Genomic DNA, 288,358 nt, shown 5'->3' on the forward strand with positions numbered 1-288,358 from the left:
ACCTTTAATAAACAACATCAACAAAATAACTTTACTATATCAACTTTTCAAAAAATAGTATATAGCAGCTAGCACAGGTCTTGCAATCCAGAGGTGGCTGGTGCAAATCCCGCTGCTGCTCCTTGTGATCTTGGGCAAGTCACTTAACCCTCCATTGCCTCAGGTACAAACTTAGGCCCTCATGATCAAAAGCAAACTCCAGCGCTAGAGGCTGTTAACGCCATACTAGCGCCAGAGTTTGCTGCCGACCCATGATCAGAGCCCTCGAGCGCATGAAACAATGCACTCGAGGGCTCGTAGCGCAAGTAGCATGCAAATGCATGCTAATCAGCGCTTAACGCATTCATCCCCAATGATCAGTGTCCAGCGCGCCAAAGATTGGGTCGCTGGCCGTGGCAAAATCTACGCCAGCTCTGAGCTGGCGTTAGGGTTTTGCACCGATCATTGGGGAGGAATGCTGAGCCCTGTCCAGCATGCAGTTGCATGCTGGCAGGCCCCCGTTCCCCCCCAAAGCAAACACGAACAGGGGGCTGGAGGTCCGGTGGACCTCCGGTCCCCCTGACGATCCCACCCACCCCCATGTTCAGGGAGGGCTGGAGATCTGGTGGGTCTCCAACCCCCCAAACCCCCAGAAAATGTCAAGTGGCCGCCGCTGCGGCCAAACCCCTCTCCCACCTCCCACCCAGCGAACGAAGCCACCCCAACTCCCCCCCCTAGCGTATACCAATCCCTGGTGGTCTAGCATGATTAGAAGTAGTGACAACCCCCCTCCCGGCCCCCCCTACCTTTAGTTGGAGGAGGGACGCAGCCTGCCTCCCTCCTCTTCCAGTGGACGACATCGCAAAATGGCAGCGCCCAGCCCCGCCCATTGCATCCTGGGATACGCTGGGCGGGGCTACAAACCATGTAAGGGAATCGTTCCCTTACATGGTCTGTAAGTCCGCCCAGTGGATCTCCAGCCCTCCCTGAACTTGGGGGGGTGAGATCGTTGGGGGGACCAGAGGTCCGCCGGACCTCCAGCCCCCGTTTTGCCTTGCTTGGGGCAGGGGTAGTCAGGGCCTGGTGGTCCCATGGACCTCCAGCCCCTGTGTTTGACAGGTTTGGGCTTTTGACAGCCCAGACCTGTCAAGCAAGTGCGGGAGAATTGTGCAGAGCGCATGCTCAGGCACAATTCTCCCACACCTCTACCCCTTGATCAGAGATAATAGCGCTGCTTAAATTTGCATGCATTATCTCTGATCATCAATGCAGAAAAGCCCTGCGCTGTTCCAGTGCTATTTTTAGAACGCTGTTTGGAACAGCGCGGGGCTTTTGATCATGAGGGCCTTAGATTGTGAGCCCTCCTGGGACAGAGAAATATCCAGAGTACCTGAACGTAACTCACCTTGAGCTACTACTGAAAAAGGTGTGAGCAAAATCTAAATAAATAAAATACTTAGTTGTAAAGTTTCTTCTTTCTATAGCAAGCAGACCATGACCAACGGTGGCCAGCGTTTCGTGAAGCTGCATCAGGGTCAAACGGTCAAAAGAATTTCAACTCCGTTCATAATCCGACGGAACTAAAGAGACACTTTCCTAAAAAAGGAAAAGGTACTCTAGGTACGAGATCAATCAGGGGATGGCAGAAATAAAATACAGCTACGTATCATTTCTATAGCGCTACTAGATGTACGCAGCGCATTATTGTTGTAATGGTAGCATTTTTATTTAATCTCACTTATATTTTTAATCATTCTAGTTTGTGTAGCATACGGATGTACATAGAGGAAGTATAAGAATGGAATAACTTTTAGTAGGTAGCGTAGTAATTTGTTATAAGTCATAATTTTTTTTGTTGTTACATTTGTACCCTGTGCTTTCCCACTCATGGCAGGCTCAATGTGGCTTACATATACAGGTACTTATTTGTACCTGGGGCAATGGAGGGTTAAGTGACTTGCCCAGAGTCACAAGGAGCTGCCTGTGCCTGAAGTGGGAATCGAACTCAGTTCCTCAGGACCAAAGTCCACCACCCTAACCACTAGGCCACTCCTCCACTGTTGCTACTCTTTGAGATTCCATGTGGAAGTCGGCCCTTGCAGATCACCAATGTGGCCACGCAGGCTTCTGCTTCTGTGAGTCTGACATCCTGCACATACGTGCAGGACGTCAGACTCACAGAAACAGAAGCCTGCGCAGCCTTCTACATGGAATGTTGCTAGTAGAATAGCAACATTCCATGTAGAATCTCCAATAGTATCTATTTTATTTTTGTTACATTTGTACCCTGCGCTTTCCCACACATGGGAGGCTCAATGCGGCTTACATGGGGCAATGGAGGGTTAAGTGACTTGCCCAGAGTCACAAGGAGCTGCCTGTGCCTGAAGTGGGAATCAAACTCAGTTCCTCAGTTCCCCAGGACCAAAGTCCACCACCCTAACCACTAGGCCACTCCTCCACTCAGTGTGTCATTTGAAGGGGCTAGTTATAGGGACACCTTAGCATGTATTATATTCGTGAAGAAAATTTTTTTTTCTCCTGTTAAAGGGGCACTAAAACAGACATCATGTTATGAGAATCAGGTGCTTAACTTTCAGAGTTTCTACCTATTTATTTACTTATTTACAACATTTATATCCCACATTAAACAGGATTTAGGTTGAAACCTGGGAGCATGTAAAATCCTTTTTTTCTCTGTGCCTAGATCAAAAGAGAGAGATGGTTTGTGGTGGGAACTTGCTTGTGGGTGGGTGAGTAGGAGGATGGATTATGAATTTGTGCTAATTATGATTATGATGATTCCAATGATTGCCTAATATATATTTATATTAATATATACCTGATTCATATTTATATTAATATTGTGCTATGTTTTGGCTACTTATGGGCTACGTTTGGGCTGGAGAAAGTTTCGCCACCTGGCAACACTGGCTTAAACTTTTGGACAGCTGTCAGTTGCAAAGCTGACTCAGTTTGGGGCCCTGTGCAGCCGCTCCTGGTGCCTCTGCCTAAGACTGGACCTAGAAATTCTTTTGCTTTACTCATAGCATGAAAATGAATAAAACAGGAAATGATGTTCACATTACCTATTTTGCTAGAAATCACCCCACACTGCAATTGTACTAGGGTTACCATATTTTGTCCCCCCAAAAGGAGGACACATGTCCCGCCCGTTTCACGCCCACCCCACCCCCTTTCACACCCCGTTCCGCCCCCTTTCACACTCTCGCTCCTCCCCCTGTCACATTTCCCACTCCCCCTCCCCGTCACCCCCTCCCCTTACCTTACTACTGCCCTGGTGGTCTAGTGACCTCTTCGGGGCAGGAAACAGCCCCCTCTTTCCTGCCCGGAGCGCTGCCCTGCATGCATCCTTCCCGTTCCTGATCTCGGCGCCACGGCCATTTTGAATCGGCGCTGAGATCACGAACAGGAAGGATGCATGCAGGGCAGCGCTCCGGGCGGGAAAGAGGGGGCTCTTTCCTGCCCCAAAGGCAGAAGAGGTCACTAGACCACCAGGGTAGTTGTAAGTAAGGGGAGGGGAGGCTAGCAATCTGCCCGTTTGTCCAGAAATCCGGACAAACGGGCAGATTGGCAAAACCCGCCCGGTTGCCCGGACATGTCCTCAAAAAGAGGACATGTCTGGGTAAATCCGAACCTATGGTAACCCTAAATTGTACCAATGTCCTAAGCGGTTTCCCAGTGGTTCTCAGACTTTTCCACGTCAATGCAATGGTCTACCTACAAAATGCTTCTCTTCTACGACTTTAGAATAAAGGTGATGGTCTCAGAACATCTGGGCTGCTTGGCACGTTACACTGAGGGTCCTACACGGCTCGACCTTACCGCATCGGATAACTCCATAATGAATTGGGCAAAACAGTTCACTGCACTGAACTCTTAGATACAGATCAGAGGAGAAATTGCAGACAATGGAGGGAGAAGAAAAAGACAGAAAAAGTGTCTCTGGCTTCCATTTCTGCTGTTTGGCATTGGATTAGAAATGTCCACTGCTATTTATTTATATGCCTCAGCATCTCATCATTAGGAAGTGAGTCTGAGAGGTTTATTGGATCAAATAAAAAAAGCTCAGATGTGCTGTAATCACAGGCTTCTTTCATGTTTTTGCTGTTATTATATTTAATACATCTAGCATCTGCCAAGCTCAGAACAGAAGTAGCACAAACGGTTTCCTATGGATTTCACTTCAGCAGGCTTTTCAGAGAGTTCAGTTCCTGCCTGCTTTCTGGTGTTTAATGAAGTCATTCCTGCCATAGTGCAAGAGATACAGAATGAAGTTAAAGCCTTTAAAAATGTCCTAATGCTAGAAATTAGGTCACCCTGCCTTTTTATCTGTTCGACGCACCATTATGCTCCTCAGGTCCAAGCTTCAAAAGGCAAAGTGTCAGAGCCCTGTGTCAGTCCGCCAAAAATAAAATTAGGAAAAAAGAAAAACACCAGAGTAGTTGGCACTAGATGTGAACACCCAGCGGCAATACATGACTCTGATGATCATAATCTAACTTAAAATCTGCTTGAGTAGAAAATGTATCATTTATTTGAGGGAGGAGGGGGGGGGGGGGGGTTTGCTTTCATCTGGCTGAACAATCAGCTGCCTACGAGTCTGAGCTCAACATTCAACTTTAAAACGGGGAAGCGCCTGCACCTGATGGAACTCTTTGCAAAATGTGGCAACTGCGCATTGAATTGTTCACTTTCCACGTATCAGTTGGGGGGGGGGGGGAGTGAACATTTTTATATGGTCTCTCTTCTCGGTGCTGGTGTCATGGCCTACGCCACGTTCTAAACATCTGGTTTTATATGAACTGTTCAATATATTCAAAATAAAATGCTAATCCATTATCCTGCTTATTTTCGAAGGAGATGGCCGGCCACCTACCGACACAAATCGGGAGATTGCCGGCCCTCTCCTAAACCTGGCCATATCGGTATAATCGAAAGCCAATTTTGGCCGGCTCCAACTGCTTTCCAGCCAAAGTTAAAGGGGGCTTTTCGGAAGGGCACAGAAGGCGGGATAGGGGTGTGGTTACGAGAAGGCCGGCTTCGGCCGATAATGGAAAAAAGAAGGCCGACTCTATCGAGCAGTTCGCCGGCTTCACTTGGTCCATTTATTTTTAGGACCAAGCCTCAAAAAAGTGCCCCAATTGACCAGATGACCACCGGAGGGAATCGGGGATCACCTCCCCTTACTCCCCCAGTGGTCACCAACCCCCTCCCACCCAAAAAAAAAAATTAAAAATATTTTTTTTGCTAGCCTCTATGCCAGCCTCAGATGTCATACCCAGCTCCCTGACAGCAGTATGCAGGTCCCTGGAGCAGTTTTTTGTGGGTACAGTGCACTTCAGGCAGGTGGACCCAGGCCCCCCCCCCCCACCTGTTACACGTGGTGGTAAATGGGAGCCCTCCAAACCCCCCTCCAAACCCACTGTACCCACATGTAACATAGTAACATAGTAGATGACGGCAGAAAATGACCTGCACGGTCCATCCAGTCTGCCCAACAAGATAAACTCATATGTGTATAACTTACCTTGATTTGTACCTGTCTTTTTCAGGGCACAGACCGTATAAGTCTGCCCAGCACTATCCCCTCCTCCCAACCACCAGCCCCGCCTCCCACCACCAGCTCTGGCACAGACCGTATAAGTCTGCCCAGCACTATTCCCCACCTCCCAACCAAGAGTCCCGCCTCCCACCACTGGCTCTGGCACAGACCGTATAAGTCTGCCCACCACTATCCTCGCCTCCCAACCACCAACCCCTCTTCCCCCCACCGGCTCCGCCACCCAATTTCGGCTAAGCTCCTTAGGATCCATTCCTTCTGAATAGGATTCCTTTATGTTTATCCCACGCGTGTTTGAATTCTGTTACCGTTTTCATTTCCACCACCTCCCGCGGGAGGGCATTCCAAGCATCCACTACTCTCTCCGTGAAAAAATACTTCCTGACATTTTTCTTGAGTCTGCCCCCCTTCAATCTCATTTCATGTCCTCTCGTTCTACTGCCTTCGCACCTCCGGAAAAGGTTCGTTTGCGGATTAATACTTTTCAAATATTTGAACGTCTGTACCATATCACCCCTGTTTCTCCTTTCTTCCAGTTGACGGTCTGTGATGTTGTCTGTATGGGTGGTATATTGGTGTATTAGGGTCTGCCTAGTGTTATGGTACAGTAAGGTTCTGAGTGTGTTTTTGCACAAAGTTGTGCATAGTGTTTTGCAGTTGAGCGATTGTGGTAAGAATATGCTTTGAGCAACCACTTTATTCTTTGACATATGATACATATCTAATATCTAAATTTAATAAAAGGTATTAATTGTGACTTTTATTTTTATTTATTTTTTCTGTGTGTTATCAGACAATTATGGATTTAAGCTCCACCCCTGGCCCCACCCCTAACCCCGCCCCCTTTAGCCTCCCCCAAACAGTTGAGCCACCGACCGCCTATGGTCCTACACGTACAACGTGCAGGACATTAGACTCAGAAACGGAACAAAGGAAGAAGAGGACCTCGGCTGGCGGGGGTTGGTTGGCGGTGGGAGGGGGGTTGAGAGGGTTGTCAGCAGGGGGGGGGTGAAAGTTGGTGGTGGTGGTGTGGGGGTCGGCGGTGCCGGGGGGGGGGGGCTAAAATGTGCCCCCTCAGCTCGGGCTCTGGACCCCCCCTCCCGCTGAAGTCTGGCTATGCCCCTGGTGTACAGTAATGTGCCCAGGCTACAGCCACTTCTACTCTGCGCACCCAGACACACCTCCCAGACGGGAAAATAAAAAAATATTTTCCAGCATGAGATTAGCATGTGCTAAGCTGAACACTACTCCGGGACGCTTCAGCGTGTCCCACGGTCGTGCTCTTTTAGCGCACAGTAGGCCCGAGGTAGGCCTACCGCAGCTTAGTCAAAGGACCCCTTGGATTTTTAGATTGAGGAGCCCTTTTACAAAGCTGCGGTAAGCACTAAAACGTGGTGTACCGCAGGGTGTGCTAAGGCGTCCCATGGTACTTTCAGAATGTGCACACACTACCTATGTGTTAAATAATAAAATATATTTTTTCGAAGCGGGGGTGTGTCGGGGGGGGACTGCACTAATCAGTCAGCGCAGCTACATTGCTGCATGCTAATCCCGAAATTCTATATATCGCGCCTTCATTTCCATGTGGAAATCAAAGCGTAGTCTATAACAATGCGCATAACTTAACCGGTTGATTCACTACTCAGCACTGTTGATTGGATGTTAAGCAATGATCAGCAGTAATTGGCTGCTCTTATTTGTACCTTTTCTAATTCCGCTATATCTATTTTGAGATACGGTGACCAGAACTGAACGCAATGCTCAAGGTGCAGACGCACCGTGGAGCGACATGAAAGCATCATAGTATTTTCGGTCTTTTTCACCATCCCTTTCCTAATAATTCCAAGTATCTTTGATCGTTTTAAAATGATTCTGCCTTATCTGAAGGCATAGTCTAGGTCCTTGGAAACTCCAAAAGCCGTTGAATAATAATAACAACAATAATAATAATAATAATAGAAATAAGCCAATAATTATTATTTTTCATCCACCATTCATTAACACGAGCTCTAAAGTACTGAATCGGAGACACATAAGTGTATCAGGCATTACTACTGGCACGCAGACTCAAACGTCCCCTTCATTCGCTGCATCTGACCAAGCAGACTGACCAAAAAAGTACATTTAAGGAAGTGTTTATCACAGTGGCTGCTGCATCCCTCTCGTTGGTCATTTCTCATAACAGAATGTCTAGTTATTTAAAGAGCTATTTGGATATAACCCTCTTCTGATACAACGTTTGAGCTTCTCAACTAAACATACCTAGGAATGCTGGGAATGGGAAGCTCACCAAAGGTCAATTGTTTCCATCCACAGACACTGATATTAAACATGATGAAAAGGCAACTTTTAATACAGTCATTCAAATATTACATTTTCTTCTTGTCGAGAGACATAATTAAGAATGATAAGCAGCTGTTAAATTACCGGTCTTTCTTATTTTGCTTCACATATATTATACATCTTACAAACATACGCTGGTTAACACATCTATGGTGTGACTAGATGTGTACAGAGGCACGTGAGAGACAGTCCCTGCTATGTAGAGCTTACAGTCTAGTCAAGACACACAGATAAGAAAAAAAGGGAGGGCTCCTGGCCGGTTAAATTGCTGTTTGGGGCTAGCCAATCATTTTCAGTTGCACTTATCTCAGTGGCGTAGCTGCGTGGGGCCTGGGGGGGCCTGGGCCCCCATAGATTTGGCCCTGGTCCCCCCTGCTGACGACCCTCTCGACCCCCCCCCCTCCCGTCGTCGCCTGCCTTTGCTGGTGGGGGACCCCTACCCCCGCCAGCCGAGATCCTCTTCTTTCCGCAAAAAGCTTCCTTCTGTTTCTGACGTCCTGCAAGTAGTACGTGCAGGACGTCAGACTCACAGAACGAAGCCTTGCAGATCAGCTGAGCTGGTAGTGGGAGGCGGGGATAGTGCTGGGCAGACTTATACGGTCTGTGCCAGAGCCGGTGGTGGGAGGCGGGGCTGGTGGTTGGGAGGCGGGGATAGTGCTGGGCAGACTTATACGGTCTGTGCCAGAGCCAGTGGTGGGAGGCGGGGCTGGTGGTTGGGGGGCGGGGATAGTGCTGGGCAGACTTATACGGTCTGTGCCAGAGCCGGTGGTGGGAGGCGGGGCTGGTGGTTGGGAGGCGGGGGATAGTGCTGGGCAGACTTATACAGTCTGTGCCAGAGCCGGAGGTGGGAGGCGGTGCTGGTGGTTGGGGGGCGGGGATAGTGCTGGGCAGACTTATACGGTCTGTGCCCTGAAAAAGACAGGTACAAATCAAGGTAAGGTATACACAAAAAGTGGCACCTCGGGCTCTGGACCCCCCTCCCGCTGAAGTCTGGCTATGCCCCTGACTTATTTGGTTAGAGCCACTGAAAATAACTGGTTATCCCCGAACTGCAAGCCGGCTATTTTGGGGACCGATACTCAGCACTTAATTGGCCAGGTTAACTGTATAAATGGGGCTGCATAAAGAGATGCCCTGTCTTTGGGGTCCTTTCACTAAGCAGCAGTGGTAGGGCGCCAATTCGACACGATCCCCGGGGTAGTGCGTTGGCATGCACTGTTTCCCAAGGTAGAACATCATTTTCTATTTTCTATTGCTGGGGAGGTTCCTGGCAGTGTGGCCACATCGCCACATGCTGCCTGATTATCGCATCAGTAGCACAAGAGCCCTTACAGCCAAGTAAATAGGTGATGGTAAGGGCTCAGGTAGTTAAGAGCTGCGTGCTAATTTTAATATTAGCGTGTGGGCATTTATTGCCCATTTAATAAAGGCCTTTTTAATGGCACAGCGTGCACTAATTTCACAGGTCCACACAAGTGCAGGTCACTTTTTACCATCCATTTTCTGGTCCCTTAAAAAAAGGCACTTTTTCCAGGACGTGTTAAAAAGTGACCCTAGGCGCGCACAAAAGACACACTCGCACTGCTGCAGGTCACTTTTTGATGTGGCTTAGTAAAAGGCCCCATACATGCAAAACTGTCTAAGTGTATTCTGTAAGGTAATGCGTGTAAATTCTAAGGCGCATAGTTGAAAATGAGGCATGGCCATGTGCGTAGAATGGGCAGGTCGTGAGCATTTCTAAAATCTATGCGCGTGGTTATAGAATACACCCGGTCCGCACTTAATTCAGGTGTTGGCATTTACACCAAGTTTTACTTGGCATAACTGCCCTCAACTACATTTAATCACATGGACGGGTACTAGGCATATTCTAGAAACTGCACCTAAATTTAGGTGTATTCTATAAATGTAGGCATACTTTATAGAATACGCCTAGGCATATTCTTTTTCGACACCAATATTTATTTGTTACATTTATATCCCACATTTTCCCACCTGTTTGCAGGCTCAATGTGGCTTACAAAGTACCGTAATGGCGTTTGCCGTTTTGGTTGATAATAAATACAAGATTGTGTTGTGATCAAAAGAGGTAGAAGTGAATCAGAGGTTAGGGGTCGAGGGGAAGGAGAATAGTAAATTACTACTACTACTACTTATCATTTCTTTAGCGCTACTAGACGTACGCAGCGCTGTACACTTGAACATGAACAGACAGTCCCTGCTCGACAGAGCTTACAATCTAATTAGGACAGACAAACAGGACAAACAAGAGATAAGGGAATATTAAGGTGAGGATGATAAAATAAGGGTTCTGAACAAGTGAATAAGGGATAGGAGTTAAAAGCAGGATCAAAAAGGTGGGCTTTTAGCTTAGATTTGAAGACGGCCAGAGATGGGACTTGACGTACCGGCTCAGGAAATTGTCCAGTACGATCATTGATTATGTTGTGTTGCTGGGTGTGGGGGTTTATGTTGGATCGGTGGGATATGCTTTTTTTGAGGAGGTGGGTTTTTAATAATTTCCTGAAGTTTAGGTGGTCATGTATTGTTTTCACTGCATATGGGAGTCCATTCCATAGTTGTGCGCTTATGTAAGAGAAGCTAGACGCATAAGTTGTTTTGTATTTTAGCCCTTTGCAGTTTGGGTAATGTAGGTTTAGGTATGATCGTGCTGATCCGAGTTTGTTTCTAGTTGGTTGATCTATGAGGTTTGTCATGTATCCTGGGAGTACGCCATAGATGATTTTGAGGACCAATGTGCAGATTTTGAAGATGATCCGTTCTTTGACTGGGAGCCAGTGCAGCTTTTCTCGAAGGGGTTTAGCGCTTTCGAATCGTGTTTTACCATATATCAGTCTGGCTGCTGTGTTTTGGGCGGTCTGGAGTTTTTTTGTGATTTGTTCTTTATATCCCGCATAGATTCCGTTGCAGTAGTCTGCATGGCTTAGGACCATTGATTGTATTAGTTTACGAAAGGTATCCCTCGGGAAGAAAGGTTTATTTGTTTCAGTTTCCACATTGCGTAGGATATTTTCTTTAGTACGTTTTTTACTTGGCTCTCGAGAGTGAGGTTGCGGTCGACTGTGACTCCTAGTATTTTTAGGCTGTCTGAGATAGGGAGTGCGTGTTCTGGGGTGTTTATTGTTGTGGGTTTGTAGTTGTTATGTTGGGATGAGAGGATAAGGCAGTGCGTTTTTTCAGTGTTCAATTTCAGTTGGAATGAGTTTGCCCATGAGTCCATGATGTTCAGGCCATCATTGATTTCATTAGTTATTTCAGTCAAGGCATGTCGAGAGAGAATGTAGATTGTAACGTCATCTGCATAGATGAATGGGTTAAGGCCTCGGTTGGATAAGGACTTTGCCAGTGGGATCACCATCATATTGAAGAGTATTGGTGATAATTTAGGTGTGAAATATAGAATCTAGCTCTAAGTGTGCTCATAAGTACTTCCATTCCTGGGTCCCTGTTATAAATTATTCCTCATAGTATCCTCCTTAATCTCTAGGAATTGTGCTAGGTAAATACAGTAATTTTGCTTTAGTTCAGTCCCAGAGGGCACCTAACTATTAAGATTACATGTGATCAATATTCGTGACTAAAACTGTACTCAGATTCCTCCGAACAGCACTGAAGAGAAATTTCTGACAAAATGAAAACAGTACCATTAAAAAAAGAAAAATCACATCCAAAAAGAGGAAGACTCCTCTTGCAATAAAATCCTGAGGACAAGCTGCCATGTTCTTTTGAGCAGACTGCTCTTACTGCGATATTACCTCTCTCACATGCTACAGCATGCTATGTGTGGGAAAGCGCAGGGTACAAACGTAACACTTAATTAATTAATGTGGCCTAGTGGTTAGAGCACCAGTCTTGCAATCCAGAGGTGGCTGGTTCAAATCCCGCTGCTGCTCCTTGTGATCTTGGGCAAGTCACTTAACCCTCCATTGCCTCAGGTACAAACTTAGATTGTGAGCCCTCCTGGGACAGAGAAATATCCAGTGTACCTGAATGTAACTCACCTTGAGCTACTACTGAAAAAGATGTGAGCAAAATCTAAATAAATATTTGAGATTGTACATGGAATGTTAATGTTGCTATTCCACTAGCAACATTCCACGTAGAAGCCTGCCCCTTGCAGATCAGCAATGCAGCTGTGCAGGCTTCTGTTTCTGTGAGTCTGACGTCCTGCACGTACGTGCAGGACATCAGACTCGCAGAAGCCTGCGCGGCTGATCTACAAGGGCAGGATTCTACACGGAATGTTGCTAGTGGAGGAGTGGCCTAGTGGTTAGAGCAGTGGAACATGGAATGTTGCTACTATTTGAGATTCTGGAATGTTGCTACTATTGGAGATTCTACATGGAATGTTGCTAGTGGAGGAGTGGCCTAGTGGTTAGAGCACCAGTCTTGCAATCCAGAGATGGCTGGTTCAAATCTCACTCCTGCACCTTGTGATCTTGGGCAAGTCACTTAACCCTCCATTGGTAATAATCTTACCGCATGGCCATGTGTTTTTTAGGGGCCTTTTACCCACTGCAGTAAAAAGGGCCCTGGCGTGCAGCAAAACAGCCCCCGCTGCTACCGCTGGGCCCTTTATACTGCAGCTTGGTAAAAGGACCCCTTAACTGCCTGATCCCCCTGTTTACAAAGCCGTGCGGCAATGCTGACACAGCCAATTGAAAGTGAATGGGCTGTTGGCCTTACCGCACCGGCAGTCACCAGCACAGCTTTATAAACAGGGGCCCAAGTTAAGTGAACATATCAGATCCCAGAAAAGTCAGTCCTGTTTTTATGCAGTGTCACTTAGGCAGTTAAGTGCTGAATATTGCACTTGACCACATAAGAGACAGTCGAACGCATAAACCCAGATATTGGTCTGATATTGAATATCTGGGTACAATGCCGGCAGAGGTTAAAAAAAACTGTTCACTGGCACTGGCTGAATACTGACCCCGTAACTTGGGATCTTGCCAGGTATTTGTGACCTGGATTGGCCACTGTTAGAAACAGGATGCTGGGCTTGATGGACCTTTGGTCTGTTCCAGTTTGGCAATACTTATGTACTTGACTTTACTGTAAGTCCCTTTTCTGGCATATGCTTCCGTGAAAGCGCAGTTTGGTAATTTCATGCAGAATGTTAACAAACAATTGCTTCATAGATTGTTAATAAAAGAGAATGTGAGAACAGTTCAAAGTCTAATTCAAACCAGCCTCCACCCTCCCATTTGCTTGCGAATCTGAAGCAAATCAAGAGCAGATCTGAAAAATCCAAACCAGATCTCTTAAACGCCAAAACCACACAATCCCCAAAGTGAATCTTTTGATTGGAAAAAAAAAAAGCAATTTTGCATTCAGGAAATGCACATTTTCTTTAACAATAAATAAATAAATAAATAACCCCAAACTTAAAAATTGTACAGATATAAGCCCTCACATATAAAACTGCGTTAAGGGGCCCTTTTGCTAAGATGTGCTAAGCCCTAATGCAGACAGGCACGGGGAAGCCACAGCTTGCCCTGGTATTGGTAGCATGGAATGTTGCTACTATTTGAGATTCTGGATGGAATCTTTGCTACTCTTTGGGGTTCTACATGGAATGTTGCTACTATTTGGGATTCTGAATGGAATCTTTGCTACTCTTTGGGGTTCTACATGGAATGATGCTACTATTTGAGATTCTGAATGGAATCTTGCTACTCTTTGGGGTTCTACATGGAATGTTGCTACTATTTGGCATTCTGAATGGAATTTTGCTACTCTTTGGGGTTCTACATGGAATGTTGCTATTATTTGGGATTCTGAATGGAATCTTTGCTACTCTTTGGGGTTCTACATGGAATGTTGCTACTATTTGGCATTCTGAATGGTATCTTGCTACTCTTTGGGGTTCTATGTGGAATGTTGCTACTTGTCTGCCAGGTTCTTGTGATCTGGATTGACCACTGTTGGAAGCAGGATACTGAGCTAGATGGACAATTGGTCTGAACCAGTATGGCTATTCTTATGTTCTTTTGTTAGGTGAGGCTAAAGTTCCCAGATTGCCAGAAGACAAGCCTAGAGCTGTAGGCAGAGAGCCTTTGAACAGGAAAAGGTTCCGGGATGCCCATCGTTGCCATGCAGGCAAGAATTGTAAGAGGCTGAGCTCAGTGGGGCTGTTTCTTTCAGAGAAGTCATTCAAGAAGTTTATGCGTTAAAGTTCCACCATCCTCTTCTAGGTCTGTTTCTAGAGTATCCCTGTCATTCCCTCTGTAAAGTGGAGGCGATCAGGGGCACTTTGCAGGGTCAGCTATCTCTACAAGCTGTGATTTCCGTTCCTCAGGAAGAGCAAGGCTTGGAAGTTACTCCGTTTATTTAGTAGTTTCCAAGAAAGAGGAAACTTTCCAACCTATTTTAGATCCCAAAAGAGTCAACAGGGCCTTAAAGCAACTTGCAGTAATTTTCCCTTTTGCATGTGATAACCAGAGTCGTAGCCAGACAACAGATTTTGGGTGGGCCTGGGCAAGAAGTGGGTGGGCACCAAGTGTTCTCCCTCCCCCACCACCATGAAAAAAATATCTCAGTCGGTGGCAAAACACTTCTTTCCACCTTGGCCGTCTGCAGCAGGCATACGCTGAAAACTGAGCATGCGCAGGTGCCAGTATCATGGAGAGTAGCGTTTTCATTACCATCAGGGGGAAGTCTTCAGCTGGCGGAGCTTGGGATCCCCACCAGCTACTGCTAAACATGTGCTACTGATGGGTGGACCTGAGCCCTAAATGGGTGGGCCCCGGCCCACCCAGGCCCACCTGTGGCTACGCCACTGGTGCTAACCATGCTGTATTTATTTTATTTTATTATGTATTTTTTTCAGGGGGCGTGTCAGGTGTGAAGAATGGGCACTATTCAGCTAGCATGCTTACATTAGCACCTGCTAGCAGGATAATGCAGGGTTAACATGGGAGCACTTAACGCCTCCTAAATACGAGGTGGTACATGCACCTGCATTAATTATTAGCAATTGCTGTGCGCTAATGACAACATTAGTGCACGACCTACAAAAAAAATGCTCTATTTATATCATAGGTTCCCCTTCCTTCCCACCTGCCTCACCAGTTTATAGGCCAGGGTTCCATATAGAGTCAAATGCTTTTTTTTTATAAATCAATAAAACATGAAAATATTCTCATTTGGTCTAAAGAAGGAACTCATGAATTTTGAAAAACTCATACTTTGTACCATCTTTGGCAAATTCTTCTTTTGCATCAATAAAAAGTATTTCAACCGCCAAAGAATGACTCCATGTGGAGCAAAAAAAAAATCTCCAGGTCTCCTCTAGATGGCGCAAACTGACTAGGAATGTGTTACGCATGCTGGTTGGATGTGATAATACAGGAAAGACAGCCAGAGGTTTATTGTCTGCAGAAGAGGTGCAGAGAATCCAAGACAGGTTCACAGGGATGAAGGGTGGCGCAACAATTTTACATGCGCTATGAAAGTAATACGTTTACTGATATATAACGAGAAAGAAAGAAAACAGGACAAAAGAAGATAATTTACAAAGTAATAGGAAAATCAGTAATATAAAGTTATGGAGAATGAGGTCAAAAACAAGAACAATTCTCAGGTTCTGGTGGATTTTATTGACGTAACATTATCTATTTATTTATTTATTTATAACCCTTTATATACCCTCTTCTTGGCAAAGCCATTCAAGCTGGTTTACGATCAATAAAACATAAGCAATGCCAAATGCACATTGAACAAACTTTAAACACACATAAAAATAGATCCAAATAAAATCTCTTCTTTCATGTTCTCTAGGGAACAGAAGGGATTTCAAAGCCTTTCTAAGGACGGAAATGGCTGGCATATTTTTCACCTCTCCTGGCAATTGATTCCATTCTTCCACAACCATTTACCTTTTTCCTCCATCTTTTGTTGCAAAAAAAATCAGATTTGTCTGGAAGTGACAATAACTTTTTTGTGCAGAATATACACCTGAATAAGCAGACAAAGTAATAGAGGAACCTGATGCTTTAGGATCTTAAAGGTTAATAAGATCTTGAAGATACTGCATTCACATCTTGGTAGCTAATGTAATTGAAAAAACATGCCTAGTGGTTAGGGTGGTGGACTTTGGTCCTGAGGAACTGAGTTCGATTCCCACTTCAGGCACAGGCAGCTCCTTGTGACTTTGGGCAAGTCACTTAACCCTCCATTGGCCCATGTAAGCCGCATTGAGCCTGCCATGAGTGGGAAAGCGCAGGGTACAAATGCAACAAAAATAAAATAGATACTATTAGAGATTCTACATGGAATGTTGCTATTCCACTAACAACATTCTATGTAGAAGGCTGCGCAGGCTTCTGTTTCTGTGAGTCTGACGTCCTGCAGGTACGTGCAGGACGTCAGACTCGCAGAAGCCTGCGCGGCCACATTGGTGATCTGCAAGGGCCGACTTCTACATTCCATGTAGAATCTCAAATAGTAGCAACAGTGGAGGCGTGGCCTAGTGGTTAGGGTGGTGGACTTGGGTCCTGGGGAACTGAGGAACTAAGTTCGATTCCCACTTCAGGCACAGGCAGCTCCTTGTGACTCTAGGCAAGTCACTTAACCCTCCATTGCCCCATGTAAGCCACATTGAGCCTGCCATGAGTGGGAAAGCACGGGGTACAAATGTAACAAAAAAAAAACTGGGAGGTCCTGGCTCGCCTCTTACTTTTTGTCAAAAATCTCACCTCAGTATTCTGTGCTACCTGAAGTTTCCTCAATAATTTTCCCAATAAACCCACATATAAAGTATTGCAATAATCAAATGTGCAGATAATAAATGACTAACATTTTTTTTTGGGGGGGGGGGGGGTTGGCTACTGTACACTGAGCAGAAGACTTCAGTACACTGTATACGACTGAGGGGAGACATGATAGAGGTATATAAAATAATGAGTGGAGTGGAACAGGTGGATGTGAAGCGTCTGTTCACGCTTTCCAAAAATACTAGGACTAGGGGGCATGTGATGAAACTACAGTGCAGTAAATTTAAAACAAATAGGAGAAAGGTTTTCTTCACCCAACACATAATTAAACTCTGGAATTCATTGCCGGAGAACGTAGTGAAGGCGGTTAGCTTGGCAGAGTTTAAAAAGGGGTTGGACGGTTTCCTAAAGGACAAGTCCATAGACCGCTACTAAATGGACTTAAGGAAAATCTACAATTTCGGGAATAACTTGTATAAAATGTTTGTACGTCTGGGAAGCTCATCAGGTGCCCTTGGCCTGGATTGGCCGCTGTCGTGGACAGGATGCTGGGCTCGATGGACCTTTGGTCTTTTCCCAGTGTGGCATTACTTATGATGACACCTAGATTTTTTCCCTGGGTGGTGATTCCTAGTATGAAACCTACCATCGTGTAGCTATAATTTGGATTATTCTTCCCAACATGCATCATTTTGCACTTGTCCACATTAAGGGCTAGGTTTACTGAGCGGCGCTATGGGTGTGTTAACATTTTTAACATGCGTAAATGGTTTACGCATGTTAAACACTAACACGCCCATAGAAATGTATAGGCATGTTAGCGTTTAATGCGCCTTAAATTTACAGGTGCGTTAAAAATGCTAATGCACCTTAGTAAACATACCCCTTAATTTCATCTGATATTTGGATGCCCTGTCTTCCTGTCTCATAAGGACCTCCTGCAATTTCTTACAGTCTGCTGCCTGCAATTTAGCAACTTTCAATAACTGTATCGTCACATTACAATCATCCAATTGTCCCAAACAAATCTGCAGTTAAGACCTTATTGTCCTGATACGTTGCATCTTACAATAAACCTGTCTTATAACATTAGAAACTTGACGATTCCCAATTCCATCATCTTCCAGAATAACACCGGCATCTTCAAAAAACGTATACTGTTTTGGCCTTTCCCTACATCTAGGCCATAATGTGTCAAACATACAAAAATTTATTTTAAACCACAGATATTAATAGATAAAAAGTGTGTCTAGATTTTCAGAAAGCTTTGAAGATGTGCCTTATGACAGACTCCTGAATAAATTAAAAAGCTGTGAAATAGGAGGCAATGATCTGTTGTAACCTGGGAGCTGGTTAAAAGATAGAAAACAGAATAGGGTTAAATGGACAATTCTCTTGATTGAGAAGGTGAGTAGTGGAGTGCCTCAGGGATTGGTACTGGGACCGGTGCTATTTTCCATATTCATAAATGACCTGGAAATGGGGAATGATGAGTGAAGTGATCAAATTTGCAGATGACAAGAACATAAAAACATAAGGGCAGCCATACTGGGTCAGACCAATGGTCCATCTAGCCCGTTATTCTGTTTTCCAAACAGAGGCCAAGCCAGGTCACAAGTACCTGGCAGAAATACAAATTGTGGCAACGCTCCATACTACAAATCCCAGGGCAAGCAGTTGCTTCCCATGTCTGTCTCAATAGCAGATTATGGACTTTTCCTCCAGGGATTTGTCCAAACCTTTTTTAAACCCAGTCACACTAACCGCTGTTACCACATCCTCCGGCAAAGAGTTCCAGAGCTTAGCTATTCTTTGAGTGGAAAAAATATTTCCTCCTATTTGTTTTAAAAGTATTTCCATGTAACTTCCTCAAGTGTCCCCTAATCGTTGCACTTTTGGAATGAATAAAAAAATCGATTTACTTCTACTCGTTCTACACCACTCAGGATTTTGTAGACCTCAATCTTATCTCCCCTCATCCGCCTCTTTTCCAAGCTGGAGAGCCCTAACCTCTTTAGCCTTTCCTCATACAAGAGGAGTTCCGTGGGTTTTATCATTTTGTTCGCTCTTCTTTGAACCTTTTCTCAGTGGCATTCCTGAGGGGGGGGGGGCGGTGGGTGTGGTCCGCCCCGGGTGCACGCCGCTGGGGGGGTGCCGCGCGCACCTGTCCTCCGTTCGTTCCATGCTTCTTCTCTGCCCCGGAACAGGTTACTTCCTGTTCCGGGGCAGAGAAGAAGCATGGAACGAACGAATGACACGCGTGCGCGACACTCCCCCAGCGGCGTGCACCCGGAGGGGTTCTTTCACGGGGGTGTCCTTTCAATATGGGGGGGTCGCGCTGCGTCCGGGGGGGGTGCTGCACCCGGGGGGCAGGACGCATCGGCGATCCGCCCCAGGTGTCAGCCCCCCTAGGAACGCCACTGTCTTTTCTAATTCCGTTATATCTGTTTTGAATTTATTTATAAATTGCTTTCCTCTAATCTCCCCTCCTTTACCTTCCTACCTTTCCCTCCTCTGTTACATGTATATTGATACTCTTTGATTTGACTATTTGATTACTAGCTGTTCAGCCCGTAAAAACGGGCTAGTATAGGAAAGGGGGGTTGAAAGGCCCCCCACCCCGCCGCCGAGTTCGTCGCTGCCACTCCCCCTCCGAGTTTGCCCTTCCCCACCGGAGCCATCGCCACCCACCTTCCACCCGGTCGGGCCCTCGCTCCGCTATTGAAACAGCGAGGGCACGCAGCACACAGCTCTACTGCTGAGCTGCCGTGGCCTTCCTTCTTCTTCTCTGCCTGTGTCCCGCCCTCGTGTGACGTAACGTCGTTGAGGACGGGACACAGGCAGAGAAGAAGAAGGAAGGCCGACAGCAGCTCAGCAGTAGAGCTGTGTGCTGCGTGCCCTCGCTGTTTCAATAGCAGAGCGAGGGCCCGACCGGGTGGAAGGTGGATGGCGGCGGCGGCTCCGGGTGGGGGGAGCGTTAGCGACGGTGGTGTCCCTCGCAAATGCGCAGTAGAGACCCTCTCTGTTCCGCCCCCGTCATCACGTATTGGCGCGGGGGCGGGGCAGAGAGGGTCTCTACTGCGCATTTGCGAGTGAGTACGACACTCACCATTTATATATATTGATTCCTTGTACTTTGCATCTTTTAGCTCTGTATCATTATAAATTAATAGAAAATTTCAAGGGAAAAAAAAAGACTGATGTGGGATTGTAAATGAAATAAATTTAGCTCACTCACAGCAGAGAGCCTGTACTGGAATCAGTGGCGTAGCCAAGGGTGGGCCTGGGTGGGCCCAGGTCCACCCAGTAGCAGCACACCTATGATGTGGCTGTCAGGGCTCCCCAAGCCCCACCAGCCAAAAACTCACAACTGTCCCTCCTGCATACTTTGCAAATAGCAGATCTTCGCCTGCAGCGAGCAGTGACTGATACATACTATTCACACCAGCCCCCCACAGCCTTCCCTCTGATGTATTCCCACCCATGCAGAAACAGGAAGTTGCATCAGAGGGAAGGCTGTGAGGCCAACATGAGCAGAGTGTATTAGTTGCTGCTCGCTGCCGGTGAAATCTGCTATTTAAAAGGTATGCAGGGGAGGGGGGATGTTTGAAAGACCATATGGCATGCAGGCGAGAGAGGGAGAGACCAAATCACTTGTGGGACAGGGCGGAGTTCTGCCCACCCATCTTGGGCCCAGGCCCACCCAAAATTGGGTGTCTGGCTACGCCCCTGACTGGAATGCTGTGAAAGTTAAGCTTGTGAGCAAGAGCTGAGGCAGGGTGTGTGTGTGTAATGACTGAGGCCTGGTTCCTTTAGAACAGGGATACAGTTAAAGAAGAGGGGACTGCCAGGGAATAATTAATTATTTTTTATTTGTCTATAGTTAATTGGCCACAGTGAAATCCCTGACCCAGAGTAAGGAATATTTGGTAAAATAGTCAAGGGAGATAGGGTATTTTTCCTATTCAGTTTTATTAAGGACAGGAAACAAGCCGGAAAGACAAACTTTGAACCGAGTCCAGAGGATTGAGTGCAGAAGACTTATTTATTTGTAGCATTTGTATCCCACATTTTCCAACCTATTTGCAGGCTCAATGTGGCTTACATTATGCTGTGATGGCGATCGCCATTTCCGGGTACAGAATTACAAAATTACAAATGGTATTGCATTAAGGTGCATACATACATGGTACAGAGGAATACATTATGGTATTTCATAGAGGTATCTGAGTGATAAAGTGAGTTGTAACATAAGTTAGGTCATCGCCTATAAAGATATCGTTTTCAACTTAGGTAATAAAATGGTAGTGCGAGTTGTGTAGCTTTCGTTAATAGCAATGAGGTCAAACAGTCAAGCGACAAGAGTTCGGTTTTGTCTAGTTCGTGTAAAATCTAATTATTTTGTATCTAGGATGGATCGACAAACTTCGAGCCCCCACGCACGCAAGCAAGCTTTGAAGAAATGGACGCAGATAAGTGACTATAACGTCATCTGCACACCTAAAAAAAACTATACCTATGATCAGAACTCTGATAGTATTGAAAGAATAAGTATGTACTTACCTGACCTGGTTAAAGATCTTGGAAGTTAATTACCTGAAAGATTTAAGAGTAACCACAAAGAATGAATTCTTTTGAAAAAGGAGAAAAAGAATAATTAAAACTTGACAACTTAAAAAAGGTCAAACGTTTAGAAAATAGACACTTATCTGATTTACATCCGTGTTTCTGAGTAAGTGGTGTTGAAGAGTCAGATTGTCTTGAAGAGAGAATTGTTTGGTTCTGTTAGTTTAAAAAAAGAAAACTTGGCTTGTTATGAGAAAGCATTCTATTGCACTTCAGCTATAGCACTTTACACTGCATTTTATATAGTTATCTAACTAACTAACTAACTAACTAACTAACTAATAAACATTTCTAAAGCGCTACTAGGGTTACGCAGCGCTGTACAATTCAAACATAGAAGGACAGTCCCTGCTCAAAGAGCTTACAATCTAAAAGACAAGAGAACTGATTGGTGCAATAAAGCTATTTACTGAAACTTTGTGCTTTGCATATTAATTGAAGCTGTAAAGGGTCCAGGGAAAATTGTTCACCACATTAAACATTTTTTTTTTCTGTGTCACCCCTCAGTGGTTGGATAAACAGGGAACCAACCTTGACTTGAAAAATTATTTTCATAGTAATTACATCTTACCGCCACTGGGGGCGCTACAATAATTCAAGTCATGCTGCAGCTCACTTTAAAACATCCTGCAGATGGCAGTGAATACCTTTCTTACTAAAGAAATGTAAGCTTATAACATTCAATTGTCCCACTACTGATGTGAAAACAAGACCTGGACGTTATCCATGAATCACATACTACTATTATTATTATTATTAGACACCCAGAAAATATTTGCAGTGGCTTCAGCACCTGAGAACAATCGGCGAAACAACTATCTTTCGCAAATCTCTTAAGACATATCTCTTCAGCAAGGCATACAATGAGAACTAATAGCCACAATAATCCACCCGACAATCCAGTCAATTAAGATAACTCATCTACTATAACCACCTAAATCACTCCCCTCCTTCTTCTACCCTAATTTAACCTCTACACAACATTAAATGTATATGTCACCTTGCAATGACAATGTTAACAAAACTACGTAAGCCACATTGAGCCTGCAAATGGGTGGGCTAATGTGGGATACAAATGCAATAAAATAAAAATAAACCGTTTTGAATGTAGTTGGAAAAACCACAGAAAGGCGGTATATAAGTCCCATTCCCCCCTTCCCTTCCGCCTCAATTGTCCCCATTTCCCCCCTCTTTATTCTCACCTCTGGAAAGTCTGAAACCTACCTGGAGCGACAGCAGACTCTGAAATGTAACCATGAAAGACAAAGGAGAAACTGCCTCCTAGTTCCAGCTACCTTCTCCTTTGATCACATTTCCTGCGCTAGTGTGTCACATGCAGGGAGATCCTCAGGTGAATGGTAAGGAGCCTTCATTCTGTTTTTTGCAGCTGTCCTTTAAATAACAGGCACCAATGATATAGCGAGGATTGAATAGCTACCTGCCAAGAAATTGGGATGGCCCCCCCATACACATGATATGTACCCCATTCCTCCCTAGACATATGCTGCCAGATTCTATATAGCGCACCTAGGGCCCCCTTTTACCAAGCTGCGGGAAAAGGGGGCCGGCGCTAGCATCGGCGCATGTTGTACACACATGCTGAGGACCCTTTTACCACAGCTGGTAAAAGGGAAGTCTCACTTTCCTACAGGAAATGGCCATGTGGCAAGTAAAACACTTGCCGTGTGGCCATTTCATGGGGGGACCCTTATCGCCACCTACTGAGGTGGCGGTAAGGGCTCCTGTGTTAACCCGGCGGTAACCGAGCAGCTCGCGCCACTGCCTGATTACCACCAGGTACACGTTTAAATGTGAGCAAGTGCAAAGTGATGCTTGTGAGGAAGAGGAACCCGAATTATAGCTACATCATGCAAGGTTCCACGTTAGAAGTCACGGACCAAGAAAGGGATCTAGGTGTCGTCGTTGATGATACGTTGAAACCTTCTGCTCAGTGTGCTGCTGCGGCTAAGAAAGCAAATAGAATGTTACGTATTATTAGGAAAGGAATGGAAAACAAAAATGAGGATGTTATAATGCCTTTGTATTGCGACCGCACCTCGAATATTGTGTTCAATTCTGGTTGCCGCATCTCAAAAAAGATATAGTGAAATTAGAAAAGGTGCAGAGAAGGGCAACGAAAATGATAAAGAGGATGGGACGACTTCCCTATGAGGAAAAGCTAAAGCGGCTAGGGCTCTTCAGCTTGGAGAAAAGGCGGCTGAGGGGAGATATGATAGAGGTCTATAAAATAATGAGTGGAGTTGAACAGGTAGATGAGAAGCGTCTGTTCACGCTTTCCAAAAATACTAGGACTAGAGGGCATGCGATGAAGCTACAATGTAGTAAATTTAAAACGAATCAGAGAAAATGTTTCTTTATTCAACGTGTAATTAAACTCTGGAATTCGTTGCCAGAGAATGTGGTAAAGGCGGTTAGCTTAGCGGAGTTTTAAAAAGGTTTGGACGGCTTCCTAAAGTAAAAGTCCATAGACCGTTATTAAATGGACTTGGGGAAAATTCACTATTTCTGGGATAAGCAGTATAAAATGTTTTGTACTTTTTTGGGATCTTGCCAGGTATTTGTGACCTGGATTGGCCACTGTTGGAAACAGGATACTGAGCTTGATGGACCTTTGGTCTTTCCCAGTATGGCAATACTTATGTACTTATGTACTCCGGCGCTACAAAAATAAATACATTTTTATAGCACCGGAAATGACGGCGCACTAGGGGTGGGAAGTACCACCAGGCTGCTGCGGTAGCCCGTCGGTACTTCCTGTACAGCAAGCATTAAGCTCTCGTTGGGCTTACTGCCACTTAGTAAAAGGAGCACCTGGCTTTCTGTGCCTTATACAGAATTATTATTATTATTAATATTTGTATAGTGCTACCAGACGCACGCAGCGCTGAACACCTGACACAGAGAGACAGTCCCTGCTCGATAGAGCTTACAATCTAAAAATACAGACAGATAAGACAATTAAGGGCGAGGAAAGTACTGGGTGAGAAGGAACAAGGATAGGGGAATTGAGTAGTGGTTAGAAGCCAAAAGCAGTGGTGAAAAAGTGGGTTTTCAGCATAGATTTGAAAACAGGTAGAGATGGAGCTAGGCGTACAGGCTCAGGAAGTCCATTCCAGGCAGAAGGTGATGTGAGGGAAAAGGAACAAAGCCTGGAATTAGCAGTGGAGGAGAAGGGGGACAACAAGAGAGATTTGTCCAGCGAGTGGCATTTACGGGAAGGAATGTAGGGAGAGAGGAGAGGTAATGGGGGGCTGCAGAATGGATGCATTTAAAGGTCAGTAAGAGAAGTTTGAACTGTACGCGGAAGCGGACAGGGAGCCAGTGAAGTGACTTGAGGAGTGGGCTAGTGTGGGTAAAACGATCTGGCCCATCATTCCCCCAAATGCAGCACTTTCCCAGTTCACACATTGTGAATAGAGACTCACTGCTCATACACTTCCCCACCCAAGATTTTGATTACCAAATTATCAATCATGACCCTCCTCCCCAACCGAAGACACGTAACTGAACATCATACTCTTAAATATAAATCTTAAATGAATATTGGTTTTGGTGTTAACTCAGTAACAGCAACGCAGTTTCCCTCCTCTGCCATGCTCATAATAAACAAATGCAAAACCCTACATGAAGTGCATTCGGGCTATAGCAACCCTGCTCTACTTTAACAGCGTTAAGATCTGGACTCCAATAGCACCAGCCTAACTTATGAAAGGCAGTACAGCAAAAAAGGATATAAGAACATAAGCCTCGCCATACTAGGAGAGACCAAAGGTCCATCAAACACAGCATCCTGTTTCCAACAGTGGCCAATTCAAGTCACAAGTACCTGGCAATATACCAAAAGAGTAAAACAGATTTTATGCTACTTATTCTAGAAAAAAAAGTAGTGGATTTTCCCATCTTAATAATGGATGTTGGGCCTTAGGACAGCAATACACCTTCCACTGGGAAAACAAAACAAGCAAGATTTCCGGATCCCTACACCTTCCTCCTTCTTGGAGGACTCAGCCCCACTCAGCAGCTCTGGAATCCTCCAGTGGCGTAGGAAGAGGGGGCGGTGGAGCGGTCCGCCCCGGGTGCACGTCGCTTGGTGGGTGTCGGCTCCGCTGGTTCCCTGCTCTCTCTGCCCCGGAACAGGTTACTTCCTGTTCCGGGGCAAAGAGAGCAGGAAACCAGCGGAGCCGACACAGCTCCCAGCGACGTGCACTCGGGGCGGAGCGGCCCTCCCACCCGTCCCCTTTCCTCCCACCCATCCCCTTTCCTAAGCCAGTGGTAAGAATGCACTCCGGGGGGGGGGGGGGGCGCGCCGAGGGGGGTGCGCCGTGCTGCACCCGTGGGGGGGGGTGCACAGTGGCGACCCGCCCCGGGTGTCAGCCGCCCTCGCTACAGCACTGGAAACCTTCCCAGCCCCTTTCCTTCTCTTAGAAGGACTTAAAGTCAATTACAGCTGTCTGTCTGTCTTGATTTAGATTGTAAGCTCTTTTGAGCAGGGACTGTCTTTTCTTCATGTTAAATTGTGAAGCGCTGCGTACGACTGGTAGCGCTGTAGAAATGATTTATAGTAGTAGTAGTAGTACAGTTGGCACAATATTTAAACTCTGCTTTTGGCATTTCTTTTAAATGCCAGTTGCAGCATTTAAACTTATACTCGGATATGATTTTCAGAGTATGGTGCTGACAGTTGCACCGTTATGGGGTTAATATTCAAAAGGGTTTAACTGGGCAGGACAAGCACCTGCACGGATGCCAGCATCTGCTATTCAGTGGCACTGAACCAGTTCCCTGATTCTGAAAAGAATTTCCAAAAATTACGTGTGCAAATTTAGGTGCCTTCCCAATTTGCATGCAATTATTGGCACTAAATAAATTTAATTGGGTGTTACTTAGGGTTACCATTTTTTGTCCCCCCCAAAAGGAGGACACATGCCCTGCCCCACCACACACCCCACCACCCCCTTTCACACCCTTGCTCTGTCCCCCTGTCACACCCTCACTCCGCCCCATCAAGTTTTCCCCTCCCCCCTATCACATACCCCGTCGCCCCCCCCTCCCCGTCACCCCCTCCCCTTACCTTACTACTGCCCTGGTGCTCCAGTGACCTCTTCGGGGCAGGAAAGAGCCCCCTCTTTCCTGCCCGGAGCACTGCCCTGCATCCTTCCTGTTGTTGATCCTCGGCACCGATTCAAAATGGCCGCTGAGAGTTGAAGTCTCGCGGGGTCACTTCAACTCTTGGCGGCCATTTTGAATTGGCGCCGAGATCAGCAACAGGAAGGATACATACAGGGCAGCACTCCGGATAGGAAAGAGGGGGCTCTTTCCTGCCCCGAAGGCGGAAGAGGTCACTAGACCACCAGGGCAGTAGTAAGTAAAGGGAGGGGAGGCTAGCAATCTGCCCGTTTGTCCGGATTTCTGGACAAACAGGCAGGCTGGTGGGTGGGCCATCCAGGACGGCCCACCCACCAGCCTGCCCTTTTATCCAGAAATCCGGACAAATGGGCAGATTGGCAAAACCCGCCTGGTTGCCTGGACATGCCCTCAAAAAGAGGACATGTCCGGGTAAATCTGGACATATGGTAACCCTAGTGTTACCCACGTAAAGTTAGGCATGAACTTTACGCACAGCTTGAAAAAGGGGGCACGGAAAGAAGACGGTCATGGGTGTTTCAGGGCAGAACAGGGGCGAGGCTTTGAGTTATGCATATAATTACAGAATAACGGCGCTCCACGCATAAATGTAGCCACAGTTTTTGTTGGTGCAAATGGTTGCGCCGACATTTACACATGACCATAATGCTTAAGCATTATTCTAAAAATCGTGTCGAACGTTAGGGGTGGCTTAGAGAATAACACTTAAGTGGGTTTTTCGGCACCAATTTTTTTTACTGAATCTACCACTAACTGTCCTTCCCCTAACCAGTTAGATTACAGGAGGAGGGCCAGGGTGGAGTTAGGGTGAAGCAGCAACTTAGCTGGTTAGTGATAATTTTCAGTCCAATCGGGGGGGGGGGGGGGGGGGGGGGGGGGGGGAGGGGTAATGGAGTAGAGCATCCTGCAGCATGGTGGGACTGTTTCAACCATCCAATTTTTCTGGGAACAGCATGATAAACAACTTATAATCTAGTCAATGTTTGGTTGAAAACTATAACAATAAAGTAGAGGTAAAGAACAGGCTCATGGTGGGAGGCAGGGATAGTGCTGGGCAGACTTATACGGTCTGTGCCAGAGCCGGTGGTGGGAGGCGGGGCTGGTGGTTGGGAGGTGAGGATAGTGCTGGGTAGACTTATACGGTCTGTGCCAGAGCCGGTGGTGGGAGGCGGGGCTGGTGGTTGGGAGGCGGGGATAGTGCTGGGCAGACTTATACGGTCTGTGCCAGAGCCGGTGGTGGGAGGCGGGGCTGGTGGTTGGGAGGTGAGGATAGTGCTGGGTAGACTTATACGGTCTGTGCCAGAGCCGGTGGTGGGAGGCGGGGCTGGTGGTTGGGAGGTGAGGATAGTGCTGGGTAGACTTATACGGTCTGTGCCAGAGCCGGTGGTGGGAGGCGAGGCTGGTGGTTGGGAGGCGGGGATAGTGCTGGGCAGACTTATACGGTCTGTGCCCTGAAGAGCACAGGTACAAATCAAAGTAGGGTATACACAAAAAGTAGCACATAGGAGTTATCTTGTTGGGCAGACTGGATGGACCGTGCAGGTCTTTTTCTGCCGTCATCTACTATGTTACTATCTGCTATCCAGGAAGAAAAGGAGCAGATAGAAAGGGAAACAGCTTGGACCTCTGATTACAATTTAAAAAACTAACAGTGCTAGATGGTGATCGGTGTCCATCTTTATCTTCAGCCTCAGATGATATAGATTTCATCCCTGTTTTTATTTCTCGGTGATGTAATACACCGAAAGGAATCTTACTATCCTTTACAATGGAACAGAGCCCCTTCTGAAGGCGTGCTACGGTAGGTTAGTAAAATATTCATTGTGAATTAAAGATTTGCCTTAAACTACAGCGGTTGTGTGTTCACCCTTTCAAAAATTCATATCTTCTTTAGAGATGTGTACCCTAGTCAATTATAAATGAATGAGCGAGGAGACAGAAAGCCCTGCTTATGCATTTTTAAAGCATAGTCTTCCATTTCTGGCAAAGCTTCTTAGCCCCGCTGGACGCTTTCCCTAGGTGATTCAAGTGTAGTACAGTGCACATCAAAGATGACACTCAGTCTAGTGACAGCAGAGCTTTCTTCCTGCTTCTAAAATGGGGCTGCTGTTACCAGCTCTGAAACAAAGGTCATGGAAAAGGCAACATTGAATCCGATTGAAGATCATCTCGACGTCAAAGCTATTCAAAGCACGAAAGAATAACTTTTGCTCAGAATATAATGAGGGCTCTACAGTTTTATTACCGGTAAAAGTCATTTTAATCTTTACCTAAGAAGTGGATGGCCCATAATATGTCCACAGCCTATTGTCACCCTCGTGAGTTCTTGGACCAAGTAGAGCACTGCCGAGTCCAATGAAGCGAACCCGGGTTTTGCTTGGTGGCCGGGCAACCCCAAGGTTCACTTGCAGTGACCACTGTTCCCTGGAGGTTGAGCCCCCAGGTGCAGGCGGCCGGCAGGACTTACGCGGAGAGACGAGAGAAAAGGGTGCCAAGGGAATCGGCCGGGAGGTCAGCAGAAAGAGAGAGTAGTCCAGGTACGGGCGATGTCGAACAGGTAGGTAGCAGGCAAGAGAGTAATCCAGGAACAGGCGATGTCAAACAGGCAGGCAGCAGGCAAGAGAGAGATCCATGTACAAGCGATGTCGAACAGGCAGGTAGCAGGCAAGAGAGTAATCCAGGTACAGGTAATGTCAAACAGGCAGGCAGCAGGCAAGAGAGTAGTCCAGGTACAGGCGAAGTCACACCAGCAGGCAGCAGGCAAGAGAGTAATCCAGGAACAGGCAATGTCAAACAGGCAGGCAGCAGGCAAGAGAGAGAGATCCAGGTACAGGCGAAGTCACACAGGCAGGCAGCAGGCAAGAGAGTAATCTAGGTACAGGCAATGTCAAACAGGCAAGCAGCAGGCAAGAGAGTAATCCAAGTACAAGCAAGAGTCTAGAAACCAGAAGACAAAGGGAAAAATAGCAACACACCGAATAGAACACTTATCTAGGGAGAAGCCGAAGCACCGAAGCAGAGGGAGCGCCCCAAGGAAATAGTGCTGATGTCTGATGTCAGCAAGGATACAGTGGAGAGGAGAGCTGCCATAGGGCAGAGGAAAAAGCAGAGACTCAGCCAAATACCAATAGGAGAGGAGCATCCCAAAGAAGAGACTGCAATTGGTCAGGGCAGCACTAAAGGAGGAGTCCGCCCGCAGAGACCAATCCCCGCGGAGCATAGAGGTGGAGGCAGGCTGACGAACCCAAGCAGCCCCAACGTTCCCCATGAGGCGCGCACAAGGCAGAGGGGCAGAGCAGGAGCAAACTCAGGTGAGGTGAGAGCTTGAGTATGATAGAAAAACATGCTTGTACGTCCAATGGGCCAGGTCGCAGTTCTCATTTCAATCATACCAATCAAGAGGAGGTGAAGAGGAGAGATTAAATAAAAATCCCAAAGAGCTAGAGCAAGACAAAGGGAAACATTGGGCCTGATATTCATAGGATTTATGCTCCTAACTTTGAGAGTTATGCTTCTAAATTGGCCTGTTTGAATATTTGCTAGGGTTGCGTGTATAACTTTATACACAAAGGGGTCAATATTCAAAGAGACTTAGCCGGCAGAAGAAGCTCCTGTGGTTAAATGGCTTGTGCTTGGCTACCCACTGATATTTAGTGGCACTGAACCAGTTTGCCACGGAATATCAGCACTAACTGTTTAAGCCGAAACCGACTATTCAGTGGGCGGTTTGGGGGAGGAGTTGCCACTTAGAGGGGAATTCTATATATGGCAACTAAAGTTGTGTGTGCAGATTTGGCAGTGCAGAAAAATTGCATGCCCAATTTAATTGATTAGCAAGCCAATCGGTGCTGATAATTGGCCAATAACAGCAATTATCGGCACTAATTAGAATTTACATGCTCAACTTTCTAAGCATATTCTGTAAAGTGGTGAACGTAAATTCTAAAGCACGGATCTCAGAAGGGGTGTGGCCATGGGTGGATCGTGGGCGTTCCTAAAAATTATATACACTGTTATGGAATATTTCCAATCCATGCCTACATTAAGCGTGGCATTTACACCAGGTTTTAATTGGCCTAAATTTTACTCATTGGGTAAGGCACTATGTGTATTCTATTAACTGCTCCTAACTTTAGGCAGGGTTTATAGAACAGTGCGAAGTGTGGCTTTTCCCGCATCGTATATAGAATTCCCCCCTTCACTAGTTAAGTTAGACGGTGAAATAGGGCCGCATAAATAACACTCTATCTTAAACCTTGGAGCCGGGACCCGTTCGAACCAGCATGCCCCTCCCCCCTTCTCCCCTTTTACCCCCTCACCTTTTCCATCACCAATAACTCTCTTTACACCAAGGTGGGCTAACTATAGGCCGCAGCTTGATTTATTATTAACAATTCAACTTTAATATTATAACAGTATAGCCCCCCTCCGACCCCGAGCTACAAATGTCCAGGCATAACCTCAGCAGTCGACCCCCCCCCCCCCCCCCCCCCGCCGCTTGCCATGTTAGCAAAGCGGCATTTCCGCTTCTGGCCGCCATCCTTCGGGCTCCGCCTTCACAGCAAGTGCCCCGATCCGTGTGGACCTCCACACAATTTCCGGGTCACCCGACCCGCCTTTCAAGCCCTGGCTCAGACCCCCAGAGCCCACTCTCCGTAGCTCGGGGTTTGTTTATTTGCCGCTGCAACAACTCCGCTGCCATCCATCTGAAAGAAACAAAAAACAAGACTCCACCGCAATACGCCGCCTCACCTCCTACACCCGATGTGAGAGTGGGAGGGTGGGAAAACCACCTCCGCGGATCAGGGAACGCCCAGAGCCTCAGAGGAGCTCCTGCATTTAATTTCCCCCTTTGCCCCGCCCCCTAGCCGCCTCTCCTCCAATGGGCAGCTCCGTTGGGGTAACACGGCACCAGCGTCCTACGAATTAGCCAACCACGCTCCCCACGTTCACACTCAGGTTGCAACTCCCCCCCCCCCCCCCGCCCGCTTCCTCTTCCCGAGCCTTCTCGAATGGGCCCAGCCCTCGTTTAAAGCTCTCGGGCTGATTTTTAGCTGATTTAACTTAACTGGTTAAGGCTGGGTATCAGTACTTCATTGCAGAAGCATAACTAGGTTGAGCCATCGGGGTAGCGGCTAGACTGCCGACGGTGCCAGCGCCTATTTTTCACGTGACAGATTGCTTGAAAAATAGGCGCCGGCAGAAGTCCGTTTGGGGGAGCGGTGACTCCTCTGGTGATCCACCTTGGTACGCCTCTGCCTCATTGGTTAAGCTCCTATAATCCGCATATACCCAGATATTCAATATCGGTGGCCGGACCTGACCGGCCCATTCTGAAGCCAAATACAAATCAACTTACTCATCCAGTTTTTTCCTACATTAGCACTCAACTATGGAACGCACTACCAACAAACTTGAAAACCATATACGACCATCTACACTTCAGAAAGTCACTTAAGACCCACCTGTTTAAGAAGGCATACCCCGCAGATCCAACGTAACTACCAGAGCTCAGCGACAGAACAACGCCAAAGTTCGTAATGGCCATCACCGAACCCCACCGCCGAACGTTTCCTTTATGTGGTCCTACCAGATGAACATTACCCTATCACAACTTCACCTTTGTATTTGTACACACCGGAGCCTGCAACTGCTCTCCAGCATTATGTAAGCCACATTGAACCTGCAAAGAGGTGGGAAAATGTGGGGTACAAATGTAACAAATAAATAAATACATTTGGTGCATTATGGGACTTGTAGCGGTGATTTCAATATGCAGGATTAGGCACTACAAATCCCATGCTGCTTTGGGATGCAAGTTCAAAACCAGGACTGGTCAAGTCTCCAACCCGGAACTGAGTAATTTGGCATCTCTGAATTTGACTAAACTCCTAAATTTCCTCTCTGAGCACACCACCCGTACTCTCATCCACTCTCTCATTACCTCTCGCCTTGACTACTGCAACCTACTCCTCACTGGCCTCCCACTTAACCATCTATCCCCCCTTCAATCCGTTCAGAACTCTGCTGCGCGTCTTATCTTCCGCCTTGACCGATATGCTCATATCACCCCTCTCCTCAAGTCACTTCACTGGCTTCCGATCAGGTACCGCATACAATTCAAGCTTCTCTTATTAACCTACAAATGCACTAAATCTGCAGCCCCTCCTTACCTCTCTACCCTCATCTCCCCTTACGCTCCTACCCGTAACCTCTGCTCACAGGACAAATCCCTCCTCTCAGTACCCTTCTCCACCACCGCCAACTCCAGGCTCCATCCTTTCTGCCTCGCCTCACCCTATGCTTGGAATAAACTCCCTGAGCCCATACGCCAGGCCCCCCACTTTTTTGTCCTTTAGATTGCAAGCTCCTTCGAGCAGGGACTGTCCTCTGTGTTAAATTGTACAGCGCTGCGTAACCCTGGTAGCGCTTTATAAATGTTAAGTAGTAGTAGTAAATTTAGGAGCATAAAAAGTCGGTGGCAACAGCAGAGCTGCCAAGCTATCCAGTTCCAGGAGGAAGACTTTTTGTGCAGCACTGGTTTTAAACTTACATCCCAAAGCAGTGTGGAATTTGTAGTCCCTGATTCTACATACTTGGTTTACAGTCCACTGCACTAACCACTAGGCTGACCCTCTGCTCTGCATGATGTCTGTGTGGCCATTTTCTAAGAATGCCGCTATACTGACGTCCATGTCCCTTATGTTCCCCTGTTCAAAATTTGGATGTTTCAGTTTGTAAAACGGATGTTCGGGCTGGACATTTCCAGCACGTGGATGTCCATCTCATGCATTTTCAAACAGGCTGCATCCTGTTCAAAAATACAAGTGAGATGGACATCCATTTGGGCTGTTCTGACTTGGTCATCCTTTTGAAAATGCATATTTGTGGGTCCCAGGCAAACAAACATTTGTGGGCCCCCTTATCATGAGCCCCCATTTACTTCTTTTTTTACCCCCTCCCTAAAGTCACATTCACTTTCATTTCCCCCAACCCCTACCCCTGATTTTCATTCATATTCTTCCTGCCACATTACATCTTTGAAAAAAGTAGCAGGGAAAAGTTCAAAACCAAGATGTGGGTGTGGCAGCTGGAATAGTTTGTAAGTTGATCATGGAGACTAGGCGAGCTCATGCTTTTAATTAAGTGGCTTCATAGCTACAGTCGGAAAGCTGCCAAGTTACCTAATTCCAGGAAACACTTGTAAAACAAATAGGAGGAAATATTTTTTTCCCCCTCAAAGAATAGGTAAGTTCTGGAAATCTTTGCCAGAGCGGTAACAGTAGTTAGTTTATCTGGATTTTAAAAAAGGTTTGGACAAGTTTCTGTTGGAAAGGTTCATAGTTTGCTATTGAGACGGACATGGGGAAAGCCACTGCTTGCCCTGGGATTGGTAGCATGGAATGTTGCTGCTATTTTGAGATTCTGAATGGAATCTTGGTACTCTTTGGAGTTCTACATGGAATGTTGCTACTATTTGGGTTTCTGCCAGGTACTTGTGACCTGGTTTGGCCACTGTTGGAAGCAGGATACTGGGCTAGATGGACCATTGATCTGACCCAGTATGGCTAGTCTTATGTTCTTAGGAGGAAGGGTTGCCAACTAACTCCAGTAGAGGAGTGGCCTAGTGGTTAGGGTGGTGGACTTTGGTCCTGGGGAACTGAGTTTGATTCCCACTTCAGGCACAGGCAGCTCCTTGTGACTCTGGGCAAGTCACTTAACCCTCCATTGCCTCATGTAAGCCGCATTGAGCCTGCCATGAGTGGGAAAGCGCAGGGTACAAATGTAACAAAAATAAAATAGATACTATTGGAGATTCTACATGGAATGTTGCTATTCCACTAGCAACATTCCATGTAGAAGGCTGCGCAGGCTTCTGTTTCTGTGAGTCTGACGTCCTGCATGTATGTGCAGGACGTCAGACTCACAGAAGCAGAAGCCTGCGCGGCCACATTGGTGATCTGCAAGGGCCGACTTCTACATGGAATGTTGCTAATGGAATAGCAACATTCCATGTAGAATCTCAAATAGTAGCAACAGTGGAGAAGTGGCCTAGTGGTTAGGGTGCTGGACTTTGGTCCTGAGGAACTGAGTTTGATCCCCACTTCAGGCACAGGTAGCTCCTTGTGACTCTGGGCAAGTCACTTAACCCTCTATTGCCCCAGGTACAAATAAGTACCTGTATATATAAGCTGCATTGAGCCTGCCATGAGTGGGAAAGTGTGGGGTACAAATGTAACTAAAATAAATAAAAATTCTCCTCACAAGGTTAATCCAGTCCCATATCATGCAGAGGCTTGCAGTATTTATTTCCAAACCGGATACCTTAAGAAAGGCAAATCTGAGCAAATCAGAAGCCAATTGGCAACTGTACCAGAAGGGAGGTTTTGGGCCAGTCCTGGATTTCTGACATCCCTAGCATAGGAGCCGACTCTGTGGGTGCTTGAGCACCCCCAATATTGAGAAAATTCCTTGTATGTGTCCAGGGAGGGGTTATTTCCACTGGGCTTAGCACCCCCAATAATTTTGAAAAGTTGGCTCCTATGAGCCACGGTACAGTATGGGATCTGTAGCACTGATTTCAGTGGGTAGAATCCGAGACTACATTTACAGCTTCTTCAGGATGGCTCCCAAATGTTCAGAGAGAGACTGCAAGAGTACAAATTCGAACAGAAGTCATCCTTTGCAGGGAAGTGCATGCAATATCTTAATCGTATATAAGAGCTGAGAACTTCTTCAACAGAATGGGCTACAAATAACACTAAGGTATCAATTACTCATGCTATAACTCAGCTTGAACTTGGAAAATGAGAAAAATTAAATCTAAAATCCAGATCTAAACAAGATTTATCTTGTACATGGCATATACTATCCCTCTAAGGCAGAGGTTCGCAACCCAGTCTTTGGGACACAGCCAGCCAGTCTGCTATTTAAAATATCCACACTGAATATGCATGAGATAAATTTGCATGTACTGCCTCTATTGTATGCAAATCTATCTTATGCATATTCATTGTGGGTATCCTGAAAACTTGACTGGCTGGGTGTGTCTCGAGGACCGGATTGAGAACCACAGCTCTAAGGTGAGAAAATTATGAGGGTGATATTAAAAAAAAAAAGCTTAACTCTTAAATTTGAACACTTAGGAGCCCTTTTACTAAGGTGCATGGCAGGGGCGTAGCCAGACCTCACGGTGGGAGGGGGCCGGATCCCGAGGTTGGGGGCACATTTTGAGTGCTGCCCCGCTGCCCCCCCCCCCACTGTCTCGCTTCGCCTCCTCGCCCCCCGCACCGCCTTACCTCCTTTCCGCTTCCCCTCACAAACAAATACCTTTTGCCGTCGGGGGTCCCCAACCCCCACCAGCCAAAGCCTTCTTCAGCGCCAAAAACGTGAGCGCACCTTAGTAAAAGATGCCCTAAGTGTCTTGCATGGAAAATGAGCAAGCAGATCAGTATATTATCCAAAATATTTTATTGAAGATACCGTATATAAGACAGTTGCCCGACACAGGCCGTGTTTCACCCACAAAAGGGCTGCGTCAGGGGCTAGTCTGTATCTCTATGAATAAGAACAATTGCAAATTGCATATTAGGACAAGGAAAAAGGAAATGCAAAAAAAAAAAAACCAGCACAAACAGCGTGTCCTGAAGTGTTTCCAAGTCACCAGCAAGTAGTCTGCTATCAACTGTCTTATATATGGTATCTTCAATAAAATATTCTGGATAATATACTGATCTGCTTGCTCATTTTCCACGTTAGATTTCGCAGATCGTTTGCCTTGCTGTTTTCTGGGACCCTAAAAAGTGTCTTGCAGCAATAATCAAATTAATAAAACTTAATTAAATCAACATACATATGTATGGCACATTAAAAGATTAATTTAGTTGTTTATGTTTACCCCTGAAGCAGCCTATTTGGCGAAACGTGGCCACGTTGGGACTTGTTTGAATAAAGACTCTTTTGGACTTCACAGTGTCTGCTTTTGTGTTATTCTGAAGCAGACACTGTGAAGTCCAAAAGAGTCTTTATTCAAACAAGTCTCAACGTGGCCATGTTTCGCCAAATAGGCTGCTTCAGGGGTAAACATAAACAACTAAATTAATCTTTTAATGTGCCATACATATGTATGTTGATTTAATTAAGTTTTATTAATTTAATTATTAAAAGAATTTTTATATTTTTATGTGCATGTTTTTTTTACATTTTATGAAAATGTGTATGATGAATTCAGTTTTATTTATATGTTTTAGTTGTTGTATTTGTTTTGCTAATTATTTATGTTTACCCCTGATGCAGCCTATTTGGTGAAACGTGGCCATGTCAGGACTTGTTTGAATAAAGACACTTTTGGACTTCACAGTGTCTGCTTTGGTGTTACTCCGATTTTTTAAAATGTCATATGTAGAATCTAGCCCTTCGTGTGCTTCTCTCCCATATAAACGAATTCAAAGCAAAACTCAACCAAAGTATCAGCAATAATCCTGCCTTGAGCCTAATTGTTTAAACACACAAGCAAAATAGTCGCCTATCATATGACTTTGGAATTGTAAAGTTTTATTACATTTTTCTTTCCTGCAGACCCAAATGAAGATGACATTTTTAGTCCTTAGTTTAACTGAGGGACCCTTTTACTAAGCCGCTTAGGCACGTAAGCGCATCCTACGTGCATCAATTTTGAACTACAGCCCAGCTTGCCACTTGGCCCGGGTGGTAATTTCTTTTTGTACGCCAGCCCACTATGCACCCCGGAAAATTTCTGACATGCGGCGCTAACCGGGCGGTAATCAGCATTGTACACGTGCTGACAATTACCGCCCGGTTAACACGTGAGACTTTACCGCTAGGTCAACGGGTGGCGGTAAGGTCTCAGGCCCAAAATGGACGCGGGCCAATTTTTATTTTGCCACAAACCCATTTTTGGCTAAAAAAAAGAGGCCTTTTTTGCAGGTGCGCTGAAAAATGGACCTTCGTGCGTCCAATACACACGTCTACACTGGCGCTGGCCACTTTTCTGCAAACCTTAGTAAAAGGACCCCTAAAGGATGTTTTCCACTTCGCCTTAAAAACTCTGCGTTTAGTAGGAAAAAAGCTTTCAGCTCTTCCTATTAATAATTAAGTCAAATAAATGTTAATCTGGTGCAGCTGTTAAAGACATGTCTAGTTGAAGGATCGCATGCGCTCTCTTACAGTAGCACAGAACTGAGCCTGAGTTCGCTGTCTGAGTGACGATCTTACTGATGTGAGGAAATGCAGCTGTATGGATATATCATGCTTTATTATAGTATACAGCCAGTGGATATCAGCTCAACTGATTTTAGGGTCACAGATGCAAACTGTATATTTGTTTGTTTATTAAAATTAGATATACTGCGTTTTGACAATTCAGCAAAGTGTTTCACATACTATAATATAACAGACATGACACATTTCCCTGACAATCAAGCAGTTCCACCTTATAGACTTACCAATTCCGGGCCCCTAAGCTGCGTAGGGGCCTATGCGTGGCCAACATGCGCCAAATTGGAGTTACTGCCTGGTTACCACGTGGCCCTTGCGGTAATTTCAATTTTGGCACGCGTCCGCAACGCGTGTCTGAAAACTATTTTTTCGGTGCACGTAGGTCATTACCGCCCAAATTCTTTACCGTTAGGTCTATGGCTGGCGGTAAGGTCTCAGACCCAAAATGAACGCATGACAACTTTGATTTTGTCACACGTCCATTTTCGGGGGGGGGGGGGGGGGAGGCCTTTTTTACAGGTGCAATGAAAAATGATTCTGCTCAAGCTCAAAACCTGCGCCTACACTACCACAGGCCATTTTTCAGCGCGCCTTTGTAAAAGGACCCCTCAATGAGGCACGAATCCAACCCTATAAATAACCTCTCCCTCTTCCCCGCCTCCACACAATATCTCCCCAATCTGTATATTTTAAAAAATATTATAATAATAGGACATTAAGGGGCCCTTTTTCAAGGTGGCGGTAGCACTTCCGCAGGGATTTGCGTGTGCAGAATCAGCACTAATGGGGGGGGGGGGGCATCCTGAGGTGTCCCATAGTATTTCTGAGATCAGGACATGCCATTTTCCATGCTAGAAAATAACAATTCCAGGAATAACATGTATAGAATGTTTGTACGTTTGGGAAGCTCGCCAGGTGCCCTTGGCCTGGATTGGCCGCTGTCGGGGACAGGATGCTGGGCTCGATGGACCCTTAGTCTTTTCCCAGTGTGGCATTACTTATGTACTAGCTCGGGGGGCAGGGAGTAGGTGTTTCTGGAAGTAATTGAGCACCATGGGCACATTACCATGTGCTGCCCGATTACCATGCGAATAGTGCATGAGCCCTTACTGGCTACTAAATAGGAGGTGGAAAAGGCTCAGGCGGTAAGGGTCATGCGCTAATTTGGAAATTAGTACGTGGCCATTAATGGCAGAAATAAAAATTTGGCCATTTTTGAGCCACACTAAAAGTGTCCAGATCGTGCAGGAAACCCAAGCGCTAAAACAATCACCAGCCACTTTATATATTTTATTTATTTAACATTTTTATCCCGCCTTTTCCCAAAGTGGGCAACAAAAAGAGAACATACATAATCATAAAAACATACAAAAAAAACCGCCTCAACTAGTAACAGAAAAAACAGTGATTGATACGTTCACCCACTAAAGTGAAAACAATCATTATTTTACATTTCAATTTTCCAAAAAGGCCTTTACAAAATAATGAGTCTTCAAAAAACATTTAAACTGTTGAACATTATCACAGAATCTTAAACGTCCAGGCAAAACGTTCCAAAGAGATGGGCCATCAATTGAAAAAGTTCTCCATGTTGGAGAAGGCAGACAAAGTTGTTGAGATGTCCTGGTTTGTACATTTTCAAAACGTTACAAAAATATACAGGAACAATCCCAAATATACGCTGATGAATCAGTACAAGAACCTTAAACCAAACTCTATACATTCCAGGGAGCCAATGTCATTTTTTAAATACTGGAGTACAGTGGCGTACCAAGGGGGGGGGGGCGGTGGGGGTGGTCAGCCCCAGGTGCACGCCGCTGGGGGGGTGCCGCGGCGCGCGCCTGTCAGCTGAGTTCGCTGACTTCACTAACTTCGCTGCAGCTCCCTCTTCCCCGGAACAGGTTACTTCCTGTTCCGGCCAGGGCACAGGGAGCTGCAGCGAAGTTAGCGAACTCAGCTGACAGGCGCGCGCCGCGGCTCCCCCCCAGCGGTGTGCACCCGGGGGGGTGTCATTTCGCCAGGGGGAGGGGGTGTCATTTTGCCAGGGGGGCCGCCCTACACCCGGGGGGGGGGGGCGCATCGGCGATCCGCCCCGGGTGTCATGCCGGCTAGGATCGCCACTGCTGGAGTAATACATTCTGATTTTGAAAAACCAGTGATCAACTGTGCAGCCACATTCTGGATGACCTGCAGAGCATGACTTAGTAAAAGGATCCCTTAATTTGGTAAATGGACAGATGCTATCTGTATAATTGTGGATTAGGGGCGCCTTTTCCTAAGTGGTAGTAAGCCCAATGCGGGCTTACCGCTCGCTATACAGGAAGTACCACTGGGTTACCGCAGCAGCCCGACGGTACTTCCCACCCCTAGCGCTCTGTCATTTCCGGCGCTACAAACATTTATTTATTTATTTTTGTAGTACTGGAGTATACATGACGGTAATCAGGTAGTGCCGTGTGCTGCCCAGTTACTGCTGGTTAATGCGGGAGCCCTTTCCACCACCTCAATGGGTGGCGGTAAGGGCTCCCCCCCCCCCCGAAAAGTTAGCGAGGCGAGTGCTTTACTTGCTGACCCGTCTATTTCCTTTCGGAAGCCAGAATTCCCCTTTACCAGCTGCGGTAAAAGGAGGCCTCGGCGTACGTGTAAAACATGCGCCGATGTCAGCGCCGGCCCCCTTTTGCCACAGCTCGGTAAAAGGGCCCCTAGTTTAGCAGCAGGGCAAGCAGCCCTAAAAAATATCCAATTGTGACGTGGGGGTGGGAGGGAGGAAGGGGGCTGTAAGGGTGCATGCTATGTGTGGGTGCTGGGAGGGGCTTGGAAATATAGGTGATATCTGTGCAGAATTTGCAAATTTTTTGCACACAAGTTTAACATTTTTTGCGCAGAATTTTGATTTTTTTTTGGTGCAGAATTCTGGCAGGAGTAAGTTTACAGTTTATACCTACCTTAGCAATTGAAGCAATTTACAATAATAAATCATAACAACATATAAAAAGAACTTCATAAAAAATAGTAAAGCACAATCACCCAAGATCACATAGAAGTGTATAAAATAATGAGTGGAATGGATCGGGTGGATGTGAAGCGACTGTTCACGCTATCCAAAAATAATAGGACTAGAGGGCATGAGTTGAAGCTACAGTGTGGTAAATTTAAAACGAATCGGAGAAAATTTTTCTTCACCCAACGTGTAATTAGACTCTGGAATTCGTTGCCGGAGAACGTGGTACGGGCGGTTAGCTTGACGGAGTTTAAAAAGGGGTTAGATAGATTCCTAAAGGACAAGTCCATAGACCGCTATTAAATGGACTTGGAAAAATTCCGCATTTTTAGGTATAACTTGTCTGGAATGTTTTTACGTTTGGGGAGCGTGCCAGGTGCCCTTGACCTGGATTGGCCACTGTCGGTGACAGGATGCTGGGCTAGATGGACCTTTGGTCTTTCCCAGTATGGCACTACTTATGTACTTATGTACTTATGTACACAACCATCCAAACCAAACATAGCACGTTAAAAACAAAAACAATATTCATCTGCATCTATATCTATATCTGAGCTCACTGATCTTCCAAACAGGCGTTTAACCCTCAGGAAGAGAAACAAACAAAAAAAAAAACCTGCTGAAAAAAGTGTGCCTTCAGCAGGCTCTTAAACCGAACTAGGGACTGCACCTCCTTAAGTTCCTGTGGCAAAGCATTTTACAGTCTAGGAGCAAGATTTAAAAAATGCACCATTATGCATAGCTTCTAACTGTGCATGTTACCACCGGCATCTGCACTGTGCTAACCAATAGACCTGCTCCTCTATTCCAACCCTGTGGTCTTGCAAGAAGCACCTCTTACCAGCTTTCCCTGCCAGCTGGAGAACCTTGTGCAACAGGAAACAGAAGAGCATCCCTTCAGGAGACAAAGACTTTGCTGCAGGTGGTGGCAGCAGCAGCTCTGGTCCAGGCCAAGTCCCCAACTCACACCAATTGAGAACTTTTGGGCTAAGGCTCTGAGCTGCGTTTCCATGTGGAGGAGTAGCCTAATTGCTAGAGAAACAGGCAGCAAGCCAGGGAAGCCCAGTTCAAATCCCACAGCTGCTCCTTGTGATCTTGGCTAAGTCAATTAACTTTCTATTGCCTCAGGAACAAACAGAGCCAGGGAAATATCCAGTGTAACTCACCCTGAGCTACTCCTGAAAAAAAAGTAAGCCAACTCCCTTCCCTTCTGTTCCTACATATTTCCCTGGATTCTATATATGGCACTTTGAGTTGAGCTCGCAACTTAATTGCATAACGAGCTGATCAGTGCAGATAATTGGGCAATAATAAGCACTAATTAGAATTTACTTGCGCATCTTTTTAGGCATATTCTATAAAGAGGCGTGTACAAATTCTAGTGCGTGGATCAGAAAAGGGGCATGGCCATGTGAAGAGCATGGATGATGTTGGGGGCATTCCTAGCATTTATGCACGTTGATATAGAATTAGGGGGATCCACGCCTAATTTATACCTGGGGACTTACACCAGGCTTTCATTGGTGTAAATGGACATGCCTTAATATAGTAGCAGTTCTCGGCGCTAAGCGCAATTCTATAAACCATACCTAATTTTATGTGATGTTTATGGAATAGCACTAGGCGCTATTTATTTTTTGTGCCGAATTTTTATGTGCTATTTATAGAATCTATTCCACTGTGGGCCCCCTTTACCAAGTTGCAGCCAAAGGGGGCTGGTACTGGTGTTGGCGCATGTTTTACACACCTACTGAGGCCCACTTTTACCGCAGCTGCAGGAAATGGCCGTGCGGCAAGTAAAGCACTTGCTGCATGGCCAATTCAGGGGGGAGCCCTTACCACCACCCATTGGGTGTGGCAGTAAGGGCTCCTAAGTTAACCCGGCGGTAACCGGGCAGCATGCGGCACTGCCCGATTACCACTGAGTACATTCCGGTGCTAGAAAAATACATTTTTGTAGTGCCAGAAATGACAGTGCACTAGGAGTGTGAAGTACCGCCAGGCTGCTGAGGTAGCCCAGTGGTATTTCCTGTATAGCGAACGGTAAGCCCGCATTGGCTTACCGCTGCTTAGTAAAAGGAGCCCTGTGTGTTTGTTTCTTGAAAGAAGGCATAGGTGGCCATGTTTCTCACTGATTCGGTAGCTGATTCCTAAGACTTAGCGGTCCTTTTACTACGCCGTGGTACAGCTACCACGGCATTGGCATGCGCCAATCCAACACTACTGCAAGCCTACTGTAGAAACTGGACTTGACGTGAGGAGAAGAGAGAGCAGGGCAGGAAATGTGGCAGCAATGGAGACCAGCGCTGGAAAAGAACGCTTCAGCTGGCAGGAGTTGGGGACCCCAGCCAGCCAAGGCATGTGTGGCGTCGGCGGTGCTTCAGCTGGTGGGGGTTGGGGATCCCCGCCAGTCAAGGTATATGCAGCAGCAGCAGCAGCGGTGGTGGGTGGATGACGGGCGGCGGTGGTGGTGGTGGTGAGGAGGGGGACCAAAATGTGCCCCCTCACTTTGGGCTCTGGCCCCCTCCCACCTCAAGGTCTGGCTACGCCCCTGTTCATTTGAATAATAATAGGTGAGACAGAGATGGAGGATAGTGATAAAGTCATGGGAGCTTAACTAGAGACAGAGGAGTGAAAACCAGGGCAACCTGCTGAGCCAAATGACCCTTATCTCCTGACAATCTACATCAGGGCAGGGCAACCACAGTCCTCAAGGGCCAAAATCCAGCTGGGTTTTCCAGATTTCCATAATGAACATGCATGAGATTGATTTTTCATGTACTGCTTCCATTGTATGTATATTCATTGTAGAAATCTTGAAAATCTGACTGGGTTGTGGCCCTCTAGGACTAAGGTTGCTCCTATCAGTAAGATAGGAGCAGAGCCAGTGGTGTACCATTCCTGAAATTCCTAAGCCTGCCAGGTGAGATAGGAGTATGGCATGAACCACCATATCAAAGGCGGCTGTCGGATCTAATGACTATAGCAGAACTGAGCGCTTCTTCAGCAATTCTGATTGGATGGACGTAGTCACCCCCATCAAAGCAGTTTCTGTGTTACGATGGGGGCAGAAGCCCGTCTGGTTAGCATGTAGGATCTGATGGGATTCCACGTATTCTGTTAAACAGTCTAGTATAATATATTCTGGAACTTTAGAGAGGAACGGGAGCTGAGCCATTGGCCTATAGTGGCTTGCCAAGTCTCTATTTTGATGGACGTCTTTCAACTTAGGCCAGATAGTGGCTACTTTCCAAAGAGATGGAACGAAGCCTGCAGTGAGCCTTGTCTGTATCATATTTATTTGTGACATTTATATCCCACATTATCCCAAACAAGTTTGAGTTCAATGTGGCTTACAATAAACAGTATAGGATACATAGCAAAGAATAATGCATAAGTAATTAATTTGTTGTAAGAATCCAGTTTTTACAATACAGTATCATAAACAGACTGGGCTAGCTATGAATGTTTAACATTTAGAAAATCTATTATGAATGAGAAATTGTACATGAAGCAAAGAGAAGGTTAATGGTAAATAGAGTAATAATCAATTCAAGTAATAATTAGTTGTTTGAGATATGGCTGTTCTTTGCGAGGGTTTGTTCGAATAGGAACGATTTGAGGATTTTGCCGAATCTAGGATATTCCTGTATATTTCTTATTTTGAGTTATGTAAGGGAGAAGAAGACCCATAAAACGCTTTACGAAGGATGTGGGCATAGGTTTGGACAGCCCTGTGATTGTTTTAACCACATGTATTGAGATGTAGGTATCTCAAATCTGTCTCCATCTCCTTGAATCAAACTAGGCAGGCTCTGCTTGTGATATGCGCAATATCTGGGCTGTGGATAATTGAGCATCGACATGCCCCAGTGTCAGGGAAGTAGCAGGAGTTGGCTGGCAAACGTAATGAGGATAGTGTCAATATCGAGGTGCTATCCGTGTTATTTTACCGTTTAAGTGGACCCCATAAAAGGCAGTCCTAACTTTAAAGTTAAGGCGAAATATTTGACCGTCTGACTTTGAAAGAAATCCGCTTAAAGATATTGGGATAACTTATGTAGGTATCTCTAAGCTGCGGCTGCCCCTCTGAATATTGACCTCTGTGTTTTCAGATATGAAAATATATGCATACATGGTACTACTAAAAAAGGAACTGGAAAGATTCATGGCAATCAACAGAAAGGCATGAAAGAAAGGGCCTTTTATACCAAGGATGAAGTAAACCAAGGGCAGACTCTAAAGATAGCATCGTTGAACTGCAGTCCTGTTCAAAATATAAGCAGAGCACTGTGGTAAGCCAAGTGCAGACAAAAATAACAGTGTCCTCGGCAGCTGCGGCGGCTGTGAAACCACCACATTTGTGTAATATTTAAAAATCCTGGTGGGCACCTGGCTTGTTTTAACAACTTCTAGGGCTTTTTCAGCGATCTGAAAAAGCAGATTTTTGTGGTTATAAAGAAAGTGTCATCGAAGAACGTTACAACATTTTATGGAGTTTGTGCATTGATTCATTTCTGTTTTTCAAGCTTCTCTCATGTAAACACCCAGCTGACCTGTAATTTCTATGCAAAACGCACAGTGATCTCAAGGTTTATTTGTCTGCAGTTAAGTATGGAGTGCAAAGGGTCAGCCTGCCTGTTTCCTTTCTCACTAGTATTTGCACTTTTGGAGAGCAACAGGCAGCAAGAGTTCATCTGCACTGTCTGTTCCCTTAACTCCAACGCCATTAGTTATGCACTGACTGCTTGAGTTAAGGATTAACTTAGCAGTAGCCAGAAGGGGGTTTAGCTTTACATTTTGACACGTTCCATGCCAGGATGCATTCCATTGATTTACCTCCAACGTCCAACCTCTTATCAAGGGGCTCTTTTAATATTTGATCCAGTTGGTAAGATTCTCTGTTTTCATAGAATGCAACATAGTAGATGACGGCAGAAAAAGACCTGCACGGTCCATCCAGTCTGCCCAACAAGATAACTCATATGTGCTACTTTTTGTGTATACCTTACCTTGATTTGTATCTGTCTTTTTCAGGGCACAGACCGTAGAAGTCTACCCAGCACTAGCCCCGCCTCCCAACCACCAGCCCCGCCTCCCACCACTAGAAGATAAGGTTCTTCTAGTGCCTTCCAGCACATCACTGGATTTACTCCTTTACATGTACAGCGAGAGTTACTAATATGATTGCTTAAGGGACCTTTTGCTAAGCTGTGTTAGGCTCTAACGCATGCCTACTGCAGCTCAAAATGGTGAATTGTAGGATGTGCTCAGATATCCTGGGGCAACTTACCATATTTGCATGTGCTAAAACTTGAGGGGGATGCCAGGGACACTGACAGCCTGAGCCAGGCCCGGGGACAAAGACGGGCCAGGGGCAAGGCTGACCCCAGCCCCAACCCAAGGATCACCGCCGCCCCTCCCTGCCTCCCCCCAATCGCTACTGCTGTCGCCGCCCTCTCCTGCTCCCAGGCTGCTGGCGCCACAGTCCCCAGTCTCCACCTACCTACCCTCATCTCCCTTCTGTCTGCCGATATGCTTGTTTACCGCACCCATGAACTGCTGAATATGACTAGAATGCCAAATAAGTCATCGTTTCACTTCATCTGAATTACAAAATTAAATGGAAACAAGATTTTTTTTAAAAAAAAAGCATTTTAACAGAATAAGATATTCAGAAAACAAAATTTCTTTTAAATGCAATTTAAAGCAATTAAATGTTTAGGCTGTTTATGTTATGGATAAAGCAAGGAGTTGAGCCATGGTGACATGAACTGAAAAACCCAGTAAATATTGTCACATCATCCAGATTCATTTTGAGTACTGCAGCCATAGATGGTTGACATCATAAAATAAAGTTTATTTGCCTTGTGTGAAATCATCCACTTCTTCACGACATATAGATGCCATTCAAAATATTTCCAGAAATGGCAGACCCTGTTTTTGAATGGCTCTTTCTGGTTTTGTGTCAATGGTGATTTGTTGAGAAGTAGACTTGAAACGCATTCTCACACCGCAGTGCAATATCAATTGGACACACGTTCAGTTAGATACAGTCACTTTTTCCTTATGATACACATGTAAGTCTGCAGAACTGCAGAAAAGCTGGCATGGTTGAATGAAAACTGAGCAGAGTTGCATTTGAAAGAGACTGGGCTGGGAGATCCATCTCAAGCAACAAAGGGAATTTAAGTCCTTCTGGACCACTTCCTTGCCCCTCTACTGTGACTGCTACTACTACTACTAATCATTTCTATAGCGCTACCGGACGGACGGACGCAGCGCTTCACACTTGAACATGGAGAGACAGTCCCTGCTCAATAGAGCTTACAATCTAATTATGACAGACAGACAGGACAAGTAAGGGATAAGGGTTAGGACAGACAGGACATATCAGGGATAGGGGACAGTAGAAGGTTTAGGTTTAGGAGTTAAAAGCAACATCGAAGAGGTGGGGTTTTAGCCTAGATTTGAAGATGGCCAGAGATGAGGCTTGGCGTACCGGCTCAGGAAGTTTATTCCAGGCATACGGTGCAGCAAGATAGAAGGAACGGAGTCTGGAGTTAGCGGTGGAGGAGAAGGGTGCAGATAAGAGAGATTTGCCCAGTGAATGTTATCATCTCCTTTTCTTTCCTAACCCTCTGAACTACCACTTTTACTGGTATAAGTTGTAATGCCAGGCCCTCAAGCAACATTTTGTTGGTGGGGCTGCCTCACTTTCCCCACAAAGCACACGCTGTACTTCTCTTTAATGATATTGGCATGTTTCCTCCCAGCATCTCTCTTCAATTAAAATTACCCAATTCTGCAACTCCCTGGCAGCAGGAGAAGTGATTAAGTTCATCATCTCCTGCTGCCTAGGAGTGTGTGTGTGTGTGTGTGGGGGGGGGGGGGGGGGGGAGAGGGAGTTGTTGGACTAGGCACCTAGCAGTATGAGGACTGCTTAGGCAGTATTAATGCCACCGCTTGTCACCCGCTCCAACTAATTTCCAGTGCATGTCTCCTTGGGTCCTCCTGCAGAGGTTGCCTCTCTTCACTTCCTTCTCTCACCTCTCAGCTTCAGTAGTGAATGTCTGCCTCGTGAGTTGGACCTAGTTACAAACAACAACATGGCCTGCTCAGAGCTTAGTGTTTGCATCCGTTTGAGTTCCAAATTAAGTCTCACAAGAGACTTATACAGAGGCAATATCGTCACCTTCCTGCTGGCCCTTTTCCCTGTCCACTCAAGCATCCTTCAGTTACCTCTTTAGCCATCTTAAGATCAGATACAACAATCCCCAAAACCCAATCTTGTTCCATGCATGGAACTTCACCCCCTATAGTGTATTATTCTCTCAGCTTTGTGCAACCCAAATGCATGACCCTGAATTTTTTTATTTGAACATTTTGAACTATACAATTTCAAACAATAATAAGATAATAATGGATCAAAGCGATCAAGTTAGGAGAACACAAGAATGTAAGGACATAAGCCTTGCCATACTGGGACAGACCAAAGGTCTAAAGCCCAGTATCCTGTTTCCCTCTAACAGTGGCCAGTCCAGGTCACAAGTATCTGGCAATATTCCAAAAGTGTAAAACAGATTTTATATTGCTTATCCTAGAAAAAAAGTAGTGGATTTTCCCAAGTCCATCCTAATAATGGCTATGAACTTTTCTTTTAGGAAATTATCTGAACCTCCTTAAAACCCTGAAAAGCTAACTGCTTTTACCACATTCTGTAGCAACAAATTCCAGAGTTTAATTACATGTTTAGTGAAGAAATATTTTCTCCAATTTGTTATAAATTTATTACTACTTAGCTTCATTGTGTGCCCCCTAGTTCTTGTATTTTTGGAAAGAATAAAAAGCGAATGCTACATACCTGTAGAAGGTATTCTCTGAGGACAGCAGGCTGATTGTTCTCACTGATGGGTGACGTCCACGGCAGCCCCTCCAATCGGAATCTTCACTAGCAAAGTCCTTTGCTAGCCCTCGCGCGCCCGCGCGCACCGCGCATGCGCGGCCGTCTTCCCGCCCGAAACCGGCTCGAGCCGGCCAGTCTCGTATGTAGCAAAAGAGAAACAAGGGAAGACTCAACTCCAAAGGGGAGGCGGGCGGGTTTGTGAGAACAATCAGCCTGCTGTCCTCGGAGAATACCTTCTACAGGTATGTAGCATTCGCTTTCTCCGAGGACAAGCAGGCTGCTTGTTCTCACTGATGGGGTATCCCTAGCCCCCAGGCTCACTCAAAACAACAACCATGGTCAATTGGGCCTCGCAACGGCGAGGACATAACTGAGATTGACCTAAAAAATTTACCAACTAACTGAGAGTGCAGCCTGGAACAGAACAAACAGGGCCCTCGGGGGGTGAAGTTGGATCCTAAAGCCCAAACAGGTTCTGAAGAACTGACTGCCCGAACCGACTGTCGCGTCGGGTGTCCTGCTGCAGGCAGTAATGAGATGTGAATGTGTGGACAGATGACCACGTCGCAGCTTTGCAAATTTCTTCAATGGAGGCTGACTTCAAGTGGGCTACCGACGCAGCCATGGCTCTAACATTATGAGCCGTGACATGACCCTCAAGAGCCAGCCCCGCCTGGGCGTAAGTGAAGGAAATGCAATCTGCTAGCCAATTGGATATGGTGCGTTTCCCCACAGCCACTCCCCTCCTATTGGGATCAAAAGAAACAAACAATTGGGCGGACTGTCTGTTGGGCTGTGTCCGCTCCAGGTAGAAGGCCAATGCTCTCTTGCAGTCCAATGTGTGCAGCTGACGTTCAGCAGGGCAGGAATGAGGACGGGGAAAGAATGTTGGCAAGACAATTGACTGGTTCAGATGGAACTCCGACACGACCTTTGGCAAGAACTTAGGGTGAGTGCGGAGGACTACTCTGTTATGATGAAATTTGGTGTAAGGGGCCTGGGCTACCAGGGCCTGAAGCTCACTGACTCTACGAGCTGAAGTAACTGCCACCAAGAAAATGACCTTCCAGGTCAAGTACTTCAGATGGCAGGAGTTCAGTGGCTCAAAAGGAGGTTTCATCAGCTGGGTGAGAACGACATTGAGATCCCATGACACTGTAGGAGGCTTGACAGGGGGCTTTGACAAAAGCAAACCTCTCATGAAGCGAACAACTAAAGGCTGTCCTGAGATCGGCTTACCTTCCACATGGTAATGGTATGCACTGATTGCACTAAGGTGAACTCTTACAGAGTTGGTCTTGAGACCAGACTCAGACAAGTGCAGAAGGTATTCAAGCAGGGTCTGAGTAGGACAAGAGCGAGGATCTAGGGCCTTGCTGTCACACCAGACGGCAAACTTCCTCCATAGAAAGAAGTAACTCCTCTTAGTGGAATCTTTCCTGGAAGCAAGCAAGATGCGGGAGACACCCTCTGACAGACCCAAAGAGGCAAAGTCTACGCTCTCAACATCCAGGCCGTGAGAGCCAGGGACCGGAGGCTGGGATGCAGAAGAGCCCCTTCGTCCTGCGTGATGAGGGTCGGAAAACACTCCAATCTCCACGGTTCTTCGGAGGATAACTCCAGAAGAAGAGGGAACCAGATCTGACGCGGCCAAAAAGGAGCAATCAGAATCATGGTGCCTCGGTCTTGCTTGAGTTTCAACAAAGTCTTCCCCACCAGAGGAATGGGAGGATAAGCAAACAGCAGGCCCTCCCCCCAATTCAGGAGGAAGGCATCCGATGCCAGTCTGCCGGGGGCCTGAAGCCTGGAACAGAACTGAGGGAGTTTGTGGTTTGCTCGAGACGCGAAGAGATCCACCAAGGGGGTGCCCCACGCTTGGAAGATCTGGCGCACCACTCGGGAGTTGAGCGACCACTCGTGAGGTTGCATAATCCTGCTCAGTCTGTCGTTACTTCTTCCGAAGCATGTCACCGGAGCTCCCCGGCATCGACGAGGAGGACGTAGAATCCAGCCGTTGCTTCCTCGGGGCCGCGGTCGAAGGAGGTCGATCTCGGGGGGGCTGTACCGCAGGAGCCCTCAGGGTAGGGGGAGACCCACCCGAAGGCTCACCGCCACCAGCAGGGGAATGGACAGCCCTCACCTGCACTCCTGACGATGCACCACCGTCCGACGACATCAGGAGACGAGGTCCCGGTACCACCGACGTCGATGCAGCTATCCGATGTCTCGGCGCCGATGCAGAAGGCCGATGCCTCGATGCACTCGATGCACTGGCGGCCGAGGATGAAGGTCTGGACGCTGACGACGTCGATGCACTCGATGACCCCGGTGTCGATGCCGACGAAGAGCCCGAGAACAAAACGTTCCACTGGGCCAATCTCGCTACCTGAGTCCGCCGTTGTAATAGGGAACACAGACTACAGTTCTGAGGACGGTGCTCGGCCCCCAGACACTGAAGACACGACGAGTGCCTATCAGTGAGCGAGATTACCCGGGCGCACTGGGTGCACTTCTTGCAGCCGCTGGAAGGCTTCGATGTCATGGGCGGAAAAATCACGCCGGCGAAATCAAAATCCGAAATGACGAAAGTGAGCACCAAAACTTTAAGGGAGAAAAATCTCGACCGAGGCCGAAAAGAGGCCTACCCCGACGACGAAAGAAAACTTACCGGGGCAAAATCTGAAAAATACGGGAAGGGGCAAACGAAACCCGAGAGGGCTTCCGGAGCACTTCCCAAACAGTTTGAGGATTTTCCGAAGAAAAAACACGTCGAAAAAAGGACGCGCGAGGTCGACTTTCCGGGGCTCGACACGGCGAAAACACGACCGTACCGAGTGCGGACGAAAGAAGACTGGCCGGCTCGAGCCGGTTTCGGGCGGGAAGACGGCCGCGCATGCGCGGTGCGCGCGGGCGCGCGAGGGCTAGCAAAGGACTTTGCTAGTGAAGATTCCGATTGGAGGGGCTGCCGTGGACGTCACCCATCAGTGAGAACAAGCAGCCTGCTTGTCCTCGGAGAAAAGCAATTCACTTCTACCATTTCCACTCCACTCATTATTTTATAGACCTCTATCATATCTCCCCTCAGCCGTCTTTTCTCCAAGCTGAAGAGCCCTAGACTCTTTAACCTTTCTTCATTGGGAAGTCATCCCATCCCCTTTATCATTTCCGTTGTCCTTCTCTGTACCTTTTCTAATTCTGCTATACCTTTTTTGAGATGCGGTGACCAAAATTGCACACAACATTTGAGGTGCAGTCATAGCATGGAGTATTATAGTATTCTCAAGTTTGTTTTCCATTCCTTTCCTTATAATTCCTATTTGCTTTCTTAGCCACTGCTGAACACTGAGCAGAGGATTTCCAGGTATCATCAATGATGACACCTAGATTCTTTTCCTGTTGTGACTCCTATTGTGGAACCTTGAATCACTTAGCTATAGTTTGGGTTCCTCTTTCCCATACACACCACTTTGCATTTGTCCACATTAAGGGCCCTGTTTACTAAGGTGCGCTAGCGTTTTTAGCGTGCACTAACAATAGAGACACTCGTATATTCCTATGGGTGTCTCTAGCTTTAGCGCACACTAATTTTTAGCATGTTAGCGTGCCTATTGCATGGCTTAGTAAACAGGGCCCAAAATGTCATCTGCCAGTCTCCCAGTCTTGTAAGATCGTCTTGCAATTTTTCACAATCCTCTTGCAATTTAACAACTTCTTCTCTATAAAGCTAGCAACAACCATAACCCAGCAAACTGATATGTAAAAAATATTTATTTATTTTCATTTGTATCATGTGTGTTTGTTTATGGCTTCAATAAAAATGACTAAAAATATATATATCTTTTTCAAAATTTCAGAATAAGCACTTGATTCAAAATGAGAAAACCACCTCAGCTTGCATTGAGTCCCTCCATTGTTCAAGTTCATGTGACATTTTGGGAAAACGATTTTTCATACTTTAATTCAGGAACTCAATCATATCTCCTTAGCAATGACAAACATTCTAAAATGTCACCTAGATATGGCCTTGATTTTCATATTAGTGTGTATTTGTTATTGGGCTGGCTCTGAGGCCCAGTCTTGACACAGGGCTGGTGCTGCTCACAAAAACGAGGTAGTGATTTCAATCTGTGGTTCTTTGGCACCTTCTCTTCTGATAGTTGCTGAGATTGCTCTTGTGGCTGATACAATAGGTAGCAATCTTGTTTTGCAATTGTGGTGACCCCTGAGGCAGACGGTTATATTTGTCGAAACATGGCCCGTATCGGGTCAAATGTGTCTGGTGCCTTTAATAAAGTATTTCAAGCAGCATTCCCTGCACTGGTTGATTTTTCTGTGTCAGCCTCTACTTCACCTTGGTTGGACTGACTTTCCCGTAGAGGTTTTTTTCCATGTTTGCTGCTTTGTCCTCATGTAGGTAAACAGCCCCATTTTAGACAGGTGATAGAAGGAGGAATTGAAATGTGCAGGTCAGTGTGTCTCACGTTTCACCAGTATTTTAGAACAGAACCTCCCAACGTAGAGCCTGTTCTAAAATACATTTGTGCATCAGGTACATGCAGAATAAACACCCATTCTAGAAAAATAAGCTTATATAATATCAGTGGGTTCAAAGCCTGCACATACCTGGTTATATTGTACAACGGCAGCATAACCAATTCTCTCTGTGACTTTAGAAACATAAATGGTACACAAGTACATAAGCACCGCCATAATGGGAAAAGACCAAGGGTCCATCAAGCCCAGCATCCTGTCTCTGACAGCGGCCAATGCAGGCTTCAAGAACCCGGCAACCCCCCCCCCCCCAAAAAAAAAAATAATGTTCAATGGACTTTTCCCTCAGGAATCTGTCCAAACCCCCTTTAAATTCCGTAAGGCCAGCTGCTGTCACTATATTCTCCGGCAACGATATGGTTATTATCCCAATGCTGTTACTGTGGCTGGTTTCCCTTGCTGGTTTTGCAGTTCAGAGGGACAAAAACCACTGGAGGATTAGGAGGGCAACCCCCCTCCTAATCCTTCCTGTGGAGTGCAAGAGAAGCTGTTTTCCAATTCCTAAATGTGCTTGGTAGCAGGCGTAACTCCTGACATCGATCTTTTAGGACACAGACAAGTAGTTCCCTTCTGAAATAGGGATTAAATGTCTATGAACTTTCCACACCCTTGACTCACCCAAAATACACCTCCTTGCCATTTGCACACACTTAGGTTTGATATGTGCATATCCCAACTTTGTATCAGTGGCGTAGCCACAGGTGGGCCTGTGCCCACCCACTTAGGGTTCAGGCCCACCCAACAGTAGCACACATTTAGTGGTAGCTGGTGGAGATCCCAAGCTATATCAGCTGAAGACTTCCCCCTGATGGTAAGCCGTTGTATCGCTCCATGGTGCGACCGCACCTGGAGTATTGTGTTCAGTACTGGTCTCCGTATCTCAAAAAAGATATAGTAGAATTGGAAAAGGTACAGCGAAGGGCGACGAAAATGATAGTGGGGATGGGACGACTTTCCTATGAAGAGAGGCTGAGAAGGCTAGGGCTTTTCAGCTTGGAGAAGAGACGGCTGAGGGGAGATATGATAGAAGTGTATAAAATAATGAGTGGAATGGATCGGGTGGATGTGAAGCGACTGTTCACGCTATCCAAAAATACTAGGACTAGAGGGCATGAGTTGAAGCTACAGTGTGGTAAATTTAAAACGAATCGGAGAAACTTTTTCTTCACCCAACGTGTAATTAGACTCTGGAATTCGTTGCCGGAGAACGTGGTACGGGCGGTTAGCTTGACGGAGTTTAAAAAGGGGTTAGATAGATTCCTAAAGGACAAGTCCATAGACTGCTATTAAATGGACTTGGAAAAATTCCGCATTTTTAGGTATAACTTGTCTGGAATGTTTTTACGTTTGGGGAGCGTGCCAGGTGCCCTTGACCTGGATTGGCCACTGTCGGTGACAGGATGCTGGGCTAGATGGACCTTTGGTCTTTCCCAGTATGGCACTACTTATGTACTTATAAGATGGAAAGAAGCGTTTTCTCACCAGCTGAGATATGTTTTTGGTGCTGGTGGGGGAGAACACTTGGTGCCCACCCAAAATCTGTTGTCTGGCTACACCCCTGCTTTGTATAATGGGGATGTAGATGTTTTATGCAAGATAAGCATTTAACTATCAGTTTATGCACATATCAAATGTGAAAGGGGCTTGTAAAACGAAGACCAAAGAGCAGAACATCCAGGCTCCCCAAATAACATCCACGGCATGATACAGCTAGTATTGATGCAAGTCTGCTGGCATGAGAGTGACTATGAATGTCAATGTATTAGGAAACTGTCTTTTCACCCTCAGCCAACAAAAGGATCTTGGGCTACTTAGGCATACCATCTAGAGAAAGGGACTTTGAAGCACTTGAACCATACCAAGCTGTCAAAGGTCTGACCATCAGAAGAACCTGACAAGGTACTCACTAGCTCTTCTCCCAAGTTTCAAGTTAAATTTAGAGACAAATCACTGAAGTTATGACACTGCTCTTGCAATGTTTGAACCTCTCAAAATGGGTTTCTGGTACACTGTTATCTTTTACTCCGGAATGGCGAATGACATGACGGAACATTGTAAGCCACATTGAGCCTGCAATTAGGTGGGAAAATGTGGGATACAAATGCAACAAACAAATAAATAAATAATAATAATAAATAAATAAGGCAGTGGTAGCATTTTAAGTGATAATTTGTGAGGGCAGCCAGAACATGTCTTGAAGCCACTGGCCTTTCCAGGTAGAAACTAGCAGAAGCAAATCTGAAGAATGAAATTTTCCTTCAAGAACACAACTTTCTAAAGAGCAATAAAAAAAAAAATGGATTGTTAGTTTAATTGAACTCTATCTAGTGATTGAGGGACTTGCTAATAGTGGTTGATAAAGGTCTGAATGGTCCATCCAATTTGCCCAACAATCACACTTGTTATCAGTTCGTGATCAAATCAACAATAATTGTGATGTAAAATACTTGATCATGGTCTTTCTTTGGTGTTTCTGGGATATAGACCATAGAAGTTCGCCCGACTCTTCTGTCCTTACGTTCCATCTACTGGAGTTGCTATTGAAGCCCACTCCAGCCTTTCTGTCTTATATCATTTGCGGGACACAGACCGTAAAAGTCTGTCCAGCACTATGTTCCAGCCACTGAAGTTACTCTCTAAGCCCTTTCCAGCCCATTCTAAATCGGATTGCCACATATGGGTCACAGACAGTACAAGTATGCCTGACACCGACCCTAGTTCATCACAGCCAGAATTGCCATCTAAATGCAACTCGACACATCCACACACATGCAGCCATTAAATTTGTTTTATTTTTATTTTTTTTAATAACATCCATGTTCTAATTAGAGATCTTCTGTCCCACACCATTTTGAATTCTGTCATAGTTTTTCTCTGTACCACCACCTCGGGAGGGCATTCCACCCTCTCTGTGAAAAGAATTTCCTGACATTACTCCTAAGTCTACAGCCCCTTCTATAATAACCAAGGTAAAATGGGTTGATGCATCAACAACAGCAAAAACCTTCATGTGAACAAAACACATAAGTAAGGATGTCAGACGAGGACAAAACAAAATAGGATTTGAGGATTAAATCAATGCAAAACAGATTCATGCAATGATTTTCTAGAGAAAGCCAAATTGAATGGCAAATAGTCTACTGCATCATTAGTCCTCAACCATATAAATTTAGAAAGATTTTTCTAGAAAAAAAGGCTACATATGATTCAAATATAGGAGAAATATTTTTGGAAAGGGGACCATAATATGCTTTTTGTTTGTGCTTAATTTTCCTCTTTGCTATGTTTGATGTTTCTTTCATTTCCCTGCTTGCACTGACAACATTCTATAAATAATAGCTTCAGATTCCCCTAAGTGGATTTTTCATTTGTGATGTGATTATTTGTTTAGGCATAATGGATGTTGATGACACCTCTGTGTGCTAGACTGCTTTATATAGTGAACCCTGGGGGATCATTATAAGACGTTTTACAATGCTTGACTCGGGACACTGCTCCTTAAAACCTGAATCCCTTAAGTACAACAGATGTCACAAATTTAAAAATTAGGGAGGTAGTTATTAATGTGTATTATGACTTTATTGTGTTAGTTGCCCCTTAATGTGTTAAAGGGCAATTATGTGCAGTATATTACCATAATGTACATTAATATTAGGACCATAGGATATACAGTAAGGGCAAGAGAAAGGGGATGGGATTTGATATACAGGCATTTATTTTGTACTTGGTACAATGGAGGATAAAGTGACTTGCTCAGAGTCACAAGGAGCTGCAGTAGGAATGAAGCCTGGTTCTCAGACTGCTGCACTAACCATTAGGCTACCCCTCCACTCTGATGCAATGCAAAGCATGCAAAACAGCTCATTATTATGTAAATTTACAATGGTGTCTTGTGGTGAGCATCACAAGCCCTGTTTTTCCTGGACAAATACTTCCTGCAAAAAGCTGGCAATATTTTTCTGTCCTGGGAGTGCTGGTCTGCAGACCTGAAGTCTGATGCACCTGGTCGCTTCTTAAAGGGGTCAACCAAACCGACAATGCCCCCATCACAACCCCCTCTCCTGATGCCCCTCTAATCCATTTCCTCTGTGCCAAAGACCTCACCCTACCAATACCCCCCCCCCCCTGAAGAACCATACCCTAGGCCTCCCAATCACCAAAAGCACCTCCTCCACTCTTGTGGCACCCAGAGCCTACCGTTAGTAATTCCTGATGTCTAGTGAGGTCAGAGGTAGTGCTGTGAGAATAATACTAGAGGTCACTGGTGCCATTTTGAATTTGGTGCTGGCAAGGGGCAGAAATGGAGATCTCTCCTATCCCACTAGACACTAGGGATTACCCATGGATGGATGGGGTGCTATTGGGGGCACTGGGAGGGGGACATATTCAGGGAGGGGTTTGGGGGGCATTGGAATGGTGTGTGAGGGGGAGGGGGGCATCAGCAGTTTGGTCGGCCCCTTTAAGAAGCAGTCCAGGAGACAGAGCCATAGCTTAGCAGCCCATTGTTCCTGGTTAGCCTGAATAATGGTGCTTGGGAGGTTGATTGCAAGCATTGTTTTTCATATACAGTGAAAGTGATTAACTTGTGATACTGAACTACTGCAGGTTGGTCACTCCTGTAGGAAATAACGGTGCAATAAAAGCCTGACTTTTACTGCACTTTAATGAATACCCACCTTAATGTATATAGGAAGCATGCTAGTTCTGAAGAGTGTTTGAGAGCTGTGGTAAAAAAAACATTCTTTTTAATATTTTGTACCCTGAAGCAAAGAATAAATTAAATAAATACATAAGGACAGATAAAGTACCTTTCCCCCACAGACACAACATGTGAAAAATCCTGTAGCAGAACTGGCTGTTTTCTGCAAACGTTTAAAACCTACAAATCTCAGAACTTCTTGAGAACACACTTTGCACTAGATTTCATATGACGCCTAAAAAATTGGTGCTGAAACGAAATATGCCTAGGTGTATTCTATAAAGTATGCCTAAATTTAGGCATACTTTATATGCACCAAGCACCCATCCACATGACTAAATTTAGTCCCGGCCAGTTATGTCAAGTAAACCTTGGTGTAAAGGCCAACAACTAAATTAAGTATGGACCAGTTGTATTCTATAGCCACGCACATAGATTTTCAAAATGCACACGACCCACCCATTCCAAGCCCATGGCCATGTCCCCTTTTCAACTTTCTGACTTAGAATTTACACAACTCACGTTATAGAATACTAGTAAAAAAGGCCCGTTTCTGGCTGAAATGAAACGGGCGCTAGCAAGGTTTTGCGCGGATTGTGTATGTTTGAGAGAGTGTCTGTGAGAGTGACTGTGTGAGAGTGAGAATGTGCAAGTGTGTGTGTGTGACAGAGAGTGGGTGTGAGTGTGTCTGTGAGAGAGCGTGTGTGTATGTGAGAATGAGTATGTGCGAGTGCGTATGTGAGAGAGCGTGTGTGTATGTGAGAATGAGTATGTGCGAGTGCGTATGTGAGACAGTGAGTGTCCTTCCCTGTCCCCCCATCAGGTGTCAGGACTGGGGGGACTGTGGACAGTCATGAAGGCAGCTCCTACCAAAATAATGAAAGCAAGACCATTTGTATAATTATCACTGCATTCCAGAGAACAAAATGGAGCAAGTTCCCACATGCTATCTTTTGCTTTCTGTATTCAGTAGCTGACAGGCTTGCTAGACTTACCTAAGTGGCTGCAGCTGCAATACACTGAAAAGAAAGCAAGGAAACCTATGAGACATAGATATGGCCGTCCCCTTGGCCTCTGATGCTCCTCCCTTCTTCTATTTAACTTCCCTCTGATAGGTCCGTCATTTGGTGTGACGCTCCTCCCTTTTCCTGTTTCAGTTCCCTTTGATAGGTCAGAGCGGTGCAGCTGTGACACTCCTCCCTTCTCTGATAGGTCAGGGCGGGGCAGAGATGTAGTGTGCTTAAAAATGGTTACAGAGCTTCGAACATATGAACTGTTGAAGCCTCAGAGTGTGCTTTAGAATGTTGAGGGTGCTTTTTATGTGCAGATGGGGCGTGGCCTACGGCCCAGATGGGTGTGGCTGAGACGGAGGGTGAGTAGTCCGAATAGCCTAGCCTACCAGGAGGACAGGAGTTCAGGACAGATGGAGTGAGCTTCAGAACGTCTGAGGGCGGATTTTATTTATATAGATGTGAGTGGAGGAGTGGCCTAGTGGTTAGAGCACCAGTCTTGCAATCCAGAGGTGGATGGTTCAAATCCTACTGCTGCTCCTTGTGATCTTGGGCAAGTCACTTAACCCTCCATTGCCTCAGGTACAAACTTAGATTGTCAGCCCTCCTGGGACAGAGAAATATCCAGAGTACCTGAATGTAACTCACCTTGAGCTACTAGTGAAAAAGGTGTGAGCAAAGTCTAAATAAATAAAATAGACAGTTCTGTGCATAAATTCTAATTAGTGGCAATTGCCAGCACTGATTAGCTTGTTAACTAAGTTGTACGCACAAATCCAGAATACAATTGGATTTGTGCGTGCAATTTAAGTCATGCTATATAGAATCCCAGGGTATGTAACCTTTGGCAAACCACTTAACCCTCCATTATCTCAGGTACAGAACTTAGGGGTCAGTAGTCAAATTGATGTAACTGGGCAGAAGAGGCTCCAGCCTGGTTAAATCACCTGTGCCAGGTTATTTGGGGATATTTAGTGACACTTATCTGATAGTGCCACTGAATAGCCCCTCTAACCATCTCAGCCATAAGCGGTTAAGTTGTGGGCAGTCTAGGGGCGGAGTCAGCACTTATCCTGTTAGGGGCCGATATTTAGCACTTCGTCAGATAAGGTAACTAGTCAAACCATACCGCATAAAACAATTAAGGGCTGAATATTGGCTCTTAAATGGATGAATGCTGGCTGTCCACACATAGCCGGTTATTCAGTACTGGTGCCCAGACATGGCCTGGCACTGAATATCCAGGGCATAAAGCTGGTGGTGATGAAAAAAATCACTGACCGCTGTTGGCTGAATATCTACCCCTTGGATTGACAACTTCCTTGGGCAGGGAAATACTTGAAGTCCAATTTTGCAAGAGCTCTAAGAGAGGAATTGAGATGTCTGGATCAGGATGTGATCAATTTCCTCTGTATTTAATAAAAGATTCTGCCACATACAGAGTCTCTTATTAGGACATTCAGGTATGCACGTATATTTGCCAGCATGTGTAACAGGAGCAACGGTTTTTAAAATAAAACATAATACAAGAGCATCCTGAGCCCTTACAATAGTGTTTCTGCAGCCATTAACATTGTGAAATTCTTGGCTGCAGGAACGAGATAAACAGACCCCAAGCCAGGTCTATTCTGTCCATACAATGCCTGCACATTACAATATTGAGGGTCCTTTTATTAAGGTGCGCCGAAAAGTGGCCTGCGCTGGTGTAGACGCGTGTATTGGATGCGCGCAGGTTCATTTTTCAACGCACCTCAAAAAATGGCTTTTTTAAAAATGCTGAAAATGAACGTGCGGCAAAATAAAAATTGTCACGTGTCCATTTTGGGCCTGAGACCTTACCGCCACCCATTGACCTAGCGGTAAATTCTCACGCGTTAACCGGGCGGTAATTGTCAGTGTGTGTACAATGCCAAATACCACCTGGTTAGTATGCCCCATCAGATCGACTCTACACTTGTCTTTTAGATTGTACACTTGTCTCTAGATTTACACCTGTCTTTTAGATTGTAAGCTCCTTGAGCAGGGACTGTTCTTCCATGTTAAATTGTACAGCGCTGCGTAACCCTAGTAGCGCTTTAGAAATGTTAAGTAGTAGTAGTAGTTAGTGCCATGCACCAGAAATGTTCGGGGCCGCGTAGTGGGTGCATGTAGAAAATGAAATTACCACCTAGGCCACGCAGTAGCCGGGCAGTAGTTCAAAACTGACGCATGTAGGACACATGTACACGGCTTAGTAAAAGGGCCCCTGGATTTGTAGTTCAAATGTGTAAACTGTAGTTACAATTCTGAATGCTATTGGTTAATCCCCTGCACGTGATCCCTGCTCCTTGAGAGAGACCTTTCCTGGTCTGCCTCACTCCACTGACACACACCCCTTTTTTCATTGGTCCCGTCCTCTGCTTTCTTTGCCTGCTGAGTAGGCTGGCTTCCTTTCCTATGGGGTGTGTGTGGGGGTGGGGGGGAGAGAAATCACCATATTGCTCTAGTCCTGCGTTATGCTCCACTCCTTTTGCTTCCATTGCCTTTTGAACTGGAGCAGTATGTGTCTGTTTATTATATTAATTAAATAACTCTTCTTGTGGATGTTAGGGATGGTTTAACTGACTGGAGAATATTGTAAAGTAAAACACAGTAGGTGACCAGTGACAAGGTCCACTATCTGTGAAAGAGGTTGGTGCAGAGTGAAAGTTACCCCTGGATTCTCCCTCGTCATCCATCACAACCCCCTCCCACAGACCTCCTCCCTGACGTAATTAACAACTCTTTCCTTATCCTACCTCTTATTTGGCAGTTTGGCCTTAATGACACCATTTTGAACTGATGAGGCATGAGTGTCTGGAAATAGCTTCTGCCTCCCTCTAGACACCACAGAGACACCCATACCCACCATCCGACTGGACCCTTTGGCCTTCTTAATTGTCACTCTCTTTGCTCAAAGTCCTTTTTGATTCAGGATCTCCTAACTCATAATAAAATTTCTCTCCTCTGCCTCACGGAAACCTGGCTGCGATCAGAGGAAGAATCCCTTCTTTTTGAATGTTTTACCCCAAATTATGATGCTTTTTAAAGGTCTCAGAAATTGCTTCCCCTTTTTCTTATCCTGAAATTCTTGTTGTAAAAGTAGATTCTCATTATCCATTCTCCTGTTCTATTGCTCCCCCTCTCTGTCTGCCGAGGGTTGGGAGTCCTGCCGACAACCTGCTTATCCTAAGTGATTTCAACATTCATGTGGATGATTTTAATAACTATAGAGCCAGGCACTTCTGCAACTTTCTATCTGATCTTTCCTTACAACAGTGGTCATATTCTCAATTTGGCTCTTATCTTACAAGACTCAAATGTGTTCCCTACATCCTTTTCAACCACCTCTCTTTCTTGGTCCAACCACTCTTTAATTTGTTTTAAACTCTGACTAATCACTGACCCCCAGAGACCTTCTTCGACCTATGGTCATTGGACTAGGGCCCCCTCCAAAGTCAATACCACCTCTCTTTCCCCTTCCCTTTTTGCAATCCCACCAGACTTCTCTACTAAATCCTTAGATGAGCAAACTGCTACCTGGTATTCCATCTTACAACAGGTTATTGATACAGTTGCTCCCAAAATCTTCTGCTCGTCACTCCACTAAACACCGTGCATGGTACACCCCTGGTCGCCGTCTACTCAGACAACACTATCGCAGGGCAGAATGGCTGAGCAGTTGAACGGCCTGTATCACATTAAAGAAGGTCTCGCAGTATTCAGTCCCCTGAGGAAGCTGTGTGGTGAAACGGGTCCCCGTTGAGACCAGGATCTTACTGCTTTAGATGGCCATACATGTGAAGTTCAACTTTCTGACTGCTATATAAGCTAAGTTTAATATTTAGTTCCTTTTTGATTAGGTTGCACAAACCTCACTGTACAATTTTTGATGGGATTGTTTTGCACCATTAAGGATTTTTTTCATAAAAAAGACTATTGGTGTGGTTAGGGGTTTTTATGACCGATGATAGAAGTTGTGTACTGTAGCTTGGATGCTATGACTTTATATCATTTGGCATCTGAGGTCTTTTCCCCCATCATTCCTTTATGGTGTTTGATTATACAGAGGGTGTTCCTCACTCTATTTTGTGAATTGAGTTGCTCCTGCTCCTGCCACCCTCCCTTTAAATTTCAGACCTGCAATTTGTGATTTTCTGAAACCTCTCTTTCACTGTGTATATAATCTAGATGTGTAAATGCTGCCATTTTCATGTCTATATGCATCTAAAATGACCTCTCTAGCGTACCTGTATGTAACATTCCTTGAGTCTGTTTGGAAATGTAAGTAGTAAAGTCTAAAATCCAAATCCAAAGTATGGACATAGTGAAAAGAATGGCAGCAAATTTCAGTGCTGAAAGTAAATAATAGGAATGTGAAATTAATAAAATCCATAATAGAAAATAAATTATTTTTACAGGATATATCTGTACAGCACTGCATATTTTATTTATTACAACTTAGTAACAACCTTTATGAGAGATTCACCCCGAGTATGTGTAACCAGACACAGGCAACTTACATTGTAAGTGACATATGTCTGGTCTCATATGGAAAGTAGTGGTAACAGTAGAATAATGTATATTATTTCTCCCTCAGAAACAACCATCAGATCCATAATTTTCTTGGGTATTTTGAATTGCAACATAAAATGCAGTTATTTCCTTGTGCGTGGGTATATGGAGGGGTTGGCAAATAGACAACAATAAATGCCAGACAGGGATATGCAGCAGCATCAAGCCACTGTAAAGCTGCAAATTCAAAGAGAAATTGAAAATAAAGTGTGCACTTCTGTGGCAAGATGCTAAGTTACATTACTAGAAGTCCTGTCAAATCTATTACTACAAAGTGCCAGCAGAAATAAGAGCACAAATTCTTTTTTTTCTTGAGTTCTTCCTCAGATGGAAAAGTGAAACTATATGAACAGCATGGCTACACATTTGCCATTTCTTTATTGCACTTAAAACACATTGCAAACAATTTCACAAAAACGCGGCAAAAAGTAAGCCTACAGCTGCAAAAAGCAGCCTTTATCCACGTGTGTGTGTGTGTGTATATATATATATATATATATACACACACACACAAAACTATCAAAAGCAAAATTGGAAAAACAGCCGCTCTGCTAAGACAATCTAAAAAGATAAGAGCTGCTGCTTCATTATGGATAAATATTACATATTTTCATTTTACATCACTTTGTAAAATCAACATTCAAGTATTTTCTTTCATTGCACATTTTATCAAAATCTCATTATGATTGAAGCATCATACTGCTTTTTTTTTCAAGATCTTGTCTTTACCCTTTAAATGCTTACTAGTCACAGACACAGTAATTTTTAACATTAGGTGCAGTGAGTGAAAGCAATTAAAGAGTTCATAAAGATAAAGGTACGCAAGTACCAAGTTGTGAACACCTTATGGGGGCCGCCACTTGTGTTATGGTTTCTTGGAACACTATTAGCAGGTTGGTTTGCTCTGCCTTCCCCAGTCATCTTTACCCCATGGCTAAGGCCAGGTACTCATTTAACAACTGAAGGTGGATGGACAGCTGAGTTGGTCAGAGGCCAGCTACCTGACAGAAATCCCAGTGTAGGATTCAAATTCAGGTTGTGGGACAATGAAGGCTAGCACCACAAGGTATCTATAAAGGATACGTATAGTGTTAACAAGTGGGCTGTCACCATAAAATAAATCGCCATACTGGGGGTCCATTGAGCCCAGTATTCTGTGTCCAACAGTGGCCAACCCAGGTCGCAAGTATCTGACAGGATCCCTGGCAGCATGAAACTGTGAGCCATAACAATATACCTTCTCTTTTCTTTAATTTGGTAGGTAGGTCTGTGATTTATTTTAATATATATATATCTATATATCATATATAAATACAAAATATTTAAATAAAGGCCTCCTTTCTGTACAAAAGGGCAGGATAAGCTTGCTACCCAAACAAGTTGTATGGTCCATGAGCTCAGCTTTTCTTTAATCTCTATTTAGGGCCTGAATTGCTAAGCATTTTTCACCCATGACAGAGAAAGAGAAAAAATGCCGTAGCCCTCAGTCTAATTATAATAAAAAGCATTACAATCAACATACTTTCTTAATTATTTAGTCCTTCTTAGTCTACACGTTACCTATTTTGGGAACAATTATATCTCATTTCTGAATTCATTGAATTCACACAGTGGAATACATAGTCTTTTGCAAGACTTTTTTTTTTTCTTCTTGGCTAGCCAAATAAAAAAAAAAAAGCTCATGTTTTATTTTACTACCTCTTAGATGTGATCGTGTTAATGTCAATGTCAATATCATTTTCAACCACATCATTGTAATTTTTCTTTTCAATGCAGTCATTAACAGCTTTCAGAGCAATACGTAGTCTTCTGTCCATGGCCTCTAGATGTGGTTGGTAGAGAACAGGTGCTATACTGTCTTTCAGTAAGGATTCTTCCATTAAGTAACTTAGTTTGTACTCCTCCTTAGCCAATAATTGTAATCGCAGATAAGTAGACTTCCTTATTCTGTGAAAGAGGAACAAAAATGTATATCAAAAAACCATGTGAATGTGCAAGTTCATGGAAAATGTATTAGTGATGGTATGTACCACTGGGATAAATTACATCAGTCCTTCCTAGAAAACCTATGTCAGAATATATAAACAAACAGGTCCCTTTAAAAGATTCTTGGTACAAATTTAGGTCATTTCAGTAAGGCATCTTCATACTGCAACAATGATGTTTTAATTTTAAAAAGTCAAGAACACAGAGAAAAAAAACACACATATTCCTTTTAATTCTATAATCTTGCACTCAAATTTTCATGTTTAGTGCTCAAAATTGTACAGTTATGCGTGTAACTTAATTGGCAAATTAGGCTCTAATTGGCATTAACTAATCACTGTTAATTGGCACTAATTTGCAGTTATGTATGTAACTGCATTTAGTTACCACTCTATGAACTTAGTGCTTAAAATCTATAGCATGTATGTACAATTGAGTGTGCATGTGGGGGGGGGGGGGGGGGGGGGGTATGGGTGGCTCAGAGGCATGACAAACATTTAAATGCTAAACTTAGAGATTCTTGTCGGTTATGCGTGCAACTGTGACATTTAGTTGCGGACCTTTACACCTGCCACTGACAGGACATAAATGGCCATGCCTAAAATTCCTGCCTATGTCGACTTACGCTAGTATTCTATTACAGCAAATATGCACAAAATTGATGTTAGCGCCTAACTTTAGGTGATCTTTTAGAATTTACCCTTTTGTGTTTAAAGTTCATTAAAATAAGCAAAATAATATTGGCTTGAATATTTCATGAAAACTTATATCCCAGCTTGGATTCCTGACAAGGTCATAGGACCATGTGTGTCAGCATTCACAGGCTCTTTTATTATGCAGAGAAAATAAACTCAGGGGTCCTTTTACTAAGCCACGCTAGTGGCCAGAGCTGCGAGTAACACATGAGCTTGCTGTGCACTTCAGCCACTTTCTAGCATGGCCGTGATGTTTTTTTTTTATGGCCACATGCTAATTTCCCCATTAGCACATAGCTATTACCGCCACCTATTTAGGAGGTAATAAGGGCTCCTGTGCTACTCTTGCACTAATTGGATAGTGCACTGTAATGTGCTCATGCTATCCAATTAGCGCAGCCATCCTACTCTCTGCCCCTAGAAACACCTCCTGAGGCAAAATTTTTTTTTTTTTAACCGTGAGAGTAGTGCATGCTGATGGCCAAACTACCACAGGACACCTTAACACTGCCCACAGTAGTGCCCTTTTACCCACATTAGGCCTACTGTACCTTAGTAAAAGAGCCCCTTACTCTAGTAACGAATTTGTTTATTTGAATTTGACTCATGCTTTTTTCATCTGCAGTTCAAGGCAAGTTATATTCAGGTAGTATATTCATTAGAGAGTATGATTATAAAATGGCTTTATGCATGTGTTTCATGTGCACTGTATCCCTGAAAAAAAAATCTAACAATTTATAGATAAAATGATTTTGACAGCTGCATTATATGCACTCGTAACTCAAAAGCAGTTAAGATGTAATATTTGCTTTCTCTAAAGAATCTCATTATTTCAAAATATTGGAAATTGTAATGTATGTATCATTACAAGAGATTTCTTCAACATTTTCAGTTCATCTTAACAGGCTTTTTTTTTCAGTTGAGTAGACTGGAGGAGTAGTGTATTCTGATGCATAGTTATGTATAATATAACTGTTGGAAGAATGTTATAGTTTGGGTATTTTTGGAGATGCCCCCACATCTGGAAGACAATGAGAACAGTAGAATTCACTGGTAGGTCACCTCGACTTCTTAATGTACACTGTCCAAGATGAAATGTACAGTGATAACACCGTCACAAAACCCCAACATCTAGTGATAAAGAAGCCTTAGAAATCGTATGCCCTGAGGGTTAGCACAGCCATTTATTTTACTTATAACAGTGCAGAAGTTGCTAGGTCACAAAATATTACACTGCTGTGATCGTTCACACAATCATCTTCTGTAATAAAGAAGGCAATCTTCACTCATTTGATATCAGACTGAGAACTGCCACAAAGTGAGAAACTATATTCAGTCATATTGACTATGCTGTTTTTCTGGCTTGGGCATCTCTGTTTACTGTTGCCATTAGGAGATCTTAAAATTATACTGCTGGATAGCTTACAGAAGGCAATTAGAAAAGGACAATCATTGTTAAAATCATGTTCCGTAAGTGAAATCTCATATATATCTTCTGTTGCAAGCTATTTAATAAGTTGTGTTATAGCAATAAAACAATGTGCAGTTCTATAACTCGGTGCCACAACTTAGGTGTATTGTACACTTATGGAATAGTGCTGAGCGCTCTTCGCGTGTAAGTGTACACATGCATAAGTGCCAGTATTCCATAAATTAAGCACATAAATGGTACTTAAGTGACTTGGTTTTCTCACATTAGTCCCAATTAACACACTTTATACACTTTCTCCCCTCATTCTGTAATAAGGCCCTTAAATTTAACCCTCCATTGCCTGCCGCATTGAGCCTGCCATGAGTGGGAAAGCGCGGGGTACAAATGTAACAAAAATAAAAAACAAAAATTTATTGCACTTGTATCCCACATTTCCCACATTTTCCCACCTATTTGCAGGCTCAATGTGGCTTACAAAGACCTGTTATGGCATCGCCATTCTAGGGTAAACGATACAATTGGTGTTACAAAGAGATCAAGGATGACAAAGAAGAACCAAGCAAACAATTATAAAAAGAAGACATTCAGAATAAGGGTGGAGTGGTGAAGTGTTATAATTAAGCTATGAATTCTCGTGGTAGGCCTTGTTGAAGAGATAGGTTTTCAGAGATTTGCGAAAGTTAGTTATTTCGTTAATTGTTTTCAATTTGGTTGGTAGTGCATTCCACAGCTGCGTGCTCATGCAGGAAAAGCTGGTCGCATGTGTTAGTCTGTATTTTAGTCCTTTACAGCTGGGGAAGTGTAGATTAAGAAATGTGCGGGCCGATCTTTTGTATTCTGTAATGTCCCCCTAAATGAAAGCACACTTTGTAGAATATGCTTTGATTTCTGTGTGGAAATCAAGCCGCGATATATAGAATCGAGCTCTTAGTGTGTAACTGCGAGGGAGCATATACATGGCGGAGCATGGGCAGGCCATGGGCATGTCACCAAGCCACATGTGTAATGTATCGCGTTCTATCAATTGTGGGTATTGCATACTGCACTGAGGTTTGACAACTTACATCAGCCGTTCTAAGTGCTGTTATAGAATCGGTGGTAAGTGCCTATATCTTGGTGCCATGTTATAGAATTGTCCCCTTCCTATTTTTGTGCATGGCATGCCTGGATCTCTTCCTTTTGGCTTCATCACTATGCAAATTGAATGACATAGCTTGGTTTAAAAAAAAAAATTTTTTTAACTTCACAAGTTGTATTATTCATGGAATGTTAGCAATATCTCCAGAGATGATGTTAGTTTTATCCCAGGATAACATGCCCACTAACATGCAGGCAGATGCTCCCAAGGAGAAACTTAAAGGGGTAAGCCTGGTGCAACTAAAAGGCTCCCCTCTGGGGGAAATTGGTTACAGAATAGGGATGAGGGGCATGTCCCCCCTAACAAGGGGGCCCTTTTACCAAACTGCAGTAAAAAGTGGTCTTAGCACGCCCTTATATGGGTCATTCCCGTGTGTTAAGGCCATTTTTACTACAGGGGTAAAATGGCCGATTTTTCTATTTTCACTATTAATGGCCATCTGCTAATTTTCAACAGAAAAAAGTGAAGCAAAAAAAACGAGGATATCTAAAGCTTGGTGTGCAGGACCTTTAATATAGTCACAAAATTAACACATCGAGGACCCGACACGGCCGTGTTTCAGCGTGTGAGCCTGCTGCAGGGGTCAACAAACCTTAAAAAACAGAACAAATACCCATAAATGTACTATTTTATTTATTTGTTACATTTGTATCCCACATTTTCCCACCTATTTGCAGGCTCAATGTAGCTTACATAGTACCGTGAAGGATTACGCCAACTCCGGTAGAGAAACAAATACAAAGTGATGTTGTAGCCAACTTCTGAAGTCTACTGAAGACCCATCTCTTCAACAAGGCATACAAGCATCAACAATTATGAACTCCTGTACACATACCCAGAACTGCCCTTACAATATTTGCTTGCCAAACCACTATCATGCTTTTTTCACTATTACTAAATGCACACTTTCTATATAATTCTTATACAATTCTTAATTATTTCTTACTATGATTGCTTGCTAAAATACTATCATGTTTTACCATTATCATGTTACCCAAAATCCTTCTGTTATACTAAATGCATACTTCTCATGTATTCTCACTATTCATGATGTATTGTAAGCCACATTGAGCCTGCAAAGAGGTGGGAAAATGTGGGATACAAATGCAACAAATAAATAAATAAATAAGGTTCATAGTTACAGAGACATTGGGAATAGTAGAGAAGAAGAGATATATAGTGTTCATTATGAGCTTGGGTTACGTTGTGTTGCAGGGTTTGGGTACTTAAGTTGGGTCGGTAGGGTATGCCTTTTCGAACAGGTGGGTCTTTAGTGTTTTCCGGAAGTTAAGATGGTCGTACATTGTTTTCACAGCTTTTGGTAATGCATTCCACAATTGTGTACTTATGTAGGAGAAGCTGGATGCATAAATTGATTTATATTTGAGTCCTTTACAGCTTGGGTAGTGGAGATTTAAGTATGTTCGTGTTGATCTGGCTGCGTTTCTGGTTGGGAGGTCTATGAGGTCGGCCATGTAACCCGGGGCTTCGCCATAGATAATTTTATGGACCAGGGTGCAGATTTTGAAAGCTATGTGTTCTTTGATTGGAAGCCAGTGTAGTTTTTCTCGGAAGAGTTTGGCGCTTTTGAATCGTGTTTTTCCAAATATAAGTCTAGCTGCTGTGTTTTCGGCGGTCTGAAGTTTCTTTAAGAGTTGCTCTTTGCATCCCGCATAGATTCCGTTGCAGTAGTCAACGTGGCTTAGTACCATTGATTGTATCAGGTTGCGAAAAGTTTCCCTCGGGAAGAATTGTTTCACGCGTTTCTTGGTTGTAGAGTTCACTTGGCTCTCGAATGTAAGATTATGGTCGATTATGACCCCAAGAATTTTCAGGCTGTCTGAAAGAGGGAGGGTGTAATCTGGAGTGTTTAAGTTTGTGGGTTTATTTGTGTTGTGTTGGGATGAGAGGATGACGCAATGTGTTTTTTCTGTGTTGAGTTTTAATTGGAATGCATTTGCCCATACATAAAAAAGTAATAATACATCTAAAACATAAAAACCTTGATAAAAACACAACACCCATAAAAAGAATAAAATTGTGATTACATTGTGGACAATTAATAGAATACAAAAATAAACCAATACATAAAAAAAACTACATAATATTGATTTCTAAAAATATCAATAAATATAGGTAAAAATAAACATAAGAAAAATAAGGTTTTCTAAATATGATTTTTTAAATATGAGTTTTAAACATGATTTTTCTTATGTTTATTTTTACCTATATTTATTGATATTTTTTATACTTTTATAAATCAATATTATTCAGATTTTTTTTAAACAAATTGGTTTATTTTTGTATTCTATTAATTGTCCCTAATATAATCACAATTTTATTCTTTGTATGGGGTGCTATGTGTGTTTTTATCAAAGTTTTGGGGGGTATTTTACTAAGCCACGGTAACGTTTTAAACTCATGGTAGAAATCATCTGGTGGTAAACGCCAAGATGCCCACAGGAATATAATGAGCGTCTTGGCATTTACAACCAGCTAATTTCTAACATGAGCTTAAAATGCTACCGAAGTGTATATTTTAGATGTATTATTACTTTTTTATTTATAGTACATTTATTGGTATTCTGTTTTTATAAGGTTTGTTGACCCCTGAAGCAGGCTCACATGCTGCAACACGCCCGTGTCGGGTCCTTGATGTGTTAATTTTGTGACTGTATTAAAGGTCCTACACACAGCTTTGGATATCCTCGTTTTCTTTGTCTCACTTATTTGCTGATGTCTATAAGTCGGTGAGGTTTTGTTTTCCACTTGCTAATTTTCCCATTAGCATGTGAGATCCTACCACCATCTATTTTGTAAGCAGTAAGGGTTCATGCACTAACCATGTGCTAATCAGTGCATGGCAATGTAGCTGAACTAACCAGTTAGCACAGAACATGCTCACTCTCTGCCCTCAGAAACACCTCTTGCACCAAAAAATAAAAAAATATTTTATAACATGTTGGTAGTGCACACATATGCAAAAATTACCACGGGATGCCTCAGCACACCCTTTGGTAAGGCATTTTTTGCTGCAGTAAGCACACGTTAGTACTTACCACAGCTTAGTAAAATGACTCCAAAGTAGGGAAAGGTGTTATTCCCAAGCCTTCACTCCCCTTTGTTCTCTTCCCCCAGCATCCATCCCTGGGTGTCCAGTATGGGAGTATGCATACAGGTAGAAGCAGTCCCATTTGCTCCTACCCCTAAAGCTCTGTTTTCAAAACTGGCACCACCTGAGCCCTTAGCTTGGTAAACAGATCACTTAGGGGCCCTTTTACTAAGTTGTATTAAAAAGTGGCCTGTGCTATAACTAGTGCATGGGTTTCCCATGCCCTGAGGCCATTTTTAGCATTGCTGTAAAATGGCCACATTTTCCATTTTTGAAATAATGGCCATGTGCATGAGCTCTTAACTAATTTTCTTATTAGTAAGCGGCCATAATATTCTCATTAGCAAATGGCCATTAGTACGCAAGCCCTTAATTACTCCTATTTTCTAGGCAATAAGGGCTAACATGCTAACCATGTGCTAATTGGCTAGTGCACCAGCCAATTAGTGTGCTAATTGGCTACTGCACTAACAGATTAATGATGGGCACACCTACTCTCCACCCACAAACATACCTCCAGCGTTAATAAATAAAAAGTATTTTTTAGTGGGTGGAAAGCGCGCACAGATGCCAAAACTACCACAGGACGCCTGAGCGCGCCATATGGTAAGCACGTGTTAGTGCTTACATTAGCTTAGTAAAAGGGCCCCTTAATTTCCACTACTATATCAGCTTTAGTCATATATTTAGTTTAGAATATATTATTTGTCATTTTGAACAGTGTGTGTTTATAACAAATAGGGCAAAAATCGCACATTGGCGCCTAATATAATTAGCTAATGGGCTCCAATGATTTACTTATTGGATTTAAGCACTTAATTGGCACTAATTAATATTTGGGTGCCAATCGGGCTATGCGCTGTTCTGTAACAATGGACACCTAAATTGTATCGTATGAAACTCAGAAGGGGGTGTGGACATGGGATGGGCATAGGTGGGTCAGGGGCCTTCACAAAAGAGATGCGCAGTTGTACAGAATAGTGGGATTCCGCGCCCAATTTGCATGCCAGGATTTACACCAGGTTTCAGCTGGCATAAGTCCTTGCGCTGAAAGCTGAGCGCCAACTTCAATGCACAATGCTAATCTATAAAGAGTGCTCATCCTGAGTGCCCTTTATAGATTAGCATTGAGCACCAAATTAAATTGTAGAATCTGGTCCTATGTGTGTTTAAAAGCACCCACCTAGTTTGCACTTGCTACATATGTGAGTTACCAAGTGGGTGAAAATGGTATGCTAATTTAAGAAATACCATGTATGTATGCTATTTCCTTCCTCCAACTTAATCCTCCTTTAAATGTGGCTAAAGGTGTGTATTTAGCTATATTTGTGGGTGGCAGTTTTCAATCAGGCCTTTTAAAACCGCTACTTTGTCAATGCTATCCTCTTTCTTACACATATATTAGAGAGTTGCATGGGGACAGAAATTTTACCTGTTCCCACCCGTCCCCACTGGAATCTCCTCCATCCCTGCCTGTCCCTGTACTACAATAACCCAACAACATATTGATAGCTTCTCCTCTTAGTGCTTATGGGGATTTCAATGCTATCAACCATATCCATTAAATTGTTTATTGCTATTATAATTGCTAAGCTAGCTCAGAAACACAAGGAAAAGACAGGTAGGCTGGCCTGGTACTATACTTCTGTGGGAACCCCGTAGCACCTGGAGGGGATCCCTACAGGATTCCCGCTAACCCAGTTCCTGTGCAGCTCTCTAACATCCTATATAATAAAACGCACCTCCAACATTCTGAAGCTGACTGCATGGCTGAGGCATTCCTGCTCTCTGTATCCATCTCCTGAATTGACATAATGTACTTCCGGGTTCGTCACAAGCAGAAGTGACCAACCACACGAGGTTTCTCGGCTTCAGAATGTTGGAGGTGCATTCTATTAAATAGGATTGGTCAGTTCCTTGAAGCACAGCCAGAGCTCAGCATCCTGCACAGTAACGCTCAGACACCAGAGAGAGAGGGGGAGGCTGACACCAGAGGGGGGGGGGGGGGAGGTATCTCTGTCACACACATACACACACACTCTCTCTCTCTCTCACAGTCAATGTCTTTCTCTCACTCTCACACACTGTCTCTCACACACTCTATGTCTCACACTGTATCACATTCATTCTCTACATGTCACACAGTCACTCACACACTCTCTTGGTCTCATACAGTCTCACAGAGAGTCTGTGTCTCACACACACTCTCTCTCTCACACACACTGTATCTGTGTGAAACACACTCTCTCTCACACTGTGTCTCACATACGCACTTGCACACACTCTCATTCTCACACACACACTCACACCCAGACTCACTCACTCTCTCACACACACACACACTCGCACATTCACTCTCACATACACTCTCTCAAACATACACACTCCGAGGAAAACCTTGCTAGCGCCCGTTTCACTTGTGTCAGAAATGGGCCTTTTTTACTAGTATATATATATAGAAAACTTAGGTTCTTGTATAGCATTTTATATGTTGAAAGAATTGTGGGCAAATACTCTGATGAAATATACCTGCAGCACTGATTTAAAGGCACCAAGATAGAGAGCTCATCGTGTGAATACTTCCCAAACCTTTTGAAAGAAGAAAATGCAGTTACGACATATCTCAAGATTGTTCTGCAATTTTTTTCTTCTAAAAATTAGCATACATAGGAGTTGCTCATTTTCTGGAACTAAGGTTTCTTATTCTATTATTTTCTGGTCCGAGTCTAGCCAATATTCTTCTGTTATCTGGCATCTCTGTTTTATGGTCCATGCAAAATACTGATCACAGTAGTCTATTTTGACCTCTGACTCTTTTGATCTGTATGTTATCCCATCTGCCTTCAATCCCTAAATTGGATGAGGTGATCAAAGAAACTACAAAGGAACTGCACTGTGCTAACTCAGTTGGCCTGCCACTAGCAGATTATACTGTTAGCTAAGGCAAAAGTTCATAAATAATAATACTATTTGGAATTGTAGAGTACTGTCTCGTATTGATGCCAATAAAAAAAAAATAATCTTAAAGAAGAGAATTCCCCTTCCAGCCTTCATAGGACTAACATAATGGAACATTTAAGGAAATGTTACTAGTATGCAACCAATTATCAATTTTCATTTACAGAACAAATAGAACAGATCAAAGGATTCTGCAGCAACCTAAGCTGAACAATGATTAAAGGTAAAGGTGGTCCCCTGCACAACTACTAGGGGCCACCACTTGTGTGACGTTTTCTGGGCAGACTATTTGTGGGGTGGTTTGCCTTTGCCTTCCCTAGTCTTGTTTATCACTCCCCCATCACCTAAGGCAGGGTACTCCTTTACCTGAATGGCTGAGATGGCCAGTTGCTGGCTACCTGACAGAAATCCCACTCAGGTCATGAGGGCAGTAGGCAAGTGATTTACCAATTGCACTATGAGGCCTTGGTTAAAAATATAAAACATGCTCCAATATAATCTCCCTTCCTAAAAATAGAGTAAAGATTTCATCCATTTGTTGAGGCCTGATGCTTGGCATCAAGGAATATGTAATCCGTCCACCATTTGTTGTGAACATTTTTTGCAGGAATAGAACCTTAGTTGGGGTGTATTCATATCATCAGTTGAGGGGTACATTTCAAAAGGCTCTCATTAGCCTGCGGACATTATTGATCAGTAATATAAGTGTGTTTACCCTCGACCGTTGTCCAGATGGATGATAAATGTTTCATTTCCAAACTTTTCAAATGTTTCATAATGATGTCTGTCCATGTTTCCTGCAGAATAGGAAGCAGACTTCATTAGAATAATTTTGCTATTTCAAGAATGAACAAGTAGAAAAGTAAGAACCACAAACATAACAGTACAGAATAATTTCTGTTTCCTTTATTTCTACCAAGCAAGTTAAAGGGATGTTATGGTCGAAGAACAGCAAAGTGTTCTGACTCATCTGAGTAGAATCAAATGTAACTTTATAGTGACCAAAGAAGGTGTTCCCAGAAGAAAAAACTGAACTCTATAATTATTTTAGAGATATCAGTAAAATGATTCAAACATATTGTACTACACATGTATAAGAATATCTCATATTTTACACCATCATTGCATAATTCTTTTGTTGATGTAGGTGTTTATTTTACAATACAATACAATACCAACTCATATATACCACTGTTACATAGTAACATAGTAGATGACGGCAGAAAAAGACCTGCACGGTCCATCCAGTCTGCCCAACAAGATAAACTCATACGTGCTACTTTTTGTGTATACCATACCTTGATTTGTACCTGTCCTTTTCAGGGCACAGACCGTATAAGTCTGCCCAGCACTATCCCCGCCTCCCAACCACCATCCCCGCCTCCCGCCACCGGCTCTGCCACCCAATCTCGGCTAAGCTCCTTAGGATCCATTCCTTCTGAAAAGGATTCCTTTATGTTTATCCCACGCATGTTTGAATTCCGTTACCGTTTTCATTTCCACCACCTCCCGCGGGAGGGCATTCCAAGCATCCACTACTCTCTCCGTGAAAAAATACTTCCTGACATTTTTCTTGAGTCTGCTGCCCTTCAATCTCATTTCATGTCCTCTCGTTCTACCGCCTTCGCATCTCCCAATCAAATTGGTTCAATGCAGGATATATAAATAACTGCTAGTATAAATATTAGGATTTACAAATAATAAGATTTACTAATAACTTCCCACAAACTATCCAGTTCTGGCATAGGCGGTTAGGGAGGATATTCAATGGTACTATCTGGTTAACAGGCATAGCTAGGGGGGATGCCAGGGGAGCGGCCGCGCTCCCAAACGGACTTCCACCGGCGTCTATTTTTTATGCGATCTTAAAACACTCACTGGTGCCATCGGCGGTCCCCTCTCCGCTCCCCCTGCGCCTTGAACATGGCCACACTTCTGCTAAGTGCCATTAAATATCCGTGGATAGTGCTGCACAGACTGGGGAGAGGGACGTTGGGGTGTCAGTATCTGAGGATCTGAAGGCAATAATACAGTGTGCAAGGTGGTGGCCATAGTCAGAAGGATGCTAGGCTGTATAGAAGCATAACCAACAGAAGAAAGGAGGTGTTGATGCCCCTGTACAAGTCGTTGGTGAGGCCCCACATGGAATATTGTGTTCCGTTTTGGAGGCCACATCTTGCTAAAGATGTATGAAGACTTGAAGCGGTCCAAGGGAAGGCAACAGAAATTGGGCTTGTGCCAAAGGACATGTGAAAAGAGGCTGGAAGATCCCTAGAGGAGAGGAGGGATGGGGCGATATGATACAGACGTTTAAATACTTGAAAGCTATTAATATAGAAACAAATATTTTATAGAGAAGGGAAAATGGTAAAACTAGAGGATATGAATTGAGGTTGCGGGGTAGTAGACTTAAGAGTAATGTCAGAAAATTCTTTTTCATGGAGAGGATGATTGATGCCTGGAATGCCCTCCCGAGGCAGGTGGTGGAATTTAAAAAGGCATGGGATGAACACAGAGGATGTCTTATTAGAAAATTAATGGCATAAAAAAACAAAACTTAAAGGGTTGCATATGTGTTCACATGTCAAATGGTGCTTAGATGGCAACTCTAGCTGTAAAAACTAAGGCCAGTACTGGGCTGGCTTGTACGGTCTATGTCCCATATATAGCAACCCAGTTTAGGATGGGTTGGAGAGGGCTTTGATGGAGGACTCTAGTAATTTGGAATGTGAGGACAGTGCTGGGCAGACTTTTTTTTTTTAAATTATTTATTTATAATTTGCAATAATATTCAAGACATACAATCTTTTCAAAACACATCAATAGGTAAAATATGATAAAGAAAAATTATAACAAGGAAAACACAAGGTTACATTTGGTGCCTTTAGCCCACATTATGGGGATCCAAGATTCAAAGTTAAAAAATATGATAAAGAAAAATTATAACAAGGAAAACACAAGGTTACATTTGGTGCCTTTAGCCCACATTATGGGGATCCAAGATTCAAAGTTAAACCAAAGGGACTTGGCATAATAGGAAACAATTTCTGATAACATCTCAGGCTCTACATTATCTATTTTCTGCTAAGACATATGGACTTATCTGGCTGCCTTCTAGGCTTTAAGAAAATCGTTCAATTGTTTATCATCACAGAAAATATATTTCCGATCTTTAAACATTACTAAGCATTTACATGGAAAACGAAGCTGAAAACGTGCCTGTAAAGAAAGCACTTCCGTTTTCATTTCTAGAAATTTCTTTCTGCGTTGTTGAGTCCATTTCGATATATCAGGAAATATAGAAATTTTACCACCAAGAAAATCTACATTTGCTTTCTGAAAATAATTCTTTAACAGCGTTTCTTTGTCTTGCAAGAAGACAAATGTCACAAGTAATGTTGATCTCAATTTCATCTCTTCCCTGGATTGCTCCAGGAAAGCCGTTATGTCTAGCGTGGGCGTTTCTCCTTTCGATTGAGGCTCTTGTAAAGTTTCTGTAGTATTTTTCACCGGTAAATAGAATACTTTTTGTAATGGAGGTAACATCTTTTCAGAATATTTTAATTGTTCCTTCAAAAGTCTGAAGAACATCTCTTTCGGCGAGATCATAGCACACACCGGAAAATTGAGTATCCGTAAATTCAAATTTCTCATGCTATTCTCTAAATTCTCAATTTTTCTAGAGATCAACAATTTTTCAGCCACCAATTGCGATTGAGTAGCTTGTATTTTAGAAATATTCTGTTCATTATTCAGTTGTTTAGCGGTAAAAAGTTCCATTTTGCTTTTCATGTCTTTAATCTGAGAAGAATTATTCAATGATACTGTAATAAAGGATGTACAAACCTTATGAAGGTTTTCCAGAGCAGTCCATATCGCCTCCAGCGATATTTCGGCCGGTCGTTTCAGGGGCTGAAGCGCTTCCGCGCAAAGCAGAGATTCCGCTTGCTGGTCAGCGTCAGTCTCTGGGGCTCGCATTAGCTGGCTCTCCTCCCAATTCTCTCCCATAGCTGCTGTTTCCATCGGAGCCTGCCTCCCCTTCAGGGGCGCTATACTTCCAGCCTCTGGCAACGATGCTCCAGTAGCTTGTGGGATTGGTGGGGTAGCAGGACCCAGCGGACTGAGCGAAAAATCGCTCTCCAAGCCAGTACTGTCCCTCGTACTGGCAGCGGATACGCCCACAGGTGTAGACGCCAAGAAAGCTGAGATAGATGTTTGCCTCGGTCCTGGGGTCTCCATCCGAGGGAGAGGAGGTCCCCTCGGTTTCCCCTTTCGCTTAGGCATGCTCTCTCAGAATTATGGGTAAGAAAAAAGGAGGTAACGCTGAAGTTTGAAAATAATTCTAGGGAGCAAAAAATCTCTGCTTCCTGTCTATTCGGCCATCTTGGACCCCCTGCTGGGCAGACTTTCACGGTCTGTGTCCCGCAAATGACATGACAGATTCGGATAGGCTGGAGTGGGCTTTGACGGCAACTCCAGTAGTTGGAACATGAGGACTGAGCCAGGAGACTTCTACAGTTTATGTCCCAGAAACACCAAAGAAAGTATATAATTTCACGTTCATTGTTGATTTAATCTTGATTTGATAATGAATGTGACTGTTGGGCGTTCAGGTCTTTATCTGCCGTCACTTACTATCTAATTGCCAGGAACCTCTCCTAGCCATTTAAAGTGCTTTGAATATCAACCCTGATGTTTATTAACCCTCATTTCCCAATAAAAGTCACTATTTTCAAAACAAATTTTTGTCAAATGCACAGAACAGGAGAAATGTCTTTGGGAATAGAGCACCAGATGTGTTCATTACTTTTGGTGTAAATAAGAATCTAATACATTAGTTACTGATCCTGATATCATAATCTAATTTTCTATTAAAAAAAAGGCAAATTGCTTTCTTATCAGCATTTAAATGTTGATATGATGTTTGTGTTCATTGTGGCGGCCAGAACAATACAGTTTTTGTGAACTTTTTGTACCTTTTGTTTCGTACTTAGGTGCCCTCAAGGTATTATTTCTATAACTGTGATGTTTATTTTAGTATCTACTATGCAGTTGAGGTGCTTATCTGTAATGGGAGATCTCCAAAGACAGTAGGGAAAATCTAGTAAATGGGCAATATAATCCAATGGCACTAACAAGTAAGTATCACAGAGCTAAGAACAAAACCAGAAGAATTTTCTGAGCACGTATGGAACTTCCCTTGTAGCTGCTATCTCACAAATTATTTCAGTCTAATGCCTAGCTTAGTAGACAACTCCCTGGGAAGGCAGGTAGGTAAGTATGTCTGCTTTAAAATGCTTGTACTGAGACCCCCATCACAGGTAATCAACTTTGCATTCTCTGTCAATACAAAGGACAAATCAACCACACAAATGGAGAATCCCATGCCAAGGCTGGGAATTGCCCAATATTGGTTTGCATGGAGTGGAGGAGTGGCCTAGTGGTTAGAGCACCGGTCTTGCAATCCAGAGATGGCTGGTTCAAATCCCACTGCTGCTCCTTGTGATCTTGGGCAAGTCACTTAACCCTCCATTGCCTCAGGTACAAACTTAGATTGTGAGCCCTCCTGGGACAGAGAAATATCCAGAGTATCTGAATGTAACTCACCTTGAGCTACTACTGAAAAAGGTGTGAGCAAAATCTAAATAAATAATTATTTATAGAGGAGTTGACTGTTAGCTGAAAAATCTTTCCAGAACTACATATACAAATGCAGTGTGTTTTCAGGACATATTGTCTATAAAGTAATATGATGTAAAGGAGTGAATGCACGACCATATTATATTTCTACAAATCTCATCAGTGGTAACTGAGTGAAGAAGAGCAACTGATTCCACCATGTCGCTGACTTTTTAGGACAAGAATTCCAACAGAGCTGATTCAATAATACTAAGCTGAGGTGAGACAGAGCCATGTTGAAGTCCCACTGTTGGCTTTTACCGAGAGCTCTGCCTGCCGCAACCTCCCCTGATGATCTAGAATGCAGTAACACAGGGTTTCCATCTAAGAACAGCATTCTGCTATTGTACTCAGCTACACCTTTACTGAACAGTTTTGCAGATGAGATGACAAAAGATGGAAATGATTGTAAAGCAAATTTCATGGCAAGTGAGTAAAAGGGTTAATCTTTTACTTTTACTCCCCGAGAATGTCCTCCATTTAAAGATTGTCTTGTGGTTTCTAGACGATGTTATATTTATCTTATAGATTACTATATGTAGAGGGTCATTTTCGGTATCACATCTAAATACAATTTTGGACATTTTGCGGAAAACTTTGAAAAATGTAGTAGTGAACATGACCGTTTTCAAACCAGAAAAATGCCCAACATTTTGTTTCATTTGCTAGATGTTTTTGTGCTCAGTGTGTCTATCTTTTTGAACCATTAAAAAAAAATTGTTCAACGAAAAAAATGCATAAAACAGGCCATTGGGATGTATTGGGGGAGGGGTGGGGGGGTTAGCACTCTTAGAAGACTGGCCACACAGACATCCCAGCAGAGCAGTGGGGCACCCTTGGGGGCACTGTACTTCACATAAAATGTTCCAGGTACACATCTCACCGTTACCCCCTTATATTGTATGGTGAGCCCTCCAAAACCCACCAAAACCTACTGTACACAACTACAATAGCCCTTATATCTGCAGGTGTCACCTATATGTGGGGTTTGGAGGGCTAAAAAAACAACAAGAACGGAAGATGTACAGAAAGACCAAACTAAAATCACAGATGTAAAAAAGCCAAATTCATTTATTAAGACCCTACACGGTCCGTGTTTCGGCCAAAGAGGCCTTCTTCAGGGGTAGTGTTCACTAGCAACAGCAATTGTTCCTCCGCTGGCGGCCAATATGCCGGCAAGCTCCGCTCACTGCCTTCAGCCCAGATAATGGACACTTTTTTGGTGTGTTTTTTAAGGGAGATTTGGACTCTCTTTGTTGCTGTTGGGTTTGGAGGGCTCACATGCTCTACTACAAGTGTAACAGTTAGAGTGGGATGTTTGCCTGGGTGCCTTTCTCTACAGTGCACTGCATTGACAACTAGAATACTCTAGAGACCTGCTTGCTGCTTTAATAGGCCTGGCCATAACTTCTGAAGCTGTCATAGAGGCTGGCATGCACTGTTTCTTTCACATCTTTGGGGGTTGGGAGAGGGTCACAGTGACCACTGGGGAAGTAAGGGGGAGGGTCATGTCTTAATCCCTCCAGTGGACATATGATCATTTAGGGCACCTTTTTGTGACTTAGTCGTGATTGAAACAGGATAGACCAAACCACCTAACTTTTATCCCTGAACATTTTTGCTTTGTTCCATTATGAGATAAAAACATTCAAGTTTTGGAACGCCCAAATCCCACCTCCAGCATGCCCCCTTGTGATTTGGATGTAATGAATATGAACAGAATTGAAAACTGTCTTAAAAATGGGTTTGAAAATTGCAATTTGGAAATTTTGACAAAATAAAATAGCCATCTGCCACTTTGTGCCACTTTTTGGACTTTTGAAAATGAGCCCCTACATTGCCTAATAAATACAGAACAGTTATTACAAAAAGATCTATAAGAACAGTTATTACAAAAAGATCTATATAAAAAATGTAGAAATAGCCAAACGTACCAGAGGAGCTCAATTTATAACATTGCTATGTATCTCTGACCTTCTCAGATCCTTAAATCAACTAGACTGCAGCAGTCATGGCCTGTTTTTCATATTCAGAAAATTCCTAAAATTAACAGGCTCATAAAATAAACATATATTATCTTGTAACTTCAAGTACTTTTGCAAGGAAATCTCAGTACAAAGGTAGCTCACTCAAGGAGATAACTCTTTGCCTCAAATTAGAAGCTACTTTCTATGTTTCGGTATGTTGATGTTAAATGCAACAGTTGTTAAATTGTTGATATAGTGGTATCCATAGTTGTTGTTATTATATCGGTTCATCACATTGCTGGTCTTCCTCTTTTGCACTGGCCTTCAACCTTGCCCAGCATAATCTCTTTCTTTAATGATCTTTCTCTTCATTTACATGTATCTGAAGTATGAAAAGTCAAAGTCTTGATATTTGGGCTTCCAAGGAAAGATTAGGGTCGATCTCCTCCGATACTGATTTGTTCTTCGGGCAGTCCACAATATACGCAGTATTCTTCACCAGTACCACAATTCAAAAGCATCATTTTTTCCTCTTTTGCCTCTTTACTGTCCACCTTTCATATCCATGTGATATTATTGAAAATACCATAGCTCTGACAAGTTGAATCTTTGACCTGTAATTCTTAGCAGTTTTAAAGGGTTCTATTGAGTGATTTATTCCATAAAATGGAATCTCTTATTCACAATTGGCTAAATTTGACCAAACACAGTATATGGGAGTTCTTCTTTAAGAAACAAGTATAGAACCAGCCTGATGTGGCTCAGTGTCAAGTACTATACACTGTGAGGCAAAGGACCCAAGTTTGATTCCTGGGCCAGGTCTTGGGATGCTGTAGAGGCAACGTTCACAGTGTCTAGGAGGAAGGAATCCAACACACCAAAAGTGGCACCCAGTGGCCAGACTCAGATCCATGTTAGCTGCACTCCTCGAGGATCTATGATTTTGTGGCTCCTAGCTGCAATGGTTGAACTGAGCTGGGGGGGGGGAGGGTTATAAAAATAAGAGAAAGATTGTGAACAAATGCTCATGATGCCTCAGCTCAAGAGAGTCCAATGATTGTACTCGAAGCCCAAAAGAAGGAGAAAACTGCTGGGCTGAAAAAAACCTTTAATACCCAGCTGTAGTATACAATATGGCTGCTGAATGCTACAGCCACCAGGCTGTTTCAGTACAATATAATAAAATAAATGCATTGTGTTTTTAGTGCAGGGCACAGACTTTGATGTGCTGTGATTCACTTTAGATGCAAGCCAAGTCCAAAAGATTAACATTATTGCTACTTGCTCAAAATGTTAAATTATAAAATATTAGCAACATCATTTTATTCTGAGCAATTTCAAATGTTCTGTACAGTTTAGTGGCAGTACAGATCCTGCATAGTTACTAGAACTCTGCACTACAAGAAAAAAAATGGCATTACAGCAAGTTAAAAATAAACACACAAATACACCATTAAAACCATAAAACCATCTTCTCCAAAATCAAGAATTCTATCTGGTGTAGGACATTTACAATACAAATTTAATATCATAACCACATAAAAAAAGCATCGTCATACTTGCTGCAATTTGTAACAAACCACTGTATGATGAAGTGATGTTGCGGTACATGAGCTTTCACAATTCAGATGTCATGCACTCTTGATGATTAAGCATATCACCATCTTTGGACAATTCTTATGCTACTAGTAAAAAAGGCCCGTTTCTGACACAAATGAAATGTGTATGTTTGAGAGAGTGTATGTGAGAGTGGCTGTGTGTGAGAGAGAGAGTGAATGTGCGAGTGTGTGTGTGTGAGAGAGAGAGAGAGAGAGAGTCTGGGTGCGAGTGTGTCTGTGAGAGAGAGAGTGTGTGCAAGTGCGCATGTGAGACAGTGTGAGAGAGAGTGTGTTTCACACAGATACAGTGTGTGCGAGAGAGAAAGAGTGTGTGTGAGACACAGACTCTCTGTGAGACTGAGTATGAGACCAAGAGAGTGTGTGAGTGACTGTGATACAGTGTGAGACATAGAGTGTGTGAGAGTGAGAGAGACATTGACTGTGAGAGAGAGAGAGAGAGAGAGAGAGAGTGTGTGAGAGAGAGAGAGAGAGAGAGAGAGTGTGTGTGTGTGACAGAGATACCTCCCCCCCCTCTCTCTCTCTCTGGTGTCTGAGCGTTACTGTGCAGGACGCTGAGCTCTGGCTGTGCTTCAAGGAACTGACCAATCCTATTTAATAGAATGCACCTCTAACATTCTGAAGCCGAGAAACCTCATGTGGTTGGTCACTTCTGCTTGTGACGAACCCGGAAGTACATGATGTCAGTTCAGGAGATGGATACAGAGAGCAGGAATGCCTCAGCCATGCAGTCAGCTTCAGAATGTTGGAGGTGCGTTTTATTATATAGGATATGTGGGCTGTGATACTATTGAATCCAAAGCAATGCAGCACTGTCAAAAGATGGTGATCTGCAAAAGCTTCTAGGGTCACAGGTTCCATACAATCTGAAGAAGGGACTGATGTGGTCTCTAAAGCTTGATTACATGTTTTCTTTTTACAGTTTTAAGTTATGAACTGCAGCTTGCTTGACAAATTATTAGATCATGCATCTTTCACTTCTTCTGCTACTGTGGACAGAGTGCTACTTTTAAATGAGAAAGAAACATACCTATTAAGAAGTCAAAAATGGTCATATCCATAACATCTAGAAGTCTGGTCCCGCTGTTATAGGGTGGTGTCTGCTTAACCTCTTCACAATAATCTAGATCAACTTCCCATCTGAAAGTATAGCAGTTCTGAATTCAATGACTTTTAGAATTAGGTGTTCAAATAAAAACATAAATAAGAATAGCATATCATTTGAAAACTTGCCACTGCACATACAAAGTTCATTGCTTGTGCCCAAAGTGTATAAGTACATAAGTAGTGCCATACTGGGAAAGACCAAAGGTCCATCTAGCCCAGCATCCTGTCACCGACAGTGGCCAATCCAGGTCAAGGGCACCTGGCACGCTCCCCAAACGTAAAAACATTTTCAAGTAACAGAAACTTTTTGTAGGGGTTGAGGTGAAGATATAATTCAGTCTAACTTGCACAACAGGCATGATCTTATAGGCTGACCTGATAGAAGTTCTTAGTACAATAGATAAATCATTTTGATACCCTGAAACATACAAACAGCGAAATACAAAACAAATATAGATTCACTGTGCAGGAACTAGAGTTTGCACAGGAAGCAAACTATAAGAGGATGTGATCAAAGACAAACAAATGACTTAGAGAGGTGTAATATGCACAGAGCGGCAGCTACAATCCTAAAACAGAGACATAGTGGAGGTAACCTGCATGTTCTGCACAGAGCAGCAAGTGCAATTCTAATCACCTTGCTGGGTAGATGTAATAGTAACAGATGACAGATAAACAGCAACATGGACTATGTTCAAAAATTTCATTTTTTTTTCAGTAAACCATGCAAAACATGGTAGCATTTCCTTATATGTTCAAACTATCCAATTTGCAAACCTTTTCCATTACTCCTAATCAAGACTCACATTTCTCTGGCCCAATAAAGGTTGCTAAAAATGTATTTATTAAGAATTATTAACTGCCTTTATGAAGAATTATGCCCAAGGGGTGTACAGCAGGTACAGTATGAGGGGAACAATAAACAATGAATGAAGCACAAAGGGTTAAACAGAGCCCTTAGCCAAAAGTTAATCCATTTTTATTGATAGTACAAATGTGTTAATTGGATTTTGAAATTAACCTTTCACTATAGCATACCTACCTTGTTTTTGCAACTTTTTATTTCACTTTATTAAATACATGGGAAACCAATTAATTGGATCAGGCTATTGGATTGCACATAATTATAATTTTGCTGATCCAGACAATTCAAGCATTATCAGATTCTCTGTACACTGTAAGGATATATTTTATCTTAACAACACTGACCACTGTGCTTATGATTTCAATGGCTTCACATCTTCATTCAGTTAGCTTTATGTCCTATCTGATACATCGATATATGCTCCATATTGCTGAGTTTGATACTGTATTCAATTCTTGCCTAAGCATTACTGCTGTGCAAGTAAACTAGGCTTCTTCAAAGAAACCAGGCTACAATATGATTATATAGAAAAAGAATATATGTTTCTAATTATATGTTGCAGTACAGTGCTTCGCAAATAGCCTGTTGTGGCAGATGGACATTATGAAGGCTTGGAACTATGTCACTCTCCAAAAGGTTAAACAAAATAACTTTTCCCTCCAAACATACAGTACTGTAGAAGAGAGATGCATAGTTGTCTGAAGAAGAAGAAATATGTCATTTTGAAATGCAATGGAAGAAAAATGGAGGAAAATTTTGTTTCACTCTTGGCCTTTTCGAAGCCACTATTTATAATAAAAATCTTATGACCCATGCTGGCTGATCCAACCTGTGGACTTTTTCCTACCTCTGGAGCCCCTCAGCTTATTGACAATCGTGAGAATAAGAAGTTGGGCACGAGCAATCCTGTCACAGGTGTCGATCCCAAGTTAGCTGGTACCATTTTTAAATATGGAAGTGATGTGGCAGGAATGATTGGCGATTGCTCCTGTCCAACTCTCGTTTAGTGATTGCTAGTAAGGCAGAGGTGATGGAAAGCTGGTGCAATGGCTAATTTTAATCAAGCAGCACTGGTTGTCGTTTTAGTGCATGTACATGACGTAAAATAATATGCATTAAAACAGAAAACAATTGCAACACAATCCCCCCTCCCTCCCATCAACAACAAAGGAGAAAATGAAATGAAGAAAAAGAAATGGTGCACTCCTGGCATAGCACTACTACATATGCATTCTGGTTTTGGGGGGAAAGGCACAAGCAGGGCAATTCTCTAAGACAATAATTCCCCAGCTGGGTTCCACAAACTCTCTTCAGGGGTTCTATGTCAGTTGGAGTAGGAGCAATCCTCAGTCGGTCCTGCCCATGCTGGCTCCAATCTCAAAATGGCTGCTGAGACTGCCACAGGAGGTCCAGGCAGCCATTTTATCAGCAAAGGCAGCATGGTCAGAAGCGACTGGGGATTGCTACTGCCCTCTCTAGATCAACAACAATATGGTAGGCCCAGGGGGTGTGTGGAGGGCCTAAGTGTGGTTCCACGAGAGGGAGGGGCTCCTTGTGTTGGGGGGGGGGGGGGGGAGGGGGGGGAGGGAGTGGGGTTCCTCAGTATATGAAAAATATTTGAGGTGTTCTGCCATAGAAAGAAGTTTGAGATTCAGTGCCCTAAAGCTTCAATACCACAAATGAGCCTCCTTGTCATAACTGAATAATGTCATTGAGGCAGAGCTTCAGGTGCCTTGCAACAGTTGGGCCCACTCCTTAGTTCTAAGCCCTGGTCACAACTGGATTTATACTGGGCTTAGATGAATCACAAGCTGGTTTGATGTCCAAAAAATAGTTATATAGCATATAGGAGACCTCACCTCAAGATCTTACCAAATCAAATCAACCTCAACCATCTCCTCTCCCTGGTCACCAAATTGCGGTGTACCTCAAGGATCACCCCTATCACCGATTCTCTTCAATCTTATGATGATTCCCCTTGCCAAAGCCCTATTCAGACATGGTCTCAACCCTTTCATCTACGCCGATGATGTCACCATATTCATTCCCTTCAAATCTAATCTAACAGAAATCTCTGACAAAATATCCTTGGGCATGCACATCTTAACCTCTTGGGCCAACGCCTTTATGATGAAAATGAACAAAGAGAAAACACAATGCCTAATCCTCTCCTCTCAACACACCGCACTCCTCCCAACCAACCTTAACACCTCCGGCATCACAATCCCCATATCTGACAACCTGAAGATCCTCGGAGTAACACTAGATAAACATCTCTCGCTTGAAAATCACGCGAAATACACTACTAAAAAGATGTTCAACATGATGTGGACACTGAAACGCGTAAAACCATACCTTCCCCTGAAAACATTCCGGAACCTGGTGCAGTCCACGGTACTTACCCACGCTGACTACTGTAACAGCATCTTCTTAGGCTGCAAGACTCATATCCTGAAAAAACTTCAGACTGCCCAAAATACAGCAGCAAGACTCATTTTTGGCAAACCACGATTTGAACGTGCAACACCCCTTCGACAAAAACTTCACTGGCTCCCTATCCGAGAAAGAATCATCTTCAAGGTCCACACATTAATCCAGAAGATTATTCACGGGGAATCCCCGGACTATATGCTTAATCTGATTGACCTTCCCACCAGAAACATGTCCGAAACTTTGCGAACCTACCTCAATCTACATTACCCAAATTGCAAAGGACTCAGGTACAAAACCTATTATGGATCCAACTTCTTCTTCTTAGGCAGCCAACTCTGGAATGCCCTCCCCAGACCGATCAGATCAATCAGGAACTACATACCCTTCCAGAAATCACTAAAAACCCATTTGTTCAAGCAAGCCTACCCAAATGACCCAAACTAATCCCACGCACCCTTTTACCCAACACTTGTGCATCTCCACTTCCTATATCTTTTACTATTCTGATATACTTAACTCTCACTCTCTCTATCAATCTACAATATGAATGCTCGGCGATACCCATTACTATGTAAGCCGCATTGAACCTGCTTTGAGTGGGAAAGTGCGGGGTACAAATGTAATAAATAAATATAGGAGACCCTAATTTGATCCCAAATTTGGCTGTTATTTCTTGGGCCAGGGATGCTATAGAGGCAGTGGGCATGGCCCTGAGAAGTAAGACATATCAATCACTATGCAAATGGAAAACCTTGGCTGCCTCACGAGCATAGCCACAGTAGGATCCAGTTGCACCCATGATCCATGCATTTTAGTTAAAGGGGATTTTTGCTGTGATGGCTGGAATATATAAGTGGAAGAAGAGAAAATAAAAATGGTAAGGCCAATATTCAAAGTGATTTAAATGGCCAGAAATGGCTAACCAGTCATTTTCAGCGAAACTTAACCAGTTAGTGCCACTGAAAATGTCTGGTTAGTGCCTATCTCAAAATCAACTATTTAGAGGGGGGGGGGGGGGCATTCCAGGGGTGGAGTCAGCATTTGGCTGGTTAAGTGCCAATATTCAGCACTTAACCAGCCAAGGTAACCGCATAAATAGGACTGCATAAAAGTAAGTCATATCTTTACATAGTGCACCACAGCATAGGAGCCAACTTTTCAAAATTATTAGGGGTGCTAAGCCCAGTGGAAACAACCCCTCCATGGACACATACAAGGAATTTTCTCAATATTGGTGGTGCTCAAGCACCCACAGAGTCGGCTCCTATGCACCACAGCCGGTTATGTACTGAATATTACACATAACCAGATATGCTTCTGCCGGCTCCGCAAACCCAGAAGTTCAATGCCGAAGGCTAGATATGGCCCGGCTTTGAATTTCTGGGCATAACACCAGCAGTGGTCAGCAAAATGCTGCCTGCTGAATATCAACCCCGGTATTTGTTTAAAGCAAGTTCATGGTGCTGCAGTCACTTGTTCGGGAAGAAAGCCCAAAAGATCAGTAAAAAGTTGCCAGACATACCTCTATCCTACATGGATAGAATTTTTAAAATGCAAATATCATTTTGTGTTACATTAAACAAATATTTGACTTAAATGCCTGGCTCACTCTGCTTTCTTGCGTTTATGATATGAGCGTCTCCACGGACTCCTCCAGGTCTTCCTTTTCGCTAAGGATTGGTCCGGAAGGAAGGCTGCAAGGGAGGCTTCTATTTGATCTGGTTTCCCACACAGTGCATGCTCAGTTGTACAATAGTAGGAACACTCTCCGTAGAAACAGATGTTGTTTGCTGTATTAAAAGAAAGTAAATACATTGCTGTTAAAAGACATAAAAAAAATGAATAAAAGGATAGCACCGAGAAAAGTCCTTGCTGGAGGTGGCATGCACAGATAGCCTCGGGTGGCATTATAACTTTCCCAAAAGTGTAATGGGACATGCTATGGGCAGGGGTGGGCAAACTATGGTGCATGGGCCACATAGGGCTTCTAGAAGAGAGCATGGCACTTCTGCCTGGAAGTAAGATCCATGGAGCGGAAGAAAATATTGCCTCTGTGTATTTCCCAGAGCTCCAATGGAACTCTGAGGTGGAGTCTACCCACTCACTCAGATCATGTAGATCAGGCCTCTGATGTGGCCCTCAGGCACAAATGTTTGCCTACCACTGTGCTACCGGAAGCTGAAAACCGTCAGTACTCTGCAGCTGATACAGTAGTAAGGCACTTTTATGCAACCACCTCCTAAAATAATTCCCAATACACAAGGCATTTACAGGAAGTTAATTCCATGTCTGAAGTGAATTATTGCTATTCTGGGCTCCAAATTGTTTGGTTTGGGCTTTTAGGTTTTTTTTAACCTAAGATTTTTTTTTTCATGTTTCCCAAAAACAAGCAGTTGACACAAACATTCCAAATGATTAAGTCAGTGGAAGACAAGGGTTTAATACTATGTACTCCAAACAAATCATGTTACAGGAATATAACTAGAAATGCTGTGGAGTCAGAGAAAACAGAATATGCAGAAAGCAGAACTTGTTCTCCTAGAAGCAAATGTCACTGAATGATGGAAAATCAGTGTCTGGTACTATCAACTGTTTGTCTGACAATATCAGACTTTGAAAGAACGAATTCCACTTTTATTGCACAGCAACTGCACGTGTAAAAAAATGAAGGGCTCAATATTCAGATAGCAGTGGTCTGCATTTTATTGATCCCCATCAGTATTATCTCCGGAAATTCAATGCCAAGCCATGTCCACACTCTGGCATTGAATTTCTGGGTATAAGGAGGCAGTGAAAATAGCTGGTAAAGTGCAATATTCAGCACTTAACCAGCTATGGCGAACAACATAAAACTAGGACTGATTTTTATGTGGTCCTATTTATGTAGTTACCTTGGTCAGTTAAGTGCTGACTCCACCCTTGGAAGGCCCCTAAAATAGCCAGTTTCGGCTTGGGTGCTAACTGGATATTTTCAGCGGCCCTATCTGGTTAAGTGTCACTGATTATGCCAGTTTAACCCCTGGCCGTTTAAAACATTTTAAATATTGGGCCTCTAATTTTTAACCAGTAAATGTGCAGGACTGAGCTAAATAGAGGTAACCTACAAAGTCCTGGTTTCTGATAAGGATATCTGTTTATTTTTGTCCATTTGGGATTATCCCCTAATTTCTAGTTGTTTTATTGTTTGCTTCACATATTTTTATAAATAAAAAATTCTCTAATAAGGGTTAGATTTTTTTTAAACACATACTAATTGACTAAAAGTGCATGTTGCAAAGTGGAGGAATAAGCCAAGCTTAAATATCTGTCATGAAAAGGGCCTATTACGAATGGCTTTTCATCTGTTGCCATAGTAGGATGATAAAGTGCTGCAAAGAGTTATGCAATGCACTATAATTAGTACACTGGATTATTATAATATTCCATACAGGCCTTGACAAATTTTCACAGAATCTAGGAGCCAGCCCAAAAACATAGGAGTTGGGACTGAACCCTTTTTCCTCCACCCCCATATGCAACATTGTCCACAGTAAAAGTTTGAGAGGGAGGGGAAGTCCCTCTTGAGATCAGCAACAGTTTCTTTAGAAATTGATTTACTAAGGCTCTTTTCCCATTCTTTGTCTGTAGGCAATGAAAGTTTATTAAATCAGTCCCTTATGGTATCCACTGCACAACACTGCCTGAAACCAGCAGTACGCTTTCCAGAAGTATGGTGTCAGCTGAATGAGATCATCGGTAGGTGAATCAAAGAGGTAACTGCCTCTTTGTTTCACATTTCTACTTGGCATGGGTCCCCACCTCTTTCTCTCCTATACTCCCCCTCACATACGTCACCCAGTCCTTTTCTCTCTTGAATATCCCCCCAGCCTTCACCCAGTCTCATTCTCTGTCTCTCATTATCTTCCCAGCCTTCACCCAGGTTAGGACGTCTCATAGATCCTTTCTAAAGTATGCACAGAAAAGCATGTGTATGTAACTGGCTACATTTGGTGGGAGCAACCATTTTACATTTGTCAATGTCAAAAAAACATCAACCGAGGCAACTTATACGTCTAAGACACATATTTATCAGCTTGGGCTACCATTAATATGTGTTATTTTACAACTAATTCTTGCTATTTTAGCATAAGTCACATTTTATGCAATCAGACCTAGTTACTAATAACTGGGGTTAACAGTAAATAGCATATCATCTTACCAATAGCCCATGTTGATAATGTCTCCCCTTAATTAAAGATGGAAGAAATGTCTCTAGAAATGGAAATCACTGCTATATGTAATAGGGGGAGGAGGGGATGAAATTTGATATACCACCTTTCTGTGGTTACAATCAAAGCGGTTTACATATTTTATACAGGTACTGGGAGTATGATCAAAAGATGAAGCAATGATTCCAAGGAACATGCAAACTGATATTTTATTGATATCAGAGAATAAAAAAAAATATTTAAGTCAAACAACACTTGACTAGAAGGCATAAATAAATAAATAAATATCTGTTTCTAGAAGCAAGGCACAGATTTGGCATCAACATTGCTCACTGAAATAAGACTTGCTTTGATTTGTCCAGGAGAATCTCTTTTGATATATGAATCAATTTACCAGGGAATCTTGGAGACAGAGAAGCTCTGGTCATTCCTATCCCTAATTCAAATTTAATTTTCACTGACTCAACTGTGCCATTCGTCATAATAACCCTCAACAGGATCTGACTAAATTTTACTCACTGAAGTATTTTTTGCTTACCATCTCAGCACAACTGCAGACATATACATCATATATTCAAGACTAAGGGATATACTTCATTTTATTTTACCACAGAATTAAAGTACACAGTAAATTTTGATGAACTGTCAATAATTTAATATAAATGCCTTGTGTATGTAGATACTTGGGCAAATTTTCATTGCAGTGCTTTTATACAGTATTCATATAACGTTATAAGCAGTATCTGTATAAATGCTGCTGCTAAATACACGTATATAACATTATGGATGTAATTTATAAAGGACATTTGTACATATATGAAGTAAACACATGTAAAAGGCCTCATTAAATTATCTCATGTGTAAAAGCATGTGCAGTGCAACTAGACGCATAGCTGTGTATGAATTTAGAGCAGGTGTGTTCGGGGGAAGAGGTTAGGTGGACTATGGTAGTGTCATGATTTATATGCACATTTTATAAAATATGCACATACATTACGTTATAATATTTATACCTGCTCCCCAAAGGGGCCTACCATCATTTTTGTTGGTGGTCCTGTGGATATCGGGCAGTAGCAATCCCTAGTCGCTCCTGCCCTATATAGCACTGTCATCAAAATGGCACTCTTAATGGTAATCTCGCATTACCACCACTAGGGGATCATGTTGTTTCCTTTTACAAGTCACATTATGGTATTTACATAGTAATGAGCTGCTTTAAATGCATTTGCATGTTTTGCATTTCATTACTATATGTAACCTACAGCGATCTAAATATCACTGCAATAAACAAAAAAACAAAGTCAAGCTGTATTAAAGCCCTTTAAGTCATATTAAGGGGCAAACTGCATACCTTAAAGCCTTAAATACAGCATGAGAACTTTCCCCCTTAATATCTAAAATAACAATGGATCAAAACGGGCATATACATTTTCATGTTGCGGAACAGCAAGCATCTATGTAACTGAACATAAACATTTATCTTAGCCATTTTTGAAGCATAAGCATGTATTTTTCCCAAACCTGTCATACAGCCCAGTATCCCTTGCCAGTTCTACTTTCAGGGTGGACATATCAAACAACCAGGGGATTAAGAGAGTGACCGCCCTCCAATGGAGTGTTGTTCAACAGGAACATTTTTCTGAAACTTAGATCTCTAGGAGAGCAGATATAAATCCTTATGTACATCTGTTAGGGCACAAATGTTCATTCTCCTCATGAAATGGGGAATAAGCATTCAATTTTTAGGCCCACTCCACTCCAGTCTTGCCCAGACCCAACATTCCCCTTGAAAGCAGGTGTAAATATATGCTTATAAATCATGACACTATCTCTGAGCACATCTATTATACAAGGACATGCTAGCTTGCACCACATATATATTAAGAATGACCTAATTTTATAAGAGTTTTTTTATGCGTGAAAACAGTTTACAAAATTATTTTCATAATCTGGACATTATGGTTTTTCTCTAGTGCCATATTCTATCTTTCTACATTACCGTGTATGATTGAGAATGTAAGATAGCATTTTGTATAGGCATAAAAAATCCCAAATGTTGCAAGAGTTATTGAACAGTACGCTTTTGTTCTTGCATGCCTCTGTCAGCAGTTTTTCATATAACTGGCAAAAACAGAAAGGATTAATCATTTGGATTGTATCATGAAGGTAACTAAGGCACCATCTCCTGGATTTCAAAGACTGAAACCCAGAGGAATCTCTCCCACATACACCTGCTTTATTTCAACCCATCTATTTTCTTGGGAGCCCTCCTTGCATTCATACACGGACCTCATGGAGGCTGCTTGGGGAGACTGAAATAAATTTGGGACAGCCAGTCCCTCCCCCAATTCCCTACCTTTATACAACATAATCCTGATTAATTTGTGGGGGGCTTAATTTTCCATGTAAATCAAAAGATTTTCTGTTGTATCACACAAAATCATTCCACTCAGATTGGGAACATTAACATTTCAAACATATATAGCAGTCTACGTGGAGGGGCATAATCGAACGCGAACGCCCATCTCCATGGGCATCTATCTCCAAGAACGGGTACGTGAAGGGGCTGGACACACCGTATTTTCGAAAAAAATGGGCGTCCATCTTTTTTCCGATAATACGGTTTGTGCCAGCCAAATGCATTGGATTTGTGCGGATTTGAGCTGGGCGGTATCGTTTTTCAGCGATAATGGAAACCGAAGGCGCCCAGCTCAAAAACGAACAAATCCAAGGCATTGGGTTGTGGGAGGGGCCAGGATTCATAGTGCACTGGTCCCCCTCATATGCCAGGACACCAACCGGGCACCCTAGGGGGCACTTGTAACAATTAAAAACAAAACGTTAACTACCTTTGAAGTCCATAGCTCCCTTCCCTTGGGTGCTGAGCCCCCCAAATCCCCCCCCCCCACAACTCTACACCATTACCATAGCACTTATGGCTGAAGGGGGGCACCTAGATGTGGGTACAGTGGGTTTCGGGGGCGGTTTGGAGCGCTCCCATTTACCACCACAAGTGTGACAGGTAGAGGGGGGATGGGCCTGGGTCCACCTGCCTGAAGTCCACTGCACCCACTAACAACTGCTCCAGGGACCTGCATACTGCTGTGATGGAGCTGGGTATGACATTTGAGGCTGGCATACAGGCTGGAAAAAAAGTTTTTAAAGTTCTTTTTTTTGGGTGGGAGGGTGTTAGTGACCACTGGGGGAGTCAGGGGTGGTCATCCCCGATTCCCTCCGGTGGTCATCTGGTTATTTAGGGCACTTTTTTGGGACTTGTTTGTGAAAAAAAAGGGTCCAAAATAGTGACCCAAATTTGCGCTAAAAACGCCTTTCTTGTTTCGATTATCGCCCGAGGACGCCCATCTCTCCTCGGCCGATAAACACGCCCCAGTCCCGCCTTCACCACGCCGTTTCCGCGACCCTGAAAAGAGCCATCTGATAGGCAACAAAAAGAAGTTTGTTCCACTTGTGCCATTTTTGGTTGAATTTGATAAGTTCTTTCTTCTTTAAAGGAAAGTATGTAACCTTCTCAAGGGGTGTAGCCATTATGTGTACATTGGAAACCTAGTATTTTAAAACACCTATTCTGACAAACGAGACTTAGGACCTACTAGGAACTCTGTGTTATACCCTGATATTTTTATAAACATCCACGGCTGATCAGACCATAGAACCTACCAGGGATGATTGCTATTTTAATACACCAAGGGGCTCATTTTCAAAGCACTTAGACTTACAAAGTTCCATAGATTACTATCCAGCTTATTTTCGAAAGAGAAAGACGCCCATATTTTGACCCAAATCGGGAGATGGGCGTCCTTCTCCCATGGGCGCTCAAATCGGTATAATCAAATGCCCATTTTGGGCGTCTTCACCTGCCACTTAGATATATTAGACATACAGATGGTGCTGTCCTTGGAATGCCCTAAATCCTGTCCCATTTATATATCCAAGTTACACATTCAACCACTATAATTATTTTTAAAACACAGTAACACTGCTTAGAATTGTTCTTAGATCTCTATACAAGCACTGCACTTTTGAGAACTCCCTATAGATTTTCAATCATATTCATGTCTGGGATTGTGAAAGCCATCGCAAAACCTTCACCTTTAGTTCCTGTAAATACTTCATGGTTGATTTTGAAGTAAGTTTTGGACTACTGTCTTGCTGAAATAGCCAACAGCAGCTTTCATGTCTTCAATGACTAAGGGATATTAGTTTTTAGGATACACTGATACTTATCTGAATCCTTTTTTAAATTCCACCTGCTACATTTTTGCAGTGCCACTGGCAGATAAGTTGTCTGAAACCTGTGCTTAATGGATGGAAATATGTTTTGTCCTTCAACATTTGACAATGTGTTTGGTTCTTCATATGCTTCACTCATCAACAAATTTATTTTTCATGGTTGTTGCTGAACAGTTGTTCATTTCATCAGTCCAAATAACTGTGTTCTAAAAAGTTTCAGGCTTTAATGATGAGATCATAGAAAAGGTTTCCTTCTGAAAACTCTCCCATGCAGATCATTATTGTGTAAATAATGCTGTACTTTGGACCTCTGGATAACTACCCCTGTGTCTGCTAAACTTATCAGCAGGTCATTTGCAGTGATCTGTGCATTCAGATTTGCAGATTTAAGTAGTTTTAGGCAATTCTATGGATGGTTTCTAATAATCTATATCTAGCCTTGATTTCAACAATTCCATGTAACTTCCATTTCTTAATTATTTTATTTAGATTTAGCTCATACCTTTTTTTAGTAGTAGCTGAAGATGTAACATTCAGGCACACTACGTATGTCCCTGTATCTGGAGAGCTTACTGTACAATCTAATTTTTTAAATGAGGCAATGGAGGGTTAAGGGGCCCTTTTACAAAGGCACACTGAAAAATGGCCTGCGGTAGTGTAGATGCATGTTTTGGGCACATGCAGAATCATTTTTCAGCGTACCTGTAAAAAATGCCTTTTAAAAATTTTTGCCGAAAATGAACGTGCAACAAAATGAAAACTGCCGCGCATCCATTTTGGGTCCGACACCTTACTGCCACCCATTGACCTAGCGGTAAAGTCTCACACAGTAACCGGGCGGTAATGACCTACATGCATTGAATGCCACTTAGCGCGCATCCAATACTCGCATCTAAAAAGAAAAATTATTTTTCAGACGTACGTATTGGATGCGTGCCAAAAATGAAATTATCGCAAAAGCCACATGGTAACCAGGCGGTAACTCCATTTTGGCGCACACTGGGTGTGCATAGAGACGCTTAAGCAGCTTAGTAAAAGGGCCCCTAAGTGACTTGCTCAAAATCATAAGAAGCAGCAGCGGAATTTGAACCTGGCTTCTTTGGTTGTCAGTCCAGTGCTTGAACCACTAGATTACTCCTCTAATCTAATAGTTTCTGACAGTTGAAATTACTAGCTGAAAGTGTTTAGGGATTTCTATATAACCTTTCCCTGTTTTGTAAGAGTGCATATCTTCATTTTCAAATGCTCAGACTGCTGCCTAGAGGAGCCCAAATTTGTTGAAAGTATACTGAACAATCACAAGCGGAGACAGTAGAAGAGTCAGAATTGTCCAATAGTGGAACCCTATCTACCACTGTGCAGTCAATTAGTCAAGTTTAGGTTATCAACAGTAATAAAACTGAAGCACAACTTCATGAAAAAATGCTTTGTGATAGAAAACTATACTGATTGAAACCACTACATTGTCATAAGAGATCGGTAACTAAGGAACTACCAAAATTCCAATCATAGTAAAATAGTAGATGACGGCAGAAAAAGACCTGCACGGTCCATCCAGTCTGCCCAAGAAGATAAATTCATATGTGCTACTTTTTAAATTTGTACTGTCCTTTTCAGTGCACAGACCGTATAAGTCTGGCCAGCCCTATCCCCGCCTCCCAACCACCAACCCCGCCTCCCAACCACCAACTCTGTCACAGACCGTATAAGTCTGCCCAGCACTATCCATGCCACCCACCACCGGCTCTGGCACAGACCGTATAAGTCTGCCCAGCACTATCCCTGCCTCCCAACCACCAACCCCGCCTCCCAACCACCAGCTCTGGCACAGACCGTAAAAGTCTGCCCAGCACTATCCCTGCCACCCACCACTGGCTCTGGCACAGACCGTATAAGTCTGCCCAGCACTATCCCCGCCGCCCAACCACCAGCCCTGGCACAGACCGTATAAGTCTGCCCACACTAGCCCCGCCTCCCAACCACCAGCTCTGCCACCCATTCTAGGCTAAGCTCCTGAGGATCCCTTTCTTCTGCACAGGATTCCTTTATGTTTATCCCACGCATGTTTGAATTCCGTTACCGTTTTCATCTCCACCACCTCCCGCGGGAGGGCATTCCAAGCATCCACCACCCTCTCCGTGAAAAAATACTGCCTGACATTCTTCTTGAGTCTGCCCCCCTTCAATCTCATTTCATGCCCTCTCGTTCTACCGCCTTCCCATCTCCGGAAAAGGTTCGTTTGCGGATTAATACCTTTCAAATATTTGAACGTCTGTATCATATCACCCCTGTTCCTCCTTTCCTCCAGGGTATACATGTTCAGGTCCGCAAGTCTCTCCTCATACATCTTGTAACGCAAATCCCATACCATCCTCGTAGCTTTTCTTTGCACCACTTCAATTCTTTTTACATCCTTAGCAAGATACGGCCTCCAAAACTGAACACAATACTCCAGGTGGGGCCTCACCAACGACTTGTACAGGGGCATCAACACCTCTTTTCTTCTGCTGGTCACACCTCTCTCTATACAGCCTAGTAACCTTCTAGCTACGGCCACCGCCTTGTCACACTGTTTCATCGCCTTCAGATCCTCAGATACTATCACCCCAAGATCCCTCTCCCCATCCGTACCTAGCAGACTCTCACCGCCTAACACATACGCCTCTCTTGGATTTCTACTCCCTAAGTGCATCACTTTGCATTTCTTCGCATTGAATTTTAATTGCCAAACCTTAGACCATTCTTCTAGCTTTTTCAGATCCTTTTTCATGTTTTCCACTCCCTCCGGGGTGTCCATTGTGTTACAAATCTTAGTATCATCCGCAAATAGGCAAACTTTACCTTCTAACCCTTCGGCAATGTCACTCACAAATATATTGAACAGAATCGGCCCCAGCACCGATCCCTGAGGCACTCCACTACTCACCTTTCCCTCCTCCGAGCGAACTCCATTTACCACCACCTTCTGGCGCCTGTCCGTCAACCAGTTCCTAATCCAGTTCACCACTTTGGGTCCTATCTTCAGCCCATCCAGTTTATTTAAGAGCCTCCTGTGGGGAACCGTGTCAAAAGCCTTGCTGAAATCTAAGTAGATTACGTCTATAGCACGTCCACGGTTCAATTCTCCGGTCACCCAATCAAAGAATTCAATGAGATTCGTTTGGCACGATTTCCCTTTGGTAAAACCATGTTGTCTCAGATCTTGCAACTCATTTTCTTCCAGGAAATTCACTATCCTTTCCTTCAGCATCGCTTCCATTACTTTTCCAATAATCGAAGTGCGGCTTACCGGCCTGTAGTTTCCAGCTTCTTCCCTATCACCACTTTTGTGAAGAGGGACCACCTCCGCCGTTCTCCAATCCCTCGGAACCTCTCCCAATTCTAAGGATTTATTAAACAAATCTTTAAGAGGACCCGCCAGAACCTCTCTGAGCTCCCTCAATATCCTGGGGTGGATCCCATCCGGTCCCATGGCTTTGTCCACCTTTAGTTTTTCTAGTTGTTGATACACACTCTCTTCCGTGAACGGTGCTATATCCACTCCATTCTCAAATGAACTTTTGCCAGTCCATCGTGGTCCTTCTCCTGGATTTTCCTCAGTAAAAACAGAACAAAAGTATCTATTTAGCAAATGATGATTATCTACATAGCGGTTTGCAGTATCTTTTAGTCTCACAATTCCCTTTTTAGTCATTCTCCTTTCACTAATATACCTGAAGAAATTTTTGTCACCCCTCCTTACCTTTCTAGCCATTTGTTCTTCCGCTTTCACCAGACGTACCTCTCTCTTGGCTTCTTTCAGTTTCCTCCGGTATTCCTCCCCGTGTTCCTCATCTTTTGTATTTCTGGAATGCGAACTCTTTAGCCTTTATTTTCTCAGCCACTTGCTTGGAGAACCATAGCGGTTTCCTTTTTCTCTTGCTGTTATTTACTTTCCTTACATAAAGGTTTGTGGCCCTATTTATAGCTTCTTTCAGCCTGGACCACTGTCCTTCCACTTCTCGTACGTTCTCCCAGCCCATCAGCTCCCTCCTTAGGTATCCCCCCATTTTACTAAAGTCAGCATGCTTGAAACCCAGGACTTTGAGTTTTGAGTGGCAACCCTCCTCTTCAGCCGTCATATCAAACCAAACCAATCATCTCACTAAAGACCGATGTAACTAATGCCTAGATATGGTGCATTGAAGTTCTCTCCCATGCACTTCCTAGGGGCAGATTGTCAGCTTTGAGTAATTACCATTATCCTCCCATGATTTATTCAACTATAAAAAGTAGAGAAGTCCATTCTAGGTCCTTACTCTACCCATTTAGTAATTCAAGTGGGAGACAAATACCAAGACATATATGACCATCTATTATTAAATTTCTTTATTAAATTTTAAAGTTTACAAGATAGACACTTATAAATCGGTAACCCAGCAGTATAATTACAGAGATTGCATTATTCCTGATATACAAAAGAAAATATTCCCAACTTCACTTGATTTGCATTCTCAAGAAATATTTTAAAACAATAAGAAAATATAATTTGCTTTCTTAGACCACAATCGTAAGTGGGGGAAGGAGAAAACTATTTAAGGAGAAATAAGGCATTGTTACAAATGTAAATGGCCTGGCTCAAAAAGCCCCTATTTATTATACTATTACTTAATACACCACAAACTCTATCTGGTCAATTTCTTGCTATCTATAAATGCTTTAAGCTGGTCTGGCTCAAAAAAGATGTATTTATTTCCCAGATATTTAATACAGCATTTGCATGGATAAGATAACATAAATGTAGCGCCCATTGTTTTAATCTCCTCTCTATAAACTAGAAAAGCTTTCCTACGATCTTGTGTAGACCTTATCACATCTGGAAAAATCCAGATTTTTTGTCCGCAAAAAGTTCTATTTGAATTCTTAAAATAGAGTCTAAGTAGCGCCTTCGCATCTTGCTCGAAGACGAATGATACCAAAAGCGTCCTTCGGGTAGGCACTTCTGATAAAGACTCTTCCAGGAAAGCTGATATGTCTTGCAAATTCAATTCAGGAGGCTGATTATTTACTGTTGGATTCACCTTGGGTTGTTTGGATTCAGGCAAATAATAAATGTTATTAATCGGTGGAATGGCCATATATGACCATCTAATAAGCCCCTGTTCCTTAAGCAATTGAGACTAACAAGTGTGTGAGTATCCTATCTACTGTTTGAATGTTCTGTGTATATATTAAAATGTTTCATTTCTATTGTGTTGACACTGTATCACATCTATGTTCTTTAACTGTTCTTCCATGCTGCTTATTATGGTATCATTCACATTCTGTTGACATTTATCATATTTCTGTTGTATGACCATTCTACAGTGCTGTTAAATGTGTATATTTCTGATACTGTATCGTGTTATTCCTATTATTAGGATTTAATCTGCCTGTCTCCAAGTTTAACTCATTGACTATATTTATGCTTATAATTGGCTGTTTTACTATTGTCATGCTGTTAACAAAACTGTAAGTTTTATATCAAGCTGCATCTGCTGTACACTGCCTCGGGTGAATCTATTCATAAATTTGGTTAATAAATCCCAATAAATAAATAAATGAAAAACTAGGAATAGTAAAACTATGCTTATGAAGTATGCACAACTGATTGGACATGCTGGAGTGATCTACAGGATATCTGGGGCAATAATTTCTTTCAAGTGGAATGTCCATTAAACGTATCTGCTTGAAGTTAACCAGGCACCTGGCTTTTTTGTTGTTCTAACCTTATGCAATTACTTAGCCAGTTAGTGGGCTGGAAACTGCTGTTAACCGGCTAAGTTTGCACTCATAGTAGATGACGGCAGAAAAAGACCTGCATGGTCCATCCAATCTGCCCAACAAGATAAATTCATATGTGTATACCTTACCTTGATTTGTACCTGTCTTTTTCAGGGCACAGACCGTATAAGTCTGCCCAGTAGGATTCCCCGCCTCCCAACCACCAGTCCCGCCTCCCATCACCGGCTCTGGCACAGACCGTATGCCCTCCACTATCCTCGCCTCCCAACCACCAACCCCTCTTCCCCCCACCTGCTCCGCCACCCAATTTCGGCTAAGCTTCTGAGGATCCATTCCTTCTGCACAGGATTCCTTTATGTATATCCCATGCATGTTTGAATTCCGTTACCGTTTTCATCTCCACCACCTCCCGCGGGAGGGCATTCCAAGCATCCACCACCCTCTCTGTGAAAAAATACTTCCTGACATCTTTCCTGAGTCTGTCCCCCTTCAATCTCATTTCATGTCCTCTCGTTCTACCGCCTACCCATCTCTGGAAAAGATTTGTTTGCGGATTAATACCTTTCAAATATTTGAACGTCTGTATTATATCACCCCTGTTCCTCCTTTCCTCCAGGGTATACATGTTCAGGTCAGCAAGTCTCTCTTCATACGTCTTGGAACGCAAATGCCATACCATTCTCGTAGCTTTTCTTTGCACCGCTTCTATTTTTTTAACATCCTTCGCAAGGTACGGCCTCCAAAACTGAACACAATACTCCAGGTGGGGCCTCACCAACGACTTGTACAGGGGCATCAACACTTCCTTTCTTCTGCTGATCACACCTCTCTCTATACAGCCTAGCAACCTTCTCGCTATGGCCACCGCTTTATCACACTGTTTCGTCGCCTTCAGATCCTCGGATACTATCACTCCAAGATCCCTCTTCCCCCTCAGTACCTATCAGACTCTCACCGCCTAACACATAAGTCTCTTGTGGGTTTCTACTCCCTAAGTGCATCACTTTGCATTGAATTTTAATTGCCAAACCTTAGACCATTCTTCTAGCTTCCTCAGATCCTTTTTCATGCTTTCCACTCCCTCCTGGGTGTCCACTCTGTAGCAAATCTTAGTATCATCCGCAAATAGGCAAACGTTACCTTCTAACCCTTTGGCAATGTCACTCTACCTATTCGTTGTCCCTGGCCTGCCCCTGACCTCGCCAGATAGCCGTGGGCAAGCCATTTAAATGTCCAGGAGCTTCTCCTGGACATTTAAATGGGTTTGAATATTGGATCCTATCTATTTTATAAAAAAAATAGACTACTTCTACTAATAATAATTTCTATAGTGCTACTAGATGTATGCAGCGCTGTACACTTTAAATACAGGTACTTTCTCTGTCTCCAGTAGACTCACAATCTAAGGTGTTTTTGTATCTGGGGCAACCAAGGGTTAAGTGACTTGCCCAGGATCACAAAGAGCTGCAGTGGGAATCGAAACCCAGATCCCCAGGATATCAGTTCACTGCACTAACCATTAGGTGGTATCTGGCGAGTTCCCACCTGGACAATTCCCACCCTCCCTCTGGATAATTGCCATCTAGGTCCATTACCCCCTGGATAATTCCCCCCTCCCAGGGGGTAATTGGTGAGTGGGAATTGTCCAGGTGGAAACTGACCTAGAACTCCATGAGACTACTCCTCCACATCTATGTGCTTAATAGATACCGAGAACCAGCCCCAGTAGAACACACACATTTATACTTGCTCTAAAGAACATGTAAATTTATGAATGTATTCTATGAATAGGTGTATATATTTTTAGAAATTCCTCTGCCCAAACTATGCCCCCAGGAATACCAAAGCATGATCTTGTTGGCACACAAACTTATACATGCATATTTGGACATGCAATTTTATAAGATGCATTCTATAAGTAAAAATGCTTTACCCATGAAATTATTTATGAAATTAACCCTTAAATGAGCTAATGCAGCAAATGATGTTAACAGAACAAGGGACACAAATTTTGCAATGCTACCTGGTGATATGAAGAAGGTCCTCCACAGCTTCTTGTCACGTGTAACATCCCTTATTTCTTTTGTCATGTTGACCAATCGACCTGCAATAGGTGGAACACGACGGAAATCCAGGATTCTATAAGTGGAAGGAAAGGAATCTTGAAACTTAAAATATGAAATAAACTATAATGGTAATGAACTTTTGTCTATCTTTAGAAAATCTGTTGGCTGTGAAGTTGGTAAATAAAAATAGGTAACCCCCTTAATTCTATAAAAGTCAAAAATTTTGGCCACACATGCGACTTAATTGAATGACGAGCCAATTAGTGCCAATAATTGGCTAACAAGAAATTATTGGCATTAATTGAAATCAATGTAGACAAATTTATGTGCAAGATCTTTAATTTTATGCAGATCCTGGAAAAAGGGGCGTGGAAATGGGAAGGTCATGGGCGTTTTGGGGCAAAACAGGCATTATGCATGCAATTACAGAATAAGGGGGTCCCGTAGGTAAATTTAGGTGGGGGCATCTGCAACACATTTTCATTGGTGCCAATGGACGAGCCTAAATTTACACACAACTCCTGTGCTTAAGCTGAGTGGGGATATGATTGAGGTCTTGAGTGGTGTAGAGTTGTTAAAAGTGAATCGATTTTTTAACTTTTCAAAAAGTACAAAGACCAGGGAACTCTCAATGAAATTACATGGAAATACTCTTATAAACAAATAGGAGGAAATATTTTTTCACTCAAAGAATAGTTAAGCTTTGGAACTCGTTGCCAGAGGATGTGGTAACAGTGGTCAGAGTATCTGGGTTTAAAAAAGGTTTGGATAAGTTCCTGGAGGAAAAGCTCATAGTCTGTTATTCAGATGGACATGGGGGAAGCCACTTCTTGCCCCAGATTGGTAGCATGGAAGTACTTGTGACCTGGAATGGCCACTGTTGGAAGCAGGATATTGAGCTAGATGGACCATTGGTTTGACCCACTATTGCTATTCTTATGATCTTATAAACTGCACCTAACTTTAGGTACAGCTTATAGGACAGCCCTTAAGCATTTTTTCCACGCCGATTTTTTAGGCACAATTTATAGAATTCACCCCAAAATGTATATCCTGCAAAGTCCAAAAATGAATTTACAGTTATAAAACAGTAGGAATTTTCTAAAATATTAATTGCTTCATGACAATTGTTTTTACAGTGGATAGTGTCGACTATTTACTAATTATTCAAATAAAGGAGTCAAAAATATCTGTGCCATGTATAAGCAAGGATCTTTTTAACAGATACATCTAAGCAGTAGCCATGATAACTACCATTATACCAACAGCTGACACTGCCCCAGTGCAATGATCCAGAGCATCAAAATGTATAAGCAGTATGTTTTATTCACACACAAACTAGTTTTCCATTTGACAGAAGATGGTGCATAAATACTGTGGTATCAAAGACCTTATCACAAATTGGCCTGAGTTTTCACATTTAGAGGGATAGTTACTAACCTGTGCTAAGTGAATAATGCATAATATTTACCTCTTAACATTCATTAAATGTCAAAAAAGTGCATTATATTACCATAATATATATTAGTTAAGGACACCATGGGCTAAATAATAATGTGATGTAAAGAATGCAAATGGATGCAAAGCACCTCATTATTATATGGAAAAATAATTGCAGCTTTAAGCTAGCATTATTTTTCCTTCCTGGGAGCATTGAGCCACTAACACTCAGTCTGATGCTTCCAGGTGCCATCTTAAAGGGGCTGGTACCTTTGTAAAACCTTGTAGACCAACCCCCCCCCCAGTCAAATTCCTTAACCCCTCCAGAAGACTCCCCCCAGATGCCACACCCCTCTAGTCACTCCACCCAAGAGGTCCCCTCCAACAATCCCCAGTCATTCCTACTCCCTCTGGTGCTGGGTTCAGAACGGCTGCGGTCAAATCCTAGTGGTAGACCACCAGGAAGTTTTCAGGTAGGCCTGGGGGTTGAGTTGAAGGGGTCTTCTCGAGGGGAAGGTGAAAGGTCTACAGTGTGAGAGTGGGTCTGGAATGTGGATCGGAGGGAGTTTTCCAGCAGGGTTGGGAGGGTCTTGACTAGGAGTGAGTGGTCAATGAGATTTTACAAAGTTGCTGCCCCTTTAAAAAAGGCTTCCAAGGAAAAGAACACATGGCTTGTGTGGATGATCCCTAGTGGCATTATTCATTTACCACGGGAGTCAGCAACCTACAGTATTCAATTTCCACAAGTTAGTGACTCCCGTAGTAAACTTAGAGACCGAACAATGATCAACCATTACACTTTGAGAAGGCAATTCTGAATAGCCTGTTTGGGCATTTTCAGCTCATATATATTAGTGAAACAAAATGGAACATTCCCGGTTTCAAAACACATAAGCTAAAAGCATCGCTATATTTTCCACCAGCTACTTGTGTGGGCAGCTGAGGGAGGAAGAGGGGTAACATAATATGTGAGCTTTTGATCAGACAAGACATTTTACCTGTAAGATTGGCAATAATAACTCTGAGGGGGTAATTTTCAAATAGCTCATATAGCTGGAAACTATGCAGTGCTTTGAATCCACATATTTTATGTAAATTTTCAACAACCCGCTAAGTATATGTATTAAGAAAAAAAGAGTCTGCATACATTGAACCCATTGCTATTTGTGCAGGTGGCAGAACGGGAGCAAAGTAGCACATATACAACTGAAAATTACTTATGTGCATGTTATTTAAATCTCTCAACCTAAACACACCTATAACAACATCTCTTTGTAATGCAGCTAAAAGTTAGTAGCATTCGAGGGAGAAAATTTCAGGAAGGTCATTTTACATGGGTAAATATCTATTTACTTAGTAAATTGCTTAGGAAATTGTCTTCCCAGATTAAGGCTCAAGGTAACGAATAGTTTTCTTTACCAATGGTGAGGGAATTTTTATAAAGCTTTTTTCCACATGTAAAGTCTGTTTTACATGTAGAAAAGAGCTTTCATAAAATTGCATGACCACATTTGCACAGAAAATGTGTGTCTACTTTTATGTAATCTGCATGTAAGTTTTCCCGGGGCACAGTCTGGGAACAGTGGAGGTGGACATCCAATGTATGTGCATATTTTGTACAACAGGTTGATTGGCGTTTAAAGAATGAAGAAGCTCGATTGTGGCTATTAAGAAAAGAACAAAAATGGATTTTTCGATTAAAGTCAATGACTCCTCTAGGGTTAAACGGGAAGATTGAGTGGATACATTTCTTTTGAGAAAAGAATATATGTCAGAAGGACTGATTTTTCATAGACAAACAAGTCAGTTTTTTAGGACTGAAAGATTATGATTGGATAACGTTGACAGCGTGTGACGTCATGTCCTTTATTTAAAGTGCCGCCATGTTTAATTTGAATTGCCAGCCATGCGATCGTCGGCATACTGAACGGGCTATAAGGATAGTCATACTTTAAAAGGATGAATAAGTTAAGATAACACCTTTTTATGTTTATCATTCTTTTTCTTTCTCCTTCATCTAGGAAAGATGACCGTTGAAATATATAATTGAATAGCTGTGGTCCTGAAGCAGCGTATTGTGAAACGGGACCCGTTGACCACAGTTTGATTTCGGTCATGAAAGGAGAGAGTTTATAGTCTGCCTAAGCTAAGTAAAAACTTTTCAATTTGGATGGCAGGGTGAAATTTTTCTTTTGTGGTAAAAGGAATAGTAAAAGCAAAAATAAAATAAAAAATAATTAAATACAGGAGGTTTTTTGTATCGCCCATGATGATGAAACGATAGCTTTTATCCCACTTACAGCTGTGGGAGAAGCTTTTTCTTGAGGCGTTTTTCCTCCTTTTTGAAAGATGTATGCTTACATTTAACAACTGAGTTCTGTATTTATATAGGAAGATTTATTTGATTGAACCAGTTCCCTACTGATATTTTTAGTTTATATCCATATTTTATCATATACATTGCACAGAGTGCATCCACACAGTTTCCCTTTTTCAAAGCAAGTGTAAATTTGTGTGTAAGCATCTATGCATATGCATATATATATATATATATATATATATATATATGCATATATATATATACATACACACACACATACACACACCTAGATTACCTTTAGAAAATAGGCTTAAGTAGGCACCCGTTTTGACTTCTCATATGTGCATCCTGTTATACAATTACTAGTGGTATGATTAAGTTATGGATAATGGCAGCTATTTGTGACAAGTTTTAGCCACTCAAATAAACATCAGTGGAAATGATGGAAATAAGGGCAGTATTTGAATTCAAGAAAACACGGGACTACTATGTAGGATCTCTGAGGGAGAGGAATGGATTGTACAGATCAGTGGTTGGTATGGATGGGCAGACTGGAAAAGCCATATGGTCTTAATCTCTCATCATTTTCTATGTTGCTATGTTTCATTTTCAAGGTTACATTGAATGAGTCTCTAGAGGCTAACGGTTTTACTGGGCATTCATACCTGTTGCAATTCTGATAGACCATGGCCATGGGATTTACTCTGGTTGCTTCATTTTTTCTTAAAACAAACATAGCATAACATAAGGCAGGTCTTAATTCCCTTCTTCTTGATCATCACAAGTAAATAATTGTCCAAACGTGGGTATTTAGAATACAGTTCAATTTGATGGTTCGATGTGCTCTTTCAAACAAACATACTGTGGAATTAATGGGGCATTCCGTAATTTTCCAGAGCAGACTGCATGAAAAAAACTTACAGGAAAGCTTTGGGAAATTCTCATGAATAGAACTTTTGCAAAAAGAAGCCTGTCTTGACCTTCCTTTTAATACTTGGTATGCACCGACAAGAAATTATACTCTAGTGGTAATCACCTGTCCAGATGAAATGCTGCTATTTCTGAATTATGTCTTTCAAAATCTGAAAAATAGAAGAAGTCCGGTGGTGTTTCTTGCTCTCTGGTTTGCCTGCAAAAAAACATAAAAATTTAGCCTCACAGATTGTACTCGTATTTATTTATTAGGATTTATAAACTGCCTTTAGAAAAAATTCACCCAAGATGGTGTACAGCAAGAATATTGCCTAATGCCCTCAGAACTAATTGTTTCTTAGCTCTCCTCTTTGAAGTTCTGTTTTCTTATTTCCAATTCATTTTTATTTTGTGACATGTTTTAATACATATAATATGCAGTCAGTATTAAGTCTAAATACAATACTAATTGCCAATCAGAAACCATGGCTTTCTAACAGTTCCTGCCCTTTCATTTTGAAACTGTTTTAATTTGTAATCGCATGAAAGATGAACACAGAAAAACTTTTTTCAGAATACATTGATTTCTTTTCAAACGGTTATGCTAATTTATGTACAACTGTCAGTTTAAAAAAAAAAACTATTTTTAGATGAAAAAGGATATATACATACTGTAGCTTGGCAAAAACAATGCATTTTCCCCATACACAGTTCAAACCTTGTGCAAAGAAGTGTTTTCCATAAACAAATCACTACCATCTGCATTTTATCTCCCACAGAGTTGAGATGCTTCACATCTGTTTTAAAAGCAAAATCTGATCCAGAAACTGAGGCTTGAATGAAAGGGTACAGCTTCATGTCGAGAGCTGAATCAACTGCAGAAAACTGTAATTATGCCTTTCTGCTGCATATCTGACATATGGGACCATCATTAAATCACTGCAGGAACAGAACATTCTCATGGATTTCACTTTTCTATTAACTCCCTACAGCTCTGGGCGCTGGTGGTGTATACATCATTAACTTTAGCAAACCTTTTATTTTCTTACAGCTTTAACCTTTCAGTGGCATTTTCCTATATCTTTACCAGACATCACACCATAACTGCTAACCTACCTTCTTTTTCCTGCTTGCAGTCTATTCAGTCTCTCTTCCCAAAACAACTTGCTTCCTAAACTGCTCTGGACTGAACTTCAGCCTAATGAGTGTTTAATATATCCAGTCAGTGCTTTGTAAAGTTAACAGCTCTTGGACCTGCTGCTGCTATGATAAATCAGAAAGAGTACGGCAAAAGCTATACTTTGTTTGAGATCAGTATTTTACAAGAAGGTCCTGTACCTCGAATCTCATTTTCTTAACTGACAAGCTACTAAAGTATTTTAAGGATTTAAGACAATGAAAACTCCAAGGTGCCACAACCGTTCCTTTTCTCTGCTATCTGAAAGCTAATATTCAACTCTAGTTAGGTCACAGCAGACATTTGCAGGAGGCAGCTGCAAGGGGCAGTAGCGAATGAATGGGCTTTCCTCCTGTCCCATCACCCCCACTAGGACCACCAGGGATACAGGTAGGCCCAAGGGGGGCTGAGGATGAAAGGATAGTAAAGAGGATGGGCTTTTTCAGGGGCCAGGACCGGGGAGGGGGGAACGTAGGAATTAAAAGTTAGTTATGCAAGTCCTAGCCAATATTCAGCGCCGGGGCCCACATGGCTGGGAATTTAGCTTGAACACACCTTTCCCTTTGCAACTCAGGAAGATTAGCCATGTTTGCGATAAAATAATATATAACTAATCAATAGTAGATTACTTTCTAGGGTAAGTAATCACTAACTGCTTTAACGAGTAAATAATCAGTAATTTGTAACCCATTTATAGCATGTTTCAGAAGCAATGTTAATAACTCTGCAGATCAGGTCACATAAACAGAGTGTCACATGTTCTACCCAGAAGGCCAGAGCACGTGCGTCTATGAGAAATTCAAATCCACTAATTTCCTGTCAGGGATATCAGATTCAATGCATCCCTACATCACCAAAGCTAGAAACTGGAAGAGTATGACAGCAACCAGACAACTGCAAACGTGTACTGTTTCTGTGTTTCATAGTCTTATACTTCCTTTAACCACCTGCTACTTGACGCTGTCAGAGAAAGAAAGGATTCTGGACTCGATGGACCTGTGGCTTGACAGTTTGACAATTCTGCCCAACAGGATAAACTCGTAGCATAAGGTATGAAGCGATACTACATATGCATACTTGATCTTGATTTGTCCTTGCCATTTTCAGGGCACAGACCATAGAGGTCTGCCCGGCACTGGAACCTTGTTCTCCAACTACTGAAGCTGTCATCGAAGCCCCACTCCAGCCCATCCAAATCTCCCCTGCCACGATTAGGGCACAGACTGTAGAAGTCTGTCTGACACTGGCTTTGATTTGTAGTTTACTGGCGTTGCCATCTAATTACCGCTAAGTTTGTTTGGTTCCATTCTTTCTATACAGGATTCCTTTGTGTTTATCTCACACATTTTTGAATTCTGTTACTATTTTCATCTCCACCACCTCCCGTGGGTGTACTTTTTTTGCAATGCAACTTTGGTGGATTTTAAAAGTGAAAGTAGGCATTGACTTTCACTTAGAAATTTACCATAGGTAAACTAAGCACATGCATTTATGCCTACATGATGTTCATAGGTTTTCCTTAAAAAAAAAATCACAGGGGCAATTCTATACCTGGACACTACAATTTAGGCACTTAGATGCAGAGTACTGAGCGTTATAATTCTATAACGGAATCTGTGTACCATGATTCTGTTATAGAATACTAGTAACGTGCCTACGTTTAAACGTGTCTACTTATGCCATGTCAATAGCAGGAGTAAGTGGGCACCCCTGATGTGGCAATTTAGCATGCATGTTGGTCCTGCCCATGCTTCTGTCTTGAGAATGTCCCCCTTATATTTATGTGCTGAATTGCATGTATGCCTTACCTAGTGCTATTCTAAATTGTGTCAAGGCTCCTCCCCTTGCATTTGAGTTTTATATTTCTCTTAAGCTCAATTCCTCCTAGGCCATATTTTTTTTGGTTACATTTGTACCCCGCGCTTTCCCACTCATGGCAGGCTCAATGCAGCTTACATGGGGCAATGGAGGGTTAAGTGACTTGCCCAGAGTCACAAGGAGCTGCCTGTGCCTGAAGTGGGAATCAAACTCAGTTCCTCAGTTCCCCAGGACCAAAGTCCACCACCCTAACCACTAGGCCACTCCTCCACTCCTTTGTCAGAACAGACCTCCTCCTAACTAGATTTGATTGGCATCCTTCTGGAGCAGCGACCCAGAATGTTCCTCTTGCAACTGCATAGGAAGTTACACTTGGTATCATGCTACTGATATGCCAAAAACTTCACAGATCAGTGCTTTGCTTGTTCAGTCTACTTTTGAAAGATTCACATTTCTAGTCTTTAGAATACAGGATCTGCAAATTCCATTTCAGTCTGATCTGTTCTTTGATCATGTCTTACCTAAGGAAATATAGTAAATGTGCAAGAATATACACCAACTTATGGCTCTGACATTCGGTGCACATTTCTGCACACAATCCATGAGTGGGTATGAGAAGCCATTGTCAGCTCTGTGTTAAATAACGGGGTTAGGTTTTCAAAGGTAAATTTGGCAAACCAAATCCTACATTTCCTTTTTGTGCTGTGTGCAATTTTCTTCATTCAACTGTTCATTTGAATATAGAAACTCTGCAGGTATAAAAATATAAAACCATACAAGCACTCAAGATACTGTGCATCTCTGACAGTTGCTCAAACAGTTTGTTCAACTTCTTTGTGAAGACCAAGCCCACTGAAGTGGCCCTTAACCATGTGCAGAATAGCAGGCTGCCGGGAGCCTTACATCTTTGCCAGCAAAGAGAACAGACCAACATGGAAATGCTTTCTCAAGGGTGTACAGATCCAGCGATGTCGTAAGGGAGGACAGCACCCAGGTTGGAGGGGGAGGAGCGACCCTGCCCCCTTACTACATCACTGTAATTGCCTCCACTCTCTCCTTCCCCCCCCCCCCCCCCCACCGGTGCGCACCATATACATGAACTGTGGAGTCCCCAAGCCCTGCCAGCGGAAGCCCTCCTGCCCGCACACCGCATAATCCACTCCCCCCATGCAACACTGGGATTTTGTACAACTGAACATGCGTGGAGGCACATCTCCCCAACACATGTGCGAACACTGTGCATGTGTGGGGAGGGCTGGGCCTCCCTCACACTTGCTTTGTTGTACCATAACCCAGCAATGTGCGGGGAGGGGGGGGGGGGCAAACGGAGTGCGGACAGGAGGGCTTCCACTGGTGGGGCTTGGGGATCCCACCAGCCAAGCACCTCAATTTTGTTTGGGGGAGGGGGCTGGGGCGCCCACCGCACCTTGCCAAGATGGCACCCAGGGCAGTCTACCCCACGTCCCCCTTACCTACATCACTGTACAAAACTGAAACATGGTACCCCCAGAAGGAGAATCTATTAAAAAGTTGGTTGATCTATAGTGTGTGTAGTCATGCATGTCAAGAACTCTTAGTAGAATGGTATATATTAATTTTCCAGAGTAAACCAGTCTGAGACTGTTGATTACTTTAGCATCAAAAAAGCAGACACATTTTCTGGATTTATAAACAGAAATCTAACATCACTTTAATTTCCAAGAATCGAGCTGAATGCAATTCTCAAAAGATTTTTGCCATGGACATAGAAATTGAAGAAGTGGCTTGGGGAAAGGGGAGAAGAGGGAGGTACCCTGTGGACAACTGATCTTACTAAATTGTTCTGTGTACTGAAAAATAAGTTAGATGTCAAAGATTGGTAAAAATGCAAATCTAATCAGTAATATTCAGGTCAATTTTCAGTCCAGATGGTGAACTGTATAGTGCTACTGAAAATCCATGGATACAGGACTTACATTTAGCAGCAGCCGCTTAGGGCTAGATTCTATATATGGTGGCAAAAAAAAAAAAAAAAAATCAGCGCCGAAAAAAGCATTATTCTGTAAGCTGTGCTTAAAGTTAAGCACGGTTTAAAGAATGTCCAGAAATTGCACCTAAGTTTAGGCACAGCCATTTGCACCAACTGAAAAGAGGTACAAATACATTAGGCATGTATCCCCATTATTCTATAACATGCATTAATTTTAGGAATGCCCCTGGTCTGCCCAATAACTCGCCTATTTCCACGACCCCTTTTTCAAATCACGTGTAAATTTTAGGCGCAGATCCCACTTATTATTTGAGTAATTTGTAGTCACCCATATTTGTCTGCTCTTCCTTTAAAATCCACCTGAGTTATTTTATTTTTATCTATTTAATTTATTTGATTCTTGATATACCACTTTCCATGGAAAAATCAAAGAGATTTATATATTACTTACAGGTAATTTTTCCCTAGTGGATTCACAATTTTAAGTTTTGTACCTGGGGCAATGGAGGGTTAGGTAATTTGCCAGGATCAGAAACAGCCACAATAGAAATTAAATTTATCTCAAGCATTTCCCATATTCTCTTGATCAGGATTCTCTAATTTCCTCATTATAACAGTGTCATTTGAAGATACCTTATTCTGAACCATGTGATCCCGAATGAGAGTTTAAAAAAATGTTTTTCCTATTATACTTCTCTAAACTATTAAGAATATAGTCACAGCTTGTATGATATCACGCCTTATCCAAGTCAGGTTTTTTTTTCTTCATTTGTTATTATCCTGACTATATGAGCAAACAAGTTCTCAATCTTAATTTAACCCAAAAGTCCCTTTCCACCCAGTATAGCTTTTCACTGTGGCCCAGAAGATGTACAGCTCAGTTGGAAATTGACTTGTGCTAATAGCAGTTGCTGGGCCTGACAATATTAAGCATGTTGGCAACTAGTTTTGCAGAAATTGGAGAATGACTTTTGTCTTTCTTGTCTTGCTCAGTACAAGGAAAGCAGGAAATGACTCCATACACTTGGAATGATGGTACATTCTTGTAAGCATTGGTCTTGATGAGAATTTCAATCAAAATGTCATTGGATTTCTCCACAACTACTCTCTAAGATTTACACATCTTTCCCTCTCACTGGGACTGCAATATCATGAGTGTTCATTCACAAGTGCTTGGGTTTTCACCTTCTTCCATGTAGGTCAGCCACTGCAGTAAGAATCCTGTGGTCATCGTCCACAAACATCAGCTGCTTCTAGAACACTGAGAAGTCGGGCTACTAGACGTCTTCCTTGCACAATGGCTGGATCTCCTTTCCCTACTAGGGCCATGAATGTTCTATTTCCCAAAAACTCAGCTTGAGTTTCAGTAGATGAGCTCAGGGATTAAACCAAGGTCTCTGTCATGGCAGCATGCAGCACAGTCACTGGGTTATCAGGCTGGATTATAATGAAATTTTAAATGGAAAATGGTTTCATTAAGAACTAAAAACATACATTCCTGGATAATTTGGTAATGTATTTTGGATATTGATAGCAAAAGAAAAAAGGGACAATTTAAACAACTGCAATTGTATAGTATAGTCAACAGGGAGAAACTAGCAACTAATACCTCTGACCAATCCCCAATTATGGAGAATGGCATGAGTTCTGTATGACCAGCAGTAAAACTCTTTTTCTCAAGGCACACCACAGAATCTACAGTTGTGGCTGAAGAGAAGTGAACAAATTCCTGGATGACCCCTGCTTTGCATGCTAAAGCTCAGAATTCATACTTCTGCAATATCTGCTGGTAAATTTCTAATATTCTTGTTCACAGAAATGAAATTTGAAAAAAAGAATCACAAATGGAATTCCTGGTGGATGACACCCAATTAAGCAAATGTCTTTCATACAAAATAACACTACCATAAAGGAACGCATACGTACTAGATGTAGAAAAACATTTTTCACTTTGTTGCTAGAGGAAAATGCTTAGCGCATCTGGCTCATTATCTTGAAACAGTAGGGCTACAAAAGGCCTTGAAGCAAACAAATCTGAGTAAGACAAACAAAAGGAAAAAGTCATTAAAGTAGGTTTGAAAAGTAAGGCTGGTAATACACAGAAGCAGACTGTGTGTGTGTAGGGGTGGGGGGTGGGAGGGTGTAGGAAGAGGTGGATAGAACATCAGCAAAAACACAAATGGCATACTAGACAAAAGAGCCCTAAGTACACTCTGATATTCTAAAAATTAGGTTGTAGAATAAGGATTTGGAAGGAATTTTAGTGAATAAGATCATAAGAATAGCCAAACTGGGTTAAACCAATGGTCCATCTAGCCCAATATCCTGTTTCCAACAGTGGCCAATCCACGTCACAAGTATCTGGCAGAAACCCAAATTATAGCAACATTCCATGCTACCAACCTAAGGGCAAGCTGTGGCTTCCCCGTGTCTGCCTCAACAGCAGACTATGGACTTTTCCTTCAGAAACTTGTCCAAACCTTTTTTTAAACCCAGATATGCTAACCACTGTTACTACATCCTCCAGTAAAGAGTTCCAAAGCTTAACTATTCGTTGCGTGAAAAAATATTTCCTCCTATTTGTTTTAAAAGTATTTCTATGCAATTTCATTGACTGTCCCCTGGTCTTTGTACTTTTAGAAAGAATAAAAACTCAATTCACTTCTACTCGTTCTACATCACTCAATCTTGTAGAACTCAATCATATCCCCCCCCCCCCCCTCCACCGTCTCTTTTCCAAGCTGAAGAGACGTAATCTCCTTAGTCTTTTCACATATGAGACCAGTTCCATCTCCTTTATTATTTTGGTCGCTCTTCTTTGAACCATTTCTAATTCCACTATATCTTTTTGAGGTACGGCGACCAGACTTGAACACAATACTCAAGGTGAGGTCGCACCATGGAGCAATACAGAGGCATTATAATATTTTTGGTCTTATTTTGCATCTCTCTCCTAATAATTCCTAGCATCCTGTTTGCTTTTTTGGCCACCGCTGCACACTGGACAGAAGATTTCAGCATATTGTCTGCAATGACACCTACGTCTTTTTCTTGAGTGCTGACTCCTAAAGTGGACTCTACCATCAGGCAACTATGATTTGGATAATTCTTCCCAATGTGCGTCACTTTACATTTGTCTACATTAAATTTCATCTGCCATTTGGATGCCCAGTCTTCCAGTTTCCTAAGGTCTTCCTGCAATTTTTCACAATCCGCATGCATTTTGACGACTTTGAATAGTTTCGTGTCATCTGGAAATTCAATCACCTCACTTGTCATTCCAATTTCCAGATCATGTATAAATATGTTAAATAGCACCGGTCCCAGTACATATCCCTTCAGCACTCCACTATTCACCCTCCTCCATTGAGAAAAATGGCCATTTAACTCTACCCTCTGTTTTCTGTCCAATAACCAATTCTTAATCTGCAGAAGGACATTGCATCCTATCCCATGATGGCTTCATTTTCTTAGGAGTCTCTCATGAGGTACTTTGTCAAAAGTTTTCTGAAAATCTAGATACACTACATCAACTGGGTCACCTTATTGACATGTTTATTCACGCCGTCAAAGAAATGAAGCAAAGATCTTTGTCTGAATCCATGCTGACTGTGTCCCATTAAACCATGTTTGTCTCTGTGTTCTGTAATTTTAATCTTTATAATAGTTTCCCCTATTTTGCTCAGCACTGAAGTCAGGCTTACCGGTCTGTAATTTCCTGGATCACCCCTAGAACCCTTTTTAAAAATTGGCATCACATTTGCCACCCTCCAGTTTTCAGGTACTACAGACGACTTTAATGACAGGTTACAGATCACTAGCAGAAATCAGCAATTTTATGTTTGACAAGTTAAAGAGTGATGAATCACCAAAGAACTCAATTTGGTTCAGTACATCTTCCAAGTATAGGTAGATCCCTTACATAGTAACAAAATAAGTGATGGAAGATAAAGACCTGAATGGTCCATCCAGTTTGCCCAACAGTCACATTCATTCTCAAGTCTAGATTAAATCAACGATGAATGTGATATTATATACTTGATCATGGTCTTTCTTTGCTCTTTCTGGGACATAGACCATAGAAGTTTGCCCGGCTCTATCCTTATGTTCCAGCTAATGGAGTTGCCATCAAATCCTATCCGAATCCATCTTGTCATTTGTGGAACACAGACCATAAAAAGTCTGCCCAGCATTGTCCTACGTTCCAAATTACTGGAGTTTCTGTCGAAGCTCTCTCCAGCCTATCCTAAACTGGATTGCTATATGTGGCACTCAGACCGTACAGTCAGCACAGCACCGGCCATCTATGTACCATTTGACATGCAAACACATATGAACCCTTTAAGTTTGGGGTTTTTTACCATTCATTTTCTAATTAGAGATCCTCTGTGTTATCCCATGCCATTTTGAATTCCGCCACAGTTTTTTTTCTCCACCTCCCTCGGGAGGGCATTCCAGGCATCAACCACCCTCGCCATGAAAAAGAATTTTCTGACATTACTCCTAAGTCTACCACCCCACCACCTCAATTAATGCCCTCTAGTTTTACCATTTTCCCTTCTCTGGAAAATATTTGTTTCTATAATAATACCTTTCAAGTATTTAAACATCTGTATCATATCTCCCCTGTCCCTCCTCTCCTCTAGGGTATACACATTCAGGTCTTCCAGTTTCCTCTCATATGTCTTTTGGTGCAATTCCCATATCATTTTTATCGCCTTCCTCTGGATCGCTTCAAGTCTTCTTACATCTTTAGCAAGATACGACCTCCAAAACTGAACACAATACTCCAAGTGGGGCCTCACCAACAACTTGTACGGGGCATCAACACCTCCTTTCTTCTGCTGGTTACACCTCTCTCTATACAACCTAGCATCCTTCTTGCGGCACAGGAACCACCGCCCCGAGATCCAACAACTTCTGCAACATGGAATCCACAGCCGATTTTCTGGCCAACATGGCACACCAGGATTCCAAAAAGGAATCTGCGATGGGAACGGCAAATTCTAATCTGTAACCATCTCTGATGAGATCTAAGACCCACTGGTCTGACATAATTTTGGCCCATTCTCCGTAAAATAGGGTCAAACGACCTCCAATGGACACGACCGGAGAGTGAACCTGCGCCCCATCATTGTGCAGGACATCCAGGGACCTGAGATCTGGGAGAAGTACCCGAGGGTCGTTTGCCACCATGAAAGGACGAACGCTGTTGAAACCTGGAACGCTGAAAGGACGAACCACGACGGGGCCAATAATGGCGAGAGTGGCGGAAACGAGGCCTTGCAGAAGCAGATCTAGAACCAGACTTGCCGGGGCTGTGCACAAGACCCCGAAGGCGGTGACCGCTCTCTAAGGGAGCCTCCACAGCACTCCCGTGCCCCACAGTCAGGCAGACGCTAGCAGAGAAACAAATCCTGCTTATGTCTTTTTTAGGCCTGTCTTCTGGAAGGCACTGAGATTTAGAATCACCTAAATCTTTAACAATCTATTCAAGATCTTTGCCAAAAAGTAGTTTCCCATGAAAGGGAAGTCTTGTAAGGCGCTGTTTGGAAGCTATATCAGCTGACCAGTGGCACAACCACAGGAGCCGCCGAGCTGAGATCGCCAAAGCCATCTGCTTAGCAAATGCCCTAACCAAATCATAGAGAGCATCCGCCAGATAGGCAAGGGCCGACTCCATCGGAGCAGAGGAATCCAACACAGAAGCCGCATCCGAACCTAAACTCTGCTGAAACCAGGACAGGCACGCTCTAGCCGCAAAGGAGCTACAGATGGAGGCCTGCAGAGCCAGAGCCCCTACCTCAAAGGAATGTTTTAAGGGAGGCTTCGAGACGCCTATCCTGGACATCTTTTAGTGCAACTCCACCCTCCACCAGCAGTGTGGTCTTCTTAGTGACCGCAGTTACCAAGGCATCCACTTTAGGTAAGGAGAAAGTATCCAAAGTAGCAGCAGACACTGGATAAAGACGTGCCATAGCTGTAGCTACCTTAAATCCACTCTGGATCAGACCACTGAGCTGAGATAATTTCCTGAATAGATTCATGCATAGGGAAGGCTTTAGAGGGCTTGCGCGTGCTCGCCATCTTAACAGAGGACGAAGCCTGTTCCTCTGCATCAGAAATATTAACCACAGCTAAGGCTTCAGAAATCAAAGCCGGAAGCTCATGTCGATGAAAAATCCGGACAACTGTGGGGTCATCCTGCTCAGCTGTCAAAGGCTCACCCTCCTCTAAATCATCAAACTTAGCACGCCTTGACTCCCCACATCCTGTCAAAAGAGAGGGAGTAGGAGACAGCGATCTCAAAGACCCCTCCTCAGGCAAGGGTGCTAATTTTCTGCACTTAACAGAATCTACAAAGGAAGAGGATCCGCGATCACCCTTGGAAGGCAAAGTCTCCCTGATCTCCAGAGCAGAAGGAGAAAAGGGGGGAGGAACAAGAGAAAATCCTCTTTTCATTAAATAAGCTTGATGTAATAACAAAATAAAATCAGGAGAAAAATCCATGCCTGCCATAGAAGCGACAGAAGCATCCAAGATAGAATTAACTACAGAACCTACGCTAACACAGGCAACACCCGCCCCCGCACCAGAAACACCCGTTCCAGAACCGGAGGGATAGGATGCCTCAGAGGAGGAAAATGGCGCTGACTCCAGAGCTGCATCAGATGCAGCAACCACGAGGTGTGCGGTGCTATTACTACTACTACTTATTTCTAAAACGCTATTAGACGTACGCAGCGCTGTACACTTGAACATGAAGAGACAGTCCCTGCTCGACAGAGCTTACAATCTAATTAGGACAGACAAACAGGACAAACAAGAGATAAGGGAATATTAAAGTAAGGATGATAAAATAAGGGTTCTGAACTAGTGAATAAGGGTTAGGAGTTAAAAGCAGCATCAAAAAGGTGGGCTTTTAGCTTAGATTTGAAGACGGCCAGAGATGGAGTTGAAGAAGCTCTCCGAAGCGCAGGAAACCTCCCCCCCCCCCCCCCCCCCAGTGTCAAAGCACCCTTCAGTGCCTGTGGCCGCTTTGGAGCAGCGAGACACACACAAACCTGCTGCGGAACGGCGAGAGCTGCAGCAGGAACATCGTTTCACAACTTTGGCCGCCTTGCCAGTCTCAATGCGCGCCACCAACGAAGCGATCCGAGCTGCAAAATCAAATTCAGTAAAAAGACTCACAGGGGCTGTGCACAAGAATCCAAAGGTTGTGACCACTCTCTAAGGGAGCTTCCACAGCACTCCCGCTCCCCACAGCCAGGCAGATGCTAGCAGAGAAACAACTCCTGCTTATGTCTTTTTTTTGCCAGCTAGATGCTGCAAAGTTGTAAGGGGTTTTTTTTTTCTTTTCACTGTTGCAGCAAAGACAACAGTCCAGGGAGCTCACAGAGAGCAGGGGGAAAGGGGTAGAGCAGGGACCTACAGAGCAAGTATGCCGTCAAGGTTGGCACCATCAGCCAGATGCTCCCCCAATCTCAACTGGCACAAATGCCCAGGAGCACCCCAAGAAGAACCCAGGAGCTGGAAGAAATCCGTCCACCACCTGCTGGAGATAGAGATATACTGAAGTAAGAGGGAGTTGGATGTCCAGTATCACTGGCTTCTTTAAGTGTTCTCTATCTCCACCTGCTGGTAGGTGGATACAACCCACCAGTTCCTGGATTCATCTGCTGCTAAGGCTAAGGAACCTCAGATACTATCACCCCAAGATCCCTCTCCCTGTCTGTGCATATCAGCCTCTCACCGCCTACCAGATATGTCTCCCTTGGATTTCTACTCCCTAAGTGCATAGCTCTGCACTTCTTTGCATTCTTCAAGCAAAGAATTTATTCAATCTCCCCACTATAGCCTTGCCCTCCATGAGTGTTCCTTTTGCTCCTTCCTGATCTAACAGTCCCACAAATTCCCATGCAGGCTTCCTGCTTCTGATATACCTGAAAAAATCGTTACTATGAGTTTTTGTCTCCGTGGCAAGTTTTTCTTCATATTGTCTTTTAGCCTTCTTTATCAATGCTTTGCATCTGGCTTGACAGTGCTTATGTTGCTTCTAATTTTCTCCATTTGGATGCTTTTTCCATTTTTTGAAGGATGTTCTTTTGGCTCTAATAGCCTGTTTCACCTCACCTTTAACTACGTTGGCTGTCATTTGCTCTTTTTTCCACCTTTGTTAATACATGGAATACATCTAGTCTGGGCTTCCATGGTGGTATTTTTAAACAACATCCATGCCTTATTTAAAGTCCTAACCTTTGTGGCTGATCCTTTCAGCGTCTTTTTAACCATTTTCCTCATTTTGTCATAGTCAACCTTTTGAAAATTAAAAGCTACTACAGTAGATTTCCTTAGTGATTTCACTCCAGATATCAGCTGAAATTTGATCAAGTTATGATCACTATTTCCCAGCAGATCCAACACCGTTACCTCTCGTACTATGCCCCGCGTTCCACTAAGGATTAGAACCAAAATAGCTCCCCCTCTCATTGGTTCCTGGACCAGTTATTCCAAGAAGCAGTCATTTATTACATCTAGAAATTTTACCTCCCTAGTATTCCCTGATGTAACATTTATTCAGTCAATATTAGGATAACTAAAATCACCCATTATTATAATGTTGCCCAATTTGCCAGCTTTTCTAATTTCTGTAAATATGTTTTCATATTTCTGTTCATTCTGTCCTCGCAGATGGGAGTACACCCCTACCAATATACACCTGGAATTTCTATCCATAGAGTCCACACTGCTATCTCTTTCATGTAGAACGTTTATTTTGTTTGACTCAATTCCCTCTTTAACATATAGCGCAAACCCTCCCTCTAATTTGATCCACTGTATCATTGTGCTATAATTTGTACCCTGCTAACACAGTGTCCCATTGATTGTCCTCCTTCCACCAGGTCTCTGAAATGCCTATTATATCTACCTCTTCATTTAGTGCTATATACTCCAATTCTCCTATCTTATTTTTACGGCTTCTAGCCTTTGTAAACAGATAATTCAATTTGTCTTTTTTCCTTGCATCTACAGGCTATGTTGAAGTTAACAGTGCTAATTTGTATCCTTTACTCTGCTCACCCATTGAACACTCCTGGCTTTCTTTCACCATTATTGAAACCTTTCTATTGGGATTCCCTAAAGATCCTGTTTCAATAGTATCCTTCAAGGATAGTCCAGACCGAACCATGCGCTCCTGGGTGACTGTTGGCTCCCCCCCTCATTTTAGTTTAAAAGCTGCTCTATCTCCTTTTTAAATGTTAGCGCCAGCAACCTGGTTCCATCCCTGTTAAGGTGGAGCCTATCCTTTCGAAACAAGCTCCTCCTTCCCCAAATGTTGCCCAGTTCCTAACAAATCAAAATCCCTCATCCCTGCGCCATTGTCTCAACCATGCATTGAGTCTTTGGAACTCTGCCTGTCTCTTGGGTCCTGCACGTGGAATGGGAAGCATTTCTGAAAATGCTACCCTGGAGGATCTGGATTTCAGCTTTCTAACTAGGAGCCTAAATTTGGCTTCCAGAACCTCCCTCCCACATTTTCCTAGGTCACTGGTACCCACATGTACCAAGTCAGCTGGCTCCTCCCCAGTACTGTCTAAAATCCTATCTAAGTGATGCTTGAGGTCTGCCACCTTCACACCAGGCAGGCAACTGACTGGGCAATCCTCATGTTCACCAGCCACCCAGCTATTTACATTCCTAATAATCAAATCACCAACTACAACAGCCGTCCTAACCCTTCTCTCCTGGGCAAAAGCTCCTGGAGACACATTCTTGGTGCGAGAGGATATTGCATACCCTAGTGGGCTGGTCCTGACTACAGGATTACTTCCAAATTCACCAGGATGATGCTCTCTTTTTAGGAGACTTCCCTCCTCCAAGGAAGTACCAGAATGGAGATGGGGCTTCTCTACAACATCCCTGTAGGCCTCCTCTATGTACTTCTCTGTCTCCCTCAGCTCCTCCAAGTCTGCTACTCTAACCTCAAGAGAATGGGCTCATTCTCTGAGAGCAAGGTGCTCTTTGCATTGAGCACACACATATAACCTCTCACCAACTGGGAGATAATCATACATGTGACACTCAATGCAAAAGACTGGATAGCACACCTCTCGCTGCTGGACTGCTGTCTGCATCTTAGTATTAGAATTTTTTTTTATGAAAACTTCTTAAGGTACTAGGGATATTAGATTAATATAAAGAGCCTTAAGATTATATGGTATAGTGTTTGCTTCTCAGAAACTAATTAAATGTACTTACAACTCTAATGAAAACTCTCTGTTTGTTATCTTAATTAGAATAACTGACTATAAATGAAGAGATGTACTAGGAGTGTATGGAAGCTGGGGAGGGGGCGTGGGAAGGAAGACTGAACTAGGCCCTGCTGTGCTTTCTAAAAGCTATTTGTTAATGCTGTGGCAAAAAGTTCAAAGTTTTAAAATGATGGGGAAAAGGGTATAGAGACTAGTTTAAAAAGTATGCTTTTTTTTTTTTTTACTACAATAACCTACAATTCATTTTTAAACCCCAATCTTTAAGTTATCAAAGCACAGAGCAAAATAGTGTTCACTTACTCAGAGAGATGCCCCCTTTCTCATGTTCCCTAATTCTATAACATTTCCCTTGAAAAGGTTTTCTTCTTGTGCATTACTACCTTTGTTATTTAAACCTCTATATCATTTCTTCCCTGCCCTTCCTTGCAGGTAATAACTTTTTTTTGTATTTTTCATGTGATGTTGGACACCACAGAGGTAAACACAACTGCTTCCTTAATCACTGGTTGAGACCCCAGGCCCAAACTAGCAGGTAACTGACACTTATAACCTGCACCAGAGCAAGTGTAAATACCAAAGGGTAATTGTTTTAAAACATACATGTATTCCCATTCCTATTTCCATGTAACAGTCAGCAGCAGCACCGTCTGCATGTATCTGGTTGGTGTTGCTACAACTACATAAATGCTTTGAACATTGAGCTGACAATATGTTTAAACTATGCAATTAATAATACAAATCTTATCAAGAGATTGTTCTCTCTCTAAAACTGTCTTGCTTATTTTGGTCACTCTTTCTTCAGTATCTTTTTTTTCTCTATCATATCACTTTTCTTTGTTGTAGTTTGATGAGTAGATTTGTATAAGTAAATCCCCTGGAGACTAAGTGAAGAGATGGCACATTTCCTGGGCTGTCACACAAATGAATGCACACTTTATTCTCATTCAAAATGAAAGGATTGAAAGGATATAGTCAATTAAAGTGGTAAAATATGATTTCTAAAGGATACAGTTTTTCTAATGAAGATGAATTTAACAGGTAAATGTCATTCTGTGACACATGGACAGGAAATATAAACTATTTCTCCTTTAATCTATTTTATATTGATTGTATATCCTTTTGGGACATTAATACTGCGCTATAAAAGCCAGTACTCTCCCAGAATTGGTACAAATCAATTTTAGTTCAGACACTTGAAATATATCTGAAAAACATTTAAGACAAATATGCCTGACAAGTGTAAAAGTGAGCTATTTTGCTTATTAACTGTATTTTTCTTTCAGTTGTGCCAGCTGCATTGACCGCAAAATTGAGCTACTGCAGAGAAATTCCATTTGAGCAAGAATTCCATTTTGCTCCACTGTGCAACAATTACCCAAAAATCAGTTAGCATTCCATACAAAGTGAAGATACTTACCTGTAGCAGGTATTCTCCGAGGACAGCAGGCTGATTATTCTCACAATTGGGGTCGACACCTGCAGCAGCCCAGGAGACCGGCAAAAAATTTTGCAAGCAAAATAAGAATCTTCAAGAAAGCTCCAGAGCGTGGGCAGAGTGCACCGCGCATGCGCGAACGGCTTCTTGCCCGCGCATCACTATACCTTGAGCAGCTATTCTGGATGTCACATCAAAAGTGTCGTAAGTACCCCTGGCCAGGAATTTTCGACACGCCTTCTGCTGCCTGACCACCTGGTGAAAAGGTTCAGCGAGCTCCGGAGGAAGCGCTTCAACCAAACTAGACAGTTGTCTCACCGAGTTCTGCAAGTGGATGCTCCTGTAGAGCTGGTATGTCTGAGTCTTGGCTGCGAGCATAGCGGCCTGATACGTCTTCCTCCCAAAAGAATCCAAGGTCCTAGACTCTCTGCCTGGGGGCGCCGAGGCATAGTCCCTAGTACTCTTGGCTTTCTTGAGAGCAGAATCCACCACCATGGAATCATGAGGTAGTTGAGACTTCACATTGGCTCTCCATGAACTCTGTACTGGGACTCAGCTTTCTTGGGGACCACTGGAATAGAGAGAGGGAACGACCAGTTTCACATAAGAACTTCCCTGAGTGTGTTATGCAAAGGAGCCGTTGCAACCTCTGTAGGTGGAGAAGGATAATCCCACGAGCATCTCGGCCCTGGGCTCATTCACAACCTTCATAGGCAAGGGAATATCCTTAGATATTTCCCGAACAAAGGAGGAAAAAGAAAGACTCTCAGGCAGAGACATCCTTCTCTCAATGGGCGGAGTAGGATCAGAGGGGACCCCATAGGACTCTTCTTCAGAAAAGTATCTGGGATCTTCCTCTTCCTCCCACGAACGCTCATCTTCAGTATCGGACAAAAGCTCTCTAAGAGCGGCCTGAACCTGAGCGTGTCTCAAAGTCGAAGAACGATGATCTCGAGGGGGATGTCGAGAAGTCGACCCCTGCCTGGACTGTGGCAAAGCTTCCTCCGCCGACGTTGAAAGAGAGTCGACCCCGGTGGCAGCTGACGCCGATGCTGCAAGCGGCACCGTGGTCGGGGACCTCTCCACAGGCGAAGGACCAGATGCCGCTTCAACAGTCGGTGCAGAAGGCGAAGTACCCTTGGCACCGAAGTAGACTGCTGCAGCAATCCTTCCAGAAGCTCTGGAAGAAGGGTCCTGATGCGCTCGTTGAGAGCCGCCATCGGAAAAGGCTGCGGGGCCGGTGGCAGAATCTGTGGGGGCTCGAGAGCCGGTACCAGGCTGCCAGAAGACCGATGAATCGGCACCTCTTGTACAGAGCGGCGCCGACGCTTCTCGGGTGCCGAATCCCTCGGCTCCCCCGAGCTCTCGGTACCGAGCATGGAAGGAGATCGATGACAGTGCTTCTTAGCCTTCGCCCTGTCAAACGTGGAATCCTCACGCCTCCTCGTGGCTGGGTCCGACGAAGGGCGGTCCCTGGGGGCCTGCATAGCAATAGGCCTCAAGACAGGTGGAGACCCACTCGATGCCTCGCTGCTCCCAGCGCGATGTGGTCGTTTGGCAGCCATTACCTGTGCTCTCGAAGTCGATGCTTCCCTCGACGTCGCCGACCTCGGTACCGAAGCCGATCCCAAAGGTCTGGACCAATCAGCAAAACGTTTTTCCCGTTGAGCCTCCTGAGACACTTGGGTCCGTTTTTTTCATTAAAGGACACAGCTTAAGAGCAGCTGGAAGATGATCAGGCCCAAGGCACTGGAGACACCACGAGTGGGGGTCGGTACCCGAGATGGTCCGGTTGCACCGAGTACAACACTTGAAGCCGCTGGGTGTCCTCAATGACATGGACGGAAAAATGGCGGCTGCGAAATTAAAGGACACGATTGTGCCAATTAAAAAGGCACAAAAACGGAAAAAGAGGGCCGCAACGAAAAGAAAGAAAACTTATACTCAGTGACTAAAACTAAGGAAAATAAGGGCTAATAAAAACATTTTTTTTTTAAATTTTGTGAAAAACAAAACAAAAAAGAAGATAAAGAAGTAAAAGAGTAAGTGGTAATGCTAAGATCTCCTGGGCCAAAGGTAACACAACGAAAAAACTCAGTCACCTCAGTCGCGGAAAAAAAGAAACAGGATGACACGCTCGTGCGGCGGGAAGCCGTTTGCGCATGTGCAGTGCGCTCTGCCCACGCTCGAGCGTTCTCAAAGATTCTTATTTTGCTTGCAAAATTTTTTGCCGGTCTCCTGTGCCGCCGCAGGCATCGACCCCAATCGTGAGAACAAGCAGCCTGCTTGTCCTTGGAGCATAACATTTTCTTACACCAAGTCTTTTTATTATAAGGACACTTTTCAAAGGGGAGTCACCTTGGGTAAAGAGGTATTTACCTATGGTGAAATTCCCTTTAAAAATTACCTTGCCCAATCCCATTTGTGAGTACAAGATACAACATAAAAGATAGGGTTAGGTGGGCCCTGAAAAGTAAGCTCAAGAGGTTTATTTTGCACCTGCAAAGTAAACAGGGTAAAGAATCCTGGATTCAAGGATTCAACACCTGGTTACCAGCATATTTTTAAAGGGGCATTCCTTGTGGAAGTTCTCTTTGAAAACTGGCTTGCGGGTCTGCAGGTACAAAGTATCTGCAGGTCTGCAAGCACTGTGGGGAAGCTGAAAAAAGACCTCCCTATATACTGCAATAACACTGAAGCAAACTATACAGTGAATAGTGAACTTTTGAAGTATGTATCACTGTCAAGTTTTGAAAGTTTGTTCCTCTATTGGGGATTAGCATTTTGTGCTACAGTTTATTACTATATCTTTTTACAACCATATTAGCAGTCAATTGTCATTCTTTCTAAGAAAGCATCAGAGTTCTTATTTCACTTGGCTTCTTTTCCATGCACATATTGCATCAGAAGTTATACATATATTTGCCAGCACTTGTGAGATGTAAAGCCCCACATGCTGACACTCTTTTTTTTCAATATACATTTTTCTAAAATAGCTGTTGCCATTGAAGGTGCCAGCAAATACACTGTACTACCTGGCGTTCTTACTCAAGATTTTTTTGTAAATTAGTTAAGGAATTGCGAATGTCCTGACCTGGACATCCCAATTACTACTTAGATATACTATGCAAAATTGGGTTTCAGAATCAGTGGTTAAATGAATAGTGCCACTGAAAATACATATAAATGTATAAATTAGATGAGTAAAGTCTATATGGAGCAATTTTATAAGGGGATGCCTAGTTAAAGTGCCTTTTAAAGTATCTTTGTTGAGCATAGTTTATAAAGACACGTAGGTGCCTGCCTACTTGCCTTCTTAAAATACTAGCATTAAGCAGCAGGTGCAGACAGTAACACCAGCCCTAGTGCTTGTGCAAATTTTCACACCAATATTTGTTAAATATATGTGCAAAGTATTCTATAAAATATATGTGCTTCACAATCCAGTCCTTGAGAAACACCTAACCAGCTGGATTTTTAGGATATTAATCAGCACAGCTACATTACCACACAATAACTGATTGGGGCAGGATTAGCGTGTGAGCCCTTAACGCCTTCAAAATAGGTGGCAGTAAGGGTTTATGCCCTAATGTTTGCTATTGACTGTAAGCTAATAGCAACATTTTCTAGCAGCAGCAAAAGTGGCCTTAGTGCGAGGAAAAGGCTCATGTGAGGACATGCTAAGGACTTTTTTTTGCCGCAGCTTAGCAAAAGGACGGGTATTTAAGTGTTATTTATTGGATCAAAAAGGACCTGCTCCTTTTCCGGATGTGTAATAGAATGATATTCAATTTTATATTTCTTTTTCTGATATATGTTTGATTGCATTATATACTTGAGTCACATTATTGTTGTATATAATTTGCTCTATTATTTGATTTCATATCTAACCTTCTGTTGTGATCTGACGAACTACTTTTGGTTAAGTAGACAATAAATTATATGAATTAAATTAAATGAATTAAACTTTGAACATACCTACATGTCACTTTGAACCAATGATTAACAATCATCAGTAGCACTGTACATCAGAATTGTTTGGATTAAATTCATCGGTAGTGGGGTGGTGGAAAAAAAAACAATGCAATTTGGGCATCCAGTTAGATGAACTTATATTGCTGAAAGCCCACATTGGAAGGGGAACTGGGCTTGCATTATTTATTTGTGACTTTTAAGGCACTTGTGTTTTGTGTAGCCTCCATCAGTCTTTTATTCTCTCTCACAATTACTAGTATTTTCAATCTTGATTATTGCAATACTATTTATGTTTAACTGCCAAGGTTCTTCATGTACAGAATGTTGCTGCAAGGTTATTGGTTGGATGTGGCATCTGTCATCACATTTTCCTGGTCCTTTGCTCTCTGGATATTTAAAAAAAAGGTTTAAGTTTAATATTTGTTGGATGATTTTTTAAAGCTCTGAGGTATCCCCTGATTATTTGAATAAGCTTCTAGTTCGGTATAAAGCATGCATTGTGCTATAAGGGGCCTTTTTACCAAACTGTGGGAAAAAGGGTCCTGTGCTGGCGGCCCTTTTTACCACAGTGGGTAAAAAAGCCCCCGGCACCTATGGCCATGCGGTAAGAGAACTCTTACCGCATGGCCATGCGACGTGAAGCCATTACTGCCACCCACTGAAGTGGCGATAAGGGCTCCCAGCGGGAACTAGACAGCGTGCAGCGATGCCCGATTATTGCCAGTTTACTGCCGTGCAAGTCATTTACGGGGGTTTTCTTTTTCCCAATTCCTCCAGTGCTGTGCTGCTCCTATTCACCGCCACAAGATGCAAAAAGACTGGAAGTGGTGCAAAGAAAAGCTACGAAAATGGTATAGGATTTGCGTTGCAAACAGAGACTTGCCGACCTGAACATGTATACCTTAGAGGAAAGGAGAAACAGGGGTGACATGATACAGACGTTCAAATATTTGAAAGGTATTAATCCGCATTCGAACCTTTTCCGGAGACGGGAAGGTGATAGACGTGGAGGGGCATAATTGAACGTGAACGCCCATCTCCATGGGCGTCTATGTCCGAAAATGGGTATGTGAAGAGGCAGGACAGACCGTATTTTCGAAAAAGATGGGTGTCCACCTTTTGTTCCGAAAATACGGTTTGGACGGACCAAATGCCATGGATTTGGTCCTTTCTGAGATGGGCGTTTTTTTTAAGCGATAATGGAAACTAAAAATGGCCCAGCTCAGAAACGTCCTAATCCAAGCCATTTGGTCATGGGAGGGACAAATGTACAACACTACCATAGCTCTTAGGGGTGAAGGGGGCAACTACATGTGGGTACAGTGGGTTTTAGAGGCCTCCCATTTACCTCCACAAGTGTTACAGGTGGGGGGGGGGGGGGGGGGGGGATGGGCCTTGGTCTGCCTGCCTGAAGTGCACTGCAGTACCCACTAAAAGTGCTCTAGGGACAGGACTTGTTGCTGGTGTATAACCTTGGCACAGCAGTTCACACCTGAAGACTAATCAAGCTGAAAACGCCCTTTATTTGAATAAGCACGTTTACTCACAGTTAACTGCAGATCAGAGGTTGTGTCCCACTGGCAACAAGTCTCGCTGGTACTGAGATTAGCAGTACGTCCGAGCTGCCAGAATGGTGTACAATGCCCTCTTTCAGCAACATTCAAGGTAAGAACTAAGTGCTATAACGTGGTTAACACATGAAAGGGATCTAAAAGTGTCTTACACAAATGGCCACTACCTCATGGACTACCGGAAACAAAACAGGGCACACTCTGACCCAGTAAGCAGAGGGAAAAGCAACATGAGAGTAGAGCCTACCAACTACCAACATCATGAGCATTTAACACAAGCTACTGGAATCACGGAGCCCAATACCCTACACCCACCACAATGTATTGCTGATGTGACTCTGCGGTGCCCTTAACAGAAAAGGTGTCACACTCACCTGAGACCCACATCAGAACCAGGGAAAGGCTGTCAGAGGATAGAACACATTCTGCTGTCATGGAGGTGGGTACGGCATTTGAGGCTGGCATACAGGCTAGGAAAAAAAGTTTGTAAAGTGGGTTTTTTTTGGTGGGAGGGGGTTAGTGACCACTGGGGGAGTCAGGGGAGGTGATCCCCGATTCCCTCCGGTGGTCATCTGGTCAGTTGGGGCACTTTTTTGGGACTTAGACCTGAAAAAAAAGGGTCCAAAAAAAGCAGACCAAATTCTCGTCATAAACGCCCTTCTTGTTTTGATTATCAGCTAAAGACGTCCCTCTATCCTCGGCCGATAACCACGCCCCAGTCCCGCCTTTGCCACACCTCCGACATGCCCCTGTGATGTCGTCTCCGCAACGGACTGCAGTTGAGGACGCCAAAAATCGGGTTTCGATCATACCAATTTTGGCGCCCACGGGAAACGGACGCCCATCTCCCGATTTGGGTCGAAATATGGGCGTCTTTCTCTTTCGAAAATAAGCTGGATAGAGGACATGAATTGAGGTTGCAGGGGGGTCAGACTCAGGAGTAATGTCAGGAACTATTTTTTCAAGGAGAGGGTGATGGATACGTGGAATGCCCTCCCGCGGGAGGTGGTGCTCAAAACGGTAATTGAATTGAAACATGCGAGGGATAAACACAAAGGAATCCTGTTTAGAAGGAATGGATCTATGGAATCTTAGCGGACATTGGGCGGTGACATCGGTATTTGGAGAATAAAACCGGAGCAGGGCAGACTTCTACGGTCTGTGGCCTGAGAAAGGCAGAGAGAAATCAAACTCAGATATACATATAAAGTATTACATACCATGTAAAATGAGTTTATCTTGTTGGGCAGACTGGATGGACCGTTCAGGTCTTTATCTGCTGTCATTTACTATGTTACTATAACACAGCTTTGTAAAAGATGGTCAAAATTTTGCAATTTTCTATTCTTATAGAACAGGTGCCAAATTTCTGCAGGCTGCAAACCTAAATTTTGGTGACCTGTTATAGAATTGCATTTTATTTGCCTTTTTAAAATAAGCACCTGCTTGACTTCCAAATGTAAGCAACCTGTTAAAAAAAACTTCTGGATGTGAAAGTGTATGATATGTTGTAATGTCCCAAAAATTTTAAGTAGGAATTCTTTCTATCACCTTGGGGATAGGAACTACAGTATACCTTAAAAGAATTGTGCATGTACAAACCTCTGCAAAGTGCACAGTGAAAGTATTGCCTGCAAGTGCATAAATCAAAGAATAAGCAAGTATTTGGCAACACTTTCTGTATAAGTTTTAGCATGTATGTTTTTTTTTCTGTGGAATTTGTTTCTCTTTGCGTACTTGTAGGAAATTAAAACCTTTGGGCTTAAGCTGTGCTATTTCAAAAGTATGCAAGCAGGCTGACTTGCAGGCATTTTGTACTTTTTGTTTGAAACATAAAACTGACTCTTAAGAGTTAGCAGATTCCGAGGACCTACCATTTGTTCAACTTGGTTTTTGTTTAATTTAATTTAATGTACTTGAACCTAATAAACAAACCCCCTTTCAATTCAATATTAAAGTGGTTTACACTATTAAAATCACAATTATCATGAAATTACATACAGATTTTAAAGAACTTCTAGCAACTACGGATTAAAGGTGTTTTCTGATTACAAAATGAAAGATATAGCCAATTTTTAAAGAGTATGGCAATTACAAATGGCGGGTAGGAAAGAATAAATCAATCCTAGGCAGTGAAGTGTGTTTGTGTGTGTTTGTGGTGGGTGGAGAGGGAGCATTTAAAATGTTTCAGAGATGATTTCTTAATATGGCACTCACCCAGAAACTATTCAACAGGCACTATGAAGACTCTTACTTTGACTGGAAGGTTGATATATACTTAGCAAAACTGTTGGCAAATAGAATTGATAAACAAAGGCTGTAACTGAACTCTGTGGCTGTAAAGGAAATGCAGGTTAATTTTATGGACTACTGTGTATGGCACTCTTGCTATGTCAAACCATTCTGTCATTTGGGGGGGGGGGGGTACTAGGCTGTGCATTTTTGTTTGCTATTCTCTAAATAAGTGCTTTGAAAATATGCCTCAAAGACAGCTACGAATTTTATAAAATATTATAGAAAAAAGTTGTACAGGAATCAGAGAGAAAAGTATTTTAATTACTCACCCACCAGCACAGCATCAGACATCAGTTTCAAGTTATAACAAAACTTACAAAATCTAACATCAGTACCTCTGGTAATTATAAGTAATTAGACTAATTATATAAAGAAGAGAAAAAGAAGGAAGAAGAGTTTGTTCCTCATACAAAGGTCACAGAACAGAGAGAAAGAAGAGAGAGAAAGAAAGAAAGAAAGAAAGAAAGAAAGAAAGAAAGAAAGAAAGAAAGAAAGAATCTTAGATATAGAGAATTAGTTTCTACGAAGGGGGAGGGGGGAAAGCAAACCCCTTTCGGAAAAACCATAGGCCATTGGATGGATCTGAAACTCTCTCTCCAAGCATTCCTAGTTTTTCAGCGTTCCTTTGTCTGCAGCATGGTTTTATAGGCTGTGTGGTGAGCATCCACCTCTCCTGTACCCTGGACCAATCATAGGTGCTGCATACTACTACTACTACTTAACATTTCTAGAGCGCTACTAGGGTTACGCAGCGCTGTACAATTTAACAAAGAGAGACAGTCCCTGCTCAAAGAGCTTACAATCTAATAGACAAGTGAACGGTCGGTCCAATAGGGGCAGTCAAATTGGGGCAGTCTGGATTCACTGAACGGTAAGGGTTAGGTGCCGAACGCAGCATTGAAAAGGTGGGCTTTAAGCAAAGAACTTGTAATTGGTACTTTCATATGTGCTGGAAGCTTGCAGTTGGTGTCCTTGCCATTCCTGCTTTTAGTAAATTACTTTAAAAAATTTTTTTTTTATTTATAACCATTTAAATTTTTACAAGCGATAAAACAACTTGCTGGAAATACAGAGAAAGTAATATGAGGAATTATTTCAGGCAGGTAATTCTATTCTCTTCCTTAGACCACTAAATAGGGAGAGTGAAACAAGATAAGGAGATCAATTAAACAGCAAACAGACAAAAAAAAACTGTGGTATTAACCTGATTATCCCCAGATATCACTCGTCTAATTCATTATTCCACATTGATCATCTGGTTGGCTTCTTCAAGGCCAATACGGTGTATAGTCAAATCATTTCATTGAAAACATACTTTTTGTCCAATATTAGTTAGAAATAATACATCTAATTACATTCTTTCTCTTTTAAAAACCAGAAGTTATTTAACAATACATATACTGTCTCTAATTCAAATCCCACTGATTAAAGTAATCCCAGCTTTTCACAGGCTTCACTCCTTTTAAAGTAATAATTTGAGGAAATATTTCTGAGGAAAACTTTAGGAGTCATACCCGGAACTCTGGGAAAAACAATAATCTCGATATTAATCATCTATAATAATATTCATTTTATTATTAAAAATTTCTGGTCTATTATCATTTTCAAAATCATAACCACTTCTTGCTCATGTAGAATCATTTGTTATATCAATTTTTTATTCTCAAAGGGTTCAGTTGAATTGTCCATGTAACTCTCTAATAAACTTATATCTGAAACAAAATTATTTACTGCCACCGTAAGGTCCCAAAGCGCCTTCCAGATGGTATTCAATGTAACCTCCATGGGAGCCAAAAACTCCAAGTTGATTTCTCATAGGTGTTTAGGAGTGGTTCCCCGATTCGGGTTCTGCTGCAAACGTCCTCCGTTTCAGCATATACCTCTAACTCACTCCTCTGGACATGGTGGTTGAATAATTCAGGAGCGATGGAGTTGTTTTTTTCCAGGTCCAAGAGCATCGATGCTCCTTCGCTGGCGCCAATCAAAGGACTCGCCAACCCTTTCCTCTGTGGGCAGTTCGTCGCGCAGCGGTCCCGCACTTACTGCTCAGGGGATAAAACGCTGGCCATCGGCAGCTGACCGCCGGATGTCCCCTTCCTCTCAGTTAAGGTAACTGCAATTGCAGAGAGGAAATTTATGTAAAGAAGACGAAACTTCAGAGGGCAGCTGGGCCGTTGGGCATACGAACTTCAGGTCACCATCTTACCACTCTTCCAATTTGGGACACTCTTTGTCTGGCTTCTCCTCAGAGGCCTGTCTGAAATGGGTAACCCTTCAGCATAGCCCTCTAAGTCATTGAAACACACAAGCCCCTCCACCTCTACAAGGTGATGCCCCTTCGGAGGGGAGTAAATTACTTTTGTAACAAGATATACCAGATATCTGAGTTGCCAGTTGCCTTAGCAACATTTTCACCATCAGAGCATGTGACCAGCCAGAAATTCCTTCATGTGGTTGATAGGAAAAGAGAGATGGGAGATGGGAAACAGTGCATTATACCTGAAGTAAAACTTTATAGCTTATAGCTAAAACTATAGACAGGAGGGAGGGTCACCATCTGCACCAGGGATGGAGCCAGAGGTTCTGGCGGCCATCCTCACCCCCGGTGATGCAGAAGCCACCTTCACTCCTGCATGGTACAAGAAGAAACTCCAGTGCAAGTCTTGCAGTTTCCAGTCTTGCAAAACTTGCATCAGAATTCCTTTCTGCATCACACAGCTTAAAGGTAAAGATCAGTCACTCGTGTGTAGAGGGGCCAACACAATATAGATAACAGAGCGGTGCTAATGGAAGGTTTTGTTGCCCGCTGTGCTTATTGTGTTGTTAGAATGCTGTGATATTGTGTCTTGCAGATACCTGTTCCACCATTTTGCCTGCCCGAATCCCTCAAAGTCAGCTAAGAATGTGGCAATCGGATTCCTGCCTTATTTAATCTGCAGTTCAACTGGCTGGATTCTGGAGGTCTTTGTAGCAGTGCGGGGATGGAGTAGGTATCTGCAGTAGTAGCTTCTTTCAGGCATATTTTCAAAGCCCCTTTGTCTCTTTTTTTTCCTATTTGAATTGTATTTCAATTTTCATATAAGCATGTTTGTATTTTATGAATTTTAACTTTTTATTGTAAGCCGCCTAGAGAGTTTCCCTGTGTCGAAGTATCAAATAATAAAAGAAACTTAAAACTTTCAGTGCTAGCACTCTCAATGGATAGACTAATGACTGACTATGAAAGAAAAGCTAAGCTTCTAACTTGTAAAAAGGTATTCTCAGAAAGTAGGAGAATCACTGGTCATATGAATTTAGATGCCTACTGCTGAAAATAAGTACTAAGGTGGCAGTTCTATAACTGGGTGCCCCAATGGTGCACGGGAAGTGCCTAGTCTATAACAGCATCTGGGAACCTAGATTCCAGTATAGAATACTAATGTAAATCTGCACTGGCACACTTAAAAGTAGGTATACCCATTTGCATCAGGTAATGCCAGATATAAATGGGCACACCAAGGGGGTCTTTCACTAAAATGCATTAAGTTTTGGGCTTAATGTGCTATAAAATGAAGATACATACATGTAGCAGGTATTCTCCGAGGACAGCAGGCTGAATATTGTCACAGATGGGTCGTCGTCCGCGATGACCCAGGAGACCAGAACTTTTTAGAAAAAACTAGAAGTCTGTAGAACACTCCGTTGCGCAGGCCAAGCGCACCTTGCATGCGCGACCGGCGTCCCACCCGCGACGCGAGCATGTCCCTTCAGTTGTATAAAAAGCAAAATTGAAAACTAGGACAACTCCAAGGAGAGGAGGGAGGGATTGTGAGAATATTCAGCCTGCTGTCCTCGGAGAATACCTGCTACAGGTATGTATCTTCATTTTCTTCGAGGACAAGCAGGCTGAATATTATCACAGATGGGGTATCTCTAGCCCCCAGGCTCACTCAAAATAAAGAACATTGGTCAATTGGGCCTTGCAACGGCGAGGACATAACAAAGATTGACCTAAAAAGAAAAACAACTAAGTGAGAGTGCAGCCTGGAACAGAGCAGAAGTGGGCCTAGGAGGGTGGAGTTGGATTCTAAAGCCACGAACAAATTCTGCAGCACCGACTGCCCAAACCGACTGTCGCGTAGGGTATCCTGCTGAAGGCAGTAGTGTGATATGAATGTGTGGACTGATGAACACGTTGCAGCCTTGCAAATCTCTTCAATAGAAGCTGACTTTAAGTGAGCCACTGATGCAGCCATGGCTCTAACACTGTGAGCTGTGACATGGCCCTCCAGAGTCAGCCCAGCTTGGGCATAAGTGAAGGAAATGCAATCCGCTAGCCAATTAGAGATGGTGCGTTTTTCTATGGCAACTCCCCTCCTGTTGGGATCGAAAGAACCAAACAATTGGGCTCCACATAAAAGGCCAATGCTCTCTTGCAGTCCAAGATGTGCAACTTGTCTTCACAGGGACGGGAAAAGAATGTTGGCAAGACAATTGACTGGCTCAGATGGAACTCCGACACCACCTTCGGCAAGAACTTAGGGTAAGTGCGGAGGACTACTCTATTATGATGAAACTTTATATAAGGAGCATGAACTACCAAGGCTTGGAGCTCTGACTCTACGAGCTGAAGTAACAGCCACCAAGAAAATGACCTTCCAGGTCAAGTACTTCAGATGGTAGGAATTCAGTGGCTCAAAAGGAGCTTTCATTAGCTGGGTGAGAACAACGTTGAGATCCCATGACACTGGTGGAGGTTTGACTGGGGGCTTTGACAAAAGCAAACCTCTCATGACCTTCTACACGTTGATGATAAGCACTAATTGCACTAAGGTGAACCCTTACGGAGTTGTTCTTGAGACCAGACTCTGATAGGTGTAGAAGCTATTCAAGCAGGGTCCGTGTTGGGCAAGAAAAGGGGTCTAGGGCTCTGCTGTCACACCAGATGGCAAACCGCCTCCATTTAAAAGAATAACAATTTTTCGTGGAATCTTTCATGGAAGCAAGCAAGACTCGGGAGACACCCTCTGAAAGACCCAAGGAGGCAACTTCTAAGCTCTCAACATCCAGGCCGTGAGAGCCAGAGGCTGGAGGTTGGGATGTAGAAGCGACCCCTCGTTCTGGGTGATGAGGGTCGGAAAACATTCCAATCTCCACGGTTCTTCGGAGGACAACTCCAGAAGAAGATGAAACCATATCTGATGGGGCCAAAAAGGAGAAATCAGGAACATGGTTCCGCAGTCTTGCTTGAGTTTCAGCAGAGTCTTCCTTACTATAGGTATGGGAGGATACGTACACAGAAGGCCTGTCACCCAATGAAGGAGAAAAGCATCCGACGCTAGTCTGTCATGGGCCTGAAGTCTGGAACAGAATTGAGGGACTTTGTGATTGAACTGAGTGGCAAAAACGTCCACAGAGGGGGTGCCCCACTCTCGAAAGATCTGGTGAACTACTTTGAGATTCAGGGACCACTCATGAGGCTGCATAATCCTGCTCAACCTGTCGGCCAGACTGTTGTTTACGCCTGGCAGAAACGTGGCCTGGAGAAGCATGCTGTGATGGTGCGCCAAAAGCCACATCCTGACGGCTTCCAGAAACAGAAGGTGAGATCTGGTGCCCTTCTGCCTCTGTCTGAATTAAAATGATTTGGTTGGACAGCCAATCTCTGAAAGCCTTGAGAATGTTCCAGATCGCTCGTAATTCCAGGAGGTTGATCTGAAGATCCTTTTCCTGAAAGGACCAAGCTCCTTGAGTGTGAAGCCCATCTACATGAGCTCCCCACCCCAGGAGAAATGCATCCGTCGTTAGCACTTTTTGCGTCTGAGAAATTTGGAATGGATGTCCCAAGGTCAAATTGGATTGAATGGTCCACCACTGAAGGGATGTGCAAAACTCGGTGGAGAGATGGATTACATCCATGGCATCAAGATGCTTTTTTATCTGATCGACCATGTCCTCTACTTTTTCTCCAAAAATATTATCCCCCTGGCAAGGAACATCCGCCATTCGCTGCTTGCTTCTGGGTCTTCTGATCCAAGTCAGCGACATGCAGCCATGAGAGTCTGCGCATCACTATACCTTGAGCAGCTACTTGGGATGCCACATCAAAAGTGTCGTAAGACCCCCTGGCCAGGAATTTGCAACACACCTTCTGCTGCCTGACCACCTGGTGAAAAGGTTCAGCAAGCTCCGAAGGAAGTGATTCAACTAAACTGGACAGTTGCCTCATCGAGTTCCACAAGTGGATGCGCGTGTAGACCTTGTATGCTTGGATCTTGGCGGCGAGCATAGCGGCCTGATACGTTCTCCTCCCAAAAGAATCCAAGGTCCTAGACTCTCTGCCTGGGGGTGCCGAGGCATAGTCTCTAGTACTCTTGGCTCTTCTGAGAGCAGAGTCCACCACCATAGAATCGTGAGGAAGTTGGGCCTTCACCATTACAGGCTCTCCATGGACTGTGTACTGGGACTCGGATTTTTTGTGGACAACTGGGTTAGAAAGAGGGCACGACCAATTTCGCATAAGCACTTCCCTGAGTGTATTATGCAAGGGGGCCGTAGCAACCTCTGTGGGCAGAGAAGGATAATCCAAGACCTCGAGAATCTCGGCCCTGGGCTCATCCATAACCTCCATAGGAAATGGAATGTCCTTAGACATTTCCCTAACAAAAGATGAGAAAGAGAGACTCTCAGGTGGAGACATTCTACTCTCAATTTGCGGAGTAGGATCAGAGGGAACCCCACAAGACTCTTTCTCTGAAAAGTATCTGGGGTCTTCCTCCTCTTCCCATGAGCGCTCCTCATCGGTATTGGACAAGAGCTCCCTAAGAGCAGCCCGAACCTGAGCCTGTCTCGATGTCGAGAATCTATGACCTCGTGGGGGGGTTTCAAGAAGTCAACCCCTGCCTGGACTCCGGCGAAACTTCCTCCACCGACGTCAAGGGGGAATCAACCCAGGTGGCAGCCGATGCCGGTACCGCAAGCAGTACCGAGGACAGGGGCCTCCTCACAGGCAATGGCCCAGATGCCACCTCTGCAGTCGGTACAGAAGGCGCAAGCACCCCCGACACCGAGGCAGACTGGCAAAGCAACCCTTCCAGAAGCTCCAGAAGAAGGGCCCTGGATACCCTCGTCGAGAGCTTCCATCGGTAAAGGGGGGGGGGGGCCTGTGCAGGAGTCGGTTGCAGAATCTGAAGGGGCTCGAGAGCCGGTACCAGGCTGCCAGATGACCGACGCATCGGCACCTCCTGAATGGAGGGTGTCACAGCACCAACGCTTCTCGGGTGCCGACTCCCTCTGCTCCCCGGAGCTCTTGGTACCGTGCATGGAAGGAGAACGATGACGGTGCTTCTTAGCCTTCGCTCGACGCCCGTCATCGAGACTCCTCGGTACCGAAGAGGAGGATGTGGAATCCTCACGCCTCCTCGGGTCTGGGTCCGACGCAGGTCAGTCCCGGGGGGCCTGCATAGCAGTAGGTCTCGAGATAGGTGGAGACCCACTCAATGCCTCGCTGCTCCCAGCTCGATGCGGTCTTTTGGCAGCCATTATCTGGACTCCCGATGTCGATGCTTCTCTCGACGTCAATACCACCGACCTCGGTAGATGTCCATGCCACCGACCTCGGTACCGATGTCGAAGGACCGGACCGATCTGGAAAGAGTTTCTCACGCCGAGCCTCTCGAGCCACTTGGCTCCGTTTTTTCATCAATTTACATAGCTTACAAGCAGCTGGGAGATGGTCGGGCCCAAGACACTAGAGACACCATGCGTGGGGGTCGGTACTTGAGATGGTCCGGTTGCACCGAGTACAACGCTTGAAGCCGCTGGGTGTCCTCGATGATATGGAGGGAAAAATGGCGGTCACAAAATCAAACGGCTCGATGGTGCCAAGAAAAAAGGGGCACAAAAAGGAAAAATAGCCTGACCGAGCAGCCTTAAAGGGCGGCCGTGTCAAAAAAGAAGGAAATTTAGAAGGAGGAAAAAAGAAACTAGAAATACAGGAAAACACTACTATTTTTTTTTTTTGGGGGGGGGGGGAAGTAACTAATTATTTTGAAAAAAGAAAAAGAAAAAAGAGAAGGGACACGCTCGCGTCGTGGGCAGGAAGCTGTTCGCGCATGTGCGGTGCGCTTGGCCCGCACGATGGAGCATTCTACAGACTTCTAGTTTTTTCTAAAAAGTTCCAGTCTCCTGAGCCGTTGCGGACGACGACCCATCTGTGAGAATATTCAGCCTGCTTGTCCTCGGAGAATGTGTGATTTTTATGCTGAAGCGCCCTTTATAGAACAGTACCTCAGTGGAGATTCCCACTCCCAACTTTGGGTGCAAGGACTTACGCCAACTGAAACCTGGTATAAATCCTGGCACGTTGAGTGCAGATCCCCAGAATTCTTTAACACTGCATGCATCTTTTCAGAATACTCCTGACTAGTCCGTGACCCTCCCATGGCCATGCCCCCTTTTGGGTTGGGTACTTTGGGATTTGGGTGCCCAGGTTTATAGAATAGCGTGCAGTAAGATGTGCATGAAACCCCTAATTGGTGTCAATTAACATTAATAATTGATTGTTACTGTCCAATTATTGATGTTAATTGGCTTATTAATCAGTTAAGTTGCACGCGCTCTTCTGGATCGGGCCCCAATTTGGGCACCCTTTACAGAATCCAGGAGTATAGTGTTCACCACAGAAAAATAATTATTCAATTTTTTTCACCTTTATTGAGTTTCATTTATATCTTGTTGCAATTAAGTAATAACTAAATCAATATGTTTATAAAATGCTTTGGAGGAAGTGCTATATAAACACAAGCAAATGCTATAGAATAATCACTAAATGCTGCTGGGCTACAGCATGAAGCATATGTGTTTTACTTCTCTTAAATGACTGCCTTGGATGAAACCCTGCCTACTGTAGCTCCCTTTAGACATCTGAGATGCATACTGAAAATATTTATATGCATGAGTCATCTCCGGTTTAAAAAATGCTTTCAGACTTGCAAATCTGTCAGGACCCTTAGAATGTTAACGTTCATCAAAATAAAGTTATATTTTCACATGGCACACCATTTGAAGCCCTGCTGGGACAACTTTGATGTGATACACTCATTAAATAGAGCAAATGGCTGTTCTGCCTTCTCAGAGAGCAACATAGGAAAGAAAGAGATGTATTCTTCCTGGCTACTTAGGGTCACTTAGTCAGTTTTCTGCCTTGATAAAACAAAATTCTCTTCAAAGAAATCATGGTTTTTTTTTTCACATATTTGGGAGGAAAAGTGAAACTGCTTCAACTATTCAGAGAACAGCTTCTTGTTTTTCAGTGAAGTGCTGTAAATGAAGTAAAACAGTAACAAGCAAATGTGCATTTCATTAAAAATAAAATCTTCAGATTCACCACAAACTATAAAATGTAGCATGGTCTCTATAGGACTCAATATTCAGATGCCATAGTCTGAATTCCTTTACAACAGTGGCCGCTGTGTTTAAATATGTCAAGCCTCAGTTTATATAGAAAGCAGAGATCAGAATTGACATATCCAGGCTCAGATGTGTCCAGTTCTGGTTCATTATAGAAAATAGAGCCTTTTCTAAAACACCTGCAGGAGTGCATGTGTTATGTCCTGGCATGTGCAGGGGGAGCAGCCATTTTACAAATACCAGTGTTTTTTTTTGTGCCGGTACGCACCGGTACGGTGTACCGGCACCTTTTCCCCCCCAGCGACTCCTGCACCCTTCCTCTCACTCCCCTACTTACTACTACGTCGGACTCGGCAGCGCGAACGGTGCAGGCAGTGATTGAGAGAGGCGGAGTTTCCCTCTGCGAGTTCCGCCTACGTTGTTTCAACTTCCTGTTTCCGCATAGGCAGGACTCGCAGAGGGAAGCTCCAATGCTGCCAGCCTCTCTCAATCGTTGCATCGTTCGTGCTGCTGAGTCCGACGCTGGCAGCCTTTCTATCGCTATGCTGGCAGGCAGTGGAGGAGGAGGACGGACTGGGGGAAGAAGAATCGCTGGACATCGATGGGAGGAGAAGGTAGGGCAGGGCAGGGAAGAGAAAATTGCTGGACATCGATGGGAGAAGAGGGGAGGGCAGGGAAGAGAGAATTGCTGGACATCGATGGGAGGGGAGGGCAGGGATGAGAGAATTGCTGGGCATGGAAGGGAGAGAGGAGAATCGCTGGCCATGGATGGGAGGGGAGGGCAGGGGAGAGAGGAGAATCGCTGGCCATGGATGGGAGGGGAGGGCAGGGGAGAGAGGAGAATCGCTGGACATGGAGGGGAGGGGAGAGAGGAGAATCGCTGGACATGGATGGCAGGGGAGGACAGGGAAGAGAGATTCGCTGGATATGGATGGCAGGGGAGGACAGGGGGCAGAGAAGAATCGCTGGACATGGATGGCAGGGGAGGACAGGGGACAGAGGAGAATCGCTGGACATGGGAGGGGAGGGCAGGGGAGAAAGGAGACATGCTGGATATGGATGACGTGGAGGGAAGAGAGGAAGGAGATGCACATGGATGGGAGGGCAGGGAAGAGAGGAGAAATGCTGGAAATGGATGGATGGAGGGGTTGGCGGGGAGACAGGAGAAATGCTGAACTTAGATGAAGGAGAGGGGAGAGAGTTATTGCTTTATATGGATACAGGGGAGGGAAGAGAGGAGAAATGCTGGACATGGATGGAGGGGAGGGGAGGAGAGAGGAGAAGTGCTGGACATGGATGGAGGGGAGGAAAGAAAAAAAGAAAACGATGCACATGAATGGAGATGAAGGCAAGGGAAGAGAGGAGAAAAACTGCACATGGATGGAGAAAATAGGCAAAAGCTGGATCCATGGTATACCTCCTCCACTCAATCCTATGGAGGAGAACCCAGCTTTTATTTATGGATGTACGGCAAGAAATGAAGAAGAAAGGAGGAAAGTAAAGAAATAAATGGAAAGGAAGCACTGGAAATGGAGTTAAGGGAACAGAGAGCAGCAGAATCAGAGACTGGGACCAATATGGATAGAAAAACAAAGTCGCCAGACAACAAAGGTAGAAAAAAATCATTTTATTTTCATTTTAATGTTTGAAATATGTCCAATTTGAGAATTTACATCTGATGTCTTATTTTGCACTGGGTATACTGGCGCACAGCTTAGAGAAATTATTTATAATGAAAAACAATCACATTATTTTTTTCTCCTATACTAGTATAATATTTTCTATGATGTCTGTTTATATGCGCCATGGCTGGTATAAGGGGTGTGGCTATCATAGGGGTGGAGCCATATGTGATGACCCTGCCCATAATGAGTACCGGCACCTTTTTTTTCTACAAAAAAAGCACTGACAAATACACAAGTGGAAAAGAATCAGCAGAGGAAATTCAGCCTATTATACAGTGGTGGAAATAAGTATTTGATCCCTTGCTGATTTTGTAAGTTTGCCCACTGACAAAGACATGAGCAGCCCATAATTGAAGGGTAGGTTATTGGTAACAGTGAGAGATAGCACATCACAAATTAAATCCGGAAAATCACATTGTGGAAAGTATATGAATTTATTTGCATTCTGCAGAGGGAAATAAGTATTTGATCCCCCACCAACCAGTAAGAGATCTGGCCCCTACAGACCAGGTAGATGCTCCAAATCAACTCGTTACCTGCATGACAGACAGCTGTCGGCAATGGTCACCTGTATGAAAGACACCTGTCCACAGACTCAGTGAATCAGTCAGACTCTAACCTCTACAAAATGGCCAAGAGCAAGGAGCTGTCTAAGGATGTCAGGGACAAGATCATACACCTGCACAAGGCTGGAATGGGCTACAAAACCATCAGTAAGACGCTGGGTGAGAAGGAGACAACTGTTGGTGCCATAGTAAGAAAATGGAAGAAGTACAAAATGACTGTCAATCGACAAAGATCTGGGGCTCCACGCAAAATCTCACCTCGTGGGGTATCCTTGATCATGAGGAAGGTTAGAAATCAGCCTACAACTACAAGGGGGGAACTTGTCAATGATCTCAAGGCAGCTGGGACCACTGTCACCACGAAAACCATTGGTAACACATTACGACATAACGGATTGCAATCCTGCAGTGCCCGCAAGGTCCCCCTGCTCCGGAAGGCACATGTGACGGCCCGTCTGAAGTTTGCCAGTGAACACCTGGATGATGCCGAGAGTGATTGGGAGAAGGTGCTGTGGTCAGATGAGACAAAAATTGAGCTCTTTGGCATGAACTCAACTCGCCGTGTTTGGAGGAAGAGAAATGCTGCCTATGACCCAAAGAACACCGTCCCCACTGTCAAGCATGGAGGTGGAAATGTTATGTTTTGGGGGTGTTTCTCTGCTAAGGGCACAGGACTACTTCACCGCATCAATGGGAGAATGGATGGAGCCATGTACCGTACAATTCTGAGTGACAACCTCCTTCCCTCCGCCAGGGCCTTAAAAATGGGTCGTGGCTGGGTCTTCCAGCACGACAATGACCCAAAACATACAGCCAAGGCAACAAAGGAGTGGCTCAGGAAGAAGCACATTAGGGTCATGGAGTGGCCTAGCCAGTCACCAGACCTTAATCCCATTGAAAACTTATGGAGGGAGCGGAAGCTGCGAGTTGCCAAGCGACAGCCCAGAACTCTTAATGATTTAGAGATGATCTGCAAAGAGGAGTGGACCAAAATTCCTCCTGACATGTGTGCAAACCTCATCATCAACTACAGAAGACGTCTGACCGCTGTGCTTGCCAACAAGGGTTTTGCCACCAAGTATTAGGTCTTGTTTGCCAGAGGGATTAAATACTTATTTCCCTCTGCAGAATGCAAATAAATTCATATACTTTCCACAATGTGATTTCCGGATTTAATTTGTGATGTGCTATCTCTCACTGTTACCAATAACCTACCCTTCAATTATGGGCTGCTCATGTCTTTGTCAGTGGGCAAACTTACAAAATCAGCAAGGGATCAAATACTTATTTCCACCACTGTACATATATGTCAGCCATTTTGGATACTTGTACAGTGGGGGAAATAAGTATTTGATCCCTTGCTGATTTTGTAAGTTTGCCCACTGACAAAGACATGAGCAGCCCATAATTGAAGGGTAGGTTATTGGTAACAGTGAGAGATAGCACATCACAAATTAAATCCGGAAAATCACATTGTGGAAAGTATATGAATTTATTTGCATTCTGCAGAGGGAAATAAGTATTTGATCCCCCACCAACCAGTAAGAGATCTGGCCCCTACAGACCAGGTAGATGCTCCAAATCAACTCGTTACCTGCATGACAGACAGCTGTCGGCAATGGTCACCTGTATGAAAGACACCTGTCCACAGACTCAGTGAATCAGTCAGACTCTAACCTCTACAAAATGGCCAAGAGCAAGGAGCTGTCTAAGGATGTCAGGGACAAGATCATACACCTGCACAAGGCTGGAATGGGCTACAAAACCATCAGTAAGACGCTGGGCGAGAAGGAGACAACTGTTGGTGCCATAGTAAGAAAATGGAAGAAGTACAAAATGACTGTCAATCGACAAAGATCTGGGGCTCCACGCAAAATCTCACCTCGTGGGGTATCCTTGATCATGAGGAAGGTTAGAAATCAGCCTACAACTACAAGGGGGGAACTTGTCAATGATCTCAAGGCAGCTGGGACCACTGTCACCACGAAAACCATTGGTAACACATTACGACATAACGGATTGCAATCCTGCAGTGCCCGCAAGGTCCCCCTGCTCCGGAAGGCACATGTGACGGCCCGTCTGAAGTTTGCCAGTGAACACCTGGATGATGCCGAGAGTGATTGGGAGAAGGTGCTGTGGTCAGATGAGACAAAAATTGAGCTCTTTGGCATGAACTCAACTCGCCGTGTTTGGAGGAAGAGAAATGCTGCCTATGACCCAAAGAACACCGTCCCCACTGTCAAGCATGGAGGTGGAAATGTTATGTTTTGGGGGTGTTTCTCTGCTAAGGGCACAGGACTACTTCACCGCATCAATGGGAGAATGGATGGGGCCATGTACCGTACAATTCTGAGTGACAACCTCCTTCCCTCCGCCAGGGCCTTAAAAATGGGTCGTGGCTGGGTCTTCCAGCACGACAATGACCCAAAACATACAGCCAAGGCAACAAAGGAGTGGCTCAGGAAGAAGCACATTAGGGTCATGGAGTGGCCTAGCCAGTCACCAGACCTTAATCCCATTGAAAACTTATGGAGGGAGCTGAAGCTGCGAGTTGCCAAGCGACAGCCCAGAACTCTTAATGATTTAGAGATGATCTGCAAAGAGGAGTGGACCAAAATTCCTCCTGACATGTGTGCAAACCTCATCATCAACTACAGAAGACGTCTGACCGCTGTGCTTGCCAACAAGGGTTTTGCCACCAAGTATTAGGTCTTGTTTGCCAGAGGGATTAAATACTTATTTCCCTCTGCAGAATGCAAATAAATTCATATACTTTCCACAATGTGATTTTCCGGATTTAATTTGTGATGTGCTATCTCTTACTGTTACCAATAACCTACCCTTCAATTATGGGCTGCTCATGTCTTTGTCAGTGGGCAAACTTACAAAATCAGCAAGGGATCAAATACTTATTTCCCCCACTGTATATATGAATGCTGCTAATTAAATACAGAGGCCACAATCTTTATTTAATTTCAATTTGTAAGGGAAAATAAACAATGGGGATTAAGAAAGATAACTCCCATAATCCCTTCTGTACAGGGCTAGCTAAAATTAGTACTTCCAGGGAACAGCTACAAATCCCTCATGTGGAAATATTAGGTCCTACACATCCATTCCCTTTATGAAAGGGAAATACATGTGTAGATTTTTGACCTGTCCAGGCGACACCCCCTTACAAATTTCTACATATTTTGGGCATCCACATCTAAACTGAGCCTCTTCTAAAATCACCATTTATACATGGATATCATTTCCATATGTAAATGCCAGAATTTTCCAATGGAAATTACAAATAAGGCTTCTAAAATAACCCTCATTATGTATATACAGCATCACTACCAAGACAGTGAGTGGTACTTAGATTGTAAGCTCTTTGAGCAGGGACTGTCTTTTGTGTATGGTGTACAGCGCTGCGTATGCCTTGTAGCGCTATAGAAGTGATAAGTAGTAGTAGTAGTATTGAATATATGTGGACAGTGGTAATTACTGCCAGCTCTATGGATAGTGGTAATGCTCAGAGCTATCCATACAGCTATGCAGTTCAAATTAGGACAGTCTTTTTGCTGTCATTAATTAATCTACATTATTGACAATCTGCAGAGTTAGGCAGAACTCCCAAGTTCCACCCTCCTTTAACTCAGTACTACTACTTATCATTTCTATAGCGCTACTAGATGTACGCAGCGCTGTAACTCAACTCAGTACTATCCAAATAGTGCTGGGACAATATCTAAGAATTTTCAGCAGCACTGTACATAAGTGTTGCCATACTGGGACAGACCGAAGATCCATCAAGCCCAGCATCCTGTCTCCATAGTATGCTGAAAGTTCACAGACAGAGGGTTTATATATTCAGCAGCCACTGCTAGAAGCATAAGCTTAATCTACTCTGTCACTTATGAACCTTAATGCAATACCACTTTGCATTTCTCATTCCGGAAATGGCGATCGCCATTACGGAATAATGTAAGCCACACTGAGCCTGCAAATAGGTGGGAAAATGAGGGATACAAGTGCAACAAATAAATAAATATATCCTTTTGGAACATCAAGCTATATATACCTAAATTTCTTTTTAGATTTTGATAAATAAGTGTAAAACAGTTCTCCACAGTGGTGATACAAACTTGGATAAGCATATCATTAATCCCTGCAGGGCAAACTCTACCAACATTTCTTATGTAATTTCAGTTGTTAGACTTTTAATATTTATTATGTTTTAGGGGCCTTTTTTTTTTTTTTTTACTAAAGCTTAGTGTGTGCTAAGTGCCATGTGGTCCAAAGGACATGCAGCATTCAACATGCTCTAATTCCAAAGATAAAGGGCGAACGGCCTGTCCAGAGCCCAAGTATAACAGGGGTAGAGGCTTCAACAGATGCCGGCCTGGGCAGTGACGGCGGTCTTTGGGTGAAGCTTAGCTTGCCAAGGCTGTGTCAAAGAGCGCATAGGTTCAGGTTACGGGGATGCTGGCGACTTTCAAGCAGGCAGTGGCAGGAAGGATCTATCTATTAGATCCTTCCTGTTCCTTGGCAGGGAGGAGCTGCGGGTGAGGTTTTTAAGGCAGGACTTCCATGGGGCAGGGCTCTTCTTGCCCCTCGGAGGTGGCCTGCTTCCCCTCCCACCCTCCCCATCATTTGGCAAAGTCTGGCTCGTCACACTTTTGAAGGAGGGTGCCCGAGCTAATCGCAGCCTCAAAGGAGGTCCTCAGCGTTCACCCCGCGGTCAACATTATTAGGTCTATGCTTGCACTACAGGATTAGGGGTCTAGGCCTGTACCTTGCTCTAGCTGGCAAGGTCCACTGATGTTTTGTTATGCTTATACATAGATCGGGTAAGGCAAGTTTCCACCAACACACGAAGCTGCAGCCAAGTATTTCCAATAAATGTTGTTATCTTGAACTATGTTGTTGTTTTATTTATTGTTGTTTAGCAAGGAGAATAAATGGTCTCACATCCCCTCCTATTAGTATGCACTAAACTTTAGTGCAAGGGCCTCTAAATGTATTTGTATGTGTTTTGAATGTCATCTAAGAATTTTTTTATTATAATATTGTACTTGTAAAATGCTGTAGACTTCTAGCTAATGGCAATTAATAGAAGGAAATGATAAATAAATGATCACACAGTTATGAGAATAGAAATAATGTCTATTCTCAGAAATCAGGTGGTAATATTTCCAGATGGGTTTTGTGCATTCCATGAGAGGAATGAATCTTGCTCCTATGCTAACATATGCTGAGATGATCTCAGTCTCAGGTTTGCTGCTGATAGTCATTTCAACACTTGCAGTGTGCCAAAGAGAGAGCCTCCCTCTGGAGTTCATAAGGAGTAATATATATAGGCAACGGATGAAAGTATACTTGGAATTTCTTTTTAAATCGGGCTGGTGGTGTCAACACAAGTGGGACAATTTCTTTGTCTTTCCTTCACCTTCCCTTGGTCTCTTTGGTTTCTGGTTGCATCTTGATACAACACCATTGGTTACCCGTTAGATACTGGATCATTTATAAAACAGCATTTCTGATTTTCAAGGCTTACAGAATAGGTGTCCCTGATTATGTCTTGTCTTACTACCCCTTACTCGCCTGCTAGGGTTCTCCGCTCTTTCAATGATCACCGCCTAGTACTATCTAGTCCTAAACTTGCACACCTGGAATCTATTATGGAGCTTTTTTCTTCCTTTTCCCCCACACCTGGAATAATCTTCCCCTTTCTCTTTGCAGTGACTCTTCCTTAAATACTTTCAAATCCAATTTAAAAGCCTGGCTTTTCAGACAAGCCTTTGACGAGCTAGCATAGCCAGTACTTACCTCTAGCTTGAAGATTTTGAGAATTTTTTTTTTTAGTATTGTTAGTCTCTGTCAGTCTCTGTGTGCTGATTCTCCATGTTTGTCTTTGTATGAATGGATATCTTTCCTGTTTTTTAATGGAGTTCTTTTCCTTTTTTAAATGTATTTTTAGCCTGTACGCCGCTCTGCTCTGCCTTGACAGCTAGAGTGGTCTAGCAAATTATAATAAACTATAAACTATCTGTTGGTACAGAAGATTTTTCTCTTTCTTTTAGCTACTTGGTTCTGACATTTCTATTAGCAATGTCATTCTTGTGTTTTTTGACTTTAGCACAATATTCAGTTTTCTTGCATGGAGCTTTTTAACTGGTGCAAATGGAGATATCCCAGGTGATCAGTACTTCTTCATTCTTCACAATTCAGTCAGGGTCATGATCCCAGTTTCGTTCTGGTATGGCAACATTAGTGTTTACGCAGGGGAAAATATTCAGCCAGTGTGATCACTGAGTTAAAGTTTAAGGACCAGCACTGGTGTTTAAATTAATACAAATACTCAGTGTTGCTCTCTGTATAAGGTGGTACCGAATATACATGTAGGACATTATTTGAGATGCACATCCATGGGTATATTGCATACATGTCTATAAACCAACTTTAAAAAGCTGCTATTTACACATGGATATCCAAATCACATAAAGATTTCAAGGGGGAGACATTCCCCCTATTACAAAGGGAATAGGTTATGTTCACCTCCAAAATGAAATCCAGTTAAAAATGATACCTCACTATTTAATTGTGACAGTTATACGTATAGGTTTATAAAATGGGGCAACTACACATGGAAGTGGTGTCACTTACATGTGAGAGTTGTAAAATCAACACTTCCAAATGTAGGTGCCAAAACCCTCATATAGAAGATGCCGGGTCTGTTCATTCTTTTGTTGTATATTTTTGTAAAATACATGTTGCCGGCAAATAAAGTAAATGACACTGGCTGCACATACTATAGCAGAACGTGTTTATCCAGTCCTATCCTAGCTAAGATAAGTTTAAGCAACTTTCTTTAAACTAGTCCCTTATTTTCTTACTCCTGTTACTCTATCTTACCTATCTATATGTTCTATCTTTGCTTACACCCTATGCTGTCTATTAAATATTTTATTGTGTATTATGCTGACATTGTAATGTAGCATACCATGCCATTTATTTATTAGAATTTATTTACCGCCTTTTTGAAGGAATTGACTCAAGGCGGTGTACAGTAAGAATAGATCAAACATGAGCAGTAGGCAATTACAGCAGTAAAAATATTCAAATAACAATAAAAAGTATGGCCTAGTGTACTACTTACAATGTCAACACAATACGTAATAGAACATTTTAATTGATAGAGAAGAGTAAAGCAAAGATGGAACATATAAAATAGGTAAGAGAGTAAGAAGAGTTAGAAAGTAAGGTGATTAATTTAAAGAAAGTTGCACATGAGGTCAGAGATGGTTTAATATTATCTCAGCTAGGGTAGGAGGGTATTGTTTGAATATTTTTACTGCTGTAATTGTCTATTGCTTATGTTTGACTTATTCATGAAGTACACCGCCTTGAGAGAATTCCTTAAAAAAAAAAGCGGTAAATAAATCCTAATAAATAAATAAATACATACATACTTTTAGAAAAATCTTTGCATCGGCAGATCCTTTTCTAAAATACCATCAGAATTGAGCACATCCGCATTTGGATGTCTCAAATCTCAATTTGATCTTTGCTTTCTGTGTAAAATGTGGCCTATAGTGCGGTGACCTTACCAATACTGTTTAGTTTAGGACTGCTATTCAGGGTTTTATTTTTAAGAACAGCATGTCCTGGTAGCTCTGTATTTTATGGGTGACAATAAGGGTTTCCTGAATACAGCTTGTGTTGAGTTACTACTGATAAGGTATGAACTGAATCCAAATTAATAAAAAAATACTAAAAACCATAACCAATGTCTTCTGGGCCATAGACAATACCAGCTGACAACTGCAGATTCTTCACTGTAGCTTAGTTTAGGGTTTAGAGACAAAAATGTCATCTGTAAGTGATTTTGCATTGTCTATTCTGTCTTTCAAGTTATTTAAAATACTGTATTGTCAACAAATGAAGCTGTGTCAAATGTGCCTCTAACTGTGGGATATAAAGTTGTATTCTCACCTCTAAAACTTTCAAAACAAACTTTTCTATGAATCATTCTGAATCTTTTTAACAAGAGAGATGCTAAAAAAAAGGCAAGTTGCTAAGGCAGCAGGATAAATCAGTCATAAAAGTGGGTGACATCTGATGGTGCCAGAACTAATGGCTTTCATAGAGGGATTTTCTAAGCAAGCATGGGACTTCCCCTCTTGCACAGCTGCTCCCTCATGAGTTCCCTCTCTCTGATTAAGAGCTTAGAAATCAACTTCTTGGGAAGGTATACGTGTACGGACAGCCCTCATTAAGTCTAAACAATTTCTGTACCCTTCATCAACAAGAAAGATGGATCAGCCAAACAAGTGGACAATCTCATAACAGAGATTACCTTATTTCAATTTGCTTTGGTTTTCTCAGGGCACCCTGACAGCTAATGTTAGATGGTGTTAACTATTAACTGAAAAGACCTTGTAGAACTGCTTGTCCACATGCACTGTCTATCCTAGACAAATTGGTCAATATTTAAACACACAGCAAGTGTATGTTTAAAATACCAGATGTAGAAGTTAAACAGCCCATGTATATTCAGAGCCCTCTATCAACGTAAGTGGAGGCACTGAATATATGTGGACAGCAGCAGCCACTGTCACTATCCATATAGTAAAGTGGTTTCCTGAATATCGTTTTTCGCTGTTTTGGGAATGATCTTGCACACTTTGAAGTTGCCACATACACACATGCCCTGGGAGGAGGTAATACACAATCCTCCTAATTCTATAAAAGCTGCCAAAAACTGTGTGCACAAATTTGGGTGTGTGCTCAATTTAAGTGCACAATTGAACAAGCTAATTAGCACCAATTATTGCTATTAGATTTAATTGGCATTTACGCAGGTAAATTTAGGTGCGGGATCCATGTCTACAATTTGTGCACGATCTGCAAAATGCAGAGTGGAAATGGGAAGGTCATGGGCATAACGGGGGCGTTTCTAAAATTTATGTGCATTGTAGAATAATGGGGATACGCGCAATTAGGCGAGTACATTTGCACCATGTTTCAGCTGGTACAAATGGCCTTTAGGTGCAATTCCCGGGCGTAAGCTCAATTCTATAAACTGCACCTAACGTTATGCGTGGCTTACAGAATAGTGCTCTTTTTAGTCACTGATTGTTTGACACCATATGTAGAATCTAGCCTGATATGTTACTCTGTGTTCGAGGTTTCATGACATTCAAGCATGTTAAACTTGGCTTTCACTAGTAATCACACACAGTCATAGAGGTGTGGAAGGGGGGCTTGGGGAGGGCGGGATGGGGTTTGAGTGAATGAATAATAAAGATGTATGTATGGGTGGTGGGGTAATGTATTAGAAAATGTTTTATATGTGGACTGTATGATGTATGCCAGCTTAGGTAATAATAAAAAAGAAAGGGCAATCTGCGAATGCAGGGCTCACAAATGTGACATGGACTTTTTTATTTTTTTTAATTTATAAGAAGTCTTTATTAATTGTATAGGCAGGGAATACATGACAGAATACAATATGCCACCAAGAACATCACTACAGCTTGCCCATGGAAAACAATGCAGGAAACGAAAATTCCCTCCGACCCATACATAAGAACGTATGCAAATACAACTTCAAAACTTTTCAGGTTTTTAACATAATGAACATATAACTTCCTCTATCCCATCCCCAACTCCCTCCCACCCCTCCCTCTCCCTCAATACACCAATGAGACCCGCCAAATGACTTCCTAATGGAGGGGTACCAAAGTCCAGCCAAACAAGAGTAACACAGAACAGTGCTTTGTAAATGGCTCCCAAATAGATTCCCAAACATGCCTCCGATGTCTACGCTCTGCCAAGAGACATTCCATCTCACAAATATACCACAATTTATTAAGCCACTTCGTTATTGGGGGAACAGATTGTTGCTTCCAATGAGCTGCAATCAGCACATGAGCTGCACCCATAGCATGGCGGACCAGTGTGGCTTGAGAAAGGCTTAAGCCCGGTAACTTTTGGGGGAAAAGGAAATATACTGGCGCCCACGGAATAGGATGCCCCACCCACTTCTGTAATCTGTAAGAAATGGCTTTCCAAAAATTTTAACAGAAGACCTCCACACATGTCCCATTGTTCCCAATTCGCCGCATCCCCTCCAGCATTCGCCCGACAAGGCTGGGTAAATGATTCAAAGCCGGGCAGGTGTGAGATACCAGCAAAACAATACTTTTAATGCATTTTCCTTAAAAGGCACATAGAGAGACACCTTCGCTGCAGCCTTCTCCAGGACCCCAAACTTGTACTTTTTAATTTTTAACGCTATATGCCACCATCCATCATAGACCCCAACAAGGCACATACTGGGGTCTCAGGCTGGTGTGGCTTCTATGTTTCATTGGCTAGCTGCTTTACTGGGTTGTTTATATCTTTGCTTAAGAATGCATACTTATATTCTGCCTCAGATTGCTTTTTGTGCTTCTGTAATGTTGACATTACAACAAGAAGTAAATAAATAGTAATTTTAAAAAGCATACTGGATGGCTGACTGGGTCGGGGTTAGGTTCTCATGTTTTGTAAAATGTTTTTCTATGCTGGTTCATCGTTTAATGGCTTTCTTCCTGTTGTGAATAAACATGATTGGAAAACAACAACAACAACAACAAAAGCAGTACTGGAGCAAAAGCAGTACTGGACCCTCCAAACCCTGTGCCTGCCAAACATCCTACTCTCAAATGCAGAGACAAGGACAGCGGTGATATGGCGAAAACAAATGACAAAGAAAAGAAGCATAACCTAGCAACACCAGGGCAAGGGGTAGCCAGGTTGATTCTGGCAGGCTTCAACAACCTAGAAACCAGGGTCCTAGATGGGTGGATGATCAAGCACAGCCTCACAAATTTTATGAGAGGTGCATGTGGGAAAGAGATAGGAGGATTAAGTATAGAATCTTATATGGTAATGTATCCAGGATGGCAGAGGACCAGTCAGAAAGTAATCAAAAACTGTACTTGTACTAACTTGTCCAGATAGTTATCTGGATACCAATGCTGAATATCAGTGGTACTCAGATAACTTCTAACTTTGCCCTGGCTCCACCCCGGCACTACCTGGATTGGTCAGTAATGATTTTCAGTGCCATTATCTGGATAATGCCATTGAAAATCTGGACACAGGCCTGGTGAATGGCACTTATTGACCCGCTTCTTTGCAAGACCCATTATTTTTAATTGATAGAATATAATTTAACCTGATATAGACTTGAAGCTTAACAATGCAAATGAATGACACAAATGATACATACCATCCGGCCAATATTCAGCCAGCAGCGGTCAGTGCTTTTATGTCTGCCGCAGGCTGCATTCCTGGATATTCAATGCCGGGCTTATGATCTGAACATTTTTCTGCAATAATGGAACATAGTAAAAACATCCAGGGGAAAATTTTTTGGCTACACCTATTTCAATAACGACTAAATGCCAAAAAGGTGCCCAAAGTGACCAGATGACTACTGGAGGGATAAAGGCATGGCCCCCTTAATCTCCCAATGGTCACTAACTCTGTCCCCGCCCCCCTCCAAGAGGTGAAAGTGGCGGTACATATCAGGCTGTATGACAGCTGCAGATATAATGGCCATACCTCTTAAGAGCAGCAAGTAGGCATCCTGGAGTAGCCTACTGGTCAGTGCAGTGGACTGTAGAGCAGGGCCACCGAGAGGGGGCGCAAAATTCCCCATGCCCATCTTCCAAGGGGACCTGGTGCTGCGGTCTGTCTCTCTTCTGCACCTGTCGCGACCCAGGTGATTGCAATAACCCGGTCCCAGCACACAGGATCAAGAGAGAGAGAGAGACAGACCCCCCTTGAAGGCCAGACGCACTGACGCAGGAAGGTAGGGAGCAGGGTGGCAGCCGCGGCAACCCTGCCCCAGGCCCAGCTCTGTCTCTCAGCGGCCCTGCTATAGAGAAGGGGACCCAAGCCCATATCCCACTCTAATTAGTTCACTTGTAGTGGAATGTGTGAGTGCCCCCCAAACCACAAAATACCTACTGAACTCACATATAGGTGATACCTGCAGGCATACAGACTATTGTAGTTAAGATGTGTTTTACCACTAAATCATGCTGTTTTAGCACAGGTTCCATTTTATGCAATGAGATCTAGTTACTAACAACTGGGGATAATAGTAAAATAACAAGTTGTAATTGTAATCCACATTGATAACAGCTTTCTTTTGATAGGTAAAAGCATACTTCCTATATTCACTATGTCATGGCATGGGGCTAGTTATATTAGATTTGAAACCTGTGAAAATCCTTACCCCAAGTCCAAAACATTTCCTTTATATTCAGAACCTTTCCTCTCATCCACCACCCAAACATGTTATTCCATATGTATGTTATTTTGCTGTTGCTAATTAGCAAAACATTCTTCACATTTGCACATTCTAGGTCTAAAGAATAGGAGCTGTAATAAAACCACTTTAATGACAAACTATAAAACGCAATTAACTCAACAATTAAAAAGTAAAGTTTCTTTAATAAATTGGCTATTTTCTTTAATAATACAATTGCTGCTGCTCTATTTTCAGATCTCTGCAGTATGGATCAAATGCTATTAATTCTAATTTATGTACAAATATTTTCTATACATTTTGTATTACATATAAAGGGGTAGCCACAGTCATCTGTTTTATTTATATACATATATTTTTTTTTTTGGGGGGGGGGGTAATGTTAATTTAAATGAATGTCAAAATCATTTAGGGCCCTAATTACTAAGGTGTGCTAGTGTTTTTAGCTAGCATTAGTGTGTGCTAATTTTTAGCGTGCACTAAAAACGTTAGCACACCTACAGCGCAGCTTAGTACACAGGGCCCTTAGTGTGAAGAAGCTAAAATTTGGGAAGACATATCCCAATTAAAAATCAGCCATCCCTTTAATTTATTACTATTATTTTTAATTGGTGCTTGTATTCGAATACAACAGTACTGTGGCTGTTGGAACTTGTCTGTGAGGTCACTGCTAAACTGCAGCTCCCTATCTGACACTTTAATCATCTCACTGCAGGAAAGCAGCTACGATGTCAATACTGAAATTTTCTGCCTTCAAGAATATTAAAAGCCAAGGTCCTACTATCATAGTATTACATTAAAAATAGGTAGTTTATTTTTTTTAAGACATGTGGTTTCCAGAACTGTAGCTTAATATGGAAACAGATTACAGGGTTCAGTTATGGTACAGGCTTAAAAATAAAATCTGTGGTTTGGTTCCTTTAACTCTCTTTTTTGATAAATTATAAAACATTACTTATTTTAGCTCAACAGAAAATTCTGAAACATAAATGAAGTAGTCCATATTAACGCTGTTTAGCTGGTAGGCCTTATTTGGCAGAGACATGACTTAGTAATATAGTACATAACTAAGCATCTGCAAGTTTATTTACTGTAGCAATTTCCTGTTTGCTTTGATAAAGTAGCAACAGCAAAGAACCCCACCAGGGAGAGGTAAAAATCTAAGCAAAAAGAAAATAGAAACCAATCCCAATCAAGGCAATAGAGACTCCTGTCACATCTTCAATTGTTTCCTTCGACTCCTTCCTCTCCTTCTCTGCACATATTCAGCAGATTGCTAAAACCTGTATATCACCACCAAAATCCACCCTTTCCTTTCTGAGCACACTACCAGAACCCTCATCCACACTCTTATCACCTCTCGCTTAGACTATTGCAACTTGCTTCTCACAGGTCTCCCACTTAGCCATCTCTCTCCTCTTCAATCTGTTTAAAATTCTGCTGCACGACTAATATTCCGCCATGTCGTTATGCTCATATTAGCCCTCTCCTCAAGTCACTTCACTGGCTTCCTATCCATTTCCGCATACAGTTCAACCTCCTCTTATTGACCTATAAGTGCATTCACTCTGCAGCTCCTCAGTACCTCTCCACTCTCATCTCTCCCTACATTCCTCCCCAGGAACTCCATTCACTGGGTAAATCTCTCTTATCTGCACCCTTCTCCTTTACTGCTAACTCCAGACTCCGTTCCTTTTATCTTGCTGCACCATATGCCTGGATTAGACTTCCTGAGCCGGTAAGTCAAGCTCCATCTCTGGCCGCCTTCAAATCTAAGCTAAAAGCCCACCTGTTTGATGCTGCTTTTAACTCCTAACCCTTTTCACTTGTTCAGAACCCTTATTTTATCATCCTCACTTTAATATTCCCTTATCTCTTGTTTGTCCTGTTTATCTGTCCTAATTAGATTGTAAGCTCTGTCGAGCAGGAACTGTCTCTTCATGTTCAAGTGTACAGCGCTGCATATGTCTAGTAGCGCTTTAGAAATGATAAGTAGTAGTAGTAGTTTGTGATAAGGGAGAATTCAATATAAACTGCACCTGCAGCAGAACCAACTTTCAATGAACCATGCCGTGCGATATGGCTCACATGAATGCTCTATACATCATCATTGTCCCTTGATAAGAGTGGTAATGTGAAAAACAAAACGTGTTCTCCTGAATTTCAAGGGGGACCATGTTGCTTTTTTATTCCTGAGAGAACAATTTTGGATTTATGAGTTATGTTCCGTAACCCCTTCAGGGTTAAATGACTTTATAGAATGGAATGTCTACTACTACTACTACTATTTAACATCTCTAAAGCGCTACTAGGGTTACGCAGCGCTGTACAATTTAACATAGAAGGACAGTCCCTGCTCAAAGAGCTTACAATCTAAAGGACAAATGTACAGTCAGTCAAGTAGGGGCAGACACATTGGGGCAGTCTAGATTTCCTGAAAGGTATAAAGGTTAGGTGCCGAAAGCAACATTGAAGAGGTGGGCTTTGAGCAAGGATTTGAAGATTGGTAGGGAGGGAGCTTGGCATAAGGGCTCAGGAAGTTTATTCCAAGCATAGGGTGAGGTGAGGCAGAATGTTTCTTTGTCAATAAAGTTAAATGTGGATTTGCTAATGTCATAATGTTTGACAGAAGATTGTATATTTCAGGCGACGACTGCTACCACGAGATTCATCTCACACTTTGCCAATTTTGAAAAAGAGATTGGAGTGTGTTTCCATGGGCTTATATTGCACCTAATGTCCCTGAGGAAGGAGTTTCCGAAATAGGATTCTCTGTTGGACATTCTGCTTCAGCGGAGAGTTCAGATAAGTGGTCACCTCTGCTGTTTTTGAATGTTTTTTTTTGTGCTTACCTTGTGATCCATTATAATTTGAGCAGCTGGATTATTATACTTCATACAGCTAAATAAGCTGATTGTAGAGACTCTAGCACATTTATTTGGGTGGTATATATAAAAAATAAGAAAAAGCACAAATAAGTTTTTGTTTTGTTTTTCACATTACCACTCTTATCAAGGGAGAATAGTGATGTATAGAATGATCACGTGAGCCGTATTTCACAGCGTGGTTCATTGAAAGTTGGCTCTACTGCGAGTGCAATTTATACTGAATTCTCCCTTATCACAAACAATTAATTATACAATTGAAGGTGTGACAGGAGTCTCACTTGCCTTGATTGGGATTGGTTTCTATTTTCTTTTTGATAAAGTAGTAGCACTACATAAGCTTCTCTTCAAAGTTATACTGAACTATAAGCATCTCAAACATGATTTGAAACAGAGCCTACTAATCCAGTCTTGGGTCATCTCTGAAGGGAGATTAACTGTCATGAAAGAAGTTTGCCACATTGGATGACAAAAATATCACTTTGACAACAGACTCTGGGGTTTACTGCTGTCGTCAACATTACACATGTAGACCAAGATGGATTTGACATTGGGCCACCAAAGAAAGCCCATTACTTAATGCAATTGTATAAATTGGTGCTTCCTTTTAGGCTATCTAATCTATAATTTTATTTATGCATTCTTGTATTCCACAATTATCCAAAAACGAGTTTTGGTTCAATGTGGCTTACATTTAGTAATGATTAGAGATTACATTTATGCATTACAATTACAGAGTTGTGTGGTACAGTGTTGTTAACAAAATTTTGTTATTGCACATAAATTAATCATACAATTTCTTGAAAAGATGGGTCTTCAGATCTTTTCTGAATTGGAGATAGTTTGTGTTGCTTCTTATGATCTTGGGAATTAAGAACCACCATTTAGAGCCCAGGTAGCTAAATCCCTCCATGTAGATGGATTTGTAGATTATGTTTTTGAAGTTGGGCAGGTGGAGTAGTAAGTGACCCCCCCTGGTTCCTGGATTTACACTTCTTTGTGATAGTGTAATCAGGTCTAGCATATAGTCTGGAGACATGTCATACCTGCCAGTGAGCCTTCTCAGGAGTAGCTCCCACGCTCTGGAATTTATTCCCAGAGGGGCTACGTATAACTTGAGACTACCCCAAGAAGCGGGTGAAGGCCTGGCTCTTCTCCCAAGCCTTTAATACATAAGGTGACTGACTATACACTCATTCTGCACCTGGACTAGATTGCTATACACACTGCAACTTAGATCAGTTCCTTATCTCTTGCTTAACTGTTCCTTGAGTTTAGCTAACCATCAAATTATCCCAACTGACGCTGTACCATGCATCTTGTTCCCATCATATATCTGCTCTTGGTCCATCAGCTATATGGTAAGTTGTACTGCAGAAAATCTTTAGCATCATATCTATGTTAGTTGAATGTTCTAATGCATGCTTATTAGGTATATCATTAGTATTATGCTAACATTGTAATACATCACTGGTATTTTTGATATTAAGTTTCAATTTACTGTTTTCAAGTTTACCTCATTTGTTGTACTGTATTTATTTTACTATTGTTATGCTGTTAACAAAATGGTAAATTTTATGTTAAACTGCACCTGCTGTACACCACCTCGGGTGAATCTCTTCATAAAGGCGATTAACCCTAGAACGCATGACGTTAAAAATATACATATTAACGTCATGGGGGCCTTTTAGGCCCCCATGCACATAATGTAGAAAAACACACTTAAATAACTTTCACAAGTTTATTTCAAAATTGCTCAATAAAATATGAATAGTGGACAACATTTTAATTATAATTTTTCACAGAAAACACCAAAAAATCTTTTTTTTCCCAAATTTCACGCAAAAATGAAAACACACAAAAATGCATAGAAATCTATAGCAAACTAGCTGCAGCTACATTTTTATTCTAACTTTCTTTTCTATTATATTAGTCTTCCAAACAATTCTGACATGTTATTTTTTCAGAAGAGTGTTCTTTGCAAACAGTTTCCTTACAAGTGGAACAATATCGCTCAGTTTTCCTCTCTATGTTTCTTGGACACATGAAACAACGCTTTCGTTTTCTTTCTCCTGGCTCTGGAGTAATCTGAAACTGTACGCCACACCGTTTCATTGCTTCTTTAGTTTTCTTTGGCAAGCATTTCAAGTCGCTTCGCTCTATCATGTGAGGTATTACAAGTTCATGACAAAGGTCCTTCAAGAATAAGCGTCTCCTGTCCTTCCTCTGTGCATGAAATTCAGGATGAGTTTCTGTATAAATAATGAATGAATTTAGGGCTGCTACATCAAGCATATTTGAAAATAGTACTACAGGCCATCGTTTTGTTTGCCTCTTACACGAATATTCTCCCACCATCTCATCCATTTTATCTACACCTCCTTTTGTTGCATTGTAATGCAGGATGATTTCTGGTTTCAATTTTTGGTTATTGCTGTCAACACTGCAATCGTGATGCATGGTACTGAGTAAAATTACAGATTTCTCCTTCTTTGCCTTGTAAGATACCAAAGTCGCTTTGTTATTGAATCCAAAGACACTCTCATAAAGTGCTCGCTGACGATTGTGTTTGAGTGCTGCTGGAATTTCTCGTCTGTTTTGCTTTATAGTACCAACAAGTGTAATAGCTTTTGCAAGCAGAAAATTGCCTAGTTCAACATTGGTGAAATAATTGTCCATGGTGATGTTTCTACCTGAATTGAATATTGGAACAGCAAGAGTTTTGACTATTTCAGACCCCAGATCCTTCTGTACTGGTGCACCAACCTCTTTGCCACAGTAGATTACGCCATTTATGCCATAATAATTTGCAGAATCACACATCCAGAAGATTTTTATACCGTACTTGGCTGGCTTGCTGGGCATGTATTGTATGAATTTGCAGCGTCCTCTGAATGGTACAAGTTGCTCATCTACAGTAACATTAGTACTAGGATTGTAAAGTTTTGTGCAATTTTGATAAATATGTTCCAGATATAACTGATAGGGGCTAATTTGTCTGTTTCAAACCTCGCTGCACGAGTTCGCTTATCATCAAAGCGAATGATCCTTCTAATTTCCTCATATCTGCCCACTGACATTGTCGCCTTATAGTGTGGATCAGAAAGTGGGTCCAGAAATAATTCTCGTATTGGGACATCATACGATTTTTGACTCCCTGCCAGCAGGAAAAGTCCAATATATGCATAAAGTTCCTCTTTTGAGATATTTTTCCAGGACTTATTTTTTGCTGAAGCGATACGTCTTCCTTCTAGGTTTGAACATAATAGGACCTCTTCTGCAATATTGTCAGAAAAATAAGTACAGAATACATCTTTAGGGGTAAAGTAACTGGGACTTCCCACAGCTCCTTGAGCCTGTCTCACAATATTGTGTATTGGAGTACGTCCGACTAATGTAGGATTACTGTCCCAAAAAACATTCGTTTTGGATGTTCTACTTATCACTTCTTGAGGATCCACTAGATTCACTTCTTCATCATCAGAAGAATCACTGGATGAGGATGTTTGATTAGCTGGTGGCAGATATTCTTCATCAGACAAAGATAGTTCACTTTCATCATCGCTTTGAAACATAATCGCTTCAATCTCTTGGTCAGTCAGACACTTGGAGGAAGACTGTGCCATTGCTGACTAGATGTTAGAAAATGAAACAGATTTCCTCTCAACAGCTTATCTTATCACAGGTCCTTCAGCAATTAGCTCACAGTGTATACTGTCCTCAGTGTTCAGAGGACCTGAGGTGATGTCATGGCCTTATCACTCCCTCCAAAAATCACATGACATCCTCACATGTTATTATCCACACCCTGGCCCCTCCACCAGCATTACTGAGTACAAATAAAGTAACTTGAGACACAAACACTTCTGAGAACATGATAAAAACAGCGGGGGCCTAAAAGGCCCCCAATTCGTACAGATGTAGTTTTCACCAAACAAGCATTGTTACACCATAATGCCTATGAAAAAAAATTATATGAACAACTGGATATTATCAACAATGACATACTTGAGTAATACCTTGAGTTTCAAAATTCTAACTAAAGTAATTTTGCAGATAATAGCAAAAATGTAAGCATGGGGGCCTAAAAGGCCCCCAATATGCGTTCTAGGGTTAATAAATCCCAATAAATAAATAATTAATAAGTAAGAATTCTGTTTAGCAAGGAGCTTCTGCCCAGCTAATTTGAGGTGAAGAAATAGAACAAAAGAAAATATTTTTTCAGTCAACAAATAGTTAAGCTCTGGAATTTGTTGCTGGAGGATGTGGTAACAACACTGAATGCATTTGAGTTTAAAAAAGGTTTGGACAAGTTCCTGGATGAAAAGCCCATAATCTGCCATTAACATAGAAATGAGGAAAGACTCTACCTATCCTTGGGATCGGTAACATGGAGTCTTGCTACTCTGCCAGGGACTCTGCCAGGGACTCGTGACCTGAATTGTCCACTGTTGGAAGAAGGATAATGGGCTACATGACCTTCGGTCTGACCCAGTATGGCTATTCTTATGTTCTTATTCCCAGATTTTCAGCAGTACTGTTTCTGAAAATCCAGTGTGAGTGCTGCAGCACTATCTGGTTAGTGCCAGGGTGGTCTAGGGGAAGAGTTGGAGTGGCATATGGATTTACCAGCTAGCAGAGACATTCAACCCAATAACTAGGAAATGCTTGGATAAAGTTAGTGAGACAAATGTCCCAGTACTTACCTGGGTAACAGTCTGAATATCGACACCTGGATAAGTTCCAGCAGCCATCTATGATCCATATATTCAATGCCGGTGCCCAGATTTGGCCTAGCATTAAATATCCAGGTCAGATTCAGCCAGTGACAGTCAAGGTCTTTAAAAATGTAGACTGCTGCTGGCTGAATATTGAGGGGTGGGGGAGGAGAGGTGTAGGAATTCTGGCACATGAATAGCTTGAATTGGATTTAAGGATGTTTACTATTATTCACAGACTCTGATTTGTGACACAGAAAATGTAGGCAACAGTATATGGCACTGAATTTTGAAGGCATCATGTCACTGGCATGAAGCTTAAAAACAAAATCTATGATATTCAAGAGATGCCCATAGAAGATGCAGGAGGAAGAAAAGTCATCAAGGGGCCTTGGAGCTGGCACATGAAAGCAGGCCATGTAGTAGACCTGCCCCTCACTTGAGTTTCCTTGATAACAGACAGCTGAAGTGGAAGGAAGGTTGGGGCTGCTACAAAACCTGTGAGCAGTACCTGAGGGATGTGAGAAGAGTTCATGAGGAGGACCCAGATGGAAGGAAAGGTCCAGAGGGAACCTCCCTCCTCCCACCACATTTTCTAGTATAAAGGGATTGTACATGAGTGCCAGAATTTTCAGCCCAACCCTGATTATTATGAGACAGCTAGTGAATGTCAAACACTATAAATGATTAGAAGCATTGATTTATTTTGCTTCTGATTATTAATTCCATAGAAAAAGCTGATGTGTAAAACTCTTGAGAAAAAAAACCCCTCCCCCAACTTAACTGTATTTGAGCATTAGCATAAGTCAATCAAGGCTTCTGGTATAAGGGCATTAGCAGAATCACCTCTTGACATTATACAGATACATTTAAAAACGCAAACAGGTGAGGCATTGATTTTTTTCTGGCAGGGGAAAGTAAAGTTGGGATAAGGGGAAAGTAGCAATCAGAGATTTTTTTTTTTGTTACATTTGTACCCCGCACTTTCCCACTCATGGCAGGCTCAATGCGGCGGGCAATGGAGGATTAAGTGACTTGCCCAGAGCCACAAGGAGCTACCTGTGCCAGGAATCGAACTCAGTTCCTCAGGACCAAAGTTCACCACCCTAACCACTAGGCCACTCCTCCACTCCATTGTTATACCATCATGTACTTTTTATTTAAAAATTGTTTAAAAAACAAGAGAAAGCAGACCTAGGAAGTAGATCGAAAGTAGAATCAACAGGAGTAAAGAAGCCCAGCAAGTTGATGCTCAATAGAGTCTAGGAGGTAATGCTGATACATTAATGGAAAGAAAAACTATGTAAGTATGTATAGACAGCTTCAGTCAGAAAGCTTAGAATAAAAAGGTTGCCTAGAAGAGAATGTGTGGGCTGCACAACTTCACCAGTACAAAATTTTACCTAACTTGTTTTCAGTCAATTTTAACTGCAGGATATTAAGTAAGGTTATTAAATGTCAGCAGATGTTCAAAAAACATTGAACCTGTGAGCTGGCATAAATGAATGTCATCTCTGAATGAATGACCTAATTGTAGCTTATTACCAAAACTCCTGCTTTTTTACTGCACTGCCCCCTTTTGAGGCCACGGATTCACCAGCTGAATAAAGGTAATCTACAGAATTAGCAGGGGGTGGCCAGTAGAGGACAAGGTATCCATGGAGTGATGTAATAAAACATTAGGAAATGGGATACTAGAAGCTTATATTACAAAGTAATTAGTGGTCTGACGCTAATCAGATGATAGGAAACCTACCCCCCCCCCCCCCCCCCCCCACAAAAAAAATCCCAAACCTTTCAACAGACTGCTATTCAAAATTGGGAGTTAAAAACCACAAAGCAGCAGCTCTGTGCTACCAATAACTCATTAATCAGCCTCTGAGAGTACTAAATGGAGGCTTAAAAGAAGACAATGAAAGCCTTCAGCTAGCAGAGTTCTGCACAAAAGGATATGCATGCTGGGATGCCCTGCTACAAAAGATTCATCCTAATGGTTATTAAAAAGGAGGAAGAATTACAGGTCTTCCTTAACTGGGTATGTTACAGTAATGAATACAAACCAAACAGGTTAATTTACTGATTCTAATCAAATTTTCCTTATAAAATATCAATGGCATGATCTTTCAATAAATTTATTATAAACCAGAAATACAAGGGGCTCAATCCACCCATCAAGAGGCTCGAAAAGAGGCAGTTGCACACTACTATTTTTTTTTTTTTAAGCGAATCCAAGATCAAAGAAGTCAACCTTGGTAGGTTGAACACCAGCAAAGAGACCGATAATGAGCCTATGAAGCATCTGAAGTCAAGAAATGCATTAGCATCCTCTTTAAAATATTCATAAGCTCATCATTCCTTTTCAAGCATGCAAATCTACTACTATTACTACTATAGACCTACAAGACATATGCAGTTCTATGTTCTACAATGATGCTGGTTCCCTGTTTAAAAAAAAAGAAAGAAAGCAAGCATAAAGCATGGTTGAATGGCCTCAGTGTGATCTGGGCAAGAAGTCAAAAAAGCTTAACCACAATTCAATTGCAATCATGCCTCATGTCCACACTTTCTCCAACACTTATTTGACCTGGCTCCACAGAATATAAATGGGAAGAAAGGCAACAGATACTCTAAAAAGCACATTTTTTACATTGGGAGAAACAATGGAAAACGTCAAATCATAACAGACCGCAGCAATGTGACCTGAGTCCCTGAGGCAGATGTCTTTGAAACCCGTGGTGTCGGGCACTATTTAGGGAAGCTGCATGTGGGGTCATCATTAAAGAAGAGAATGGAGTTACAACGCTGCTGGGTGTTTAAACGTTACGCACGGCAGCACTGAGATAAGTGAATGTTTGCAATTTAAATTGCTAAACTGTGTTAGTTTGTGTATATTATTAGAAATGTCATTTTGTATATGAAAGTCCTTAATGCTGGACGTAATACAAAGTCCATGATTGAGTTGTAATTTTGTTATGCTGCAATGATCCATAAGGTTGCATACCTGGTAGTGCACTAGGGCATGCACTGATAGTACAGTTTACTTGCCTGCACTTGCATGAGAATTTTAGAGACCCAGAAATGATATGGGAGTCAATGAACGAAAAAACTTGTCCACCCTCTATAGCGGTTCTATATGTATAGTACTGCTGAATGGGTAAATTATATTTCCGAGGGTCTCACTGTTATTGCTATTCACGTACTGTGTTTCTTATTGGGAAGGTGCTTTTGCATTCACTTTTGAGAATTTAGGGGGTCTTTTACTAAAGCTTAGCTCGAGTTATCTGCAGCAGGGCCCATACGAATAAAATGGGCTCTGCTGCAGAAAACTCAAGCTAAGCTTCAGTAAAAGAGCCCCTTAGGTTTTCCAGATTCTTTTACCCTGGTTTTTTGGTTTTGTTTTAAATCATAACATAAAGCATGAAATCAATGTGTGTTAAAATGAACAGAAATAAATATCTTCTCCCATAACAGCAATCTTTGTTCTTGTTCACTAAGCAACAGTGGTCTTTCCCAAGAATGTACAAGGAGAAGATGTGGCCTACTAGTTAGAGCAAAGGGCTGAGAACAAGGGAAGTCTGGGTTCAAATCTTGCTTTTTTTCACTGACATTTCGGGGCCTTGGGCAAGTCTCTCTCCCATTACCCATCTGGATTCAAAGCTCCACTATTTATCACCACTATATAGTGGGATATGTATCCAATAGTGCCATAAAAATAATAGGTTTGATATTATCATTGGCATTCCCTTTCACATACCAAACAATACTCAACCCTTACATTGCTATGAGAGTACCAGATTGGTGCGCCAGCAAAGCGGCAGTACAGGTACCGCCACTTTGTAAAAAGGCCCTAAATCCTTTTTACACCCCTTTCTCTATTCATGAGGAATGAGATTTTTGAGGCAACCACAATAAATTCACAATCATTCTAGATTCCATTTAATTCATAAATGACTCAGACATTAATGACAAGCTCAATTCACAGTTTAAATAAAGCATGGTGTAAGCGGAAGAAAACTGGTTGTTAGGACAAGGAAAAGTGTGCAATAGGCACAAGAAAGTAATCCTTTTGTGTGTATTTTTATATACATGTGAATCTTCCCTAATCTTTGCAGAACAGTATTTGTCATACTAAAGACAATTTACAAATGGCTTTACCGAATTACTAAGTAGTTCACTGGGTAGAAATCGGTGGTTGAAAATGTATTATATGTGAGTCAAAGCAGGGGATCAGTTTTAAAAATCTGATCAAATCAGGCATTAATGCATTTTTTTGCAACAAACTTTAGGCACTCTGAGTTACCTAGAGGCTTATTTTCAAAGCACTTAGCCTCCCAAAGTTCCATAGAAACCTATGGAACTTAGCCTCCCAAAGTGCTTTGAAAATATGCCTCATAGTAACATAGTAGATGACGGCAGAAAAAGACCTGCACGGTCCATCCAGTCTGCCCAACAAGATAAACTCATATGTGGTAGTTTTTTGTGTATACCTTACCTTGATTTGTACCTGTCTTTTTAACAAATAAAGAGCTTTTTTTTTTTTTGTTTGTCAAACTCACTGAAAATCTTTTCTATGGAAATTAGTTTAATTCTAGAAAATGGGTGGCATGAGCCCTTCACAACCTATTACAGAACATAAAAATGAGGAGGTTTCTGTTATACAGAATGGTTGAAGGGTTTTGTACCTTGAAAGAAAGAAAAAATATCTTCAGCTAGTAGCATTTATACAGAAGTCCTACAACAGCCCACAGCTTTAGAAAGTGAAATGCTTAGACAACAGTAAGCCTTACTAAAAGGCTTGTTTACCTACTGTGTGATACCATTATCGCAAAGCACTGTGTTCATGAACACTTGTCTTGAAAAGGACAAATCAAGGAGCCATTTAAAGAATGCTGCTAAATTGGGTTCTTATGTAAGCCAATAATATTCTATTTAAAAGAGCTGCAGTTTTTCAACTAAAGGCAGCATAATTCAAAACTGTTGAGACTTTCATATTTAAATATTGGAATAATAGATGCTTATGTAATCGATACATATGTTTGTAATTTCTTTTGACAATACTTATAAAAAAGCTAGAAATGTGCAAGAGTATACGTGCAGCCCCCCTCCCCCCCTTGGGTCTCCAGTTCTGTTTATCCATGTGACCAACATACGCATGCACATCTAAAACATGTGCCTTCGGCACATAACCTCCATTGAGGAAATCTAGACTACCCCAACTTGACATTTCGTCCTTTAGATTGTAAGCTCCTTCGAGCAGGGACTGTCCTTCTTTGTTAAACTGTACAGCGCTGCGTAACCCTAGTAGCGCTTTAGAAATGTTAAGTAGTAGTAGTAGTAGTAGACAAGAAGACTATCAGTGAGTTTGCTTGGTTCTGAAATGTGTTTACAAAAGTGCATGTTTCTTATTTAATTTCTATCAACCACAAACATATCATGAAATCAGGTATTTGAATCATATTCCAGTGTTATGTATATTCATTTGTGCAGTTATAATTTACTGATTGTGAAAACTGTTCATTGGTGATGTAATAATAACCAGGAAGTAGATATGGTTGCACAGACTATGTGCGAGGGGTTACCAGCATTGTTTACTCACTGATTAAAGTAAAATATGGATATCTAGATTCCAGTTCCATATTCAACAGTCAATTTGCAATCCAGAAGTTACTGAACTTCCCGCTGCTAAATTTTAAGGCCCTTTGCTCAAAAGCGTGCCCAATACTTTTCAATGATAGCACTACAGGCAAAACATGCAGCCGCCTCAAGGTCAGGCATTAATCCCTAGATTCTATATAGCGTGAACGAAATCGCACATGCAAATCCGGTCATATTCTGGATTTGTGCACACAATTTAATTACTTAACAAGCAAATCAGTGCCAATAATTGCCACTTAAGCAATTATTGATACTAATTGGCAATTAGAATTTAAGCGAACAACTTGCTAGGCATATTCTGTAAAGCAGTGCATTTAAAGTCTAATGCGTGCTGTTAAAAGAAGGCGTAGCCATAGACATGGAATGGGCAGACCATGGTGTTCTGAAAATCTATGTGCACGATTATAGAATATACCAGCTCCACGCCTAACTTAGGCGTTGGTATTTACACCAAGCTTTTACTTGGTGTAAATGAACATGCCTAGAGTTAGGCACAGGCATGGCCACTATCTGTATTCTATAAACCAGCTAGGAGTATTCTATAAGCTGTGCCTAAATCTAGGCGTACTTTATAGACTACACCGAGCGCCAGTCCACGCGACTAAATTTAGTCACAGCCAATTACACCAAGTAAAACCTGGTATAAATCCCGATGCCTAAATTAGGTGCAGATTCCCAGATTCTGTATAGTGTGCTTCGATTTAGGTGCCAAATGGATTCTATAACACCATGCGTAACTTAATTGGCTTAAAAAGCTAATGAGCACTGATAACAGCACTTAAACAATAATGAGTACTAATTGGCACTGATTAAAATTTAGGCGCACAACTCGCTAAGCATATTCTATAACAATGTGCGCCAAACTGCTAACGCGTGGCGTCAAAAAGGGGTGTGGTTATAGGTGGGAAAATCAGCGTTTTAGGAAATTCTAAAATTTAGGTGCCTAGTTATAGAATATGGCCCAGGGCATCTAAATGTACATGCTGAGATTTACACCAGGTTTTCCTTGGTGTAAATGGATGTGTGCAGATATTAGAGCTGAAATATCAACTAAGCATATTCTATAATCATCACCTAAATCTAGGTGCTGATTATAGAATACGCTTAGTCAGAACTGATTTCAGCACCAGTTATTTTAGGTGCCATATACAGAATTTCCTCCAGAGCGGGTGTATTCTATAAAAACGTGCATAGATTTTAGATACATCCATGGCCTGCTCGTTCCATGCCCATGGCCACACCCCCTTTTCAGCTACGCAACTTAGAATTTATGCGCATCATGTTACAGAATATGCTTAGCAAGTAGTGTGCCTAAATTCTAATGCCAATTAGTGCTGATAATTGGTTGCTAACATCCAATTATCAGTGCTGATTAGCTTGTTAACCAATTAGCTTATACACATTGTTATGGAATACGCAATTTCCACGTGGAAATCTCAGCACGGTATATAGAATTCTGGGGATGATGTGATAAGAAATACATTTACTTCAGTATAGTTACAATAGAAGTACAATTCACTCAATGTGTAATTAAACTCTGGAATTCTTTGTCAGAGAATGTGGTAAACCCCGTTAGCTTAGCGGGGTTTAAAAAAAGTTTGGCTGGCTTCCTAAAGGAAAAGTCCATAGACCATTATTAAAATGGGGAAAATCATCTGCTTATTTCTAGCATAAGCAGCATAAAATGTGTTGTACTTTTTTGGGATCATGCCTGATACTTGTGACCTGGATTGGCCACTGTCGGAAACTGGATGCTGGGCTTGATGGACCTTCGGTCTGTCCCAGTATGGCAATACTTATGTACTTATAAATAACTTATATCTATACGTTACAGAGTCTGCAATGTCTGTTTTTTTTTAGTGCTATACTTTGCTTCGGATCATGTTAGAAAACAGGAATTCTTCAGTCTATTTTCCTGACTAGTGATAGCTCCAATCAATTCAATGCTGTTTTAAGCAGTCATGTGCATATAAAGAGCCATACTGAGAGCCTTCAGGGCTCATGTGTTAAATCACATGACTACCGTGCAAAGTGCTATAATATGTTAGAAAATTTTCTAATACAGTATAGCACAGTAGAGACCTCGTATTTGCTATTAACAAGTAGCAAGAACTCTCGTACTGGAATTAGCTATGGAAACTTATGTTTGGCTGGGGAATTTATAAGTAGATCTGGCTCACCATTTAATTCTTTACACGCAGCTATTCAAAAAGGGAGATGCTGTAGTCCAACATTAGTATCAAATAAATAGGATCAAATGACTGTAGATTATCCAACTTTATATACCACAATAGCACACTACTGACTATTCAATCGCTCTCTATAGTTTCTGCTTCACTGGTCTGGATAAATGGTTTGATGATGTGTGATTTGCCAGGTGATGTCAAGCACTTAACAAAACAAAGACAAGGAAGAATATTGTTTTCTGCTCAGAAAAAAATGATCTAAGCTTCCAGGAGAAGCATCTGCCTTTAACATGCTCAAGACTCTGTGGCTGGAAGAGGAAAAATATAAACAGTTCTCCTTGCCTATTCTCCCAATAAAAAGCCTGACCATCGCTTCTTATGGGACTTGGAAGAAAAACATCTCCAGAATTCTTTTCTGACACCTTGTAACAGAAGCCAGTTGTTAAGTGCTTTAAAAAGAACACAGATCCAGAAGTTTTAAACTGAGAAACACAACATAATAGGGTGCCAAAAGAGAAAGGCTAGGGAAAAAGAAATAGGAAAAGACCTTGGTACCTGGTATGGCAACTGCTCTGAGAACGTTTATATGTACACACACATATAATTGTAGCTGGTCCACCCCCATGTAATTGTAAGGGGTGTTCAGGGCATGAGTAGGGAATAGGCAGAGCTGACATTTAGGTGCTAAAAAAATACTTGCACAGTATGCGAAAGGGTAGAGAGAGAGAGAGGTGTGAAAGTGTGCTGATCAGGTGTACATCCTTCGACCTAAACCTTATTTAGATTGGACAGGCAGATGCTCAGAAGAAAATGTGGGCACTAGCGCCGGACTAGGGCCTGCACTTGCTCCCGCAGGATGTTCAGGGCCGGCCAACACGTGAAATGAGCTCGCCTGCCCTGAACGCTAATTGCATGCAAATGCATACTAAACAAGGTCATCACTATTCCTCCCCAATGCTCAGTGGGCAGCTCGCCAAACAAGGGTGCTGCTCCCATGGCAAACCCTATGCCAGCTTAGTTTTGGAGCTGGCAATAGGGTTTGCCAGAGCATTGGTAAGGAATAGGGAGACCCTCCAGCATTCATTTGCATGCACTTCCAGATCCCCCCCCCCCCATGTAAGAGCCTGGAGGACTGTTAGACCCCCAGACACCTCACACCCCCCCCAAGCACATATCCCTCCCACGAAAATACCCTGGTGGTCCAGCAGAACCCACAATGTGACCCGCTTCCTCTCATACCTTAAAGTAGTAAGAGAAGGAGGGACTAGCATTCCCTCCCTTCTCTCTGGGCACCACCTCAAAATGGTGGCGCCCTGCCCTGCCTGGTGCATCCTAGGATGCGCTGGGTGGGGCTTAACTTCCATATAAGAGAGAAAACGCCTTTATATGGTTGTTAAGCCCTGCTCAATGCATCCTGCAGGGCGCCGCCATTTTGGGGTGGCACCCGGAGAGGAGGGAAGGAGTGCTAGTCCCTCCTACTACTACTACTTTAAGGTATGGGGGGAAGGGAGGGGGAGGGGGTCACATCAAGGGTACCGCTGGGCTACCAGAGTATTTTCGGTGGGTTGGGGGGGTTATGTGCTTGAGGGGGTGAGGGGTCTGGGGGTCCACCAGACCACCAGGGCTTTAGGTTTGACAGGTCTGGGAGAAAAGCCCAGACCTGTCAAACCTTTTTTGTGGAAGGATTGTGCCTGAGCGCATGCCCAGGCACAATTCTCCTGCAGAAGTCCCTATGATCAGCGCTAATAAGGTGCCTATATTTGCATGCTATTAGCATTGATCATAAGGGTGGTCTTTACCTGTGCTGTTACAGCAGTAATTTTACAGCGCAGTTCAGGAACAGCACATGGAACTGATCATTGGCACCTGAGAGCAGTTTGAAAGATGCAGATGGAATCGCTGAAGTCCAAAGGGGGAGAGGGGAAGCAGTCACAAAGCAGCAGAGAGGGTTCAAAAGCCAGCAGCCAGTGAAGGAGTCTATGAGATGCAGGAGACTTAAGGAGAGAGTGCACCTCACAGGATACTAAGGACTGTAAATATTTTGAACATATGTGATTCCTTCTGCAACTATCTCACTTTATTTTTATGGACTGTTTGCCTCGTTTCTTTTTATAATACTGTTATTGTATATACTTGTACATTAGAGGAGGATCAAATAAATAGCTTTATTATAGCACATATCAGCCTCCCTTATTCATTCACTCAGAATGAATTTTGTGTACCTGCAGGTAGACTATATTACTACTACTACTTAACATTTCTAGAGCGCTACTAGGGTTACGCAGCGCTGTACAATTTAACAAAGAGAGACAGTCCCTGCTCAAAGAGCTTACAATCTAATAGACAAGTGAACGGTCGGTCCGATAGTATTTTATTCAGCCCCCAAATTTTGGGTGGGCCTACCACAAAAATGGATGGGCACAATGTCCTCACCACAGTCCCCCCCCCCCCCCACACACACACATACACTCTCTGTGCCCCCACCCTAACTCAAACATTAATTACTAGGCTTGTGGGGATCCCCAAACCCCACAAGTCAAAGATGTCTTTGAAGGTACCCTGAACTCCCTCCAGTGCACTTCAGTCTATAACCGCTTTAGTGAACCACCCCTGATGCTGGCACCTGCACAGGCTGCATAAATAGCAGCATCATATACATTTAAAAACACAACAGGTACTTAAATGTGGGCAACCTTTTATAGAATGAGGGGTTTTACTATCGTATGCTTTAATGTATTTTGATTTTACTTTTTATAACTTTTCTGTTTGGTTTGGGATTGTGGTTATGTGAGATGCAAGCCTCTTTGAACAGCAGGATATAAATCTTCTAGATAAATAAAGTCTAATAAAACTGTGGCAACCTGCTACATAATATTTGGAATACCAGGCCTTGACCATATGCATCTAACTGGGGTATTCTGCTATCCTATATATGTTTTACTTATTAATAAAAGATTTATCTTGAGTGAATCTTTGGATTTAACAAGTGGAGAAAGCATGAAAAGTGTGGCTTATGGAAAGCATGTGTGTGTGTCCTGGAGAAGTGAGAGAAGTGGCAGTCTGAACTGAGCAGTTCCCAAACACTCCTTTGGCTTGGAAAAATAAAAAAATGCAACCAAGGTCACTGCTTACTAAGGTAAGCTAGAGTTTTTAGCACACGCTAAAAGCCAGAGATGCTCATATATTCCTATGGGCATCTATAGCGTTAGTGCACACTAATTTATAGCGTGTGCTAAAAATGTTAGTGCACCTCTAGTGCGGCTTAGTAAGCAGGGCCCCCAAGTGTGATAATATATCTAAATATTATAGGCTTGCTTTTCTAAAGTAGGCCTTGAAAACTGTAAGGCTGTTTAAAGCTATTCTGCATGCTGTTTTAGATTCTTTAATTTGTAATTTTTCAATGTGTATTTTGTATTTATCATTTCATAAATTTTTAGTCTTTTATTTTTTAGGGCTGTATTTTGATTAAAATTTGAAATCGCAATTAATCACGTTTAAGGTATGTTATTTACTGTTTCTCCCCCCCCCCCCCCCCTCCACTGTAGCTCTTTGTGATTCTAGGTAATAGAGGGTTAAGTGACTTGCCCAGAGTCACAATAAGCTATAGTAGGGGTGTGACAAAAAAGTGAGTTTTAAGCCTGTAAAATGTATTGGTTATTTCTTGAAGTGTATTTCTCTAGTTTCAAAAGCAGGTGGTGTGTGTTTATGTTTAAAACTGTTACAGAGGAATGCCCATTCCTTCTTTTAGTTAGCACATAGATAAAAGAAATGACTATAGTGATGTAACCAGCTTTTAAAAAACAAAAACTTGTTGACTGGGCTCTGGTTGGCCCAGGAGCTCTTTTCATTTGGATTGCACTGGTTTTTTCCCCCAGTTTCAGCCCGGGAGAGACAGAAAGCTCTTTGCTGAAGCCCTGTAAAACAATTATGTTTGATAACTGGTGAGCAGCTATAGTCCTGATCTCCCCAGGTACTTTCTAGAAAGTAAACAAATGTTTAGTGTTATAATTGATCCATATTTCAGTTATCTGTTATTGTTTGCTGATTGCACATTTTTTGTTCATTGTTCAGTTTTTCAGATAATACACAGTTATTTTAGTTTATTGCCTCTGCCTGTCTGGGCTGATAAACAATCCTGGTAGTCTGTGTGTTGGGCCTGTGAATGCTTTCTGGGAACTGTGGGAGCACTGGGAGTGTGGCTCAAGTAGCCTAGAAATCACTGGGGATAACTTGAGAGTGGGAGACTCACCCAGAGGTAGTTGTGACCCAATGAGTGGTAGGAGGATGCTAGTGTAGAACACAAGCGGCAGGTGCAGGTGGACCTGAGCTGTGCTGGGGATTTACCCTATAAGTGGTCGCGGGGTAACCCCAAGAGGGTGGCTAGGTGTTTCATGACCCGGGGGGAGACATACTTTTAATTGCATGATTAATTGCAATTAAAATTTTAATCAAAATGCTGCCATAAATATTAAAAGGGGCATTTTCGATATGACATTCAAATGGTGAAATAAACATTTACCAGAAAAGGTTTAAAGGCACGTCCATATTAGAAGGAAAAAACGTGTTCTGAAAGTCGAAAATACACACATTAAATGTTTACAAAGAGGACGTACTGCAAACATTTAGATCCTATGTCAATTGAAAATACACTATGCAAAATGTGCAGCAGTGGTACTGGTCCCCACATCAAGAAAACGTCCGTGACAATGCCAGCACATTCTCTCCACATGCAAAATGTGCATATATACTGTATCTGCTGCATGTGGAGGAATATTCCTCAGTGTGGACTGTTGTGTCTCTTCAGAGGGAGCCTAATTTCTGTGCACCAGAGACAGAGCTCATGGTCCTCCAGTGTCTCAGGCATAGGAGAGAAATTTTTAAGCGCCATCACCACTCCCCTCCCCCCAACAACGTCTCGATAAGGGAAAGGAGATCCATTAGACACAGCCTAGCAAGGTGAGTATGAAGCAGTGCCCCCTAGGATCACAGAACCACTCATGTGAAAGAACTATATGTAGGCAGGGTCACATACAGTGAGGTCCCTTTGTAGAACAACAAAACATTGCTGAAATCAGAATGTCCAGAATATCCAATGACAAGTAATTATGGGGCCCCCTCCACTAACAATTCAATGCTGAAACGAGGGGCTACATATATGTGGAATCTCTTCCTCTCCCCCTCCCTGGTGCCAGCATCCTGCTCCATGCCTACATACTGACATGAATGTTGGCAGCAGCTCAGTAAAGTACACTAAGCCACCCAAAGGTACACTTGCTTTACCCCACCTCCCACTAACCATTCAATGCTGAAATGATGAGGGGATGCAAATAACTGGACTTACCCCAATATCTACTAGAATGTGATGCCGCCAAACCAAACCTATGAGATGACATGGAAAGGAAGGGGGAGGGGGGTTTTGGACTGCACCCTCCTATTACCCAAGGAAACTTAGCCAGCATGTCGCAGCTATGGCAGGGTAAAAAAACTGTAACCACAAAGAACCACGGTGGGAATCAACCCCATGTCCCCTGCATTGAGGGCACACAGCTCTAACCCCCTAAGTCACACACATACCTCACAAAGGAGTGTGCAAGGAGTACAGTAGATTGACCACAGAAGGCTGTCAGAGCATAAGTTTCCACTCAAATGGATGGACTCGTACGGACCATGCCCCATGTTGACTGTAAATTCAAATTAACAAAACGCAACTACAAAACATGTATTCTCTATATCTCAACTGTCTTGCTAATTATCTTGATTTCCAGTTTAATGATCCTAATTGTTCAAGCTTTTTTGTCATGAATGAAGTTTAACCTATTACCTTTAGCTATTATCATAGGACGAACTTTCCTCTTGTAACCTAACCTAATCTGCTCCTTTACCACAACTATGTATCCGGAACTGGTAATCACCACTTACGGAATTATGTAAGCCACATTGAGCCTGCAAATAGTTGAGAAAATGTGGGGTACAAATGTTATAAATAAATAAATATAGCATTGTGAGGTGCAAAGTAAAGTAAGATGCCCTGTGAAACATCCTTCAAGGCCCAAGCTGGGGGCATTTCAAAACTCTACATGATAGTGGCACATAAAACCTATGCGTACCACTCCCCCCAACCCGCATTCACCCCAAGACCATGCCCATGAGTCATGGGGTAATGTGCAGCTACTGGCATCTGTGAAAGCCCCAAGCCAGCTAGCCTGATCACATCACAGATAGATGTCCCCAAACTTAGGTTTCCCACCTTGCAGGATGTAAAATGCCATTCTCAAGGGGGTCCCAGCAGAGGTGGCCAGAAGGATGGGAGGATCACATAGGTCCCCCTGCCATCTCCCAACCAGCTGTAGGCCATACATAGACATAGGGACGCACACACACTCACATCCCTGACAAAAGCTGTAACAATTGCCCCAGCCAGGCAACAGCACAGTGGTGTACTAGCTCTCAGTCAGTGCCTGTTCACCTAGAGCCCTCCAGCAGGGCCAGGACCACTCTTACATGCCTGTAGAGAGACACCCTCTCAGGGGACAAACATCCTGGAGAAAATAATCCATAGTGTGTAATTGAGATGGGCATGGGGGAAGTCACTGCATGTCCTGGGATTGGTAACATGGAATGTTACTACTAATTGGGTTTCTGCCAGTTACTTGTGACTGGAAGCACTATACTGGGCTGGATGGACCATTGGTCTGACCCAGTATGGCTATTCTTATGTTCTTATCTATCAGATCCTTGGCTCTGGGATTTGGGCATTCCCAAAACTTGAATGTTTTTCTGCCATACTGGAACAAAGCAAAAACTTCAAGGGTTAAAAGTTAAGATGGTTTTGTCTAGACCTGTTTCAATCATGACTACGTCACAAAAGGTGCCTTAAACGACTAAATGACCACTGGAGAGATTAAGGCATGACCCCCCATTACTCCCCCAGTGATCACTGACCCCCTCCTACCACCAAAGATGTGAAAGAAACAGTACATACCAGTACATTGGAGAAAAAATTTAAACAATTTAAGGGGAAATTAAAGGCCTATTTTTTTCAGAAGGTGTTTGTGTTAAACCTGTGACAGGACACTGGGTATTAATCTGTAGTATATGAATTTTTACTTTTCTTTTACATGGGAGGTCTGTGTGGTCTTGTTGAGTGGGTCCTTTCTATTATTTTATGGCATTCTTTTCTATCTTTTTATAAATTTTATTATAAACCACTTCGATAAAATTTGAAAGATGGTATATCAAGTTCTTATAAATTATTTATAATGAGCAAAACAAGAAAACAGTGCAGCTTTGTAGAAAAATATAGAATCCATTTTAGATGGTAGGCTAAACAACAAAAATTCATTCTTAGACTTCTCAATTAACTTTGTGAAGGAAGAACCAGAAAATTATTTTTCTCCATCATCTTAGATAAGGGTTCTCTTTTAACTAAAAACCTACAAACTTTCTAAGGGGCCCTTTTATTAAGCTGTGATAAAAAGGGTCCTGCGCTAGCAGCAGGGGCCATTTTTGCTGCGCGCTGAGGCCCTTTTATGCAGCTGAAAAAAAGACATGACCATGCAGATAGAACTTACCGCGTGGCATGCTGGGGGGGGGGGGGGGGGAGAGCACTTACCGCCACCCACTGAGGTATACATAGTTATAGTTCGGGTTCCTCTTTTCCACATGCATCACTTTGCACTTGCTCACATTAAACCATCTGCCTCTTGCGATTTAACAACTTTGAATAATTTTGTGTCGTCGGCAAATTTAATTACCTCACTAGTTATGCCCATATCTAAATCATTTATAAATATGTTAAAAAGCAGCAGTCCCAAGACAGACCCCTGCAGAACCCCACTATCTACCCTTCTCCGTTGAGAATACTGACCATTTACCCCTACTCTCTGTTTTCTATCCTTTAACCAGTTTTTAATCCACAATAGAACCCTACCTCCTATTCCATGACTTTCCAATTTCCTCTGGAGTCTTTCATGAGGTACTTTGTCAAATGCCTTTTGAAAACCCAGACACACAATATCGATTGGCTAACCTTTATCCACACGTTTGTTCACCCCTTCAAAGAAATGTAGTAGATTGGTGAGGCAAGATTCCCTTCACTAAATCCATGTTGGCTTTGTCTCATTAATTCATGCTTTTGAATATGCTCTGTAATTTTGTTCTTTATAATATTCCCTACCATTTTGCCTAGCATTGACATCAGACTCACCAGTCTGTAATTTCTCAGATCTCCTCTGAAACCCTTTTTAAAAATCAGCGTTACATTGGCCACCCTCCAATCTTCTGGTACCATGCTTGATTTTAAAGATAAATTACATATTACTAACAATAGTTCTGCAAGTTCATTTTTCAAATCTATCAATACTCTGGGACGTATACCATCCAGTCCTGGCAATTTACTACTCTTCAGTTTGTCAAATTGCCCCATTACATCTTCCAGGTTTACAGAGATTTGATTCAGTTTCTCTGACTCATCAGTATTGAATACCATTTCTGGCACCGATATCTCTCCCACATCTTCCTTGGTGAAGACCGAAGCAACCTATTCTTTTGCTGGCTTCTTGCTTTTAATATACCTACAAAAGTTTTTACTATGTGTTTTTGCCTCCAACGCAACCTTCTTTTCAAAGTCTCTCTTTGCCTTCCTTATCAGTGCTTTGCATTTGATTTGCCATTCTTTATATAGTTGCCCATTATTTTCAGTTGGATCCTTCTTCCATGTTCTGAAGGATTTTCTTTTAGCTCTAATGGCTTCCTTCACCTCACTTTTTAACCATGTTGGCTGTCATTTGGTCTTCCTTCCTCCTTTTTTAATAGATGGAATATATTTGGCTTGGGTTTCCAGGATGCTATTTTTGAACAGCATCCACGCCTGATGTAAATGTTTGACCTTCGCAGCTGCTCTTCAAGTTTTTTTTCCACCATTCTACTCAATTTATCATAGGTTACACGAAACAATCACAGAGAATGGCTATTACACCCAAGACCGATGCCTCAGAATTCAGAAGAAGTGTTGACATTTGTCACAAATTGTCACACGATTTGATGCCCATTCGAATAAGATGACTAATATCATTAGAAAACATTTACCTTTATCGCAAGTTCACCCTTGCTTTCAGAATCTTAGAGTGATTTTTGCTTTTCAACGGAACAGGAAGTATTTTTTCACAGAAAGGGTGGTAGATATGTGGAATGTCCTCCTGCAGGAGGTAGTGGAGATGAAAACCGCAGTGGAAATCAAACATGGGTGGGATAAACACAAAGGAATCCTGTTTGGAAGGAATGAATCTACAGAATCTTAGTGGAGATTGTGTGGCAACGCCGGTAATTGGGAAGCAAAACCAGTGCTGGGCAGACTTCTATGGTCTACGCCCTGATCGTAACTGAATAGATAAGGATGGGCTGGAGTGAAAATTTTAAGGGGCTTCGATGTTAGCTTCAGAACTTTTAGTACAAGAACAGTACTGGGCAGACTTCTACGGTCTGTGCCCTGACAATGACAAGGACAAATCAAACTCGGGTATACATATAAAGTATCGCATACCATGTAAAATCAGTTTATCTTGTTGGGCAGACTGGATGGACTGGTCAGGTCTTTCGTTATCTGCTGTCATTTACTATGTTACTATGACTGCTGCTGGCTGAATACTTACCCCATAGTGTTCTACACAGATTATTTTTCACCATCCTGGATGCTATTTCTGACACATTTTTGACTAATGGCCTTAAATGAAACGTGCAGAAAACTGAGGGTATGTGGATTACTGAGAAATCTACCACATTACACCTCTGTCCTGTGTCTAAGGGCTGGTGGATTAAGTGACTCTCTGAAGATTCTTAAAATGAAGATTGATTTGTTCTTATCATTTGACCTTCAAATCTCCTCAGTGGTGGGATCTTTAAGACACTGAAAGAAATACACCTGGTAAAACAACCATTAGCGGTGCAGAAGGATCTTTTGCATGAGGTTTGTGCTCTAACAATATAATGTATAGATTATTGTCATGGATTATACAGGGTCAAATTTGTCATCTATTCAGCATCTTCAGATTATGCAAAATGCTGAAATTAAAGTACGCTATTTATGCTCCTAACTTTGAGGGTTATGCTTATAAATTGGCCTTTTTGAAAATTTACTAGGGATGAGTGCATAAATTCATACTCATAAGATCCAATATTTAAAACAATTTAACTGACCAGGAAGTGTTTAAATTGCCTCTCTGGGGCTAACCGGGTACATTCCACAGCACTGAACTGGATAGTGCTGCTGAAAATGTCTGGTTAGTTCCCAAGCGAAAACTGGCTATTTTGGGGGTGTTTTGAGGTGGGAGTGCATTTACTGTCCATGGTACCTGTCACCTTAGTTTATCTGGCTACTCTCCTGTTCCTCTTGTACTAGCAGTGGTATCCTCAGGCTCATCTTCCATGCAACAGCAATGATGCCATGTGTCTCCATCTTACTGTTCCAGGTCAGAACATGGCAGTAAACCCAGATTCTCCTGCTTGAGGTTGCTGCTCTGTGCAATAACGGAATGTTGAGACTTCCATTTTTTATGTATTTAATTGGATATTTAACTTAACTGAAGAATGCCCAAGGTGGACAACAAACATTTATAAAATGCAAATAAACCAGCTCCCCAGCTGCTAACCACTCATTTCTATTTTGGGCTACCTTCAACTTTTATGCTGCAAGGAACAAATGAATTTTAACATCATGCTGAAAATCCACCAAATCATGAATCTGATATATGCCAATTGGTTCCAACTCCCTTCTCCTGCGTGGCAGTGAAAGTCTGATACCATAATCCTCAACAGGCTTTAGGATCATGGCATTTAATACTTTCCTTCTAGCTAACCTCCGTGACAAGATTTCTCACACTGCAGCTACCTGAAGAAGTAAGGTGAATTTCCTGAATCTGCTCTTCAGAGCACTCCTAAGATCATGGTATGTGAGGATGGTGGCAGCAAAAGTATGCTGATGCCTGAAACTACAAGTACGAAGGGATGACATGTGAAAAATGAGCAAAGAAGGCTGAAGATACGGTTTAAGTGGTTTTCAAAAAAACACCATGAATTTTCAGAGCATTTTGCTTCTGACAGAGGCTAGTTTTTGCTCAGGTTTCACATGCAATGTAGTAAAACAAATTATGGTAATTAGGTAATTAGGAATGTATTACCTTAGTATGTTTTGGTGAAGTTTAAATAAGATAATGAACTACAATTACAGGAGAAACATATAGAGGATGGCCATTATATTGCAATGATATTACTAAATCAAAGGAATATAGCTGCCCAGCTAATCACTGTCTCAACCTGGCTTTTACTTTACTTCCCAAAGCATTCAGAGTCCTTTCCTCCAATTATTAAACTGTTAAAATATTAAAAATAAATATAGGTGTAAACAAAATTATCACTGTGCGTTATGCCATTTGGTTACATTAAGCAAGAGACACAGTACTGCTGACTAAGCTCTGTTCCATCATGCGTTTTCAGACCTCAGTTAATCTTATATAATAAATGCAGAGCTTTTCTCATTATATATGGTATTATTTTTGTCTATACTTGTTTCATTTCTTACATTAATCTCCTCTCTTGATACAAGATAATAAATTGAAATATGATAAACTACAGCTCCTGGTTGGGTAACATAAGTATGAAAACATTTTCATCCATTAGATCTAATCTAAGAATCCAGCTCAAAGAATCTTATCAGTATGCTGACATCAACAAGGGATACAACATTACAGAATGTCTTAAAATAACATTTATCCTTGTGAGAACTGAAGCTTCAACAAATCTGTATATGTTATAAAATGTTGTAATATTCCTGTGAGTATCAAACAAGTTGAAAGAGGATGAGAATTAAAAATATACACCCGTGTCATATTATCTGTTAGCCAAACATAGTAACATAGTAGATGACGGCAGAAAAAGACCTGCACGGTCCATCACATAAATGATAACTAGAAATTGAACCAAATTGCTACTCTGAAAGTATGGAGATAAAAACCTTGCTATCATACAGATCATATACACTATGGTTTAGAACTTAACAGGTGTCCATATAGTGACCTTTGGGATACACTACTAAATAGAGTATGTGGCTTTCAGTAGGGTCATATCATGTAGTGCAGCTGAGAGGAGTACCATGAAGCAACAGAACCCCTCCCCTCTGGATGTGTTGTCCTGGTATCTTCCAACTTCTATATTAGCCAAGTGATAGCTAGTGTGGGTGTGGTCATTTTGTCTGAAGATGGTTGAGAAAGAAACTCTTCTCTGTCTCTCACTAGAAACATTTTTACTTTGATTTCAAGAGAGCAGTAGCTTTAAACACATTCCTGTGAACCCAGTTATATTTATTTGAAAGAACAGGTAAGTTGTCCTGTGAACCCACATGGAGGGCGATTTTTAACAGGTTCCTATTTATATATGCCAAGAACACACTTATTTAAAGCTTATTCTATTAAGAAAGTAGGCACCTACTTTTCTTTACAAAATATTAGCCAACTGGTTAAATACATGTGTATGTTTTTACATGCCTAGCTGGGCATATATGTGTATAAATCATTGTATTCTGGAATTCTAGAATTTATGCATGTAAGAGTCAGTGGCGTTCCTAGGGGGGCTGACACCCGGGGGCGGATAGCTGATGCGCCCCGCCCCCCGGGTGCAGCACCCCCCAGAACAGCGCGACAACCCCCCCGACAAAAGAACCCCCGATCCCCCGGCAAAAGAACCCCCCCCCCCCCCGGGTGCACGCCGCTGGGGGGGGGTGCGGCGTGCCTGCCGGCTCTTCGTTTTCATGCTCCCTCTGCCCCGGAACAGGAAGTAACCTGTTCCAGGGCAAAGGGAGCATGAAAACGAAGAGCCGATAGGCGCGCGGCACCCCCCTAGCGGCGTGCACCCGGGGCGGACCGCCCCCCCCCTTGGTACGCCACTGGTAAGAGTGCACTCCGCCCAAGTGACTATCAACCTGCAAAGTATGTGTCGTACTTAACAGAATAGTCTGTATGTGCTCACATATGCATGTAAATTACTAGAATAATCGGCATTTACATGGAGTGGAACTACAGGAGTGTGCTTGTTTCCCTCTTAGTTTTTCCTGTATTACAGAAAAGAGGATTTTGGTCTACCTTTTTTGTTTCTGAAGGTTAAGAGGGGCCTGGTGTTTCTAGGACCTCTTATTTAGAGGTCCTATCTGTTGTATTGTTTTATTGTCATTATTCTGATGTTTTATTGTAACCTGCATATTGATAAACAGGATATAAATGTTTTAAATAAATAAAATACATACTTCTCTTATTCTTTCCTCCCTTCAATAGTGGGTAAAACTCAAACACAGCAAAGAAAAGATCTTGTCAGATGAATTCAAATGGCTGCTTTCATATAAACTTTTGTGGAAAAATTAAAGAAACCTTAGTTTCTGTAAAATTATTTTTCAAAAAGATCAACAACAAAACTTAGAACATCATAAAAGGCATATTTGAATCAAGCACGTAGCTGATCACAAGATCTTAAGTATCAAAATCAGCAAGCTATATTCAACTGAATTGATTTGTGATCATACTGCTGTATAAAAACATCTTAGTCCGTAAAGTACATATTAAAAAGGTAAGCCAAGAATGCTACAGATAATTTAAAATTACTTACTTCATCGGCTTAAACAATGTTTGCCCATAGTTTTGGAATGTCATGATGAGTTTTAGTTGAGTGCCTCCTGATTTCATTGCTATGGAGAAATAAACCCAGAAACAAATCAGTCTCCACAGAAAGGCTTTTGATTTCTATGACATCTGCTGGCCAGTAATCCTCTGCTGACATGCTATAAGGACAGACATTGGAACAGTCTTCCTATCTTGTCCTGTGATTTGATGAACAGTACTAAACTATTACTGTTCTAAAATGTGTATTTCATTTGCTTTAACTCCTTTATAATGTAAACTGTGATTATATGAAAAAGCACGTTTCAAATGTTACCAAGAATTTCTTCTTGACCCCACTTGATCATGACCCTAGTTGTCACCTCTTTGCAATCTACGGGGACAATATTCAGTCCACAACGGTCAGTGTTTTTGTAAGCACTGACTGCCATGGACTGAATTAGGCCTGGATATTCAGTGCCAGCATTTATCTAGGAACCAGCACAGAATATCTAATTGTTTAGCAGTACCTGAAGTTATACTTGATCAATGAAAAAAAATCGTTCTCAAAAAGATAAACTATCATGCATGTTATTTACTTCACAATGAAAGGAAAAAGACTCAAAGAGCTCCAGGAAAGGACTTCCTTTGGAGCTGACTCTTCATCATCAGCAGAAAAAAAACTTACATTGTGCCAATAACAGAACTTCTTTCATTGTGAAGAAAATAAAAAGCATGATAATTTCTCTTTTTGAGAATGATTTTTTTTCATTGATCAAGTATATACTGAATTCTCACCCCATTTATTGGGTTTATATAGTACCTGAAGGTATCCAGGTACAGACAATATTCAGTGCTGTACCCAGATAGCTAACCAAGCAAAGTTAGGACAGAATTGAAAGGAAGCTCTGGAATGAGGCCATAGGATGAATTCAAGAAAGCTTGGGTCAAGTACATAGGATCTCTAAGGGAGTGATAGGGAAAGTAGATGGCATGGATGGGCAGACTGGATAGGCTATATGGTATTTATCTGCCTTTATTTTTCTCTGTTTCATGTTATGGATATGGTCCAACATATCCAGTTAGCTATCTGGGCACTGGCATTGAATATTTGTGTTCTCCTGTGTGCCAGAGTGCTACACCCGGATTGCCCTGGCACTAATTGATAGTGTTGTGATGGTCAGTGTTAAAATCCAGCGGCACTATTTGATTGAGTGCCACTGAATATTAGTGTTTGGGATGGTCAGTGCAATTTAATCTGGCAGAAGCCTCTCCAGCCCAACTCAATCATTTTGATTATCAACCCCCTATATTAATATGGATAATTTTATATTTTTGAACTATAATTATATTTTCTCTGCTGAAATTTGTGTAAAATAAAACACACACACAATGAGACTGTCCTATATAAGCTTTAGCAATTCTGGGAGATATACGCAATTGATAATGGAAGTATATTTTGGAAGAGCAGTAACCCAGTAGTTAAAACAGCAAGATGATAACCAGGGAAACCCAATTCAAAACTCACTGTAGCTCTTTGTGATTTTAGACAAGTCTCTTAACCCTGCATTTCTTCAGGTACAAACTTACCTCCCCCCTTTTACAAAGCTGCACTAGCAGCTGCCAGTGTGGTAATGCTGACACAGTCCATTTCAAAGTGAATGGGCTGTGTCTGCTATGTGGCTTTGTAAAAGGGGGGGGGGGGGGTTAGATTGTGAACCCTCCAGGGACAGGAAACAATACTTGAATATAACTCACAATGAGCTACAACTTGGAAAAAAAAAAGATGCGAAAAGATGTGAGCTAACTCCAAAATCGCTTCCCTCCACCTTCCTTTCCCAATATGGATGCTGCCACTGACTGATGAAGTTCACATAATTACTTTCTTTTTTATGTTCTCAAATCTAATATCGTTGACTCTTTATTTTAACTATTTGTACACAGTATCCCTTCAAGATTCTTTTGACCTTCTTAAACTCCATGCTCAATACTCATGCATTCTGTCTGCTCCTTATGGTTTTGAGTCAAAGTATATATACTACTTGCATAAGACTCAAAAATATTTTTGGAATCTTCTCAGCTCTCTTGTATTCCTCTCCCATCACTCTCTTCTTACTACTTTAGACAGCAGATTGTATCTTTCTCAGGAGACTTTTCCAAATTTACTTGTAATCGAACCTGGTTTTCTAAATGAGTGTGCAATATATACCACTGAGTTGGAATGGTTTATCCCTTTTTAAATATTTTACTAAAATTATCATGTACTTCCATTCCTTTTTTGTCAGCTGACTCCGATTTCTATTTTTAACAAAAAATATTCGGGGAGCGACTCAATAGACCAATGCTAATAAAACAACAGAGATCCTAGTTTCAATTTTTAGACCTGGTTCCTGCTTATCAGGCCAGTCAGTAATGTTTGAGAAGTGGTGTTTACAGTGCCTGCAAAGGAGGGCATCCCAGCCATCAGTTAAAAGCAACACCTACTGGTGCACCCAAATACACTTATATTGGGTTTCAGAGTAACCGTGGTCTCTACTTATCAGCCAATAGATTGCTACTCCAACGGGGCAAGAGTAGAAAACAAAATAAAAACATGGGAGAAACATCCTAGGTAGCTGCAAATGAAAGTTTCTGGTGCCATTGTCTCGGAAGAACCAAGTTCCAACTAAACTGAAAGCCAGAATAGAGAAGGCCACAAAAATTAATTTATTCAATAAACTGCACGTTCTGTTATTTATCAATGTAAAAGATATAAAGCCACATAATTGCTTCTATTTGTATCTGTGTTTTAATAGGTCAATAGTTCTTTTTTGTGCTTGTAATCTTTGTATTTTTATTAACAGAATGGTATTCAGATTGAGCTGGTTTAACTATATCAAAAACCCTTCAGCTTTTCTTTCATTGACCCTTCTCTTTTATTACCTTATCAGCCTTTCCCAAAGGAATGCATAAATAATTAGATATTTGTCAGGCATTTAGCAACCCACACAAGAAAGGTAACCAAGGAATGTATGCTTTTCGTAAATGATTTTAACTCCTTGCAGTAGACAGTCATTCAGGCTGCAATAACTTGTATAAAGTTATCTTTGCTGAGTATATTGTAGCATTTCACTATAAAAGATGGAAAAACATCTTGAAAATTATATGTAAGAGGATCCCCACCTTTCTAATATTACGTCTGTTTAAAACTGAGGGCACTAAAAAAAAAACATTGTGTGGAATGTGAAAAAGGCAAAGGCTGAAAGTTGTGTAGGACAGTTCTTCCCATGTAGGAGGGGCCTGTTGGAACATTTCCCTGCTTGAAAAGGGAGGATGGGGGGGAGGGGCCATGTAGTACTGAGGCAAGAGGTTGAATGAGTGGCTTTGGAAGGTAAAGGTGGCGGAGCTGGAAACCCCGTTACTAGTAAAATAAGAAAAAGTTTATTGCAGAAGAGTAAGGATGTGCATTCATTTGAAACAACATTTCCCATGTACTTTTGTGTCATTTTCTGCCTGACATGACAGGAACCCCCCCCCCCCCCCCCCCCAAACTGTGTTTTTTTAATGTGTGTTAATAATACACCCTTTTTCAAAAGAGTGTGCACATTTCACAAAGGGTGTGTCCTACCAACAATACTGCTTTCCATAATGAAAAACAAATTGAAGAAAAATCCAACAAAATGAAAATTCCCATAAGCAACACAGGAAATGACATGAAACAAAAATTATTGGACCCCTATAAGAGAGTATGCACTAGTGTGGAGGAGGTGTTCAAGGAGGTGGAGCCCTGAGACATATGATCAGAGTAAACTGAGAAGACTTGGCTTCCCCTTTGGGATACTGAGGTAGCAGCCCTACTGAGCTGAGACCACAGAATGGGTTAAAGGTTTAAAAGGACATAAGAACAGCACAGGAGAAGAGAAACAGTGTAAAGGATCTTCTTGAGTGCATGTGAACCATGCAGCTAACCCTCCCCCGCCCCTCGACAAGAGAAGTCTTTGCCCTAAGTAAGGAAGAATGGTACATTCCATTCATTTGTGGATGGGCTTGGAAGTGTAAGACCCTAGATACGTAAGAGAGTATTTACAATTACGGTTACCAGTGTTCATATTATTGAAGATAATTATGAACTGTGTTACAACAGGACAGGAATAAACTCTCATTGGTTTTACTGTTTGAAACATCATCTGTGAACTGCTGGGAGTTTTCGTGAAGAATGATTATGCTTAGGGCCCTGAAGAGGTTCACTTTTACTCTGGTCAGAGAATATATGACAGGTTTTCCAAGGAGATGTGGGGACAGGAATCTAAACAGTAAGCCACTTATTTTGCAGAAGGAAGTTCCTAACAGGGGCTATGCATACATTTACTGATCTATGAGAACCAAAAGTCAAGGGCATAGAACACTATATGAAAATCTGTTTCTATAAGTTGATATAGCAGATACATTAGTTCAGATATAAGCATGTCTCATCCCTGTAGAAGACTCCATTTCCTTTTAAAAAAAAAGCAAAAAAAAATGGGACCTTTGATGCACTGTAAGACGTATAGGGGCTCATTTTCAAAGCACTTAGACACATATGGAGGCATATTTTCAAAGCACTTAGACTTACAGATGAACTTTGTAAGTCTAAGTGCTTTGAAAATGAGCTCCATAATGTTTTTAAAAGTTGTACTTTAAATCAGTCCAGCTCCTCCTGGATCTTGGGCAATTTTATCCCTCTGTGACTCAATGCACAACTGGAATCTACATAAGTGAAGACAAATTTTTCATAGCTCTTTTAGGTAGGAAAAAGGATGCCCAAATCTGAAAGTTCACAATTTACAGAGGATTTTACAGAAGGCTTTCTGAATGTAGAGCCTTGCCTGAAAACATCTATGAGGTCACAAGAAACACTGGGCAGTTGATGGCACAAGCTGCACATACAATAAGAAATACGTTTTAAAAAGCAGCATCTTTCAGGGTTTTGAACATGTAAGCAGTGGCAATTAAATGTGCAAGTGGTTGATTTTGTAACGTATGTGCTTAAGTGCCAAATTTCACAAAACTGAATGACTGAATGATCCTGTTTGTCCTCTGAGAATTATTTTAAGAGTATGAGGTGTATTTTCAAAGCACTTAGACTTACAAAGTTACATAGGAATCTATGGAGCTTTGTAAGTCTAAGTGTTTTGAAAATGAACCCCAATGTCGATGGTATTTTCTAGTATATTCTCATGCATGGTATCTTATACTTTAATGCCACCTTGTAGTTAAGACTTCAGTGGCATAATATAATCATGTCTGGAGACTGGAGGGCAACCAAAATCGGGTTTTTTTTTGTTTTGAAATCAAATCTGTGATCAAAATTCACTGCATAGTTTTGGCTGAAACCAAAGTCAAATCTGTTGCCCCCCAACCACAAGTGACTACAAGGCCCCTCTCAACAGAAATCTGCTCCCCCCAACAGAAAGCAGGCCTACTCCCATTCCCACTCTGTCTGGGGATCACTCCTGCCCAACTAGGCCATTAGACCACCAGGGATTTTAAGGTAGGTATGGGGAGGGCCTACAGGTGGTGGGAGGGTGGCACTTTTGGTTGGGCGAGAGTTTTAGTTTTAGCTCTGAAACATGACAGAATCCAAATTTAAGGCCAGTTTCAGCACTAAAGCCAAAACTGAAACCAAAATTCCGTCGGCCTCTACTGGAGACTCTAAAAATAGATTATTTTACTAGCTATCAGAAACAAATATTAAAATATATAAAACCCACAATTACCAATCTGATTGGACTTGTTTTTATAGTTACTGTTTACACATTTTCAGGTCCTCTGTAATTGGTGAAAAATGTATTTCAGAATTGTGAAAAAAAGCATATAACATTAAAAGGCTTTTCTGATTTTATTGAAGGAACCTTGGTGTCTTTGAGGCTGGGAAGTTAATCAGTCTACTGATTTAAGGCAGGTCTATTGCTTTCCCAATAAGTAAATCAATGGCTGTCTTTTTCACTAACTTTTTAAACACATTCTTAAAACCATGTTTTCTTTGCTTTTCAATGATTATGTTTCACTATTTCAACTGTCAGAGAGAAAGCCAAGTATATTCATAATATTTCCACACTCAGTATTTTATAAAAAGTTACTGAAATGTTTACTCTTTTTAGCAGTAATACACCCCTGGATTATGTACAGGTTGCACAAATTTGGGTGCGGATACCAGATGCACATGTAAACTAATGAGTAGCCCCTGAAGCAGCCCAGCAGGGCGAAACACGGCCTGTGTCGGGCTATTGTATGCATATTTTAGTATATTAATAAAAATCATTTTTATCTATCAACGATCTGCTTTGTATATTTTCCAACTAATTAGATTAGCCACTAGAATTCAATTATGGCAGTTGTCACTAATTAGGAGTTACATGCACATCTGTCCTATACTCTATTTTATAACATGCACTTAAATTTCATAGCGCGCAACTCAAAAGAGGGTGTGGCTATTGGAGAGGTATGGGTGTGTCAGGGGGCTTCCAGAAATTAGGCGCGATTTTATAGAATACTTGTATTTGAGTACCTAATTGCTATCAGGCATGAGCATTTACACAAGCTTTTGACAGGCATAAGTGCTTGCGTCCAAAGCTGGGCACGTGATTTATACTAATATAGTATTCTATAAAGGGAGCTCTGCACAAAGCACCCTTTACAAAATACTGTCTTAGCGCAGATCACATAGAGGCTCATTTTCAAAGCACTTAGCCTCCCAAAGTTCCATAGAAACCTATGGAACTTAGCCTCCCAAAGTGCTTTGAAAATATGCCTCAATGAAACCTAACTTTGAGTGTCATAGAATAAGTGAATAAGTGCATATCAATGCTGAAAATGAGCATTCGAGTACAGAATTGTGAAATCTGAAAACTCTGATTTATTTATTTATTTATCCCACATTTTCCCACCTCTTTGCAGGCTCAATGTGGCTTACATAGTACCATAATCGGCGTTAACCGATTCCGGTATGAACAAATACAAGTTGCGAGTAATATCAAGGTGATATTATGGTAGACTGAGATACATGTATGGTAAAGACAATTGGGGAGAACTTAGTGAGGGAAAGGAAGAGTTAGGATATGATTTGATATTTGATTCGATCTCTGCACCTTACTGTAAAGCGAATTATCCTCGTGCACTCAACATTCAGTCAGTAAGCTCTCTTCTGGGAAAGGAGCCTAAAACTGTGTAATTTATCTGGCTTAGCACTAAGCACACTGCCACACTAAATAAACAAACAATTAATTTTAAATGTTTCTAGGCCTTTCAACAAGAGACCCCTAATAAAAGTAATAAGCAATTGCAGGTTGTAGTTCACCTATGAGAAACTCAGATTCATGAACTTTTTTTTTTTTGTTACATTTGTACCCCGCGCTTTCCCACTCATGGCAGGCTCAATGCGGCAGGCAGTGGAGGGTTAAGTGACTTGCCCAGAGTCACAAGGAGCTGCCTGTGCCGGGAATTGAACTCAGTTCCTCAGTTCCCCAGGACCAAAGTCCACCACCCTAACCACTAGGCCACTCCTCCACTGTTGCTACTATTTGAGATTCTACATGTAATGTTGCTATTCCACTAGCAACATTCCATGTAGAAGTCGGCCCTTGCAGATCACCAATGTGGCCGCGCAGGCTTCTGCTTCTGTGAGTCTGACGTCCTGCACATACGTGCAGGACGTCAGACTCACAGAAACAGAAGCCTGCGCAGCCTTCTACATGGAATGTTGCTAGTGGAATAGCAACATTCCATGTAGAATCTCCAATAGTAGCAACATTCCATGTAGAATCTCCAATAGTATCTATTTTATTTTTGTTTCATTTGTACCCTGCGCTTTCCCACTCATGGCAGGCTCAATGCGGCTTACATGGGGCAATGGAGGGTTAAGTGACTTGCTCAGAGTCATAAGGAGTTGCCTGTGCCTGAAGTGGGAATTGAACTCAGTTCCTCAGGACCAAAGTCCACCACCCTAACCACTAGGCCACTCCTCCACTCACAAGGGATTTTCATTTTCTACATTTATAGTAAAATTCTTATGAAAACACTCCTCTATAATTACGATACTACATATTACACAGACATTACAAGTATACATGTCAATAAAAAATAACTTTGAAAGTGCTGCTGTAAGCTTTGATTTCTCAGCTAGTCAATACTTTTTAGTTATCACTTAAACAAGGTACTTTAATTTTATTTAATCCTACTGTTGTAGCCTCATGGGAAAAAGTGAGCTTCTAGAAAATTTCCATTTCATGAATTTAATAACTTACTTAATATATGTAAACAATGGAATTTGGTTTACTGAAAAGCCGCCTTTTCAAATTTATATTCATATCCCTGTGAAAGGGTCAGTTATAGTCTTTAGAAATCCATCAACATTAGGAACTTTATTTTCAATCATAAGTTCTTTGGTGGTGAGGTCATGATTTTTGCTCTCCAAAAAAAAGTATGTCCATTAAGGTGTTTCTGGACCTTCAAGTTACTGCAATACCCTTTATCATGGACCTCCAGCCTCTTAAGCAGTTAACAACTTGTCCGAAGTACTGCTTTTGAACTGCTGTGGAAGGCCCATAAATCTGATCATGTGAAACCCCTTTCAGCTAGTTCAACGTACTAGTGCTGACACATTTGGCATACAGTTTTTCCAGTACATTTTTCTTCTGGCCTCATTTCTTCACTCTACTCATCATGGTCAGCTTTCAGATTCTCCTCCATATAGAATTCACCTTGAACTCATTCAACAGTGAGTACTTGGTTTCCTGGTTCTGTATTTCAATTGCAGCATCAAAAAACTCTTTTGATGCTAACCGAGAAGCCATCTATGCTTTGGGCACAGCCCTTTCATATCAGATAAAGGGCCTCTTTGTAATTGGAATAAGAGAAGTTAAATCTAATATTAAGGCCCAAGAGTAAAAGATATTGAGCGGTACCTAACTGGATAGTGCCGCTGAATATGCCCAGTTAGTGCCCAATCCAAAAATGGCTATTCTATGGGTGGTCTAGGGGCAGAGTTGGCACTTTTGTAGTTAAGTGCCAATATTCAGGACTTAACTGCATAAACAGGACTACATAAAACACAGTCCTATCTTTATGTGGTTCACCTTACGCGGTTTTCTGAATATTGCACTTAACTGCATACGTTTTAACTGGCTATGTATGCCTGGATATTCAATGCCGGTGCCTGGTCATAGCATAGCATTGAATATTTGGGGATATAGCCAGCAGCAGTCAAAAAAACACCAATAGTTAGCTGAATATCTACTCCTTAGAAAACGCAGTGAGCAATGATAATAGACTGAAACTTTCCTACATCTACATTGATAACACCAAGGGATGTGTTCAAGATGTATATGTTGGAAGTACTGCAAGCTTCATCTGAATTTTTCTTCCTGTGATTACAGTGTATTATTTACTTGTTAATAAGGAAAGAGGTCAAGAACAAATCCAAGAGAGTGCTTTCTCAGATTTGGATGTTTCAGTAATTTTGGAAGATTCTAGTTTGTGAAATATAGTGCCTGCGGAGAGGAAGTGACGTCACGGGAGCAATGGAAGCATAAATGCTGAGCTCCCGTTTGCCCATAGCGAAAATAGAAAGATTCCCTACCGTAAGAAAAATTTAAAAACACACATCGGAGGGCACAGAACATCTGAAGAGGCGGATAAAAGGAAACCGACGCCGATTCACCGCCAGCAGTGACCTGCGAAAAATTGCATTGGGCGCGGCGAGGAAGTGGAGGTGTGGTGGCTAGAGAAACATCCATCGGCTCCGCTATAGAAAACGGGAAAGCGGACCTAATAGTACGACTGAAAAACAACAAAGCCAAAATAAAAGCGATGGAGCCTAACACCGCGACGCCAAGCCTCTCCCAGTTTGCATATGCGGGAAGCACGAGGCAGAGCAATATGGCGGCCAGCGGAGAGGAATTGGTAGCCAGTGGGGATCGAAAACGCAACCCCTCTGCTGAAGATATGTTCCCGACGCCGGACCAACTGAATCAGGAGGAGGAATCCCTCCCAGAATTGAGAACTCTGCTAAATGAAATCCGCTCTGACCTAAAAGCGATGCGGGCTGATTTAGCCAAGATGGGGGCAGACCTCAGAAGCGAAATAAAAGAGCTTGGTCACAGAGTGGAGGAAACAGAGACCAGATTAGAAGAACAGGGAGAGAACATGGGGGCCCTGGATCGGAGAGTACATGAAATAGACTTGGGACATGAAGCACTAGCTGATAAGATTGAAGATTTGGAAAATCGCAGTCGACGGAGTAACCTCCGGTTTAGGGGTCTACCGGAAACTCCCACCTACCAAGAAACGGAGAAGGTGATACAACAGATAGTCAGTGCATTGGTGGCAACTCCTGAGCAGCCCCTGGAACCTGAACAAGTAATATTGGATAGAGCCCATAGAGCCCTTGGGGCCACAAGAAACAACCTTCCCAAAGATATGATAGCATGTTTTCGGGATTATAAATTAAAGGAACGAATTCTTCAAGCAGCACGCCAAAAACAAGATTTTAAATGGGATACATACAAAATTGAGATATACCAAGACTTGGCGGCAGCAACATTGAGGAGGAGAGCAGACCTGAAGCCGGTAACCAGGAGATTAAGGGAGATGGGACTCCAATATAGATGGAGGCATCCATTTGCCCTGATATTTTATAAAGATGGAAGACAACACCAGGTGAAAACGCTAAAAGAAGCAAGGGAAGTGCTGCCTGAGGATATCCCAGCATCATCCTCCATGGATATAGAAGCGAGACATCCCCAAACGAACATGAGAAACTACCCGAAATGGCAGCGAGTTGGCCGCAAACGCCTGCAGCGCCAGCAATCAGCTGGACGCCTAACTTGAACATAAATGCCAAGGGTAATGATGCGAACTGAATTATTCAATGGTTGATATGGTTAGAGATAAGAGTTTGCATGAAGGGGTATAATCTACCAGGGGAAATGAGAGCTGGGAAGATCCAATTAAGCGAAGGGAGGGGATGAGTAGATAAGGGGAATGCACAGAGGGAAATGTTAAAACTATATAAAGACCGGGAAAGGAGAATCAAAAAGGACAAAAACTAGCTAAAGAAGGGCAGAAGGGTCACACTCTCTCTACAAAGCACCGTTTTAATCTCCTTTTTTTCTTTATTGGAGATGAAACGAATGCTCTGGATTTGGGGAAGGGAGTGGGGGGGGGGGGAGGGAAGCTTAGAGGGGGAAATGGGGGAAACTAAGCCATAGGGGAAGAGTACAGGAGGGGGAGGGGGGGAACAAAGGGGGACAGAATGCTATGAGGTTACAATATGGTGTTAAATATGTTGAAGGTTTATTATTACAAGTTGTAAAATGTTTAAATGTATAACACTAAATGTAAGAGGCCTTAATACGCCGCAGAAGCGTAGGCAGGTGTTTAGAGAAATGATCCGACAAAAGTCGGATGTAGTATTTCTCCAGGAGACCCACCTGAGAAGAAATTATGAGCATCTGATGAAACATGCAAGATATTCAATTATACATTGTGCTTCAAATAGGGAAAATAAAAAAACGCAGGGGGTTCTGATAGCTTTATCGAGCTCCCTCCCATGGCAAGTACATACCACGGTGAAAGATAAAAGAGGGCGATACATATTGATGGTAGTGTCCCTATACAATAAACAATATACTCTAATATGCATGTATGCTCCTAACGTGGGGCAAAGAGAATTTTTAGATACAGTAGAAAAGGTGATAAAGGAGAATGTACAAGGAGAATTAGTGGTGGGAGGTGATCTTAATCTCACGATAGATCCTAAATTGGACAACTCAGGAGGGAGGGTAGAATATGCTAAAGCAGACAGGAAAGCCCTTATAAACTGGATGACCCGATGGGATTTAGTAGACATATGGAGAGAGAGGCATGGGACAGAGAGAGACTATTCCTTTTTCTCCCCTAAACATAACACTTATTCACGAATTGATTACTGGCTAGGAAGCAGAGGACTGAGTAATAAGGTCAAACTAGTAGAAATAGAACAATGTAGCTGGTCAGATCACTCGATGGTGCTAATGGAGGTGGTGGGAGAAGGAAGGAAGATAAGGAACAGAAGCTGGCGCCTAAATGAAACATTATTGATGGACCCGCAGAATGTCCTAGAAATAGAAAATAATATAAAAGAATACATACAGTTCAATGACAATGAAGAGGTTAAACCGGCAAGCTTATGGGAGGGTCTGAAAGTAGTAATTAGGGGACAATGTATAGCAAAACAAGCTTATATCAATAGGAAAAGAATGGAGGCTGAAACTAATTTACGGAAACAAATAACGAAACTAGAGGGAATTCATAAAAAAGACCCAACAGAAAGTAAAAAAGCAGAAGAAATACGTCAACTTAAAATTCAACTCAATGATATACAACTAACGGAAATAGCCGGACAGTTAGAACAAGTACAGCAAGAATATTATGAATTCGGAAATAAAACAAGTAGGCTGCTGGCTAATAAGCTTAAAAAACAGGCGCAACGCAATTATATACATGGAATACACAACACTTCAGGAGAACTAATAACACAAACAGAGGGAATAGTAGGCGTATTTTGGGATTTCTATAATCAATTATATCAAACAGAATATGAGATATCAAGGGAAGAAATGCAACAATACATACAAGACCTGGGGATGATGAGAGTTTCGGGAAGGGAGCAGGAAGCGCTATCAATGGCCATAACATTAGAAGAGATAGAAGAAGCAATAGCAGATCTGCCAAACAATAAATCACCCGGACCGGATGGCTTCCCTACGAGATTTTATAAAAAATTTGCAAAAATTCTAGCCCCTGTACTATTGAAAGCTATTAATGCTTTCGAGGGGGCACAAGAGTTGCCATACTCATGGAGGATGGCGGAAGTGACTCTACTTTTAAAGCCAGGGAAAGACCCACTACAATGTGGTTCTTACCGGCCAATATCTCTCCTGAACACGGACTATAAGATCTTTACTAAAATAATGGCACGCCGCCTACAGGAGGTAATGCCTAGACTGATACATGAGGACCAGACTGGCTTCATTAGGGGGCGTCAAGCACATGATAATACTCGGACACTATTACATATTATACAACAAGTGCAGGAGGAAAAAATACCAACATTAATATTCTCGATCGATGCGGAAAAAGCATTTGATCGTGTGGATTGGGAGTTTCTATTTACAGTAATACGCCAAATAGGTATAGAGGGCCGATTTATGACATGGCTGCGACTATTATATATGAAGCCGATGGCGGTATTAAAGATAAATGGGACATATACTAATATATTAGAGCTGCACAGAGGCACAAGACAAGGATGTGCAATTTCACCATTATTATTTGCACTATCAATCGAACCCCTAGCTATGATAATACGGGCACATAAAGATATAAGGGGAATAATACGGGGGCAAAGAGAACATAAAATAATGCTCTTTGCCGATGATGTTTTGTTAACATTAACTCACCCATCACAATCAATACAAGAAACAATGACGGTAATGTCAAAATATGGAAGGGTCTCAGGATTTAAAATCAATATAAGTAAATCAGAAATATTAAATCTTACAACACCAACTAGAGAAGTGCAGGAGATAACAGATAAGTTTCCGTTTACTTGGGCAAATAAGTCAATTCGATACCTAGGGATTCAGATCACACCGGAAATAGGAGGACTATATCAAGCAAACTACCCCCAAAAAGTTAAAGAATTATTTGAGGAAATAGAAAGATGGGAAGGACTTACTATATCATGGCTGGGAAGAATCCATGCTATAAAAATGATACTCCTACCAAAGATACTATATTTGTTCATGGCCATCCCGATACCTGTTCCACAAAGGTTCTTTCAACAATTAAATAGGAAAATGTTTGCCTACATCTGGAGGAAGCGACCACCTAGGGTAAAGAGAAATATGATGTTTCAATTACCCGTAGAGGGGGGAATGGGAGTACCAAATTTCCAATTATACTATCAGGCAGCTCAACTCAGAATATTGGCGGAATGGACTCCTAGAAACACAAAAAAATGGTTACATTGGGAACGATCATGGATGGGTACCCGCTACATAGGAAATATACTTTGGAAAAAGGGAACTGAAATTATGACACTAATAAAAAAGGTACCAGTGGGTATTGGTCTCTTACTGGAGACATGGTTGCGGATACGACGAAAGGTGTTTCCGGAGAGGAAATACTTTCTACAAATGGCTATTTGTGGGGCTCCGGGATTTCCATTAGGAGAAACAGATAATGTATATAAAATTTGGGCCCGTAAGGGACTATATATGCTGGGCCAGATATGGAATAATGGAGACATAAAAACTTTTGAAGAATTAAAAGAGGAATATGACTTGGAAGAACGAGATATGGCATATTATCATAGCTTACGAAACTACATAAAAAGACGGGCAGGGGAAGAACTAGAACTTACAGAAACAACACTAGAAAGAGCAATTAAGGGAGGAGGGGGTAGAGGGGGGGGTATCACGGTTATATAAAGCATTATTAAAGATGTCCAACCCACAAGATCATTATATTAGACGATGGGAAGGGGCCTTGCAACAGACCTTCACTAGGGAAGGATGGATGAAGGGACTTAGGTACTTGCTGAAAACCTCCATCACGCAGTCGGTGGCAGAAAATGGTTATAAAATATGGTACTGGTGGTATTATACACCAGTTAGACTACAAAAAATATGCCATAAGATATCACCGGACTGCTGGAGGGAGTGTGGTAACAGAGGTACATTTATGCATATATGGTGGGAATGCCCCAAGATGCAAGCATTTTGGACCCAAATCCGAGCACTGGTTTATCAAGTTACAAAGATAGAATATCCAAATCGGCCGGAATACTGTCTTTTACACTTCCGGCCGGGAAAATGTAAGATACACCAACACAAAATGGCTAGTCTGATTTTTGCAGCAGCCAAAATGACAGTGGCAAGGGCATGGAAACAGATAGAGATGCCGCATGTTAAAGCAGTAGAGCAGAAACTTGACTATTTACATCAGATGGCGAAACTGACCGCATTGAGAAAAGGCCAATTGCATAAGTTTCAACAAATTTGGCAATCTTATGAACAGATGAGAGAAACATGTAAACACCATAGTAAGAAAGGGGGAGGGGAATAATGGGATAAAAGACTGTTAAGAGTTTATCAACAAATATTGTTATGGAAAAAGAGATGTATACGTTATGCATAAGTTGATTGTTGCGGATAAGTGAAGATGTAACTGTTATGTCAAAATACAATAAACAAATTAAAAAATATATATATATATAGTGCCTGCAACAATTGTGATTTTTGCGTTTCCTGCAGATCGAGATTGATTGCTCAAACGATATTTTAGGTACCAGAATGTCTGTTTTTTAAATTGCCGGATTAGGATGCTTCTGGACGTTAAAAAGGGAAATGCAGAAAAGGTGTAGAGATTTTCTTCTTTTTAGGCCTGGGATATTACAATTAAGTGCTCAATCCTTCAAGGTTTCCTTGTAAATGCATTATTAAATATCGCTCTGTTAAATATGTCTTTCTTGATCCCGCTTAATTAGTTGTATCCATTAGCAATCAAAAGGCACTCATTACTATGACTGATGCCTCTAGAAGCAACAGTGTGAAGAGATGGAGGTCTGATTGTAATAGGACATAGCATGTGCTATTCTTTATGTAACTAGTCTTAGATTTCGTCTTGGCTCCCCATTGTTGATGGCTTGAATCCTTGAGGTTTTTTTCTTTCTTTTTTTTTTATAAAAACAAAATTTTCCTTTCTGCATTTTGCCATATTTTTGTTAATGAATAATGACTGCAATGTGTTTCTCTGGATTATCTTTACAAGTGAATGACTTGATTACTGTATTTTTTTTTAATCTATAAAAATAAAATATAAATTGGTATCATTTATTAGCATTTTAAAGCTCCTTTATGTATGCTGCTTTGACGCTCTTTTTCCAAAAGGTGTTTTAATCAAGTACTTTAATAACTTAAACTGAGTGCTACACTCCGATACATGGTTACCAATAATGTGGTAGGCTAACCCCTCTTCCCATTAGTAAAGTATTAGCCCTGTTAAAAGCACAAATATAGGGCTCATTTTTCAAAGCCATGCTAGGAATTCCAGAATGGCAAATGTGATGAAGCCCATGGGAATTGAATTTGTCGCATTTGGCCACGCTGGAATCACTAGCGCAACTTTGTAAAAGGAGCCCATAGTCTCTTTTTGCTAATTAATAGGTTTGAGTCTTGATCCACTACAAACTTTGGGTTGCAGCAGCAGATATTCAACAATTTTCAACAGCGCAGGGCTCTTCCTGGATCAGGCTGTACCTTCCAAATAATCACAGCAGCAGATCATCCCTCTCTGACTACACTGGTGCCGCCCTATCTCCAGAACTTATTGTTTCCTCAATAAAAAAAATATATCTATATATATATGAAGAGAGAGATATTGATCAGAAGCCAATCCCTTTGGGTCTGGTGATTCACAACCTCCAAAAGTTTTGAAGGACCCCCAAGTTATTCCCCAATTGGCTTCCACATTTTCTCTCTGTTCCACCACAGACCATCCGCACCAGTTTCTCTCTCTCCTTGCAGCCCAGTCTCATTTTTCTCCCCACTCCAATCTTTCCTAACTCTTCCCCTCCAGCCCCAGAATGCTTTCTGCCACAGCGTTTGTCCCCCTTTCAAGCCCACCCCTATCAGTCTCTCACTCTCTCTCCCCAGTTCATCTTTACCATTCTTATGATCCATCTCTCTCCCAACACTTTATTGCTTATTTCCTGGTCCACATGGACCTCAATGACATCACTGATCTACTTATCTATGTGAGATTTTGTCCACATGCTATTCATTTGAGTCCCAAGTTGCCACTGATTTTCATGCTCTATGCCATTGTTGGTTTCTCAGGCCAAACTGCCACCAACTCTATGGTCCATGTAGGCGTTGCTGCTGATCTTCAAAGTCTTAGGCCACCAATGAACACCAGGACTACTTGAGCCACTGCTGTAGATACATTCAGGAGAAGTCTTGTAAACAGAAGCTTACTGAACCCTCTGCAATGGCGTCATGGGCTAGCAGAGGTCTAAGGATCACAGTTTGGGAACCATTATTCTATTTTTTAAATGTACTTCTTAGCCTTTGTGAAGAAAATTTACAGTTTAGGAAACCCACCACATTCATAGCTTCAAAACATGCACTTGATAAAATGTATTCTTGTCCGTAGTCTATATCAAAAATCAGTTGACCAGGGTGGCTCATTTTATAGAAGTGCATTCTAACAATGTGGACAAATACAGAGCCCCATTTTACATAGAAAACAGAGACTGGAATTGAGATATTGTAGGACTTCCCCTAGGAAATAGCACTGAGGAGAGGCTAGGCTCAGGGCACAGTTGAGCACGGAGGAAACCAGGTAGGATCAGGAATCAGACATGCAGCAGGAACAAACTGTGGTGCAGAAATCGGGCATAAGGAATGAAGAGTACAGCAGAAAGAAGCAGGGAAAAACTTGCACTGAAGCAATGCAAAGAGGTAGGATAGCAGTAGATGCAGTGCTTTTTTTTGTGCCGGTACGCAATGGTATGGCTTACCGGCACCTTTTTTTTTGCCCTGCACTTCCTCTCAGTCCTCCAGGGGCGTGGTGTGCTGGAGCCGCAGGGCTGGTCCGACACGGTAAGTTTGGCGCCGCCGCGCCATGCTTACAGCCACTTATCTGCCCGCCCTGGCGCCCTCTTCTCCCCCCAAGGATCCTTTTTCTTTTATTTTAAATTTACCTAACCTCCGTCCGAGTCCAACCGCATGGACAGAAGCATCACTGAAAGCGCTCCCCTCCCAAGTCCCGACGTCTCTAGCGGAAGCTTCCTGATTCGTTCTCAGTGTCCCACCCTCGAATGAACGAATCAGGAAGTTTCTGCTAGAGACGTCGGGACTCGGGAGGGGAGCACTGTCAGTGACGCTGCTGCCCATGCGGTTGGATGCGGAGGTCAGGTAAATTTAAAATAAAAGAAAAAGGATCCTTGGGGGGAGAAGAGGGTGCCAGGGCGGGCGGGCAGGCAGGCAGCTGGACATGGGAGCAGGAGGGCAACGGAGAGAGGACTATCTGGACATGGATGGCAGGGCTCAAGGAGAGAGGGGAATTGCTGGACAGGGATGAATGGAGGAGGCAGGGGACAGAGGAGCATGGATGGGAGGGCAGGGCTCAGGGAGAGAGGGGAATTGCTGGATAGGGATGAATGGAGGGGACAGGGGACAGAGGAGCATGGGAGGGCAGGGCTCAGGGAAAGAGGGGAATTGCTGGATAGGGATGAATAGAGGGGAATTGCTGGATAAGGATGAATGGAGGGGGCAGGGGACAGAGGAGCATGGATGAGGGGGCAGGGGACAGAGGAGCATAGATGGGAGGGCAGGGCTCAGGGAGAGAGGGGAATTGCTTTATTGGGATGAATGGAGGGGGCAGGGGACAGAGGAGCATGGATGGGAGGGAAGGGCTCAGGGAGAGAGGGGAATTGCTGGATAGGGATGAATGGCAGGGGACAGAGGAGCATGGATGGGAGGGCAGGGCTCAGGCAGAGAGGGGAATTGCTGGACATAGAGGGGAGGGAAGAGAGATGAAGGAGATGAAATGAGGGAAAAGGAACAGAGGAGAAAAACTGCACATGGATGGAGAAAATAGGCAGAAGCTGGATCCACTGGTTAGAAGGAGGCAGCGTGTATGATTCACTACCGCTGCTGCTGAGTGCTGAGACGGAGGGAGGTAGATCCTGCGATCGTGGCGGCGGTGGGCAGCGTTTGGGAAGCGCTGCCGTGAGAGTGAGGGAGGCAGATGCGGGAACGGAGCTCAGCCTGCACTGAAATTTTTTTTGGGGGGGGGAGAAGAGGGCTCCGGGCGGGCAGGTGGAATCGCAGGACATGGATGGGAGCGGGAGGGACGAGAGGAGAATCGCTGATGGCTGGAGGGAGGGGACAGGGGAGAAAAGAAAATTGCTGGGTATGGTATAGATGGATAGAGGGGGGCAGGGGCAAGAACAGAATTGCTGGGTATGGCTGGATAGGGGCAGGGCAGAGAGGAGAATTGCTGGGTATGGTATAGATGGATAGAGGGAGGCAGGGGCAAGAACAGGATTGCTGGGTATGGCTGGATAGGGGCAGGGCAGAGGAGAATTGCTGGGTATGGATGAATGGAGGGGGCAGGGGAGGGAAGAGAATTGCTGGGGATGGATGGATGGAGGGGACAAGGGGAGAGAGAAGAGAATTGCTGCGTATGGATGGATAGAGGGGGGCAGGGGAGAGAAAAGAATTGCTAGGTATGCGTGGATGGAGGGGAGAGGAGAGTTGCTGGACATGCGTGGATGGAGGGGAGGAAAGAGGAGATAGGAAGGTTGCTGGACATGGGTGTATGAAGGGGAGGGCAGGGGAGAGGAGGGTTGCTGGACATGGATGGAGGGAAGGACAGGGGAGAGGAGGGTTGCTGGACATGGATGGAAGAAAGGGAAGGGAGAGAGAAGAAATGCTGGACATGGATGGAGGGGATGGAAGAGTGAGGAAAGAGATGAGATGAGGGAAAAGGAAGACAGGAGAAAAACTGCACATGGATGAAGAAAATAGGCAGAAGCTGGATCCACTGGACAGTCAAGTCTGCGGAGGACCCAGCTTTTACTTATGGATATAGAGCAAGAAATGAAGAAGAAAGGAGGAAAGTAAAGAAATAAATGGAAAGGAAGCCCTGGAAACGGAGTTAAGAGGACAGATAGCAACAGGATCAGATACTGGGCCAGCATGATCAGAAAAACAGTCACCAGAAAACAAAGGTAGAAAAAAAATCATTTTATTTTCATTATAGTGTTTGGAATATGTCCACTTTGAGAATCAGGTGCTCAACATTAAAAGTTTATATTTATTTACTTATTTATGGCATTTTATCCCACATTAAACATGAATTAAATTGGAACCTGGGATCATTTAATTTTTTTTTCCTGGAGAAAGTAATGCATTGCCCCCCCCCCCCCCCCCCAGGCTCTCTCCCCGGCTATAGCCAGCTCTGCAATTTTGAGGGGAGGTGCACCAGGGAGAGAGCCTGTTATTAAACATTTACCAGCACACCACTGTCTAGTGCCCACCCATCCAACCTGTTGGCCCACCCAAAAATTGACTTCTGGCTACGCCACTGGGCTAGATAACCACATACATAGGAGCCCATAAAATACAATCCTCTCTTTATGTGGTTCATCTTAGCTGGTTAAGTGCTGAATATCATAGTTAACCGGCTAGGTTTTATCCGGCTTCATATACCCGGATATTCAATGTCAGAGCCCAGACATGGCCTGGCATTAATGTTTAGCAAAATGCTGATCACCACCAGCTGAATATCTGTTCCATGTAGATTTTAGACCTGTCCAAATCACACACCCCTGAAACCTGTGTGGTGTAGATCTCCACATGTAAATAGATGCTTTCTGATATTGGTTTTTACACATGTGTGCGATAAACACATGTAAACGGTGCTATTTACACGTGGATGCTTGTATGATAATAACCATAAACTCACCTTACACCAACACTCTCTCATTTTCAGAGATTCATGATTAAGCATCTGTAACATTAAACATGAACCTTTATGGTTTTGCTCTTAAAATAAGAAAGCCTTAGAAAGATAAGAATAGCAATGGTTAGTTTGCTTCTGTCAAACTTATTTGCATTCTTTCCTTTTCCTTCTGAACTTGTGATTAGAGTTGAACATGCAGAATTCCATAGTGGAATGAAAAATAAACCTAGTCAATGGTAATCACACAGGCCAAGTAACAATAATCATCTTATTTTATAAATACTTTAGAATATGTTTGTTTGGTTAGTTTTAGGTTAATTCTACGGTATGGTCTTTAGAGCACACAGTCAAAATTAGAAAATATGGGACGACTCCAAATGGGTTATTTTTGCACATTCCATGACAATAATGAACCTCACTCCTAAGCCAGAGTATATAGAGCAGTGATTTTCAACCTTGATCATCTTGTGGCACACTTACAAGGTGCAAACATTGTCGAGGCACACCACTGTAACCTAACCCATACCTGCCAATCCCTGCTAAGATCCATTCCATCCCCACCTACCTATACCTGTAACCTTCAGAAGTAGTAATTTCATTTAAATATGCTACTGAAATACATTACAGCACCAATATACCTGTTACTGGGAAACTGAAACAAGATGGACTGTTACAGATTCCTGCACAGATACCACATGCTAGCAGAATCATTTACCTCAGCTATAAGTACAGAACATGACTTTCACCTGATACAAAATACAGAACAGAAAAAATAAAACCATGCAGGCATAAACTGAAAGTAGAGGTACAGATCTCTGCATGTTGTGCAACAACAGATTAACAAAGAAATGTGTGTCCTCCTTGTACAGTGTAAAATAAAACCAACATCTCAATACTCACATAATTCGATCACTAAACTGAAAATAAAATCATTTTTCCTACCTTTGCAGTCTGGTTACCATTACCCTACAGGGCCAAATCTAAACCTCTCTCTCTGATTTTCAAGGTGCTCAGACAAAATGAGCGAGAATACCTAAAGAATAAATTAGCCCTCTACACATCTTGAGGCCTCTATTGTCCTCTCAAGAAGCATCCCTAAGTAAAACTTCATCAAAAGAAATATTACAACCTGCTAACAAGCCTTCTCAGGAGTAGCCCTCACATTCTGTAACTCACTCCCAGCAGAGCTATTCTAACTCAGGACAACTTGTTTCAGGAAGCAGGTGAACTCTATTCTCCCAAGCTTTTAATAGCTGTGGCAACTGACTATCCACTCACTATACATCTGGACTAACTTGTCGAACACCCTATAACTAAGACCGGTTCCCCATAACTAATTCAATGGTACATATAATTTTGCCCTCAATCTATACACCCACTTATTAATCCCCAGTGGCGTAGCTAGGGTAGTTGACACCTGGGGCCGGTCATTTTTTAACACCCCCCTCCAAAATCTAGTACTAGGCATGCCGAGAATACAAAACACTCAGGATCTATAGAGCAATTCTACCATACCATAAGCAGTCATTTCTACGAATCACACAATGAAAAGGAAAGCATCTTAAACACTACAGTGAGCACTAGAACATCAATTCACCTATTGTAAAACGAAAACAGACAGATAGTACAGATCGTCAATCCTGCACAGTCAATGCCAACTGAAAGTCATGTCTTTTTCACAAACACAGACACACCCTAATCCACTATAGAACAAGTAATCATAAACTTTTTATTTAGACAAAAATTAAACTGAACCCCCAATGCCAGACTCTGCATACAATGCAACACCACAGAAACAGAAAATGTCCCCTAGTACTGTGCAAAATATAAAGACAGCAGATGTAAATTTGAAAAAAAACTAACAAGAACTAATCACCACTTTACAAATTAACAAATAGAAATAAAACAAATATAGAAAATAAAATAATTTTATTGGACTAATCCATTAAGCTTTCAGAGGCCAAAACATCCTTCCTCAGGTCAATACAGTATAGTGCTGTTACAGTATCCTATCCTGACCTGAGGAAGGGGGTTTTGTTCTCCGAAAGTTAGTCAAAATGTATTAAAATTAGTCCAATAAAAAGATTACCTTGTTTACATGTTCTATTATAAACATTTATTAACACAGCTACAATACTACTATATCCTAAAGCAAAAAAATTAAAGTAAATATTTTATTTACAGTTTGTTGTCTCTGGTTTCTGCTTTCCTCATCTTCTTTTCACTGTCTTCCTTCCTTCCATCCAGCATCTGTCTTTGTTCTCTCTCTGCCATCCAGTGTCTGCCCTCTCTCCCTGCCTCTTCCATCTACATCTGCCCTCTATCTCTGCCCCTTCCATCCACCATCTGCCCTCTCTCTCTCTCCCCCTTCCATTCACTGTCCGCACTTTCTATCGCTTCCATCCACTGTCTGCCCTTTCTCTCTGTCCGCTCAATCCACCATTTGCCCTCCCTCTCCCATCCATTTAGGGTCTGCCCCTCCCTCTCACTCCCCCTTCCATCCAGGATCTGTCCCCTCTCTCTGCCCCTTTTTTTCAGCCCCCAGTTCCAGCCCCACTATCCCACCAGTCCCTAGTTTCAGCCCCAGCCCTTTTCTCCCACCAGTCTCGAGCTTCGGCCCCCAGCCACTTCTCCCTGTCCCCTTTTCAGCCCCCAGTTTCAAACCCAGCCCTTTTCTCTCACTAGTCCCGAGCTTCAGCCCCAGCCACTTCTCCCTGTCTCCTTTTCAGCCCCCAGTCCCCACAGTTTCAGCTCTTGCCCCTTTTCAGCCCCCAGTCCCAGTACTAGCCCCCTTATCCCACCTACCCTCCTTTTCAGCCCCCAGTTCCAGCTCCCTTCATCCATATGCCTTGCATTAGGGCCTCCCTTTTCAGCCCCAGACCCCATCTGGGCTCCCCTCCCCATCCCCTTCTCCCATCTGGCCACCCCATCCCCTTCTGCCATCTGGGCTCCCCTCCCCATCCCCTTCTGTCATCTGGGCTCCCCACCCCATCCCCTTCTGCCATCTGGGCTCCCCATCCCCTTCTGCCATCTGGGCTCCCCACCCCATCCCCTTCTGTCATCTGGGCTCCCCACCCCATACCCTTCTGTCATCTGGGCTCCCCTGACCCGACCACCAGCTCTGCCCCGGGTGTCAGCGGGTGGGGGGTGCTCCGCTCCCACTGCTCCCACCCTACCTTCTTTTAAAAAAAATCAGTAAAGCGGTGTGGCAGGCAGTGCGGCTTCGCATCTGCCCTGCTTGTAAAACAAGTAGATCTCCTCGTCGGGCCTTCGCTCACTGGGTCCCGCCCTCCTCTGAGGTAACTTCCTATTTCCTCGAGGGTGGGACCCAGTGAGCGAAGGCCCGACGAGGAGATCTACTTGTTTTACAAGCAGGGCAGACGCGAAGCCGCGCTGCCTGCCATGCCACTTTACTAAATTTTTTTTTTCAAGAAGGTATGGTGGGAGCAGCGGGAGCGGAGCATCCCCCACCCGCTGACACCCGGGGCGGACCGCCCCCACCACCCCGCCCTTGCTACGCCACTGTTTATCCCATCTTACCCATCTTTGGCTTTTCTTTTACAAGCTCTATTCGTGTTTTGGCTGTCTGAAAACTGGCATTTAGACATCCATATTGCATAGATGTTCAAATTCCAATTTCATAAAGCCAGGATATGGCTGTCTAAAATTGTAATATGTCCATACAGCAAGGGGATATCTGGGCATGTTTAGGGTAGGTCTAGGGAGGGGCCAAAATATGAACATCCAACTATAATTTATTTATTTAAAACATTTATATTCTGCATAGTCCACAGATCACAGCAGATTACAATGTCACATACATAATCCAAATATCCGATACTAACAATAAAACATTTCTATTAAGACAATGACATGTGAGAGCTCTTATTTGTATTAAGAGGTATAAAAACTATCACATGTAACAAACTGGCTTATCCAAATGCCTCTTGAAATAAAAAAAAGCCTTGAGCTGTTTTCTAAAAATAAGATAAGACTACAATTTACAAAATCAGCAGGCAAAGCATAGACTAGGTCCCATCACTTGAAAAATAGATGATCGAAGATCTAGCAAACTAACAGAACAGAAATTAGGAATTTCCAAAAGGAGTGGAGGAGTGGCCTAGTGGTTAGGGTGGTGGACTTTGGTCCTGTGGAGCTGAGTTCAATTCCCACTTCAGGCACAGGCAGCTCCTTGTGACTCTGGGCAAGTCACTTAACCCTCCATTGCCCCATGTAAGCCGCATTGAGCCTGCCATGAGTGGGAAAGCGCGGGGTACAAATGTAACAAAAATAAAATAGATACTATTGGAGATTCTACATGGAATGTTGCTACTATTGGAGATTCTACATGGAATGTTGCTATTCCACTAGCAACATTCCATGTAGAAGCCTGCGCGGCCACACTGGTGATCTGCAAGGGCCGACTTCTACATGGAATGTTGCTAGTGGAATAGCAACATTCCATGTAGAATCTCAAATAGTAGCAACAGTGGAGGAGTGGCCTAGTGGTTAGGGTGGTGGACTTTGGTCCTGGGGAACTGAGTTCGATTCCCACTTCAGGCACAGGCAGCTCCTTGTAACTCTGGGCAAGTCACTTAACCCTCCATTGCCTCATGTAAGCCGCATTGAGCCTGCCATGAGTGGGAAAGTGCGGGGTACAAATGTAACAAAAAAAAAATGTATTGGTAGACCTAAGGGTTCTGACTGGTTTATACAACTTCAAAGTAGAGGACATGACAGCTGGTGCATCTTTCTTCAAAATCTTAAAAACTAGAGTTAAAAATTTAAAAGAAATCCTTTTCTCAATGGGCAACCAATGTAAAGAAACTAAAACCAGGGAAATAGCTGATGGTGTGGAATTTGTGCACTCATACGAGCTGTAGAGTTCTGCGCAAACTGTAGCAACTTCAACATATAAACTCGAGTCCCACAAGTAAGGAGTTACAATAACCAAAATGTGGTAACACATAATTCTGCAGAAGTTGTATGAAAATTAGATGCAGAAAGCAATTCCCTCATTCTCCTCAATACTCGCAATTTTTAAAAAAGACAGTTTTAATAAGTTGTTTAATGTGACTTTTCAAAGATAATGAGGACTCCCAAATACTTGATTTCTGATAAGATAGGTATCACACAATTATCACAAGTGAAACTGGAAGGACAATCACTATTAATAAATCGCGAGAGATACAGAACTTGAGTTTTCACCACATTCAATTGAAATCTGTTAGTAGAAAGCCATCTATAAATCAGAACTAGAGATTGTGATAAATGTGTTAAAGCTTCATCAATTGTGCCACTAACTGGGAAAAAAACTGCAAATCATCAGCATACATTTTGTACTGCAGCCCCAAGCATGTTAACAGCTTACAATTTGGTGTCATATAAAGACTGAAAAGAATAACAGGTAATGCAGATCCCCGAAGGACACCAGCGCTAACTGGAATCCAAGAGGAAGTGTCCTGATCAATCCTGACCAGAAATGTTCGATTAGCTAGAAAAGAACTGAACCACTCCACGACCTTCCATGCTAATCCAAAGCTTGACAAATGTTCAAGTAAAATTTTAAGATTAACTGTACCAAATGCTGCAGATATATCTAAGGTGGTCATCAAAAATTGAGCCCTGTTATCAAAACCAAGTTTAATAGTTATCACACACCGAGACAAGCAAGGTTTCAGTATTATGTTTAGGTCGGAAACTAAACCGATGCTATCAAGGAGGTTATTTTGCTCAATGAATACCTGTAACTGCTGGAGAACCACTGACTCCAAGACTTTCACTAAGAATAAAATTGAAGATACTGGTCTATAATTACCTGGTAGAGAAGCATCTAACATAACATTCTTAAATAAAGGTGTAATAGAAGCCCGTTTCAAAGATGGGTGTTGTTTTTAAGACCAGGTACTTGGCGTCTCCAGGTTATAGAAAGGTGATCTGACTGAGCAGTTGTCCATTGGAGGGATTAAAGGCAAGTCACCTCTTTAATTCCCCAGTGGTTGCTGTCCCCCTTCCTCCTCTGAATGTGAAACTAGCAAGGGATACTGGGCTTTATGACAGCTTCAGGAACTATGGACGTCCATGACACTTAGGGGTCCTTTTACTAAGCTGCAGTAGAAAATGGTCTTAGCGCATCCTTAGGCGATTTATTTTCCGCACGCTATGTCCTTTTTCATTTTTTCAATTAATGGCCATGTGCTAATGCTGCCATTAGCATGCAGCCATTACAAAAACTTAGCACATGAGCACTTACCACCACTTATTTTGTAGGCAGTAAAGGCTCACAAACTAGTGGCATGTGGTAATGTAGCGGTGCTGAGCAGCGCAGAAACACCTCAACATGCCCCCTCCATAGAATTAATAAAACTATTTTTTAGTGCGTAGTTTGCATGTGCAGACCTCAAACTTACCACAGGACACTTGAGCATGTCCCACAGTAAGCCCTTTTAAGCTGTGTTAAGCACACACTAGTGCTTAACGCAGCTTGGTAAAAGGAACCCTAAAATCTTTTAAAAATTAACTTAACATGGATGTCCATGCTGGTTCCAAGGCCCAAAATGGCAGCCACAACCTCTCACAGTAGTCTTGCAAGAGTTTGAGGCCACCATTTAGAACTGTGGAGCCGACATGGGAAGCAGTAACTGGGGATCGCTGCTGCCTGACCTACCCTAGACCATCAGGGCATCATTCGGGTAGGTCCGGGGGAGAGGTTAGGTAGTGAGAGGTTTCTGGGAGGCAGGGGTTTTTTGGGAGGGGCCTGCTGATTTTTGCATTAGAGCGCCTGAAAAGTAGGAAAAAAATTCTGTCCTCCCTGAGGGGCCCTTTTACAAAGGCACAACAAATCCGCATTACCACCCAGCAGTAATTCTGAATTTGTCGTGTGCTGAAAACACGCAGTACGAAATAGACCGCGTGCCCTAGGCGGTAATTCTGAATTTTGCATGCACTGGCAGTAAACGGCAGTGGATGCGAGCTGCATGCCTACTGCCTGGGTAGTGTGTGAGACCTTACCACTAAGTCAATGGATGGCGGTAAGGTCTCAGGCCGAAAATGGATACACACTGGTTTTTATTTTGCCACATGTCCATTTTTCTGGCCCCTTAAAAAAGGCCCATTTTCCAGGATGCAGTAAAAACTAGCCCGGTGAGCGCCCAAAAGAGGTGCTCACATTGCCGCAGGTCACTTTTTGCCACAGCTTAGTAAAAGGGCCCCTGAATGCATGAGAGGAGGGGGCTTTGGTGTGCAAGCTGGAGAGTGGAGTGTAATGCGTGTGTCACACACCAAATGTATGTGACTTGGTATGTCTGGTGTCCTATTTTTGTTATATGAATGTTCTACTGTGCTGTGTCATATTATTTCTTTTACTAAGCAAATTAAACCCTATTTCCAAGTTTACCTTACTGTTCTGTGTATTAAGCTGAAATTTGATCATTTTACTATTGTTATGCTGTTAATACAATGTAAGTTGTTTATGTCAAGCTATATTTGCTATACACCACCATGGGAGAATTTCATCATAAAAGGCAGCTAATAAATCCTGACAAATATATACATACAATCTTACAACTCAAGGTATTTGTTTTAACATACACTATTCAAAACAATTCTTAGACTAGTTGGTGTTATTATCTACTATAATAAAACTCACCCTCAACGTTCTGAGGACACTGACGTCAGTGAAGCCAAGCTCTGACTTCCTTCAAAAAGGTTCGAAGGTTCGTGGTGGTGAAGCCACCAAAATCGCTCCGGGCCCCGCCCTCAAGGACGGAGCAATGGCAGAACAACGAAGGGGTTGGAAGGGCAGGAGGCAGGGAGGCGGGGGAAATCGCTCCGGGCCCCGCCCTCGCGTCAAACATCATGAGGTTGGGGGCGGAGCAATGCCAGAACAACGAAGGGGTTGCCCAGGGACGGAGGTGGGTGTTGGCGACGAAAACCTTGCTAGCGCCCGTTTCATTTGCTCTGAAACGGGCTTCTTTTACTAGTTTTTATATAAGCTGCTTTGCAGCATCGCAGAATAGAACGATTGTCGTGCTTTGAATTCACTGTATTGTTTTGAATTTGTTCTGAATAAAAAAACTTGGACAGTTCTAAAACACCTATCATATAATTTCACCTACCAAGTATAATCTTATTGAAGACCAAGGAGACAGCTGATAAATTTCAACAATGAAGCAACCATGACATGTCATTTCAAAATAAAAATATAAAGAACATGACTGTCATGTGATTCTGCACATGTACAGACTATCAGCAGGCAGCTGTCCCATGTAAAATCAAAATGATGGGAACTTACCAACACTAGTTATCTTTTGGGTGACAAGATCTTGCAGCAGACCAGCAACGACAGGATTGTCCCTCGAATATAGCTCATATCGATTAATACCAATGTGAAATTTTAGCCAGTTTGGATAGGAATCAACAGATGTTTCTCCTGTAGGCAAAAATTCTTCCTCATCATGACCTTCATTACCTTCATTTTGCCTGGAAATCCAGAAAATGTATTTTTTGCAAATATTTATATAAATCTATATACACCATACAGAAATGCAAAACAATGAACACAAGACTCGTCAGTTGATCTTTACTGGTCAGGATTTCAAAATTGGCCCTGGACTTATTCTTATGCTAAAAGCATGATAAATCACTTTCACACAGAAGAGCTATAATATTTAACTACATAATACTATTATTTTCGGCTGCATAGAACTAAAAATGCCATTCCATATTATGTGTAGCACCATATATATATACACACGCATATATATATAAATATTTTTTTTTTTTTACAGACTAGGGACATAACAAAAATAAAGGAAATCTCAGTTTTAACAGAATATACTTTTTAATTAACCTAACCAACTGCAAGAATACATTGTTCTTGTTTAAAAGGTAAACAAGAAGGACATAGGGCAAATTTCATTTGACTATTTGCTCACTGTGAATCACACCCTAATCCCACAGCTACAGAAATTCCTAATGACTTTGTTTTAAGCTACTGTTAACAATGCAATTTATAAATCAAGCAGAATGTTAAGATTTTAACTATGAAACTTGGTGATTATAATTAATTGAAACAAGGACAGCAGGTGGCAAAATTATAGCCACGAATAGTCACAGATCCACTGACTGCTTGTTCCGCCTATCAGATTCTGTATGTCTAGAGGTCAATTATACAAAAAGCCATCTATAAATTATATAGTACATGCTGGATCAAGTACTGCCTGCAGGCATGCTTACAAAGATAGTTTTTTTCAAACCTGCTGATCTCAAAGTTTGCATATAATTATATATGAGGTTTTGATAAACAAAACATGAGGTGGAAAGTGACGATGTGAACACTTTGCATTAGCATACACGTAAGCCACTTTTGCATTACTTGGTTTAAAATTATGTATGGTACAGTATGTTTGAAGGCAAAATATACTATCCACAAACTTGAAGACAGTGCTGCTGTTGTATCCAGAGACAGGACTGTGCATTTTTTTTCTTTTCCTTTTCCCTCTAAATCAGTGGAGCAGGTAACTTATGGATGAAAGCCACAACACTAAAAAGGAGTAAATGCTTTAGGTTTTCATGTAGAAAGAGTAGACAGTAGTGTTTTTCATTACATGCATTTGCTTCCCCTTTTTCTTTTGGGTAACAGAAAGCATTAATAGTATACTAAGGAGTCCTTTTATTAACGTGCGCTAACAGATTCAGAGCACGCTAACAATTAGAATGCACTAAGAGGCTTATTTTCAAAGCACTTAGCCTCCCAAAGTTCCATAGAAACCTATGGAACTTAGCCTCCCAAAGTGCTTTGAAAATATGCCTCTAAATGATATGACACCCATAGGAATATAATGGGTTTATTATTTAGCGCATGCTAATCACTCGTGCACCTTAGTAAAAGGACCCCTGAACAGGATATATAACATGTCCCTTTTGTTGGCTTTTCAAAATAAATGTATCCAGTTTAAACACTGGAGTTGTCCTACAACCTTTGTTAAGCCATTTTTTTTCTTTGCATTTAATTTTTTTTTTATTAAACTCTGTTAATCTGAACCTATCATTTCCTCTTCTTAATGCAATCAGATTAACTCACCTTGAACGGCACAAGTATGCTTATTTCCCACTACAGAGATATACTATTGTTCTTGTATAGTTTCTCCCTCCCCCAAAACAAATTTTCTTTTCAATTTTGCTTACTTATTTTTGAAATATAATTTGTATTGCACTGTTGTGCAATTTTTTAAACAAAACCTGATATGGTCATGTAACAGATGCATTGATTTTGCTTGATTATAAGCAAATTGATTCATTTTCAAATTTATCCTGAAACCTAGGTTTTCCATAGGTTTTCCATCGTCTAAAATGGCCCATGTAAGTGCTCCACTGAATATACCATTTAAAAGTTCCCAAATTCAAAACATTAAGATCACCTCTGCACCCAATAGCATAAGTAGTAGTACAGGAAACCATTGCTGGTAAAATGTAATGAAGGGTTTACCTAAACTGATATGAATTTTCCTTATCATCAATTTGGGGATAATAAAAACTATGCGTTCATGACAAAAATAAGATCAGTTTTTAACTCATATGTCAAAACATTTCTGTTTGAAACACAAATACCTAAGCTGCTTTACACTTGCACATTTTACAGATTATTTTCCATACTTACCATTGCTGAGGTTCAGCAACTTTAGGGTTAAATCTGATATCACTCTTAACGTTAAATAAGACATCGTCCTCTGTCAGGTCCGGAATTGGAATTTTGTAGAGGGGATGATCAAACAGTAGTGCCAGTCTGGAGTATCCCTTTCCAAGCCTCTGTTTGTTTATGCTCCCATCTTGAATGAGCTGCTTGTTATTGTGGTCCTCACTGATGCCAAACTGTTCCAGTTTTTTAAAAGCTTCATTTTTGTCTGACATCCCTGCAATTTTCTCCAAAGAATGTGAAGTGAGATTGGAATTTGGATCACTGCTGAAATCTTGTAGGATCCTCAGAGTGTGCTTATTAGGCCAGCCTGATTCAGCCCCACTGTTGACTCTCTGCTTCCCCCAGCCCTGCGTCTCCTCATTCAGGCCATGAGAGCAGGAGCACTCTGTGTTCCCATCAGTTCCTGTAGCTCGTCTCTCCAGCTTTGGTAACAGATCTATCATAATATGCATTGTGCAGGCAACCAAAAAGACCATCAGGATTAACACCCTGAACTTGCGCACCAAAATCATTTTCATTTCCACTATTATTAATAAAATTATAGGTTTTTTTTAAATAAATTTTTAAACTGCTCTTTCATAGAAAAAGCTTTTGTAATTTCTTTTGAAATATAAAACAATTATGTGAATAAAGTCAATTTTCATATGCTGTCAGAAATAAATATTCCAGAAACAATAAGTCCTCATTTGTTTTTTTTTTCATAAAATACTCAATATAAAGCAGGGCATCAAGTCTAGAAAATCAAGCGAGGAACACAATAAAGACATCTGGTGATTGTTATGACACAAACCCTAGCAGTGTTTTCATAAGACGCTGAAGATACCAGAAATTTGAAGTACTGACTGGAAAAGATATTAGGAAACAAAAACCTTGAATAAATAAGGATTCAGGGGATGAAAAAAAAATCATCCAGAATACTCGGTTCCAGCAAACAGTATGAAGCTCCCCATTCACTGAAAACTGAAGCTCGATGCAGCAGTGGGACTCTCTTTCCTCTAGAAGACTCCTAAAAACATTAACTTGGAAATGATTTTCTTATAATGGTTCCAAAATCTTCATCCATCATATCCAGTGTTTGGAGAGACCAGCAGGTTTCATTGGAATCAAATCAGTGTGATGCTGTATCCAAGGCGGTTTGGCTGACTGATGACACTACTGTAACACAAGCTTGAATATGGCACAGAACGGAGATTAGGCAAACAGAATCGTAGAGATTTTTCTTAGCAGCGAGGTATCTCCTCTCAGTTGTGAAATCTTATTTCTCCCTCAATGTGGTTTGAAAAGAAAAAAAGGAAGCAAAGTAGTAAGAAATACAGAGAGAGAGGAAGAGAAAGAGAGAGATCTTTGGCAGGTGCAGAGTGAATACCCTTTTCAGCTACACTGAATGCTGTAGACTGGTTGGACTGGTAATGCTGCAGCTCCAGCCTACAGTGGGTGTGTTAAATATTATGAGCAAGCCATGAATCCAGCCTTCCAGACGTCATAGTTAAGAGATTGGCTAAATAAACGCTACAGCAATAGTAAAGGAAAACCTCAACCAAAAGCTTTTTTTTTTCTCTTCCCAGAGTACTGCAGCTCCATCCAGGGCAAGGAGAGGGCGTCTGTTTCTCAAAGGTTTGCACAAAAGAGCTATGCGAAGGCTACTGCAAAATAATGGTTTAGTCTGGCTGCCTAGACTCAGTATCATCATTTCTGCTATGTCATTGCCCGAATGGCAGGCTGCACTTTCTGAAGCATTTTTTATCTGCTAACCTTTACAAAATAATGATGTTCCAGTTACTCCCAGAAGTAAATATATGCTTTTTTCTTACATTTCAAAACTAACCTCTTACACTGTAAAGACTACCCTATTTCAACATAAAACAGTATAGAAATCATGCCTTCTGTAAAACTGGCACGTTTCCTGTTCACTAAGTATGACATAGTGTGCAGTGAGCTTACACTATTAACACTGTCCTTGATGTAGCGGAGATATTAAAACCTGAATATATGTACTCAATTAACTACATCCTTAGACTTCTCATTACATGGGATATTAGTAATATATTTAACCACTCTACATTAATCTCGTAGCTGCCATCAAAGCAAGTGTAAAAGTGTAAAACTGTAGAATGTCATGCAGATGTTTCACTCAATCAAGACAAAATGAATGTTTAAATACAAAACCATCTAACTGCCTGGGAGAATAGATGCAGGTGTGTCCTAGATGATATAGCGCCCTTGCAACGTAAAACCTCATAGAATCACAACTCCACACCTTGGTTTACGAAGGAGCTCAAAAACCTAAAGACACAAACTAGAAAACTTGAAAGAGCGTGGCGTAAATTGAGATCCGAACATACACTAAACGTATGGAAATCCAGTCGTAGGAACTACAAATATGCAATCAAGCAAAGCGATCATACTTTTCAACAAAACTAGAGTCTGCAGGCAATGATGCTAAAAAGCTTCATCAACTCTTGAATTCGTTCCTTGATACAAGCAAGATAGTGTCCACGCAATCAGTCCGTCCCTCTGCTGACAAACTACCTACATATTTTAATGAGAAAATCCAATTGTTATGACAACCACTATTCAGTAGTACTACTGTCATCGAGGACTTTCTCATGACACTGGACTCACCCCCAGAATGATGCCCAGCTGACAGTAGCTGGACCACCTTTAGCAGTTTAAAAGTAGATAATGTGGCATGAGCACTATCAAGTTCTCAAAGAAACATTGTGGTCTTGATATTTGCCCTAGTCATCTGCTCAAATCAGCTCCAGATTGCTTCCTCGTTGATTTAACCTCCTACTTAAACTTCATGCTCAAAAAAGGGCTTTTTCCTTATGAGCATGGATGCATTCTTCTCACACCTATTCCCAAGAACCCAAAAATAAAAGCTGATGTCATTTCTAATTATCGACCAGTAGCATCTATCCCATTACTCATTAAAACCATGGTCAATATCCAGCTGACTTCATGAAGAACTTCGATATTCTACATTGCTCTCAATTGGGGTTCAGTCCACAGTACAGTACAGAAACAGTCCTGGTTACCCTCTTGTCAAATTTTAAAAGAGAAATGTCAGTTGGGAAAAAAATATTACTACTCCAATTTGGCATGTCCAGCGCGTTCGACATGGTGTATCATGTACTTTTAATCTACCTGATAGACACATTCGGAATAAGTGGAGACGCTCTCGTACATACCAAGTAAAAGCTAATTCCATCATTTCCACACCTTGGAAAGCCTATTGTGGGGTACCTCAAGGCTCACCCCTATCTCCGTCCCTTTTCAATGTTTTGCTGATTCCAATAGCTAAAGCACTGTCAAAGCACGGCCTTAACCCATTCATTTATGCGGACGATGTGACCATCTACATCCCTTTCAAGTCAACTCTAGCCGAAATCTCCGAAAAGATAGACGCAAGTTTTTCCATCATGGATTCCTGGGCAAAGGCGTTTTTGTTTAAAATTAATCAAGACAAAACACAATGTCTCATCCTTTCGTCACAGTTCAATAAAGTAGTCCAAAATACACTCATCATTAAGGACTTCAAACTTTCGATCTCAAACAGCCTGAGAATCCTTGGAGTAGAGTTGGATATCCACTTACAACTGGACAATCAAGTGAAAATCATCACAAAAAGAATGTTCCACGCAATGTGGAGGCTGAAGCGTATCAGACATTTTATAACGAGAGAGCTATTCCGTACCCTCGTTCATTGGCTGGTCCTATCCCATATAGACTACTGTAGTGGGATTTATGCTGGTTGCAGGGCCTATATTCTGAAAAGGCTTCAGACAGCTCAAAACATGGCTGCAAGACTAATACTGGGCAAATCGCGCTTTGATCATGCTCAACCACTGCGTTTTCAACTTCACTGGCTTCCTATAAAAGACCGTATTACATTTAAAATCTGCTCACTAACACACAAGATAATATATGGAGAAGCCCCTGAATGCATGCTCAATCTAATCGATCTACCATCTAGGAATGCCCTAATATCTGCAAGGACTTACCTCAATCTACATTATCCCAACTGCAGGAATGTTAAATACAAGACCCTTTTTGCTTCATCCTTCCCCTACATCAGTCCTAAATCCTGGAATGTACTGCCAAAACAACTAAAAGAGCTAGTCGATCACCACCTGTTCAAGAAGTCCTTAAAAACATTCTTATTCGACAAGGTTTACTCCACTGGCAACTCCACTGTTTAACCTCGCTCTCTTGTTGACTGTTCAGGTTTTTGCCGGTTGCTTCACTCCTGACATTCTCCCCGTGTAATCCCATGTTCCTTCCCCTCCTGTCTCATTCCGTATCTGTGCCTTCTATGTATTGTATTGTATCCTCTTGAATTAATGTAAGCCACATTGCGCCTGCTCTTGTGGGAAAATGTGGGGTAAAAATTAACCAAAATAAAATAAATAAATAAAATCTAATGTGATCATCTGTACCTGACTGTGTGCTCTCTGGAATTGATATATATGATTTTGCATTGATATATATGATCAGGAACTGTGTACCAATGGTAAGCTCTACACAATATACTGAGGTCATCAGGGGCACTGCCCTTTAAATTCATGCCAACAGCAGAGGCTAACTAAAGCTAGTTGGATTGAGTCAGGGGATGAGGCAGTTTTAGTGGGTTGCTGTCCCAATGGGTTTGCTTTCTGGTACTGAGCAAGATGGAGAGAGCAGAGTGGGGTGGGGGGAACAATGGTGTATTGCATGGTTGGGGACATGGGAGTATTTCCTGATGCAGGTAGGGACGAGTGGGCTTGGTTATGTATTCACGGTTTATCACCCACCCAGGAGCTTTAAGGAGGTGTTATTAGGGAACACATGCACAATGTACTGATTTGTTAATAGTAGGGGATGACTCTGACTTTGATTTCATTTCTATTTATTTTCAATTTCTTATATACCATCTGCAAGACTGAAAGTTATCAAAGCGATGGGCTCACAGTTTTAATTTGCACTGGAGACAATAGAGGGTTAAGGGACTCTTTACTAAGGTGTGTTAGGCAATAATACATACCAAATGCAACTAAAAGTGGAGTACCATGGGATGTGCTTAGGCATCCCGCAGTAACTTCCAAATGTGTGCATGCTAACCATGAGCTAAAAAAGCAAAGTTACTCACCAGTTAGCCAGTTAGAAATTGTGTGTTTGCCAATGGTTCCGAAATTCTGTTTGGGTAAAAAAAAAAACAAAAAGCTGGGTGGACTGTTTATGGGCTTTAGTCCACTACAGATAGACGTCTAAGGCTCGCATGCAATCCAAGGGATGCAGTACACTTTCGCATGTGTACTGCACGCGAAAGTGTACTGCTGGCAGAATGATTGACTGATTAAAATGGAACTCCAACACTACCTTAGGAAGGAATTTTTTTTTTTTTGGGGGGGGGGGGGGTGTATGGAGAACTACTCTATTGTGGTGAACTTAGTGTAAGGTGGATCAGCTACTAGGGCCTGAAGCTCACTGACTCTGCGAGCTGAAGTGACCATCAACAAAAACACAATTTTTCAGGTCAAATACGTCAAATGACAGGAGCTTTCATCAGTCATGTGAGAACAACACCGAGATCCCATGATACAGTTGGAGGTTTGATAAGGGGCTCTGTTAATAACAAACCTCCTATAAAGTGAGCAACTAGAGGCTGAACAGAGATGGGGTTATCTCCAATAAGGTGATGATAAACACCAATTGCACTAAGATGAACCCTCAGAGTTAGTTTTCAAATCAGAGAGGTACAGGAGGTATTCAAGCAGTTCATGTGTAGGGCAAGTGAGGGGATCTAAGCTCTTGCCCTAACACGAGACGGCAAACTTCCACCACTTAAAAGAGTAACGTCTCTTACTGGAGTTTTTCCTGGAAGCTGGAAATGTGAGAAACACCCTCCGGCAAATCTAAGGATTAGAATCCTAAGCTCTCAACATCCAAGCTGTGAGAGCCAGGGATTGGAGGCTGGGATGCAGAAGGGATCCCTCGTTCTGTGTGATGAGGGTCTTTCAATAATTTCAAAATTTCAGTTAAATATCTTATACTTCTCATGGTGATCTTAATGGTAACTTTGGAAAATTAATAACTCAATTTTTAAGGCCTTAGCCTGATTTTCCAACATCTCTACTTTAAATCTTAAGTTAGTGTTATCTTTCATCAAAACATTTTGTACCTCTTTTATTGATGATATCTGTAGCTTGGATCCTTCCATTTCAACTTTAAGGGCAGAAACTTTCCCTTTAAGTTGCTAAATTTATCCTCCTGTGCTTGAATTTTGATTCCAAATGTATTCAAAAAGATACAGATAAGGACTGTCCCAGTTGTAGGATCACTTCCCATATTGACTCATCAGAAAATTGTTCAGGATGCTGTGGGCAAAATTCAAAAGGAGTAAATGAAGACAGTTCACCGGTTGTGAGCACAAACCAATGTTTGAGGAATCGGCCCAGATCAGTGATAAGATCGATAAACAGGAGAGATTCCTCCTCTCATACCGGTGCGGTTAACATGATCTTCTGTGTAATACGGCCTAAAATGGCTTCCCTTCCTTGGTTCCGTGCAGTTGCCAGCACTTCGGCAGACATTTGAACAGGTCTCGCACCTTCTCCATTGGAGGATCCCGGTTGCTGTGGTGGTGTACGCTCGGCGGGGCTAAGAGAGACCTAGTCGGCCAGAGCATGCGTCAGGGTCACTTCCTCTGCGGCAACGCTCAGTGGCTCAAATACCTCAGCTCCTTCTGCCTGGGGACCTCCATGTGACACAAATCTATCCTTCAGGAGGAGGAGGTTGTGTGTGTTCTGAAGGAAAAACCTTCACTTTCCCCTTCCTCTTACCCATAGGAAAAACCAAAGGTAAAAGAGACACGAAGCACTGCACTCAAATGACCACCATCTTGGCCACACTTTGTGTCTGACTTTTATGAAAAATCTCATTACATCTATTTTACTTAGGAGGATCAAGGAAACAACGACGGTCTAATCATTTTCTTGTTCATTTTGAATCAGGCTTGCTTAGAGAGAACTGTGTGAATTTTAAACATTGGATGAGGTGGGGGGGGGGGGTGTGTATAGGACTAGGGTTGGAAGAATCTGTTCAGGTGTGGAACACTAGTGTGCATGTTATTTTGATGTACAGACAGCAAAGGAATAGCAGGTGATTGTAGATGGAAAAAGAATGTCCCCTTGGTTCCATGAGGAACTTTGTGTCCTCAAATGTCAGTTACATCAGTTAACGTGTCAATAGTAGTCTGCTGCTAAAGCAGATCTGCAATTATATCTGGAAAAGATGAGGGAATATAAGGTGCTTTCATCGTATGTACCCCCGGCCAGGAATTTTCGACACGCCTTCTGCTGCCTGACCACCTGGCGAAAAGGCTCAGCCTGCTCCGGAGGGAGTGCATCAACCAAGCTGGACAGTTGCCTCACCGAGTTCTGCAAGTGGACGTTCATGAAGAGCTGGTATGTCTGGATCCAGCGGCCTGAAACGTCTTCCTCCCAAAAGAGTCCAAGGTTCTAGATTCTCTGCCCAGGGGCGCTGAGGCATAGTCCCTAGTTTTCTTGGCTCTTTTGGGGGCACAGTCCACCACCATGGAACTGTGAGGTAGCTGAGACTTCATCAATCCAGGTTCACCATGGATCCAATATTGGGATTCAACTTTTTTCGGGATCACGGGATTAGACAGAGGGAACGACCAGTTTCGCATAAGGACTTCCTTCAGTACGTTATGCAAAGGAGCCGTTTGCAGCCTCTCTAGGCAGAGAAGGATAATCCAGGACCTCGAGCATCTCAGCCCTGGGCTCATCCTCAACCTCCATAGGGAAGGGAATAGCCGCAGCCATTTCCCTGACAAAGGAGGTAAAGAATAGACTCTCCGGTGGAGAAAGTCTCCTTTCTGGTGGAGGGGAAGGTTCAGAGGGAATCCCATAGGACTCATCAGAAGAAAAGTACCTGGGATCTTCCTCTTCCTCCCACGAACGCTCATATTCAGTATCGGACAAGACATCCCTCAGAGTAGTCCGAAACTGAGCCTGCCTCAACACCGAGGTACGATGTCCTCGACGGCGGTGCCAAGTCGACGCCCGCTTGGACTGCGGTGAAGCTTCCTCCACCGATGTCGAAGAGAAGTCAACCTGGGTGGCAGCCGATGCTGCAGGTGGCACCAAGGTCAGGGACCTCACCACAGGCGAAAGGCCACATGCCGCTGCAGCAGACGGTACAGAAGGCGCAAGCACCCCTGACACCGAAGCAGACTGACGCAGCAATCCTTCCAGAAGCTCTGGAAGCAGGGCCCTGATATGCTCGTTGAGAGCCGCCATCAGACAAGGCAGCAGGGTCAGTAAAGGAGCCGGTGGCAGAATCTGTCAAGGCTCAGGAGTAGGTACCGGACTGCCAGAAGACCGACACATCGGCACCTCCTGTACAGAGGGGGAGCGATCCTCTCGGCGCCGACACTTCTCGGGTGCCGATTCCTTCGACACCCCGGAGCTCCCGGCCCCATGTGTCGAAGGAGAACGATGACGGTGCTTCTTCACCTTCGCTCGACGCCCGTCATCGAGAATCCTCGGTACCGATGAGGAGTATGTGGAATCCTCACGCCTCCTAGGGGCCAGGTCTGATGAAGGTCGGTCCCGGGGGTCTGCATAACAGGAGGCCTCGAGGCAGGTGTAAATAAGTCAAAAATGAATAGTTTAGGATTATTATGGAATGTTCCAATTTATAGATCCTAATCATCTTCCCCTCCACACACACTATAAGAGCAGAAGTGGGGACTTGTGAGTATATGAAGGTGTAGGGGCAGATTTTAGAAAAGACATACAAACTAGAATTGAGACGCCCAAGTCAGGAAATCTCAAGGACCATCCATTTTAGAATCCAAAACATCTAAAATATCAACAGGTCAACATGAGCACACCAACATTTAGAAACAAACATTTATTGCTTCTGAAGCTGTCATAGAACCCAGTATCCCTTGCCAGATTTGTTTTCGGAGGGGTGGGGGGGGAGGGGAACAACCATTGGAGAATTAAGGGGGTGACCTCTTCTAATCCCTCCATTAGAACGCTGCTCAATAGTAGCACTTTCTGAAACCTAGATGTCTTGAGTAGCTGGTATAAATCCTGTCAAACTGAAATGGGGAATACACGTTTATTTTTGAGGCCCACCCTATCTCACTCAGACCACACCCACTTGCCACATGCATCTTTTACAGTTTTAAACATATATATTCCAGCTTTGTAAAACTGAGATTTCAATTTTTATGCAATATAAACTTCTGTTTAGGCAGGTCTAAAACTGAAAACAGTGCTTCTAAAATAAGTATCATAACAGAGTCAAACATGAGGGAGAAGGTCAACAGTAATTTTCATTAAGAAAAAGTACATACCTTCCACTCTAGATGCAGTGGGGGAAAGGAGAAATACAGAAAGGTTTTGAATTGGTGACCTGACAGAAAATCACTACTAGAGAAGGTAGACATGAATGTAACTAGGTGGGCAAATGCGGCTTTGGAAAGCAAAAAACCAAGACCATTTGGATGAAAACACAAGGGTATGGGGTACGACTATGATAACTGGGTGTGAACATGTGGTGACGGAAAGCACAAGTTATGACTGGGTAAGTGTTCAGAAATAAAGAACAAAAGATGGGGGAAGGAAGTTTAAAGGGGTGCATGAAAGCAAACATTTGTTTATAAGCAGCATGCATGTACAACATGGTGCACAAATGTGTAGGCTTAGGAGTTATGCACCACCCCACAAAACCTTGATAGATTTGGAAAGGCAAACTATTATATTTAAATTCCAAATAAAAAAACACAGCTGGGACAATGTATACATGGGCTTCAGAAGCCAATATGGTCAACTAGGTTAGCCTGCAATAACTAACCGGCTCTTTTACTAAGGTGCACTAAGCCCTTAACATGGTTTAGCACACCACAAAAAAGTTTACTAGACATGCTAAAGCATTTTACTGTAGTTGTTCTGTTTGTGCGCGCTAACTGCATGCTATTAATTTTTTGTTTTTGTTTTTGGAGGGGGTATGTCATGGTGAAAATTGGGCTGGGAATGGGCGTGGAAGCGTTATCTTGTTCTGAGTCAATTAGACATTTTTTTAACGTTTCTTTTCATATGATCTGGACCTTTAGTGGGATTAAACGGATTACAAATACTAACATTTGTTTAGATCCAGCTACTGCGCTCACATTACCACGCACTAATTAACGTGTGGTTAATGTGGGAGTATTTAGTGCCTCCTAACACTGTTATTTTGAGTTTAAATATACTAATCATATTAAGGCACGGCCTGAAAATAAAAAATAGAAAAAGCCCTTTTTTAGGGGCCTACCCAAAATTGTGGCACTCCTGCTATGGCTGGCAGACATCCCCAACCTCTGTCACCTGAAAACTTTCTCTTTCCTGCTCCTCAAGCAGCCAGCACTCTTCCAAATGGCAACTGACGGAATGTGCTTCAAGCTGATGTCAACACCGGCCCCCTCTGCATATGCTCCAGTTTCACGTATGTACAAGAACTGAGCATGTGCAGTCTGCCGGCGATGACAATAGCCCAAGCACAGTGTGCCTATGAAGGAGGAGGTCTTCAGGTGGCGGGGCTTGGGGATCCCTGCCAGCTCAGGCATTTAATATTTGGGTTTGATTGGGGGGGGGGGGAAGGAGCAGAGAGTGGGGCTGGGGCCAGATTCTATGACCATGCACCTTGGGCTCAGGTCCACCCAAAATTGGCCATCTGGCTAGGCCCCTGCACGAGAAATGGGTGGGAATGCCCAGTGTTGGGATGCTATGGCCATTTCGTTGCGTTTCTTAGCAAAAGAGCTCCTAAATTCATAACCATCCATGTCATCATCAAGTTGGGAATGGGGTAGAGAACAAAAGGTGGGCACTGTGAGACACATAGGTGCCAGCTTTGTGGGTGCCGAGTATCCCCAATATTGAGTACTACTACTACTAAACATTTCTAGAGCGCTACTAGGGTTACGCAGCGCTGTACAAAATAAACAAAGCAGGACGGTCCCTGCTCAAGCTCCTTCATTGTCTTGCACCCCCCCCCCCCCCCCCCGAAATCATTTGGAAATGTTGGCGCCTATGGTGAGAGTTGCACGAGAAATTAATAAGTGGCTGAAAAGGGCTAAGCAGGTTTATTTTATTTGGCATGATTTCTATTGCACCCACCTAAATGAGTTTTTTTTTTTTGTCTTCAGTTCATTATCATGTTGCCAAAACTTTTCTGTAACACTAAATGTCTATTTTCTATTATATTTCCACTACCCATGATGTACTGTAAGCCACATTGAGCCTTATAATAGGTGGGATACAAATGCAATAAATAAATACATACATTTGCTCCTTCCACCCCAGTGGCGTAGCCACAGGTGGGCCTGGGTGGGCCGGGGCCCACCCACTTAGGGCTCAGGCCCATCCAACAGTAGCACATGGTAATGAAAATGCTGCTCTCCACAATACTGGCACCTTTGCATGCTCAGTTTTCAGTGTATGCCTGCTGCAGTCTACCAAGGTGGAGACTGGAGAGAAGCATTTTCCCACCAGCTGAGATATTTTTTTGATGTGGGGGTGGGGAAGAGAGCATTTGGTGCCCACCCACTTCTTGTCTAGGCCCACCCAAAATCTGCTGTCTGGCTACGCCCCTGCCACCCTCCTTTGGTTTCCCGAGTGTCCCCAGTGCAGCGCTATCCTCAATCCGACTCCTCCAACTACAAACAGCTTTTGCCAGCAGCTTTCCTTTTTCTCTACCGCTCGGCTTCTGCCTCTCTTCTTCGTTCATTCTCTGTAAAGCGCGGAAGCCCCGTTGGGAAAGAGGAGCCCTGGGACCACCGGCCCCCATGGCAACCAACCGCATCGCCTGCTTCAAACTTTCCTGGTTAATTAATCTACGCAGCAGAACCCCCCACAGTTACGCTGACTAAACCTTTCCTGCAGCGCCATAACTAACGGCTCCAATTTCACATTCACAGCTTTTGGTTACGAGTCCCATCTATTACACACACAGCACAACTAACTGCAAAACAGGCAGGCAGCAAAGGAAAAAAAAAAAAAAACCCGCCAAAGCCTGAGGCAACTCACCTCAGTTCCCGGCGCTTCCGGAAAGAAATTGCGCCCAGCCCCCCCCCTGGCTGTCAGTCACCCGTTGTCCCCTCCCACCGATTCACCCAACCATCTGCCTCGTGAGTCGCCTCTACTCCTCACTTTCCATCAGGGCGAGTGGGCAGTGGTTCGAAAATCCACGCCCTCCTCGGAGACGCTTGGCAACTGATGAGGGTCACGAGCCCGCCCCGCGGGGGGGCTCCGAGCACCAGTCTTGTCTCTATTGGTCTGCAGATCGCTGTTGCCTAGCGACAGTGACTCCTTGCCCAGCTGCTACGGGGGAGGTTGACATCTCTCCTCCGCTGTGGTGAGGACGGGAAAGCAAGGTAGTTTCCTTTGGATTGTTTGTGTGTTCGTTTTCCAAACATGTGTTCTGAAACAGGAAATTCTCGGTAGTTAATCGAGTTTTATTTACAGAACGGTGTTGGCCAAATTAAAAATATGTTTAGGCCTTTTTCTGCCTGTCAGGGTTAGGGGCCGTTTAGTTTTTGCATTCCTACCTCCTGTAAATGCAAACACTTAAAACTTTAGAAATGAGGCTTATGTTTTTCACACAGAAATGATTCAGGTTCTGGATGAGTGTGATTAATTCTGATAAAATGTTGCTGTCACATGGAAGGTGAAGGAGGCAAATGAAACAAGAAACAGAAAGATTAAGAAAAGGCCCTGAAGATAGCACCCTGGAAATGAGGGTGCACAAGCTTTATAATTCAACTAGTTATTTTCTGTCTCTCCGAGGATATGTCTCCAAGAATTTCTGCCCAGGCGGGAAGGGTTAGGTCAGCTGTTGTAGTTGTTGATTTGATCATTAGGCATGTAGATAACCTGGTGGCTGGTGAACGTAAGGATCGCCTGGTCACTTGTCTGCCTGATGCGAAGGTGGCAGATCTCACGAAGGAACTCTACTGTAGCTGCATTTCATTTTCGAAAGGGCACCTATAATGAAATGAGGAAAATGGTTAAAAAGAAACTAAAAGGATTGGCTGCAAAAGTTAGGACACTAAGAGGCATATTTTCAAAGCACTTTGGGAGGCTAAGTTCCATAGGTTTCTATGGAACTTTGGGAGGCTAAGTGCTTTGAAAATGAGCCTCTAAGAGGCTCATTTTCAAAACACCTAGACATATGGAACCTTGTAAGTTTAAGTATTTTGAAAATATGCTTCCACATCAGGCATGGACGTTATTCAAAAATACCATCTTGAAAGCCCAGAACAGATGCATTCCACGTATTTGCAAAGGTGGAAAGAAGAGAAAATGACATCCAGCATGGTTAAAAGGTGAAGTGAAAGAGGCAATTACAGCCAAAAGAATGTCCTTCAAAGAATGGAGAAAGGACCCTAATGAAGAAAATAAGAAGCAACATAAGCACTGGCAAGTCAGAAGCAAAGCTTTAATAAAGAAGGCTAAAAGAGAATATGAAGAGAAACTTGTTGCAGAGGTTAAAACTCACAGTAACAACTTTTTCAGGTGCATCAGAAGCAGAAAGCCTGTGAAGGAATCCGTGGGACCATTAGATCACGTAGGAGGAAAAGGGGCACTCAGGGAGGACAAGGCCATAGTGGCACTCAGGGAGGACAATGTACATCATCCGCATAGATGCAGAACTGAGTGTCCATTGACTGAATCAGCTCAGCTAGTGGCTTGACGTAGATATTGAACAGAATAGGTGATAGTATCGATCCTTGTGGTACCCCGCAGGTCAGTGTCCATGGTGGTGATGAGTTGCTGCCAAACATTATGTGGCAGTGACCAAAAAAGCAAACAGGATGCTAGGAATTATTAGGAAAGGGATGGTGAATAAGACTGAAAATACTATAATGCCTCTGTATCGCTCCATGGTATGACCTCACCTTGAGTATTGAGTTCAGTTCTGGTCGCCATATCTCAAAAAAGATATAGCGGAATTAGAAAGGTTCAAAAAAGAGTAACCAAAATGATAAAGGGGATGGAACTCATCTCATATGAAGAAAGCTAAAGAGGTTAGGACTCTTCAGCATGGAAAACAGACAGATAAAGGGAGATATGATTGAGGTCTACGAAATCCTGAGTGGTGGAGAATGAGTAGAAGTAAATCGATTTTCTTATTCATTCCAAAAGTAAAGACTAGGGGATACTCAAAGAAGTTACATGGAAATACTTTTAAAACAAATAGGAGGAAATATTTTTTCACTCAACGAATAGTTAAGCTCTGGAACTCTTTGCCGGAGGATGTAGTAACAGCGGTTAGTGTATCTGGGTTTTAAAATGTTTTGGACAAGTTCCTGGAGGGAAAGTCCATAATCTGAAACAGATGTTGCCACAATTTGGGTTTCTGCCAGGTACTTGTGACTTGGCTTGACCAATGTTGGAAACAGGATACTAGGCTAGATGGACCATTGCTCTGACCCAGTATGGCTACTTTTATGTTCTTATGTTCTAACCTGGGTCTCACTGCTACTAGCTCAGGTCCAAAACCCCGACTCAGGTCACAGGGATAAATCACACACTTTTCTCTCTGGACGATGTCACAGGGGATCACTCACACACGGTACTCATGTCCCAATTTGCCTGCATCCAAGCTTGGGAGTGAGTTAATGGTCCAGAATAGAGATCCGGGGTGTTGGGAGCTTGAGAGAGCCTCAGTTGTGGTGTTCCAAGAGCAACCGTTCTTGCTGTCACGCCACAAACCACTCTGCGCTCCAGGAGTCTTTTATTCAATGCAAAACAACTTTACTGGAACTTCAGCAAGCAGTGGTTAAACTCCTCAGAGTTCTTTATGTGTATTACACATCCAAGACCATTCATGGAAATCTCTGTCACTTCCCTTCACTCTTTAATAAAGTCAATGCTGTACATATTTACACAGACTTCTCTCCATTACCTATCCTATTCTGTCAGTAACAAATCCAAGGCTGCTTCTGTTGCTCCTGATTCCAATCCAACTCTTTCAGGCACAGATGCGTCTGCAGGGGCGTAGCCACGGGTGGGCCTGGACGGGCCCAGGTCCACCCATTTTCCCTCCAGGCCCGCCCATCCGCATTGCTGTCTCTATCCCTTTTGTCCCACGGAGGCAGCGCTTCCTTCCTGCCCGCCCTGTCTTCTCCCGAAGCTCCGCTGCATCGGTCCCTCCCTGCAAGTAGAATCCTCCTTCGCCGGTCGCGCTGCGCTGTGCTGCCATGTAATTGCACACGCAGCTACGCTCCTCCCCCTGCCGCGTCTATCTGGCCCTCTGTGATGCACTTCCTGTTTAGGGCCGGATGAACGCGGCAGGGGGGGGAGCGAAGCTCCATGTGCATGGCAGCGCAGCGCAGCGTAACCGGCGAAGGAGGATTCTACTTGCAGGGAGGGGCCGATGCAGCGGAGCTTCGGGAGAAGACAGGGCAGGAAGGAAGCACTGCCTCCGTGGGACAAAAGGGACTGGAAGGAAGGGAGAGAGCTACTGGATATGGCAGGGAGAGGAAGAAGGGACTGGAGGGAAGAGAGAGAGCTACTGAATATGGGAGGGAGAGGAAGAAGGGACTGGAGGGAAGGGAGAGAGCTACTGGATATGGGAGGGAGAGGAAGAAGGGACTGGAGGGAAGGGAGAGAGCTACTGGATATGGGAGGGAGAGGAGGAAGGGGCTGGAGGGAAGGGAGAGAGTTGCTGGGACATGGGAGGGAGAGGAAGAAGGGACTGGAGGGAAGGGATAGAGCCGCTGGGACATGGGAGGGAGAGGGACTGGAGGGAAGGGAGAGAGCCGCTGGGACATGGGAGGGAGAGGAAGAAGGGACTGGAAGGAAGGGAGAGAGTTGCTGGGACATGGGAGGGAGAGGAAGAAGGGGCTGGAAGGAAGGGAGAGAGCTACTGGATATGGGAGGGAGAGGAAGAGGGACTGGAGGGAAGGGAGAGAGTTGCTGGGACATGGGAGGGAGAGGAAGAAGGGACTGGAGGGAAGGGAGAGAGCCGCTGGGACATGGGAGGGAGAGGAAGAAGGGACTGGAGGGAAGGGAGAGAGCCGCTGGGACATGGGAGGGAGAGGAAGAAGGGACTGGAGGGAAGGGAGAGAGCCGCTGGGACATGGGAGGGAGAGGAAGAAGGGACTAGAGGGAAGGGAGAGAGCCACTGGGACATGGGAGGGAGAGGAAGAAGGGACTGGAGGGAAGGGAGAGAGCCGCTGGGACATGGGAGGATAGGGAGAGAAAGAGGGGAGATGGATGGAAGGATGCAGAGAGAAAGGGGAGAGACTGGAAGGATGTGGAGAGAGAGAGAGAGGGGAGACTGAACAGAAAAGGGTAGAGAGATAGAGACACTAGATGGAAGGATCAGGAGAGAGGGTAGATGGGTGGAAGGATGAGGAGAGAAAGAGGGAAGACACTGGATGGAAGGGTAGGGAGAAAAAGGAGACGCTGGATGCAAAAGAAAGAGGGGAGCTGCTGGATGGAAAGAGGGAGAGGACAGAGTAGGGAAAGACTGGAGAATAAGAGGAAGGGGCATGTGGAGAACAATGGTGAGGAAAAGATGAAAAGCCATACGTGGTGAATGGACAGGAATCCCTGGCAAGAGAAAGACGAAGGAAAACAGAATCTAGAGACTGGGAGCAACACAATGAGAAAAAGTAAATGGCCATACAACAAAGGTAAAGAAAATAATTTTATTTTAATTTAGGATAAAGTAATATGGTACCTGTGTTAATAAAGTTTCAGAGACCAATACTTCCTTCCTTAGGTCAGGAGAGGATACCATAATAGCGTTATGCTGACCTGAGGCAGGAGGTTTTGGCCTCTGAAAGCTCATTGAAAAGGGTGTTAGGCTTTTAAATAAATTTTCTGAAACCTGATGCACTGAAAAGCAGCACTTTACCCCTATGTGACAAATGCATCTGATTAGTGTGACTAAATTTTGCTGGGGAAGGGGGAATAGAGAGAAAGTTTTGTGCCCACCCACTTTAGGTTCAGGCCTATCCAAAATTGGCAGTCTGGCTACGCCACTGGCTTCTGTCCTTCCAGCAATGCATGTCGCAGGGCTACACCCCGGCCTTGACCAGGCTTTCCTTATTTTGGTTCCTGCTTCCAGGATGGATTCCCTTTATCCACCTGAAGCTCTTTCTGCTTCTCAGTTGCCACTTAGAGGGGCAGCAACTCTCCTTAATTCAGCCTGTATTTATTCCTATCACTCCAGGATCCTCCAATACTCCCATGGGTCTTGGCAGGGGTACAGGCAACCAAAGAACTCCAGACTCTTTTATTACCTTTCAAACTCCACCCCTGCTGTCACTCACCACAGGGAACCACTTTATCTCTGCATCTTCTTTGCCTATCCCTCCCCTGGGCAGGCCTCCAAACTCACACTCCAGCCCACTGGCAGCGACCTCCCCCCCCCCCCCCCTGCCCCCAAGACCTCTAGAAGAATCTAACACAACTTTTAATAATACCCATCTCATGGGGTATTACAATTATATAATCAACGTTCATCACAGAACAGTGGGGTTTCTTCCTCAACAATTTTAAGATGTGGACTAGCAGAGGGATAGGGGCTATTCGTTTTGCATCAAGTGCTGCATGTATGATTTCTTTAAACTATTTTATTTAGACTTAGATCATGATTTTTCTTTATTGGTAGTTTAAGGTGAGTTATATTCCGGTACAGTTGTTATTTCCCTATCCCTAGAAAATTTATAATCCAATGGCTGGATAATTAACCTGCTCTAATGCATGATATTAGCAAAAAAGCTCTGTTGCGTGGAACAAAACTTGCTAAATTTACTAATCTGCTCCAATACGTGTTATTAGTAAAAATACTCCATTGCATAGAACAGGACCTGTGGTAAAAGATATTTGACACCCTAGACAAACCTTGAGATGTGTGCATCTCCCCCATTTCCAGCATCTTCCATGCCCTTCCCTACCACTCCATAGTCCAGCTCTCACCCCCTCTGTGGTGTTCAGCATCGCTCTCTTTCACTCCTTCCCTCCCTCCCTCCTTCCCCTTCTTGGTCATCTTCATCATCCCTCCCTACCGTATCTGGCATCTCTCTTGTTCTTTCCTTCTTCCCCCCCCCCCCCCCCCCCATATCTCTCCCCCCTCTTCCAGCCCCCACAAGGTGTTCAGTGGCTTAGTTCCTTTCTTCTGGAGCAGCGACGTGGCAGTTAGCATGTGTAAAAGTTACACTGCAGCCAACAAAGGGCCTTGAACATCTGCACATGCTGAGAACCTACAGGGGAAGGAACCAGCAGGCCTTGAGCATGTGAGGATGCATTGGCAATGATGTATCTTCTATAGATGCTGACTACCACATCACTTTCCTATTGGAAGGGAGGTAAGATACTGAACATCTCAGAGTGGAGGGAGGGAAGGAAGCAGAGGGATGTTGGAGACCTAGTGCCAGTGCCGCCCTAAATTGTGTCACCCTAGGCAGACATTGAGTTCACCTAGTGGTCAGGGTAGCCCTGCTATTAACATACTGTAAGTTAGTAATTCTAGCCCTCACTATTGCTTGCAATATCTGAATAATTTATTTGGGTTTTCTTCTTGCTGCAAGTTATGTGCAAGAAGCTTTTAATTAAATATATAGAGAGTGCACTCCATTTAAGTGCACGTCAGATAAGCGCATGCTCTGTTTAACTGCTTGCCGTACTTCGGTCCCGTTTTTGGCACCATCAATTTCTATGGGGACAAACTTTGGTTTAGCACACCACTGATAAGTGCAAGATTCACTTCTGTGCATGGTTTAAGACCGCTCCTATGCAGGAAAGACTCCGCATAAGCGTGCACACAGAATATGGAAGCCAATTGGCACGTGACAACCAATGAGATTTCAAATTTACTGTCCCTTTAACTGCCACAGGCAGAATAAGCAAAAGAACGTTGTTAGAGTGTACACTGGGGTCGTCGTTGCCGCGGTGGAACTGTAAGACTTTAGCACTAGCTGAACGAATAGAAGTTCTTAAAAAATTAGAAAACAAAGTCAAGCATCTATTGCTAAAGAATATGGTGTCAATCCCAGTCAAATTTCACGTGTCTTGAAGCAGAAAGACCAGCTTCTGGAAGACTGGCAAAACAATACTATCCACAACGGAAACGAAAACGGGCGGGAAAAGCTGAGGAGGTAGAAGATGCTCTTCTTTGGTGGTTTTCTCGAGTCAGGAGCAGACAGTTTCCTGTCAGTGGTCCACTGCTTATGGAGAAAGCTAACCAGCTAGCTGAAAGTCTTGGACTAACTGAATTCAAAGCCACTGTTGGATGGTTGGAAAGATGGAAGGAGAGGAACAACATAAAACTCAAGAAACAGCATGGTGAGAAACAAGACGCTGATGACTTTGGTGCTGAAAGTTGGGTTGTTTCAGTTCTTCCTACCATCTTGGAGTTTGCACCTCGTGACATTTTCAGTGCTGACAAAAATGGTCTCTACTGGCGAGCGATTCATGATGGAACACTTGCATTCAAACATGCCGAAACTACTGGAGGTAAAACGTCGAAGGACCGACTGACGATCCTCCTTTGCTGCAGTATGGATGGGAGTGAGAAGTTGGAACCCCTCGTCATTGAAAAGAGCAAACAGCGCCGTTGCTTCAAGAAAGTTAAGCGACTTCCTGTGTCATATGAGGCTAATGCAAATTCATGGATGACTGGGGAAATTTGGAAGCAGTGGCTAAAGAAGTTAGACAGTAGAATGCGGGCACAAAAGCGTCAGATTTTGTTGCTTTGTGATAATTGTGCTGCACACAGTGATGATGTCAGGCTGCCTAACATCAAGGTGGTCTTCCTGCCACCAAACACTACCTCTCTGATCCAACCTATGGATCAGGGCATAATAGCCAATTTCAAACAACATTATTGGGCTCTTGTGCTATGTCATCTCATAGCGTTATGGATGACCAGACTGGCAAGGATAAACGTGCTGTTGAACTGGCTCGTAATCTATCACTGTTGGATTCCCTACATATACAGAAGGAAGCCTGGAATCATGTTACACAGGCAACCATTGTGAATAAAACATACCACAATGATCAACACATGTGAACTCTTCCACATGTAATCAGAACTATCCTACTCTATTATGTGTTATAATATGATCATGTTTTATTATTATCACGTTACCCAAGATTCTTTTGCAATACTAAATGTATACTTTCCTACAAATTTCCACAATTCATGATGTATTGTAAGCCACATTAAGCCTGCAAAAAGGTGGGAAAATGTGGGATACAAATGCAATAAATAAATAAATAAAATAAATAAACTGCTACAAGCGGGCAACCTTTGTTAAGGATGTGGAGAGGGATGAAACAGATGCAGCTGTTGCAAACGCGTCAGATGAACAGGTTATTGACATCCCAGCCGGTGTTACTGAAGAGGAGTTCCATCGCTACGTAGCTGTTGATTACGATCTACAAACAGCTGAAGACAGCACTGATGTCGAGATATGCGCCTACACGCAGGCAACAACGGCTGATGATGGAACAGATGATGAAATGAGCAGTGAGGCACATGCTGACGAATTTCAACAACCTCCTCCTGTCACTTTTGCAAGAGCACTGGAGAGTCTCAACACCGTGCGGGCCTATCTGGAGGCCACTGGATGTCAGTGCTATGACAGTTTTTACCGTCTGGCAGACCTAGTCTATGGAACTCACAGACCCAATAGTGTACAGAGGACTATAACTGATTACTTCAAGTAAGCCTAACGTCAGTTAACGGAGATTGTATACTGTATGTATAATAATAAACAGTACTGTACATATGTTTATCAGATGTCAAGCTTCTTTGGGTCACAACGGTTAAGTGCATGCTCTGGTTAACTGCATGGATTTCTTTGGTCCAAGACCCTTGCACTTAAGCAGATTGCACTGTAGTTGTTTTTAATGTATATTCTTTTCAGAGCAATTTCTAACACATGGGGCTAGATTCAGTAAATTGCACTAAAAAATTGATGCAGAAAAAATTTTGCGTCAAGCGATATTCTATAAAGGGTATCTGAAATTTGTAGAATAGCACCTAAACAATCCTCATCTAACTTAAGGCGCCTGCATTTACACCTGTTGAAACCACGTGTAAACGCCAGTGCCCAAGGGGGTCTATTACAAAGCGTTGGTAAGTCCTACATGGGCTTACCGAATGCTAAATTGGGATTACCACTGGCCCAGTGTAGCTACCAGTGGTAGTTCCCCCAGTGCATGCGCCATTTCTGGGGGAAAAAAGAAAACTGGAAATGGCTTGCACGGCGGTAATCGGGCAGCGCTGCATGCTGCCCGGTTACTGCCGGGTTATCGTGGGAGCCCTTATCACTAGCTCAGTGGGTGGCTATAAGGGCTCCCTGCTGCATGGTCACCTGGTAAGAATTCTCTTACAACATGGCCTCCCTCCCTCCCTCCCTCCCTCCCTACCCCACCCCCCACCCCCCACTGGAGTCTCCACAAATGCTCAAGGCCCGCATCAGCCTAGTGCATAGCATTGGAATCAGCCTCTGTCATAGAAGGAGGTAAGTTCAATGTCGGTCATTGAGGAGAGGAAGTGGAGGTCAGAAGTGCCCTGCCATTGGGAAGCAGAGTGGTGGGGAGGAGGAGGACTGACTCAGTTCCTACAAGTTATTTTGAACAAAACATTTCCCCCCATGAAATCACTTTCATTTACCAAGAAAAATGGCTTTGACATGCTACCTTTTGCAGTGTTCCTGTTCCTGCTTAAATACCTTTTCTCCACTCTGCTCTTGAAAGTGCTTAATTTTGCTAGTGATTTATTTATTCCAAAAGCATTGCCAAATAAGATTCAGTAGATTTTAATTAGCATAACAATACAACTATCAACCTGTGGAACTTTGTAAGTCTAAGTGCTTTGAAAATAAGCCCCATAGTAACCTAATTAACTTTGGGCCCCTTTTACAAAGCAGCGTGCTTTGCCGTGTGCCAATCTGGCACTACTGCCGTGCTGCTGCAGGAGCCCAGCAGTATTGCCTGCCCACAATGTGTGCCATTTCCGATATGTCAGATTTTTTAATTTATCTTTTGTGCCATGGGCTTACCCAGCAGTAATCACTACCTGTGCTGGGCTAATGCGGGAAACGGCCATTTCTGACCCCTGCCCAGAATTTCATTTTTCTGGGTGGTGGTAAAAGGGGGGCCTCAGCGTGTGGCAACCCATTCGCCGACACTGCTGCAGGACACCTTTTACTGCCACTTGGTAAAAGGGGCCCTTTGTAAGTCTATGCTCTTTGAAAATGAGCCTCCATCTCAGGCAAATGTTGTATCACATTAAAAGGAAATGAAGTAGGTGCCTATTTTGGGACTATTTTATAAAGACACATAGGTGTCCCTTTACTAAGCCGTGCTAAAAAGTGGCCAGTGGTAGTTGTAGCGGGTGGATTTCCCGCAGTTCTAAAATGGTCAAATTTCTTCCCATTAATGGTCACAATCTAATTTCCAAATTATTGCGCAGCCAGTACTGCCTGAGCCCTTACCACCTCCTATTTAGCAGTAATCATGCTGCCTGATTACCGCCGAGAACGCCTGCTGCCCGCCTCCATGCTAGAAAATAAAAATAATTTTCTAGCACGGGAAACAGTGCATGGCAAACCCAGAACTACCACAGGGCACCTGGGTGCGTCCGGCAGTAGTTATGTTTTGCCACGTGCTGCTACCTGTGCGGTAGCCCTACTGTGCCTTCATAAAAGGGCCCCGTAGATGCTTATGGGGCATTTGTACTAAAGCGCAGTAAAGTTTTTTTTTTCTTTTACCATTCATTTAATATAAAAATGAATACATCTTTAAGGGGCAAGTCTATAGCAGTGTGCCTATATTTAAGTACTTAGACGGTACCTATGGTCAGTGGCGTACCAAGGGGGGGTGGTCCACCCCGGGTGCACGCCACTGTGGGGGTGCCGCGCGCCTGTCGGCTCTTCGTTTTCATGCTCCCTTTGCCCCGGAACAGGTTACTTCCTGTTCCGGGGCAGAGGGAGCATGAAAACGAAGAGACGGCAGGCGCGCGGCACCCCCCCCCCCCCCAGCGGCGTGCCCCCGGGGGGGTTCTTTCTCTGGGGGTTCTTTCGCCGGGGGGGCGTCGCGCTGTTCCGGGGGGGGGGGCGCATCGGCGATCCGCCCCGGGTGTCAGCCCCCCTAGGAACGCCACTGCCTATGGTATCTATTCTTTAAAGAAAGTAGGCAACTACTTTCCTTTATAGAATGCTAGTGTAACAGGTAAAATAAGTGCCTGTAATTTAGCCATGAGCCTAAAGCAAACAGACTCGTGGCTCACTGATCCTGACCCTAAACACTCGGTCATGGATGAATTTGCTACCAAGCAATTATGGACTAGCCATTCCTGTATTTTAGGCATTGATTGTATCTCTTTGTTATTTATTTAAACATTTATATACTGTGTAGACCTAAGAGGTTTACAGTTTCTTACAGGTACTGGCACTGTCCCAAATGGGCTCGCAGTCTAATGGTAATGGAGGGCATGCCCAGGGTCACTTGGAGCTGCAGAGGGAATTAAACCCAGTTGCCCAGGATCTCAACCCACTGCCAGCTGTTAGGTAGCAGTGGGAATTGAACCCGGTTCCCCAGGTCCACAACCTGCTGCACTAGCCATTAGGCCACTCCTCTACTCACATCACATTACTCCCCCCCCCCCTCCGGTGGACACAGTAACTGGATGTCATCAGCATATAAAAATACATACACCCCGAATTGTCTAATTAAACACCCCCAAGGGCTTCAAGTACATTTTAAATAGTAAGGGAGACAATGAGGACCCTTGGAGTACTTCCCATCTACAGCCATACAGGTTGGATTGTTTGTCCTGAAAGCACACTTGAAATTTCCAGTTAGTCCAAAAAGAAGGTTATCAATAGAAATCAAACAAAATAAAACATGGAAAAGAAAATAAGATGATACATTTTTTTATTGGACATAACTTAGTACATTTCTTGATTAGTTTTCGAAGGTTGCCCTTCTTCGTCAGATCGGAAATAAGCAAATGTGTTAGTTGATAGTATATATAAGTGAAGCATCAAAGCATTTCAATGACAGTCTAGCAAGGTGGGGGTGGGTAGGAGGTATGCATGGGTACATCAAAGCATTTCATTTCATTGATAGTCTAACAGGATGGGTGTGGGTAGGTGAGAGGAGAGTGATAAACAGAGAAATACAACTTTATGGTTTATAATGGGCTAGAAAACCCAGATCCTTGTTAAGTCCTGTCCGTTGGGTGTCAAAATATTCAATCATTCTGACTTCAAAGGTCTTACGTTCCTGTATTGTTTTAAAGTTACTGTTCAGGATTCTTATTGTGAAATTACTGGTGCAGTGTCCTGGTCCTGTAAAGTATTGGCCCACAGGGTAATGCAGTTCAGTGCAGAGTCACTAATACCCAGTTCTAAACATCTCTTTAGTAAGATACTAGCATCTACTCTAAAAAGACCAACAATACAGAGATTCTTCTATGGAAATACCAATAAATCTGGTCTAGCATCCCTACTAAAAGCATCTCTGTCCTACTACCCAGTCTGAACCTAGCTTGTGCCACATCAAAAGCCCACGACTTTTCACTAATCTTCTCTCTCAAGAACTAGGACAGTGTTTCATAATGTTACATATCTTTGCACTGGCTTCTCATAGAAGGTAGGATACCATTTACATTTTTCTGCATTATCCACAAAATATTGTTTGGTTTTGCACCATTTTATACATATGATCATTTTAAATTTACTAGCTTTACAAGGTCACGCAGAGAAAGTACCTGTATTCCGTTTGATTTCCCTTCTATTAAAGGCAAAACAATAATGAAAATTTTTGAAACGCTGCCTTTCAAGCAGCTAGATTGGGAAAAGATGTATGCAAGGTTTTACAGGATTCTCATAGCTATTTAGATTTTAGAAGGAGGATTAAAACTATCCTCTTTCATAGATACATGTTAAACAGAGAATAGTATCACAGGTATTATTGAAATTCTTATATAGAAAATGATGGCATTCCATAACAGTTTTTATTATGTAAATCTCAGGTATTGTTCTGGCCTCTCCTTAACTAGTGATCCGCTTGGAACTGTGTAGGTAATAGCGGAATATAAATCCCGATGTTATGTTCACCTCTTTTTCGATCTTCTTAGAACTTTCTGCAGCTGTTTATCCTGTATACAGGCTGCAATAATTGTCATTGCTTCAGAATGGAGAATACACAATCCTCTTTCTATTATCAGATGGTGGTTTTGATGGAGAAAGTGACAGCTCCAAGAAAAGACGAGTTAGATTTTTATGAGGATTCTTGGGGACTATTGCAGAAATATTTGGACTTGTGATATTTGACATGTGGGTGGACTGAAGAGGGGAAGGGGTTGGTTATAGTAAGGGGATTTGTTTTTGTTTCCTTTTCCCTTTGGTATTGATATCAGTATACTACAATAATAACACATTTCCTTTCTGGGGTGGTTAATTGTTGGTAATCTTCTGTTTACTGCTTGATTGTTTAAAAAATGTAATAAAGTTGAAAGTTTTATTTAAAAAAAAAAGGAAAGAAATCAGCCTACAGTTCTCAGATTTAGACATATCTTTACCCATCTTTTTTTCAGAATGGGAGTGACATTCGCTTCTTTGAACTGACTGGATAAACATCCTTTCACTAGAAAGGTGTTAATATGTATAGGTGACTTCTTGAATTGATTATCGGAGCAAGCTGTATAAAAGACTGCAGGGATTGGATCCAGAGGTGACCCCTTTTGTCTTCACTGATCCAACAAGGTATTTCAACTCTCAAGACAGAGTGATGGTTTCAAATCAATTTAACCTAGGGTACACTCAACCATCCCTGGCCTGTCCTCTACTATGAATTTGAAAACAGTACCGCTTGCATTATTCTCTGATCTTCTACCTGCTAGATCACTCACACCGCATGTAAATCACTTTTATCACTTATGTGAACTTTTATCAACTTTGTCCAAAAAACATTAACCATATCATCAGCATCTAAATCTTGTATTGGAGTCTGATCCGTAATATTGCCCTCACCAGTGAGCTCCCCTACAGCTCTGAATGTTTTCTGTAGGTTGTTAGGTGCGCTATTAATAATCTACACATAACTCAATCTCTTTGCCAATGAAATTATTTGCCAGGAAGGCATTAGCCATTTTTCTCCAAACCTATCTTCTACTTTTTATTCTGACCCATATCTTCTCCAACTTACACAAGGCTCTATTTTACTGTAATAAATCATCTGTATACCATAACCTTTGGCAGAGTGGATGAACTTGTTTAGGCTTAAGAGGTGTTATTTCTTCTAGTACAGTCACAGATAATGGAAACATTCATCCACATTAAATAAAAAAATAGTAGCCAGGTGATGGAATATTGTTTAGTGCCTCCAGTCGATCTGAGCTTATGGTGACCCTCTGTATAGTTGCCCTGAACTGTGTTCGGTCTTCAGTCAGGTAGCTGATCATTGATATAGTGGCATCCATAATCTTGGAATAGCCATTGCTTTATCACTGATTCAGGGATAGTGAGCCCTCGGGCTGCTGCAGGCAAATGGCAGCAGAAGGTGAACCACCCAAACAAGGATGGAAGCTGAAGACAGACAGGACTGGTACTGAAACTGAAAGGACTGAAACTGAAGACAGGCAGGACTGGAACAAGCAGGGCTGGAACTGAAGCTGAAGACAGGCAGGACTGGAACAAGAAGTGCTGGAACTGAAGTTGAAGACAGGCTGAACTGGAACAATCAGGGCTGGAACTGAAGCTGAAGACAGGCAGGACTGGACCAAACAGAGCTGGAACTGAAGCTGAAGACAGGCAGGACTGGAACAAGCATTGCTGGAACTGAAGTTGAAAACAGGCAGAACTGGACCTGAAGCTGAATACAGGCTGGACTGGAACAATCAGGGCTGGAACTGAAGCTGAAGACAGGCAAGACTGGAACAAGCAGGGCTGGAACTGAAGAAGACAGGCAGGACTGAAACAAGCAGGGCTGGAACTGAAGCTGAAGACAGACAAGACTGGAACAAGCAGGGCTGGAACGGAAGAAGACAGGCAAGCCTGAAACAAGTAGGGCTGGAACTGAAGCTGAATACAGGCTGGATTGGAACAATCAGGGCTGGAACTGAAGCTGAAGACAGGCAAGACTGGAACAAACAGGACTGGAACTGAAGCTGAAGACAGGCAGGATTGGAACAAGCAGGAGCGAGCTGGAAGTGCAACAAACACAGACAGACGAGAACTCATCTGAAGACCTCTGTTACAAAGGCAAATCATGAAAGTGCCAAGGTGCTTTATAAAGGACTCTACTGATGATGTCACAACTAAGAATGAGGCTTGGTTGCAGGAACACCAGAGTGAGGCTTGAATGTTGGAACATCAGAATAGGACTAGAATGATCTCTGGAACACGATTGAGCCTGGTCACTGGGAGGAGAGGTGAGTATAGACATGGGACATGGGGCACGGCCACAACCGTGACATTCTTATCTCTTGAAATGAGCGGTGAGATCTGCAGCCAAGGTACTTATAGCCCAGACTGGCCATGGTCAGACACAGGCTGCTGATCTTGACTGACCTCAGTCTGACTAAGAATGACTTATTTTCTTACGAGGGTCAGGTTTTTCACAGGTAGGAGGGATGTTGCTGGCTGCTGAATGATCCTGGTGAAGTGCCACTAGCATCATCATTTAGTGGTTAGCAGTGGTATAAGTAGGAAGGCTCAAATGTCAGTCTTGCCCATGAACAATGGAACTTTTCAGAATAGTAAATTTTCATTCTGTAGGAGTGACATTGGTGTCTGAGGGTTGGGGTTTTGTGCTGGTAGACTTCCTAATGATCTTGACCAGCAAGGCTGTCACTCAGAGCAAGGTTGTACTGTCACTGAGAATAGGTTGGTAGTTGTGTCATTCTGTCAAGTGATATGTGCTGCCATCTAGGGATGGTGAGAATAAGGAAGGAGAAAAAACCCTTGTCAGCTGTCCCTTTTACTTGGGCTGTTTAGTGGAGATTTTCCAAAAATTATTGCAGTGTATGATAAAAATGTCAGCTACACGCTTAAAATAATTTTTTTTTATAAGGTTATTATAAGAAGAGTGGAGTGGAGTGGAGGAGTAGCCTAGTGGAGTGGAGTGGACTTTGATCCTGGGGAACTGAGTTTGATTCCCACTGCAGCTCCTTGTGACTCTGGGCAAGTCACTTAACCCTCCATTGCCCCTGGTACAAAACAAGTACCTGAGTATATGTAAACCACTTTGAATGTAGTTGCAAAACCCTCAGAAAGGCGGTATATCAAGTCCCATTTCCCTTTCCCCCTTTCCCTTATGACATCACAATATCAGAAGTGAGCCAAGTATCGGGCAATCAAGCCATTGTGACATCACTGATGAGGTTGGTTCTTATTGGTGGAATGAGTGGAGGCGTAGCCTAGTGGTTAGTGCAGCAGACTCTGATTCTGGGGAACTGAGATCAATTCCCACTGCAGCTCCTTGTGACTCTGGGCAAGTCACTTAACCCTCCATTGCCCCTAGTACAAAATAAGTACCTGAATAAACCACTTTGAATGTAGTTGCAAAAGCCTCAGAAAGGCGGTATATCAAGTCCCATTTCCCTTTCCCGTTATAGAGCCACCACTGTGATTCTTAGCACATTTCTCTGAAGGATTCCTGAGAAAGGGTTCATGAATCTCTGCCTTTGTAGCCTTTACCTCCTAAATAGCTATAAAAGTACATTGATAGTGACTTAATTATTAAGTTTCATTGCTGTTGTGAATTATAGTACCCACGGAAGGAAGTAAAAATGACTTTTACTTTCAACAGTCACTATTTAGTTAATTGAAAAAATACTTAATGTTTATCTGGAAATTAGGCACATACACTGCAATGCATGCTAATTAAAGATACTATCAAGTCTTCTTTCAGTAAGTAAAACATAATTCCAATGTTCATCAAAGAATATTCACTCAGATATAAAATGCAAAGTGCAATAAGAATGTCAAATAATTATTTCTAAACTGTATGTGACGCTTCTGTATATCTTAACTTTTGTGGTTTAATACTAGTAAATTATCATACAGTGTAGTATAATTTTACAACTGTTCTAGCATAACAGTGTAATATGTACTTATGATCTTATGCAATGTATGCATTTATATACCACTGTATTAAAATATATATTAGCATATGAAGATCTACTAGGGCCCTGTTTACTAAGCCACGCTATACATGCACTAGCATTTTTAGCACGCTCTAAAAATAAGCGCATGCTAATGCTAGAAACATCCATAGGAATATATGGGTATCTCTAGCGTTTAGCGTGTGCTAATTTTAGTGCACGCTAAAAATGCTAGCGCATCTTAGTAAACATGGCCCTTAGTGTAGAGGCAAATTTTAGAAAGGATGTGCAGAGGGGAATTCCAATGCCCAAGTCAGGATGTCAGGAATTTCTACACTATTTTCCAAGCGGCTCTATCCTATGTAACCCCCCCCCCCCCCACACACACACACACACACCCAAGACAACACCACTTCTTGACATCACCTGACCCCTCCCCGAACCATGTTACCATTCCTAAGAGGGCCCCACGTGTGAACATGAGCCCAACACGTTTCAGTCACCTCCATACTTCACTCCCCCCCCCCCCCCCCCCCGGCCCGAGGTTCAATGTTGCCTTTCACAATTGTGCAGACTTTACTCTGTAGGTCACTTATTTACAAGTGCCTTAAGGATTCTTGTACATGCTTTTGTAATTAGTTACTTAGATCCTCTGAGGACAAGCAGGCCTATAATTCTCACAGATGCGGGTCTGTGTTGCCGGTCCGAAGCTTGTAGCAAGGTTAAAAATAGGTCTGTGAGACACGCTTCACCACGCATGCGTGAGTTCCTTCCCGCCCACCGCGAGAGTGTGGGACCAGCAGTTCTCTTTTTTCCGTGGTGAGGAGACGACATGTTTGTTATCCACTCCTCATAGCTGGTTCGGATTTGGTCTTTTTGTGCCTTCCTTTTTCCTTTTTTTTTTAATACCCCTTTCAGGGTTCATCTTATTTTAATCTTTTCCTGTATCTTTTTAGATTATTTTTACCTTTTCTCTAAGTTTTCTTTGTTTTACCACACTCGCTAGGCCATGTTTAGGCCTGGCCTTCAGTCGAGTTTTTCCCTTTCTCTTTTTTGGTGCACTTCCTCTTTTTTTTTTTTTTAAGCACCATTGAGTCTTTTGATTTGGCCATGGCTGTTTTTCCTTTCATGTCATTGAAGATTCCCAGTGGCTTCAAGCACTGCACTCGGTGCAACAGGACCGTCTCTGGCAAGGACACCCATTCTTGGTGTTTAGAGTGTTTGGGGAAGGAGGAGAGACGAACTAAGATGGTGGTGTAGCAAGACGCGCTGAGAAACACCTCCGAAAACCCACTTTGGAGATGAGAATTTCCTCTCTTAAAATGCCCCACACCAAGCGAAAGGAGTTGACGGGACTAGTGCCCTCACCTACCTTGACTTCCTCTCCGATCCAAACGGGTCTCGAGCGCATCTTTGTGCCAGTCTCCCAGATTGCAAGAGATACGGATCCCATAACGGGGATTTCTGGGGAAGCAGAGGCCCTGCTGGGAGATGAAATATCTCTCTCTCCACCTTCGATAGTAAAACCTCCATGCCCAGCATCAGCGACGATTCCAGAAGGAGAACAGCGCCCTACCGGAAGTGTTTTGGGTGCGGCTCCCAGTGAGGGTCCGGTATCGCCGCAGAAGATGCCGAGAACTGAGGCAGGAGCCTCAGGGAAAATGCAGAGATAAGCCTTGAAATGATTTGGACGAAGCTGAATAAAATGGATGTAACTCTCCAGCAAACATCAGGTGAAGTCAATACTTTCAATAATAAATTTAAAGAGTTAAACTCAAAAGTGGATTTGATAAAGGAAGAATTAGCTGAAAAAGTTTCAAGTATCCAAAAGAATGTAGATTCTTTACAAGAATTCAAACAAACTGTGGTGAAAGATAATACAGACATTCGAAGGAGAATTGAACAGATTGAAAACTTTAATAGAAGATTAAATTTACGTTTGTTGAATTTCCCCAAAATCCTTGGGATTAATCCGCATGATATATTTAAAAGATATTTAAATGAAGTGTTAAAAATGCCCCTTGAAGCAATTCCTCCTATAAATAAATTATACTAGATTTAAAAGGAGATGCGGGGGAAAAACAAGAAGTTGGGAATACAAACTTGGATTTAAATAACATTTTAGCTATATTAGAGCAATCTTTGGATGAAACAACAGAAAGATCCACTCTGATTGTATCATTAATATTTGAACAGGACTTAAGTAATATAATGAAACTCTACTTTAAAAATTTAAAAACCTGCTTTGGTGGTATTAAAGTACAGATTTTCCCTGATGTAACAAAATCGACCCAACAAAGAAGGAAGGCCTTTTTGGCATTGAAATCAAGAACATCTGATATAGGAGGGACATTGTTTTTAGCCTACCCCTGTAAATGTATTGTTAAATTGGGACAGGTAAAATACACTTTTTATTCACCTGATCATTTAAAGTCATTTCTAGACTTGAAACAACTGAAATAATATCAATATAAATATGGGAGTATTACGCCACTTTGTTGATACCTTTGATTTATTATGTTAAAAATCTTCTCTAACTCATATCGCTCTCTCTAATCGCTAATGTGGTCTAAGGAAGCAAAAATTATTATGTCATGTTGAGATTATGAAATTGATGTTTATATGAAATTTTTTTTGTTCTGTTTAAAATGATTATTATTATGTTCTTGTTGTAAAGAATGACTATGGCTGTATTTCAATAACAAGTGTATTCTTCTTAAATTTAAAAATTAATAAACAAATTTAAATATAGAGTGTTTGGGGCCTGCTCAGACCCCTGCAGACTGTGTTCTCTGTCTTTGTATGAAGAAGAGAACACAGTTGGGCAGAGAGGCGCTTTATTTCTATTTTCATGGAGGAGAGACTGCTATCTGAGTATCCTGTCCACTCTGAGCAGGTAATAGGACACATTGAGGCACTGTTTTTAATTAAAAATAGTATGTATGCTCCAAAATTTCCTAAGTACCAGACTTATTTCATACAGATTACAACTGATATGGCTGAGAGCAGCCTTAGGAGTTAGTAAGTGAGGAACTTGTACTTAAAACCACACATATACCTGTTTGGAGAGTAACCTACAGATTATAGTCAGAGGATGGAAAGTTACTGTTCAAGGCTCAAATGTGCTTTTCAGCATCATGATCCTTGAGACCTTTGGTAATACTATTATCTGTTACTACAGGCAATCATTTACCTTGTAAATTAATTGGGATATAGATTGGACATTTTCTTTAAGACACAGATGGTTCAATATTCAACCATAGCAGTCAGTGGGGTATTTAAGTGCTGGATACAGCATTTAAACAAGCAAGGAAAGCATGCATTGCATGGCATATAGAATTCTTTCCAACTCCTCTGCATGCAAATGGGTGTATATGTGTGCTTTCTATTTGTCTTCAATAAGGAAAGGAGATGAGAGAAGAAGTCAGTTTGAAAGATGCAGTTCCTTAATCACAATGTTACAGTGGATCAGTGAATGTATATTGCAGCTGTTGGAATTGCTTCTCTTATTGAAATATATTGTGACATTTTTTGGTGAGGGTTCATTTATCTTCCGCCCCCAGCCTCTTTTTGTTTTTGAAGTTGTTTTCATTCCAATCAACCTCCTTTTTCACATTCTTCCCAATCACGAAGAAAAGAAAATGCTTAAATAAAAGCATAAGATTTTGTATGCATAGAAAAATGGTGAGTTCCCTTTTTTTGAGAGTGGAATTTTATTTATTTATTTTTAGCAAATAATAGCAAATTTTGAATTTTATTCCAGAGAATCATCCTATTTTAAGAGAGATGTGAGAAGGAAGCTAATGGGTTTGTTTACTTTTATGCCTCCTATATTGTATAGAACAAAAAATGATTACAAAATATGATGCTACTGATTGCTGATTATGTAATAGACTACTACATACATTTTAGTGTCAAACATTGTGCTCTAATTAAAGAGCAAATAAAAACAAGAGGAAAAGAAGACCACTTGGTACTCTAAAGTAGTAGCTGAAAAGGTAAAAGAAAAGAGGTCAGCTTTCATAAATTACAAGAGATCACAGAAAGAGAGACAAGCAACAATATCTGGAAAAGCTAAGTGAAGCTGGTAAAGTAGTCAGGAAAAGAAAGATGCAAGTGGAAGAAAAAATAGCCAATGTAGTAAGTGGGGGGGGGGGGGGGGGGGTAGGGTGGGGAGTGGGACAATACATTTTTTAGTGACAGGAGAAAGTGTAAAAGTGGCATTGTGAGTCTCAAGGGTTGAGAGGAGGAATATATAGAAGCTGATAAGGATAAGATGAATTTGCTAAATTAATATTTCTGTTCTGTGTTCACAGATGAAAGGATAGGAGTTGAACCTAGAAGACAAACACGAATAGGAATGGAAGTGTGACAGACCTTGAACAATTTTCAGAAGACCTGTTTATGAGGAGCTAGCTAAACTGAAGGTAGACAAAGTATTGGCGAAGGATAGTATACTTTGAAGGGTAATGAAGGAACTTAGGGAAGTGCTGGCACCTTTACTGTCTGACATTTTCAATGCTTCTCTAGCGATGGGAGTGGTTCTGAAGGACTGGAGAAGGGTGGATGTGGTCCCTTTCCACAAAAGTGTAAGTAAAGAGGAGGTTGGGAACTATGCGCAGGTCACTTTGATCTCTGTGGTGAGTAAATTAATAGAAACATTTCTAAAAGAGAAAATAGTGATGTCTCTGAAATCCAGTGAATTACAAAACCTAAGGCAGCATGACTTTACTAGAGGCAGGTCTGGTCAGACAAATTTGATTGATTTCTTACAATTTCTTTCTGTGACCAGAGAACTGGATCAAGGGAGATGTGATGTATTTAGATTTTATCAAAGCCTTTAATGAAATTCTTCATAGGCAACTTATAAGTAAATTGAGTGCTCTTAGTATAGACTCAAAAATGACTAACTGGGTTAAGAACTGATTGAGTAGAAGGTGACAAGTGGTTAGTGGTAAATAGAGAGCACTCTGAGGAAAGGGACATTACCAGTGGTATTTTTCAGGATCAGTTCTAGGTCTGATTCTTTATAACAGTTTTTTGTGTGCGATATTGTGGAAAGGCTGTCAGATAAAATTTGCTTCTTTGTGAATGATACCAAAATATGCAGTAGGATAGACACCCATGATGGTGTAGGTAACATGAGGAGGGATCTAGTGAAGCTTGAGGAGTGGTCCAGAATTTGGCAGCTATGATTTAATGCTATAAAAAGTAGGGTCATGCATTTGGGGTGCAGAATCCCAAGGGAGAGGTACAGTTTAGGGGGTGAAGTACTTATGCAATTGTTGAAAACACATTTTTTTCCAATTAGCCTTTGGCCCTTCTGTTTCAACCTCACAAGAAGTTGAGGTAACCACTGCAACTACTTGAAGAATTGAGACTTGTTGTAGCAGGAATCAGGTACCCTGGACATAAGAACATAAGAATAGCCATACTGGGAAAGACCAGTGGCCCATCTAGCTCAGTATCCTGCGTCCAACCATGGCCAATCCAGGTCAGAAGTACCTGGCAGAAACCCAGTTAGTAGCAACATTCCATGCTACCAATTCCGGGGCCAGCAGCTTCTTCCCCCATGTCCGTCTCAATAACAGACTATAGACTTTTCCTTTAGGAACTTGTCCAAACATTTTTTAAAACCCAAATATGCTGATCGCTGTTACCACATCCTCCAGCAGCGAGTTCCAGAGCTTAGCTATTCTTTCAGTGAAAAAATATTTTCTCCTATTTACTTTAAAAATATTTCCATGTAATTTCATTGAATGTCCCCTGGTCTTTGTACGTTTTGAAAGAGTGAAAGATCAATTCACTTCTACCCATTCTACACACTCAGGATTTTGTAGACCTCAATCATATTCCCCCTCAACCATCCCTTTTCCAAGCTGAAGAGCCCTAACCTCTTTAGCCTTTCCTCATATGGGAGGAGTTCCATCCCCTTTATCATTTTGGTTACTCTTCTTTGAACCTTTTCTAATTCTGCTATATTTTTTTTTGAGATATGGCGACCATAATTGAATGCAATATTCAAGGTGAAGTTGCACCATAGAGCGATACAGAAGCATATAATATTCTTGGTCTTATTTTGCAACCCTTTCCTAATAATTACTAGTATCCTGTTTGCTTTTTGGCCACCACCGCACACTGGGCAGAAGATTGCATTGTATTGCCTACATTGACACCTAGATATTTTTCATGAATGCTGACTCCTAAGGTGGACCCTAGCATCAGGTAACTATGATTTGGATTATTCTTCCCAATGTGCATCACTTTCCATTTGTCCATATTAAATTTCATCTGCTATTTAGATGCCCAGTCTTCTAGTTTGCTAAGGTCTTCCTGCAATTTTTCATAATCCACTTGTGTTTTGACGACTTTGAATAGTTTTGTGTCGTCTGCAAATTTAATCACCTCACTCATCCTTAAGTTTTCCAGATCATTTATAGACATGTTAAATAGCATGAGTCCCAGTACAGAATAGATCCCTGTGACACTCTAGTATTCATCCTCCTCCATTGAGAAAAATGGCCATTTAACCCTACACTCTGTTTTTTGTCCACTAACCAATTCCTTATCCACAGAACAACATGGCCTATTATCCCATGACTCTTTAATTTTCTCAGGAGTTTATCATGAGGAACTTTGTCAAAAGCTTTCTGAAAATCCAGATATACTACATTAACCAGCTTACCTTTATCAACATGTTTATTTATGCCTTCAAAGAAATGAAGCAAATTGGTGAGGTGAGACTTCCCTTGACTGAGCACAAGCTGACTCTGTCCCACTAAACCATGTTTGTCTATATGTTCCATAATTTTATTCATTATAATTGTTTCCACTTTTTTTCCCCAGCACTGGTCAAGCTTACCAGTCTATAATTTCCTGGATCACCCCTGGAACCCTTTTTTGTTTAAATCCTTTTTATTCAAAAAGAAACCAACCAGCAAAATACAATACAGCAGTGGTATTTTCTAACATGTACAACTCACTTTATCAACCCCCCTCCCCTCCCCTACTTTCTTTTGCCCTCCCCTACCTTCCCACCTCTCCCCCTCCCTCTACCAACCCCTCCCCCCCCCCGGCCCCGCACAGGAGTTGTAATCTGCAGGCGCAATCAATGACAGAGACCAATAATCCCCTAGTTTAAGATTCTACTCCTAGCTGTGGGTTGCAGAGTGTCCCAAAAGTTCGCCCATGTCTTCTGAAGATGTTCCCCTTCCGTAGAGGACATGTCTGAAATTCCACGTCTTTCCAGATTCAAAAATTCTATCATTTGAGTTCTCCATGCTCCCACAGATGGACCTTTATTTTCTCGCCAATGCAACAGTATGGTTCTCTGTCCCATCAGCATGGTTCTCTGCAGGAATGCGCAAAAGCCTGGAGGGACTGGCCGCGCATATTTGTACTCCCCAAATAACATCAGTGGCTGTCTCTTAATTGTGCGGCCCCAGTACCGCTGTATCTCACCAAGTACCTGGGCCCAAAACAGTCCACCTGGAACCCTTTTTAAAAATTGGCATTACATTGGCCACCCTCCAGTCTTCAGGTACTATGGATGATATTAATGACAGGTAACAAATCACTAACAACAGATCAGCATTTCATGTGTGAGTTCTTTCATTACCCTAGGGTGTATGCCATCCGGTTCAAGTGATTTATCACTCTTTAACTTGTCAATTTGGCTCATTATCCTGCTTATTTTCGAAAGGAGAAAAACGCCCATGTTCGGGAGATGGGCGTCCGTGTCCCGTGGGCGGCCAAATCGGTATAATCGAAAGCCGATTTTGGTCGTCTTCAACTGCACTCCGTCGCGGGAACGAATAAAGTTGATGGGGGCATGTCAGAGGCGTGGTGAAGGCGGGACTGGGGCGTGGTTATCGGCCAAGCAGAGATGGGCGCGCTCGGCCGATAATGGGAAAAAAAAGGTGTTGTTAGCAAGAATTTAGGACACTTTTTTTGGACCCTTTTTTTCTCACGAACAGGTCCCAAAAAAGTGCCCTAAATAACCAGATGACCACCGGAGGGAATCGGGAATCACCTCCCCTGACTCCCCTAGTGGTCACTAACCCCCTCCCACCAAAAAAAAAACACTTGCAAAAACCTTATTTACCAGCCTCTATGCCACCCTCAAATTCCGTACCCACTTCCATGACAGCAGAATGTGTTCGATCCTCTCACAGCCTTTCCCTGGGTCAGATGCGGCTCTCGGGTGCACTGCAGGGTCACATCAGCATTGCATTGTGGTGGGTGTAGGGTATTGGGCTCCGTGATTTCACTAGCTTGTGTTGGTAGTTGGTAGGCTCTTCTCCCATGGTGCTTTTCCCTCTGCTTACTGGGTCAGAGTGTGCCCTGTTTTGTTTCCGGTAGTCCACAAGGTAGTGGCCATTTTTGTAAGTCTGCTTTAGATCCCTTTCGTGTTTTAGCCACATTACAGAACTTAGTTCTTACCTTGAATGTTGCTGAAAGAGGGCATTGTACACCATTCTGCCAGCTCTGAGCTACTGCTGATCTTAGTACCAGGGAGACTCGTTGCCAGTGGGGCACAACCTCTGATCTGCAGTTAACTGTGAGTAAACACGGTTATTGAAATAAAGGACGTTTTCAGCGAGATTAGTTTTACGGTGTGAACTGCTGTGCCAAAGTTATACAGGAGCAACAAGTCCTGTCCCTGGAGCACTTGTAGTGGGTAATGCAGTGCACTTCAGGCAGGTGGACCCAGGCCCATCCCCCCCCCTACCTGTACCACTTGTGGTGGTAAATGGGAGCTCTCTAACCCCCCCCCCCCCAAAACCCACTGTACCCACATGTAGGTGCCCCCCTTCACCATTAAGTGCTACGGTAATGGTGTAGAGTTGTGGGGAGTGGGTTTTGGGGGGGATTTGGGGGCCTCAGCACCCAAGGTAAAGGAGCTATGCACCTGGGAGGTAATTTAATGTTTTTTCCTATTTTTTAAAAGTGCCCCCTAGGGTGCCCGGTTGGTGTCCTGGCATGTGAGGGGGACCAGTGCACTATGAAACCTGGCCCCTCCCACGACCCAAAACCTTGGATTTGGTCGTTTTTGAGCTGGGACGCTTCGGTTTCGATTATCGCTGAAAAACGAAAACGCCCAGCTCAAACAAAGCCCACATCTCAAAAATACCCACATCCAATGCATTTGCCTGGCACAAACCGTATTTGCGAAACTAAAGATAAACGTCCATCTTTTTCGAAAATACAATTTAGCCCACCCCTTCACGGACCCGTTCTCGGAGATGAACGTTCTTACACATGGGCGTTTGCTTTCGATTATGCCCCTCCACGTCTTCCAGGTTCACTGATATTTCTTAAATTTCCTCTCCATCATCACCCTTGAAAACCATTTCCGGCACAGGTAGATCTCTTACATCTTCTTCCATAAAGACCCAAGCAAAGAGTTCATTCAGTCTCTCTGCTATGGCCTTGTCCTCGCTGAGTCTATCTATCCTTCTTTTTCTTTTGGAGTGACTGCTTCCTGTCCTATATACATTTGCATCCCTTATATTTTTAATTCCTTTTAATAATTTTAATTTGTAAACTGCTTTGGCCAACTCTGTTGTTTTAGTAGTAGTTTTTAATAAACTATAAACTGTGCACAAAAGAGGAGGGTGTGATGGTATCTGATGACCTTAAGGTGGTCAAATAGGTTCATGCTGACCTCCTTCCAATCTGCTCTTTTACGTGCCAAACAGGATTATTATATCCAACTGACCAACTCTCTTGGCTCTAATCCTCGACTTCTCTTCACCACATTGAACTCTCTCCTCAAGGTGCCCCCTCCCCCAACTCCCCCTTCATTATCTCCTCAGACCCTTGCTGAATTCTTTCACAACAAGGTTCAAAAGATAAACCTTGCTTTCTCTACCTCACCAGCTCTCCCTCCACTAGTCCGTTCCCCTCTCTCTCCTTCCCCTCATTCCCTTTCCTCCTTTCCTGAAGTTACTATTGAGGAAACTACACTTCTCCTTTCTTCCTCAAAATGTACCACCTGTTCCTCTGATCCCATTCCCACCCACCTTCTTAATGCCATCTCTCCTACTCTTATTCCTTTTATCTGTCACATTCTCAACCTCTCACTTTCCACTGCGACTGTCCCTGCTTCCTTTAAACATGCTGTGGTCACACCTCTCCTTAAGAAGCCTTCACTTGACCCTACTTGTCCCTCTAATTACCGACCCATCTCCCTCCTTCCTTTTCTCTCCAAATTACTTGAGCGTGCTGTTCACCGCCGCTGCCTTGATTTTCTCTCCTCACATGCTATTCTTGACCCATTACAATCTGGTTTTCGCCCTCTCCACTCAACTGAAACTGCGCTTACTAAAGTCTCCAATGACCTATTACTGGCTAAATCCAGAGGTCAATATTCCATCCTCATTCTTCTTGATCTTTCCGCTGCTTTTGACACTGTCGATCACAGCATACTTCTCGATACCCTGTCCTCACTTGGATTCCAGGGCTCTGTCCTTTCCTGGTTCTCTTCCTACCTCTCCCTCCGCACCTTTAGTGTTCACTCTGGTGGATCCTCTTCTACTTCTATCCCTCTGCCTGTCGGTGTACCTCAGGGTTCTGTTCTCGGTCCCCTCCTCTTTTCTATCTACACTTCTTCCCTTGGTTCATTAATCTCATCCCATGGCTTTTCCTACCACCTCTATGCTGATGACTCCCAAATCTACCTTTCTACCCCTGATATCTCACCTTGCATCCAAACCAAAGTTTCAGCGTGCTTGTCTGACATTGCTGCCTGGATGTCTCAACGCCACCTGAAATTAAATATGACCAAAACCGAGCTTCTCATTTTCCCCCCCAAACCCACCTCCCCGCTCCCCCCGTTTTCTATTTCTGTTGATGGCTCTCTCATTCTCCCTGTCTCCTCAGCTCGAAACCTTGGGGTCATCTTTGACTCTTCTCTCTCCTTCTCTGCTCATATCCAGCAGACCGCCAAGACCTGTCGTTTCTTTCTTTACAACATCCGTAAAATCCGCCCCTTTCTTTCCGAGCACTCTACCAAAACCCTCATCCACACCCTTGTCACCTCTCGTTTAGACTACTGCAATCTGCTTCTTGCTGGCCTCCCACTTAGTCACCTCTCCCCTCTCCAGTCGGTTCAAAACTCTGCTGCCCGTCTCATCTTCCGCCAGGGTCGCTTTACTCATACTACCCCTCTCCTCAAGACCCTTCACTGGCTCCCTATCCGTTTTCGCATCCTGTTCAAACTTCTTCTACTAACCTATAAATGTATTCACCTCTGCTGCTCCCCAGTATCTCTCCACACTCGTCCTTCCCTACACCCCTTCCCGTGCACTCCGCTCCATGGATAAATCCTTCTTATCTGTTCCCTTCTCCACTACTGCCAACTCCAGACTTCGCGCCTTCTATCTCGCTGCACCCTACGCCTGGAATAAACTTCCTGAGCCCCTACGTCTTGCCCCATCCTTGGCCACCTTTAAATCTAGACTGAAAACCCACCTCTTTAACATTGCTTTTGACTCGTAACCACTTGTAACCACTCGCCTCCACCTACCCTCCTCTCTTCCTTCCCGTTCACATTAATTGATTTGATTTGCTTACTTTATTTATTTTTTGTCTATTAGATTGTAAGCTCTTTGAGCAGGGACTGTCTTTCTTCTATGTTTGTACAGCGCTGCGTATGCCTTGTAGCGCTATAGAAATGCTAAATAGTAGTAGTAGTAGTAGTAGTAGTAGAAAAGGTGATGGAGAAATACCAGAAGGATGCTTGGGTGTATAAAGGAGAGGAATGGCCAGAAGGAAAATGTTTCAAATTTATTAGGATCCTTATATGCAGTATATCAAATACTATCTATGAGGTTTTACTGGTTGTACAAAATATTATAAGAAGTGGGGAAAGGAACTACAATTCAGATAGGACAGAGGAAAGACAAGTGGGGTGGAGGGGAGGGGGATAAAGAGAGGAAATAGAAGGGGAAGACAGTGTTGCTATTCCCGTGCAGCAGTGCCCAGGTCCAGTGATCACTGAGGGATACTGCAGTATAATTACTCGAAGGCATCAAGGAATAGGAAGGTTTTTAGTCCAGTCTTGAATTTGTCCAGAGATTTTTCAAGGTGAAAGTGTAAGGGAATGGCATTCCATTGTGATGGAACTATAATGCTAGAGAGTCTAGAATGAATAGTATCAAAACAGACCTGTCAAAATGATGAGATAATGAGGTGATTCTGTTTGAGCAGAGAATCCTGGTGGGGGAGTATTATATCAGGAGTCTGGACAAGTATAAGGGGTGTCCCGAATGATAAACCTTACAGGTTATTAGAAAGATCTTGTAGGAGATTCTGTAGGCTACGGAGAGCCAGTGTTCCCCATGTAGCAGTGGTGGGATAGTGCATCTGAAGTCTCTAGTGAGACCTTATTTAGAGTACTTTGTATACTTCTGGAAATCGTACCTTCAAAAAGTTATAAACAGGATGGTATTATTCCAGAGGTTGACTACTAAAATGGTCAGTGGTCTTTGTCATAAAGCGTATGGAGACAGATTTAAAGATCGCAATAGGTATACTTTGAATATCAGCATTAACCGCTAAAGCCATAGCCAGTGATTTTGTGGTCCCGGTCCAGGGGCAGATTCAGCACTTAACTGCCTAGGTTAACCAGACAAGTTGGGGCGCATAAAACGTAGTCCTATCTCTGTCTGGTTTCACTTATAGCAGTTAAGTGTTGAGTATTGCACTTAATTAGATGAAGGATAGCTGGCCACAGAAACCCAGATATTCAGTGTCAGTACCTGGACATGGCCCAGCATTGAATATCTGGGGATAACACTGGGGGTGGCCAAAAAAACTCTGACCACTGCTGGGTGAATATTTACCCCACAGTATTTATTTTGAGGGATACTGGAAAACGTCAGTATTCATGCATGCTTACAGCAGTCAACATGTACTTTGTACATCAAAGAATAAGGAGCTGAGTAAGTTGGACCTCTTTAGTAGCTCTTCATACTGCCTGGTTATTCCTTTGAGAGGCTTTCAGATGAAGAACCCAGTGAAATCTGCCTAAGAGTCCCAGTGGGACTGAATTCCTGTGTAAGTTAACAATAAAACAGTACTGTCAAAGATAGAAAGAATAAAAAAAAAAAAGATGTAAGGGCAGTGTTTCAGCAGTACAGTAGCTTCTTTTCTTTCCTAATGCATTTTGAGTAAATGCCACAGAACCACTTAGTTTCCATTATCAAAGGAGCTACTTACACCAAAACCATGCAGTGCAAGGCTGATCACCATCGCCATGCTATACAAAATAATTCTGCCTATCTCCAAATTTTCTGTTATTGCAACCTTCAGCTTTATGCTTCAGACCCACAAATGTATCAATAATATTCATGTTGATGCTACAAGGTCAGAATTGCTAGGGTGTTAATCAATTTTTATTTCCAAAAACTATGGGGCCCTTTTACTGAACCATGATAAAATATATAGTTTCCATGGCTTAATGCAGGAATTTAGCCCACACTAGCTGCAGATTTTAATGCAACCATTTGGAGCATTCTCACTATTTTGTACTGTACGTCATGTGTTAACATTCAGATTAATGCATGGTACATGCTCCCAGTTAACATGGAAGCACATAGTGCCTCCTATTTAGGAGGTGGTAAGTGGTCCCAAGTTAACTCTGCATTGGACAGTGAGCATGCAGTAAATGTAGCATATTTTTTGGCAAACACCTTCCATGCCCACTTCCCACCCATGCCATGCTTCTAGCACAAAAACCACTTACTGCATGGTTTACCGTATGCTAACTGTAAAAACACCACAAAACCTGTTAAGGCAGTTCTGTGCTAGCAATTAATGTGGCATAAATAGGGTGTTAAGGGCTTGTAGTGTAATGAACAATCAAAATGTTGTTGGCGTAAAAATAAGTACCCGAATGAGTGCGGCTAAAGAACTAAGGGGCCCTGTTTACTAAGCCGTGTTATAGGTGTGTTAATGTCTTTAACACACGTTAACCATGTACGTATGTTAACCATGTATGTGCCTACAACATCCCTATAGATGCTTACATGGTTAGCACGTGCGATAATTGTAGGTATGTTAAAAACGTTAATGCACCTTAGTAAACAGTGCCCTAAGATAGATATTAAAGAGAATAGGTAAAAGAATTGACCTGTGGGGCACCCCAAAAGACTGTGCAAAAATTTGATTGACTGTCCTGCTTATAATCGAATGAGAAAAACGCCCAAGTTCCGACCTAAATCGGGAGATGGACGTTTATCTCACAAAAACGAATAAAGCGGTATAATCGAAAGCCGATTTTTGGACGTTTTCAACTGCAATCCGTCGCGGATGCGGACAAAGTTGATGGGGGCGTGTCAGAGGTGTGGCGAAGGCGGAACTGGGGCGTGGTTATCTGCCGAACAGAGATGGGCGCATTTCACCGATAATGGGAAAAAAGTATGCGTTTTTAGCTAGAATTTAGGACACTTTTCCTGGACCCTGTTTTTTCACGAATAAGGCCCCAAAAAGTGCCCTAAATGACCAGATGACCACTGGAGGGAATCGGGGATGACCTCCCCTGACTCCCCCAGTGGTCACTAACCCCCTCCCAGCACAAAAAATGAAGTTTCTCAACTTTTTATTTTCACCCTCAAATGTCATACCCAGCTCCCTGGCAGCAGTATGCAGGTCACTGGAGGAGTTGTTAGGGGGTGCAGTGGACTTCAGGCAGGTGGACCCAGGCCCATCCCCCCTACCTGTTACAATTGTGCTGCTTAATGCTTATTAGTCGTCCAACCCCCCCAAACCCACTGTACCCACATGTAGGTGCCCCCCTTCACCCCTTAGGGCTATAGTAATGGTGTAGACTTGTGGGCAGTGGGTTTTGAGGGGGATTTGGGGGGCTCAACACACAAGGGAAGGGTGCTATGCACCTGGGAGCTCTTTTACCTGTTTTTTTGTTTTTGTAAAAGTGCCCCCTAGGGTGCCCGGTTGGTGTCCTGGCATGTGAGGGGGACCAGTGCACTACGAATCCTGGCCCCTCCCACGAACAAATGCCTTGGATTTATTCGTTTTTGAGCTGGGCGCTTTCATTTTCCATTATCGCTGAAAAACAAAAACGCCCAGCTCACACATTGTTGAATAAAACATGGGCGTCTATTTTTTCCCAAAATATGGTTCGGTCCGCCCCTTCACGGACCCGTTCTTGGAGATAAACGCCCATGGAGATAGGCGTTTTCGTTCAATTATGCCCCTCTGTGTGATATGAAGACCTGAAATGTACGATCCTACAGAAAAGATGTAAACCAGTCTAACACTTTACCAGAAAGCCCTATTGAAGAAAGATGCTGCAGAATTAAGGAGTGATCAGTGACACTAAATGCCGCCGGACAAGTCCAGAGAAATGGCTGGGGCAATAAAACCTTCATCCAGGTTTTGATATACCTCACTTAACAAAGAAGTCGGAACAGTTTCTGTGCTATATACTATCTGGAAGCCTGACTGGTGGGGGTGAAGGACAAGAGATGATTTAAGATGAGACTGGAGCTGAAGAAAAACCAAGCTTTCTATAATTTTTGATAGAACTGGTAAATTTGAGATTTCACTGTAGCTTGCAGAAGATGGTGGGTCCAAAGATGAATTTTTCAATATTGGGCAGACTAATGCTTGCTTAAGAGAAGCAGCCAAATAACCATCAGATATTGACTTGGAGACACACTGCTGAACAATTGGAAGAAGACCTAGAGAGGTTATTTTTAGCCAAGATGACGGTATAAGATCCAATGAATATGTAGTAACATTCATCCCCATCAAAGTTTTTTCTTAAGTAAGTCACAGGTAGGAAGATTAAAAGAGGTCCATTGAGAGCTAAAGTTAGTTAAGGTGTAATCTTCAGGGGCCTCCTGGTTAGGTGATGGAATTTGAAATGGTAAAACCGGAGCCTGAGTAGGTGAAGGGGCTGGAATAGAAGAACAAAGAGCCATGACTTTGTCCACAAAATATGTAGCTAAGGTATTTGCCAGAGGGTTGAACTGGGCCTCGGCAGTTGATACCGGGTGAGTCAATGAAAAGAAAATGGAGATCAGCTTTACTCAGTATTACTCGCTTCTATTATCTGCTTGGAGTAATAGGTTTTCTTTGCCAATTGAATTTGAAAAGTATAATAACGTATTTTTCTACAATTTGATTTTCAAGAGATTTATATTTCTGCCAGGTTCGTTCAGCCCGTCGTACCTGGCACTTTGCTAGATTTAGGCCTGGGTAATATCAAGGCTTATCTAGGATACGACGGCTTAGGAAGCTTTAAAGATGCTAGCTCATCCAGCTTATTATGGAGGGCTGTGTTCCATCAGTCAATCTGATTGTCAAGAGAGAGCTCAGAGAAATTACCAGGAAATATCACAAAAACTCACTAGGGAGCTAGTGTCAGTGGACTTAAAGTTTCTAAATGGTTGGATACAAAGGGGTGCTTTTACTAAGGTGCGCTGAAAAATAGCTTGCGGTAGTGTAGACATAGGTTTTGGGTGCGCACTGATCCATTTTTTAGCGCGCATGTAAAAAAGGCCTCTTTTTTTGCCGAAAATGGATGTGTGGCAAAATGAAAATTGCCGCATGTCCATTTTGGGTCTGAAACCTTACCACCAGCCATTGACCTAGTGGTAAAGACTCATGCAGTAACCGAGCGGTAATGACCTACGTGCGCCAAATGCCACTTGGCGCACGTCCATTACGCGCGCCAGAAAATAAAAAATATTTTTTCAGATGCGTGTAGCGGACACGCGCTAAAAATGAAATTACCGCAAGAGCCACACGGTAGTCAGGCGGTAACTCCATTTTCACATTCATTGGACGTGTGTAGACGCTTACGCAGCTTAGTAAAAGGGGCCCCTAAGTGAAGAAGAAGGTGGAACCAGTGAAAGAATTAGAATAAAACCAAAGAGTAATCAGTCTATCAGAACAGAAACATGTGATAATTATTACAAGATACAGAAGAATTAACCTTAAATAACACCAGGTCTAAAGTGTGACCAGCAGGATGGCAACAGAGGTGGATTTATAGAATAGCGCTTTTTTGGTGCTGATTATTAGATCATATATAGACTTCACATTAGGTGCTCAGTTATAGAATTGCTATTTTATTGCTGAAAGTCAGTGCTGAGCTTGTAAGTATCGTCCTCCCCACCCCCCACCCCCGCCCTAAATCCACTTCTATTGCCACCCACTTTATAATAGGGGTTATAATTGTTGAGGAACTCTGTGGGATTTTCTTGCTTTGTATTATTCATGGGATTAAGCAACACAGAATCTTTCTACTTTTTGGGACACTGTTAGGTACTTGTGACCTGCACTGTCTCCTGTTAGAAACAGGATACTGAGCTAGATGGACTCTTGGTTTGTCTTCAATAGATGTATAAAGTGCTAAATATATCTAGTAGTTCTACAAAAATGATACATTTGTAGCAGTAACTTGTTTTTCTATATTGTTTCACATACTTGCAACTAATTGGTCAAATAATGGAAATATATTTAGAGAGAGGAAATTATGATGGCTTTCTTATGGGGTCATTTCTAACTGCCCACATTGGTGCAAAGTGCACAAGTATTTTTGCTTGTGGTGTTTGCTCTAGTTTTCAAATTTTTCACTTTGGAATTTACCTGAAACTTTTTCAAAGACAAACTATCTGGGCATTAAAGTGTGTGTGTGTGTGTAATGTTGCAACAATGCAAGCTATTCCAAATTGCCACTGATAGGTGTTGTTGGCGTTTAGCTTATACCTGTAGTTATGTGGTGAGGTAGAGGTTATAAAAACAGTCTGGACAGCTTCCTTTCCCACAACCACACTTACACAAGAAAAATTTAATTACAAGGTACATTTTGATACAGCAGCTGAACAAGCAGCTCTGTGAGTTTAATAAACAAATTCACTCCCATTTCTCCTTTTCATAATCCTTTTTGCTAGCTTGTTCGTTGAGATCAAGTGTGGCAATTACTTGTCAACTTATAGTAAAAGAAACTTATCCACAGTAGCATTTTCTGTGCTCAGGACTATCTGATAGTTATGTTCATATAAAAATATATTTCCTCTGCTGTCCAAATCACTAAAAGAAGACACCCTGCCTGGTAGTCATCTCCTTCCCCTAATGGCTTTGCTAAGGTTGATTGGAGGTGCAATGAGCATGCAACCAGAGCTGAATAATAATGAGACCAGCAACATGTAATAGGCACTCATTCTTATAAGCAGAGCTCTGAGGGCAGGCTGCCCTATCTCAATATCACAGCACAACACAAGGCTAGCACAGCAGCAAATAAAGATCACCAGCTCTGATTTCTTTTTTCCACTTCCAAACAGACTAGCTCTACTGGTACAAATAGAATGCACTGTATTTTTGCAATGGATGTAACAAACACAAATTCCTCTTCATAGCAGCTGTCTCAAGTTACAGATAAGATGGCTAAATATGTTTAACTAGTGAACAGTCCAGTGGTACATACCCTATCTATATCTGAGCAATGGCTGGCTCAGTGAGGATAAGAATGTGATTGCTGTTTAAGAAATATTCAACATGCCAGTATGTGTATATAGGCAGTTTAAGGTCAAGCCAATGCAAAAATAAGTTATGCAACTATAAACCAGCATTCATTTACAGAAAGGGTGGTGGAAGCATGGAATGGCCTCCCGGTGGAGGTTGTGGAGATGAGGACTGAGTCAGAGTTTAAGAAAGCATGGGACAACCATGAGGGATCCCTTAGGAAAAGGAGGAGTTAAGGGTTACAGAGGATGGGCAGACTGGATGGGCCATTTGGCCTTTATCTGGCATCATATTTCTATGTCTGGCTGCTCTTTATAGAATATTAGTGTAATCTGGTATTGGTGTAGCTAACCTCTACATGCCCACAGTTACACCAACCATAGTATTGGCATGTGCCATTGGGTGGGTCTTGGGCATTTCTAAAATCTATGCAGTGTCATGTAATCTCAACGTCAGCAGCTGATGAAAGCTCCTTTTGAGCCACTGAAATCCTGCCATCTGAAGTACTTGACCTGGAAGGTCATTTTCTTGGTGGCTCTTACTTCAACTCATAAGGTCATTGAGCTTCAGGCCTTAGTAGTGGATGCATCACAACAGAGTAGTCCTTTGTATGCACCCTAAGTTCCTCCTGAAAGTGGTATCAGAGTTCCATCTGAACCAGTTGATTGTCTTGCCAACATTCTTTCCCTGACCTCATGCCCATCTTGGTGAAACCAGCTTGCACACCTTGGATTGCAAGAAAGCATTGGCCTACTACATGGAGTGGACAAGGCCCCACAGACAGTCCGCCAAGCTTTTTGTTTCTTTTGATCTCAAAAGGATGTGGGTCACCATTGAGAAACGCACAATTTCTAATTGGCTAACAGATTGCATTTCTTGCACTTATGCCCAGCTGGGCTGGCCCTATAGGGGCATGTCACAGCTTATAATGTCAGAACCATGGCTGTGTTGGTAGCCCATTTGAGGTCAGCCTCCATTGAAAAAATTTGCAAGACTGCGACGTGGTCTTCAGTCCACACATTCACATCACAGTACTGCCTTGAGCAGGATACCCGATGCAACAATTGGTTCGGGCAGACAGTGTTGCAGAATCTGTTTGGGGTCTAGAATCCAACTCCACCCTCCTAGGCCCATTTTATTCTGTTCCAGGCTGCACTCTCATTCAGATTGTATATAGTTTCAGGTTAATCTGCATTATGTCCTCGCCGTTTCAAGGCCCAATTGACCAATGTTTGTTGTTTTTGTGAGCCTGGATACTAGGGATTCCCCACTTGTCAGAATTATAAGCCTGCTTGTCTTCAGAGAAAGTGAAGGTACTTACCTGTAGCAGGTGTTCTCCAAGGACAGCAAGCTTTATATTCTCACAATCCCTCCCTCCTTCCCTTTGAGTTATCTCCTTTGTTATTTTTACTTTATTTTTGCTATAGTATTAAACTGAGGAGACTGCGTTCTTGCGGCAGGTGGGAAGGCACTCGCGCATGCGTGGTGGAGCATGTCTCATGCGCCACAAATCTCTCATTTAGCTTTGGTAAATTCTGGACTGGGCAACATGGGTCGGCATCACCCCTTGTGAGAATATAGAACCTGCTTTCCTCAGAGAACACCTGCTACAAGTAAGTACTTTCGCTTTTTATAAGATCTTGATAGCAGATGTTCCACCTTTAGATATGGGTAAATAGGTGTAAGGGTGACCTAGAATTTAGGGGTGGTAATCATGCCCAAATTGCTATACAGATTTCTTTCATCGGCGGAGCTATTAATAATCGGTGAAGGGCTTTGAGTGCAATGTCATAAATTTATATTTAGAGCATAAATACTTCCCAAAAGAACAGATAAAAAGGGCATTGCCACTGTTCTTGATAAAGTGTGGAGTAGAAGAAGCTACTTATTTTGGTCTAGGATGAACATTCCACCCTTTTGGGAAGGGTTGCTTAGTATGCTGGTTGGATTGTACAATTACATTGGTACTTAACTCTCTTTTTTTGTTCGTTGATTTTTTTCTCTTTTAGTGCAAGCAACTACTATAGGGGATAGAGAACATATATATATATGGTCTTGGTAGCATATAAAAGTATTTTCTCCAAGAACAAGCAGGACTATAGTTCTCAAATGTGGGTAATGTCACCGACAGACCCCAGATGCAGATATTGCCCAGCGTTACTTCAGTTTCTGGAAGCTTTTGACAGGCCTGAAAGTGCATGCAGGCTTGCCTTCCTGCATGCCTGACTCATGCGGGACCCTCCATTTCATTTTCTACATGAAGATCTTCAGACATAGGTTCTTCTGTCTCTATTGCACAGTTTTTCACTGAATTTTTGTTTCTTGCAGAAGAGTAGAGAAGGCCCAGTGCGAGAGATTTGTTTTGGCGGTCTGATCGATCGACATTGGCATTGATCCCAGTGGCACTGGGAGCTACATCAACTGGTGGAGATGCACAGACATTGGGGAGGTCTCCACCTGCCTTGACATTGGGTGTCGGTAATGCCCATTTGGAATGAGCATCGAATCCGACACGTCTTGTGAAAATTCTGCATCGTCCTCATAAAGGATCCTGATATCCTGCATTGAGTGAAAGTGAAGAAGCATGGGCATTGCTCCTTCTCAAAGCACAGTGCCAGGATCGCCAGGACACCAGCACTGCCAGTACACAAGAAGTGTAGGCACCATGAGGACCACTCCTCCTCTGTGGAAATTGTGCCAATATATCAGTCTCGCCAAAGCCAGGATCTGGCTCCTACATCTTCACAGGCTGTCTCCACACTGGCACCAGCCCTATCTTTACTGATGCCTGCCCTCAAGGAGTAACTCTGAGTCATTTTACAAAAGCCCCATCCAGCTCGCCAGCCCCCAGCCTAAGTTTTTCACTAGCTTCAGCAGAGCATAGCCAACATAAAGTATCCATCTCAGATGAGATGTTGGTCAGAGGGAGGCTCAATTTTTTCCAAGAAAGATGGCCCCTTGTAACCTCAGACTGATAGGTACTTTGAATAGTCCAGGTGAGTTACACCCTCAGTTGGCATCAACCACCTCCAAATTGCCTGCCAAGAGCTTCAAAATTCAGCACCAGGAAGTGCTCACAGAGGAACTCTCTTCCCTTTTAAAGGCCCATGCGATTGAACCCGTTCCACCTGGGGAAGACGGAAAATTATTCTATTTCAAGTACTTCCTCATGTCCAAAAAGGCAGGAGGGTTTAATCCTATCCTAGACCTAAAGGCCTTGAACAAATATCTGGTCAAAGAAAAGCTCAGGATGATTTTCTTGGGCACCCTTCTTCCTGTGATTCAGGAAAATGATTGGCAATGCTCTCTGGACTTAAAGGATGCTTACACCCACATTCAGATACATCCCAGTCACAGGAAATATCTCAAGTTTTGAGTAGAAAACACCACTAGTAGTGTCATGTTCTGCCATTTGGCCTTACATCCGCCTCAAGGGTGTTTTCAAAGCATTTTGCAGTAGTCAGATCGTCACTATGCAGACAGGGAAAACACACGCACTCCCAATCTAGACAATTTGCTGGTAAAGAGCACATCAAAGGAAGGTGCTCAAGAATCAATGCAGATATCTATTCAGGTGTTGGAGCTACTAGGGTTATTATTCAACTAACCAAAGTCCCACCCACTTCCACTATAACAATTGGAATACATTAGAGCCCTGCTAGACATGGTTCAAGCTCAAGCCTACCTTCCTCAAGTGAGAGCAGATATACTCATTTGCATTGCTCATCAGGTTCGCAGAAGCCAGCAGGTCTCAGCTGGGCAGATGTTCATGTAATTGGACCACATGGCCTCTACTGTGCATGTCACACCCATGGCATGCCTCTATTTGTGAGGTACCCATTGAATTCCGGCTTCCCAGTGATGTCAAGGCCATGGGGAACCTAAAGGATGCAATCTTGGTCATCCCAGAGCTGAGGCAATCCCTCCTCTGGTGGACAATTTGAACCGACTTGGGAACTTTCATTCCAAATTCCCCCCTCAACAAAATGTTTTGACCACAGATGCATCTAACCTTTTCTTCTGAACCTTGGAGACTGGAGTGTTTTCTGACCCTCATGACACAGAATGAGAGGTCTCTCCTGCATCCCAGCTTCTAATCTCTGGCCCTCATGGTATGTATTTTGACAGCATAGAATTTGCATCCCTTCAACTGCTTGAGGGTGTCTCCAATCCTGCTGGCTTCCAGGAAACACTCCACCAAGACATGTTATACTTTCAAATGGAGGAGGTTTGCTGTCTGCTATGAAGGCAAGGCCATAGATCCTTTTACTTGCCATACACAAAAACTGCTTGAGTACCATCTACACCTCTGAGTCTGAGTTGAAAGCCATCTCTGTAAGGGTTCAGCTTAGCACAATTAGCGCTTACCATTCCTGTGTAGAAGGTAAGTCCATCTCTATTCATCATCTAGGTGTTTGTATTATGCAAGGTTTGCTTCTGTCAAAGTCCCCTATCAAACCTTCAAGAGTATCATGGGAACTCAACATGGTCCTCACCCAGCTGATGAAAGCTCCTTTTGAGCCACTTGATTCCTGTCATCTGTCATTGTGGTCTAAGAAAGGTTGAAAGTGGACTAGGCTCTTTCTGGATTTGGTACAAGGACATCTGCCGAATCTGGGAGTTTTGGTTGGAGGTTGTCAGTGGTAAGAGGGGAGGGAGAGGAGGGTGCGTAAAGTGGGGGCAGATGTGGCATGACCTGAAATGCTCCAATTATGGTTTCCTGAGAGAAACTGACTTTTTAGGAATTGCACAATCATATGGGCTTTTCTAAATAATTCATATAGTAGTATTAATAGTATGAACAATAAAAACAACTGCCTATGCTGCTTTTGGAAGGTTACCAAAATAAGCAATAAGAACAAAATCAAAAAAGGAAAGAAAGAAGAGGGCAGAAAAGGAGACTCTTAACCAAAATAAAGCAAGACAACAAATGGAATCCAGCAGACAATTATGAATGCATTTGCTTTTTTTCTGAGCTGATATGTGCATAGAAACCCAAAACATGTTGACAGTAAGGATGACTTTGTCCATCCAGTCTTCTCATTTTCACCTGCCTACTGTGCTGCCCTCTCCCTCCCTCTGCTACTAAGGTCCATTTATCTCTATGTTTTGCATGCTTGAATTCTGCCACTGTTCTGACTCCTATACATCTGCTAAAGTCGGTTTCAGGCACCCTTTCAGTGGAAGTGTTTGTTCTCTTTGCTTTTAGGCAGCCTTCTGTTAAGGTTCGTACAATGATCCCTTGCCCTTGAGCTTTTCATTCCATGGAAAAGGCTACTTGTTGGCACTTAATTGAAGCCTGCTAGATATCGGAACATTTGTCATGTTTCCTCTTTCCCTTATTTCTTTCATAAAGCACATCTTGATGCCTTTAGTCTTTCTGTATATGACTTATAATTGTCCATGCATTATTTTGGTGGCCATCCTTTGAATTGCTTCTTCCTTGTCAATGTTCAGGGGTACGTGTGGGCTTCAGAACTGGATATAGTAGTCAAGGCTCAATCTCACCAGAGACTTGTAGGGGTCCTTTTACTAAGCTGTGGTAAAAGGGGGCCTGTGCTAGCGTCAGCGCTTGTTTTCGATGCGCACTGAGGCCCCCTTTTACCCAGCAGTCTTTTTTGCTGGAAAAGAAATGGCTGCGTAATAAGTGAATCACTTGCTCTGCGGCCATTTCGAAGGGGGAGGGAACACTTATCGCTGTCCAATTACCACTGGGCAAGCACCGGACATGGTGCGCGCTGGGGGTAGGAACTACCGCCGGGCTCCTGCGGTAGCCTGAAAGTAGTTCTGGATTGGTGTGTGGCAAGCCCGTTGCGCACTAGCCCTTTAGAAAAAGGGCACCATAGTGCGGTAATATTACTTTTCCATAGTGATACAGCTCTTTATTCGTCCAAGTTACCTAAGGTTTCCCAGCTTTGTCACACTCAGTGGCGTACCAAGGGGGGCGGTGGGGGCAGTCCGCCCCGGGTGCACGCCACTGGGGGGGTGCCGCGCACCTGTCAGCTCTTCGTTTTCATGCTCCCTTTGCCCCAGAACAGGTTACTTCCTGTTCCGGGACAGAGGGAGCATGAAAACGAAGAGCCAGCAGGCGCGCGGCACCCCCCCACCAGCGGCGTGCACCTGGGGGGGGGTTCTTTCACTGGGGGATCGGGGGTTCTTTCGCTGGGGGGGGGGCCATTGCGCTGTTCCGGTGGGGCGCTGCACCCGGGGGGCGGGGCGAATCGGCGATCAGCCCCAGGTGTCAGCCCCCCTAGGAACGCCACTGATCACACTGACTTGTTACTTTGACTTCTAGCTTTTCACCTTCAAATAGGTATTCAGCCTTCAAATTTATGCATTCCAAATATATGATTTTTCCCTTTTTTTGGGGGGGGGGGAGGGGGAGGTTAAATTAAAGCATACTTGCTACGCCATTGACTGTTTTTACAAAATGTTATAATCCTGTGCCATTTGCATGTCTAATTTGTTGTACAATTTCAAATGCTTTTCTTTGTAACTCTTTTCTATTATAATTTTATAAAGACATTGAACAGAACTAGACCTAGCACTTGTCCTTGTGATCCCTAGCAGCTCACTTTGCTTTCATCAGAGTGGATCTTCCTTACAAAAAATAAATACTTTGAACAGAACATAAGAAGGTATTGGGGGAGGGGGGGGGGTCATGCTTCATCACAGTCACTTTACTTCAAGTATAACATAAGCTAAAGTGCAAACAGACCTGCTCACTGACCTTGCACGGAAAAGGGAATCTTTTTTCTTAACTCCGTGTCTTTGTTGAAGTGATTCATTGGATTTTAACTGAAACATTATGACTCAGTGGAATTGTGACAGGGTATGGCTGTGTTCCTATAAGGAAGTTAAGTTTGCAGTTACCAACAGCAAAATAACCATTATTAGAGAGGCATCCTAATTTAAGTTGACAAGCTACCTAAGGTGTGTAGTACTAAAGTATAACACCTGAAAGTTTTAAATGAAAAATTGTTTTCTCTTCAGATTTGGAACTTTAGTTACTTTTGGTGATGTGTTTTGGGTGCACGACTGTCACGAGAGCAACTATTGTGTTGGCACGTGGCAAACCCTGAATCACAAAGGATGCTGTGTAAATAGTTTTTAAAATAAATCTTATGTTGTTCTTTTTTTTTTTAATATGTATTTTGCTGATTTAGTATTCTACCTCACCAGGTTTCAAGCTAGGTGACAATTGAGTTAGACAGGTTGAAATACCTTGTTATTCGGCTAATGTAATAACCTCCTGCTAAGATTTCAAAAATTGCAATATATGTTAACTAAATGATAATTTCAGCCCAACTAAATCCTTACAATAGTTGTATGTCGATCTGCTTAGTAGTTATGTGGGTAACAAAACAGCCTAGATTACAGTGGCTTTTTAATAAGTCTGTGCAACAAGGCAGATGAATGCTAGCATGCATAGAGTAGACTGAATCAGATGATAATGACTGTGCAAATCATGGGTGAGGCCCAGTCTGGAGAACTGTATCCAGTTCTGAAGACTGTACTTCAAAAAAAGGATATAGAAAGAGCAGAGGTGGTCCCGAGGGATTTATGAAAGCGATGCAGAGTTTGTACTAAACATCCTGGTGAAATATGATGAAAAATCTAAATGTGTCTATCCTAGATCATAAGGGTGGGGGAAAGGATAGAGATATTCACATACCTCAATGGTATAAATAATACAAAATAAATAAGCATTATTTAGTGGCAAGGAAGTGTTAGAACATGAGTCCATGATATGAGTTTCAAAGGTGATTAATATAAAAGAATATTTGTTCACAAAAAGGACGAGGATGCATGAAACAACCTCCCAGTGGAGACAAAAAACTAACTGAATTTTAACAAGACTGGGATAGGCATAGGAAATTCTTAGTTGTACAGAATTGAAAATTAAGCCAGAAATAATGTAGGGTGTATAGCAGTAAAACAGAAAGTAAGTTGAACATTCTCCAATTCCTCAGCCCACTTAAGGAGGCCGTGCCTTTTTACAGAATCCTGAAGGAGAATGTGAGAGGCGTCCTTCACTGTAGTGCCTATTAACAAGAAGGTTGATTCTAGAGTCCAGAAAGCTCTTAGATTTGAGAAGGTGCAGCTTCCTTATCGTTCCATATATATCAGATCCCAGATATGATGTGTAAGTAAAGCTTGCTGATGTGCTATGCTATGGGATAGAATCAGGGCAGCACAGTGACATGCTTAAAAGCCTCTCCAGGCTGATTTCTAATCTATCATCCTCTTCTAGGAAGTACCAGAGGGGAGGGCAAAGGGTGTTCTATTAATCTTAGATATTCTATAAGTCCTGCACCTACTCTGTCTATGTGTCTGTCAAATATGCACAATGTAAGACATGCGCGCATATATAGACTAGCGCTTAGATAGAGTCCTGGCATTTATGTGCGTTTAAGTGCATACATGCCATTATTCTAATTGTTTATGGGTATATTTGGCCCCTTTTAATGTAGAAATTCATGTTACGCGGCAAGGGATAGGAGAGGAATGGGCAGGAAATGTACTGTGCAGGTAACATGGATGGTGGTAATGCACATTACCTGCTTATGTGGCTGTTAATGAGGAACAGTTAACTACACCTCTAGTGATGTAAATAACTGCATTCCATGTTAACGACCATGCTATTAATGTGCAGTAGTGAACATTGCCCATGTCTTCAGTGCCAAGAATGTTCTCAACTGTTATAACAGAAGTTTTACAGCTACCTTGCATTAAATGTTGCTTTACTTGTAAAACCTTAACACAGTTTTGTATATAGAGGCCTGAATAATTTTGCTCATTGTAATATCTAAGTGTATTGCACCTTAGAACATCCGTTCCTTAATGTTTTAGCAGGAAATATTCAAACTACCCACTTAGCTGCAGAGTCCATGAGTACTTTCTGCCAGCAGAACATTAGAACTCTCACAAGCAAGCAAGCAAGATGACTGTCCTGGGCACCAAATCTTGGGAGGCACCTTTTATTGCCCTTTGAGTCAGTTGCAGGCTCATTTTCGAAAGAGAAGGATGCCCATCTTTCGACACAAATCGGAAGATGGGTGTCCTTCTCACAGGGTCGCCCAAATCGGCATAATTGAAAGCCGATTTTGGGCGTCCTCAACTGCTTTCCATCGTGGGGATGACCAAAGTTCACGGGAGCGTGTCGGAGGCGGGACTTGGGCATGCCTAACACGTGGACATCCTCGACCCATTATGGAAAAAAAAGGGCGTCCCTGACGAGCACTTAGACGACTTTACCTGGTCCTGTTTTTCTTACAACCAAGCTACAAAAAGGTGCCCAAACTGACCAGATGACCATCGGAGAGAATCGGGGATCACCTCCCCTTACTCCCCAAGTGGTCACTAGCCCCCTCCCACCTTCAAAAAAATCTTTAAAAATCTTTTGTGCCAGCCTCTATGCCAGTCTCAAATGTCATACTCAGGTCCATCACAGCAGTATGCAGGTCCCTGGAGCAATTTTAGTGGGTGCAGTGCACTTTAGGCAGGCAGACCCAGAACAATCCTCCCCCCCACACCTGTTACATTTGTGAAGGAAACAGCGAGTCCTCCAAAACCCACCACAAACCCACTGTACCTACATCTAGGTGCCCCCCTTCTCCTGTAAGGGCTATGGAAGTGGTGTACAATTGTGGGAAGTAGGTTTTAGGGAGGGTTTAGGGGGCTCAGCTTACAAGGTAAGGGAGCTATGTACCTGGGAGCAATTTATGAAGTCCACTGCAGTGCCCTCTAGGGTGCCCAGTTGGTGTCCTGGCATGTCAGGGGGACCAGTGCACTATGAATGCTGGCTCCTCTCACGACCAAAGGGCTTGCATTTGGTCGTTTCTGAGATGTGCGTCCTTGATTTCCATTATCACCGAAAATCAGAAATGACCAAGTCTAGGGACGACCATCTCTAAGGATGACCTAAATGTCAAGATTTGGGCGTCCCCGACTGTATTATCAAAACGAAAGATGGACGTCCATCTTGTTTCGATAATACGGGTTTCCCCGCCCCTCCACCAGGACGTTTTGCAAGGACGTCCTCAGCAAAACTTGGGCATCCCTTTCGATTATGCCCCTCCACGTGAATCTGCAGCCCTGAAAGGGAAGGTAGTGCCAAACAATGCACGGCATAGGTTTCATTTTTTACAGCAACTGCCCTGAAAGCCATGTCCTTCAGTTTTCAAAAGTAAAGTATGTGCATACTTCTCTCTAGGACACTGGCCACAGGTATATTAATCTCCCATTGAAATGCACGAGAATGAAGTTGGAAGGAAAAAAATTGAAAAGTGTACATTTTGGTAAAATACGTAGTAAGTTCTTTCCTATAGGAAGGAAAGTTGGCAACCTTATGAATCTGAATCCATAACAAATGTGTAAAGTCAGGACCAGGAACCATCCTAACCAAATGCTGTTTTTATCAAACTGTAAAATATTGTTTACAGAAGAGTGAATACGTTCTGCCTTCTATAATTAAGCAGCATAAGTTTAATGGATCACTTTGCCTTTTAACATGAATAGGCTTTTCTTTAGGATAAAATGCTAAAAAAAGAATTTTTGATAGTCATCGAGTACACAGCACTGTGATGGGACATGTTGAAAAAAAAACATTATTATAACTTTCAATGTTTGCCTGGTGTTCCTGCCAACACTGAATTTCAGCAGTACACAGTACTTCACCAAATGAGTCATATATTCTCCACAGTAATTACCACGCAGTGCAAAACCAGGGCTACAGCAGCCTAAACCTTTTTCCTGTCTGTTTTTTTTCCGTTTTAAATATTAGAGATGTGGGTTGTTTGGGATGAAGTGAATACTTTTATCTGTATATAGCAGGCTTGTCCAATCTTATTTCTATTGGGGGCCACATTTTATATTTTAAAACACGAACTATAGTATTTTACTGCATGTTTCATCAAATAGTGGCAAAATATGACAGTGCATTGTCCCCTTCCCAACTTTTACCCAGTCTTGCTGTTAACTAATGTAACCACCACCCCCCCCCCCCCTTCACCCAGTTTCTTTCCCCTCAACTGGCTTCAGCTGCAGCAGAAACAGTGGGATACCTGCTTCCCTACCATGACTTGGTTCTCTGCAAGCTTGAACCATGCCGTGCTGGAAGTTCGGGTTGGTCTCACGGTTTGAAGTCTCGTGAAACTTGAAACCGTTTATGCATTGTGAAGCTCATGCTTATAGTGAGCTGACCCGTGCTGGGGAAGCAGGAATCTTGCTGTAAGCATCACAAGAATTGCCAAGTTTCCGAGGGCCAGAAAAAAAGCACTTCATGGGCCGGGTTCTGACGCGTGGGCCGTAGGTTGGAGAAGCCTGGTATATAGCTTATACCTCTTGCAGTTTTACTAATATACAGTATACAGATATATGCGGACTGTATATTATTCTCTATATGCACAGTGCTACTGGGCTCCCTTAAAATGCTTCCCACTTGTATGGGCAGCAGAACCTTGGTGCTCTGCCAAGAAGCTTCACCGAACTTCAGGATCTTTTGGTGACTAGGGATATGCATTCAATAACATAGATTTGATTTGTTAAGGTGCCTAAAAATGGGGCCCTTTTACTAAGCAGCGCTAAAAGGGTCCATGTTAGCACGTGGGTTTCCCCTCGTGCTGAGGCCCGTTTTAGCATGGCTGTAAAATGGCTGCATTTCCATTTATCCCATTACTGGTCAGGTGCAAATTTCCAAATTAGCATGTGGCCATTAGTGCATGAGCCCTTACCAACGTTGAATATTTCCACTGATCATCTCAGCACTATCCAGATCATGCCATGGGGGCCCATGGGCAGAACTTGGATGAAGTTGGAGATTATCAAAAAGGCTAATTTTATCTGGTCAGCTATCCAGTTAGACTATCCAGTTAGTCTAAAATATTGTTGCTAAGGGCTAGATTCTATAAATGGCACAAAAAAAATCAATGCTGAAAAAAGCACTATTCTATAAGCTGTGCTTAAAGTTAGGCATGATTTATAAAATAGCACTGGTACCTGGGAATTGCACCTAACTTTAGGCACGGCCATATGCACCAATTACAGCTGCGCCTAAAGTTAGGTATTATGATTCCCAGGCGTAAGCACTATTCTATAAACTGTGCTTAATTTTAAGCGCAGCTTATAGAATAGCGCTTTTTTGGCACCAATTTTTTTGTCACCATTTATAGAATCTAGCCCTTAATGACAATAGTTTAGACTGCTAACTGGATAGCTGATCAGATAAAATTTGCCATTTTGATAACCTCCAACTTCACCCAAGCTCTGCCCATGGACCTCCATGGCATATTCTAGATAGTGCTGAGATGGTCAGTGGAAATATTCAACAGCAATATTAGTGCCCCAGAACTTTGTTCTTACTGGCTCTTATCCTGCTAACCAGATAAATGTCTTTGAATATCAGCCTCAATAGAGTTCACCTCAGATCAGGTATATAGGTATGCATCAAAATTTGCATGCTATTGGTGCTGCCTCTGGGAACTTATTTCATAAAAGCACATAGACGGCTATGTTGCCTTTATAAAATAGACTTAAAATAAAGTAGACACCTTTTTGGATTTTTCACATAGGCATCCTGTTTAAAAAATCAGGCCCATATTCAGCTGCCAGGCAAAAAAAAAAATCCACTTGTGTGGCTGGCAACCAACGGTTCTAGTTTACTGGGTTTGGATGCTACTGGTCTGGAAACCAGTGAACCTTTAAGGGGGTAGGTCTGACAAACTGTTGTGTCTAAGGCCAAGTGGTGCTTGTGAGAGAGGGCTATGGGCCAGAGGATGAAGCAGACTTTTCAGCCTAGTGCCCTTAGGCAGTTGCCTACGTTACCTAGTGAAGAATCCAGCTTACTGCAGATAAGGACCAACTCCTTTTTCCAGTGTACCAATTACAATGTTATAGATTGCCAACATCCTTTAATACATGTAAAAATAGAGAGTAATATAATTTGGTTTTAAGTCATTTGGTCTTAATGGGTTCAACCCCAAATATTGCGACCTAAGTTGTGCGTGCAAATCTGGTCATATTCTGTATTGCACATTCAGCTTAATTGGCTTAACAAGCCAATCAGCACTGATAATTACCATTTAACAAGCAATTATTGCCACTAATTGGCTTTAATCAGAAATGATGTGCACAATTTCCTAGACGCATTCTATAAAGTGATGCACGTAAATGCTATGATGCAGATCTGAAAAGAGGGTGTGGCCATGGGAGGGGCAAGGGCAGGTCATGGGCGTTCTTAGAATTTAAATGCAGTGTTATAGAATATGCCTGTTCTGGTGTAACTTAAGCGTCAGCATTTATACCAAGTTTTAGTTGGTGTAAATGGTCGCGACTAAATACAGTATAGTCACTGGAAACAGGCACTGGGTGTATTCAATAAACTACACCTAAATTTAGGCATAGTTTATAGTATTCACCTAGATGTATTTTTTTTCAGTGCCCATTTTTTAGGCACCATAAATAGAATCTAACCCTCAATCTATAAACCTAGAAGCTCTCTTTGGATGCTGGCTACCAGTTTTCCAGTGCTGCAAATATTTTTTTTTCTTTCAGACTCAGAGGAGTGGCCCCTAGTGGTTAGAGCACAGGTCTTGCAATCAAGAGATGGCCGGTTTAAATCCCACTGCTGCTCCTTGTGATCTTGGGCAAGTCACTTAATCCTCCATTGCCTCAGGTACGAACTTAGATTGTAAGCTCTCCTGGGACAGAGAAATATCCAGTGTATCTGAATGTAACTCACCTTGAGCTACTACTGAAAAAGCTGTGAGCAAAATCTAAATAAATAAATATATGGAATGTTGTTACTATTGAAGATTCTACATGGAATGTTGCTCCTATTTGAGATTCTAGATGGAAATCTGCTAGTGGAGGAGTGGCCTAGTGGTTAGAGCACCAGTCTTGCAATCTAGAGGTGGTCGGGTCAAATCCCACTGCTGCTCCTTGTGATCTTGGGCAAGTCACTTATCCCTCCATTGGCTCAGGTACAAACTTAGATTGTGAGCCCTCCTGAGACAGAGAAATATCCAGAGTACCTGAATGTAACTCACCTTGACCTACTACCAAAAAAGGTGTGAGCAAAATCTAAATAAATATATACAGTCTTTCAAAAAACCCCAAAACTAAGGGCCCTGTTTATTAAGATACACTATAAGTACACCAACATTTTTAGCACGTGCTAACACCAGAGACATCCGTAGGAATATATGGGTGTCTGTAGCGTTTAGCGTGCGCTAAAAACGCTATCGCACCTTAGTAAACAGGGTCCTAAATGGTGTACAGAGTTATATAGTAACCATAATACAATAATCATAAAGACAATACACTTATCTTGATATGCAAGCAACACATTTCAGCAATTTAAATTTCATCAGGGGGATCATAATCTTACCTCAAGGGAAGGACCAGTTCAGCAAGAGCTAAAAAGGAAATCTAACAAAATCTCAGATTTAATGCTCCACTTTTGAAGCAGGTGAGGAAAGTATGTGGAGCATGGCGCATAGAATACTTTCCAGCAGTTCTGTATCTGTGTTCACTTGTGTTTCTATGGTCTTTTTTCCCTCAGTGTGTAGGTGTATCTGTGTATATCAGTTGTGTCTCTGTGTGCTCTAATCTGAAGAGGTAGCCAAATATTCCATTAGTTTGGAAAGAATAATATAATGAAAACAAGTATGATAATATATCTAACCATTAGATGTCACTGTCAACAGATTTGAAATGATACATTTTACAGTTTGACCACAGGTTACCACTGTTTCAAGACATTTCCATGCTTCCTCACCACGAGGCAGCTATACATATAGGGCCAGATTCAATAAGTGTTGTCCAAAGTTAGTCGCTGTTAAGATCCGTATTAAGGTACGGTAGTATTCAAGCAAACAACAAATGAATAATCAAAAGCAAAACAAAAAAAAATCAAAACAGTGAAAATTTCTGCCCACACTCATTTTTTAGAATACGTTTATTTTGCTTTGCCTAATTCCAGGTGCTGGTGATGTCATTAGAAAAGGAGAATAGAGCAGTCTAGAATTCCTTAAAGGGGGTTTACAGTATCAGCTTTCTTCAGGACAAAAGGGGTCTGTAATTAATTCACCAATCACATCCTCTGTCAATCTCAACAAATATGTCCGGGCTGTTAAAGTTTCAGAGTCCATGCAACGTTGGCATTTATAACGTCAATGCAGTGGAATGAAATTTGAATATGAAACATGACACCAGAGACCTGCTGATTTGAATGCTACAAGAGTTGAAATGTTTTGGTTGAAATTCACATGGCACTGATGTTCTGGTCTAGATAATATAGTAAGGATCCTTCTTTGGAGAAGGTTTGTTTCCTCATTTTCTTCAAAGGGAAAAATTGAAATTGCATAGGTTGATGGGCAAGTTAAATCCCAATGCATTCCATTTACTCATTACTCACGAATCCTTACATTTACCTGGTTATAATCATCCCTCATGTATTACTGTGGCATTAGAGATTTATTTTATTTCCACTTTCCCTTATTATTCTGACTTTGCAGAATGAATGAAATGAATTTTAACCGGTCATATGCTTGCACAATATTTGCAATAAAAATTGTAGCATTTTCACAGTGTCTGACTTTTACTGGTTTAGATTCTCCTTTCAGAACAGATCGCACATTGGCACATTTACTGTATGTGATTTCAGTAATCATTTGGCACCGGTTCTGCTCATTGATGTCAGCATAATAGCCATCAGCACCTTCCCTTGTTTGACTCTGGCAGCAGAAGCAACTCTTCTCGCTCACTTAATCAATGAGCCTGGCAACTGCACAACACGAAAACTAGTTTTCCCAGCAGTAGCAGCATCTGGACCTTAGATTTGTTTCTGGCTAGCATTATTTTCTTGCTGATGAGCTGACATGGGTGGCTGTTGTAAAACCATGGAACAGATTGCAAGGCATTCATATGATTCAGGCTATTTTTAAATTGTCCTTCTAGGGGAAATGTACATTTCAGGGCCCCTTTTACTAAAGGGTGTTAAACCCTTAGTGGCATTGATGCAAGAAAAACAGGCTACTGTAAAATGCATTAGTGTTTTGGGGTATTTTGCCTGTTTTCATGTGTTCAGCACATTTTAACTAATTTTTGAAAATAGTTATGTAGAGCGGGTGTGTCATGGGCAGAGAGTGGGTGTTCGTGCACTATCCCATTTGGCTTGTGTGTTGTGATTCACATGCACTAACTGGATAATACAGTTTTAATGTACAAGCACTTTGCACCTCTTAAATTTTCATAATCCAAATTCAAAAAAGAATAAAGTTCTCTGTACTTAGTTTGTCAGTAAATCTTAAAGGTGTCCCCAGCTTTGGCCACTGTTGCGCAATATTACTGCATCAGGGGATAAGAGACCATCATCTATTCGTGCTCATGGACTCAGCTTCTGTTTACTGTGCGGACAAGCTAAGTACCGAGAACTTTATTCTTTTTTGAATTTGGATTATGAAAATTAAAGATGAAAAATTGATTCAAGGGAAGGTAAAGGTTTGTTAGCCGATGATTGATGATAAAACAGGCATTGAAAGTCTTAAGTCTAAAGTCTTTTCCCTTCCTTTTATAAACAATTATGTGAAAACATTTTTGATATATATCTTTGTATACGCTCTGCTCTGGGAACTATTTGACTGAACACATTTGTTCTGGTGAAGTATTTATATTGAACGAGTTTAAATCTGGGCTTAGCACATGGTTCAAGTTCCACCTTAGAACACACTAAGCCCAGATTTTCCTGCAGTTTAGTAAAAGAGCCTATATGTTTGGTACTGTTTTGATTAGGAGGAATTTCCCCTTTTTTTTGATAGGTTTCAAAATGTAATTCCATAATTGAGAACCTTCCAGGACCTCCCTCTTCCAGGATGGAAACCATTTATAAAACTCTGCAGATGTTAGATATGTCAAGCTATACATTTTGCATTTAGAATAGATTAACAAATATCTTTAACTAGTAAAAAAAGGCCCGTTTTGTAAACAAATGAAACGGGCGCTAGCAAGGCTATAGATAGAGTGAGAGTGTGTATATGTATGTGTGTCTGTGTGTGTGTGACACAGAGAAAGTGTGTGTGTGTGTCTCTGTGTGAAAGAGAGTGTGCACAGGTAGGGTGAAAATGAAGAGACAGCAGTGAAATTTTACATAGGACAGCTGAACCATTTGAGGCGTGTTTGTATGTCTGTGTGAGAGAGTGTGTATATGTGTGTGGGTGCGTGTGTGTGTGAGATAGAGACAGTGTAAGTGTGTGTGTGTGCGTCTGTGTGAAAGAGAGTGTGAAAGGGTAGGCTCAAAATGAAGAGACAGCATTATAATTGTACATAGCACAGCACAAACATTTGAGGCAGTTCTTGCCTTATCTCCCCTGCCGGGGGCCCCCTCCATACCCAACGATTCGTTCCTTGTCTTCCATCCCCTCTGTGTCCCGTCTGTATGTGTGTGTGTGAGAGAGAGAGAGAGAGGTGCTAGCAGTCCCTGTGATAGTGGCAGGTCAGTTGCTCATTATAGCCAGTTAAGAGTGAGAGTGTGTGTGTATGTGCTGGTTTTTTTTCCTTCCCTCCTATGCCCTCCGTGTCCGTTGTTTGTGTGGAGAGCAGAGATCTATATGGTCCTTTTAGCGTTGCTGTTGACGTCACGTAGCAACTGTGTGCTGCTGGTTTTCATTGTTCCGTGATATGTCTTATGTCACGTTCCGTCGCTTAGTAACGGGTTCGCGATGCGATTGGTTGAGTGTCATTGGTCCGCCCTCAACGTCATGACGTTTGATGCGGGGGGCGGGGCCAACACTCGAGCGAATTCCTGGTTTCACCACCATGCATTTAGAACGTTGGGACTTGTGGCGGCTTCAGAATGTTGGAGGTGCGTTTTATATAGAGAGATGTTTGAAAAGCATGAACCAGTTTAAAATTGTCAAATTGCATTAATTCAAACATGCATGGGTGTTACAAAGGGACCAGTGGCAGAGAAAGAGACTACAGAAAATTGAGGAATGTAGCTGCACAGTAGACAGGCAAAAATGAGAGGACTAGGTGGACTGGGTGATTCTGTGTTCCTATGTATTAACTAACCAATATAAGAAAAGTATAGGGAGCAAAATTTAACAAGAAAGTTGAATGAAAGGCAAATCATACTAATACTAAAATCTAGGTGAAAAAATAATAAAAATAAAGATTAAAAATAACTATAGGGAGGACACGTTTTGAAAGGTATTTACCCAGGTAGGTAGGCTATTTGAAAATTGCCTACTATGCATTCAGTTAAAAGTATCCACATGGATCACCAAAGGACATATTTTACCTGCAGCAGATTTAGTCAGGCTCAGAGGTGGATTTAGGTCAGGGAAGCAACTCCACCACCTGCTGTACACTGCCTTGGGTGAATTTATTCATAAAGGTGGTTAACAAATCCCAACAAATAAATAAACATCACTTTGCATTTTCCAAACTGCACATGTTCTTCAGGGAAAAAGTATCTGCAGGGGAGGAAATACAGGTGCAAATCTCTACAGATACTTTTCCCCTCTGCAGCAAAAGACCTCACATCATATAACAGCCTCACCATGACAACATGAAGGTCTCACTCTTACAAAAAAATATTTATCTCTGTAGGTCTCCTGTATAGTGAAGCTCTTCTAGTATGCTCACTACTTAACTACTCTCACACCCTCTAATGTTGCATAACATTGTATTCAACCAACAAGATTGTACACAACCAATATCCTACTTATAATATTATACCCAACCTTGTCCCTCTTATGATGTAAACCGCACTGAACCCTGAATAGGAAATATTAGCAGTATATAAGAGCTGAATTGAATAGAATGCTTTATTTCAATTTTTAAAAGATTTTACCTGTATCAGTCTACAGTTCAGACCGTTTCACTCTCACTCATGCATTGACCCTGATTATTGTCCAACACACTTCTGAATAGTGCTAGAATCAGGTGCCCCTTCATTTTTCTTATAGCAAATTACAGCTTTCTTTGTCCATATTTAACAATTCACTTGGAAACATTTTTATTGCACCACAGTAATGCAATGATTGACATGGAGGAGGATGGGGGTAGGGATAGATTGCAGTGCTGCTCAGGAGAGAGGAGGGGAGCCATCATTATTCTTTTTTTTAATTTTTTTTTTTATAGAGCAGCAGTTGTGTTAGCTGCCTGCCAACATGTTGCACTCTTTTTGCGGAGGCAGTAAGTGCACCTGTGCTATCTACAGTGACGACAGTTAGTGCATGGTAAGTAATAGTTTATAAATAACAAACTCTAAACTATATAAACTGTAATAGTGGTAGCAGACAGACTGCAAGAACTGTCCATCCCCATAACCAGGGCCGCCAAGAGACTAGGCTGGGCCCGGGGCAAGGGCACCCTGCCTCCGCCCCCGCGCTGCTGCTGCCCCCGTCGCTCCCCCTGCTGCCCCCTGTCACTCCCCCCACCGCTGCCACCCTCTGTCGCTCCTCCCGCCGCTGCAGTCCCCGGTCTCACCTGCCTCCACGGCTCCGGGCCCCCTGCATTCGAAGCGGCAGTCGCAGATCTCCTCTCTTCTGGCCTTCCCTCCCTGTGTACAGCCCTCGTCTGGTGTAACTTCCGGTTTCCGCGAGGGCGGGACACAGGGAGGGAAGGCCAGAAGAGAGGAGATCTGCGACTGCCGCTTCGAATGCAGGGGGCCCGGAGCCAAGGAGGCAGGCAGGTGAGACCAGGGACTGCAGCGCCGGCGACCTGACCCCGGCGCCGGGCCCCCCTTAGAGGTCCGGGCCTGGGGAATTTTGTCCCCCCTGCCCCCCCCTCTTGGCGGCCCTGCCCATAACCTATCCATTCTCCACTCTTTTCTCACTCTAAGGCATGGCAAGCAGTCCCTTCACCACACCAATTAAGCAGTAAGTGTTGTGGCCATGTGGTAATGTTACTTCACATTAATTTGTGTGGTAAATGCTTACTGTGCTTCAGTAAATAGGGCCCTTAGTTATTAGTTTCAGGTTGCATTTGTACAGCCTAGAATAGGCTTTGACAAAAGCTCCAGTAGCTATTTTGTTACCTCTGTTCAATAATTGCTTTTCCCTTTGTTTTAACACCTAGTTCAAAGAACATTGTAACTATAGAAAAGATGCAGATTTGGAAAAACTCATTGCCCACACTGGCTGAAACTTAAAAAGCTTGCACATTAACAAGGGTAATTTTTAGAGAGCCTGCAAGCCAGTTTGTAAAAGGAAACTCCGCACAGAGTGTTGAGTACAAAAATACACAAGGGAAAGCAGGCACAGGAATTTCAAAGCGCGATTCCCGCATATACTTGCCTGACCCTAACACAGTCCCACTCCCTGTGTTGCCCACTTTTGACACAGGTGAAAGTATGCAGATGGTCATCCAAGGAACATAATTTTAGCTACTTTTTCGACTGTGGGGTGAATATAATCAAACTCCATTGTTGCAATATGACTGCAACTGAACAAGCAGAAGATATGACATTCTACGTAACCTTGGTTATTTCTTCCCATACGTCTGTTATGGGAAACTCACCCTCCTGCTGCACCAGTTTACTGTTAAATAGAAAATTTCATCACATGCAAATTTCCTCACACCCTCTTTCCTTAAATGTATGTTGTGTCCGTTTTAGAATGGTAATTTATGTGCTTAGATGCCTTTATAAAAATTGACTCCTTGAAGCTGCCACACATAGATGCACCTACTCCAAGGCTGGAGTAACTTTCCCCTGGACTCTATATAGGTCGCCCAAATGAGCCATTAACAATAATTGGTGTTAACTGGCAGTTGCCTTGATTTACATATGGGCCTGCCCTGCACCCTAATCTAAAACATGTGAGCCTAAATTTTATTACAAAAAAACAGAAAAAACTAGTCTTTGCAAGAAAATTAACAAGAAACAGCACAACGAAGATGACTAACAGAAATAAAAATAAAAAATCATCAAATTTGTATTTAAAAATATAAATACATAAAAAAGTAATAAAAATTGCATAAAAAAAGACGACACTTTGGTTGTAAAAATTAAACTTTATTAGCCAAAGGATAGCAGGGAGAAAAGGACTCGACACAGCTGTGTTTCGGCCATATAGGCCTGCATCAGGAGTCTTCTCACCGTATGCTGATTTCTAATTCTATCCAATTGTAGAAGGAATATATGTGTCTTTCAGGCGGCGTCAAGCAAGATAGACCTGAGTCCTTTCCATAGCTGCTTAACATACCAGAAAAGGAAGAAAGAAGCAGTCACACATAATACCCTGTTCCTTCCGGGGGAGGGGGGATATGCTGCCTTTTACGTTATAATTGAATTCCACAAGCGCGGTGCGGGGATCGTATGCTAACATGTACATGTAACGTAAACAGCAGTTACATACCGATATTCAGCACTTAACCAGCCAAGGCAACCGCATAAAAGTCAGTCCTATCTTTATGGTTCACCATAGCCGGTTACGTGCTAATAACATAGGCAGGCTGCACACCCTCTCGCTCCGTCCCCTGTGCCGCTCGCTGCCGACAAAGAGACCTCCACGCTTCGTCAGCAGCTATTTAAGCGGCGCATGGGGCACCCCCGCATGGGGCACCCCTGAAGCCCCGCCCCCTTCTGGCCTCCCAACCAACGGCAGGGAGGGGCTCCTGCCACGTCACCCAGACCGTTGCGGAAGCCGAAAGGGAAGGGTCGCCCGGGCCGGGGAGCTACCATGCGGCAGCCACCATGTTACCTGTGGCTGCTCGGTATGCTCTTCGCCAGCCTTCTTATATCTTGCTTAATTGGCTATGGTTTAGCCAGCTCCATAAACCTGGAAATTCAGTGCTGTAGCCCGAACATGACCTGGCACTGAATTTCTGGGCATAACACCAATGGCAGTCAGCAAAATGCTGAGCACCACTGGATGAATATCAACCCCTAAGTGTTTTTCCCCTATAGTCACAGAATGGGAAAAATGCTTTCCTAAGCTAGGCCCAAAATGTAAAATTAATCAGAACTCCACAACTGTGGAAGTAAGGAGGAAGTTGGGAACTACAGGCCGGTTAATCTGATTTCTTTGTTGAGTAAATTAAGCCGTTAAATACAAAATTAATATGTCGCTAAAACTGATATGCTTTTTGTAATGTATCACTGGCACATAACAAAATAACAGTGGAAACAAATAAAGAACTATTGAATGATTTCAAAATCTAAAGTTATATAGCACCTAACGAGACTTGTATTTCAACTACCATTCAACAAGTGTGATATGAGTAAAAACAGCCAGGGCACAAAGCTACACCACACTTTGCACAGTAATATGTTGGTCTGCTAGAACATGAGTCCATCTGACATCGCCGCTGCTGTGGTCTCTGGCAAATCAAGTGGCCTGTGCCATCATAGCACACATCATCAAAGACAGTAAGGGGTGTTGTGAAACTCAGACAACTTCGCTTGGTTTTATCAACATTAGTACATAAGTACGTACAGTGGGGGAAATAAGTATTTGATCCCTTGCTGATTTTGTAAGTTTGCCCACTGACAAAGACATGAGCAGCCCATAATTGAAGGGTAGGTTATTGGTAACAGTGAGAGATAGCACATCACAAATTAA

The 288,358-nt window shown here is 42.7% G+C and overlaps 1 protein-coding gene and 2 long non-coding RNA genes across 3 annotated transcripts; 1 reads left to right on the plus strand and 2 right to left on the minus strand.

Moving 5' to 3' along the window:
* Positions 1-33,065: 33,065 nt before the first annotated feature.
* LOC115475546 lies at positions 33,066-45,385 on the minus strand. The gene is made up of 3 exons (XR_003943063.1): positions 45,376-45,385; positions 39,093-39,095; positions 33,066-33,143 (listed from the first exon to the last, which is right to left on the minus strand). It is a non-coding gene; the product is annotated as an uncharacterized LOC115475546 (long non-coding RNA).
* Positions 45,386-64,131: 18,746 nt separating this feature from the next.
* FAM20C (FAM20C golgi associated secretory pathway kinase) lies at positions 64,132-219,557 on the minus strand. Its single transcript, XM_030211342.1, has 10 exons — positions 218,121-219,557; positions 215,754-215,941; positions 186,939-187,017; positions 109,504-109,596; positions 104,665-104,780; positions 90,029-90,209; positions 85,045-85,154; positions 75,468-75,549; positions 74,324-74,383; positions 64,132-65,378 (listed from the first exon to the last, which is right to left on the minus strand). The coding sequence occupies exons 1-10, from the start codon at positions 218,675-218,677 to the stop codon at positions 65,126-65,128; spliced, it is 1,719 nt and encodes a 572-aa protein (XP_030067202.1). The 5' UTR covers positions 218,678-219,557; the 3' UTR covers positions 64,132-65,125.
* A 10,931-nt stretch (positions 219,558-230,488) lies between these two features.
* LOC115475679 lies at positions 230,489-251,691 on the plus strand. Its single transcript, XR_003943082.1, has 3 exons — positions 230,489-230,586; positions 243,780-243,948; positions 251,606-251,691. It is a non-coding gene; the product is annotated as an uncharacterized LOC115475679 (long non-coding RNA).
* Positions 251,692-288,358: the final 36,667 nt, after the last annotated feature.

The sequence above is a fragment of the Microcaecilia unicolor genome, chromosome 8 (assembly GCF_901765095.1).
Source record: "Microcaecilia unicolor chromosome 8, aMicUni1.1, whole genome shotgun sequence".
Lineage (NCBI taxonomy): Eukaryota > Metazoa > Chordata > Amphibia > Gymnophiona > Siphonopidae > Microcaecilia > Microcaecilia unicolor.

Excerpts from the sequence above, each read along its gene's own strand:
- FAM20C (XM_030211342.1), bottom strand. The coding sequence starts at position 218,677 with ATGAAAATGATTTTGGTGCGCAAGTTCAGGGTGTTAATCCTGATGGTC. Across the intron at positions 215,942-218,120 it reads GTTGCTGAACCTCAGCAATG|GCAAAATGAAGGTAATGAAG; the intron begins GTAAGTATGGAA and ends CTGGATTTCCAG. Across the intron at positions 65,379-74,323 it reads CCTTTAAATCAGTGCTGCAG|AATAAGGAAGTCTACTTATC; the intron begins GTATATTTCATC and ends CCTCTTTCACAG.